At 46.1% G+C, this 260,769-nt stretch overlaps 2 protein-coding genes across 7 annotated transcripts; both read left to right on the top strand.

Annotated features, from left to right (window-relative positions):
* The first annotated feature begins 20,814 nt into the window (after positions 1-20,814).
* LOC137524266 (uncharacterized) lies at positions 20,815-189,616 on the top strand. Of its 6 annotated transcripts, XM_068243937.1 has the most exons (7): positions 113,037-113,115; positions 143,213-143,338; positions 153,722-154,028; positions 156,462-156,512; positions 165,304-165,390; positions 178,417-178,575; positions 189,249-189,616. In XM_068243937.1, the coding sequence occupies exons 3-7, from the start codon at positions 153,758-153,760 to the stop codon at positions 189,371-189,373; spliced, it is 693 nt and encodes a 230-aa protein (XP_068100038.1). In that variant the 5' UTR covers positions 113,037-113,115; positions 143,213-143,338; positions 153,722-153,757; the 3' UTR covers positions 189,374-189,616. The 6 variants fall into 6 exon arrangements, 3 of the variants coding, with proteins under 3 accessions (XP_068100037.1, XP_068100039.1, XP_068100038.1); XM_068243936.1 differs by lacking the exons at positions 113,037-113,115; positions 143,213-143,338 and adding an exon at positions 20,815-20,970; XM_068243938.1 differs by lacking the exons at positions 113,037-113,115; positions 143,213-143,338 and adding an exon at positions 22,805-23,033.
* A 7,719-nt stretch (positions 189,617-197,335) lies between these two features.
* Positions 197,336-222,572, top strand: LOC137525485 (uncharacterized). Its single transcript, XM_068246596.1, has 5 exons — positions 197,336-197,414; positions 211,550-211,866; positions 214,823-214,870; positions 215,338-215,991; positions 221,690-222,572. Exons 2-5 carry the CDS (start codon positions 211,590-211,592, stop codon positions 221,962-221,964), a joined length of 1,254 nt encoding a protein of 417 aa, XP_068102697.1. The 5' UTR covers positions 197,336-197,414; positions 211,550-211,589; the 3' UTR covers positions 221,965-222,572.
* Positions 222,573-260,769: the final 38,197 nt, after the last annotated feature.

Here is a 260,769-nt window from a genome sequence, read left to right as displayed (position 1 = left end):
ATGCTACTAAGTGTATTGGTTAGTTAAAGTAGTATAGTCCCTGAATGGAGGTGACATGATGGGATAAACATGGATACATACAGTGCTGCCCATAATTATTCACACCCCTGGCAAATTTTGACTTAAAGTTACTTTTATTCAACCAGCAAATCATTTTTTGACAGGAAAGGACATAAGTGTCTCCCAAAAGATAAGACGACAATGTACAAGAGGCTTTGTTGTGGGGGAAAAAAAAAACATTTCTCAGCTTTACATTTGAGCACTAAGTGTCCAGTCCAAAATTATTCATACCCTTCTCAATAATCAACAGAAAAGCCTTAATTGGCTATTACAGCAAACAAACACTTCCTATAAGTGCAGATCAGCTTTTTGCATGTCTCCACTGGTATTTTTGCCCATTCGGCTTCATGTTTAGCAATGATGTCCAAATCTTTCAGGTTGGAGGGTCTTCTTGCAATCATCCTGATCTTTCGCTTCCTCCACAGATTCTCAATTGGATTCAAGTCAGGACTCTGGCTGGACCACTCCAAAACATTCATGTTGTTGTCTGTTAACCATTTCTTCACCACTTTTGCTGTGTGTTTTGGGTCATTGTCATGGACTGAAATTTCCACTGGTGCCCAAGGCCAAGTTTCTCTGCAGACTGCCTGATGTCGTTAAGACTCCTCATGCATTTCTCTTTTTAAGGTGCTGTTTACTGTGATTAGGTTCCCTAATCCACTGGCTAAACACCCCCAAAGCATTAGGTTCCCACCACCATGTTTGACAGTGGGGATGGTGTCCTTTGTGTTGAAGGCTTCTCCTTTTTATGCTAAATGAAGGAAACAACATTGTGACCAAACAATTTAATTTTTGTTTCATCTGACCAGAACAGAAGACCAACAGTCTTCTTCTTTGTCCAGATGAGCATTTGCAAAGGCCAAGCAAGCTATTGTGTACCTTATCTGGAGAAGTGGCATCCTCCTTGGTCTGCATCTGTGGAAGCCAGCAGTGTCCTTTGGATTGTCTGCCTTGAGATGTTGCCACCAGCAGAAACCAGATTCACCAGGATGGCCTCGGTGGTGATCCTTAGATTGATTTTTACTATTCTCACTATCCTCCTGGCCAGCACAGGTGTCACTTTTGGCTTCCGACCACATCCTCTGAGATTTTCCACAGTGCGGAACATCTTGTATTTTTTAATAATACTTTGCACTGTAGCCACTGGAACTTAAAAACATTTAGAAACGGCCTTGTAGCCCTTTGCTGACTTGTGAGCAGCCACAATGCGTGGCCGCAGGTCCTCACTGAGCTCCTTTGTCTTAGCCATGACTGTCAACGAACCAACTGCAGAGAGCCACCTTTTTTTTACCTGTTGAGTAGATTACAACAGCTGTTCCAAATTGTGACCAGGCAATTTTTCACAATTCTGCACTCTGCAGCTTTAACAGCTCGCTGCAGGGCCATACAACTTAGCACACAAAATTAATCTTACCTCTATTTTTTCACACAAATAGGCCTTTGTTTTGATGGTCTCTGATAGCTGCTGCAATGGTTAGGTTTATTTAATTTCTATAGTTATCGCTTCCCCCCCCCCCTAAATTAGCCCTAGGCTGGGATCCATAGTTTTTTCCTACCCCTCATAGGCATCAGCATGGGGGAGTTGTGATTCTCGTTCTATTGAATGGGACTCACATCACAGTGATAATGTTAAATTTTGTGCCGCAAAATTGATTCACGATTTGTGCTCCCAATGTGAACTCGCCCTTACAGATGCTGCCATGTGGTTCAGTGAGTCAGGCTGTAATTACTGATACTAATATGACCATGCCGTACTAACTGAGGTGAGAATCACTGGTGACGAGCAGTGGAGACTGGGAAGCAAAGGTTTCATTTGAAAAGACACAGCACAAAATAGCCTTTTTTATGGACTGCCTCTCTACTCAACAGCACTCCAAGAGTTCAGAAAGCAAACTGCAGGTGTCCACATTCTTTTAGAATGCTTAAAAAGCAACTAGAAGGCCGGAGGCCCGGGGCCCCGACGCAGCGGACCGCGGGTCGGGTCCTGCAAGGGGCCCACAGGCCGTCCTTGTAGTTCTGTTCTGTTCTGTTCTGTTCTGTTCTGTTCTGTTCTGTTCTGTTCTGTTCTGTTCTGTTCTGTTCTGTTCTGTTCTGTTCTGTTCTGTTCTGTTCTGTTCTGTTCTGTTCTGTTCTGTTCTGTTCTGTTCTGTTCTGTTCTGTTCTGTTCTGTTCTGTTCTGTTCTGTTCTGTTCTGTTCTGTTCTGTTCTGTTCTGTTCTGTTCTGTTCTGTTCTGTTCTGTTCTGTTCTGTTCTGTTCTGTTCTGTTCTGTTCTGTTCTGTTCTGTTCTGTTCTGTTCTGTTCTGTTCTGTTCTGTTCTGTTTCTGTTCTGTTCTGTTCTGTTCTGTTCTGTTCTGTTCTGTTCTGTTCTGTTCTGTTCTGTTCTGTTCTGTTCTGTTCTGTTCTGTTCTGTTCTGTTCTGTTCTGTTCTGTTCTGTTCTGTTCTGTTCTGTTCTGTTCTGTTCTGTTCTGTTCTGTTCTGTTCTGTTCTGTTCTGTTCTGTTCTGTTCTGTTCTGTTCTGTTCTGTTCTGTTCTGTTCTGTTCTGTTCTGTTCTGTTCTGTTCTGTTCTGTTCTGTTCTGTTCTGTTCTGTTCTGTTCTGTTCTGTTCTGTTCTGTTCTGTTCTGTTCTGTTCTGTTCTGTTCTGTTCTGTTCTGTTCTGTTCTGTTCTGTTCTGTTCTGTTCTGTTCTGTTCTGTTCTGTTCTGTTCTGTTCTGTTCTGTTCTGTTCTGTTCTGTTCTGTTCTGTTCTGTTCTGTTCTGTTCTGTTCTGTTCTGTTCTGTTCTGTTCTGTTCTGTTCTGTTCTGTTCTGTTCTGTTCTGTTCTGTTCTGTTCTGTTCTGTTCTGTTCTGTTCTGTTCTGTTCTGTTCTGTTCTGTTCTGTTCTGTTCTGTTCTGTTCTGTTCTGTTCTGTTCTGTTCTGTTCTGTTCTGTTCTGTTCTGTTCTGTTCTGTTCTGTTCTGTTCTGTTCTGTTCTGTTCTGTTCTGTTCTGTTCTGTTCTGTTCTGTTCTGTTCTGTTCTGTTCTGTTCTGTTCTGTTCTGTTCTGTTCTGTTCTGTTCTGTTCTGTTCTGTTCTGTTCTGTTCTGTTCTGTTCTGTTCTGTTCTGTTCTGTTCTGTTCTGTTCTGTTCTGTTCTGTTCTGTTCTGTTCTGTTCTATGTGAGTGGAGGTAGACAGAGCCAGTCAGAGAACTGTATTGTGTCAGGGAGAACTAACATAGTAAAGGTGCCCATACATTACACAACTTGGCAGCTATCGACCATCCAGTTCCATAATTATCAAATCAGTAAAAAAAAAAAAAAAGTGCCACCAACTGCATGCCCAATTGAACTTGCTGCACGATGTCAGGCAGGTGCACGGCAGTAACAGCAAGTGGTATTGGGGCAAGCAACAAAAAACCAATGGCGCTGTCCCCAGTGTACACATGTACCCTGTGTGTACATTTATACATGATCTGTGCTGTGTCACCCACCACATAGTGCCAGTCATCAGAATACACAGCTTTTTCATTCATGCCATCACACACCGTGTGCTGTGTGCCAGTGACATCTATGGAAGAGCAGCACATCCCGAAGAGGGAAGGGCACTGCGTAATGGGTGACAGAACATGTATAAATACACACAGGCCTACATTTATACACTGGGGAACCGCAGCGGACTCAGACAATTCATGCTGAAATGGATTGGGAATCAGCCTGCGGTGTATGGGCAGCCAACAGATCTCTTTCTAAAGGTGCCCATACATGGTACAATTTTTCGTTTTTTTCAGAATATAAAGAATATAGTTAATACGTAATATAGTTTAACCACTTGAGGATTGCAGGGCTAAACCCCCCTAGTGACCAGGCCATTTTTAGCAAAATTGGTCACTGCAGCTTTAAGGCCAAGCTGCAGGGCCGCACAACACAGCACACAAGTGATTCCCCCCCCCTTTTCTCCCCACCAACAGAGCTCTCTGTTGGTGGGGTCTGATCGCTCCCCCCATGTTTTTTTTTTTTATATAAATATTTGTGTTGCCGCTTTTTTTTTTTTTTTTTAAAAAAACCCTCTTCCTTTAAATCCCTTCCCTCCCTCGCTCCCTCCCTCCCCACAGCCGGCCAATTATGGCGATCGGCTGTCATAGGCTTCTGCCTATGAGAGCCGATCGCCCTCTTGTCCCCCAGGGGGACAGCCGTGTCACACGGCTGTCCCCAGTGCAGCGCTGCGCAGTGTAAATAGACGGAGATCACGCCGTCTAACAGTATCCCGAGCGGCAATAGTCACTTGGAGACTGAAGGCGGGGCAGAGCTCCGCCCCCCAAGCAGGAGATGCGCGCCATCACATGCTAAACCGAGCCCCGGGACTTTACGCCACTTGGCGTTAGGCGGTCCAGGGGCTGCCGCCGCGGCCACGCCTACTGGCGTGACGCGGGCGGCAGAAGGTTAATAGTAATAAGTTTGAATATAAAGATTATTTTTCAGCATGTCCCAACAGATCTTTCTCGAAAAGCCGGGATAATCATTCAAATTTCTTGGTCAAAATATTTTTTCGCAACTTTCATTCGATACCATCATTTAGATCAAATAAAATGGGGGGGAAAAAAAAAAAACAAACATTTTTATTGTATCGTGTATAGGCACCATAAGATTTAATCAGAGAGGTTTGTCTCTTGGTGGTATTTGCCCATCACTAAATGTCTGGCTACAGTGTTCTCACCACAAATCTGTGTTTCATGAGATCTAGTTTGTCAGTCTCACTTGCTCACCCCGACCTCCCAAGACTCACCAGCAGCGTTGTTTTGGTCCCGCTGTGATGTAATCTATGGTGTGTGAACTCTGGGGAGGATTACCGTAATGTGACGCAAATCATTTCTTCTAACATTCACATTTCATGAAAATTATACAACTTCAACCTGTACCACAAAAACTGACAGTTATTCTCATTGGTCCAAATTCAAGCAGCATATAAAATTTACAGGACATTTGACTGTTAAGAGATATTTGCATCTCATTGATCATCCCTAGTTAACTCCGCCCTTCCCCAAACATTAACTCCTTCCTCTCCATGCCAGGACAAGCTTAAAGGCCAACTGAAGTATGAAGGATATGGGGGGCTGCCATATGTATTACCTTTTATACAATACCAGTTCCCTGGCTGTCCTGCTGATCCTCTGCCTCTAAAGGCCCAGTGCAAACCAAAAACCTCTAGCAGATCTGCAAACCGCTAGAGGCTTTTGAAGCAGATTTCAGAGCGATTCTAGGCATGTTTAGAGACGTTTTCTTAACATGCCTAGCGGTTTTTGGAGCGTTTTTGTGTAGCAGATATCAGACATTGTTACAGTTAGGCTGCTTTCCCACCAGGACGTTGCATCTTAGGGGACGTTATAGGTCGCATAACGTGCCCCTAACCCAACACCTGGTGGTGTTGGTGGAGGATGCTACCAAGAGCCACGTTATGCAGCTCTTGGCGCGCATTTTCTGTGCTATGGATGCGGAGACCATGTGATCCGCATCACGTGGTCCCGCCAGCCAATCGCCGCACAGGGCGGCGCTCCAGGAAGTAAACACTGCACGTCACACCGTGCAGTGAATATTAATTAGCCATGTGGCTGGCCGAGGAGGGGAGACCTCCTCCTCCAACATTACTGAGCATGTGCAAACAGTCTAACGCAGCTTAGCCGCATATAACGTACAGCATGAAGCACTTTAACTTGACGTGCTGCGTTACAATGTAACGCAATGTGGGCACTGTACAGCCCATTGATTTTTCATTGCTGTGCGGTGGGCTGCGTTACAGGCTGCATTAACGTGCGCCTGTAACGTCTTAATGTGAAAGCAGCCTAAAGCTGTTACTGAACAGCTTCTGTAACAAAAACACCTGGAAAACCGCTCTGATCTAGCGTTTTTTCAGAGCAGTTTTCCACTTTCCTATACTTCAACATTGAGGTAGAAACATCTCAGAAATCTACAAAATGCTGCAGCCCAGAGTTTGTGGAAAAAACGAACCTCTGGTGTGCACCAGCCCATTCACTTTCATTAGCCAAGTGGTTTCCCCCCTGCAAGCATTTTAAAAATGCTTCAGAACCGCTCTGATGTGCACCAGCCGTAATACTTTTAGCCATAGACTCTGAACAATCATGCAGCAGATTAAATGTTTGACATTGTCAGATCTGACAAGATTAACTGCATGCTTGTTCCTGGTGTTATCCAGTCACCACTGCAGCCCTATAGATCAGCAGGGCTACCAAGCAACTGGTATTGGCCTCCATATCCTTCTTACTTCAGCTGCTCCTTAAGACTCGCATTGTGTATCCTGGTAAAACATAATACCAATGGAGGGGAAGCTCCATTGCACATTACATGCGGTGTGACATTTGATTCAGTTAAAAGTATGCTTCAGTGTAACTGTAAATGTATGTCGCAATGCCTTAGTGTGAGTAGCCTTGAGGCAGGGGACACAACTGTTCTCATGCGTGTTTTCTGAATGACTTCTGAGGAAATTGTTAATCAATGGCTAGTACACAATGCGCTTTTTTCGCAAGCAGATTAAAAAAAACAAAAAAAAAAACCCTGCAGGATGTTTCTGCATTTATTTTTTTTAACAATTACATTAGTGGCTGTGAGAGGAAAAAAACTTTTTTTTCCTGCATACAAAACACACATGGCATGTAGAAAAACCACACAGAGAAAAACTGAAAGACAAGTGTGTCCCTTTCCTTAACCACTTGAGGACCACAGTCTTTTCGCCCCTTAAGGACCAGAGCCTTTTTCTCCATTCAGACCACTGCACCTTTCACGGTTTATTGCTCGGTCATACAACCTACCACCTAAAGGAATTTTATGTATCCAAATAGAAATTGAAAACCCAGCACCAGTTGCTTAGACCGGCAGGTCGGGAACCTTGGGTGCAGCACCAGTGTGCCGCCGGCTGAAGTAGATCAATGTGCACAAAAGAAATCAAATTTCCGGGCACCAATGGTTTGCAGTCACCCTTTATTCAGTTCCCGACACCTTTCCAAACGTAAATCAATCTTAGGCCTTACAGCCGTTTCGCAGGATGACCCGCTTCTTCAGAGGCAAGATAATTACAAATTTGTGGCAAATAACAAACATTATATATACACATACAAGTAGCGTAGATCAGGTCTTACCCACCGCTTCCAGGTCCTCCCACTGCCGAGCGCGCGTCCCCTGTGAGGCGCCGCCCCGAGCCGGGCAGTCCGTTTGCGAGGGAGAGACACGCCCCCTTACCTGGGAGCGTGTATCGGGATTTCCCCGTACGTCACTTGACAGCCGTCATGTGACCCCACAGACTTACGTCACTTCCCTCTTCAACTGATAGGCTACCGGTATACGTGGGAGGTTTGGAACGCAGTAGCGTAGCCTGGCAACCAGGCACGCTAGTAAGACCTAGAACGAGAAGAGATACACAATTAAAAACAATTAAAATCACTGAAGCTAGCAACCTAAAAGAAGACAGTTGATTATGGAATATTATAACACTTATATAATAATCACTGGATCCTAACATAGCTTAGAGAAATCTTTGAGAAATCTTTACCGTACACAGAGATGCAAGAGGTAGCTGATACTTGGAGCTAATTATTTACCCACATGATCTACCAGGATTAAAGGGCCAGGGTATGGGGCCAGGGTATGGGTAGGTAAGTGTGGTAAGAGAAGGGGGTCAACAATTCAAATATTAGCCCCCAGGTTATTGCATTCCAATACCTGAAGACATATGCCCCTGTGTAAATATCTCTCACCCTGCCGTATTATCTATAAAGAATTGAAGGAATCGAGTTAGTTAATGTTTATCTAAGAAACACCACAACTCATTCCTTTCATTTAAGGAATGATCTCTACAGCCACCCCTATGTGGGGGGGAAACCACTCTTAACCCACAAAATCTCAAGCAATCTGCATTTCCTGCATGACATTCTCTAATATGGGCAATTAATCTACCTGCCCCCTTACCCGTTTCAATGGATTTGTAGTGCTCTTGAAACCGTGTTTTTATGGGGCGGGTGGTCTTGCCGATGTAGAACCTCATACATGGGCAAAACACCACATATACAGCAAATTCAGTACCGCAATGTATGCAGTCCTTAATCTGAACTGTAAGGCCCCCCAACTGAATACTCTTACATGGCCAAAACTGATGACAATGACAGCAGTTATGACAACGAAAATTCCCCTTGGGTTTTGCCCTGGTGAGCCAATCAGGTTCTTTTTGGCCCCTGAATTCACTCCTAACCAGGCAATCTCCAATCATGGGAGCGCGGCGAAAAGTCACTAAAGGTCTCTCGGTGAGGCGATTTTCCCACTCACGACGGCTACGCAGTTCCACCCAGTTATGGGAGATAGCACTACAGATCCTTTTGGCCATGGGTGAAAAATCAAAAATCAGGGGGACATTTTTCTTTTCCTGGCTGAGATTGTTACCAATGTCTTTTTTCTTTTTCTTACTCCTTCTCAAGACATCCTCTCTCCTATGGCCATCTGCCTTGTTAAAGGCTTTTACCAAAAGAGGGAGAGGATAGCCCCGGGCCAAAAACCTATATCCCAGCTCCCTACTCTGAAGGACAAAGTCCTCCTGTTTGCTGTTTCTTTTTAAGCGAAGAAACTGGCTATATGGGATGCCATCCACCACGTGGCGGGGGTGATAGCTGTTATAAGCTAGGATGGAATTAGTAGATGTGGCCTTTCTGAAACCCCTGGATAAGAGACGCCCCTCATCCACAAAGATGACCAGATTCAAAAATTCCAACCTCACACCCCCCCATGCGCCAGTAAATCGCATGTTCAGGCTGTTAACACACAGCCAATCAACAAAAGCATGGAACAGGGATTCACTCCCATTCCAAATCAGGAGCACATCGTCCATGTAACGATGCCAGGATATAATCGCATCGCGATAAGGGTTATCTCGGCTGTAGACAAATTGGTCCTCCCAATATGCTAGAAACAGATTTGCAAATGGTGGTGCTACCGAGGTTCCCATAGCAACGCCCGAGGCCTGTCTATACCACCTGTCATTGAAAAGAAAAGCGTTATGAGTAAGAACATATGATAGACATTCACCGATATACTCCACCCAATCAGGGTCCTTCCCCTTGTTGATCAGAAGGGATTTTACCACCTCCACCCCCAACCTTTGGGGGATACGTGTGTATAGACTTTCGACATCGATTGACACTAATCTATAGTGATCTTTCCAATCGATAGTTGGTAAAAGCCTTAGTACCGCCAATGTGTCTGCCAGATAAGATGGAACTCCCTCTACATAGGGTCTTAACAGAAAATCAAGATATCTAGACAACGGTTCAGTGATCGACCCTCTGGCAGACACAATTGGACGACCCGGAAGCTGTTCTAAATTTTTATGGACCTTGGGTAAGAAGTACCACACCGGTTTACTTGGGAACTCCGAAAACAAACCTTCTCCCAATTTTTTAGTCAGCCAGCCCCTTTCCACCCCCTGTCTAAGTAGGGTTCTTCAGGTATTGGAATGCAATAACCTGGGGGCTAATATTTGAATTGTTGACCCCCTTCTCTTACCACACTTACCTACCCATACCCTGGCCCTTTAATCCTGGTAGATCATGTGGGTAAATAATTAGCTCCAAGTATCAGCTACCTCTTGCATCTCTGTGTACGGTAAAGATTTCTCTAAGCTATGTTAGGATCCAGTGATTATTATATAAGTGTTATAATATTCCATAATCAACTGTCTTCTTTTAGGTTGCTAGCTTCAGTGATTTTAATTGTTTTTAATTGTGTATCTCTTCTCGTTCTAGGTCTTACTAGCGTGCCTGGTTGCCAGGCTACGCTACTGCGTTCCAAACCTCCCACGTATACCGGTAGCCTATCAGTTGAAGAGGGAAGTGACGTAAGTCTGTGGGGGGGTCACATGACGGCTGTCAAGTGACGTACGGGGAAATCCCAATACACGCTCCCAGGTAAGGGGGCGTGTCTCTCCCTCGCAAACGGACGGCCCGGCTCGGGGCGGCGCCTCACAGGGGACGCGCGCTCGGCAGTGGGAGGACCTGGAAGCGGTGGGTAAGACCTGATCTACGCTACTTGTATGTGTATATATAATGTTTGTTATTTGCCACAAATTTGTAATTATCTTGCCTCTGAAGAAGCGGGTCATCCTGCGAAACGGCTGTAAGGCCTAAGATTGATTTACGTTTGGAAAGGTGTCGGGAACTGAATAAAGGGTGACTGCAAACCATTGGTGCCCGGAAATTTGATTGCTAAAGGAATTTTACCTCCTTTTCTTGTCACTAATACAGCTTTCTTTTGCTGCTATTTGATTGCTGCTGCGAGTTTTAGTTTTTATTATATTCATCAAAAAAATACATGAATTTTGGCAAAAAAATGACTTTAACTTGCTGTGCTGACATTTTTCAAATAAAGTAAAATTTCCTATACATTTGAGCGCGAAAGTTATTCTGCTACATGTCTGATTAAAAAAAAAACAAAAAACATTCAGTGTATATTTATTGGATTGGGTAAAAGTTATAGCGTTTACAAACTATGGTGCCAAAAGTGAATTTTCCCATTTTCAAGCATCTCTGACTTTTCTGCGCACCTGTCAGGTTTCATGAGGGGCTAAAATTCCAGGATAGTACAAATACCCCCCAAATGACCCCATTTTGGAAAGAAGACATCCCAAAGTATTCAGTGAGAGGCATGGTGAGTTCATAGAAGATTTTATTTTTTGTCACAAGTTAGCGGAAAATGACACTTTCTGACAAAAAAAAAAAGAAAAAAAAAAAAAGTTTCAATTTCTTCTAACTTGCGACAAAAAAAAAAAAAAAAATGAAATCTGCCACGGACTCACTATGCTCCTCTCTGAATACCTTGAAGTGTCTACTTTCCAAAATGGGGTCATTTGTGGGGTGTGTTCACTGTCCTGGCATTTTGGGGGGTGCCTAATTGTAAGCACCCCTGTAAAGCCTAAAGATGCTCATTGGACTTTTGGCCCCTTAGCGCAGTTAGGCTGCAAAAAAGTGCCACACATGTGGTATTGCCGTACTCAGGAGAAGTAGTATAATGTGTTTTGGGGTGTATTTTTACACATACCCATGCTGGGTGGGAGAAATATCTCCGTAAATGACAATTGTTTTATTTTTTTTATTTTTTACACACAATTGTCTATTTATAGAGATATTTCTCCCACTCAGCATGGGTATGTGGAAAAATACACCCCAAAACACATTATACTACTTCTCCTGAGTACGGCGATACCACATGTGTGGCACTTTTTTGCACCCTAACTGCGCTAAGGGGCCCAAAGTTCAATGAGTACCTTTAGGATTTCACAGGTCATTTTGCGACATTTGGTTTCAAGACTACTCCTCACGGTTTAGGGCCCCTAAAATGCCAGGACAGTATAGGAACCCACAAATTACCCCATTTTAGAAAGAAGACACCCCAAGGTATTCCGTTAGGAGGATGGTGAGTTCATAGAAGATTTTTTTTTTTTGTCACAAGTTAGCGGAAATTGATTTTAATTGTTTTTTTTCACAAAGTGTCATTTTCCGCTAACTTGTGACAAAAAATAAAATCTTCTATGAACTCACCATACTCCTAACGGAATACCTTGGGGTGTCTTCTTTCTAAAATGGGGTCATTTGTGGGGTTCCTATACTGCCCTGGCATTTTAGGGGCCCTAAACCGTGAGGAGTAGTCTTGAAACCAAATGTCGCAAAATGACCTGTGAAATCCTAAAAGGTACTCATTGGACTTTGGGCCCCTTAGCACAGTTAGGCTGCAAAAAAGTGTCACATGTGGTATCGCTGTACTCAGAAGAAGTAGTATAATGTGTTTTGTGGTGGTATTTTTACACATACCCATGCTGGGTGGGAGAAATATCTCTGTAAATGACAATTGTTTGATTTTTTTTTTTTTTTTTTTTTTTTTTTTTTTTTTTTTTTTTACACACAATTGTCCTTTTACAGAGAGATTTCTCCCACCCAGCATGGGTATGTGTAAAAATACACCACAAAACACATTATACTTCTTCTCCTGAGTATGGCGATACCACATGTGACATTTTTTTGCAGCCTAGGTGCGCTAAGGGGCCCAACGTCCTATTCACAGGTCATTTTGAGGCATTTGTTTTCTAGACTACTCCTCACGGTTTAGGGCCCCTAAAATGCCAGGGCAGTATAGGAACCCCACAAGTGACCCCATTTTAGAAAGAAGACACCCCAAGGTATTCCGTTAGGGGTATGGTGAGTTCATAGAAGATTTTATTTTTTGTCACAAGTTAGTGAAAAATGACACTTTGTGAAAAAAACAATAAAAATCTAATTTCCGCTAACTTTTGACAAAAAATAAAATCTTCTATGAACTCATCATACACCTAACAGAATAAAATGGGGTCACTTGTGGGGTTCCTATACTGCCCTGGCATTTTACGGGCCCAAAACTGTGAGTAGTCTGGAAACCAAATTTCTCAAAATGACTGATCAGGGGTATAAGCATCTGCAAATTTTGATGACAGGTGGTCTATGATGGGGCAAATTTTGTGGAACCGGTCATAAGCAGGGTGGCCTCTTAGATGACAGGATGTTTTGGGCCTGATCTGATGGATAGGAGTGCTAGGGGGGTGACAGGAGGTGATTGATGGGTGTCTCAGGGGGCGGTTAGAGGGGAAAATAGATGCAATCAACGCACTGGGGAGGTGATCGGAAGGGGGTCTGAGGGGGATCTGAGGGTTTGGCCGAGTGATCAGGAGCCCACACGGGGCAAATTAGGGCCTGATCTGATGGGTAGGTGTGCTAGGGGGTGACAGGAGGTGATTGATGGGTGTCTCAAGGTGTGATTAGAGGGGGGAAATAGATGCAAGCAATGCACTAGCGAGGTGATCAGGGCTGGGGTCTGAGGACGTTCTGAGGTGTGGGGCGGGTGATTGGGTGCCCGCAAGGGGCAGATTAGGGTCTAATCTGATGGGTAACAGTGATAGGGGGTGATTGATGGGTAATTAGTCTGAGGGGTGCTGTGGGCGATCAGGGGGCGGGGGGGGGGGGGAAATCAGTGTGCTTAGGTGCAGACTAGGGTGGCTGCAGCCTGCCCTGGTGGTCCCTCGGACACTGGGACCACCAAGGCAGGAGGCAGCCAGTATAATAGGCTTTGTATACATTACAAAGCCTAATTATACAATGTAAATGCGGCGATCCGGGCGCTAGTAACCCGCCGGCGCTTCCGAACGGCCGGCGGGTTACTACGAGCGGTGGGCGGAGCCAGTCCCGCGGCGGCTGATCGCGTCACGAATGACGCGATCGCCGCATAGCCACTCCCGCAGCCGCCCCCGGCGATGGGCGTATTGCGGTCGTTTGGGCCCAGTCTTTGCCGCCGCCCATCGCCTGGGGGCGGTCGGCAAGTGGTTAAAGTGTACCAGAGACTAACAAACAGAAAAAAAAAAAAAAAATCTATACTTACCCTGGGCTTCCCCCAGCCCCATAAACACATGCGAGTCCCTCGCCATCCTCCCGCAGTCTGCCGTTCAGCCCCGGTAACTGGCTCAGTCAGGTCCAGTCTGGGTCTTCCACGCATGTGCAATAGATCCAGACTGACATGACTGAGCCTGTTACTGGGGCTGATTGTGGCTGAACGGCAGACCGCGGGAGGACAGCGAGGGACTCGCACGTGCTTAAGGGGCTGGAGGAAGTCCCGGGCAAGTATCAATTCATTCTATTTGTTAGTCTCTGGTTTACTTTAAGGACCAATGTCAATAACAAATGTGTGCCATGCAGTGAAGTTTACTGCTGATGAATGTTCAGTGCAAGTCACCAGGATTTTTTTTTTATTTATTTATTTTTTCACTTGTGGCACATAAAATAAACTTCATGAATTCAATCCTGTGCCTGTTCTGGCGTCAGGACACACTCCAGCAGTGTAGGGGGAGCATAACCAGCCTCTCACCCAGCTTGAGTCACTTAGGAGTCTCCAAGTGCAGCGCTTGTTAAGAATGGTCTATGTAGGCTGGGGGAGCATACATGAATCAGCTGGGTGATTATGCTCCCCCTACACAGCAGTAGTTGCATCCTAACACCAGTACAGGCACAGGATTGATTTCAGGAAGTTTAAACATTTTCTGTCCACAAATGAAAAAATCCTGGTGAATTGCACTCTTGTACACTTCACTGCTTGACACACTATTGTTTGTGACACAGGGCCTTTAAAGTTACATTGAATCTACACATTCACTACTACATAGAATCAGATTAACATAGATTACCTTGCCTAGGGCCCCATTACATTTAGCACCCCTTGTGGCCTTTATGATAAGCTGTATTGGAGAGCGGGGGGGGGGGGGGGGGGGAATGGAGTGAGGTGGTGGCAGGTGACCCCTTAATGCACATAAATTAAGCCAGCAGGTAATTTGGGGCGCAGGGTAAAGAAACTGCTCACCCGCCTACTGCAAACGTTCTGGCGGCATTAATTATCATTCCCCCTCCAGGTCGCCGTGGACAGTGGGGAAATACGCAACTCGGCTGCAAGCTACTGCTGACAGCCAAATTACACAGTTATCAAACTAAATTGGCCTGCGTCTTGACGGCACCCAAATTACTGTGAGTGCCGCTTTAGCTGTAATTCCCGTTACAGCCTATGGCAACGCCAAAACCTCAGGCGTCATTTGTACTTGCTTAACCCCTTAAAGGACAACCGAGGTGACATGTGACATGATGCGATAGACATGTGTATGTACAGTGCCTATCACACAAATAACTAGGCTGTGTTCCTTTTCCCCCCCTTCTTTGCCTGAGAGAGTTAAACATCAGGTATGCAAGTGACACTTTTTGTCCGGGTCAGACTATAGCATAACCCACGCTGATAAGAAATTACAGCCATAAAACACTTTCCTGTCAGTAAATGGCTTCCTGGAGCAGGAAAGAGATAAAAAGGGTCAATAATTCATAGATTTGTGCTCTAGCATGCTTCAATGAAGGTGCAATTGAGCAGAGAATGAAACAGTAAAAACTAGCTTTAAATATAAAATAAAAACTATGGGATAACAAACACACACACACACACACACACACACACACACACACACACACACACACTTTTAGGAGAAGGAGGATAGACAATTTTTTTTCTCAGATTATTTTCACCTTGGATGTCCTTTAAAGGGAATCTAAACTGAGAAGGATATGGATTTTTCCTTTTAAAATAATACCAGTTGCCTCACTCAAGCTGATCCTGTGTTTCTAATACTTTTAGCCACAGCCCCTCAACAAGCATGCAGATCAGGTGCTCTGACTGAAGTCAGACTGGATTAGCTGCATGCTTGTTTCAGGTGTGTGATTCAATCACTACTGCAGCCAAAGAGATCAGCAGGACTGACAAGCAACTGGTATTGTTTAAAAAGGAAACATCCATATCCCTTCTCAGTTAATGTTTCCTTTAACACCCACTAGGCCCCAGGCACCTGCCTAGGTTGCCTAGTGGAAGACCCTGTTGTGTATAGAATACGGATATTTAACCACCTTGGCGGAAATGACGAGCTCATCTCGTCCATTACCGCCGCAGTGGATTTCTCAGGCCCTGGAGGGTCTTTTTTACCAAATTTTCGGAGAGGGTGTAGCTAACACTTGGCTAGCTACATCACCCCTCCGATAGCCGCCGGCCTGCTCTGATCCCCCGATCGCCACTGTTTTATACATAAACCCCCCCCCCCCCCCCCCCCCCCCCCCCCCAGCAGCAGCATTAACATCACGTCATCAAAAAATGATGCTGAAAGTCTTGCATGCAAGCACATACAAGGTATATACAGTAGCTTAAATATTTAGTTTATGGCAAGATATGACTGCAAACCAAAATGCTATTGCTAGGGCGACAGGTCAGGGGCCCCAGTGCTGTACAGATGCATCACACTGCACCAACTCAAAATTTGAATCTGATTGACCACTCCTAATTAGCAGCTCTGCCAAGCAACTGGTATTGAAAAAAAAAAAAAAAAAAAAAAAAAATATAATATATATATTTTCTTTATGTATTTTATTATTTTCTTAAAGGACTTACGAGGCCAAGTATACAAAAAATATAAAATAAAAGTTAGCTACCTGGATCAGCTTGTAAGGCACGGAGGACGCCGTCCGCGCCGTTCCGCCTGGTCCCCGCCGCTGAACAGCCCCCCGAACGATCCCCGGGTCGGGCTCCCCAGCCTGTACCAAGATGGCCGCCGGAGCTGGCCGCGGCTGCGCAGTCCGCATAGCCGCGAGTGCGGCTGCGCAGCTCTAAGGTCAACCCCCGATCCACGTAACAGTAGCGTGGATCGGGGGGTTGGCCTTAGAGCTGCGCAGCCGCACTCACACACACACAAAATAAAGTTACAGAATCTTGTAGGGCTGTGGAGTCGGTACAAAAATCGGTACTTATCCGTTAGCCAGGCGCATCCGGCAGGTGGCGCTGTTGTAGCGGAAAAGTACCATACATTGTATTTGAAGTGGCCGGAATTAAAATGAAGGCGGCGGCAATGTAACACATGAAGCCGCCGCCTTCGTCTGTTCTTCTCCCTACTTTGCCCTCTTGCTTGTACACGCAGCCAGGTATACACATTGGAACATGATTGAGCCCAGTCACAGCTTTAAACAGAACCAGAGACAACATAAGAGATTTATACATACCTAGGGCTTCCTCCAGCCCCATAAGCCTGGATCGCTCCCACGCCACCTTTCTCCGCTGCCTCTGTCCGCCGGTACCGGGTCCCGTCTTTTTGGCCAGTCGACGTAAGCGCAGTGTGCTCCCTCTGTACTGACCATGCGTACAGAGCCGGAGGGAGCCCCTGTGCATGAGGAAGACTGGCCGCGTCCGCCGGAAGTGACGGGACCCGGTACCGGCAATAGAGGCAGCGGAGGACGGCGGCGTGGGAGCGATCCAGGCTTATGGGGCTGGAGGAAGCCCCATGTATGTATAACATCTTGTTTTTCATTTTTTTTTTTGGCAGTCTTCGTCTCTGGTACCCTCGGCTTTAACCATTCCAGCCAGCGGAGGTCAGCGAGGGAGCCCACAAGCTTCGAGGTGCTAGAGGAAGCCCCAAGTATAAATGTTTGTACACTTTAAAGTACACTGAGCACCAGTACAGAAGGGAAATTTTTTTTTTGTAAATGAACCCCGCCATAAGTGACGTTTGCAACTCAGTATGCTGTTGGGAGGCCAGGGGTTACACCATTGCTTACCTACTGGGGGCTACTCGTATAGCCCCCATTCCATGTGATGTTCACTATCCCAACCAACCAGAATCCCACTGTAAAAGCATAGTCCCGGCCACAATGCTTGCCAGGAGATGCAAGCGGCAATATATACTGGGAGCCGTAGTATGCATTGCGGCCAGGAGCACACTCTACAGCAGAATTCTTTTAGGTGCGGCCAGGTACAGCTGGCAACCATCACAGGGACAAGGGGCTACATGAACAGTACTACAGGTAAGAAATTGTGCTCCCCTAACCCCCATCAGCATACTGAGTTCCAAACCTCCCTTATGGGGAGGTTCAATTTGGCAAAGAATAAAAATTCTACAGGTGCACGTGAAGGAAACATGACGCAAATTAAATCAGTGTAGCTTTATTTACCTGGGACTTCCTGCAGCCCCGAGAAGTCTGTCCCTCGCCGCAGTTCTGCTGTCACCCATTCATCCACTCCGTATGGGTCAGCGGCTTCTGCGCATGTATGGGTGCATGCACTGCTCATGGTCACACTTGTGGCCAGGAGTGTTCTGCACAATAGTACTGCATAGAATGCTCCCAGGCAAGGCAGCACAAGCATCACATGCACACACCCATGCTTGCACAAAAGCCACTGCTACAGAGGGGACAACAGCAGAATGGGTGACAGCAGAACTGCAGGAAGGACTACACAGACTTTCAGCACTTCAGGAGGCTCCAGGTAAGTAAAGCTAAACTGATTTAAATGAAATGTAAAGGACAATGAATAAAATTGCTTATTGTTTACAAAGTTCATTCATAGAATATTTAGTCAGCGTCTGCCCATGATAAAATCTTTCCTCTCTCTGATTTTCATTCTGAAATTTATCACTGGAGGCTTTAGTTCTGCCAGGTGATCTGTATGGAATGTTAGCGAGTTCTATGCACAGAGGGAGATGGTGCTTGCTTGGCAATAGGAAGCCATTATTTCCCTCAATGCAATGAGGATCACAGACAGCAAACTGTCAGGACCATATCATGATGGCATCACACTGTGGGAGGGGTGAAACCACAATATCAGTCATACAGACAGTAGGACAGCCAGGCAATGTGCATTATTTAAAAGGAAATAAACAGGTCAGCCTTCATATCCCGCTCACCTTGGCTTTGCCTCATATATCATTTAAAAGGACAACTGCAACAAGAGATATGAAGGCTGCAAAAAGTATTTTCCTTTTAAACAATACCATTTGTTTTGATTTGTTTTGCTATACAGTTGATCTATTTGGTTGCAGTAGTGACTGAATCCCACCAGAAAAGCATCAGATAATCTTGTCAAAAATGACAATGTCAGAAGCACCTAATATGCTGCATGCTTGTTCAGGGTCAATAGCTAAAAAGACTACAGGCAGAGAGGATAAGCAGGATAGCCAAGAAACTGGTATTGTTTAAAGGGAACCTAAATTGAGAAGTATATGGATTTTTCCTTTTAAAATAATACCAGTTGCCTGACTCTCCTGATGAGCCTGTGTCTCTTATACTTTTAGCCACAGCCCCTCAACAAGCATGCAGATCAGGTGCTCTGACTGAAGTCAGGCTGGATTAGCTGCATGCTTGTTTCTGGTGTGATTAAGCCACTACTGCAGTCAAATAGATCAGTAGGACTGCCAGGCAACTGGTATTGTTTAAAAGGAAACATTCATATCCCTCTCAGTTAAGTTTCCCTTTAAAGGGAAGGTTCAGGGAGTGAGAAAAAAAATCCATATCCAGTTACCTGGGGCTTCCTCCAGCCCATGGCAGGCAGGAGGTGCCCTCGCCACCACTCCAGAGGCTCCCGGTCGTCTCTGGTGGCCGACCCAACCTGGCCAGGCCCGGCTGCCATGTCGGGCTCTTCTGCGCTCCAATCTGCGCCTCACGGGGGCGCGCTGACATCATCGGACGTCCTCCAGGCTGTACTGCGCAGGCAGTAGTTCTGCGCCGTACAGCCCGGAGGACGTCCGATGACGTCAGCGCACCCGCGTGGAACGCAGAAGAGCCCGTCATTGGAGCGCAGAAGAGCCCGACCTGGCAGCCGGCCTGGCCAGGTTGGGTACCGGGAGCCTGCGGCGAGGGCACCTCCTGCCTGCCACAGGCTGGAGGAAGCCCCAGGTAAGTGGATATGGATTTTAAATTTTTTTTTCCCCACTCCCTGAACCTTCCCTTTAAAAGCAAGTGAGTGAGCTCAGCTACTTACTGTGAGGACAGCGGGGGCATGAGGCTGGCTTCAGCTGCTGGCCCTGGTGGAGGAGGAGGAGGCATGAGGCTGGCTTCTGCTGCCGCCGGAGGAGGCATGAGGCTGGCTTCTGCTGCCGCCGGAGGAGGCATGAGGCTGGCTTCTGCTGCCGCCGGAGGAGGCATCAGGCTGGCTTCTGCTGCCGCCGGAGGAGGCATCAGGCTGGCTTCTGCTGCCGCCGGAGGAGGCATCAGGCTGGCTTCTGCTGCCGCCGAAGGAGGCATCAGGCTGGCTTCTGCTGCCGCCGGAGGAGGCATCAGGCTGGCTTCTGCTGCCGCCGGAGGAGGCATCAGGCTGGCTTCTGCTGCCGCCGGAGGAGGCATCAGCTGCCCGGAGGAGGCATCAGGTTGGCTTCAGCTGCCCGGAGGAGGCATCAGGCTGGCTTCAGCTGCCCGGAGGAGGCATCAGGCTGGCTTCAGCTGCCCGGAGGAGGCATCAGGCTGGCTTCAGCTGCCCGGAGGAGGCATCAGGCTGGCTTCAGCTGCCCGGAGGAGGCATCAGGCTGGCTTCAGCTGCCCGGAGGAGGCATCAGGCTGGCTTCAGCTGCCCGGAGGAGGCATCAGGCTGGCTTCAGCTGCCCGGAGGAGGCATCAGGCTGGCTTCAGCTGCCCGGAGGAGGCATCAGGCTGGCTTCTGCTGCTGCTGGAGGAGGCATCAGGCTGGCTTCTGCTGCTGCTGGAGGAGGCATCAGGCTGGCTTCTGCTGCTGCTGGAGGAGGCATGAGGCTGGCTTCTGCTGCTGCTGGAGGAGGCATGAGGCTGGCTGCTGCTGCTGCTGCTGCTGGAGGAGGCATGAGGCTGGCTGCTGCTGCTGCTGGAGGAGGCATGAGGCTGGCTGCTGCTGCTGGAGGAGGCATGAGGCTGGCTGGCTGCTGCTGGAGGAGGCACGAGGCTGGCTGCTGCTGCTGCTGGAGGACGCATAGGATGACAGGCAGAGAGGAGACAGGCAGGCAGGCTGTGAGCAGTACACGCCAGACTATATCAGCTGATTCCCATGCACACTATGGAAGTAGTGCTCAAACCTCCCACCTTTTCACATCAAATCCACGCCCCCTGCCAGTGATTGGTCAGAGGGCGATGACAGCCTCAGCCTCAGCCCATAAGGATAGCTTCAGGCTGAGCTAGATAATGATGTAAGCGCCAAACCCCGCCCACAACACATTGCCAACCGTCTGTTAATTAACAAACTTTCTGTAAATATTGTTACTTTTTTGTGTCTGGGATTTCTGTATTAATTGCTGCAATGTCCATAAATATGTGTTTCCTGCTGAGCCTGCAGACAAGAGTCCCGCCCCTCAGCCCTGCTGAACGAATCACCGCAGCCCAGCCTCAGCCTTTGTCCCTCCCCTTGGCCAATGATGTCACCAGATTCTTTTTCCCTCCGTTTTGGCCCCGCCCCCACATGTGACAATCTCCTGCACACAGCCAGAGGGAAGGAGGAGTGTGTGAAACCTGAGTTCACAGGCTGCGCTGCTGGAGAGGGCACAAGGAGCCAGGCTGCAGTTGAGTACCATGTCTTGTCTTTGTTTTTGTTTGCAGGTATCCACCACTGACACCAGGGATTTGTAATTGTGCAGTACACTGATAGGTTTTGCGATTTAAGAAGGGGAGGGGCTCTGCTTAATTATGTTTATTGTTTAGGGGGGCTCTACCTTATTAAGTGGGAAGAAGGAAGGCCCGCTCTGAGCTGATGCTTGTTTATCACAAGTTACTGTACTACTTAAAGGGAACCTTAACTGCCGTGGAAAAATAAATTCACTTACCTGGGGGCTTTCCCAAGCCTCCTGCAGCCGTCCGGTGCCCTCCGGTCTCCCTCCGCCGCTAAGTTTCGATTTCGGACGACTGCCAGTCATCCTCGGCCCTCTTCCGCATTCCTCGTCGTAAACTGCAGTAAAGCGCGTCCGCATGACGCCAAACGCGTCATCGCATGACGCCAAACGCGTTATGCGGACGCGCTTTACTGCAGTTTACGACGAGGAATGCGGAAGAGGCCCGAGGACGACTGGCAGCCGTCCGAAATCGAAACTTAGCGGCGGAGGGAGACCGGAGGGCACCGAAGGACCGGCGCGGGCACAGGACGGCTGCAGGAGGCTTGGGAAAGCCCCCAGGTAAGTGAATTTATTTTTCCACGGCAGTTAAGGTTCCCTTTAACCCTTCCTAGACATAAGTTGGTTATAGATGCGTACTGCGTGACAATGTAAGTGGGCATCAATCCAAGCTTCAATACGCTCCAGTAAAGAGCATAAGTTTGTCACTATAGGTCGGCCTATTGGAGCCACACCCAGTTTATGAACCTTGGGGAGGTGATGGAAAAACAGCACACAGGGTGAAGGGCATGGGCGTCCCTACGTCTGGCAAAATGGGGCATTTGCCCTCCCCTGGCCAGCTGCTGCCTTCCCCCCCCCCCCCCCCAGCCAGGGCCGGTTTAAGCAACAATGGGGCCCCAGGGCAAAATAAACCTGGGGGGCCCCCCACATAATTTTTTTTTTTAATTCCCACACTCTAAACATAAAAAATTGGGAAAATAGGAAAAAATGCCAGGGATCTTCATACAGCCATATTACGGCTGTATAGCGATCCCTGGCCAAAGCGCTGCGGCTGCGTATAGACCCCCTGGAAACCTCGTCAGGAAATTTACTGCGCTTTCGTTTGATGCATGTAAAATTACACTACCGTTAGGTTTGCTACTAAAAGTGACATTTACCGCATTTAAAACTATACTTTTTTCCTTCTAAACGTTAAAATTGATTTTCTCAAAAACTATAAGCTCTTTTTGAAAAATAGTTTTTTCCTCTTATTCCTAATGATCTCCTTAACATATCCTGCAAATTTAGGGTTTCTAGCATTTAAGGTGGATTTGCTATTAACCATTAAAGTCGACAGGTTTTTAAATGTGTTTTGTTATTTTCCTTTGAAACTTTAAAATCGATTTTCTCAAAAACTATAAGGCCGATTTGCAATTTTTTTTTCCTCTTGTAGCCACTGGGGGCCCCTACAAGCTCTGGGGCCCTGGGGCAGCTGCCTCCTTTGCCTTAATGGTAGCGCCGGCCCTGCCCCCAGCCACCCGCACCCGGAAGTGTATGAAGACTTGGCCGCCACTTGCTGCCCGAGGCTGACAGGCTGCTGCTGCGTTGCCTATCACTCACCCACTCTCCCCGGGCACTGGTCGGGCGGCTGGCAGGTGAACAAGTCCCGGTGCCCACCCTCCACAGAGTCCCCCTGCGTCCCTGTACCTATGCACTGCAGCGCTATCATCAAACAGATGACAGGCGCTGCAGAGACTGTAGCATTACTGTTGCTAGGCAACAGCAGGAAGCGGTGCCGACTTCTTGCGTGTTGCTGTGTTTAGGAGAAGTGGCCCCACTTGCTTGCCATCCAAGACATCGTGGGACCCGGGAACTTCTGGAAGCCTGGCACTGCACTGCACAGTGCTCAGCATCGGACAGGAGACAGGAATCCCCAGGCAGCAGTGAGCTCCTCCCATGACCTCACCAGCCAGCCAGGCAGGCAAACTTCACGTGCACTGGATGGCTAGTTGTCGCCCGTACTCTGCTGTAAGACGAAGGTATGGGGGAGGGGATAATAGAGGCTGTAAAGCTGCAGCAGAGAGACTGTCAGCGAGTGTGTCCCCCTCCCAATCACATAACTGTTTAGGTGTTATAAGTCTCCCTGCGCTGTAGAGCCCTCAGTGTAACTGCCTTCCCCCCCTCACCTCAGGCATTCATTATGTGTAAGGGGGGTGGGAGTTGATTAGATGTGGTGTGTCTGTGTGTGTGTGTCAGTGTGGTGTGTGTCAGTGTGGTGTGTCAGTGTGTGGTTTGTGTGTGTCAGTGTGTGGTTTGTGTGTGTCAGTGTGTGGTTTGTGTGTGGTTTGTATGTGTTAGTGTGGGGTGTGTGTGTGTCAGTGTGGTGTGTGTGTCAGTGTGTGTCAGTGTGGTGTGTGTCAGTGTGTGTCAGTGTGGTGTGTGTGTCAGTGTGGTGTGTGTGTGTGTCAGTGTGGTGTGGTGTGTGTCAGTGTGGTGTGGTGTGTGTCAGTGTGGTGTGGTGTGTGTCAGTGTGGTGTGTGTGTGTGTGTGTGTCAGTGTGGTGTGTGTCAGTGTGGTGTGTGTGTCAGTGTGGTGTGTGTGTGTATGTTTTGGCATACATTCAAAGAGTACCTGTCACTAGGGGTAGAAGAGGATTTATTCTTCCAGCCCCTTGTAGTCCATCAGCTCTGTTATTGACCTCCTGGTGCCCTTCAGTGCCAAACACTAACCCTCCCCCTCCCTACACCTACCACTAACCCTCCCCCTCCCTACACCTACCACTAACCCTCCCCCTCCCTACACCTACCACCAACCCTCCCCCTCCCTACACCTACCACCAACCCTCCTCCTCCCTACACCTACCACCAACCCTCCTCCTCCCTACACCTACCACCAACCCTCCTCCTCCCTACACCTACCACCAACCCTCCTCCTCCCTACACCTACCACCAACCCTCCTCCTCCCTACACCTACCACCACCCCTCCCCCTACCTACACTTACCACCGACCTTCTGTCAACCTATACCTAACGCCAACCCCAACACCACAACTATCAGACTGATTATTATTAGTTATTTAGAGTTAACTGCTGCTACCATTGTTGCTACTCCTGTCTCAGGTATGCAAATTCCACCTGTGCTTTTTCCGCTGTCCCGGTCGCTACAGAGTTATGTTCCAGAGTAGCAGGAATCCACTGCTGCTATTGTGCTGTTACCGCCAATAAAAGTGTTAGCGGAACTCCTCTGCTGCTACCATGCTGTCCAAACGGTACACGTGCCCTTAACACCTGAATTACTGGCAGTGGCCGGTAAATCAATCCTTTAACATTGGCAACTATGGCGTCGCTCAGTTTCTCGGCCGCAAGTTGCTTGGGGGCGCACTTTGGAATCTCTGCCTCTGGTGCTGGAGGACCTTTTCCCGGGCCCTGGCTGGATGATTGATTTTGATCGGCGAAATGGCCAATCGCGGGGGAGGGGCGGGTGGCCATGGAGACGGCGGGTCACGTGGTAGCAGGCGGCAGCACAATCTGACAAGGGCCGCTCTGCTCCTGATGTGACGTCACACACCCACACTCTGCACTCACGCAGGGAGGGGGGTGCGGCCAGAGCCCAGCCCACAGGCAGAAACCGTGAGGGCCTATTTACACTATATGTGGATTCTGGATGCAGAAAACTGACTCCAATGAATGCCTATTAGGAAATCTGCTTCAAAAAAATTGCGTTTAGTGGAAACAGGCCCATAGGCATTCATTGAAGTCAGTTTTTCTGCATCCAGATATTGAATCTGCGTGTAGTGGAAACAGGCCCTTAGACTGTCTGTCTGTGATGTCAGCAAGGAGGCGGGCATGCCAGGGAGGGACTGTGTCATGTGCAGACTGCAAACGAGTCGGGCGGCGGGCCAATCTGCAACTGATTTCAAGGGGGGATGGAGTACAGGGGAAACTGTCTGTCTTTGTACCTACTGCTGTGCTGTGGTTAGTTCTGCCCCCCTGTCACTACCTGAACTGGGGGCCTTCTGTCACTACCTGAACTGGGGGGCTTCTGTCACTACCTGAACTGGGGGGCTCCTGTCACTACCTGAACTGGGGGGCTCCTGTCACTACCTGAACTGGGGGGCTCCTGTCACTACCTGAACTGGGGGGCTTCTGTCACTACCTGAACTGGGGGGCTCCTGTCACTACCTGAGCTGGGGGGCTCCTGTCACTACCTGAGCTGGGGGGCTCCTGTCACTACCTGAACTGGGGGGCTTCTGTCACTACCTGAACTGGGGGCCTTCTGTCACTACCTGAACTGGGGGCTTCTGTCACTACCTGAACTGGGGGCTTCTGTCACTACCTGAACTGGGGGCCTTCTGTCACTACCTGAACTGGGGGCCTTCTGTCACTACCTGAACTGGGGGGCTTCTGTCACTACCTGAACTGGGGGGCTTCTGTCACTACCTGAACTGGGGGGCTTCTGTCACTACCTGAACTGGGGGGCTCCTGTCACTACCTGAACTGGGGGGCTCCTGTCACTACCTGAACTGGGGGCCTTCTGTCACTACCTGAACTGGGGGCCTTCTGTCACTACCTGAACTGGGGGGCTTCTGTCACTACCTGAACTGGGGGGCTCCTGTCACTACCTGAGCTGGGGGGCTCCTGTCACTACCTGAACTGGGGGGCTTCTGTCACTACCTGAACTGGGGGCCTTCTGTCACTACCTGAACTGGGGGCTTCTGTCACTACCTGAACTGGGGGCTTCTGTCACTACCTGAACTGGGGGGCTTCTGTCACTACCTGAACTGGGGGGCTTCTGTCACTACCTGAACTGGGGGCCTTCTGTCACTACCTGAACTGGGGGGCTTCTGTCACTACCTGAACTGGGGGGCTTCTGTCACTACCTGAACTGGGGGGCTTCTGTCACTACCTGAACTGGGGGGCTTCTGTCACTACCTGAACTGGGGGGCTTCTGTCACTACCTGAACTGGGGGGCTTCTGTCACTACCTGAACTGGGGGCTTCTGTCACTACCTGAACTGGGGGGCTTCTGTCACTACCTGAACTGGGGGGCTTCTGTCACTACCTGAACTGGGGGCCTTCTGTCACTACCTGAACTGGGGGGCTTCTGTCACTACCTGAACTGGGGGCTTCTGTCACTACCTGAACTGGGGGGCTTCTGTCACTACCTGAACTGGGGGGCTTCTGTCACTACCTGAACTGGGGGCCTTCTGTCACTACCTGAACTGGGGGGCTTCTGTCACTACCTGAACTGGGGGGCTTCTGTCACTACCTGAACTGGGGGGCTTCTGTCACTACCTGAACTGGGGGGCTTCTGTCACTACCTGAACTGGGGGCCTTCTGTCACTACCTGAACTGGGGGGCTTCTGTCACTACCTGAACTGGGGGCCTTCTGTCACTACCTGAACTGGGGGGCTTCTGTCACTACCTGAACTGGGGGCCTTCTGTCACTACCTGAACTGGGGGGCTTCTGTCACTACCTGAACTGGGGGCCTTCTGTCACTACCTGAACTGGGGGGCTTCTGTCACTACCTGAACTGGGGGGCTTCTGTCACTACCTGAACTGGGGGCCTTCTGTCACTACCTGAACTGGGGGGCTTCTGTCACTACCTGAACTGGGGGCCTTCTGTCACTACCTGAACTGGGGGCCTTCTGTCACTACCTGAACTGGGGGGCTTCTGTCACTACCTGAACTGGGGGCCTTCTGTCACTACCTGAACTGGGGGCCTTCTGTCACTACCTGAACTGGGGGCCTTCTGTCACTACCTGAACTGGGGGCTTCTGTCACTACCTGAACTGGGGGCCTTCTGTCACTACCTGAACTGGGGGCTTCTGTCACTACCTGAACTGGGGGCCTTCTGTCACTACCTGAACTGGGGGGCTCCTGTCACTACCTAAACTGGGGGGCTCCTGTCACTACATATACTGGGGGGCACCTGTCACTGCATACACTGGGTGGCTCCTGTCACTACCTGAACTGGGTGGCACCTCTCTCTAAATGGACTGGGGGGCCCTGTCACTACCTAAACTGGGGGACTCCTGGCGCTACCTAAACTAGGGGGCACCTAAACTATCCAGGCCAGCCAGCCCAGCATCACCACCAGCCAACCAGCCCAGAATCACTGTCAAAAAGGCCACAGCATCACCACCAGTCAGGCCAGCATTTACTTCAACCACCTAAGCGCAGCCCAGCATCACCGCCAGCCAGATCACAGCATCACCGCCAGCCAACCCGGCCAAAGCATCACTGCCAGCCAGGCCACAGCATCACCGCCAGCCCGGCCACAGCATCACCGCCAGGTAGCCCGGCCACAGCATCACCGCCAGGTAGCCCGGCCACAGCATCACCGCCAGGTAGCCCGGCCACAGCATCACCGCCAGGTAGCCCGGCCACAGCATCACCGCCAGCCAGCCCGGCCACAGCATCACCGCCAGCCAGCCCGGCCACAGCATCACCGCCAGCCAGCCCGGCCACAGCATCACCGCCAGCCAGCCCGGCCACAGCATCACCGCCAGCCAGCCCGGCCACAGCACCACCGCCAGCCAGCCCGGCCACAGCATCACCGCCAGGTAGCCCGGCCACAGCATCACCGCCAGGTAGCCCGGCCACAGCATCACCGCCAGGTAGCCCGGCCACAGCATCACCGCCAGGTAGCCCGGCCACAGCATCACCGCCAGGTAGCCCGGCCACAGCATCACCGCCAGCCAGCCCGGCCACAGCATCACCGCCAGCCAGCCCGGCCACAGCATCACCGCCAGCCAGCCCGGCCACAGCATCACCGCCAGCCAGCCCGGCCACAGCATCACCGCCAGCCAGCCCGGCCACAGCATCACCGCCAGCCAGCCCGGCCACAGCATCACCGCCAGCCAGCCCGGCCACAGCATCACCGCCAGCCAGCCCGGCCACAGCACCACCGCCAGCCAGCCCGGCCACAGCATCACCGCCAGGTAGCCCGGCCACAGCATCACCGCCAGGTAGCCCGGCCACAGCATCACCGCCAGGTAGCCCGGCCACAGCATCACCGCCAGCCAGCCCGGCCACAGCATCACCGCCAGCCAGCCCGGCCACAGCATCACCGCCAGCCAGCCCGGCCACAGCATCACCGCCAGCCAGCCCGGCCACAGCATCACCGCCAGCCAGCCCGGCCACAGCACCACCGCCAGCCAGCCCGGCCACAGCACCACCGCCAGCCAGCCCGGCCACAGCACCACCGCCAGCCAGCCCGGCCACAGCATCACCGCCAGCCAGCCAAAAGCAGTATTGCCAGGCCAGCCAGGCACAGCAGCCAGTAGAGGAGAATTCAGAAGCCAGGTGAGAGGTGTCTACCATATTAAAGGATACCCGAGGTGACATGTGACATGATAATAATTGCAGTATTTATATAGTGCCTTTCTCCTGTCGGACTCAAATCGCTTGCGAGGCAGCCACTAGAGCGCACTCAGTAGGCAGTAGCAGTGTTAAGGAGACTTGCCCAAGAAACTCCTTACTGAATTTGTGCTGGCTTACTGAACAGGCAGAGCCGAGATTTGAACCCAGGTCTCCTGTGTCAGAGGCAGAGCCCTATCCAGCCACTTGATGAGAAAGACATGGGTATGTACAGTGCCTAGAACCAGGGCTGTGGAGTCGGGCAATTTTGGGTGCCTGGAGTCGGAGTCGGGAAAAAATGCACCGACTCCGACTCCTAATGAATTTGTAACTGTAATTAAAATAGAAAATATGATAAAATGTTCTATTTCTCAGATAATAGTCATTAAAAATAATGTATATATACAGTATATATACAGTAATAGCTGTGCTTAGTCCACAAAAATGAAATAAACCAGTCAAAATTAGTTACTTGTGCTGCTTCAATAAAGCAGTCCCCGTATTTTTAAGGTCAGATATACATATCTGATTGTGACTGTATATATGATGTGTACACAGGAATCTCTTATATATACTAAATAACATCTCTGCTGTAAGAATAAAGCCTGATGTGTAGCTGTGTCACTAATAGAGATGGTCAATGAGATGGAAATAATTCTGCATTGATGCTGATTTATGCAAATGTATGCACTCCCTTTGCTGATGAAATCAAATAATTTGATATGTTATTAAAATTTGGTTTGGTGACTACAAATTAAAGGGTAACTGAAACGGATGAAAAGTAAAGTTTTATACATACCTGGGGCTTCCTCCAGCCCCCGTCAGGCTAATCAGTCCCTCGCTGTCCTCCACCACCCGGATCTTCTGCTATGAGTCCTGGTAATTCAGCCAGTCAGCGCTGTCCGGCCGCATGCCGCTCCCACAGCCAGGAACATTCTGCACCTGTGCAATAGTGCTGCACAGGTGTAGTATGCTCCTGGCGGCGGAGTGTGTGCATGCGCACTACGCCTGACTGGCTCAAGTACCTGGACTCATAGCAGAAGATCCAGGTGGTGGAGGAGGACATACAGGGACTGATTATCCTGAAGGCGGCTGGAGGAAGCCCCAGGTATGTATAAAACTTTAATTTCATTTGTCTCAGGTTTACTTTGTTACACAGTAGTACTATACTCTACATATGCACTCCCCACAGAGCTGCAGGAATCCACTGAGAATGCTGTGCACATTGAACACAGAGGTATTGTCTGTTTACAATCTCCTCATTTCCCTGCAGAGTACCTGCACATCACTCTTACATGTACCCACACTTACATTGCCTAGGGCCTGATAGATGTTCTTTGTTCCGGTTTGTACCTTTTACAAGTACTCTTACCAAGGACTAGTTTTAGTCTAAAGGGAATAAATATAGTAGTCTACATATCCTTCTCACTTCAGTTGTCTTGTAAAATTCCTAAGCGTTGGCAGTTAAGAGACGAATTTCATGTTACATACTTTTAATCAACAAAATTGTAATATGCAAATTAGAGGAGTCGGAGTCGGTGGATTTTTGGACCGACTCCACAGCCCTGCCTAGAACACAAATAACTATGCTGTGTTCCTTTTTTTCTTTCTCTGCCTGAAAGAGCTAAATATCAGGTATGTAAGTGGCTGACTCAGTCCGGACTCAGACAGGAAGTGACTACAGTGTGACCCTCACTGATAAAAAATTCCAACTATAAAACACTTTCCTAGCAGAAAATGGCTTCTGAGAGCAAGAAAGAGATAAAAAGGGGAATTTGGCCCCCAAGTGGTTTCTCCACCTTGCATTATGTTTGGCCCACTGTAGACCATCAGAGAAGCTATATTGGAGTTGAAGCCCTATAACACCTTGGAAGGGGAGGTAGGGATAAAAGCACTAAATGCTAGGGAACTGTATAGGGGAGGTTGGGGGCCTCTAGACACCAAGAAACTGTATAGGTGAGGGAGGAGAACCTCTAGACAAGGGGGAACTGTATAGGTGTTGGAGGGAGTCTTTAAACACCAGGGAACTATTATAAGGGAGGAAGGTGGCCAGTAGACGCTGAGGTTGGCCCGTGACTAGGTCCCAGTGTTCAGTTTCGGCCCAGTTTGCATTTAAGTTTGAAACCCCTGCTCTACTTGGATAAAATCCTAAATTGAGCACATTTTCCCCTTCAGGTACATTTTTAAAAATCCTTAGCCAGTCGTTAATGTAGTCCTAGCAGAAAATAGCTTCTGAGAGCAGTAAATGCTCAGTCGGGGATTATATCAGGGCTGTTAACAAGCAGGCTGAGCATTGATGAAGCAGAGATCAAGGTAGGTGTTTTCTCTAATGTTCCCACTGGTCTATATGGTAAAATACATGAGGGTGCTTCGTCTCTGGTTCACTTTAAGGGAGCATTCTGCCTATTTATGTGAAATGCCGTCTTTTTATGTGCCTCATGACTGCTGAATTTGTCTTGTTGGGGGCCTCATGGTTACTGAATTTGTCTTGTTGGGGGCCTCATGATTTGTTGGGGGCCTCAAGATTGCTGAATTTGTCTTGTTGGGGGCCTCATGATTGCAGAATGTGCCTTGTTGGGGGCCTCATGATCTGTTGGGGGCCTCATGATTGCTGAATTTGTCTTGTTGGGGGCCTCATGATTGCTGAATGTGTCTTTTTGGGGCCCTCATGATTGCTGATTTGTCTTGTTGGGGGGCCTCATGATTGCTGAATGTCTTTTTGGGGCCGTCATGATTGCTGATTTGTCTTGTTGGGGGCCTCATGATTGCTAACAGCGAGACTATGGGAAAAGCTGAATCATCATCATATGAGAAAATAGCATTAAACCTACTTTTTTAGCTTTTTAAAACAGAAAATAAACTGTGAGGTTCTAAAAAAAAGAATACCGTACATTTTTCAGGAGTAGGATGGATGAAATTGTTTATCTTCACAGTTTATTTTCAACTTGGATTTTCCATAATGTTCATGTATGAGTTAAAACGTTTGTATTTAGTTTAAATTGCTGTTGCCACTTTGCGATAGATAAGTGACTTTTGGGTTGCAGTTTGGGCACTCGGCCTCCAAAAGGTTCGCCACCACTGTCCTAATCTAACGTCCAACATTGCTAAGCTCATTTAAATTTGTCTCCCCCATTGACCACACCCACATTCTGGTCCATGGCCACACCCAACTTCTCCACCATCCACACCACTTCTTCCTCCCCTTTTTGCCCCCCCCCCCCCTGGAAAAATTTCTGCGGACACCCATGGTGAAGGGCTGACAATTAGAGATTCTTTCACACTAAGAAAGCCTAGGAATTGGTCCTAGCTAATAATCTGGGCTAATTGCTCCTGATATATTATTTTTTAGGTCCCTTGGTGGTTTCAAATGTGTGAGAAAGTTGTTGGATGGCATCTTCCTGTGGTCAGCAGCATTGAGGACAATCATCTCCCTCACTCATCTGCATTTCTTAAGACAATGTCACTATTATTTCTGAGGGAGTTGATGGCTGTCCTTTCAGCTGCCGACAAACTGAGTTGTGAATCTGTGGTTTGTTTTTTTTTGTTTTTGTTTTTTTTATTATAATCATATCTGCCTGTTCCAGACTCTAGTCTAGATTCTAACCCTTTCTTTTGCTTTTGGATCGCATAGACTGTTACGCTTCTTTATGTCTAGGAAGGGTTAAGTAAGTGCCAACCAGTTTGGAGTGGGCGGGGTATTCACTGTCTCCCATTAACACAGTGCGCATTATTTTCATAGCATGAAATATTATCACAACTAATTATGTTGACAACATGCCAATAATACCTTTCCCCCAGGCCCGCTGCCTACGCTTAATACTTGACTTGAATCTCTTGCACAAACCACACACCAAAAAAACATTTCCTGCATTCACCCCTCACCCAAGACACAACCACACTACTTGTACACGCCCTGTTTGTTTGACTACTGCAAGTCTCTTCTCTGTAGCCTGCCTGCTAACAGATCTGCCTCACTTCATCCATTATGGACTCTGCAGAATGACTCATCCACCTCTCCTCTAATGCTTACCTGTTCTGTGGTTCCCCCCACTGGCTGCCTGTCACACAAAGGATACAATTCAAGATCCTAACCCTCGCTAACAATATTCACTTGTTTTCCCCTCTAGAAACCTCTTCTGATTCTCATACCTTCCACAATCTGTTCATCAATCACCCACAATCACCATCTTTGGGTGCAACCCAGGGGAGTTGCTAGGATCCGATGAGATCCGTGGTACTTTTGGGCACTCCAGCCAGAAAATGGGTATGGCCATGCACCAGAATGTGGGTGTTGTCATGGGTGGAGTCAAATTTACATGAAATTAACAGTGGTCTAAGTAGGCCTGCCCAGCAAAGTGATGGATGAAGCCCCCTCTCCATTAATACAAAAAAAAACCAAAAATGCTGCATATCACATAAATAAGCAGCATCACTTAAACATTACTAGGCAGAGCTACCTGGGTTCTGAGTTGACTAGTCTGGCTTTCTGCTGCCTGAGTTGGCCTGGCGACAGGTTATCTGGCAGATCTCCCATAACATTCCCTGACCTAGTGGATCCCCTCCCATGGGCCTCCCATTGAGGCACCACAACTCCCAGCATGCCCCCTTAGAAGAAGCACAGCTCCCTGCATGCCCCTCATAAAGGCATCACAGTGCCCAGCATGGCCCCACAGCATCCAGTATGCCCATATAGAGGCACCACAGCACCCAGCATACCCCGATTGATGTACCACAGCTCCCAACATGCCCGCCATTAAGGTAACACAGCAGACTGCCTGGCAGACATATGGGGCACCCCAGAATAGATCCGAGGCATGTGCCACTTATCTTTGGGCAGGGGCGCTTTAGGCATAGGTAGTACAGGCCATTGCCTGGAGTGCCATTGGTCCTGAGAGCACTATGTTGCTGGATTAAGCCCCACCCCCTTTCTAAGCCCTGTCCCTGTGAGTGTTCTACTACTTGCTTCTGCTGCATCTCCCTAGTGTAAGTTGCAGGCAGCTGCCACTGTGCCTTGTGCATTCCCCCCCCCCCCCCCCCTTGTGCCTCTTTCTGTCTCCTTGTGCCTCCTGCAGTCCCTTGTGCCATGTCTAACCCCGTTTGTCCTTCTGTCTCCCTTTATGACTCTTCCTGTCTCCTGTTGTGCCTCCCTCTGTCGCCATGTGCCTCATTCAGTCCCCCTGTGCCACCTCTGCCTCCTTCTGTGCCCCTTTGGGCCTGCTTATGCCTTTCTTTGTCCTCTTGTGCTACCTCTGCCCCCCTGTTCCTCCTTCTGTCTCCCTTTATGCCTTTATTCTTTCAACCATAGACCCTGAACAAGCATGCTTGTTTACAGAATACAGAATTCTTTATTCGCCAAGTGCGACAGGCGCCGCACCCGCAATTATTTGTGGACACAGGCAATAGGCTACAGTGTTCTCCCCAGGACTAATCAAGTGGGCGGGCCGCCCGGCTGGTTTTGAAACCCCGCCCGCCTGTTTTGAACCCTTCAGGCATCATTTTTTTTCATAGTATTTTAATCTGCGCGTCGATCCTCCAGAAAAATGGCGGCCGCGCAGCCTGGAGCCGGGAACACTTTTTAGTGTAGTAAGCTCCTCTCCTAGTCTCGCAGTGATTCGTGAACTGGGCGGGATGAGTCAGCGTCCCCCACCAATCAAGGCGCATCTGTATCCCCCACCGGCCAATAGAAGGCTGCCTCGCTACGGACCCGCTCGCGGTGGTTGGCTTGGCACGCATGCCGCTTGCTGGCAGAGGAGGATGGAGGAATCTGGGCAATCAGCAGGGCTTTGGAGGAATCCGGATGGAGGAATCCGGGCTATCAGTTTACTGCAGCCTGCCTGCCTGTCTGACATCGGGTGCAGAGGCTGGGGGAGACCTTCGGGAAGCGGCGGAGGATTTCACACCATACAATGTGAGGAGCAACCTGCTGCCATGCTAACCGAGAGGGAGGAGGGGACCTACATACAAACTCACAAACCCCACTAGCCACCAGACTGACCTACTTTGCCACCACCCACCCCACTAGCCACCAGCTTGACTTTCTTTGCCCCCCCAGTAGCAACCAGCCTTACCTACTTTGCCTCCCACCCACCCCACTAGCCTCCAGCCTGACCTACTTTGCCTCCCACCCCACTAGCCACCAGCCTGAATTACTTTGCTACCCACCACCCCACTAGCCACCAACCTGAACTACTTTGCCTCCCACCCACCCCACTAGCCACCAGCCTGACCTACTTTGCCACCCACCCACCCCACTAGCCACCATTCTGACCTACTTTGCCACCCACCCACCCAACTAGCCACCAGCCTGACCTACTTTGCCACCCACCCCACTAGCCACCAGCCTGAATTACTTTGCTACCCACCACCCCACTAGCCACCAACCTGAACTACTTTGCCTCCCACCCACCCCACTAGCCACCAGCCTGACCTACTTTGCCTCCCACCCACCCCACTAGCCACCAGCCTGACCTACTTTGCCACCCTCCCACTCCACTAGCCACCATTCTGACCTACTTTGCCACCCACCCACCCCACTAGCCACCAGCCTGACCTACTTTGCCACCCACCCCACTAGCCACCAACCTGAACTACTTTGCCACCCACCCCACTAGTCACCAGCCTGACCTACTTTGCCACCCACCCCACTAGCCACCAGCCTGAATTACTTTGCTACCCACCACCCCACTAGCCAGCAACCTGAACTACTTTGCCACCCACCCCCCCCCCACCTCCCACTAGCCACCAGCCTGAACTACTTTGCCACCCACCCACCCCACTAGCCTGACCTACTTTGCCACCCACCCCACTAGCCTCCAGCCTGACCTACTTTGCCATCCACCCAACCAACTAGCCACCAGCCTTACCTACTTTGCCACCCACCCCACTACCCGCAAGCCTTACCTACTTTGCCACCCACCCCACTAGCCGCAAGCCTTACCTACTTTGCCACCCACCCCACGAACAACCAGCCTGACCTACCTACCTACCCATACCACTAGGCATCAGCCTTGCATACCTTCCTACCCCACTAGCGGGGCAGCCTGACCTACCTAACAGACTAGCCCACTCCACTAGCCATCAGCCTGACCTACATTTGACATTGGGGTAATCGTTTCTGCATTTCACATTTTTAATAATGATTTATGGATTGGACATTTTGAGTAATGGTTTCTGGATTTTATATGTGGCATAATGTCTGTTCTATTGTGTCTGATTCTTATTCTTGCTAGTACTGAGTTAGACCCCTTTTTGCTTTCAGAACCACCTTCATTCTTTGAGACATTCCTCAGATTTCTGTCACATTGGCATGATCGCATCATGAGACCACCACATCTTGAGGGAAACGCTACGCTGCATTGTGGTGTGTGTGTGTGTGTGTGTGTGTGTGTGTGTGTGTTTTGTGGGGGAAATGCAACCTTCTTATATACCGGTATGTGTTTTTGGGGAAAACCGGTGTAATTACTTTTATGGACAATTTGCCTGTGTTTTGGGGGAAAAAAATTAGGGCCCTTTTGCATTACATTGCTACATCACAGTTAGCTACGCCCTGTCATGGGCACGCCCATTTTCTGACACGTCATGGCCACGCCCATTTTATGCCACCCGGCTACTTTTTCATGCCACCCGGCTGGAAAAAAATTCTGGGGAGAACACTGGGCTAAGATGGCATGGTGCAGATAACAATTAACACATGGTGCAAATAACACAACAACATAAAGCAAATTAAAATACAAATATTGTAACATGGTGCGAAAAACACAGAAAGCAATACATAGTGAGGGTAGCTACATTCTATACAGCCGCATCCTTGCACCGCAACGCTTAGTACTGGAGGCAACTGTCATTGTGCCAAGAGTGAGCATATGGGGATCAGTCATTGGGCATGCGCTCGTGCTCTGGGGTGCCAAGGATCTTGGAGGGTGCTAGGAAATGGCGTAGGAGAGATGGTCTGAGTTGAGGAGGGTAATCGCTTGTAGGAAGAATGTATTTCTGCGCCTGGTGGTTTTGGTGGGGATGGACCTATAGCGACGCCCTGAGCGGAGGAGGGTGAAGAAGTGATTTCCAGGGTGGGAGGGGTCATGTATGATCCTGTTGGCCCTGGACTTTATTCTGGAAGTATGGAGAAGGTCTAGTGAAGGCAAGGGGGACCCGATAATCCTCTCTGCAGTGTTGATAACTCTCTGGAGTTTGAGCCTGTCCCTTGCGTTTGCACCTGAGTACCAGACGATGATGGAGGAGCAAAGGACAGATTCAATGGTCGCCGTGTAAAAACTGGTCAGTAGTTCCCTTGGCATTCCAAACTTCCTCAGCTGTCTCAGGAAGAACAGTCTCTGCTGGGCTTTCTTTTGTGTTGTGGAGGTATTTACATCCCATTTCAATTTCTCAGTGATGGTGGTGCCTAGGAGCCGCGCACTTTGTACCCTGGTGCCTCCGTGCCATTGATGAAGACTGGGCTGGGTGGTGGAGCGTTCTTCCTGAAGTCCACTATCAGTTCCACAGTTTTTGCCGCATTTAGTACAAGTCTGTTGTTCGAGCACCACTCGAGGGTCCGCTCAATCTCACGGTGATATTCAAGCTCGCCATCTTCGCTGATGAGACCTAGAATGGTGGTATCGTCCGCAAACTTAATGACCTTGACCGTGTCCACAGATGAGGTGCAGCTGTTTGTGTACAGGGAAAAGAGCAGCGGCGATAGTACACACCCTTGCGGTGCACCAGTGTTGGTGGTTCTTGCACTGGAGGAGCAGTCGCCAAGTCTAACTAGCTGTGTCCTATTAGTGAGAAAGTCTTTGATCCAGGCACGGAGGGTGGGATCAACACCAAGACGTTCCAGGTTGTCATGCAGAATGTTCGGACAGATGGTGTTAAATGCTGAACTGAAGTCCAGGAGGAGGATCCTGGCATATGACTTGGGTTTATCCAGGTGTTCAGTGATGTGTGCAAGAATGATGTTGATGGTGTCATCCACAGATCGGTTGGCCCTGTATGCGAATTGGAGAGTATCCAGTAGTGGATCGGTGTGGTTCTGCAGATGGGATAGGACCAGTCTTTCTTTCTGGTGTGATTCAGTTCACTACTGCAGCCAAATAGATCAGCAGGGCTGGCAGGCAACTAGTATTGTTTAAAAGGAAATAAATATGGTAGCCTCCATATTACTCTCACCCCGGGTTCACGTTAAATTACAGTTAGCTCCGCCCTCATCCGGTCACGCCCATTTTTTGGCCACATGTTATACTTCAAGTAAATGGGTTTTTTGCCCCTTTACTTTTTTTTGGGGGGGGGGGGGGGGGAGGGGGGTGTCTTATAATACCCAGCACTTGGTGTCAAATACCCTAGGTACACCACTGATCAGCATACCCTTTAGTAATCATGAGACGACAACAGAATGTCAAATGCTGCAACAATGATCCCAAAGCAGCAAATGTAGCCAACTATGCCTATCAAGTAATAAATGCAGCAACCGTTACCTCTGACACATCGAATGCAAGAACCATTACCTCTGACACATGATATGCAACAACCCCTACTTCTCACACTTGATATGCAAAAAGCCCTACTTCCGACACATGATAAGCAACAACCCCTACTTCCGACACATGACACACCTCAGGGACGTAGTTTTTTGGGCCTTATTAGCCTTAAGTTTATCTTGTATTTTTACCCCCTATCCGCTGTTCTTTTTTACAGCGTTTGTGGATTGGTGGCCTTGGGCAAATATGCAAAAAGCCCTACTTCCGACACATGATAAGCAACAACCCCTACTTCTGACACATGATATGCAAGAACTATTACCTCCAATACATGAAATGCTAGAACCATTACCTCTGAAACATGATTTCCCAATGCCTATGTCATCACACGAATGGGTAGATGTCCTGCCCACTCTACCCCATAGGACGTAGAATACATAAATTAAATCGTGAGACCCGCCCCCCCCCCCCCCCCCCAGTCTTCTTTTGTCCTCGGAGCTCACCTCAGGGACGTAGTTTTTTGGGCCTTATTAGCCTTAAGTTTATCTTGTATTTTTACCCCCTATCCGCTGTTCTTTTTTACAGCGTTTGTGGATTGGTGGCCTTGACCAATTCCCCCCCCCCCCCTATAATGCTAAAAATTAGCTGGGGTAGAGCCTGACAGTTTGCTGGAGTACTGCGGGCTGCGCGTGTACCTGGACAGTCCTAAATACCTGATCTCTGCTAAGAGCAGTGCCCCTTGCGCTGTGGGATCCTTCCTCTTTCTGCTCTTCTCGGAGGGCGTGCGCTCCATTGAGCGGCGCCTGCGTTCCACATCTCCAGTACTCTGAGTTCCGCCGGATGTGACGTCACGCTGGCTGCTTTCATTGGCCGGAAGCATGGAGGAAGCCGGAAGAGAATTTAAACCTTGCGCTCTGCGTTTTCGCGCTGTCGGTTGGCAATAGGGAAGGCGTGTGACTCCCTGTGCGCTGGGTTCCCTGTCCCCCGTGCGGCTCCTCTATTAGGTGGCTAACTCCTAACAAGTCGGACCTCTACTGAGCTCAACATGAGCGCTGCGGAACAGCCCCTTGGGAAGCAGGATGTGCGAACCATTCGACAGGAAGTACCAGGTATCAATATCCGAGAGAGCAGCACAGCTTCAAGGCTGTAGCCTTCTATATTTCTATTTCCCCTACTCTGCCTATACTATACATTGTTTCATCTCTTTCTTACAGCTAATTCAGCTGATCCTATGGATTCCACAGCCTCGACCTCAAACCAGCCCTGGGTAGAAAGGTAGGGGGTATTCAGGTAGGTTCTTGCCCGCAACACTGAGCGCAAACTAATACCAATTTTTTTTTGTTTTTGTTTTTTTATTGGTCAGCCCTAGGATGCATCATCACAAGAGCAAGAAGTCTCGGAGCAGATCAAAGTCGCGGAAAGGCAATCCAGAAGACTACCACTACCGAGAAAGGAGTCTATCACCTCATGGACACAGATCAAGCTCTGCAACTCGAAAAGACAGAAGATGTTGGTCTTGTGAAAGAGACGCATTGCCAGGAAAGACCGTATGTCAGAGATGCTTTTCGGAAATGTCATCAGAAACGCAACAAACACCGGCGGACGTGTCCGAACTAATTAAAGCTGCAGTCCAAGATTCAATGAGAGAATATCTAGCTTCCCTGCCACCTCAGCCGTCAACGACGCAACAACAGCCAATACCGATAGAGGATGATTTGCAAGCAGTAGGATTTGATTTCTCTCTGGTTGAACCCTACGTATGTTCAGTCAGAGAGGCCATACAGTGGCAGGATACAGAGGATTAAAACGGGTCGGGAAAGCCGAAGAAAAATAGAGTACTATTCACATTTGAGAAAGAAATGCACCCCTTTTCCGTTTATGGACGAAATAGCGGAAGTGATCAATGAAGAGTGGGATAAGATTGAGAAGAGGCCCCCGTTGAGTAATCGGCTAAATAAACTATACCCGATCAAAGAGGAAAAGGCAAAGCCATTAGATAACCCTCCAATAGTAGATGCATCAGTTACGAGACTCGCAAAGCCCTCAACATTGCCCAGAGAGAATGCAGCATCCTTTAAAGACGCGTTGGATAGAAAAATAGATTCTGAACTAAAGAAGATCTACACAAGCGCTGGTGGGGCCACCAGACCTGCGGTGGCTCTTACTTCAATAGCTAAGGCTTTAAAATCCTGGACTGCAGACACCGAAGAAGCACTTCGAAACGGCGTAGAAAGAGACACGATTATTGCCGCGTTAGATGACCTGAAACTCACTGCCGACCTCATGGGAGAAGCGGCGGTGGATATAATCAGATGTACATCAAGATCCATGGTACAATCGGTGGTCGCGAAGAGAGCGCTTTGGTTGAGGGCATGGTTGGCTGATCCATCCTCGCGAATCGATTGGTGCAAGATTCCATACGATGGGAAGAACTTATTCGGTAGTGAAATGGACACAGCCATTCAGCGTGTTACAGGGGGAAGATCGGGATTAATCCCGCAGGATAGGAAGAATAAAAAGCCGGCTTTCCAGCAGTCGAGATTTCAGCAGCCAAAATATCGCAACGCTCGCTCTTACAGACCGGGATGTGAGTATTGCAGGAATTGGCAGAGCTCCCAATCGACTCTACACAGAGTCAACAAGCAGAAGTCTATACCATCTTCTCAGGGACAACAGAAGTCCTTTTGATGGTGTCTCCGCCCAGGCTTGCCCGGTTGGAGGAAGACTGAGGGAGTTCGGACAGGTTTGGGCGGACAACATCAGATTTCTGGCAGCACTACAGGACAATTACTTGACTCAAATGGTAACGGAACAAACTAGGGGGAATGCGTTACTGGATCTGATCATTTCTAATAGACCAGATAATGTATCAAATGTGCAGGTTCAAGAACATTTGGGAAATAGTGATCACAACATGATAACGTTTGATCTGGTGACTGATAGGCCACGGGGCAGCGGGACCACTAAAACTATGAATTTTAGAAAAGCAAAGTTCAATCAAATTAGGCAGGCACTAAGTTTGGTGAACTGGGATAATGTACTACAAGGGAAGGACACTGAAGGGAAATGGCAAGCTTTTAAACGTATTCTCAATCAATATTGTAGTATGTATATCCCATATGGAAACAAAATGTCTAGGAATAAAAAAAGGCCTCTATGGATGAATAGAAAGGTTAGGGATAAAATGAAGAGGAAAAAGAATGCCTATAAGGTCCTAAAACAGGAGGGGACTGAGGCTGCACTAAGCAATTATAAGGAGTGCAATAAAAATTGTAAAAAAGAAATTAGGCTGGCATAGATCGAAGCTGAAAATCAAATCGCTAGGGATATCAAATCTAACCCAAAAAAGTTTTACAAGTACATCAACTCTAAAAAAAGAAAGGTTGACTGTATAGGAATCCTAAAGGATGAGGGTGGGAACTCAATGGTGGATGACCAAGGTAAGGCAGAGTTATTAAATGCTTTCTTTGCTTCTGTCTTCACAAAGGAAACAGCACTGTTGCAAATTACAGAGGCAGAAGAGTCTCAATATTCTAACTGTAATATTAAATACTTAACGCAGGAAGATGTAAAGGCAAGACTAAATAAATTAAAAATAGACAAGGCACCTGGCCCGGATGGCATGCATCCTCGGGTCCTAAGAGAATTAAGTTCAGTTATAGCTAAGCCCCTTTATCTTATCTTTTTGTGACTCTCTTGCACCTAGCAGAGTCCCAGTGGATTGGCGTACAGCCCACGTTTTCCCATTATTTAAGAAGGGCAAAAAATCTGATCCAGGAAATTATAGACCTGTAAGCTTAACATCAGTTGTATGCAAACTATTTGAGGGGTTACTAAGAGATACTATACATGACTTCATAGTAGAAAATAATCTTATTTCTCAGCATCAACTTGGGTTTACTAAAGACAGGTCCTGTTTGACTAACATGCTCAGCTTTTATGAGGTAGTGAATGCTAATATGGATATTGGGAATGCTGTAGATGTGATATACTTGGACTTTGCAAAGGCCTTCGACACTGTTCCCCACAGAAGTCTGGTGCAAAAGTTGAGGATGCAAGGACTGGGGAAGAGTTTGTGTGCATGGATAGGGAACTGGCTAATGGACAGAAAACAAAGAGTTGTGGTCAATGGATCGTACTCAAAATGGGAGACTGTTAGCAGTGGGGTCCCACAGGGGTCTGTACTGGGTCCAGTGCTCTTCAATTTATTTATTAATGACCTAGTAGATGCAGTAGTGAGCAATGTTGCTATTTTTGCAGATGATACAAAATTGTGCAGAATCATCAACTCTCAGGAAGATAGTGTCATATTGCAACAGGATCTGGATAGGATGGCTATATGGGCACATACATGGCAGATGAAATTAAATGTTGACAAATGTAAAGTCATGCATTTTGGTCGTACCAATGGTCTAGCACCATACAAAATAAATGGGATACAGTTGGGAACATCAAACTTGGAGAAGGACTTAGGCCCGGTTCACACTTGCGGTGGCCCTCTGGAATCGCCGTGCCGGAGCCGCACCGCTTGCAGAACGGACGCACGGCATAGCAATGAAAGCCTATGCGTCCGTTCACATGCGTCCCTTCTGCCGAACCGGAGCCGGACCGGATCCGGGCCGGATCCGGACTCCGGCCTCCGTTCCAACATGCGCTATTTTTTCCTCCGGCAGCCGTATCCGGGGCGGAGCCGGACTGCACCATCCGGCCAATACAAACCAATAGGAACCGGAGAGCGCACAACACACTGGCTGAGAAATCCGGATGTTCTACCCCACTTCCTATGGGGATTGTTGCGGCGATATTGGATGGGGACACATGGGCAAGCATTTTGGAGTGGAGCAGCACAGCTGGATCCGGAGATGTTGGCAGCATGTCGGAGGTGGAGGTGAGTGCTAAACAGCAGAGGGCCTGATTCCACAGGTCCCCCTTCTGCTGACCTCCAAAGACCCCAACATTTTTTTTGTTTTTAAGGAACTTTTGCCAAACGGATCCGGATCGCATCCTGATGGACACCTGATGCAACCTGACCGGATCCGGATCGGATCCAGGTCAGAACCGTACGGTTCCGATCCGGATCCGGTCCGGATCCGGTCAGGTCATCCGGTCCGTTTGGCAAACAACCGCTAATGTGAACCGGGCCTTAGGAGTACTCATCGACAACAAGTTAAATAATCGTACTCAATGCCAAGCCGCTGCAGCTAAAGCTAACAAAATTTTGGGATGCATTAAAAGGGAAATGAAAACTCGAGATGCTAGCATAATATTGCCCGTTTAACTCTCTAGTAAGGCCACATCTGGAATATGGAATTCAGTTCTGGGCACCACATTACAAAAAAGATATTGCAGTTTTAGAGCAGGTGCAGAGACGAGCTACAAAATTGATACGTGGGATGGAAGGTCTCGCTTACCAAGAAAGGTTAGATAAACTGGGTTTATTTAGTCTAGAAAAAAAAGGCGCCTTAGAGGAGATCTAATTAACATGTATAAATACATCAGAGGGCAATATAATAGCTTGGCGGATGAGCTTTTTGTCCCTAGGCCTTCTCAAAGGACTAGAGGACATGATCTGCGCATGGAGGAAAAACGTTTTAGCCATTTATTTAGGAAAGGGTTCTTTACAGTAAGAGTGATTAAGATGTGGAATGCATTGCCACAGGAAGTCGTTATGGCAAACTCTATACCTGCATTTAAAGGGGGCTTAGATGCTTTCCTTGCATTGAAAGACATCCATGGCTACAATTACTAGGTTATGCCTAATGATGTTGATCCAGGGATTTTATCTGATTGCCATCTGGAGTCAGGAAGGAATTTTTCCCTTTTGGGGCTAATTGGACCATGCCTTGTGGGTTTTTTTTTCGCCTTCCTCTGGATCAACAGGGGTATGTGGGGGACGGGCTGGAGTTGTACTTTGTACTGGTTGAACTCGATGGACGTATGTCTTTTTTCAACCAAAATAACTATGTAACTATGTAACCCCTGTGTGCTGAAGACAGTAATGCAAGGTCACCGGTGGAAATTCATGGGAAAACCACCTTCCTCCCACTTTGTCCCAACAAGTATTCCAATGTCGGAGGAGAAGAGACTTATCCTCAATCAATACATCGAGACGTTGCTATTAAAGAAAGCGATAATTCCGGTACCAGAGGCGTCAGTAAGAAGAGGTTTTTACTCCCCACTATTCTTTGTTCGCAAGAAGTCAGGGGACTGGTGCCCGGTTCTGGACCTGAGACAACTGAACAAGCGCATACATCTTGGGAGATTCAAGATGGAAACTCTTCAAACTATCACAAGATCAATCATCGTATCGGATTGGATGATATCTGTCGACTTGGAGGACGCCTATTTACACGTCCCCATCCACCAAGACTTCCAGAAATATCTAAGGTTTGCTGTGGGTCCACAACATTACCAATTTACATGTCTCCCATTCGGGATAAATACGGCACCACAAACTTTTTCGAAGGTCCTGTTAGCAGTGGTTGCATTCTTGAGAGTCAAGGGACTTCGTCTATTCCAGTATCTGGACGACCTCTTACTTCTGGTGCAGGATCAGGAAGTACTACTGCAACACAGACAGACTTTACTACAGACACTTCAGAATTTTGGATGGAAGATAAACTTTACCAAAAGCCAGCTTCAGCCCACACAGGAGATGATATTTTTAGGAGCACTGTTCAAGACCCGAGAGAACAGGTTATTGCTGCTAGAAGAGAAGATACTAACAGTATTAACAAGAGTACAAGGGATACTTTCCAGGGAAACCCTAACAGCAAGACAGTGTCTCAGCCTAATAGGATACCTCACATCAACTATACCAATGATCAGATGGGCCCAGTGGCATATTCGTCCATTTCAATGGGGTTCCTCAAACAGTGGGACAAACGTCGAATGGATCAGATGATTCAGATAACTTCCCCGATGAAACACAGTCTGGAATGGTGGAAGACACAGTCCAATCTCAGAAGGGGTCATTTAATACAACCTGGTCCAGTGACCATAATTACATCGGACGCGAGCCAGAAAGGTTGGGGTGCTCACTACCTAACATATTCAGCGCAGGGAACATGGAGTACCCCACAACATCAAATTCCGGCAAACCTGTTAGAACTGGAAGCAGCTCTTCAGGCGCTATACAAATTCAAGGATCTCATTATAGGGAAATCGATAATGATGAGGATGGACAACCGCACGGCTGTTTCGTATATAAGGAGACAGGGGGGTACGAGGAGCCTAAACTTATTACTGGAGACGGAAAAGATATTCCAATTTGCGGAAAACAATTTATGGAATATAGCAGCAGTTTATATCCCCGGTCCTCAGAACATAAAGGCGGATTACCTGAGCAGATATCAGACAGACAACTCCGAATGGAGTCTCTGTCGGGAGGTATATCTGTGGATCTGCAACCAGTTCGAATTCCCACAGATCGATCTAATGGCGACAAGGAACAACTCGAAATGCATCAAATTTATCTCCAGGTACCCCTGCAGTCAAGCAGTGGCGACGGATGCAATAACGGCCCTGTGGAGATTCGGAATTGGTTATGTCTTTCCCCCAATTGCAATGATTCCTCACTTGTTAATGCGATTACTGAGAGAGAAGGTAACACTAATCGCGATACTGCCATTCTGGCCGAACAGGCCTTGGTTCTCCCTACTATGGGACTTGAAGTTACAGTCTCCTCTTCCTCTCCCTAACAGGCCGGACTTGCTACAACAGGGAGCGATATATCATCCAGAACCTCAAAGACTAAATCTTATGGCTTGGATATTGAGGGGAAGAGGTTTGAAGCACTAGGCTGTTCACCGGCAGTTATCCAGAGACTGTTACAATCCAGGAGGCCGTCAACCAATGCAACCTATTCACGTATTTGGAATACATTTCTGGAATTTGCTGAGACTGAACACTTTGACCCACTGGGGCCCCAGCCTCATCAGGTACTGGCTTTTCTGCAGAGTGGTCTTGAAAAGGGATTAGCCTATCATACCATCAAGGGTCACATCTCTGCCTTGACGGGTACGCCATGGGGCAACCATCCCCTACTGAAGCAATTTATTAAAGGTGTATTCAAATTAAGACCGCCAAAAAAGAATCTATTTCCAAAGTGGGACCTTCCACTAGTATTACTGGCATTATCAAATAAACCGTTCTTTCCCATTCAAGATTGTTCCTTGTGGAACCTAACATTAAGATCTGTGTTCTTAGCAGTTGCCTCGGCTCGTAGAGTTTCGGAAATACAAGCGTTAGGATGTGAAGAACCATATTTAACGTTCTTTCCTGATTGTGTAGTACTTCGCCCTATTCAAGGCTTTCTCCCAAAAGGTTGCAACGGCATACCACTTAAATCAGAACTGGACCTTAACGGTACTCCTACAGGAGGGCTCAGAGACCACACATCCTTTGGACATTGCTGAGACCTTAAAGGCTTACTTGCAGGTTACCAGAGACTTTAGGAGTATGGAAAGACTTTGGGTGATCCCAACAGGATATAGGAAAGGGCAGCCTGCCTCCACCAGAACAGTAGCAGCTTGGCTAGTGAAGGCAATTCAGGCAGTTTATAAAGTAACTGGACTAAACCCACCAGAACAGATAGTGGCACACTCCACTCGGAGTGTCTCGACGTCTTGGGCAGCAATGAATAGGGTTCCAGCTGAAAAAATCTGCCAAGCTGCCAATTGGTCAAAAATCAATACCTTTTATGAAACATTATAGGTTAGATGTAACTGCTCAGTACTCAGCAGAGTTTGGAAAAGCAGTGCTGAATGTAACCTCTGTATAAATAATTAATTAAAGAATTGTGTGACAGCATGTACTTCCCTCCCTTCATTTCCTAGTTATATCCCATTCGTGTGATGACATAGGCATTGGGAAAGCGGAAAATTGTTACTTACCTATCCGTAATTTTCCTTTCCCGATGCCTTATGTCATCACACAAAGCCCTCCCCTTCTTGTTGCCTTCAGTGATTCCGAGGTTGATGAGACTGGGGGGGCGGGTCTCACGATTTAATTTATGTATTCTACGTCCTATGGGGTAGAGTGGGCGGGACATCTACCCATTTGTGTGATGACATAAGGCATCGGGAAAGGAAAATTACGGATAGGTAAGTAACAATTTTCCGCTATGCAACAACCCCAACTTCCAATAAATGAATGCAGCAAATGATTTCCCTAACACATGGAATACGGCAAACGTTACTTTTGACATGATATGCAGCAAATCGAAAATTAGGCAAATATTACCTCCCACACATGTTAAAATTCAGTAAGCATTATCCCCCATATAAAACAAATATAAAAATGCAGCAAATGTTACCTTAGACATAATTTAATTAAATGTTCTGGCCCACTGGGTGCTGGCGGGATGGAGCTGCTGAGTAGGGTGGGAGAATGACACTGGATGCGGCTGAGAGGGTGACACTGGGCGGAAGGAGAGTGACATTGCCTGGAAGGGGAGGATGACACTAGGTGGGGAGGAGGATAACACTGGGTGGGGAGAGGGTGACACTGACTGGGTTGGGAGGTGGGTGATACTAATGGGGTGTGGAGGAAGGTGGCAGACACTAAGTGCAGAGAAGGGTAATAGGTTGGTGCCCCTGTAGGTAGCTAGGTGTAAGTAGGTGCCCCCTGTAGGTAGCTAGGCATAGATAGGTGCCCCCATAGGTAGCTAGGCATAAGTAGGTGTCCCAGTATAGGCAGCTAGGCATAACATAGGTAGGTGCCCCTATAGGTAGCTAGGCGTAGGTAGGTACCCCATAGGTAGCTAGGCATAGGTAGGTGCCCCCATAGGTAGCTAGACGTAGGTAGGTGCCCCCCCATAGGTGGCTAGGTGTGTCTAGGTGCCCCTATAGGTAGCTAGGCATAAGTAGGTGTCCCAGTATAGGCAGCTAGGCATAGAATAGGTAGGTGCCCCTGTAGCTAGCTAGGCGTAGGTAGTTGCCCCCGTAGGTAGCTTGGCAATGGGCATAGTAGCCAGACGGGCAGGGAGTGGGGGTAAAAGGCGCAGACAGGCGGGCAAGGAGAGTGGTGGCTTTGCTGGGAGTCATGCACCATTCTTACTTTCAGTTCCTGCAGTCCATGTGGAACGCAGAACCGGAAGTATGCAGCGCATATACCCGGCTTCATGGAGGGTGGGCAGAGCAGGTAGCGGGGGCGGAACTAAAGCGGCCACTCTATTGGTGGGTGGACAGGGACAGAGCCTTCCCCTCACTGGCGTCTTCCCGCCCGAGTCCCAAAAATAGCCGCTGCAGACAGGGACTGTGACGTCACGATGTCACTGAGTCTCCGAGGCCCCTAAAAACATGAAGTCCCAAGCAGTCACTTGGCCTGCTTGGTGCCTGGTGGCGCCCCTGCCCCAGTATAGATAGCCTGGTATAGGTGCCTCCAGTATAGTTAGCCAAGTATAGGTGTCCCCAGTATAGGAAGCCAGGTATAGGTGCCCCCAGTATAGGTAGTCAGTCTGCCCATCTACTCCCTCCCCATTAGCCACTCATTTACCTTCTCAAGTCGGATGCCTGGATCACCCTTGCTAGACCTCAAAACAGCGGTGACCCGGACGCAGACAATGGGGACACAGGAGAGCAGTTCCCCTGGTAAAAGCACATATACAGGAAGTGAGTACAGGAACCGCTCTCCTGTCTCTCCACTGCTGTTCTGAGGTCTAGGGTGATCAGGGCCACTGACTTGAGAAGGTAAATGACTGGCCCCTTGGAAGACACCACCTGACGCAAGTCATCCAGGTGGCGTCATGGAAGGTACGTCCCTGGGTGACGGTTCTCAAAAGACGAAAACAACTCAGCAGTAGTATTCAACACTGCCATATTGATCTCCTTTGAAGCTTTAGTAAATCTCCTATTTCGGGTCCCAAATCATCAGATTCAGTCAATTTAGCAATGAAAAACACCCTGAAGGCCTGGAACCTTATTGGCAACAAATTTAATAAACCTAACTGCTGGTCACCCTACACACTGCTAATATGCCTGACTTCAAAACTATACCCGTCCCAGTAATCTGGGCTCAACGGGAAATTTTAATGCTTAGATATTGCTCCCGACAACTACTACTTCCGTTCTATGAACTTAAAGAGAATTACAATCTGTCAAATTCCACATTTTTTTTTATTTTTCCAACTGTCATGCCATGCAAACAAAATTTGGACGAGACCAGTTAATCTTGGAATTAGAACCCAAAGAAGCACTCCTGCTTACATACCTCCCAACTTTTTGAGATAAGAGGGACACTTAAGCCACACCCCTCACGGATACCATAAATATTTCATAAGAAAAATAAGTTGTTTTATAATTCAAACCACACTGGTCCTTTCTATCCTGGTTCATTTTCCTTCATATTAACATTTTAGAATTAGTAATATATTAATTGAAAGGATGGGAATAAAGTTTAGAGTCAAACACATTATTTAGCAAAGAAATATATATATTTACATAGAAAGAGGGACAAAGTCCTGAAAGAGGGACAAATGAGGAGGAAAGAGGGACATAGGAACAGGGCTCCCAAAGAGGGACTGTCTCTCTGAAAAAGGGACAGTTGGAAGCTACGTGCTTATAGCTGAACTAGAAAAACCCTTATGCACTATATATACAGAGTTGCTGTCTCCATGGGTGTATCAATCACCCCTGCGATCCCTGCCATAGCAGGAGGGGGCCAGAGGCTTTGGGGGCCCCTCCTCCTCCCTCCCCCAACCACAGGCAGGTGCAGCCAATTAGCAAAAAAAAAACCTCCCCGTTTGCTCAAAAACAGTCCCTGTCACCTCATCCTGCCATGCAGAGTAGCGAGTAGCTGTAATTTTTCCCTGCTTCCAGACACTGCTTCACAGCAGAACACTCCCTACTGCCAATCGACGACTCCCGATCACATGACTCTCATGGGGTTCGAGGACCAAGCAAGGGCGTATCTGGGTCATATAGCGCCTATGGCAAACACAGAAATTGCGCCCTAGTCAGAGCCAAATTCCCCTCTAAAAACCGCATCCTTTCTTGTGTACATGTATTATGGTTGCCTGTGTTTTTTGGCTTGGAATATCTCTTCTTATTCCCTCTCTGTCCTTCTTTTTTTTTTTTTTTTTTTTAAAGAATAAGCCAAGTGCACCCTACATACATAAGTAGCCATGTTTCCCAGATGACAGAATTAATCTGATGTGATGTTTGAGTGATGGGGAGGCATGGGCAGGAAAGGAGGCACAGCACAGGGGCAGGCATGGTGCACTTGATGCTTTGGTACCCATGGCAAGAGCCATGCCTGCACCCCTTTAGATACGCCTCTAGAGGCAAGGAGATACCATTTTTGCAGGGGGGCCCTATTAAGTCTAGTTATGCCCCTGGCTGTCTCATTTGGGAAAAACGAAACAAAGATTAAGGCTCAGACCTAGGAGATATAGATGATGGGATGATGTACTGGGGAATGGAGCGGAGTTTCTGATATTAGCAAGAGATAGGCTGGTCCAGCTGAAGCTCATTCAAAGAATATTTTACGCACCATCGACTTCATAGAATGAATGATACCCATTCATACTTGTGCACCAGTGTGGGTCGAAAGTGGGCACATACCGACACATGTTTTGGACATGCCTGGCTCTGGTGCATTACTGAGCTCAAATAGAGAGGGTAATATCTTGGCTGCTGGATCATCCGTTTAATAGGTATAAGAAACCCCGCCCCCCCCCCACACACACCCCTTTCCAGGCTACCTATACTGCGGGCAACCATTCTAGGCTACCTATACTGGAGGCAACTATTCCAGGCTACCTATACTGGGGGCAACTATTCCAGGCTACCTATACTGGGGGCTGTCAGGAATATAGCAGCTAGTCATGAGGCTGATGATGTAAGGATAACAGGAACATATTTCTATCATTTTTCTAATCTGCTGTGTTATGTCAAAGGTGTAGATATGCCAGGCTAGATTCATGGACGGTTCATGTGATTGGGTGTGGGTCAATACTCAATAGACCTACATTTGCATCTAAAGAGGACTTCATTGAATAGACCAGTCACCTTCAATAGGCAAGGAAGTGGCTCATTAGGCCACTAGCAGTCACTTTTGATCTGCTGTCCCAGGTGTGATTGTCTGCGTCTGTTTACAGGCAATTACAGGCAAACTGCTACCTGTAACCAAAATGCAATCTTTTCATGGATGTGCTAAAATGCACTTTAACCTAGGAAATAATGTTGAGGAAGCTTTTTTGATGTCTGGTAGGATACAATCTTACCTGTGAAATCTGCAACCTTCAAAAAGCTAAAACAGGTACCCTTTGAAGTTCGCATAGCACAGGAAGATTATGACAAACGTTCGGTGATGTCACAAACGGGGAAATTGCATTAGTTCCTGGGGGCTGGACATTAAATGCCCCAGGGTACACTTCAGACTATTTAAGGTGGTCCAGAACAGTCACAGGTATCTTCTCCCGAGAGTAGCTCAACGCTAGAGATGATCCCGAGGAAATCGGTAAATCCGCGTCTCTCCACGGTTGGACCTTTGCGATGGTAAAAGTTCACTTTAGTTTATTCCATTTTTGGCAACTTGCTGTGTGTGTATTTTTGTAACTTTAATCTTGTAACTTTTTTTATGTTGTTTTTGTACATCTTTTGTATATATTAAGTTCTGCATTGTTCCATGGTTTTTCTGGAATATTAAATTATTATTTAATAAGCTTGACTTCTGCTCTACTAAACTAACACTCGTAGCCTAGAAGAGACTGAAGGTAACTGTGTATAAATCAATGCCTAAAGCGCGCAGCTGACCCAACGTACGAAAACGCCAGTGCGAGTAGCTCGACAGCAGAGTATCTAACAGTATCGTTCAGAACGATACTGTTAGATACTCTGCAGGCAACCATTCTAGGCTACCTATACTGCGGGCAACCATTCCAGGCTACCTATACTGCGGGCAACCATTCCAGGCTACCTATACTGCGGGCAACTATTCCAGGCTACCTATACTGCGGGCAACCAGTCCAGGCTACCTATACTGCGGGCAACCAGTCCAGGCTACCTATACTGCGGGCAACCATTCCAGGCTACCTATACTGCAGGCAACCATTCCAGGCTACCTATACTGCGGGCAACCATTCCAGGCTACCTATACTGCGGGCAACCATTCCAGGCTACCTATACTGCGGGCAACCATTCCAGGCTACCTATACTGCGGGCAACCATTCCAGGCTACCTATACTGCGGGCAACCATTCCAGGCTACCTATACTGCGGGCAACCATTCCAGGCTACCTATACTGCGGGCAACCATTCCAGGCTACCTATACTGCGGGCAACTATTCCAGGCTACCTATACTGCGGGCAACCAGTCCAGGCTACCTATACTGCGGGCAACCAGTCCAGGCTACCTATACTGCGGGCAACCATTCCAGGCTACCTATACTGCGGGCAACCATTCCAGGCTACCTATACTGCGGGCAACCATTCCAGGCTACCTATACTGCGGGCAACCATTCCAGGCTACCTATACTGCGGGCAACCATTCCAGGCTACCTATACTGCGGGCAACCATTCCAGGCTACCTATACTGCGGGCAACCATTCCAGGCTACCTATACTGCGGGCAACCATTCCAGGCTACTTATACTGCGGGTAACCATTCCAGGCTACCTATACGGCGGGCAACCATTCCAGGCTACCTATACTGCGGGCAACCATTCCAGGCTACCTACTACCTATACTGTGGATAACTCTTTCATGCTACCTATACTGCAGGCAACCATTCCAGGCTACGTATACTGTGAATTATATTTCCAGGCTACCTATACTGTGGGCAACCATTCCAGGCTACCTACTACCTATTCTGCGGACAACTATTCCATGCTACCTATACTACAGGATACCATTCCAGGCTACCTATACTGCACCCAACTACAGTGGGGTGCGAAAGTTTGCACAACGTTATTAATCATGATTTTTCTGTACAAATCGTTGCTTGTTACGATAAAAAATGGCAGATATGTATATGTATATGTGTGTGTGTGTGCCGCGATCACTCAAACGCCTTGACCGATTTGAACGAAACTTGGTATATAGATCCCTTACTACCTGGGATGATATGTTCTGGGGGTCTTGCATCCCTCCAGCACACCTGGGCGGAGCTACAAACAATTACACATTGCCCACAGGGCTAAACCATAAGTACCAAAAAGCATTGGTTACTGATAGACCTGTCCCACATACAAAGCAATACTTCTATCGTGTTGGTATGTGGGAGATTTCCTATCTCAAATGGTAAGGACCAAGAGACTGTATGAATGGTCTGTGGCAATGTCTAAACTCGGGAATAAGGGTCTTTGCTGATTTCCCCCCCCCCTCCCCCCCACTGGTCAGTTATTACAGTGGGGTGTAGCTATCTCATCCCTAGTATTGCCACACAAGACCTGTATAACAGTTCTATTTCCTCTACAATTAAATGGAATACCTATACAAGTCACATATTGCGGCCGTACACTGAGTGCAGATTCCCCTAGTATTGGGGTGTAAGCGTTTTGCACACAGGTCTATTTGATAGACAGCCACACTTTACAGGGACCCCATAGGGGTCAAGAAGCATAGGTAGTAACCCTCCACGGAAGGTAACTGGGGTATAAGGTAAACAGTGGGTGCATAAGTGTAAATATATACAGTGCTCTCAACAATTGTTTCGCCCTTATACAGGGCGTCGTCAGGAGAAGATCGTGCACAAAACAATAAACACAGTAAAAGCTATCCCCACACCGAGTGTCAAAGTTTCCCCCAGCATTAGCCCAAGTCCGAAACCATTGTTGAGTCAAAAACCGATTTCTCTGGGAAAATGTAAGCTGTAGCCCTTCACTGTTAATGGTAGGGTTTTCAAACTTTGCACAGTTGATTACTGGGTGACTGGGATTAATATTCAGTAAAGTGGGTGGAGCCTAAAAAAGCCAATCAAAATTTGCCTGTTGATTTTCAAGGCAAATATTTAATTTGCTGCCATTCTTCCACTGTTAATGGCACAAGCCTCAAACTTGGTACAGTTGGTTATTGGGTCACTGGGATTTAAAATCAGAAAATGGGGCAGAGCCAGAAACAGCCAATCAAATTTGTTTTGTTTTACTGGGAAAATACAAATTAGCCCAAAGCTCATTGGTCATTGAGTGACTGTGTGTCCAGTTTACAAAAAGTGGGCGAATATACTGGGAAAATATAAACAGTGACCCCTCACCTACATACACAGGTGGATCCAATTATAAGAGAGTATTTAAGGTGGTCAATTGTACCTTTCCCTCCTCTTTTAAATATCTCTGAAGAGTAGCAAGATGGGGGTCTCAAAACAATAACTTGAAGACAAAGATTGTTCACCATCATGGTTTAGGGGAAGAATACAGAAAGCTGTCTCAGAGATTTCAGCTGTCTGTTTCCACAGTTAGAAACATATTTAAGAAATGGAAGACCACAGGATCAGTTAAAGTTAAAGGGATACTGTAGGGGGGTCGGGGGAAAATGAGTTGAACTTACCCGGGGCTTCTAATGGTCCCCCGCAGACATCCTGTGTTGGCGCAGCCACTCACCGATGCTCCGGCCCCGCCTCCGGTTCACTTCTGGAATTTCAGACTTTAAAGTCTGAAAACCACTGCGCCTGCGTTGCCATGTCCTCACTCCCGCTGATGTCACCAGGAGTGTACTGCGCAGGCACAGACCATACTGGGCCTGCGCTGTGCACTCTTGGTGACTTCAGCGGGATCGAGGACACGGCAATGCAGGCGCAGTGGTTTTCTGACTTTAAAGTCTGAAATTCCAAAAGTGAACCGGAGGCGTTGCCGGATCATCTGTGAGTGGCTGTGCCAACACAGGATGTCTGCGGGGGACCGTTGGAAGCCCCGGGTAAGTTCAACTCCTTTTCCCCTGACCCCCCTACAGTATCCCTTTAAGGCTCGAAGTGGCAGACCAAGAAAAATCTCGGATAAACTGAAGCGACGAATGGTGAGAACAGTCAGAGTCAACTCACAGACCAGCACCAAAGATCTATAACATCCTTTTGCTGCAGATGGAGTCACTGTGCATCTTTCAACCATTCGGCGCACTTTACACAAGAAGATGCTGTATCCAGAGGAATCCTTTTCTCCGCCCACAGCACAAACAGAGGCGCTTGAGGTATGCTAAAGCACATTTGAACAAGCCAGCTTCATTTTTGAATAAGGTGCAGTGGACTGATGAAACTAAAATTTAGCTATTTGGGCATAACGGGGTGTTATGAATGGAGGGAAAAAAACACAGCATTTCAAGAAAAACACCCGCTACTTACAGTAAAATATGGTGGTGGTTCCATCATCTGTGGGGCTGTGTTGCCAGTGCAGGGACTTGGAATCTTGTCAAAGTTGAGGGATGCATGGATTCCACTCAGTATTAGCAGATTCTGTAGACCAATGTCCAGGAATCAGTGACAAAGCTGAAGCTGTGCCAGGGCTGGATCTTTCAACAAGACAACGACCCTAAACACTGCTCTAAATCCACTAAGACATTCATGCAGAGGAACAAGTACAACGTTCTGGAATGGCCAGTTCAGTCCCCAGACCTGAATATAATTGAAACTCTCTGGTGTGAGTTAAAGCGAGCTGTCCATGTTTAGAAGCCATCAATCCTGAATGAACTAGAGATGTTTTGTAAAGAGGAATGGTCCAAAATACCTTCATCCCGAATCCAGACTCTCATTGGAACCTACAGGAAGCGTTTAGAGGCTGTAATTTCTGCAAAAGGAGGATCTACTAAATATTGATTTCATTATTTTTTTTTGTGGTGCTCAAACTTATGCACCTGCCTAATTTTGTTTAAACAATTATTGCACACCTTTTCTGTAAATCCAATAAACTTAATTTCACTTCTCAAATATCACTGTGTGTCACTTATATGATATACTAGCTGATTGCCCGGCGTTGCCCGGGTATGTATTTGGCTAGTGTTGGCTCCGCCCACTTTTTCTAACCCTAACACACAATTACTCAATAACCAAGTTTGTGGGCTTTGCGGTCTTTGGAATCAATAATTTGCATTGAAATGAAAAAAATCTGATTGGCTGTTTGTGGCTCCACCCTCTTTTCTGAATTTGAACCCCAGTCACCCAATGACCAACTGTAGCAGGTTTAAGGCCTGTGCCATTAACAGTGCAAGAATGGCAGCAATTAAATATTCCCCTTGAGAAGCAATAGGTGAAGTTTGATTCACTTTTGTAGGCTCCACCCACTTTTCTGAATATTTAACCCAGTCACCCAGTGACCAACTGTGCAAAGTTTGAGAACCCTGCCATTAACAGTGTAAGAATGGCTGCAATAGACATTTTCCCAGTGAAATTTGTATTTGTCTCCACCCACTAATGACCTGGAACTGCCCGCCCGTGTATGTATTTGACCGGTTTTGGCTCCGCCCACTTTTACTAACCCTAATGCACAAACACTCAATGACCAAGTTTGTGAGCTTTGGGGTCTTTGGCATCAATAATTTGTATATTCCCATAGAAATTAAACAAATCAGATTGGCTGTTAGCGGCTGCGCCACTCTCCAACATTTGAACCCCAGTCACCCAATGACCAACTATAGCAGGTTTGAGGCATCTGCTACAGCCCCGTTTCTATGGGCGTGCGATACGTGCAATCGCCCGGGGCGCTTTATTGTGCTGCAGGAGGGGGGGGGGGGCGCCGGAGCGGGGGAACGGCCATAATAGTTATAACTCACCTTCTTCATCCGTTCCCCCACAGTTTCAATATCTTTCCTCTCCCGGCGTCTGTCGCCTGGTAACAACACCCCCTGTGATGACATACCGCATGTCATCACAGGAAGCGCTGTTACTAATTAGATAGATGCCGGGAAAGGAAGGACATTGAAGCAGCGCGGGTTCGGCGGAAGCAGGTGAGTTATTACTATTATGTCCGCTCCCCCCGCTCCTGCGCCCAACTCATGCCGCCCATACCTAACTAACCTAAACTGCGGGATCCTACCTAACACCTATATTGCGGGGCACCTACCTAACTAACCTAAACTGCAGGAACCTACCTAGCTAATCTAAACTGCAGGAACCTACCTATTTAACCTAAACTGCAGGAACCTACCTACCTAACTAACCTATACTGCGGGAACCTACCTAACTAACCTATACTGCGGGAACCTACCTAACTAACCTATACTGCGGGAACCTACCTAACTAACCTATACTGCGGGAACCTACCTAGCCAAGCTATACGCCGGGAACCTACCTAACTATCCTATACTGCCGGAACCTACCTATATAACCCATACTGGGGGAACCTACCTATCGAACCCATACTGGGGGAACCTACCTATCAAACCTATACTGCGGGAACCTACCTATCTAAACTATACTGCGGGAACCTACCTATCGAACCTATACTGCGGGAACCTACCTATCGAACCTATACTGCGGGCACCTACCTATCTAAACTATACTGGGAGCACCTACCTATCTAACCCACACTGGTGGCAACTATACAGGCTACCCTATACTGGAGGCACCTAAGTAGCTAACCTGTACAACCTGTACTGTGGGCACCTATGCCTGGCTCCATGGGGGGGGATTTTCCCTTTGAAAATCAACAGGTGAATTTTGATTGGCTATTATAGGCTCCACCCACTTCCCTGAATATTAATCTCAGTCACCCAGTGACCATCTTGGCAAAGTTTGAGATCCCTGCCATTAACAGTGAAGAAGGGCTGCAGTTTACATTTTCCCAGTGAAATTTGTTTTTGGCTCTGCCCACTTTTTGTAAACTGGACACACAGTCACTCAATGACCATGTTTGTGAGCTTTGGGTCCTTGGCATCAATAATTTGTATTTTCCCAGTGAAATGAAACACATCTGATTGGCTGTTTGTGGCTCTATCCCAGGCATGGGCAAACTTGGCCCTCCAGCTGTTAAGGAACTACAAATCCCACAATGCATTTGCCTTTATGAGCCATGACTGTGGCTGTCAGACTCCTGCAATGCATTGTGGGACTGTAGTTCCTCAACAGCTGGAGGGCCAAGTTTGCCCATGCCTGCTCTATCCCCTTTTCTGAATTTGAACCCCAGTGACCCAATGACCAACTGTATCAGGTTTGAGGATTGTGCCATTAATAGTGCAAGAATGGCAGCAATTTTAATATTCCCTTTGAAAATCAACAGGTGAATTTTGATTGGCTTTTTGTAGGCTCCACCCACTTTTCTGTATAATAATCTGTGCCATTAACAGTGCAAGAATGGCAGCAATGTAAATATTCCCCTTGAAAATCAAAAGATGAATTTTGATTGGCTGCTGTACACTCCACTCACTTTCCTGAATATTAATCCTAGTCACCCAGTGGCCAACTGTGTCAAGTTTGAGAACCCTGCCAACAACAGAATGGCTGAAATCAATCTAACAAATCTGATTGGCTGTTTGTGGCTCCACCGCCTTTAGTGAATTTGGTCCCCAGTCACCCAATTACTGACTATATCAGGTTTGAGGCCTCTGCCATTAACAGTGTAAGAATGGTAGCAATGTAAATATTCCCCATGAAAATCAATAGGTGAATTTTGATTGGCTGTTGTAGGCTCCACCCACATTTCTGAATAATAATCCCAGGCACTCAGTGGCCAATTGTGTCAAGTTTGGGAACCCTGCCATGTAAAAAATTAAGTTTCTTGCACCGCCCACTTTTTGTAACCTTGACATATAGTCACTAAATTACCAAGTTTATCAGCTTTGGGGTCCTTGGTATCAATACTTTGTATATCTGGCTGTTTGTAGCTCCGCCCCTTTCTGAATTTGAACCCCAGTCTCCCAGTGACCAGCTGTACCAGGTTTGAGGCATCTGCTATTAACAGTATAAGAATGGTTGCAGTTTAAATATTCCCTTTGAAAATCAAAAGTTGAATTTTGATTGGCTGTTGTAGGCTCCACCCACTTTCCAAAATCTTAATCTCATTCACCCAATGACCAACTGTGCAAAGTTTGACAACCCTGCCATTAACAGTGTAAGAATGGCTGCAGTTTATATTTTCCCTGTAAAATTTGTTTTTGGCTCCACCCACTTTGTGTAACCTTGTCACACAGTCACTCAATGACCAATTTTGTGAGCTTTCAGGTTCCTGGCATCAAAAATGTGTGAATGGAAGCAGTTTATCCAGCAAAGAAATCTGATTGGCTGTTTTTGGCCCCGCCCCTTTAGTGAATTTGGACCCCAGTCACCCAATGACTGACTGCAGCAAGTCTGAAGCCTCTGTCATAAACAGTGTAAGAATGGCAGCAGTTTAAATATTCCCTTTTAAATGCAATAGGTGAATTTTGATTGGCTGTTGTAGGCTCCACCCACTTTCCAAAATCTTAATCTCATTCACCCAGTGACCAAGTGTGGCAAGTTTGAGAACCCTGCGATTAACAGTGTAAGAATGGCTGCAGTTTACATTTTCCCATTTAAAATGAATGGCTGAATTTTGATTGGCTGTTTTATGCTCCGCCCGCTGGATTTGTAACCTCAGTCACCAAGTGACCAACTGTGCCAAGTGTGGGGACTCTGGCTTGATTACTGTGAGAATGGCAGCCTTTTACATTTTTTCCATTGACTTGAATAGGTGAAATCTGATTTGCTGTTTGTAGCTCCGCCCAGGTGTGCAGGGGGGACGCGAGACCCCCAGAACATATCATCCCAGGTAGTAAGGGATCTGCATACCAAGTTTCGTTCAAATCGGTCAAGGGGTTTTCGAGTGATCGCGGCACATACACACACACACACACACACACACACACACACACACACACACACACACACACACACACACACACACACACACACACACACACACACACACACACACACACACACACACACACACACACACACACACACACACACACACACACACACACACACACACACACACACACACACACACACACACACACACACACACACACACACACACACACACACACACACACACACACACACACACACACACACCCGATTTTATATATATAGATTTAACTGACATAGATTTAACTCTCTAATTGTTCTTTTTGTCTTACAAATTATACAGAATTGTATGCTTTTAAATTGAATGTTGGTATTTAGTATTAGTTCTCTCACCACACCTCAGTATGCTTATTCTTAGATTCTTGTCTTGTTAGAGACGTGTGTTACCTGATTTAGGTGTATCATTGAGGGGAGGAATTACCACTATTTAAATGTGTGTAATATGAAGTCAGTTCAGCTAAAACGAAGGACCCAGCAGGGTCAGAAACATGTCAGCTCTTGTGCTGTTCTTTTAATGGATATGCAATAAAGGAATCGATTTCTACATCTGTGCAAGGAGTGTGTACGTTTACATTATGGTTTGTAATAGGGTGTGTTCCTGTCCAGCATCCTGGATCATTGACCTAGCCGCTATGAATGAGGGATGAGGAAGAGATTTTTTTACTATGTATTTAACTAAATATGTATCTGTTTATATTTTGTAGTGATGCATATGAAGTGACCATGCTGTGTTTCCATTGATACGTCTAGCTGAATTGTGATGCCTGTTTGTCTTTCCTGTTTGGGTATCATAGGCCATCTTGTTGGTGATGTCATCCCCATGTACAGAGCAGGGAGAATTCACAGAATTCAAGTTGTCGCCAGCCAGGATTGAACTTGATCCTGTGATTGACACTGTGGGCCTCAGTCAGGTATAGGCACGTGCCTACAGGCGCCAAATGATGCAAAGCAGGGCTGTGGAGTCGAGTCGTGGAGTCGGGCAATTTTGGGTGCCTGGAGTCGGAGTCGGGAAAAAATGCACCGACTCCGACTCCTAATGAATTTGTAACTGTAATTAAAATAGAAAATATGATACATTTTTCTATTTCTCAGATAATAGTCATTAAAAATAATGTGTATATATACACTATATATACCGTAATAGCTGTGCTTAGTCCACAAAAATGAAATAAACCAATCAAAATTAGTTACTTGTGCTGCTTCAATAAAGCATTCCCCGTATTTTTAAGGTCAGATATACATATCTGATTGTGACTGTATATATGATGTGTAGACAGGAATCTCTTATATATACTAAATAACATCTATGCTGTAAGAATAAAGCCTGATGTGTAGCTGTGTCACTAATAGAGATGGTCAACGAGATGGAAATAATTCTGCATTGATGCTGATTTATGCAAATGTATGCACTCCCTTTGCTGATGAAATCAAATAATTTGATATGTTGTTAAAATTTGGTTTGGTGACTACAAATTAAAGGTTAACTGAGACGGATGAAAAGTAAAGTTTTATACATACCTGGGGCTTCCTCCAGCCCCCTTCAGTCTAATCAGTCCCTCGCTGTCCTCCACCACCCGGATCTTCTGCTATAAGTCCTGGTAATTCAGCCAGTCAGCGCTGTCCGGCCGCATGCCGCTCCCACAGCCAGGAACATTCTGCACCTGCGCAATAGTGCTGCACAGGTGTAGTATGCTCCTGGCGGCGGAGTGTGTGCATGCGCACTACGCCCGACTGGCTCAAGTACCTGGACTCATAGCAGAAGATCCAGGTGGTGGAGGAGGAGGACAACGAGGGACTGATTATCCTGAAGGCGGCTGGAGGAAGCACCAGGTATGTATAAAACTTTAATTTAATCTGTCTTAGGTTTACTTTGTTACACAGTAGTACTATACTCTACATATGCACTCCCCACAGAGCTGCAGGGAATCCACTGAGAATGCTGTGCACATTGAACACAGAGGTGTTGTCTGTTTACAATCTCCTCATTCCCCTGCAGAGTACCTGCACATCATTCTTACATGTACCCACACTTACATTGCCTAGGGCCTGATAGATGTTCTTTGTTCCGGTTTGTACCTTTTACAAGTACTCTTACCAAGGACTAGTTTTAGTCTAAAGGTAATAAATATAGTAGTCTACATATCCTTCTCACTTCAGTTGTCTTGTAAAATTCCTAAGCGTTGGCAGTTAAGAGACGAATTTCATGTTACATACTTTTAATCAACAAAATTGTAATATGCAAATTAGAGGAGTCGGAGTCGGTGGAATCCTAAACTGAGGAGTCGGAGTCGGTGGATTTTTGGACCGACTCCACAGCCCTGATGCAAAGGTGGCTCATTCCCGTCCCAAGCAAAGCAGGTGATTTTGGCACACAGAGCTCACAGCCAGGCACCAAAACCATGCGTACCATAGCAGCAATGTTATGCTGCGCGGGGTGCGTAAGGGTAATTTGGGGCTCTAGCGGCTGCTGGACCCCGAATTACATCTCCCTCTGATTTGCTACAACTCGGAGGGGGATTAGTATGTAAAGAGAACAAGAGACGTTGGGAAACATTTTTTAAACATACCTGGGGCTTCCTCCAGCCCCATAAGGCTGGATCACTCCCACGCCGCCGCCCTCCGCTGCCTCTATCCGCCAGTACCGGGTCCCGTACTTTCGGCCAGTCGACGCAAGCGCAGTGCGTCACTGCCGGCGGACGCGCCCATTTTTCCGCATACACAGGGGCTCCCTCCATATCCTTACGCATGTGCCTCCATACTATGCAGGCGCAGGCGCATGCGTAAAGATATGGAGGGAGCCCCTGTGCATGCGGAAAAATTGTCGCGTCCGCCGGAAGTGACGGGACCCGGTACCGGTGATAGAGGCAGCGGAGGGCGGCGGCGTGGGAGCGATCCAGGCTTATGGGGCTGGAGGAAGCCCCAGGTATGTATAAAAGCTTTTCCTATTTTTTCACTAGCTTCGTCTCTGGTTCCCTTTAAGGCTGCCGGGGAGTTTTGTGGCAATAGGGAGAGCCGTCATTCGGCTCTCCCAGCGCCCAACTCACCGGCGGCTCGATCAAATGTACACCTCCTTGAGCATCTCTCTCCCTCCTTCCCTATGCAGATTCCCGGGCTGAGTGTAAATGAGAGGTTACGCACCCAGGTCTCGGCATTCCACTGACCAGAACTCCCTTCAGTCGGTGGCTCCTCTAGCTACTTAATACTGAATTTCCTCTAGATATCTAATTCTCGGGGCATCAAGCTGGGGTCAATAACAAAAGGTCAATCAGGAAATCAGGCGGGCAGAGCAACGAGATACACTGCTAGCAAGCTGCACAAACAGACAGCTCTGATGCACCGGGCAAGTGAACTAAAATAAGCAGTTTGTTGCCAAGATGATGTTGCAGACCCAGAACTGCTGGCTATTTGTTGCATGCGCACAAACATTTACATTAACACACTGCGCAATCATAGGCACATGCTGTTCATGTATAAACTGACATGTACACCTGCATGTTTGCAAACTTTCCTTTGCGTCACACCAAAGGGTGTGACGCCAAGAGTCAGACACACGAAACGCCGTCACACTTGCACGTTTATGGGACGGATGCCGGACACAGCAGTGAGGAGGACAACGTTTCTAATTACCCCATTTTATTATGAAAGGGATCAAGCAGTCTACAAGCATTAGGGTAATTATAAACCGGAAAGGGCCATAAATACTAATTATGCATATGCTTCTGTACAGGCCCGTCCAACTCATCCCTATTTTGCTCAAAATGGAAGAAGTATTTGCCAGACTTCTACTTTAACACATTTTTTTTCATTATTTTTTTAAATTATTTCTCTTTTGCTAGAAAGAATAACCGTGACATCTTGGGCCATCACTCACTATGGAAGGTGAGATTAAAGAACTCCTCCGACTTGCCCTGAACAAGATTTTGGAAAAGCCCTTTAAATCCTTCAAGAGGAGGCTTTCTGAATATGAACACTCTGAATACAATACGATTGCGAGAAGTGATCTGGAGAATAAAGATAGAGAAGAAGTGGTGGATCTTATCATCAGCCAGTATACCACCCATGATGGGCCAGAGGTAGTAGTGAGAATCCTGGAAGATATTAATGAGCGCCAAGTCAGTGCAGTACTTCTAGAATGGCTTGCAGGTAAGGAAATGAGGGACCAATTACCGGGGATGTTCATAATGATTTTTGTGATTCAGGTTGCCTCATCTAATTTTTCACCTAATCAATGTTGCTATGGGGCCCTGGAGCATAGGGGGCCCAGTGGGTACTTGATGTATTAACTATTAACTTTCTTGTGTTCCCCCACCCTCTGGCTTTGTCTCAGTGTTCATTGACTATATGCAGTGTACATTGCATGAGAATGTATATTGCTCAGTAAATGCTTATCCATAGGGTAGGGGGCAGGTGGCATTGCTCAAGTGTGCCTATTTAAAGGGGCACTATGGCCAAAAATGTTTGAATGTAAAATATGTGCAAACATATACAAATAGGAAGTACTTTTTTTTTCCATAGTAAAATGAGCCATAAATTACTTTTCTCCTATGTTGCTGTCACTTACAGTAGGTAGTAGAAATCTGACAGAAGCAACAGGTTTTGGACTAGTCCATCTCTTCATAGGGGATTCTCAGGGATTTATTTATTTTCAAAAGCACTTACCGTATATCCTCGCATATAAGCCGACCCGCATATAAGCCGACCCCCCCCCCCCAACTTTTCCCTGAAAAAACAGGGAAAAATGATTGACCCCCATATAAGCCGGGGGTAGGAAATGCTGGATTGGTGCAGCCCCCCAGTGTGTCCCAGTATAGCTAGTATAGTGCCCAGTATAGGTAGGTAGTGCCCAGTATAGCCAGTATAGTGCCCTGTATAGCCAGTATAGTGCCCAGTATAGCGCCCAGTATGGGTAGGTAGTGCCTCAGTTTAGCTAGTATAGTGCCCCAGTATGGCTAGTAAAGTGCCCAGTTTAGTTAGTATAGTGCCCAGTTTAGTTAGTATAGTGCCCAGTTTAGCCAGTATAGTGCCCAGTTTAGCCAGTATAGTGCCCAGTTTAGCTAGTATAGTGCCCCAGTATGGCTAGTAAAGTGCCCAGTTTAGCCAGTATAGTGCCCAGTTTAGCCAGTATAGTGCCCAGATTAGCCAGTATAGTGCCCAGATTAGCCAGTATAGTGCCCAGATTAGCCAGTATAGTGCCCAGATTCGCCAGTATAGTGCCCAGTTTAGCTAGTATAGTGCACAGTTTAGCTAGTATAGTGCCCCAGTATGGCTGGTAAAGTGCCCAGTATAGTGCCCAGTTTAACCAGTATAGTGCCCCAGTATGGCTAGTAAAGTGCCCAGTTTAGCCAGTATAGTGCCCAGTTTAGCCAGTATAGTGCCCAGTTTAGCCAGTATAGTGCCCAGTTTAGCCAGTATAGTGCCCAGTATAGCAAGTATAGTGCCCAGTTTAGCCAGTATAGTGCCCAGTTTAGCCAGTATAGTGCCCAGCATAGGTAGGTAGTGCTCTCCCCCCAGCTCCCCGCTCCCCCGCGGCCGCCGCTGCTATTACCTGCTTAGTCAGCGGCCGCTTCCTAATCCGCGTTCCCCTTCTGAAACTTTCTCAGAGTGTATCACAGCAGCGCGCCCGGCGCTGCTGCTGTGACGATGCAGAGGGCAGGAAAGAGCGCGGCTCCCTATAGCGGCGATCTGTATCGCCGTTACCAAGGGAACCGCTCTTTCCTGCTCCCTGCATCGTCACAGCAGCAGCGCCGGGCGCGCTGCTGTGATACACTCTGAGAAAGTTTCAGAAGGGGAACGCGGATTAGGAAGCGGCCGCTGACTAAGCAGGTAATAGCAGCGGCGGCCGCGGGGGGAGCGGGGAGGGGGGGGGAGCGGGGCGCGGACCACCCACCACCCACCACTAGACCACCACGGAAGACTCGCATACAAGCCGACCCCCCCAACTTTTGACCCCCTTTTTGGGGGTCAAAAATTCGGCTTGTATGTGAGTATATACGGTAGTGAATGGCAGTTGCTCTGTCCAACTGCCAAAAAACTGTGTAGCGAGCAGGGAAGCTGGCCAGCATCATTGTTTAAATCCTTTTTAGGGAATATCTTTATAAAGAATAAAGGCCATGCTGAGAATCCCCTATGAAGAGATGGACTAGTCCAAAACCTGTCGCTTCTGTTAGATTTCTACTTCCTACTGTAAGTGACAGCAACATGAGAGAAAAGTAATTTATGGCTCATGTTACTCTGGAAAAAAAAGTATGTTATATTTGTGTATGTTTGCACATATTTAAAATGTTACAAATTTTCGCCATAGTGCCCCTTTAAAAGTTTTGCTATCCCCATCATCTCTAGCTACACCACTGGTAAACCCCTTTAGGGCCCATTCACTGAAGTGATTAGCAGGCGATTCCTGCTAATCACTAAACCGATTGCGCTTTTTAAAGCGTTAGTGCTATGTTACCCTATGGCCATGCTCTCACTGCGTGATTAGCGCCAATTGCAAACGTGCTTACCTGCAGCCTTTTCAGGGTGATTCTGGAGCGATCGTGATACAGTGCTTTTAAAGTGCTGACCGCGATCGCTCTGAAATCAGACGTGTCCAGTGTTTTTTGGTTTTTTTTTTACCACACTAATCGCGGCAAAATCGCTGCAAGCGCTAAGCGCTTCCGTTTTATGCTTTTAGATGTGAATGGGGCCTAAAAGCAAACCTGAGGCAGCAGAAAATAAAAAAAAAGTTAGATACTTACCTATGAAGAGGAAAGCCTCTGGATCCTCCAGATGTCTCATGTCCTCCTCGAACCCACTGCCACTGGCCGGGATCCTCTTTCAGTTCATGGGAGCACTCCCCTTTGTACACGAATGTGGCCATACTGTGCCTGCATGAGTACGGCCGCACCTGCACATTAGTACAGAACCGCTTGTGGTGCACATGGCAATGCTTTAACAATTTGGGGAGCACGGCTTCAAGAAGATATCTGACAAGCTCTTGTTGAGTATGTTCGGAGGGTCTATGCATGGCAATGGTGGAGGCGAGGAGGATTTTTTCCTGCTGCCTCAGGTTCACTATGAACAAGCAAAAATTTTCTAAAACATAAGGCAAAAAAGGTAACCCACATGGCCCATGTGAACGAGACAACAGCTGATGGCAGACTGGTTCACAGTACAGAAGCAGCAGGCAGGAAGTTGCTAGATGAACTAGTCAAAGGTCAAAGCAAGAGGCAGACAATATTAACTATAGTCCAATCTGGACTCAGTATAGGGGAAAGAAATCAGTAAACAAGATCAAGTCAGGATAGGTGGAAGCAAAACAGGTAATTTGGGCACCGGCGGCTCCTTGGTAAAATGGCTGCTGCATAGAAAGCAATGAGAACTGCGGCTTTAGCGACGCCCAGGTGGTATTTTGGGCGTCGGCAGCACCCAATAAATTTTGTTTTTAGGCAGCATGGAAATTGTCGGTGGGTGCTTATAGCGGCAAAGGCGGTGGGGATATCGGGGGATAGTGCATCAGGGGGTTAGGCATCAATAGAGGGATGGTTCAAATGAGAATAGGGTTATGTTTAGCAACAGTAAAATATCGGTAAAAACGACCAATATTCTACTATCGTATTACCCATTGCTCTGTAATAGAATATCTGTATCGCCTTTTTACATGCACACCGGTTAGTGGTGGACAAAGCCAACAATAGGCCCCTGTGCAGAATAAATGTGGGGGGCCCAGGCGAGTGGGCACAGATCATAGGTGGATCCAAAAATAACATAAAAGTATGTAAACCTAGGCTGTATTCCGTTGCCACTGTTACTGAAGCACATATTTTCTTCCCATTCACTAAGGCTCACACATGACTGGGCCACAAGCAATTTCACTACTCCTCATGAAGTAGTGTCACACCTGTTCCTAAGAAACAAAAAGAAAACTGGTAAAAATTGAAATGGTCATAAAAAAACCTCAAATAACTAAAATAACTCTACTATGCCATTATTACTAATGTTATTATCATGTATCTATATATAGCCTCTTCTCCATAGTATCCCCCCAACCACTGCCTGACCTCCCGCACTGCTCCTCGGGCCCCTGCACATGATGTAGCTGCAGATGAATAACTCACCTGTATCGGCACCGATCCATCCATGCCTTCTGCAGCCACGCTGCCTACCTCTTCTCCATCCAGCGTGTGTTATGTGTAAAATGCACTGGCTCCTAGAGAAGAGGCAGGCAGCGTGGCACGGACGGATCAGCGCCGGGACGGGTTAGTTATTCATTTGCAGCTACATCATGTGCAGGGGCCCGGGGAGCAGTGCGGGAGACAGCTTGGTGGAGATAGGTGGTGTTTAGCCCCTGCTGTTAGGAATTATGCATTACCTTCTCCTGCCTGCTGGTGGCAGCATTTACTTGGACTACCCTAGACTTTCACTGTGCCACCAGCAGAGGGCTTTATGGACATTTAGCAGTGCTGAAGTTCTGCCTTCCGCCAGCAGGTGGCTGTTTGCTGCCTGTACTAAGAACTTGCAGTTCTTTGTCTGGCCTGCAGAGGCCTCTAATGGGACTTTGGTCAATTACCACCAGCTGCTTACTGTTTCATGGACTGACTGCCTCTTCCTCCAAGTAATTGCCAGAATGTCATTCATTATTGGTCTACGTTCCTGGACACACCTGATTCCTGTTCCTTGTATCTTGCTCACTGATCTGTTTACCTGTTGCTGAACCTTGCTAGTCCTGACTTTGCCTCTGCTCCTTCCTCTGTACCTTGTTATATTTTGGTATCTGCTTTGCTTTTACATCACGTTTTCTCAGGTGGTCTATGCATTGTCCTGAACTTTTTCAATATGTGTTAGAAATACAGTAATGGGTAGGGCGTATCTTCTGTTTTAAGGGAAATGTGTCATTTTATTGTATCATATGTGACTTGACTAATTACAGAAAACCAATGAAAAAAAAGCCAAAGTAATATAAATACCACCATGGATGATTTAGTTAATCATAATATCATAAGAAAAGCCATCCATATAGCAAATAATAAATTCACACAACAAAATGTCCATAAAGTACAAAAAAAACAAAAGTTTGCTTTCTTAAAACAGAATTTGCGATAATACAGGTTGGGGTGAGCTTGAGATGTCTCCCAGGGCATCACTGCTGAATATATGCAAATTAACCATTCTACCCTTAGAAGCATAAAGTACAAAGTTTATCAAGAACGTGTCCCCTTAAAAACCATTAAAAACACAGCAAGGGGTGTAAGCCCAGTGACACAAATGACTCCTATGATAATTATTATGGTATTATTATGGTATTAAAAAACAATATATCAAAAACACCAAAAGTTACATATAACTTAATTGTGAATATATTCTATAGATAGTACAATTAGCGCTAGGTGAGAAGAATTGGTAAGCTGCACGTTATATGGGGGAATCCCTTCAACCCCCAAAAAGCTTTAAGAGACTATAAATTCAATAATAACATGCGCTAAAAATGATAAACATATGGAAGTACTTCACTATTTATTCAATTGTTTAAAAATCATAAAATATACAGCATCAATTTCAAATAATCCACCATATATACCTCAACTCTCATTCAGCCACTCACATACACCATATGGGGCCCCTCTATTTCATTCTATTTCACCAGTATAAAAAACTCCCCTGAAATCACAAGGAAGAACTATTGTTCCTTTATAGGGCTTTAGTCACTTGATCCAGTCAGAAAGTTTTCCTTCCTACAGCGGAACTCACACTGTTGCCAATGCTTCTGGTTAATTACAGTTCCATTAGACTCACGTGTCCCTTAGGATGAAGGATTAGCAGCCGCTGTCCACAGCGATATGTTCCTATAGCAGGACTCCCCGCTCTGACCTCCTTACGTGCTCCCACACTCTGCTCGCTGCCTCGCTGTCTCTCCGGATTCTTCCGGCGGCATACGCAGGTTCAGTCTGCAAGACTCAGACCTCGCTCGCCGCACTTCCGCTCAGATGATCAGCTGATCCGGCCAGCGTCTCGCTTTGGGTGACGTCACCACACAGCTTCTGGATCTTTGCTTACCAGAAGCTGTGTGGTGACGTCACCCAAAGCGAGACGCTGGCCGGATCAGCTGCAGACTGAACCTGCGTATGCCGCCGGAAGAATCCGGAGAGACAGCGAGGCAGCGAGCAGAGTGTGGGAGCACGTAAGGAGGTCAGAGCGGGGAGTCCTGCTATAGGAACATATCGCTGTGGACAGCGGCTGCTAATCCTTCATCCTAAGGGACACGTGAGTCTAATGGAACTGTAATTAACCAGAAGCATTGGCAACAGTGTGAGTTCCGCTGTAGGAAGGAAAACTTTCTGACTGGATCAAGTGACTAAAGCCCTATAAAGGAACAATAGTTCTTCCTTGTGATTTCAGGGGAGTTTTTTATACTGATGAAATAGAGGGGCCCCATATGGTGTATGTGAGTGGCTGAATGAGAGTTGAGGTATATATGGTGGATTATTTGAAATTGATGCTGTATATTTTATGATTTTTAAACAATTGAATAAATAGTGAAGTACTTCCATATGTTTATCATTTTTAGCGCATGTTATTATTGAATTTATAATTGTGAATATAGATAGGCAAGCCAATCATATTATGTCACAACTGTACCTAAAAATCCCAAAAAGTGGAACGTAGGGATGGTTGGAAATGCGAAATTCCGCGGAAAATCCGCCATTGCCGATTACCGCTACCAATTCCGCTTTCCGATGCGGATTTCAGCAGAAATCACCAAAATTTCCGCCGACTTAAACAACGATTTTCTCAAAAACTACAAGGTCTTTTGAAAGAAAAATTCTCCTTGGTCCCACTCTTCTGTTTAACAAACCCTGAAAATGTGGCGTTTCTACCACCTACGGGGGCTTTGCTATTAACCGCTAAAGTCAGCGGATTTTGACTGTAATGTAAAATGCAGAAAATTCGCATTATCTGATATGCAGTAATTGAATGACAATCAGAAGACTCAGGATGAGTAAACCAATCAAAGAATGGGGATTTAGGTGGAAATATCAGCGTTCTCTGATTAGCTTATTCATTCTGAGTCTTTTGATTGGCTTAAAATTACTGCATATTAGGTAATGCAGATTTTCTGCATTTTACATTAGTCAAAATCCGCCAGCTTTAGCAGTTAATAGCAGAGCCCCCGTACGTCCTAGAAGCACCACATTTTCAGGGTGTATTAAACATAAGAGTGGGAACAAGAGGAAAACCATTTTTGAAAAAGACCTTCTAGATTTTGAGAAAATCAATGTTAAAGTCGGCGGAAATTTCTGCGCTTTTTTTTTTTTTTTTTTTTTTCTACTGCACTTGTACTACCCATTTCCGCATTCCGATGCGGAAATGCAGTTTCCGATCGGAAATGCATAAATTGCATTTCCGCGGAATCCGAACGAGCATCCCTAGTGGAGCAACAACCCATACATCTAAATAGTGGATAAATTACATGTAAATACCGTATTTGACCATAAGATGCACCTAGGTTTATAGGACAAAAACTAGGGGAAAAATATATACTAAACTTGGTGCATCCATGGGCGTCCGCAGAAAATTTTCCAGGGGGGCAAAAAAGGGGGGGGGGGGGAGGAAGAAGTGCCGCGCCGAAAACTGGGAGTACGTTGCGAAAAATGGGGTTACGTCGTGCCGAAAAATGAGTGTGGTCATGGACCAGAATGTGGGTGTGGTCACGGGTGGAGACAAATTTACATGAACTTAGCAATGGTGGGACATTAGATTAGGACAGTGGTGGCAAATCTTTTGGAGGTCGAGTGCCCAAACTGCAACCCAAAGTCACTTATCCATCGCAAAGTGCCAACAGCAATTTTAAACTAAATACAAACGTTTTAATTCATACATGAACATTATTGAAAATCCAAGTTGAAAATTGTGAAAATAAAACATTTCATCCATCCTACTCCTGAAAAATGTATTAATTTTTTTAGAACCTCCCAGTTTCATTTTCTGTTTTAAAAAGCTGAAAAAGTAGGTTTAATGCTATTGTCTCATATGATGATGATGATTCAGCTTTTTCCATAGTCTCGCAGTTAGCAATCATGTGACCCCCAACAAGACAAATTCAGCAACCATGAGGCCCCCAACAAGACAAATTCAGCAGTCATGAGGCACATAAATAGACAGCATTTCACGTAAATGGGCAGAATGCCCCCTTAATATGGTAGACACCTCTCACCTGGCTTCTGAATTCTCCTCTACTGGCTGCTGTGCCTGGCTGGCCTGGCAATACTGTTTTTGGCTGGATTGGGGATGATGTGTGGGCTGAAAGGCCTGGCGGTGATGCTGTGGCCGGGCTGGCGGTGATGCTGTGGCCTTTTTGACAGTGATCAGTGATTCTGGGCTGGTTGGCTGGTGGTGATGCTGGGCTTGCTGGCCTGGATAGATTAGGTAGTAACAAGTGCCCCCTAGTTTAGGTAGCGCCAGGAGCCTCCCAGTTTAGGTAGTGTCAGGGCCCCCCAGTTTAGGTAGTGTCAGGGCCCCCCAGTTTAGGTAGTGACAGGGCCCCCCAGTTTAGGTAGTGACAGGTGCCCCCCAGTATAAATAGCCAGATCTATACGTGTCCCCAGTGGCAGGGAAGAGAGAAAAGGGAGCGTGTGGACAGCAATGGGGAAGGGGGGGGAAGTCCCCCCCCCCCTTCCCTCACCTTTGGGGCTCCCCCTCTTTCTCGTTTCCCCCAGGCACAAGTGACTCTTTGTATCTGTGCGCCGCTGCTCTGGTCTAGTCCAGACCAGCACAGCGGCTCACAGAGAGAGAGTCACTCGCTCCTGGTAATATCATAAGTGTTCCGCTGCTGCCGCCCGCACCGCTGATTTCTAAAGGGGGGAGCGAGAGAGGGTGCCCCAAAGGTGAGGGAAGGGGGGGGAGACTACCCCCCCCCCTTCCCCACCGCTGTCCACACGCTCCCAATTCTCTCTCTCTCCGCTGCCACCCCAGGGTGGGTGGGCCAGCCACTCCCGGGTTCGGGTGGCTGGGGGGGGGGGGAGCTGGCCAGGGGAGCGCGCATGCCCCATTTTGCCCTACGTAGGGACGCCCATGCATCCATGGTGAAGAGATATCTTGTGGATTATGCTCCCTTTGTACCTCTTGTGTCTCCCTGTGTCCTCCTCTGTCCCTCTTTTGTCCTCCTCGATGCCCCTTTTGTGTTCCCCTCCACGTCACTTTGTGTCCTCCTCCTCTGCATGGGCACAGTACAGGGAGTACCCAACATTGCGGCAGGTTGGAGCTTTGCATTGGCTGGCATTCACAAGTCAGGAATGCCCTGCATTTGGACTATAAGATGCAGTGACTTTTTACCTCCACTTTTGGGGGAAAAAAGTGAGTCTTATAGTCCAAAAAATACAGTAAATCACTATGAGGGTAGCTGAATGGAGGGAAACAGACACCAGTACAGTGAAAAAATGATCGGATAGTGTGAAAAAGGCTTACCCAGCAGATCCACCAGGCCAGCACCCGTGGGGGGGAGGTCCACTTTTTTGGATTTTAGGTACAGTACCTGAGGAGAGGGAAGCATAGATCCTTCATGGCTTCCCACTCTGTCCTCCAGACCTCCTCCACTGCATGGGACCCTTCGGAAAACCAGGCCCATGCTCCTCTTCTCCTCTGTGGCTATGCTGCATCCGTGCATGCACAGGCAGTAGCACAGAACTGCTTGTGCACGAGTGGCTCCAGCTTACTGTGCAGGTATGGCCATACTTGCGCAGGCGCAGAATGGCCGTGTTCATGTCAAATTATTGATCTAACGGGAAAATTGCATGGTGTATACCAGGCATTAGACACTGCTTGTATTAGCCACAGTTTATCTTCTTTACCACCTATGCATTAATGCACCCAGCTTCATCTTTCACTTTGCAAAGCTCTGCAGAAAATGCTATGGGCTTGATTCACTAAAGCGTGCAAAGTGTTAGCACACCAGTGAAAAGCCACTTTGCATGTGCTAACATGCTTTGCACAGGCTAACTAGGGTGCTAAGTAGTTTGCACGTGGAAAGCTTTTAGGAGTGATAACTGAGTTATCACGCTTTTGTGAATCAAGCCCCATGTGTATCCAGGCCAGGATTTACCTCACAGGAGCCTAGGGCACAGTTGTCCTGGCACCCTATACTTCTCCCTCCATGAACCGACATACAAAACAGCACCACAAGTGTGCTGGCTGGCCCAGCTGTCACTTCTCTCTTACTTCCCTTGCCTTTCATAAGTAGCTAAAAGTGCTCCTTAGTATTAGGTAGCCAGAAGCACCCTCAGTAGTAAAGGGGTTCTCTGGTATGTTTAAAAAAAGCTAAAACTGACACTTACCTGGGGCCTTCAATCAGCCCCCTGCAGCTGTCATGTCCAGATCCGTCCTACGATCCTCCGTTCCCCACCACCGGTCCCGGTCTAATTATGCTTTTAACTAAACTGCGGCTGCGCGGCCGTGGCCGCAAGCGTGCTCGCTCCTGCGCGTGTCATCAGGCACTTACTGCACAGGCGCAGTACAAGTAAACTTCGTACTGCGCCTGCGCAGTAAGCTTCCGATGAATCATGCAGGAGCAAGCACACAACCGTGAAGCCGCAGTTCTATTCGTCTGGTTAGACGAATTATTAGCAGGCTACCGGCGCCAGGAACAGAGCATCGGAGGGCGGCGCGGGACATGACAGCTGCAGGGGGCCGATAGAAGCCCCAGGTAAGTGTCCGTTTTAGCTTTTTTAAACATACCAGAGAACCCCCTTTAACCACTTGAGGACTCAGCCTTTACCCCCCCCTTAAGGACCAGCGCTGTTTTTTATGATCTGTGCTGGGTGGGCTCTGCAGCCCTCTGCACAGATCAGGTTGCAGGCAGAGCGATCAGATCACCCCCCCTTTTTCCCCCCTATGGGGATGATGTGCAGGGGGATCTAATCGCGCCTGCCTGGGTGTTGCGGGGGGGCACCTCAAAGCCCCACTCCGCGAAATTACCCCCTCCTCCCTCTCACCTCTAGTGATCGGGGCTGCACAGGACGCTATCCGTCCTGTGACAGGCTGTCACATGGCGCCGATCCCCGGCCGCTGATTGGCCGGGGATCGCTGATCTGCCTTACGGCGCTGCTGTAGCAGCAGCGCCGTTCAATGTAAACAAAGGAGACAAACGTCTCCTGCGTTTACATTTAGTCTGCGAGCCGCGATCAGCGACTCGCAGGCTATTCACGGAGACCCGCTCCGTGATCCAACAGGAAACGGCCGCTCCTTTCCTGATTAATTAGGGAGGCACCTGGCGACCTCCAGCTACCACTTTGCCGTCGCACGGTATGAGTGTGCGGTCGGCAAGTGGTTAAAGAGACTCTGTAACAAATTTTTCAGCCTTAGTTCTTCTATCCTATAAGTTTCTATGCCTGTTCTAATCTGCTCTGGCTTACTGCAGTCTTTCCTAACTGCACTGTCTCTGTAATAAATCAATGTATCTTTCCTCTGTCCTGTTTGTCGGGCTAAAGCTTGATTGTGTGGAATGTGCAGGGCTGCTTGTGATTGGTAGAAGCGATACACACCCTCTGCAGGCCCCCTGCATACTCACACACTATGCTTAGCTGAGCCTATTAGAAGCTGGTTAGTTTGTTTGTAAACATTGCCTAAAACTGTTAATTACAAGCCAGGATTGCAGCAGAGAGTGGCAGAAACAGCACAGAGGGGCACAGGAGAAAATAAGGAATAGAATGGTATGCTTTTTATTGTAAGAATATTAGAGTACAGATTCTCTTTAAGCAGCTTTAGGTGCCCCCTAGTATTAGGTAGCTAGATGTACCCCCAGTATGAAGTAGCTAGAGGTGCCCCTGACTGAAGGGAGATCTCGTCAGTGGAATGCTAAGAGCAGGGTGAATAACCTCTCATTTACATAATTAATTATCAGGACTCTGCATATGGAAGGAGAGAGGGAGGCACTATGGGAGTGGAGTGCGCCACCTTTCCATCATCAGGTGCCGGTAGGCACGTGCCTACAGTGCCTTATGGTAAATCTGGCCCTGTTTGTATCAGTAATAATATTTAGAATGACTCCCTCTGCTGGTTATGTGATCTGTTGCTTTTCCCTTACAGCTTCTGAGTGCAGCAAAAAGAGAAAAACCTTCAACACTGATCCAGCAGGTAAGAAAAAGGGGGTTGATCCACTAACAGGTATAGTGCTGCTTCACCAGCGCTCATTAAAAAACCATTATTGGCCACTATAGAAGCAACACTCCCTCCCTGCAGCATAGCGAGCCTTATACCTGGTAATGCTTGTTGCTTCCTTAGCCACACACATTCGTTCTATTAGCGGCCGCCTCTTTGAAGTATCACATCCATGATACTTCATTAACATGACCCATACTATGTTAATTAAAGAGAACCTGAGGTGTGTTTAAAGAATGTTATCTGCATACAGAGGCTGGATCTGCCTATACAGCCCAGCCTCTGTTGCTATCCCAAACCCCACTAAGGTCCCCCTGCACTCTGCAATCCCTCATAAATCACAGCCGTGCTGTGCGGCTGTGTTTACATCTGTAGTGTCAGTCTCGGCTGCTCCCCCGCCTCCTGCATAGCTCCGGTCCCTGCCCCCCTCCCTTCCCTCCAATCAGCAAGGAGGGAAGGGATGCAGGCGGGGACTGGAGTTCTGCAGGAGGCGGGGAGAGCAGCAGACTGACACTATAGAGATAAACACAGCCAGCTCTGACAAGCTGTTTGTCAGCAGCGTGGCTGTGATTTATGAGGGATTGCAGAGTGCAGGGGGACCTTAGGGGGGGTTTGGGATAGCAACAGAGGCTGGGCTGTATAGGCAGATCCAGCCTCTGTATGCAGATAACATTCTTTAAACCCACCTCGGGTTCTCTTTAAGGCCTCAATTCACCAAGCTTATCTCCTGTCCTTAAAGGGGCACTACAGCGAAAAATTGTAAAATGTTAAATATGTGCAAACATATACAAATAGGCAGTACTTTTTTTTTTTTCCATAGTAAAATGAGCCATAAATTACTTTTCTCCTATGTTGCTGTCACTTACAGTAGGTAGTAGAAATCTGATATAAGTGACAGGTTTTGGACTAGTCTATCTCTTCCTAGGGGATTCTCAGCAAGGCTTTTATTCTTTATAAAGATATTCCCTAAAAAGGATTCCTACAAAGATGCTGGCCAGCCTCCCTGCTCGCTACACAGTTTTTTGGAGTAACTGCCATTCACTAAGTGCTTTTGAAACTAAATATATCCCCTAGAATCCCCTATAAAGAGACGGACTAGTCCAAAACCTGTCACTTCTGTCAGCTTTCTACTACCTACTGTAAATGACAGCAACATAGGAGAAAAGTAATTTATGGCTCATTTTACTGTGGAAAAAATGTACTTCTTATTTGTATATCTTTGTACACATTTTACATTTTACAGTTTTTCGCTGTAGGGCCCCTTTAACAACGTTTCTAGAGTTGTTACCATGGTGATGGTAGTCCGGAAACATTTTTACCTCAGGCAAACCTAACGTTAACTCTTCTGTCTTTAAGTTAACTCTTCAATCCTTAAAATAACTCCAGAATTATACATAACTACAGAGGAGGTAAATTAACCACTTGAGGACCACAGTCTTTTCGCCCCTTAAGGACCAGAGCCTTTTTCTCCATTCAGACCACTGCAGCTTTCACGGTTTATTGCTCGGTCATACAACCTACCACCTAAATGAATTTTACCTCCTTTTCTTGTCACTAATACAGCTTTCTTTTGGTGCTATTTGATTGCTGCTGCGAGTTTTAGTTTTTATTATATTCATCAAAAAAGACATGAATTTTGTCAAAAAGTTTTTTTTTTTACTTTCTGTGCTGACATTTTTCAAATAAAGTAAAATTTCTGTATACATTTTTGTCCAAATTTATTGTGCTACATGTCTTTGATAAAAAAAATCCATTCAGTGTATATTGGTTTGGGTAAAAGTTATAGCGTTTACAAACTTTGGTGCCAAAAGTAAATTTTCCCATTTGGAAGCATCTCTGACTTTTCTGACCACCTGTCATGTTTCATGAGGTGCTAAAATTCCAGGATAGTATAAATACCCCCCACATGACCCCATTTTGGAAAGAAGACATCCCAAAGTATTCACTGAGAGGCATGGTGAGTTCATAGAAGATTTTTTTTGTCACAAGTTAACGGAAGTTGACACTTTGAGACAAAAAATCCAAAATGGGGTCATTTGTGGGATGTGTTTACTGTCCTGGCATTTTGGGGGTGCTAAATTGTAAGCACCCCTGTAAAGCCTAAAGGTGCTCATTGGACTTTGGGCCCCTTAGCGCAGTTAGGCTGCAAAAAAGTGCCACACGTGGTATTGCCGTACTCAGGAGAAGTAGTATAATGTGTTTTGTGGTGTATTTTTACACATACCCATGCTGGGTGGGAGAAATATCTCTGTAAATGACTGGACAATTGTGTGAAAAAAAAAAAAATTTTTAAAAAAAACTGTCATTTACAGAGATATTTCTCCCACCCAGCATGGGTATGTGTAAAAATTCACCACAAAACACATTATACTACTTCTTCTGAGTACGGCGATACCACATGTGACACTTTTTTGCAGCCTAGGTGCGCTAAGGGGCCCAACGTCCTATTCACAGGTCATTTTGAGGCATTTGTTTTCTAGACTACTCCTCACGGTTTAGGGCCCCTAAAATGCTAGGGCAGTATAGGAGCCCCACAAGTGACCCCATTTTAGAAAGAAGATACCCCAAGGTATTCTGTTAGGTGTATGGTAAGTTCATAGAAGATTTTATTTTTTAGTTAGTGTTTTAGTTAGTGAAAAATGACACTTAGCGGAAATTGATTTTTATTGTTTTTTCACAAACTTTTGACAAAAAATAAAATCTTCTATGAACTCGTCATACACCTAACAGAATACCTTGGTGTCTTTTTTCTAAAAAAGAGGTCACTTGAGGGGTTCCTATACTGCCCTGGCATTTTACGGGCCCAAAACCGTAAGTAGTCTGGAAACCAAATGTCTCATTTGACTGTTCAGGAGTATAAGCATCTGCAAATTTTGGTGACAGGTGGTCTATGAGGGGGTGAATTTTGTGGAATCGGTCATTAGCAGGGTGGCCTTTAAGGCCCGGTTCACACTTGCGGTTTTGCAAAAACCGCACCGGATGTCCGGACCGCACCGGAGCCGGATCGGACCTGAACCGTACGGTTCCTGTCCGGATCCGGTCCGGTTGCATACGGTTTCCGTGCGGTATGAACACGGTTGCGGTCCGGATCCGGATTCTTAAAGAGATAACAACATGTATAAAAACAAAAAAAAATGTTGGGGTCTGGGAGGTCAGCAGAAGGGGGACCTGTGGAATCAGGCCCTCCGCTGTTTAGCACTCACCTCCACCTCCAACATGCTGCCAACATCTCCAGCTCCTGCTGCTCCACTCCAAAATGGTTGCCCATGTGTCCCCGATACAATATCGCCGCAACAATCCTCATAGGAAGTGGGGTAGAACATCCGGATTTTTTGCCAGTGTGTTGTGCGCTCTCCGGTTCTCATTGGTTTCCATTGGCCGGATGGTGCAGTCCGGCTCCGCCCCGGATACGGCTGCCGGAGGAGCCGGACCAAAAAATAGCGCATGTTGGAACGGACACCGGAGTCCGGATCCGGTCCGGCTCCGGTCCGGACGAAACGGACACATGTGAACCCTGGCATAGACTTACATTGCTATGCCGTGCGTCCGTTTCGTCCGGCCAGCATGCGGTGCGGCTCCGGCACGGCTATTCCGGATAGCCACCGCTAATGTGAACCGGGCCTTAGATGACAGGTTGTATTGGGCCTGATCTGATGGATAGGAGTGCTAGGGGGGTGACAGGAGGTGATTGATGGGTGTCTCAGGGGGTGGTTAGAGGGGAAAATAGATGCAATCAATGCACTGGGGAGGTGATCGGAAGGGGGTCTGAGGAGGATCTGAGGGTTTGGCCCAGTGGTCAGGAGCCCACACGGGGCAAATTGGGGCCTGATCTGATGGGTAGGTGTGCTAGGGGGTGACAGGTGGTGACAGGAGGTGATTGATGGGTGTCTCAAGGTGTGATTAGAGGGGGGAATAGATGCAAGCAATGCACTGGCGAGGTGATCAGGGCTGGGGTCTGAGGGCGTTATGAGGGTGTGGGCGGTTGATTGGGTGCCCTAGGGGCAGATAGGGGTCAGATCTGATGGGTAGTGGTGACGGGGTGATTGATGGGTAGTTAGTGGGTGTTTAGAGGAGAGAACAGATGTAAACAATGCACTTGGGAGGTGATCTGGCAGCGGGTCTGCAGGCGATCTGATGGTGTTGGTGGGTGATCAGATTGCCAGCAAGGGGATGATTGATGGGTGGCAGTGACAGGGGGTGATTGACAGGTGATCAGGGGGGATAGATGCATACAGTACACGGGGGGGGGGGGGTCTGAGGAGAATCTGAGGGGTGGGGGGTGATCAGGAGGGAGCAGGGGGCAGTTTAGGGCATTAAAAAAATAGCGTTGACAGTGACAGGGAGTGATTGATGGGTGATTAGGGGGGTGATTGGGTGCAAACAGTGGTCTCGGGGGTGGGCAGGGGGGGGGTCTGAGGGGTGCTGTGGGCGATCAGGGGGCAGGGGGGGCAGATCAGTGTGTTTGAGTGTGTTTGGGTGCAGACTAGGGTGGCTGCAGCCTGCCCTGGTGGTCCTTCGGACACTGGGACCACCAGGGCAGGAGGCAGCCTGTATAATACACTTTGTATACAATACAAAGCATTTTATACGCTTCCTATGCGGCGATCGTAGGGTTAACAACCCGCCGGCGCTTCCGATTGGCCGGCGGGTTGACGACACGGGTGGGCGGAGCCTATTGCCGGTGGATGCGCGCGATCCCCGGCCAGCAGCCACTTGAGGACTCACCGCCGATAGCTGTAGGCGATCCTCAAGTGGTTAACTACAGAAGAGGTAACTTAAGGAATGAAGAGATAAGATAACGCTCTCACTGTGTGGAGGTAAGTTTTCTCTTGCCTTATTATCTCCAGCATGATCTTAGTGAATTGAGGCCATAGTAATTAACTATGTAATTAACATAGTAGCCTCTGTGAATTATCAGGACTAGCGCACCACTAGTTATGTATCACAGTCCTGATAATTCACAGAGGCAGTCGCTATTACAGCGAGCGCGTGTTGCTAAGGAAGCAACAAGCGTTACCAGGTATAAGGCACGCTATGCTGCAGGGAGGGGAGTGTAGCTTCTATAGCAGCCACAAATAGTTTTTTTAATGTGCACTGCTGAAGCAGTACTTGTTATACCTGTTAATAAATCAACCCCAAGGTTTTCTTTGATGGATAAAAGTGGTGAGAGCGTTTTCAGCTCATGTACTTACTGTATATACGCTAGTATAAGTCTAGAAATATAGGTCTGATTCACTTCATAAAAGTATAGGCGTCGACTTACGGCGTCGATACACAAATCATGGACAACACTGAGCAAACTGAGCAATGTGGGTACTATTAGTGACATTTCCAGTTGCAGCACTTTACCCAGTGGTAAGTGACACTTTGTGGAAAGGAAATGCCCAGAAAACAAAGGTCTGAAAATCCTGGCCACAACAATTACCCAGGAAAGGGGCAGGGGGGAAATACTGGGCTGCAGGAGGAGGAGTAAATAATTTCAGCACTTGGGAGCCTGGAGGAGGTATTGGCTAGAGATGGGCCGAACGGTTCGCCGGCGACCAGTTCCAGGCGAACTTCGATGGTTCGCGTTCGCCTGGAGCAGGCGAACTTTTGCGGAAGTTCGATTCGCCCCATAATGCACTATGAGTGTCAACTTTGACCCTCTGCATCACAGTCAGCAGGCACATTGTAGCCATGCAGGCTACACTAAGCCCTGGAGCCCCCCCCTTATATAAGGCAGGCTTGCCGGCCATTACACTCGCTAGGGACAGCTGCTGCAGACTTGTTCGCCTAGGGAAAGATTAGTTAGGCTCTTGACTTGCTCCTGGCTGATTGTTATTGCTAAAATAGCACCCCTCCACAGCTCTTTTGAGAGCCAATGTTTTCCAGATGTGTTTTTTTTTGTGTGTGTGTGTGTTGCTCACTGACATTATACAGCCCTATCTGTTGCAGCTGGACCTTGGTAATTGTTATTACTGTGCCAGCCAGGCCCTGCCTAACTATACTGGGACACCTACCTATGCCTAACTACTGGGGCACCTACTTACCTATACGGGGACACCTACCTACCTACCTATACTAGGGGACCTACCTATGCCTACCTACCTATACTGGGTCTCCTACCTATGCCTAGCTAACTACTGGGTCTCCTACCTATGTCTAGCTAACTACTGAGGCACCTACCTGTGCCTACCTACCTATACTGGGTCTCCTACCTATGCCTACCTACCTATACTGGGTCTCCTACCGATGCCTAGCTAACTACTGGGTCTCCTACCTATGCCTAGCTAACTACTGGGACACCTACCTATGCCTACCTACCTATACTGGGACTCCTACCTATGCCTAGCTAACTACTGGGACACCTACCTATGCCTACCTACCTATACTGGGACTTCTACCTATGCCTGCCTACCTATACTGGGACTTCTACCTATGCCTACCTACCTATACTGGGACTTCTATCTATGCCTACCTACCTATACTGGGACTTCTACCTATGCCTACCTACCTATACTGGGACTTCTACCTATGCCTACCTACCTATACTGGGATTCCTACCTATGCCTGCCTACCTACCTATACTGGGACTCCTACCTATGCCTTGCTATTTACTGGGACACCTACCTATGCCTACCTACCTATACTGGGACTCCTACCTATGCCTACCAACTACCTATACTGAGTCTCCTACCTATACCTAGCTAACTACTGGGACACCTACCTATGCTTACCTACTACCTATACTGGGACTCCTACCTATGCCTACCTACATACAAGAAGATAATAAAGGTTGTTGCTTCATTGTGGACAGACCAAATTTGATCAGCTGGACAGTCACTGTTGTTCTGTCATTGAGCTACCACAGCCCGGCGACCATATGGGCTGGAAAACTGCCACGGCCTGCACTGTGGCCATGTTGCACATCAGTCCAGCACGGCCGTCACTACGCAAACAGCTGTTTGCGGTGCGTTACACAGTGAGTTTGGTGTGTCAGTGTGAAGCAGAACTCTAATTACACTCCCTGATTGATGTATGCACATGCAAGATGTTTTAAAGCACTTTAGGCCTGCAATTTAGCATTCAATGTGATTTCTGCCCTTAAAACACTGCTTTGCGTCACATCCAGATTTTTCCCCGGAACTTTGGGCATGTATCCCACTCCGCCATGACACTTTGTAAAAATAAAAATCATTTTCCGCTAACTTGTGACAAAAAATAAAATCTTCTATGAACTCACCATACTCCTAATGGAGTACCTTGGGGTGTCTTCTTTCTAAAATGGGGTCATTTGTGAGGTTCCTATACTGCCCTGGCATTCTAGGGGCCCTAAACCGTGAGGAGTAGTCTTGAAACCAAATGTCGCAAAATGACCTGTGAAATCCTAAAGGTACTCATTGGACTTTGGGCCCCTTAGCACACTTAGGTTGCAAAAAAGTGCCACATGTGGTATCGCTGTACTCGGGAGAAGTAGTATAATGTGTTTTGGGGTGTATTTTTACACATACCCATGCTGGGTGGGAGAAATCTCTCTGTAAATGAACAGTTGTGTGTAAAAAAAATTAAAAAAAATTGTCCATTTACAGAGATTTCTCCCACCCAGCATGGGTATGTGTAAAAATACACCCCAAAACACATTATACTACTTCTCCCGAGTACGGCAATACCACATGTGTGACACTTTTTTGCAGCCAAAATGCGCTAAGGGGCCCACAGTGCAATGACTACCTTTAGGCTTTACAGGGGTGCTTACAATTCAGCACCCCCAAAATGCCAGGATAGTAAACACACCCCACAAATGACCCCATTTTGAAAAGTAGACACTTCAAGGTATTCAGAGAGGGGCATGGTGAGTCCGTGGGAGATTTCATTATTTTTTTTTGTTACAAATTAGCAGAAATGGAAACTTTTTTTTGTCACAAATTGTCATTTTCCGCTAACTTGTGACAAAAAATAAAATCTTCTATGAACTCACCATGCCTCTTAGTGAATACTTTGGGATGTCTTCTTTCCAAAATGGGGTCATTTGTGGGGTATTTATACTATCCTGGAATTTTAGCACCTCATGAAACCTGACAGGTGCTCAGAAAAGTCAGAGATACTTCAAAATGGGAAAATTCACTTTTGGCACCATAGTTTGTAAACGCTATAACTTTTACCCAATCCAATAAATATACACTGATTTTTTTTTTTTATCAAAGACATGTAGCACAATAAATTTGGACAAAAATGTATACAGAAATGTTACTTTATTTGACAAATTTTAGCACAGAAAGTTAGTCATTTTTTTGACAAAATTCATGTCGTTTTTGAGGAATATAATAAAAACTAAAAATTGCAGCAGCAATCAAATAGCACCAAAAGAAAGCTGTATTAGTGACAACAAAAGCAGGTAAATTTCATTTAGATGGTAGGTTGTATGACCGAGCAATAAACCGTTAAAGCTGCAGTGGTCTGAATGGAAAAAACAGCGCTGGTCCTCAGGGGGGAGGGGGGTAATGGCTGAGTCCTTAAGTGATTGATATATTACTGATTTTAAAATGTTAATATGAAGGAAAATGAACCAGGATAGAAAGGACCAGTGTGGTTTGAATTATAAAACAACATATTTTTCTTATGACATCTTTGTGGTATGCGTGACTAGGGGTGTGGCGGGGGTGTGATCTGAGGGTGTGGTGGGGGCGTAGTTTAAGTGTCCCTCTTTCTCATCTTAAAAAGTTGGGAGGTATGAATTTACCATTTTACATGTGATCACCACTATAACACTAAAGTAGGGTCCATAGAGCGCTGATGCAGTCCTAATTTGGTCATATTGTCTGCAGCCCCTATAGCTATGCCATGGGGGAGGAGGAGCTTCTCACCTTGCAAGAGTCAGAAGATTAACTCAAAGGCTTTTCATTTTTATTAACGATAAACACACACACCCCACACACATACACCACATACACCACACACACACCACATACACCACACACACACCACACACACCGCACACACACCGCACACACACCGCACACACACCACACACACACCACACACACACCACACACACACACCACACACACACACCACACACACACACCACACACACACCACACACACACACACCACACACACACACACCACACCACACACAAATGAACCTGATATTTCTCAGCTCCTCATTCATATAAAAATCACAGGAAGCTGTGTGTAATTTGAGAAGCATGATTGTCACTGCATTTTTTCCCTTTATTCATTGTAGCTCACATGGAGAGATCGCCAATATTAATCATCGTGAGCAGTCCACCCACTCAGCCTCGCAGAGTGAATCCTCTCATCAACCACACCCAGCCAGCTCAACAGGTCTCCTATAACCCACCACCGATGCGGGTCTACCTTCCAGATTAGGGTGAAGTGCAACTATGGGGCTTATTATAATAATAATATCAATTACGTTATTTAAGGCTATATCTCTCCTTACCTGTCTATGGCCCTGAATCATTAAAGCTAGGTCCAGCAGCTAGTCTGAACTCTGCTGTGGTGGGCTAGAATCTTGATGTCTTGTTTACTTCTAAGGAAAGAAAAACATATTGCATAACTGTGTGGTTTTATGCACAAATACTGCATGTTGTATGCTATGTATTGACTGAGCATTTGCATGTACATTGATTTTAGGTTTTTTTGTGTTTTTTTTTTTGTATTGACCTGAGTAAGCAGGCAAAGACTCATGAAACGCGTTGTCTACAAGCAATATTTGAATAAAGATTTCCTTTCCTTAATTTTTGCTTTAAAGAGACACTGAAGCTAAACAAAAATAAAAAAAGATATGATTTGTATGTGTAGTACAGCTAAAAAATAAAACATTAGGAGTAGAAATATAAGTCTAATATTGTTTCCGGTACTAGAAGAGTTAAGAAACTCCAGTTGTTATCTATGCAAAAATGCTATTGAGCTCCATGTAGAGAGCTCTGTCTTCTGAAGCTTATTATCTGAAGTGTCTGGCACTGTAATGTTTTTTTTTCTTGCAGAGAGCAGATCAAAAGTTCACTGGCCTGCTCTGTAAAATCATTTAGAATGCTGAGTAGCGTGTAAACTGCTAATATTAGAGAATGATGCAATGTTATTAAAAAAAAACTATATAACTGAAAATAAAAATATGAGAATATTTTCTTTGCTATTAATGTTCTATTAATTATCCTTACTACACAACCAATTCATTATATCATTTTTTTTACGCTTCAGTGTCTCTTAAAGACTGCAATAGAGATAAGATGCCTCTTTTATGCCTATTACTCTGTGTAGTTCTTACTCCAGATCTATCATTTTGGGCGCCTGCCTAACACCCTCAGTATCCCTGATGTCCATGTCTCTTCAGAGGTGTTCATCTATACTATATTTATGTAAATTTAGAGACCAAAAAAGAGCGTATCCTTAGCGGTGTGCCACTGACTGTGCCGTATGCGCAGTCACCCTCCAATTCCTGTTCCTTTTGCTTCAGTTTACCCTTCAGCCTCAAACCCTGAGGGAATCCTGAAGGCAGTAAGCACTGCAGGCAAAGTAACCTTTTGGATTGATTGGTGAGTCCACACACAGTCCAATTTTGATTGTATGTACAGTCGATACAATCTTTGATCTTATATGGAGACCAGGTCGCTGCCCCCAATCCACATGAAGTGTGTGAATCCGCTAAGTCTAACTCTAGCTAAAATCCTATAGGGAAAAGGGTTAATACACAACCTTTCTAGAGATAGCAAAACTAACGATATTAATATCAAAACGGTTATGGTAACGTCTCTCAGAAATCGTGACCCTTTTGCAGAGATTTTCAGAACAGGACTTAGACCAACAATTTTTAATCATTTATTTAAAGGAATAATGCAGAACTATATATAGCAATTGAAACAAATCGATACAGAAATAAGGATTAAATGTGAAAATAACTTGATTATAGTCTGAGCAAAGTTACCGTATGTCCCTTTCGATAATAAGTCCAACCAAAGATATAAAGTCCAATTAGAAGTCCATGGATCAAGCCAATCCTAGATGTTGTATGGATGGCTGCAGTAGGACTCTCTCTCTGTCAGCCTGTGTGTACAGCCAGTTTTTTTTAAAACCTTTCTCTGCTAGAGGGTGTGGATGGTAACGAGAGGTTTCCCCACCCTTAGCAATCTGACCTCAGGCTGAAGTCCCCTATTGTGTTAGGGACTGAATTGGGTGTGTTCTCCAATTAGGTCATAACTCGGTGGATATCAGACATATATCATATAAAAAACAGCATTTTATCATCTTCTGAACCAATCGATATCAAAGTCGCTTGGGTTGAAACCTTCTCTGTCTAGGGAATCGATATCTCAGGTTGTGAGGCGGCTATTCGATCAATTAACGTCTCAGAAGGTGTACTACGCTTGTCGCATGACGCACTGTGAATTGTGGATAACTGCACCCCAGCGGTTCCGCAATATCTATCGAATTATGGAATCATTTGGAATTATATATCAAAGTATATCAAAGGGTCACTCACTGCTTCTAGTGTACAGGCCTGACCAATGTCTCTTTGATGGTTTTATAGCTTTATGACTGGGTGTTGTTTTGGCCTAGCTAGTATCATCTTTGAAGTAGAGACCAGTGACTCTGCCATCATGGTTTATGGACTTCTCGCTAGGGCAGAATAAACGCCACACCTTTTCCTCTGTGTGGATTGCTTGGACATGCAGAATATTTTCTTGTCAAATCAAATCAAAGATGGCTTTATTGGCATGACCAAGATTCATTACAGGTATTGCCAAAGCAAGGGGAAATAGGGGACATGGGAGGGGGTGGGGTAGGGGGACAATGGCTAAGCAGTCTGTGGACATTTTTTAGGTTTACAGTTCTGTTATTCTCCTCTCAGTCTGTGGCATGCTGTGACATAGGCCTCGATTCATAAAGCATTCCCGCATTCGGAAATGCAGAAAACCGCTCACTTTACCGATCACACAGCAAAATCTGTATTCATAAAGGCTTTTTCCGCATGAAAAGCCAACATTCGCGAGCAGAGTGATAAATCACCGCCTTGCGCGGTGATTATCATAGCAAAAGTAACAAGTAGTCAATTCATAAATATTAGCGCAAGCGGTATGCGGACGGGTATTACCACTACCTCTGATGTGGCGAGAAGCGTGCGGAATACATTGCAGTGAATGGGACAGACCTCCCAAGCAGCTGCAGAGAGAACACCGCACGGAGGGATTCCGCCTGCTTCTCCTGTTTCCGCATGTCTCCCGACAGCCTAACGCCTGCCTACAGCGGAGTATCTCCGCACGCCTGTCACAACTAGCAACATTTTTATGAATTACCACCCTGAAGGCGGAAATACCGACAGCGGTGTTTCCCCGCTCGACTTTACCGACAGCACTTTTATGAATCGAGGCCATAGTGTGCAGCGTTTTGTCACTGTGGATTCCTCTTCTCCCAGTAGGATATAGGTTTTTCTCTCATCTTCTAGTGTGAGAAAGTCTGGGCATAGTTCCAACAATTTCTTAAAGTAAGTGTCCCTGGTTGCAGTATATTTGGGGCAGTGCAGCAGGAAGTGGCTTTCATCCTCAAGGGTCTTCTGCTCACTTGTCACTTGTCCATGTACCTTCTTATCAAAACCTTTGTAGTAAATCTTGAGCTATGTGAATGGCTCTGCTTTAGGGTTGATTGGGGCTCCCTCTAGGGAACAATAACAGTAAAGTGAATCTTGTTGCTTTATGGCCCTTTTACCAGGGATAGATATATAACTCTTCCCTCTGTAGCAGAGGTCTGGTTTTGAAAGGAACACGGTTTTCTCAAAACAGGCTAATGGATTAAAGGGGTACTCCAGATCATATTTTGTGTGCATGATTGCGCGGAAGGCGCATTCCACTGGTGAATCCGTACGTCACAGCCACTACACCAATTGTTCACCAGTATACATACAAGGATAAATACATAATAAATCACCCAAAGAGACCAAAACGTTTTTCATAAAGAGGAGTTTGAATTTTTAATCCAAAAAATCGCTGGGTGGCGTGAAAAAGTAGCCAGGTGGGGCAATATGAGAGAATGCAGGCCTGGTGTTTCTCTGCTTACAGCATAGGAGCAGGTGAGCCGATGACAGCCGGGTGCTCACCAAAACTAGCCAGATGGGGCACCCGGCTAAAAGAGCCTGGTGAGAACACTACACAAATCTTCAAAAGAAGTTCACCAGCCAAGGGAGAGTGGTGATTCTCCCCTGGTCAGTCCTGCCTGTGCCCTGTGTGTTTCTAGAGTTGGAAGTGGAGAAAAGTAGTTTACTTTATCAGAAATTGTCCTAGAAATGGCCCAGCATGCCCTGGTACATTCTCTTCTGCAAAGGACCAATTCTGTCCTCCCATTGGAGGTACAGTACAAGCACTTGCACATTTGGTGAACTACAAGGTTAAGTATATCTTAGGGCTGCATAGCCAGGCTGGACAAATTTCTGGTGCAGTATCCAGGGCTCCTTAAAAATTCCAGCCGTCACTGAATAGAGCTGGCCACTCGTTTCCAGTGAGTGGCTTTGATACCTTGGTGGGTGAGACTTGTAGCACGTCCTGCCAAATTTTCTGCTCACACTTGAGCCAATCATAAAGTCTCTCTTTAAAATGCAGCCAATCATGCAAGTGGCTCTGTTGATTACTCTGTGGGTGGGACTTAGCACTCTCCTCTCCACTCTCCTTAGTTTTGCAGAAAGTAGGCTCTGATCTGAACTACTAGTTAAAGTAGCCTTGTGCTCCACACGCTACCAGGAACATCATCACTAACAAGGGAAGAGATACTCGGGAGTGCATACAATCCCGTGGGAGGACTGTGACAACACTTTTATCAGTGATTGCAAAGTGGAAGTGGTAATGCTGCATCCTCTTTTGTTTACGTTCACATTATTCCTCATTTTCCCCAGGCTGCTTTATTGTACAGTTGTGTATATCCAGTGCTGGTGCTATTTTCTTGCCTTACAAATGTTATCAAGCATCAACTCACTTGCAACCAGCCTGAAGAGAACAGCCGAACATGGGTTTCAAAATGACATATGACCGCATGCACTACCCACTGACCTATGACCAGAGCCGGGACAAGGTCCTCCAGCTCCCAAGGCTGAGACACCAAAGTGTGCCCCTCCATCCCTCCCACCCAGCTGTCACACACTGATTGTTATTAGACTAAGAGGCCCCCCACCCCTTAATTTCTAGTTATCTGGCTTTCAGTTACTGCCATGTATCCCCCTTTTTTTTTTTCTCTCTGCTTCAAACCCAATAGGAGAATAGCTGAGTGAGTTGTACGCCTCCTCCTACACTGCACCCTGAGGCTGGAGCCTCTCTCGCCTCTGCCCGCCCTACGCCCCCTCCTACACTGCGCCCTGAGGCTGGAGCCTCTCTCGCCTCTGCCCGCCCTGCGCCCCCTCCTACACTGCGCCCTGAGGCTGGAGCCTCTCTCGCCTTTGCCTCAGCCCAGCCCTGCTTATGACCGCACGCTGATATATGATGCATGCACCTCCCACTGTTTATTCAACATCACGTAGGGGCCAAAAACATGTTTACTACAACAGATGTTTTATTATATCAGGGTTTACTATACTAGGCGTTGCTCCCATAGACTTATAATGGTGATTGGCCAGGAGCTGTAGAGGTAGTTTACTAATACTATACCCAAATATTTACTATACCCAAGTTTATTATAATGAGATTATACTGTACCGTCCATGAGTTTAATTGAAGAACAAAATATTTAATCTTTAGGACACTTAAATACAATTTGCATAATCATTTGGAATGCAGTGTATTAAAATTTGTGCTGTGAGACCTGATTATTAATTAATGAATATACTATGAAAACCATTTTCTCTCACTCTCTCACTCTCTCTCTCTCTCTCTCTCTCTCTCTCTCTCTTACTCTGTAGATACACACAGACAAAGCGTGATCAACGACAGAAATGATTGCATCGTCAATTATGAGCACTGTGTTGTCATGAAATGTCTCGCATAAATTAAGGGAACAGCCCAGAGGCAAATAAGAACGCAGTGCGGTTATGTGAAAGATTGGAGTGACCCCGACAATAACACCTTCTGCCAAACTCCAAAATGAACTAATCATCAAAGAACTCCTGGCACAATGTTATATCACATATCTCTGCACTCAGTGTACGTTACAAACTGAATACTGTATTTTGTAAATTGTTACATTTATCATTAAGTACCGAGAATAAAAGATCTAGTATTCCACTTCTATCAGTGTTGTGTATTGATGTCAGGGACACAGAGTAGAGAACAGCGTGGTTTGTTAACAGGTTGAAGCTGCTATTGCTATATAAATGCATAGCTTGTCAGTCAGTACAGTCTAGACAAGACTCTGAAATGCAGTGTCAATAAATTATGTAAAAATGACCCCTACAGGCTGGGCGTATGAATAGCACACTTCTAGAAAATGTATTATTTGAAAATGGAAAGACCCTGAACCTTGTTCAATTGTGGATTGGAGATGGGGGATTTCAACTTTTCTGAATGATAGAGTAGAGGAGATGAAAGATGAGGCGGAGAGGAAGATGAGTGGCCCTAAAAAGTAGTTTGTTTTGAAACCGATGTGGGAGGATATCTCCAGTTAGCGTGCATAATTTCATTTTGCGGAATTAGTAGGGGGTGTGGTGTGCATGAGAGTGCTTTGGGATGGGGGGTGGTAAGGCGGGTTAGGAGAAGTCCAAGGATATGTGAGGCTTGATGGGGAATAATAGTGGTATGCAGGAGGGTGCCTTGTATGCGTTTCATATAATGGGATTTGTTTGGGGTAGTGTGTATATGTTTATTATGTTTTTTGGACAGTAGAATATATATCAACATTATTAAAAATAAGCAAACTATAATGTAACTACTGTATATTCCTGCGTATAAGACTACTTTGTAACACTTGAAAATCTTCTGAAAAGTCAGTTGTCGTCTTATCCGCCGGGTGTCATTGATGCCGGGTGATACACCCTATCCTGTTACCGCCTCCCAGATCTTGCTGCTGAGGACTGTAGTGAAGCGGCGCAGGCGCACATGTGTGAGATCTGAGAGGCAGAGAAGGAGGTAAATAGGATACAAGGGCGGGGCCAGACAGGTGAAAGGGGCGTGTTGTATGGGCACAGCGCAATCTATTCTTCCATACTGCTCTGCTAAACAGGGAGACAAGGAGAACTGAACAATCCACTTAGGGAGAGGGAGAGTTGACCTGTCCAACCAGTCATTTTACTATATACTGGGTGCCACATACAGTACAGCAACAGTATATGTTCATATACAGTTTTTTTTTATTTTAATATGGTGTGCGTTGGAAGAGGGGTAGTCTTATATGGCGAGTATATCCCAAACTCTATATTTTAACTGTAAAAGTTGGGAGGTCGTCTTATGCGCCGGAATATCCGGTATTTTCCCGAACATTGAGAGGGTGCTGATGTAGCTAATTCTTTGGTTGGGATAAGGCGTAATGTTGCTGATGACTGTTTGCAAAATGAAAAAAAAATGAATAGCACATTTCTCCTTTGGTTCAAGTTTTGGAAAATGCAAGCAAATAAAGTAAACTGATGGCAGCATGTGGTGTTCATACATCTGGCCTGCAGATGTCACTGTTCTAGTTATTTACAGCATAAGATTGTCTATACCAGTGATGGCTAACCTTGGCACTCCAGCTGTGACAAAACTAAAAATCCCATCATGCCTTTGCCTCCCCAAGTTATGCTTAGAGCTAGTAGAGTATTGCAGTGCCTCATGGGACTTGTAGTTCCTTCACAGCTGGAGTGCCAAGGTTAGCCATCACTGGTCTATACTGTGGTGAGTTCTTGGTTCCTGTCCTGCCCAGGCTAGTAACATAAAGAGAAGACACTGTTTGTGTAGATAGTTGGTGAATCTGGTAAATAAACCTTGTTTCAGTTATCGGGCCTCAGTGACTACTGAACACAACAAAGCAATTGATGAATAAACAAGAAATGGCACTGTGCACTCACTTACATAGTCCTCAGTTTACTGAAGAGGATTTCTGATTCTCTGAGCAGTGCCGGTTTATCTATCTAATTTCTAGAGCTGCTGTTTCATTCCTTTTGCAATAAAAGCTTTTTCAAACATTATAGTAGAGGAAATGGATTACTTTATATATAATAATGCAGTATGCTAGTAGCATGGAGTGGGGGCACATTGTGATTTAGGGAGTTTACCTTGACCTCAAAGATGTTAAGAAACAAGTTAAAAATCCATCACCGCAGACAATGGCTTAATTACAATTCATGGGGTCCCCAAAAAACTTTGATGGGGCCCCCTAATGTTCACTCCTTCCCTTGGTGCCCTTCATGGCACTGGGGCCCATCTCTCACAAGGTGCATAAAACAAGTGTGTCCATCAGGATCTTCACACCCATAACAGGTGTAGCCACAAAACACCTGATCTGGAGTATAGTCCCCTGTATCGCTCCTGTATATTACCTGAGAGGGAAGGTTAGTAGTTGCGGCCCTAAAACAGCTCTGGGCCCACAGCTGCTCCTCTTTAGTTACTCCCCTGACCACAGAACCCAGGGCTGACCCTTGTCAGATTGGCTAGGTGTCACGTGACATTTGGAGTATATTCTAAAAGTTAGCCCATAACGCTCTCTCCGACCGTAGACTCGCTTGTTGGAGGTGCTCACTAAGTATTGAGATCAATGGGCAATAGTAGAATAGAAAGCGCTGGGCACCAAACCGTCTGCTCCAGTGATTTATGGACAGACACACAAACGGAGGTTATGGAAAGGGGTAGGTAGGTGTGAGGAAACACGGAAAAGCCGCCGTCTCTCAAAGTGAGGCCGCTGTTTCCGCGTCCAGCAGGGCGTCACAACGCGGAAAAACCGCCTCATGCCGCTTAGGCAGAGCGGCGGAATCCGCATTGGGAACGGCGGAATCCGCATTGGGAACGGCGGAATCCGCATTGGAGGAGGCCCCCGCAAGCGGTTCACAAGATACATTGCAAGACAGTACTGGTGTGGCTGGGACTGATAGTCCACCAAGATTCAGAGTGACGCACGCGCACACACAGAGGCTGAGTTTAAATAACAGCCAGAAGTGAGTCAGCTGACCAGGCTGGTCAGCTGACATTTTCCACAACTCTCATTGGTCCAGCAATTAGGGAGGTCCTGGAAAGGTCCTTGAGTATATATACTGCTGGCTGTTCACTTGCTCTTTGTCTGGCGTTGCGATCACATATGTGGGAGCACCCAGATCCGTAGTCAGATCCGCAAGTGTGCCGGGACCAGCAGGAGCTGTAATCCTACACTTAGCTAGATTCTGTTGATGGCTAAAGTACTAGTTTGATTGTGATTATCTGTTATGGCCTTTGCCTGCCTTGACTATCCCCTTGAACTCTGATCTTGTACCTCGATACTTCTTATACTCTGTTGCCGAACCCCGGCTTGTACCTAGACTCCGCTTCTGCCTCCTGATTCTGTACCTCATTATATCTGATTCCCCGTTGCCGAACACTGCCTGTACTTAGACTCCGCCTTTGCTTTCTGATATTGTACTGCATCTGTCCGTGTGTGTACTACCTGGCTTGTCCGACCTCGAGAACCGACCTTACCGTTAGAGGCGGTTCCTCGCTCTGTTAGTGACCCTTCCTCCTGAGTGTCACTTTCAGACAATCCTTCCTACTGTCAGTCTGACTCCTCCCGTTTTGGAGAGCTCAGGTCTGCGGAAGGAATCTGTGCAGTCCTCCTCGCTGCACTGAGGCCTTGCCCTTTAAGTATTACTGTTACACCAAACACTACACTCTACTCAGGTGAACAGAGGTTAGTTTGTATATCGAATTATCAGTGATACTGCAGATCACTTATAATCTGGTATACTTCTGTATTCCCAGTGATACTGCAGATCACCGGTAATCAGATCCTCTCTGTGCTTCACCGACCGTTACAGAACGCCAGACCAAAATACCGATGGACGCACGCGCTGACCCTCTGACTGTGCTTGCCACTTCGGTGGATACCATCCATCAAGCACTGGGTCAGCACAAAGCTTTGATTGATGCCATAACAGGCTCTGTGCAAACCCTTCAGACGTCAGTCGATTCGGTGTGATCCCCTCCTAGTGATGACATACGGATGCCCGTACCAGACAAATTTTCCGGCCACAAGTCTGACTTCCGGAATTTTAAGAGTAGAGTGTTATCTTACTTCGAGTTGAGACCCCGATCCTCGGGGACTGAGACCCAACGGGTCATTTTTATTAAAACATTGTTAACTGGTAATTCCCAGACATGGGCATACAATCTGCCTCCCACAGATACAGCTCTGACCTCGGTAGAGGAGTTTTTTAAGGCCATGGCAGTGATATACGACGACCCTGACCTTGCGGCAACCTCTGAGCGGAAGCTCAAACTTTTGCGACAAGGCAGAGGCTCAGTCGAGGATTACGCGGCAGAATTTCGTAGATGGTCAGTCACTGCCAGATTTGACAATTTTGCCCTGATGGATTACTTCTTGTCTGGGTTGTCGGAGGAGGTCTCTGATCTAATGTTAACCTTACCCGAGCCCAAGACAGTCGATGAGGCCATCACATCGGCCATTCGAGTCGACCGTCGATTACGCCATCAGAGGCAGATTCGGGGCAGTCACCGTGTCAGGGTGACATCTTATGCGGCTTCCTCCGCTGCACCCCTAGTAACGCCATCTCCGTCTGTCTCACCCTCTCCGGCCTTGCCTCCACCCGAACCAATGCAGATTGGTCGGTCAAAACTGACCCAGATGGAGCGCAGGCGGAGAATGACGGAACAACTGTGCCTATACTGTGCAGAAGCAGGGCATAGGGTGCGAAACTGCCCGAACAAGTCGGGAAACGAGTTTGCCTAGGAGTAGTGGGGGGTGACACCCTAGGCACACCATTTTCACCCCTTAAAGAAAAAAGATTACTGCTCCTCTGTACGATTACGTGGGAGAATAAGTCCGTGGCCACTAAGGCGTTTATTGATTCTGGCTCAGCGGCCAATTTTATGAACTTTGAGTTTGCTCAGGAGTTGAGTATTCCCCTCACTCCTATGAGACCCCCCATTCAGGCCACGGCAGTAGACGATTCCCCTCTGCAACGGAATCGTGCTCTGTCTCAGACTCCGGAGGTGAAGGTCACCATAGGGGTACTGCATGGGGAACAATTATCATTTTTTGCATTGCACATGTCAACCTCCACTATTATCCTAGGCATGCCGTGGTTGCAAGTCCATTCACCTCAAATAGACTGGGCATCGGGTCAGTTAACTACTTGGTCACCTCGTTGTTTTCAGCGGTGTTTGGGAAAGTTGATCCTGGGGCAAACCAGAATTCAGGTGGGAGGGGTACCCGACCAGTACTCTGAATATTCCGACGTGTTCTGTCCCAAGGCAGCAGACAAGTTGCCCCCACATCGCCCTTTCGATTGTCCCATTGACCTCCGTTCAGGTTGTGTACCTCCCCGCGGTCATTTGTACAATCTGTCGGGGCCCGAAAAATTAGCCATGTAGGATTACATCCGTGAAAATTTGGCCAAGGGTTTCATTCGCCCGTCCCGGTCACCTGCTGGAGCAGGTTTCTTTTTTGTTAAAAAGAAAGACGGAGGTCTGCGACCCTGCATCGACTATCGCGGCCTTAACAAAATTACAATAAAAAATCGCTATCCGCTGCCACTGATAGACTATTTGTTCACACAGATTACAGACGCTAAGATCTTTTCTAAGCTAGATTTGCGGGGCGCGTACAACCTGATACGCATAAGAAAGGGCGATGAGTGGAAGACGGCCTTTAATACACCAGACGGGCATTATGAGTACCTGGTGATGCCCTTCGGGCTATGTAATGCTCCGGCCGTTTTTCAGGAACTCATTAACGAGGTATTCAGGGAGGTGTTGGGGAGATTTGTTCTAGTCTATCTAGATGATATCCTTATCTTCTCCAACAACCTCTCTGAACATAGAAACCATGTGAGGTTTGTTTTGAATCAGTTAAGGCAGAACTCTTTATACGCAAAGCTTGAAAAATGCATCTTTGAAGTAACATCCGTCACTTTCTTGGGGTACATAATTTCCACCACTGGCCTGTCTATGGATCCTGCCAAGGTCTCCGCTGTGCTGGAGTGGCCGCAGCCGGTTGGGTTGGAGTCCCTTCAGCGCTTTCTTGGCTTTGCCAATTATTATAGAAGGTTTATAAAGGGGTACTCCACGGTCATTTCTCCCCTTACCAGTCTCACTAAAAAAGGGGCAGATACCACTCACTGGTCTCCTGAGGCTTTACATGCTTTTGCCACCCTGAAAGGCCTATTCTGTTCAGCACCCATCCTCAGACATGTGGATACGTCTTTCCCGTTCATTGTGGAGGTGGATGCCTCGGAGGTTGGGGTGGGGGCTGTGTTGTCTCAGCAGTCAGGCTTGCAGGGTAGAATGCACCCGTGTGCTTACTTCTCTCGCAGGTTCTCCCCTGCAGAGAGGAATTACGATATTGGCAACAGGGAGCTCTTGGCCATTAAATTAGCTTTCGAGGAATGGCGACATTGGTTAGAGGGAGCTGAGCATACCATCACGGTTTACACCGATCACAAAAACTTAGAATACATCGAGGGGGCTAAGAGGTTGAGCCCTCGTCAGGCTCGATGGTCGTTATTCTTTTCCAGGTTCACTTTCATTATTACGTACACCCCGGGGAGCAAGAATGTTAAGGCGGATGCTTTATCCAGATGCATCGAGTCAGAGACAGCACAGCCCTCCATTCCAGAGACCATTATTCCCCAGAGGTTGATACTGGCAGCCACTGGAACTTGGGAGGATTGGAGGGAGACGTTGATTCCCTTTCAGCAGGACATCCCGGAAGGTAAGCCCGTTCCTCTGCCGTTTCGTCTCCAGGTTCTAGAGATGTTCCATGCGCATAAGAATGCAGGGCATCCTGGGGCATCTAGAACACAGGATTTGGTAGCCAGATGCGCCTGGTGGCCTTCCTTGGCAGCGGATTGCAAGGAATACATGAAGGAGTGTGTGATATGTGCCAAGAGTAAACCTTCCCGGCTGGCACCTGTCGGTACCTTGCAGCCTTTGCCCACCCCGAGTGAGCCGTGGACCCACCTGTCCATGGATTTTGTGGGTGAGCTTCCCAGGTCTGAGGGTCTGGCGGTCATTTAGGTGGTGGTCGACCGTTTTAGCAAAATGGCCCATTTTGTGCTTTTGAAAGGACTCCCCTCGGCTCAGGAACTGGCCGAGTTGTTCATCACTCATGTCTTCCGATTGCACGGCATTCCCGAAGACATAGTCTCAGACAGGGGAGTCCAATTTGCCTCACGATTTTGGAAAGTTTTTTGCCAGCTCATGGGCATAAAGCTGTCTTTCTCGTCTGGCTATCACCCACAGACCAGTGGCCAGACGGAGAGGATAAATCAGTCTTTAGAGCAGTTTTTAAGGTGTTATGTGGCAGAGGCGCAAGACGATTGGGTCAGATTTCTGCCCTTCGCGGAAGTTGCCCAAAATAATTTAAAAAACTCGTCCTCTGGATTTTCCCCTTTTCAGGTAGTGACGGGGAGATCACCCAAATTTTCCCCATTACCTATAGCCTCCACTCCGTTCCCAGCCCTGGAGGCCTGGCAAAGGTCATTTAAGGACCTTTGGGGGACAGTAAGAAGTAACCTGGAGAAGGCTTTTCTGAGTCAGAAGGGTCAAGCCGACAAGAGACGGTCGTTGGAGTGGAGGTTCCGACCAGGAGACTTGGTTTGGGTGTCCACACGTCACTTGACCCTAAGACAACCTTCTAATAAGCTTGGTCCCAGGTTTGTGGGTCCATTCCCGGTAACCAAGAAAATCAACGATGTTACTTATACTGTCGATCTTCCCACTAGCATGGGGGGGGGGGGGGTGTAAGGTCCTTCCACGTATCCCTTCTTAAACCAGCAGTCCAGGTGGGTCCCACTCCTCCTCCTCCTGTGTTGGTAGATGCTCAACCCGAATATGAGGTGGAAAAGATTCTAGATTCACGCACTGTACAAAACTCGGTACAATATCTGGTACACTGGAAAGGGTACGGCATTGAGGAGAGGCAATGGGTACCGGGGACGCGCATGCATGCAGACGAATTAAGGAGGGAATTTCATGCCTTACATCCCGAGAAACCTGGTGGGAGGAAACGCGGAAAAGCCGCCGTCTCTCAAAGTGAGGCTGCTGTTTCCGCGTCCAGCAGGGCGTCACAACGCGGAAAAACCACCGCATGCCGCTTAGGCAGAGCGGCGGAATCCGCATTGGGAACGGCGGAATCCGCATTGGAGGCGGCCCCCGCAAGCAGTTCACAAGATACATTGCAAGACAGTACTGGTGTGGCTGGGACTGATAGTCCACCAAGATTCAGAGTGACACGCGTGCGCGCACAGAGGCTGAGTTTAAATAACAGCCAGAAGTGAGTCAGCTGACCAGGCTGGTCAGCTGACATTTTCCACAACTCTCATTGGTCCAGCAATTAGGGAGGTCCTGGAAAGGTCCTTGAGTATATATACTGCTGGCTGTTCACTTGCTCTTTGTCTGGCGTTGCGATCACATATGTGGGAGCATCCAGATCCGTAGTCAGATCCGCAAGTGTGCCGGGACCAGCAGGAGCTGTAATCCTACACTTAGCTAGATTCTGTTGATAGCTAAAGTACTAGTTTGATTGTGATTACCTGTTATGACCTTTGCCTGCCTTGACTATCCCCTTGAACTCTGATCTTGTACCTCGATACTTCTGATACTCTGTTGCCGAACCCCGGCTTGTACCTAGACTCCGCTTCTGCCTCCTGATTCTGTACCTCATTATATCTGATTCCCCGTTGCCGAACCCTGCCTGTACTTAGACTCCGCCTTTGCTTTCTGATATTGTACTGCATCTGTCCGTGTGTGTACTACCTGGCTTGTCCGACCTCGAGAACCGACCTTACCGTTAGAGGCGGTTCCTCGCTCTGTTAGTGACCCTTCCTCCTGAGTGTCACTTTCAGACAATCCTTCCTACTGTCAGTCTGACTCCTCCCGTCTTGGAGAGCTCAGGTCTGCGGAAGGAATCTGTGCAGTCCTCCTCGCTGCACTGAGGCCTTGCCCTTTAAGTATTACTGTTACACCAAACACTACACTCTACTCAGGTGAACAGAGGTTAGTTTGTATATCGGATTATCAGTGATACTGCAGATCACTTATAATCTGGTATACTTCTGTATTCCCAGTGATACTGCAGATCACCGGTAATCAGATCCTCTCTGTGCTTCACCGATCGTTACAGTAGGTAGGTAAGTATTGATCATTTCACGGGAAAGCCAGGGAGGACACAACTTGCAGGTCACAGAGTGTAGACAGCCCATGACACAGTCCATTTCCACCTGTGAGATAACCAGCCCACCACAGCTCACATGAGGTACAGGCTGACAAGAAGAGAGCTAGAAAATGACTGCTGCAGTTTGGGATCAGTGGAAATCATTACACAATTTAACCCATCTGAATTCCTAGAATGAAGAACACCTCTGCCAGACTGCGACATTCAAGAAGCCTGCAGATGAGATGCTGAAAGGGTGATGCCCATGGCACCCAATATTTTAGGTTTATGGCAGAGAAGGTGGTGTAGACATCAGCAGATTTGTGGTGGGGGGAGGCGGTTAGTCATGAGTGGGGGGTCAGTTAGGGTTAGGCATGCGTGCGGGGTTAGTTAAAGTAAGGCATTGTTTGGGTGGGGGGTCAATTAAGGTAAGGCATTGATGGGGGGGCCTGTTAGGGTTAAGAATTGGTGGAGGGTCGGTTAGATTAAGAAATCGGTGGCGGTCAGTTGGAGTTAGGCATGCATGCAGGGTCAGTTAAAGTAAGGCATTGTTTGGTGGGGGTCGATTAGGGTTAGGCATCAGTGGGGGGGGGGGGGGGTTACAGTTAGGCAGTGGTAGAGGGAGGGAGAATATTGTCAGGTTTAACCACTTGAGGACCACAGTCTTTTTCTCCATTCAGACCACTGCAGCTTTCACGGTTTATTGCTCGGTCATACAACCTACCACCTAAAGGAATTTTAACTCCTTTTCTTGTCACTAATACAGCTTTCTTTTGCTGCTATTTGATTGCTGCTGCGAGTTTTAGTTTTTATTATATTCATCAAAAAATACATGAATTTTGGCAAAAAAAATGACTTTTTTAACTTGCTGTGCTGACATTTTTCAAATAAAGTAAAATTTCCTATACATTTGAGCGCGAAAGTTATTCTGCTACATGTCTTTGATAAAAAAAAACAACAACCATTCAGTGTATATTTATTGGATTGGGTAAAAGTTATAGCGTTTACAAACTATGGTGCCAAAAGTGAATTTTCCCATTTTGAAGCATCTCTGACTTTTCTGCGCACCTGTCAGGTTTCATGAGGGGCTAAAATTCCAGGATAGTACAAATACCCCCCAAATGACCCCATTTTGGAAAGAAGACATCCCAAAGTATTCAGTGAGAGGCATGGTGAGTTCATAGAAGATTTTATTTTTTGTCACAAGTTAGCGGAAAATGACACTTTCTGACAAAAAAAAGAAAAAAAAAAGTTTCCATTTCTTCTAACTTGCGACAAAAAAAATGAAATCTGCCACGGACTCACTATGCTCCTCTCTGAATACCTTGAAGTGTCTACTTTCCAAAATGGGGTCATTTGTGGGGTGTGTTCACTGTCCTGGCATTTTGGGGGGTGCCTAATTGTAAGCACCCCTGTAAAGCCTAAAGATGCTCATTGGACTTTTGGCCCCTTAGCGCAGTTAGGCTGCAAAAAAGTGCCACACATGTGGTATTGCCGTACTCAGGAGAAGTAGTATAATGTGTTTTGGGGTGTATTTTTACACATACCCATGCTGGGTGGGAGAAATATCTCCGTAAATGACAATTGTTTTATTTTTTTTACACACAATTGTCTATTTATAGAGATATTTCTCCCACTTAGCATGGGTATGTGGAAAAATACACCCCAAAACACATTATACTACTTCTCCTGAGTACGGCGATACCACATGTGTGGCACTTTTTTGCACCCTAACTGCGCTGAGGGGCCCAAAGTTCAATGAGTACCTTTAGGATTTCACAGGTCATTTTGCGACATTTGGTTTCAAGACTACTCCTCACGGTTTAGGGCCCCTAAAATGCCAGGACAGTATAGGAACCCCACAAATTACCCCATTTTAGAAAGAAGACACCCCAAGGTATTCAGTTAGGAGGATGGTGAGTTCATAGAAGATTTTTTTTTTTTGTCACAAGTTAGCGGAAATTGATTTTAATTGTTTTTTTTCACAAAGTGTCATTTTCCGCTTACTTGTGACAAAAAATAAAATCTTCTATGAACTCACCATACTCCTAACGGAATACCTTGGGGTGTCTTCTTTCTAAAATGGGGTCATTTGTGGGGTTCCTATACTGCCCTGGCATTTTAGGGGCCCTAAACCGTGAGGAGTAGTCTTGAAACCAAATGTCGCAAAATGACCTGTGAAATCCTAAAGGTACTCATTGGACTTTGGGCCTCTTAGCGCACTTAGGGTGCAAAAAAGTGCCACACATGTGGTATCGCCGTACTCAGGAGAAGTAGTATAATGTGTTTTGGGGTGTATTTTTACACATACCCATGCTGGGTGGGAGAAATATCTCTGTAAATGACAATTGTTTGATTTTTTTTTTACACACAATTGTCCTTTTACAGAGATATTTCTCCCACCCAGCATGGGTATGTGTAAAAATACACCCCAAAACACAATATACTACTTCTTCTGAGTACGTGTGTGACACTTTTTTGCAACCTAGGTGCGCTAAGGGGCCTAACGTCCTATTCACAGGTCATTTTGAGGCATTTGGATTCTAGACTACTGCTCACGGTTTAGGGCCCCTAAAATGCCAGGGCAGTATAGGAACCCCACAAGTGACCCCATTTTAGAAAGAAAACACCCCAAGGTATTCTGTTAGGAGTATGGTGAGTTCATAGAAGATTTTTTTTTTTTGTCACAAGTTAGCGGAAAATGACACTTTGTGAAAAAAAAAAAAACAATACATATCAATTTCCGCTAACTTGTGACAAAAAATAAAATCTTCTATGAACTCATCATACACCTAACAGAATACCTTGGGGTGTCTTCTTTCTAAAATGGGGTCACTTGTGGGGTTCCTATACTGCCCTGGCATTTTAGGGGCCCTAAACCGTGAGGAGTAGTCTTGAACCCAAATGTCTCAAAATGACCTGTGAAATCCTAAAGGTACTCATTGGACTTTGGGCCCCTTAGCACAGTTAGGCTGCAAAAAAGTGTCACACATGTGGTATCGCCGTACTCAGAAGAAGTAGTATAATGTGTTTTGTGGTGTATTTTTACATATAACCATGCTGAGTGGGAGAAATATCTCTGTAAATGACACATTTTTGATTTTTTTTTACACACAATTGTCCATTTACCGAGAGATTTCTCCCACCCAGCATGGGTATGTGTAAAAATACACCACAAAACACATTATACTACTTCTCCTGAGTATGGCGATACCACATGTGTGACACTTTTTTGCAGCCTAGGTGCGCTAAGGGGCCCAACGTTCTATTCACAGGTCATTTTGAGGCATTTGTTTTCTAGACTACTCCTCACGGTTTAGGGCCCCTAAAATGCCAGGGCAGTATAGGAACCCCACAAGTGACCCCATTTTAGAAAGAAGACACCCCAAGGTATTCCGTTAGGGGTATGGTGAGTTCATAGAAGATTTTATTTTTTGTCACAAGTTAGTGAAGAATGACACTTTGTGAAAAAAACAATAAAAATCTAATTTCCGCTAACTTTTGACAAAAAATAAAATCTTCTATGAACTCATCATACACCTAACAGAATACCTTGGGGTGTCTTCTTTCTAAAATGGGGTCACTTGTGGGGTTCCTATACTGCCCTGGCATTTTACGGGCCCAAAACTGTGAGTAGTCTGGAAACCAAATTTCTCAAAATGACTGATCAGGGGTATAAGCATCTGCACATTTTGATGACAGGTGGTCTATGAGGGGGCAAATTTTGTGGAACCGGTCATAAGCAGGGTGGCCTCTTAGATGACAGGATGTTTTGGGCCTGATCTGATGGATAGGAGTGCTAGGGGGGTGACAGGAGGTGATTGATGGGTGTCTCAGGGGGCGGTTAGAGGGGAAAATAGATGCAATCAATGCACTGGGGAGGTGATCGGAAGGGGGTCTGAGGGGGACCTGAGGGTTTGGCCGAGTGATCAGGAGCCCACACGGGGCAAATTAGGGCCTGATCTGATGGGTAGGTGTGCTAGGGGGTGACAGGAGGTGATTGATGGGTGTCTCAAGGTGTGATTAGAGGGGGGAAATAGATGCAAGCAATGCACTAGCGAGGTGATCAGGGCTGGGGTCTGAGGACGTTCTGAGGTGTGGGCGGGTGATTTGGTGCCTGCAAGAGGCAGATTAGGGTCTAATCTGATGGGTAACCGTGACAGGTGGTGATATGGGGTGATTGATGGGTAATTAGTGGGTGTTTAGAGGAGAGAAGAGATGTAAACACTGCACTTGGGAGGTGATCTGATGTCGGATCTGCGGGCGATCTATTGGTGTGGGTGGGTGATCAGATTGCCCGCAAGGGGCAAGTTAGGGGCTGATTGATGGGTGGCAGTGACAGGGGGTGATTGATGGGTGGCAGTGACAGGGGGTGATTGATAGGTGATTGACAGGTGATTAGTGGGTTACTACAGGGAATAACAGATGTAAATATTGCACTGGCGAATTGATAAGGGGGGGTCTGAGGGCAATCTGAGTGTGTGGGCGGGTGATTGGGTGCCCGCAAGGGGCAGATTAGGGTCTAATCTGATGGGTAACAGTGACAGGTGGTGATAGGGGGTGATTGATGGGTAATTAGTGGGTGTTTAGAGGAGAGAAGAGATGTTAACACTGCACTTGGGAGGTGATCTGATGTCGGATCTGCGGGCGATCTATTGGTGTGGGTGGGTGATCAGATTGCCCGCAAGGGGCAGGTTAGGGGCTGATTGATGGGTGGCAGTGACAGGGGGTGATTGATGGGTGGCAGTGACAGGGGGTGATTGATAGGTGATTGACAGGTGATCAGTGGGTTATTACAGGGAATAACAGATGTAAATATTGCACTGGCGAATTGATAAAGGGGGGTCTGAGGGCAATCTGAGCGTGTGGGCGGGTGATTGGGTGCCCGCAAGGGGTAGATTAGGGTCTAATCTGATGGGTAACAGTGACAGGTGGTGATAGGGGGTGATTGATAGGTGATTGATGGGTAATTAGTGGGTGTTTAGAGGAGAGAATAGATGTAAACAATGGATTTGGGAGGTGATCTGATGTCGGATCTGCGGGCGATCTATTGGTGTGGGTGGGTGATCAGATTGCCCGCAAGGGGCAGGTTAGGGGCTGATTGATGGGTAGCAGTAACAGGGGGTGATTGACGGGTGATCAGGGGGGATAGATGCATACAGTACATGGGGGGGGGGGGGGTCTGGGGAGAATCTGAGGGGTGGGGGGTGATCAGGAGGGGGCAGTGGGCAGGGGGGGGGATAAAAAAAAAATAGCGTTGACAGATAGTGACAGGGAGTGATTGATGGGTGATTAGGGGGGTGACTGGGTGCAAAGAGTGGTCTGGGGGGTGGGCAGGGGGGGGTCTGAGGGGTGCTGTGGGCGATCAGGGGGCGGGGGGGGGGAAATCAGTGTGCTTGGGTGCAGACTAGGGTGGCTGCAGCCTGCCCTGGTGGTCCCTCGGACACTGGGACCACCAGGGCAGGAGGCAGCCAGTATAATAGGCTTTGTATACATTACAAAGCCTATTATACAATGTAAGTGCGGCGATCCGGGTGCTAGTAACCCGCCGGCGCTTCCGAACGGCCGGCGGGTTACTACGAGCGGTGGGCGGAGCCAGTCCCGAATGACGCGATCGCCGCATAGCCACTCCCGCAGCCGCCCCCGCCGATATGCGTATTGCGGTCGTTTGGGCCCAGTCTTTGCCGCCGCCCATCGGCTGGGGGCGGTCGGCAAGTGGTTAATATTCATAAAATGTCTGTAAAATTGACTGGTATTTTACTATTGAAGTTTTTATTGCCCAGCAGTAGAATATCCAAGTTTTCCCCATGCCCTTTTCGCATGTATGAGCTGAAAGGGTGGGATGAGTCTATAGTTGCTTACCTGCAAGACACTGTGCTGTAAAATTATGGTTGGGCTAATGATCTAGGTCACCAGTCTTGGTCAAGATGTCAGCTGCCAATCTGACAGTTAAGCTGTGGCTGGATAGTGTAATGGTTACACTATGCCTCCAACACAGGGTCCTATGGTTCGAATGTCGGCTCCTCCTGTTTAGTAAGCCAGCCCCTATTCAGTAGGAGACCTTGGGCAAGACTCCCTAACACTGCTACTGCCTATAGAGCGTGTCCTAGTGGCTGCAGCTCTGGTGTTTTGAGTCTGCCAGGGGAAAAGCGCAATATAAATGTTCTGTGTGTGTAAATTAAAACAAAGTGTCAGGTTGCCATGACAGAATTCCAGAATCTTTAGGCATCGAAAATGTTGCAATGTCGGCCAAATCGCTAAGGCAAGTGACAGGCAGCCTATTGTGCCAATCAGAGTTCAAGGATCATGTCCTTTAATGTGATTGGACCCGCTGGTGCTCAGGGCGGGAGGTGTGGAGCTGAAGTTAAGTTACTAGCGTTTGCTATGCTGCAATTTAGCAGCATAATGTGCGCTGAGTGCCCACTCCACTTGTTACGCACACTATGCTGCCACTAGCGCACGTAGCATGCAGGGAACACACTGATTCACTAGAGCATATAACAGTAGCTAACTCACTCTTACGCTGTGCTTTCGTTAGTGAATCAAGCTGTATGTGAGCTGTTTATTTCTCTCACTCACCTTGCATCCTCTTTCTTTCCTCACCACCGTGCTGTGTCTCTCCTACACCTGCTCTTTATTGGTAGTCTTCCCCGTTTGCTTTTTCTGCAGCTTCCATTCTTCATACACCTACATTATGTGTGCACTCTTGTTGGTCATTATAAAGCTATACTTTTACCGATTACCACTCAATGTAAAAAAATGGTCGATCCTTCTCTATGATCGGATTGTGATTCCTTCCACACACACACAGCACATCAAAAGCTACTGAAAATGCATGGAACTGCAGCACTGTACCGTTCTATGACTTGTCAATCAAACACCGATCCTGTCCTACCTACAATTGACAGATATTTTCCATTGCGTCCATCAAATAGTTTCCCTCAATATTTTATCAAAATCAAGGGGTCAGATATGTTGAGGCAACAGATTTCTGGCATATTTATCTGACGGGATCGAATCTGCAGGGAATCAAACAGGAAAATTGCAAAATGTATTCAGCGATCATGCAAACTTTTGTCTCTGCTGGTAACATTAAAGGAAACCTAAAGTCACAAAAAAAAAAGTTTTACTCACCTGGGGCTTCTACCAGGTGTCTGCAGCCTCCCTGTCCCGCGCCGTTCTGGAACGATCCTCCGGTCCCCCGCAGCCTCAAAGTTTCAATTTTGGCAACAGAGCCAGTTGCCAGCCACTGCATCTGCGCAGCACTTGCAGCGTTAGTCCTCCATCACACTCCCATTGCCGGGCTATTGCATGACCAAGGATGTGTGCAGCTAGGGCCGCACAGGCAGCTGCAGAGGCCTGGTAGAAGCCCCAGGTGAGTTAAAGGAACCCTATCAAACCAAGTGTTCTAAAATGACAATGTACAGAAATAATGTCTAAGTAGCTGTGTAAACATTTACCTACTTTTCATGTTAAATATCAGAGGCAAAAGCTGTAATTCATTGTGTGTAGATTTTAGCTACGTTTGGAATGTCTCATTTTCAGAGGTGTGAATCTGTAAGAACCTCTCCAATCTGACATGGTAAAGGTGCGTACACACGCACTACAAGAGACAACGATGGGTCTGCCGGATCCTCCCGCTGGGCGGGCTTTTAGCCGACAGTAGTGCGTGTGTATGCGCTGTCGGCTGTTTCTGAACTATCCGCTCAGCGGATCAGCCTTATCAGTCCGCCCGAGAGCGCGTACACATGCGCTACTGTCGGCCTCTTGTAGTGCGTGTGTACGCACCTTAAGAACAGTTTAATATTGAAGCAGATTACCTGATAGGCTTTTGTTTTCATATATCAGGTTTCACACACACAATTACAGATGTTTATGTTGCACATAAGATACATTTCCTCTCTGTGAGAGAAAGCACTGCCTGTTTCTGACTGAGCTCTCTGCACACATAGAGTTAATGATTCACTGTGAAGGGAATCCCCCCACCCCTCATGGCTGAGTCTGCCATCAGAATTTCAGCAGACTGCAGTCAGAAAAGTGTGAAAGGGATTAGATAACAGTAAACAGAGATAAGGATTCAGATGTATGCGCAAACACTTAGCAGCACTTCCAAACATTTCCTATCTCAATTGAAAAAAACATGTCAAGTGATAGTGTCCCTTTAGGGCCTGTTCAGACTATATGCGTTCCTAGCCGTTTTCAGGGAACATGTCCGGGTACCAAAAACGCATAGAAACGGCTCCTAATGCTTTTGAATGGGCTAGTTCACATGTATGCGTATGAGACGCATACGTTTCTCATCCGCATTGCTGCACGCAGTTCTGTGCGATACGCATAGAAACGGACGCAATGAAAGTCTATGGACGCGTATCAAAAACGCGTACTATTGCGTTTTTAGCGTCCGTTTTCCTCTGCGGTTCCCATAATTCTTTTTTTTCCCCTGGGTCACGTGTTTGTGCAAAACGCAATAGAAAACGCATTCAAACGCAAGAAAAACGCATGCGTTTTTCAACTTGCGTCTCTTTGAATTTATACGCGTTCTACAAACGCAGCAAGTATGAACAGGCCCTTAAACTGTGTGTGTGTGTGTGTGTGTGTGTGTGTGTGTGTGTGTGTGTGTGTGTGTGTATGTGTGCGCAGTGTGTGTGTGTGTGCGTGCGCAGTGAGTGTGTGTGTGGCTTTAAGTTTCCTTTTAAAGGGAAGATCCACGGTGATATAATAAAAAATAAAAATACTAATCCACTTACCTGGGGCTTCCTCCAGCCTGTGGCAGGCAGGACGTGCCCTCGACGCCGCTCTGCAGGCTCGCGGTCTCTTCCGGTGGCTTACCCGACCTGGCCAGGCCGGTTTCCAGGTCGGGATCTTCTGCGCTCCAATGTGCGCCTCACGCTGTCGTGCTGACGTCATCAGACGTCCTACGGACTGTACCACAGGCGCAGTACAGCCTAGAGGACGTCCGATGATGTCAGCGCGACCAAGTGAGACGCACGTTGGAGTGCAGATGAGGCCGGCCTGGCCAGGTCAGGTGAGCCACCGGAGGAGACCGGGAGCCTTGCAGAGCGGTGGCGAGGGCATGTCCTGCCTGCCACGAGCTGGATGAAGCCCCAGGTAAGTGGATTCGTATTATTTGTTCTCCGTGAACCCTCCCTTTAACCACTTGAGGACCACAGTCTTTCTACCCCTTAAAGAGACTCCGTAACAAAAATTGCATCCTGTTTTTTATCATCCTACATGTTCCAAAAGCTATTCTAATGTGTTCTGGCTAACTGCAGCACTTTCTACTATGACAGTCTCTGTAATAAATCAATGTATCTTTCCCCTGTCAGACTTGTCGGCCTGTGTCTGGAAGGCTGCCAAGTTCTTCAGTGTTGTGGTTCTGCTATGAACTCACCCTTTCTGGCCCCTCTATGCACACTGCCTGTGTGTTATTTAGATAAGAGAGAAGAGAGAAGCTGCTCTAATCAGCTGGATAAATCGTCCTCTGAGCTGGCTGGGCTTTCACATACTGAGGAATTACAAACAAGGGCAAAGCTGTTTGCAAGAAGAAAAGAGCAGCCTGAAACTTCAGTGCATGGGGGAAAGAAACACACAAATGATCTCTTGAGATTCAAAAGGAATGCTGTATACAGCCTGCTTATGTATGGATGTATTTTCTATGTGTGGACATACTGTACATCAACCTACTTCCTGTTTTGGTGGCCATTTTGTTTGTTTACAAACAAACTTTTTAAAACTGTTTTTAACCACTTTTAATGCGGCGAGGAGCGGCGAAATTGTGACAGAGGGTAATAGGAGATGTCCCCTAACGCACTGGTATGTTTACTTTTGAGCGATTTTAACAATACAGATTCTCTTTAAGGACCAGAGCCTTTTTCTCCATTCAGACCACAGCAGCTTTCACGGTTTATTGCTCGGTCATACAACCTACCACCTAAATGAATTTTACCTCCTTTTCTTGTCACTAATACAGCTTTCTTTTGGTGCTATTTGATTGCTGCTGCGAGTTTTAGTTTTTATTATATTCATCAAAAAAGACATGAATTTTGTCAAAAAAATGATTTTTTTTACTTTCTGTGCTGACATTTTTCAAATAAAGTAAAATTTCTGTATACATTTTTGTCCAATTTTATTGTGCTACATGTCTTTGATAAAAAAAAATCCAATACGTGCATATTTATTGGTTTGGGTAAAAGTTATAGCGTTTACAAACTATGGTGCCAAAAGTTAATTTTCCCAGTTTGAAGCATCTCTGACTTTTCTGACCACCTGTCATGTTTCATGAGGTGCTAAAATTCCAGGATAGTATAAATACCCCCCAAATGACCCCATTTTGGAAAGAAGACATCCCAAAGTATTCACTGAGAGGCATGGTGAGTTCATAGAAGAGTTTATTTTTTGTCACAAGTTAGCCGAAAATGACACTTTGTGACAACAAAAAAAAAGTTTCCATTTCTTCTAACTTGCGAAAAAAAAAAAATGAAATCTGCCACGGACTCACTATGCTCCTCTCTGAATACCTTGAAGTGTCTACTTTCCAAAATGGGGTCATTTGTGGGGTGTTTACTGTCCTGGCATTTTGGGGGTGCTAAATTGTAAGCACCCCTGCAAAAGCCTAAAGGTGCTCATTGGACTTTGGGCCCCTTAGCGCAGTTAGGCTGCAAAAAAGTGCCACACGTGGTATCGCCGTACTCAGGAGAAGTAGTATAATGTGTTTTGTGGTGTATTTTTACACATACCCATGCTGGGTGGGAGAAATATCTCTGTAAATGACAATTTTTTTAAAAAATTTTTTACACACAATTTTCCATTTACAGAGATATTTATCCCACTCAGCATGGGTATGTGTACAAATACACCCCAAAACACATTATACTACTTCTCCTGAGTACGGCGATACCACATGTGTGGCACTTTTTTGCACCCTAACTGCGCTAAGGAGTCCAATGAGTACCTTTAGGATTTCACAGGTAATTTTGCGACATTTGGTTTCAAGACTACTCCTCACGGTTTACGGCCCCTAAAATGCCAGGGCAGTATAGGCACCCCACAAGTGATCCCATTTTAGAAAGAAGACATCCCAAGGTATTCCATTAGGAGTATAGTAAATTTATAGAACACTTTATTTTTTGTCACAAGTAAGCGGAAATTGAGTTTAATTGTTTTTTTTTTCACAAAGTGTCATTTTCCGCTAACTTGTGACAAAAAATAAAATCTTCTATGAACTCACCATACTCCTAACGGAATACCTTGGGGTGTCTTCTTTCTAAAATGGGGTCACAAATAGATGCAATCAATGCACTGGAGAGGTGATCAGAGGAAGATCTGAGGGTTTGGCCGAGTGATCAGGAGCCCACATAGGGCAAATTAGTGCCTGATCTGATGGGTAGGTGTGCTAGGGGGTGACAGGTGGTGACAGGAGGTGATTGATGGGTGTCTCAAGGTGTGATTAGTGGGGGGAATAGATGCAAGCAATGCACTGGCGAGGTGATCAGGGCTGGGGTCTGAGGGCGTTCTGAGGGTGTGGGCGGGTGATTGGATGTCCTAGGGGCAGATAGGGGTCTAATCTGATGGGTAGCAGTGACAGGGGGTGATTGATGGGTAATTAGTGGGTATTTAGAGGAGAGAACAGATGTAAACACTGCACTTGGGAGGTGATCTGACGGCGGGTTTGCAGGCGATCTGACGGTGTGGGTGGGTGATCAGATTGCCCGCAAGGGGCAGGTTAGGGGCTGATTGATGGGTGGCAGTGACAGGGGGTGATTGATGGGTGATTGACAGGTGATCAGTGGGTTATTACAGGGAAGAACAGTTGTAAATAATGCACTGGCGAATTGATAAGGGGGGGGGGGGTCTGAGGGCAATCTGAGCGTGTGGGCGGTTGATTGGGTGCCCGCAAGGGGCAGATTGGGGTCTAATCTGATGGGTAACAGTGACAGGTGGTGATAGGGGGGGATTGATGGGTAATTAGTGGGTGTTTAGGGTAGAGAACAGATGTAAACAATGCACTTGGGAGGTGATCTGACGGCAGGTTTGCGGGCGATCTGATGGTGTGGGTGGGTGATCAGATTGCCCGCAAGGGGCAGGTTAGGGGCTGATTGATGGGTGGCAGTGATAGGGGGTGATTGATGGGTGATTGACAGGCGATTGACAGGTGATCAGGGGTGGGATAGATGCATACAGTACACAGGGGGGGGGGGGGGGTGTGGGGAGAATCTGAGTGGTGGGGGGTGCTCAGGAGTCCCCAGGGTGCAGTTAGGGACCTAATAAAAAAATAGCGTTAACAGATAGTGACAGGGAGTGATTGATGGGTGATTAGGGGAGTGATTGGGTGTAAACATGGGTCTGGGAGGTGGGCTGGGGGGGGGTCTGAGGGGTGCTGTGGGCGATCAGGGGGCAGGGGGGGCAGATCAGTGTGTTTGGGTGCAGACTAGGGTGGCTGCAGCCTGCCCTGGTGGTCCCTCAGACACTGGGACCACCAGGGCAGGAGGCAGCCTGTATAATACACTTTGTATACATTACAAAGTGTATTATACACTTTGTAGCGGCGATCGCGGGGTTAACAACCCGCCGGCGCTTCCGAACGGCCGGCGGGTTGTCGTCGCGGGTGGGCGGAGCCAGTTGCCGGGGGAAGCGCGCGTCATCAATGACGCGATCGCTCCCCCGGCATGCCGAAAGGACGCAACGCCATTGGGCGTATTGCGGTCCTTTCGGCGTCCACTTTGCCGCCGCCCATCGGCTGTGGGCGGGCGGCAAGTGGTTAAGGTATCTGTAAGCGGCAGGATTTGTATTATGGAAGGAAAGAGGGGCTTTTACTACTTAAATAATCCTGGAGTCTGGTAATGGTGACGAGAAACGACCTGTTAGTACGGTACTTGCTTTGCAGGAATCATAATAACTGAACTGACAGTTCTGCATCGAAAGGGTTACTGCTTCCAGGACATCTTCCAACTTGTGACAATTCAGTTTCACTTAAACACTAACTAGAAGATGCTCCAGCTCTCCCCCTCCCTTCCGTGAGGTGACTGAGGGCTCCTATTACACACATCGCTATTGGTAGGCCGCCACACTGAGGGAAATTCAAACCACCAACGGAAAGTCAAACAAAAGAGCCGTTTCTACATGCTGAAAGTGAAAGGACAAAAGTCATTCCGGGAGGCCTAACGAGCAGGTGAGCGCACAATCTGCAGAAATGTACTTTTACATCATTTTCTATGTATGATGCAAGCTTAAAGGGGACCTGAAGTGAGAGGGATATGGAGGCTGACATATTTATTTAATTTCAAACAAGGCACATTGCCTGGCTGTCCTGCTGATCCTCTGCCTGTACTACTTTTAGCCATAGACCCTGAACAAGCATGCAGCAGATCAGGCGTTTCTGAGAACAATCTGACTGGATTAGCTGCATGCTTGTTTCTAACTGAGGGCAGCCATTAAGGACTTGTTTTACAGATGCAGTTCTTGCCAGTCAGCACTTAGCTGATATTCAGTGATGTAATACAGAAACATTCCAGTGTGATGATTCAGAGAAGCCTTTACTCATTTATTATGGTGAGTGTCTGGTCAGCACAGCACAGTGTTCAATGTGGCCTGAATGATTCTTATAGTCTATTATTGGTTTACTTACATACCACTGCACAGTGGTGTAGTGGTTATCGCTTTCGCCTTGCAGTGCTGGGTCCCCGGTTTGAATTCCAGCCAGGGCACTATCTGTATGGAGTTTGTATGTTCTCCCTGCATCTGTGTGGGTTTCCTCTGGACCCTCTGGTTTCTTCCCACATTCCCCAAAAAATTACAAATAAGTTAATTGGCTTTCCCCTAAATTGGCCCTAGACTACAATACATACGATGCATAAACATATGACTATGGTAGGGCCCATCTGAGGGACAGTTAAATGACAAGACAAAATACTCTTGTACAGCGCTGTGGAGGATGTCAGCGCTATATAAATAATAATGCTTCTGCATCTCCAGAGCCACTGTACCCATACAGGATCCTGTGTTGCCTTACCATGATGACTTTGTGAAGAACACCCTGTATAGAAAAAGGGTATGATCACACAGGCAGGGACAGCAGCAACACAGTGTGGCGCTGCAGGTTAAGTTTTGCATTGCGTCAGGTACAGGTAAGCATACAGTCAATGAAAAGTATTATTTACTGTTAAAGTGTACCCGAGGCGACATGTGACATGAGATAAACATGTGTATGTACAGTACAAGACATATTAATGACTAGGCTGTTTTACTTGCTTTTTTTGCTGCCTGAAAGAGTTAATATCTAGGCATGGAAGGGATAGCTGCTGTGTTGTCGGTACCTTGTCAGGTATATAGTAGCCATCACTGATAAGCAAATTACAACCGTAAAAGTTTTCCTGGCAGAATACAACTTCTGAGGGCAGGGAGAGATAAAACACATGAACTATTGACCTATTTTCTAACTCTGGGACATTTAACCCTCCTGGTGGTCTATTAAAAACCGCCAGGGGGCAGCGCTGCCGTTATTTTGATTTTTTTTAAATCATGTAGCGAGCCTAGGGCTCAGCGGCATCCCCCCAGCCCCTCCGATCGCCTCCGGCGATAGGCGATCAGGAAATCCCGTTCAAAGAACGGGATTTCCTGGAGGGCTTCCCCCGTCGCCATGGCGGGATGACGTCATGGACGTCGTGACGTCTAAGGGAGTCCCGATCCACCCCATAGCGCTGCCTGGCGCTGATAGGCCAGGAAGAGCAGCGGTCTAGGGGGGGGGGCTCTGCGGCGGCGCGGATAGCGGCGAATCGGCGCGGGGCGGCGGCGATCGGTGTGCTGACGCAGCTAGCAAAAAAAATTTCCGCAGATCGGCCCAGCAGGGCCTGAGAAAACCTCCTGCGCGGCCAGGAAGGTTAATAGACTGCCAATGATTAGAGACCATAAAACACTCAACCTACTTTGTAATTGTTTAAATATTTAAAAAAAAAAAACATCTGGGATACTTCAAAAAAGTCATTTTTAGGAGTAGAGGCTCGTACACACGTCTGACTTTATCAAACTACCGGTCGTCAGACAAGCCCGCGGGGCGGCCATTCTAAGGACAGTTTGCCGGTCCCGCCGAGCGACAGTTTGCCGGTGCCGCCGAGCGGATCAGTCAAAATCAACCTTATCAGCCTGACCACAGACTGTACACACCGGCAAACGTTCCTTAGAACAGACGTGTGTACGTAGCTTAGGAGGATAAATAGTATTGCTTATCTCATCAGTTTATTTTCACCTCCAGTTCCCTTGAAAACCAATCTGTAGCGAAAATAAACTTATGAGATAATGAACTGTACTGTATGTGTAGTATGGATAATACAGTGATGTGAAAAACTATTTGCCCCCTTCCTGATTTCTTATTCTTTTGCATGTTTGTCACACTTAAATGTTTCTGCACATCAAAAAACGTTAACTATTAGTCAAAGATAACATAATTGAACACAAAATGCAGTTTTAAGTGATGGTTTTTATTATTTAGTGAGAAAAAAAACTCAAAACCTACATGGCCCTGTGTGAAAAAGAAATTGCCCCCTGAACCTAATAACTGGTTGGGCCACCCTTAGCAGCAATAACTGCAATCAAGCGTTTGCGCTCTGGAGGAATTTTGGCCCACTCATCTTTGCAGAATTGTTGTAATTCAGCTTTATTTGAGGGTTTTCTAGCATGAACCGCCTTATTAAGGTCATGCTACAACATCTCAATAGGATTCAGGTCAGGACTTTGACTAGGCCACTCCAAAGTCTTCATTTTGTTTTTCTTCAGCCATTCAGAGGTGGATTTGCTGGTGTGTTTTGGGTCATTGTCCTGCTGCAGCACCCAAGATCGCTTCAGCTTGAGTTGATGAACAGATGGCCAGACATTCTCCTTCAGGATTTTTTGGTAGACAGTGGAATTCATGGTTCCATCTATCACAGCAAGCCATCCAGGTCCTGAAGCAGCAAAACAACCCCAGACCATCACACTACCACTGCCATGTTTTACTGTTGGTATGATGTTCTTTTGATGAAATGCTGTGTTACTTCTACGCCAGATGTAACGGGCACGCACCTTCCAAAAAGTTCAACTTTTGTCTCGTCGGTCCACAATGTATTTTCCTAAAAGTCTTGGCAATCATTGAGATGGTTTTTTTTTAGCAAAATTGAGATGAGCCTTAATGTTCTTTTTGCTTAAAAGTGGTTTGCGCCTTGGATATCTGCCATGCAGGCCGTTTTTGCACAGTCTCTTTCTTATGGTGGAGTCGTGAACCCTGAGGCAAGTGAGGCCTGCAGTTCTTTAGATGTTGTCCTGGGGTCTTTTGTGGCCTCTCGGATGAGTTTTCTCTGCGCTCTTGGGGTAATTTTGGTCGGCCGGCCACTCCTGGGAAGGTTCATCACTGTTCCATGTTTTTGCCATTTGTGGATAATGGCTCTCACTGTGGTTCGGTGGAGTCCAAAAGCTTTAGAAATGGCTTTATAACCTTTACCAGACTGATCGATCTCAATTACTTTTGTTCTCATTTGTTCCTGAATTTCTTTGGCATGATGTCTAGCTTTTGAGGTGCTTTTGGTCTAATTCTCTTTGTCAGATAGCTCCTATTTAAGTGATTTCTTGATTGAAACAGGTGTGGCAGTAATCAGGCCTGGGGGTGACTACAGAAATTGAACTCAGGTGTGATAAACCACAGTTAAGTTATTTTTTAACAAGGGGGGAAATCACTTTTTCACACAGGGCCATGTAGATTTGGAGTTTTTTTTCTCACTAAATAATAAAAACCATCATTTAAAACTGCATTTTGTGTTCAATTATGTTATCTTTGACTAATAGTTAACGGTTTTTGATGAGCAGAAACATTTAAGTGTGACAAACATGCAAAAGAATAAGATATCAGGAAGGGGGCAAATAGTATTTCACATCACTGTACATAAAACATTAGTAGCAAAGAAAAGAGTCATTTCTGTATTTTCAGTTATATAACTTTATTTACAACATTGCATCAGACTGTCACAGTTGCAGTTTAGAAACCACACTTCGTCTTTTAAAGTAAACGTGAGATGGGCAGTTTAAAAGGTTTTATACGAACCCGGGGCTTTCTCCAGCTCCATGAGCACCAATGTGTCCCTAATGGCAGGTGGGGAGATTAGACCGGACCGCACTCGGGTTAAGAATGTCCCTCTCCGTAGGATCAGAAAAAAGGAGGGTAACACCCCTCCAAGGGTGGACTTACAAGTAGAACAATTTTTGAAACAAATTTTAGATTAAAATAATTAAAAAAACGTTTAAAATAGGCATGTAGTGGTGGACTCACCTCACCCAAGTAGACACGATAGTCTAAGTTAACTGAAAAACTATTTATTTATTAATTAAGCATAATTTGTCGGGTACCTTGAAGAAATTATTTTTTCAGTGAATTTAGACCAGTGGTTCCCAACCTGGGGGCGCTCAGGTGGGCGATTTGGGTTCTAAGGGGGGCGGTAAATTTGTGGGGGGCGATCAGTATGAAAAGGCAGAAAAAATAAAGTGTCGCAGTGTCACTCGTTTTTAAGAAAATTATGGGCAAAAAATATGATCTGTATAAAATATGCAAGTGTGCATGATAGAGTTGCGTAATTCCTCCGGACTCGTTGGTCACGCGCCGGTGTAATGTCAGATATTGCAGCCCGGAAGCAGCCTTCCTCACTGAGTATCGCGCATGCTCAGTGGGAAGTTAGATATTATTTACCTGAAATATCTCCGCTTCCGCACCACGTACACTCCCGAAATTTTCAGGGGAGGGAGGGGACCCCCAGATCTAGCTCTGTGTCGAATTGCAGCCCCCGAGCCCTGCTAGTTCCCGAGATCGGTTTGCTGCAATCAGTCTTGGGAACCAGCGGGGCTCGGGGGCTGCAATTCGGCACAGAGCTAGATCTGGGGGTCCCCTCCCTCCCCTGAAAATTTTGGGAGTGTACGTGGTGCGGAAGCGGAGATATTTAGGACGTTTTACGTGGCTGCACAATTTAATGGGACGCAGGCTCCTACTGCGCATGCGGGGCTGCAATAGCTGACATTACACCGGTAAGGGAATTGGCGCAAAGTAGTTGAGTCACCGACTATTTTTAGCTGGCAAGGTCACAGCACTACCCCCTCCACTGGCACCACCACCTGGCGTAAGGGTATATTGTACTAAGAGAAGGGGGGCGACAGGGGTGAGTCGTCTTCCCCTAAGGAGCGATACCTCATAAAAGGTTGGGAACCACTGATTTAGACTATTGTGTCTACTTGGTTGAGGTAAGTCCATCACTGCCTCCCTATTTTAAACTTTTAAAAATTAATTTTTTAATTCTAAGCTGGCACCTCTGTTTCAAAAATAGTTTTACTGTTCTGAAAAACTTAAAGCAAATCTAAAGAGTTTTTTTAACCTTTTGAAAAGTTTAAATGTGTTGCTTACACACTCCCATCACCTTCTGCTGTTTCCCCTGCAGCTATACATCCCCCCCCCCCCCCTGCACCCCAAAATCCCCAGGAAGCTGGCCAATGACTCTGTTGAATACTGTGGGTACAGGAAGAGGCAGAGCCGGTCTCCATAGCTCTGATTCAAAACCGCCTATCTCCGCCCCCTTATTGTCATTATTACCACACCATCAATCTGTGCGTGCGTTCGTCTGCATGCACAACCAGCCTGCCCAAGCTCCGTGCACAGTTGGGTCAAGGGGCAATGTGGTGTGCTGCGGCATGTACGAGCCCATTATGCAAGGAAATCCGTGACCCAGAAATTCTAAAAAGGTCACGGCCATCTTGATGCAGGAAGTACCAATTTTTACTTTCTGGATTTGCCCATGAATGGTGTAATAACCACCTTTTGCTCCGGCACCAGCAAACTCATCAGCAGGAGTTTGCAAACATGACTCCTCACATGAATATCACCATAAATGTCACACAAAGTCCACTGAGTGCGCTGTGGTTCCTCCTGTAAAATAGTCAAAGTCCTTCTGGTGCTATGCACTCCACTGCGCGCTCCTCCAGAAACCTAGAACAACATCTCCACATAGTGTGATACTGTATAACCATTCAATAATCATCAATACTCCACGGTGCGGGTGTGAGTGATAACAGTGTCCACACGTGATCCCCACTACCCTAGAGGTCAAAAAGGCTCACCAGATGTAGACCACCGTGATTCAGGTGGCAATCTCGCATTCACAAATATGTATCACTCAGGACATCAGTGATCATATCCAGTTCCAATGTAAAAATAACAATAAAACAATATCATCGCGCAGCATGTCAATCCAAACTGAGTACACACTGCGCCTCTCGCGCACTTGGGTAACTTACAGACTCCCTTTAGGGATGGAATAGCGTGTCATAGCGGCAAGTCTCTCCAGCTTCAGATGCGTCAATGGCCTCTCTGCGGCGTCCCGCTGTTCAGGCTCCCGAGACTCCAGACTTCCGCACTCCGACCCACGTGACCTACGAGAGGCGTACTGGCTCCGCTCTACGCGTTTCGTCACCAGGACTCATCAGGGGCTAGCGTGCCAGTACGCCAGCCGTAAGATATACCTCCTCCTCGTTGTACCCGCCCCCCGTTGTCATGCCGATCAGCCTTGCCCCCATCATCCGCCGCACAGCGCTACAATGTAAACATTGGCTGCTACTTCCTCCATATAAAACCTTATCTAAATATAACACCTACTTTAACCTTTCAATAATAATAAAGGTATAGGGTTAAGATACATTAAAATAGAAGTTAAAATTAACCCAGATTCAAATGACATTGCGGAGACCCTTATATTCATACAATCAGTGCTTCTACTCTCCTACTGCCATCAAGTGGCCATTCCCAATATTACCATTACTTAATCATCCACAATGAAGCAGTTTAAGTCAAATTTAATATTTAACCCCGTAGGTGCCAATGATTTCAGATTATGGATCCATCTGCCCTCTGCCCTCGAGATGTCCCTCTGTTTGCTCGAACCCCTCCACTTTGGAACCCACTTTTCAACCCCCATGAATTTTAGCAGAGAGGGGTCCCGGTTGTGAAAACTCTTAAAGTGACTCGACACACTATGGGACTCAAACCCCCTAGCTATATTATAGAAATGCTCCCCTATTCTTTTATGTAACGCCCTGGTGGTGCGGCCCACGTACTCCAGGCCACATGGGCACCAGAGCACGTAGACTGTAATATCCACCTTTTGCTCCGGCACCAGCAAACTCATCAGCAGGAGTTTGCAAACATGACTCTTCACACAGCAAGCAGGAGATAGACTTTTCTCAGGCTTCTTCACTGTTTACGGAGTTTATTCAGAAAACAGATATACAGATAGATACAGTTCATCTTATCCTAGCAAGCAAAGCAGATCTTCATGTTTCTTGGCGTTACCGCTCTTGCCTAACCCCCTGTGGTGGTTAGTCAGGTATTCTTATATCTACTCTATGTTACACTAGACTACCTATGTACAGCATACATCCTATCAGATTACAGAGAGGAATGAACATACTTAGAGAAATAATTGGGTTCCAGCCAGTAGAAGTCAGAGATGGAGGGCATGAAAGTATGAAGCAGAGTGAGCTCTGAGCGCCCCCCTAGATGTTTAATACCGACTAGGAAAGAGTTAAACGTGACATCATATTCACCATCCCCTAGACCAGACTATTGGATGAGCCCTATCATGGTGTCATAATACCCACCCACTCGATTAATATTTAATTTCACCTTTCCTTTACTTACTGGAATGTGGATATTTAGTAAATACGGCTGATGTTTACTGTTCCTGTGGTGTACGTGTTGAGGTCAGAGTAGGCCGATGGCCTTCTTTTAGGAACATGTTCTCAGTATCTGCTTGAGACAAAATGAATAACAAGCAGACACTGAGATGCTTAGGCCTGCATCACAAGAAATTCTATTTTAAAGACATACACTGCGGACAAGCCTTTTACATAAACCTCAGGCCAAGTAACTGAGGCCTACTTAAATTCTAACAATCCCCCCTAAAATGGCTTGATCCGCAGATCCCCACTTCTGAACCCCACAGTACCTTGGTTTTGTTTCTTTATGTTTCACTTTTCGATGTTCGTGCTCACACAACTTCTCTGCTCTAGGCGGTTATCCCTGGAAGAGAGAGAGCAAGACCTCTTGGTCTTCCTGTAACCAGGCTCTCTGGGGAGGCCCTACTTCTAAGTCCCTCTATACCACATGCTCAGCATTTGCGTCACTTGCGTATCACTCACAAACTTGCATGACCACAGAAAAGTGAAACTCGTTTGTTTGTTACTCAATGGAGCAGTGCCAAGTGCCTTCTAAAAAAGCGCCTTTATACAATCAGCTCCATCACCGGTACTACTAAACCTATACCCGTAACCCTGTATATCCCTTAATTTGAAAATATGGGTTCATGAGATTGTTTATGAGGCACCAATCTCTGGACCAGGTTAATTTGTTTTACGTAATTTTAACACGCAACCTCACCTGGATAATGATGCCTAAAGTTGTCATCCCCATCCAGACGACCAGTGGGTGTAGGAAGAACTTGTGAACTGCAGAGGTCCAGTCCGAGTGTCCCTGGAACATCACCGGAAACCTTTTCCACCAGGTCAGACTGGAACTCACCTGCTTATTTTTGTGTTCTACCTTTGTAACACAATGTGGTCGTCTTGGGTCAAAACCTGTTCCCCTTTGTCCCATGTCTTGTTATCTTTCATGCTGGGAACTTCACGTGAAACTTTGAACTTTAGAGTTCTCTTAACAATTTGAGAAACAACGTCAGGCAGCGGAGGAGGGGTAATTGGAGAAATTTAATTGCTGTAACAATATCTATCCACCTATGTATTTTTAATTTAATTTTAGAAATTGGTGCCGTGAACCCAGCTGCGCTGTCTAGCAGAAAAGGCAGGCAAGGACCGGGCCAAATGTCAGTCTGTTATCTAGTTTTCAAGATATTCCACAGCGACACAAGCGGAGTTGACGCGGACTGGAAAGAAAGCTTATCAAGAGGATAGGTGGTGTGTGGGAGGCCGCTAGAGAGGCCAACACACGGACTGCAATCCGAGTGATGATCAGCGAGGAGTCATGGACCTGTTTTATTTGGATTTTAATGTACACTCAATCTAGCCGAACAAAGGATTCCGTGGTGAGGTATCCCAGGCAGAGGTTTTGAGCAAGTTACCTTCGGGCCTGGAGAATCCGCTGAGAGAACGCTCAGTAAACGCTCACCGAGGTCCATCGACTCGTGGAAAGAATTTGCCGTCAGCTGATCGGATTGGAAGTCGGTACAAGTCTGTAGAGCCAGGCAAGTATAGCATTTCGTTTATTTGGTTTTGTAGCAATGTTTGTCTGTGATATGTTAACAGTGTTTTTTTCTACAGCTGTGTGTTATCTTTCTGTGTTATGCTAAAGTGTGGACAGCGTATATAGTTTCGGTTTCTCTCTGTGCAGTTCTGGGCGGGGAGGGAGGCCAGCGATGTTTATTTTTCTCCCGTGTTCTGTCGAGCAGATGGTGGATAGTGAGGAGGGCAGTTAGGGGGAGGAATAGAGAGAAAACGTAGAAGTCAGAGAGCCCAGAATAGTGGGGATACTGGTTCCAGTCAATGCTATTAGTTAGTTAGTGCTATGTGATGTTTATGTAATCTCAGCATGATTCAGTGTCATGGGTTTTATTGGGTTTTTTCTTGCGGATCGCAGAGCGTAGGTTTAGTGGGAAGGGGGGCCAATACAGTGCATCCTCCCACCCCCCCTCTCCACAGATTGGGGGAAGCACGGTTAAGGTTTGTGTCCGCGGATATCTGCTAACAGCTGGAAGATTTGTTCAGTTTCTGTCACTCCGCATTCCAGGCAAAGGTTTATGATAGGAGTAAAGTTTCGGTGTAGTTGTGGAGAATTCCTTCTGTTCAGGATGTTTTTTTGCAGCCATCATAAGATCGGAGTTCTGTAGGAAGCGTTTGAGTGCACGGGGTTGGGTGCATGTTTTTTTTTCCTCCATCTACATGTCCAAGATGATTTGCAGTTTTTTTCTGGGAAGGAGATAGGAAATTTCACACACTGCTGTGTCTGTTTTTGCAGGTATCCGAGAAATATATATGCTGAAATGTTTAGTGTGCATACTATGCCTTGTATGTTCTATGTATGTTCTAACTGTTTTTTTCTGAAGGTGCATAGGATTAAGTGGTTGCTATGGGGGACTGACATAGCAGCCATCTTGGCTGGCATGCCATGATTTAACATGGCGTCGGGTTTCTGAGAAAGCCACTCCCATCTGCGTGATGTATCAGGAGGGGAGGGGGCGGGAAGCGCCCACTGATAGGCACGCCCCGATGGCAGTTGGCAGAGGGGAGGATGTGCTGGGGGGGATCCCACGTCCCATGTCACAGCTGTGCACAAGGCGCCGTGCACGGAAGCAGCTGGTGGGAGGGGGATCCAGAGTGGGGACAGTAGAGAGATTCTACTGAGTTTCTTGGCTTCCAGATGATTTCCTCAGAAGAAGTCTGGACACAGGGAGTGTTCGCATACGTGAGCCAAGCAAGTTGCAGGCTCACGGATAGGAAGTGTTTCCCAGCTAGGAAAACACGTATAAGTCAGATAGTCCCCAGGGAGTGATTTGCAAGTGCTGCGCAGATCAGGGAAGTATCTGTACTTGGTTGCTTATGGGATTATTCCTTTAAGTGAGGCACCTTAAAGTGCGGTGCAGCATGTGTTCCCCATAGAGATAGGGGGACAGTGCATAGTTGGAGAGGGGGAAAGGAAAAGGGAGAAAGAAAGGAGTTGACCAATCCAGGTGTACTCGCGGCAACTGCAGAGTGTTTGTTTCGGGGGGTTTTTTGTGTCAGGGACAGGACCAGAGATTGACAAAGATGTAATTGCTGGGCTGTTAGCGTGTTTTTCCTCGCCCACCGATTGGTCATAAATATATATATTTTTTTTCTTTCTCTTCTTTTCTCCAGCTCTGATTCAGTTTAGCACGGAACAGAACTGGAAGCAGTTCAAGGGGCAATTATAGGGATGCAGCAATTGCCATTTACAGAGTGACAGTGTATCAGTACAGTGTTTGCCATTTGACTACCTACCAAGTGGGCATTCAGGGATCTGCATACAGGCATGTGACGCTGGTATGCTTAACCCTGCACCCTGTGTAGTTTAAGTGCAAAGTGCTCCTTCCTACAGGGAGGCAGCCATTTTTTGTAAAGTCTGGGGGTACTGGCACGGCAAACATTGACCAGAGGGTACAATACACAGAACTTCTAGCAGAGCTGGTATCGCAATGAAGTTCTAGATAAGTTAATGCGAAAATGAGTACGAGCATTGCAGGCTCACCTGCAAAGCAGCAACAGGTGTGGCATCCGTAATCTGTGCATGCGACGGCCGCGCATGGACAGATAGGGGGGGGGGATGTGGAAGGAGCTGCAATGAGGTGAGAGCTTCCAGAGGTGAAGTCCGCGGGAGCATATTTTAAACAGGTAAGTACTGAGTATAGTACTGAGGTAGGGGGGTGAGGTTTAACTCCAATCTACCAAAAAGAGTAAACAGAGTTCATGAGATGAGAACCATAAAGCAACGAGATCAATTACGGTATATATTGATCAATTTCAAGTGTACAGAGTACAAGCCGCAGGGCGAATCCCAAATCATTAATAAGAATTGATTTGTTTGTATTTCGATTTCAGGAGTTTGGCAATATGGGCTCGAGACAGCTGCAGTGCTGGCAGCAACGATGGAGAGGTCAGTTGGATAAGCGAAAGGTTCCAGATGCCAATCTAAGTTTGGAGAAACACGAGATTCCTGAAATTGGAAAGAGACTAAAACACGAGATTCCTGAGATTGGAAAGAGACTAAAACACGAGATTCCTGAGATCGGAAAACGTCTAAAAAAACTGATTGAGCAAAGCATAGTGCAAATTGCTAATGTTTTTCTTTCCCAAGGTGGTGCTTTTATAATGAAGAGTACCGTGCTGATGGTGATCCTAGGTTGCCATTTCGTCCTAGGAGAACGAAGAGAGGACATTCTCATGTATAATAAGGGGGGAAGAGGTCCAATCAGGACAGTTGGGGACATATTTTGTCAGGGAGATGCTAGAAGATCCTGTACAACTGAGATTGGACAAGGGGAGGTATATCGATTTTTCTGGAGAAGGATCTTTTGCATGGCAGCTTCGAGATGTTTGGGTGAACAAATGGAAACAGTGCAACATTCCTTTAGGCACCGCCACTTCCTTAGTTCCCACCTCAACACATGTCTTACACCAGGACCTGAGAGGTCAACCTTTTTTGGTGCTAGACGGGGAGGTGAAACCAGTAGAGTTGTCCTCATGCGGGCAATTCTTGCAGAAGTACCTGCGTTGGCCGGGGCAAGTCAAATTTAGTGAAGAAGCCTGCGGGCTCAATAATGCAGAATGCGAGGCTACCATTCAAAAGATCCACCCTGAAGCCCAACCGATAGTTCCGGTGGCTGAAGGAAAGGTTTGGTTTTTTAACATAAGGTCTAATGATACATTCAAGGTATATTCTCATAATTGTTCCGATAAGGGGGATTTTCCAAGGGGAACATATTGTGGGAGCGGAGATCCCAAATGGATCCAGTCATCCAAGTTTGATGACGTTAGTTCTCAAATTGTGAAGAGAACTCTAAAGTTCAAAGTTTCACGGGTAGTTCCCGTCCTGAAAGAGAACACGACATGGGACAAAGGGGAACAGGGTTTGATCCAAGACGACCACATTTTGTTACAAAGGTTAAACAAACAGTACACTAAGTTAGAGGTAAGATTTCACCATGATACAGGTGATCTTAACGAGGTAGAACACAAAAATGAGCAGGTGAGTGCCAGTCTGACCTGGTGGACAAAGGTTCCGGTGATGTTCAAGGGACACTCGGACTGGGCCTCTGCAGTTCCAAAGTTCTTTCTACACCCACTGGTCGTCTGGATGGGGATGACAACTTTAGGCATCATTATCCAGGTGAGGTTGCGTGTTAAAATTACGTAAAACAAATTAACCTGGTCCAGAGATTGGTGCCTCATAAACAATCTCATGAACCGATATTGTCAAATTAAGGGATATACAGGGTTACGGGTATAGGTTTAGTAGTACCGGTGATGGAGTTGATTGTATAAAGGCGCTCTTTTAGAAGGCACTTGGCACTGCTCCATTGAGTAACAAACAAACGAGTTTCACTTTTCTGTGGTCATGCAAGTTTGTGAGTGATACGTAAGTGACGCAAATGCTGAGCATGTGGTATAGAGGGACTTAGAAGTAGGGCCTCCCCAGAGAGCCTGGTTACAGGAAGACCAAGAGGTCTTGCTTTCTCTCTTCCAGGGGTAACCGCCTAGAGCAGAGAAGTTGTGTGAGCACGAACATCGAAAAGTGAAACATAAAGGAAAGAAACCAGGTACGGTTAGGTTCAGAAGTGGGGATCTGCGGATCAAGCCTTTTTAGGGGGGATTGTTATAATTAAGTAGGCCTCAGTTATTTGGACTGAGTTAGTCAAAAAGGTTTGGAGTGCAGATCGGCCCTTTAAGGGGATTTTCTCTGAGAGAGAAAATCTGCAGTTCTGTCAGCAGAACTAGAACATACCAAGAAGCTGTTCTAGTACAAGGCCGCAGGTCTCCCTGACCTGGGCATGTACCGCCACTAGAACAATAAACAGCCATGTTTTGTAAATATTCACATTCCTGTATGTATGTCAAATGCCTCATTGATTATTAATCAAGTAGGTGGGTATGATGACACCACGAGTGGGTCCACCAATAGTCTGATTTAGGGGGTGGCGAAGATGATGTCATATTTAACTCTTTCCTAGTCCGTATTAAAGGCTGAGGGAGCTATGGGAGCTCATTCTGCTCTTTACTTTCGCATTAGCTCGCAAGGCTGACTGGGACCTCTAAGCATGTTCTTCCTTTCTGTAATCTGATATAATGTATGCTGTACATAGGTAGTCTAGTGTAACATAGAGTAGATATAAGAATACCTGACTAACTACCACAGGGGGTTAGGCAAGAGCGGTAACGCCAAGAAACATGAAGATCTGCTTTGCTTGCTAGGATAAGATGAACTGTATCTATCTGTATATCTGTTTTCTGAATAAACTCCGTAAACAGTGAAGAAGCCTGAGAAAAGTCTATCTCCTGCTTGCTGTGTGAAGAGTCATGTTTGCAAACTCCTGCTGATGAGTTTGCTGGTGCCGGAGCAAAAGGTGGATATTACAGTCTACGTGCTCTGGTGCCCATGTGGCCTGGAGTACGTGGGCCGCACCACCAGGGCGTTACATAAAAGAATAGGGGAGCATTTCTATAATATAGCTAGGGGGTTTGAGTCCCATAGTGTGTCGAGTCACTTTAAGAGTTTTCACAACCGGGACCCCTCTCTGCTAAAATTCATGGGGGTTGAAAAGTGGGTTCCAAAGTGGAGGGGTTCGAGCAAACAGAGGGACATCTCGAGGGCAGAGGGCAGATGGATCCATAATCTGAAATCATTGGCACCTACGGGGTTAAATATTAAATTTGACTTAAACTGCTTCATTGTGGATGATTAAGTAATGGTAATATTGGGAATGGCCACTTGATGGCAGTAGGAGAGTAGAAGCACTGATTGTATGAATATAAGGGTCTCCGCAATGTCATTTGAATCTGGGTTAATTTTAACTTCTATTTTAATGTATCTTAACCCTATACCTTTATTATTATTGAAAGGTTAAAGTAGGTGTTATATTTAGATAAGGTTTTATATGGAGGAAGTAGCAGCCAATGTTTACATTGTAGCGCTGTGCGGCGGATGATGGGGGCAAGGCTGATCGGCATGACAACGGGGGGCGGGTACAACGAGGAGGAGGTATATCTTACGGCTGGCGTACTGGCACGCTAGCCCCTGATGAGTCCTGGTGACGAAACGCGTAGAGCGGAGCCAGTACGCCTGTCGTAGGTCACGTGGGTCGGAGTGCGGAAGTCTGGAGTCTCGGGAGCCTGAACAGCGGGACGCCGCAGAGAGGCCATTGACGCATCTGAAGCTGGAGAGACTTGCCGCTATGACACGCTATTCCATCCCTAAAGGGAGTCTGTAAGTTACCCAAGTGCGCGAGAGGCGCAGTGTGTACTCAGTTTGGATTGACATGCTGCGCGATGATATTGTTTTATTGTTATTTTTACATTGGAACTGGATATGATCACTGATGTCCTGAGTGATACATATTTGTGAATGCGAGATTGCCACCTGAATCACGGTGGTCTACATCTGGTGAGCCTTTTTGACCTCTAGGGTAGTGGGGATCACGTGTGGACACTGTTATCACTCACACCCGCACCGTGGAGTATTGATGATTATTGAATGGTTATACAGTATCACACTATGTGGAGATGTTGTTCTAGGTTTCTGGAGGAGCGCGCAGTGGAGTGCATAGCACCAGAAGGACTTTGACTATTTTACAGGAGGAACCACAGCACACTCAGTGGACTTTGTGTGACATTTATGGTGATATTCATGTCAATTTGAATGATTTGTGTTTTGCACTGTTAGGGAATTGATCAGTACTAGGCAGCGCAGCAACTTTAAAAGTGAGTGTAAACAGCAGGGTTGCTCATCAGGACTCTCGTGATCATGGGTTACCCGTGATAACGAGCAATTTTGACTTTGAATTCGGGAAAAATCGAATGTGACTAGGGTTGCCAGGTGTCCGGTTTTACACCGGACAGTCCGGTTTTTGTGCGCTGTGTCCGGTGCAAAAAGGCATGCTAAACCGGACAATTAAGTTGTCCGGTTTAGAGCCCCCCTACCCCCCCCCCCCGCAGCGCAGGAGTAGAACAGCGCAGCAGAGAGAGAGCTGGGAGCAGCGGTGGAGAAGGGGGGCAATCTCCCCCCCCTTCCCTCACCTTAGGGTGCTCTCTCTCCCCCGCTGTCTCCTCCAGGATGATGTGCAGGCTGGCGAGTGGCTGCAGGCGGAACTTACCTCTGTGTCGCTCCAGCGCCGGAAGTTCGAGTCCCGCAGCCGCTGAGATTCGACTCAAAAAAGATCCGGATCAAAGATCCGAATCATTCATGAGCCGGACAACACTAATCAGTCTGAATAGTGTTGTCCGGCTCATGAATGATTCAAATCTTTGATCCGGATCTTTTTTGAGTCGAATCTCAGCGGCTGCGGGACCCGAACTTTCGGCGCCTGCGACACAGAGGTAAGTTCCGCCCGCAGCCACCCGCCAGCCTGCACATCATATTGGAGGAGACAGCGGGGGAGAGAGAGCACCCTAAGGTGAGGGAAAGGGGGGGGAGATTGCCCCCCTTCTCCACCGCTGCTCCCAGCTCTCTCTCTGCTGCACTGTTCTCCTCCTGCGGGGGGGGGGGGGGGGGGCGGGGCGGGGGGCACCTGGCTACCTAACCTATTCTGGGCACATATAGCCCCTGGCTACCTATTCCGGGCACATATACCCCCTGGCTACCTATTCTGGGCACATATAGCCCCTGGCTACCTATTCTGGGCACATATACCCCCTGGCTACCTATTCCGGGCACATATAGCCCCTGGCTACCTATTCCGGGCACATATAGCCCCTGGCTACCTATTCTGGGCACATATAGCCCCTGGCTACCTATTCTGGGCACATATAGCCCCTGGCTACCTATTCTGGGCACATATAGCTCCTGGCTACCTATTCTGGGCACATATACCCCCTGGCTACCTATTCTGGGCACATATACCCCCTGGCTACATATACTGGGACATATATACCCCTGCCTACGTATACTGGGACATTTACACCCCTGCCTACATATACTGGGACATATATACCCCCTGGCTACATATACTGGGCACATATATCCCTGGCTACATATACTGGGAACACTGGCTGTTTGTCATTATGTGCATTTAGTGGTGAAAAGCTGTCTCTTTTGTGCATTTACTGGTGAAAAGCTGTCTCTTATTATGTGCATTTACTGGTGAAAAGCTGTGTCTTATTATGTGCATTTACTGGTGAAAAGCTGTCTCTTGTGCATTTACTGGGGAAAAGCTGTCTCTTATTATGTGCATTTACTGGCGAAAAGGTGTCTCTTATAATGTGCATCTACTGGTGAAAAGCTGTCTCTTATGTGCAGTTACTGGTGAAAAACTGTCTCTTATGTGCACTGGACCAGTACTACTGGTGAGGACAGTTAGTGACATGGCTATGTACTCTGTAATGTGCTGCAGAAGATGTCAGTGCGATATAAATACTATAAATTTTTTTTTAAAAAAGCCCATTGCTTAGCCCCACTCTACATAAAAGTGCGCTTCTGACTCCTCCCCTAACTCCACCCCTAACTCCACCCCCTGTCCGGTTTTCTCCATCAGCCGACCTGGCAACCCTAAATGTGACCAATGCAGATCACGGCATTTGAATTCGCATTTGTTCATGATTAACGCAAATTCGGCCGTGGTCATGGCTTAAATTCGCGATCACGAATTCGCATTGCACACGGGCGGTAACCATTAGTTGACGTTGTTGGGCCAATCAGAGGGCCCCAATCCGCTGCACTACCAATCAATCAGAGGAGGGGAGCCTGGGCCTTACCTCCTCTATATAAGGTGGCAGGCATTTTAGGGAGTCGTCCTTGCTTGTGATTTGTGGTACTGAGAGCATCTCCAGTGCTGCTGTGTGTCTTAGCAAGGTCTTTTTACTGTGAAAACAGAGAGTTTTGCATCCTAACCACATTATTAACACATATATTATATTGCTGTATAAATAGCTAGTGATTTGAATGTTATAGTTTTCAGTCAGCAAGTGTATATACTGTATACTGTGTTGCTAGGCTACTAATCCACTGTCACAGTAGCCCTCAGTGGCTGACCGCACTTAGCCTTCTAAACGGTGCCAGCGCACAGATCGTGCGAACTCTGGTCGCAGTCAATGCGCAGGAACCGTTAAGAATTAGCCGCAGACAACTCAGAAGGGAGCCTGTGAGACACGGGTGATTACAACGTCACCTACTGGTTCAGAGTAAACTGCCACCACCGCGGTTACTATGGGACCGTGGGGCCCACTAACTGACTGACTAATCCTGCGAATAAAACGGTTAAACACACGATAAACGGTTAAACTCGCTCCAGTTCGCATCAAACGATCTACACCACTTCACCATGCACGGTGGTTTGACAGCTCACTAAAGGACCTAAAGAAAGAAGTGCGCAGACTAGAAAGGAAGTGGCGAAAATCTCAGAATTCAAAAGATAAACACACCCTTGTCTCTCACCGGGAAAGCTACCAAAATGCGATCACCAAGAAAAAATCCTCCTACCTATCACAGGAGATCGCAAAGGCCGCCAACAGACCAGCCCAACTATTCCGCACAGTTGATAGACTATGTAATCCATCCTGTCTAAAACCCACTATAACTCCCTCAAAGGAGCTATGTGAGAAATTTGCCTGCTACTTTGCTGACAAAGTATCTTCTATTCGGTCTCTCATTCAGTCCACAGCACCCAAGACTCATGCAACTAATGGAAATAGCTGCAAAAACAACCTAACACCCTGGACTGATTTCAAAAGTATTAGTGAGGAAGAGATCTCAGACACCCTCTGTCGTCTCCACCAGACAACCTGCGACCTGGACCCTGGACCAACTAAACATATGCTGAAATGCCCTGACCTGCTTGGTCCAGCATTTCACAAAATAGTAAATTGCTCTCTGCAAGCAGGGAGGTTTCCTACCTCTCTAAAAGAAGGAATCATCAAGCCCCTTCTCAAAAAACCTTCCATGGATCCAGATGCTATGAGCAGCTACAGACCTGTCTCCAACCTCCCCTTCTTAGGTAAAGTTATTGAAAAGGCTGTCTATCTGCAACTTGAAACCAGGCTGTCAGTAAACAACATCCTGGACCCTCTACAATCTGGCTTTAAGAAACACCACAGCTGTGAAACAGCCCTCATCCAAGTCTGCAACGATCTGCTCATGGCAAGGGACAGAGGGGAATGCTCCATCCTAATCCTGTTGGATCTCTCAGCTGCTTTTGATACAGTTGACCATGAAATCCTGCTTAACAGACTGCAGGAGTACTGTGGCATCAGTGGATCAGTCCTCCAGTGGTTCAGATCATTCCTGACTGACAGAACACAGAGAGTATCCCTAGGACCTATAATGTCCAAACCTGCACCTCTACAATTCGGAGTGCCACAAGGATCAATCCTATCCCCTCTGCTGTTTGCAATCTACATGTTGCCACTCGGTACACTTATCCAACGACATGGCCTGACGTACCACTGCTACGCCGATGACACACAGCTATACCTGTCCTTCAAACCTGGTGGAACAGACCCTACCCCAAAAATAAACTCTTGCTTAGCTGAGCTTCAGGCATGGATGAATGATAACTGGTTGAAACTGAATGCTGACAAAACTGAGGTCCTGTTTGTCCAAAGCCAGTGCTCGCCATCAAAACAGCTCTATCCTAAAGCAACACCAATCAGGATTGGGAATTCAGACATAAACAGCTCCAACCTTGTGCGCAGCCTTGGCGTACTAATCGATGGGGAATTGAGTTTCAGAAACCAAATTTCATCTGTAGTTAAATCTTCCTTCTTTCATCTGAAGAACATTGCAAAGATTAAACATCTGATTCCCCCAGAGGATCTTCAAACCCTAGTCCACGCCTTCATCACATCACGGCTGGACTACTGCAATGCCCTTTATGCTGGCCTCCCCAAAAAAGACTTGCGTCGCCTGCAATTAGTGCAGAATGCTGCTGCCAGATTGCTAACAAACCAGCCTCGCCACTGTCACATTACACCGATCCTTCGCTCACTGCACTGGCTACCAGTAGAATGGAGAATACTCTTCAAGATTGGACTGCTGACATTCAAATCCCTGCACAATCTGGGCCCTGGATACATGAAGGACTTGCTGAAGCTGCACCACACCTCTCACAACCTCAGATCAGCAAGTTCTATAAACTTGGTCACTCCCAGAGTGCACCTCAAAAAATCTGGAGACAGAGCCTTCTGTCATGCTGCCCCTACTCTTTGGAACTCCCTACCACACCCAGTAAAGACAGCACCATCCCTGGAGCTATTCAAATCCAGACTGAAAAGCCACCTGTTTAGCCTGGCATTTCCAGATTTATAAAATTCTTCCCCTGTACCACGATGGTCGGAGCCATGCTTATGCGCTTTGAGTCCCACGGGAGAAAAGCGCTTTACAAATGTTATTTGTTGTTGTTGTTGTAATCCTACTAATATAATAAATGGGAAAGTTCGGATGTTTGGATGTTTGTTACTCGATCACGCAAAAACGGCTGAACGGATTTGAATGAAATTTGGCACACACATAGTACATTACCTGGAATAAAGTATAGGATACTTTTTATTCCCATAACCAAAAATAGACAAATAAAAATTTCACTGGAAAATGTAAACTGCAGCCACTCTTACACTGTTACACTGGAGGTGTGTTTAGCTTCTAAGGGTAGAATGGTTAATATGCATATGTTCAGCAGTGATGCACTGGGAGACATCTCAAGCTCACTCCAACCTGAATTATCGCAAATTCTTTCTGTTTTAAGAAAGTAAACTTTTGTTTTTCTTAACATCTTAGTAAGGGGGCTTTTAGGACCATTGTAGTCCCTTACACACTCCAATGAGTTCTGGGTCACCATGAGCTTGCTGGTTAGTCTGTACCTCTCGGTGTTACAAGCCCTACTGCATAGAGCCAAATTAATCCATGCCATACACTGATGAGGATCAAACAATCCAAAACAGTCTGTATGCATGTTGGATTGTTATGGCTCTGTACAAATTAACAAGCTGACACATCATTGCATTCCAGTGGTTCTGGAGGTGTGTTTAGCTTCTAAGGGTAACAATGGTTAATTTGCGTATATTCAGCAGTGATGCACTGGGAGACATCTCAAGCTCACTCCAACCTGAATTATTGCAAATTCTTTCTGTTTTAAGAAAGCAAACTCTTGTTTTTCTTACACTGTTAATGTTAGGGATCTCAAACTTTGCACAGTTGGCCATTGGGTGACTAGGATTATTATTCAGAAAAGTGGTTGGAGCCTATAAAAACCAATCAACATTCACCTATTGATTTTCAAGGGTAATATTTACATTTCTGCTATTCTTGCACTGTTAATGGCACAAGCCTCAAACCTGGTATAGTTGATCATTGGGTGACTGGGTTCAATTTCAGAAAGGGGGTGGAGCCACAAATAGCCAATCAGATTTGTTTCATTCCAATGCAAATTATTGTTGCCAAACACCGCAAAGCTCACAAACTTGGTAATTGAGTAATTGATTAATTATGTGTTAGGGTTAGGAAAGTGGGCACAGCCAACACCAGCCAAATACATAAGCGGACAACGCAGGGTCATAAGTGGGCGGAGACAAATACAAATTTTACTGGGAAAATGTAAACAGCAGCCATTCTTACACTGTTAATGGTAGGGTTCTCAAACTTTGCACAGTTGGTTACTGGGTGACTGGGGTTAATATTCAGAAAAGTGGGTGGAGCCTACAAAAAACAATCAAAAATTACCTATTGATTTTTCAGGGGAATATTTCATTGCTGCCATTCTTGCACTGTTAATGGCACAAGCCTCAAACCTGGTACAGTTGATCATTGCGTGACTGGGGTTTAAATTTATATAAGGGGGTGGAGCCCCAAACAGCCAATCTGATTTGTTTCATTTTAATGCAAGTTATTGATGCCAAAGAACGCAAAGCTCACAAACTTGGTCATTGAGTAATTGAATAATTGTGTGTTAGGGTTAGGAAAAGTGGGTGCAGCCAGCACCAGCCAAATACATAATCGGGCAATGCCGGGTCATCAGTGGGCGGAGACAAACACAAATTTCACTGAGAAAATGTAAACTGCAGCAATTCTTACACTATTAATTGTAGGGTTCTCAAACTTTGCACAGTTGGTCACTGGGTGACTGAGATTAATATTCAGAAAAGTGGGTGGAGCCTACAAAAGCCAATCAAAATCCATCTATTAATCTTTAAGGGGAATATTTAATTGATGCCATTCTTGCACTGTTAATCACCTGTACCTGGTACAGTTGGCCATTGGGTGATTGGGGTTCAAATTCAGAAAAGGGGTGGAGCCACAGCCAATCAGATTTATTTTATTTCAATGCAAATTATTGATGCCAAAGACCGCAAAGCACACGTCTGAGAGAACGGGGATACCCACATAGAGTACTTAGAAGAAGTTTGAAAAAAGCATGGAATAGAGATCGAAATACCCTCCTTACCTATGGGAAGAGGGATGGATCAAACATCCAAAACAGAGAAAGGATTATTACCCAATATGGGTCACATTGGGAAGCAGTGCGAGACTCCCTTCAAAAAGCTTGGCCTATCCTTATGGCATCCCCTGATATTGCAGAGATCGTGGGGCCTACCCCCACAATGACAGCAAGAAGAGCAAAAAACTTAAAGGACCAATTGGTGTCCTCTGAATTTAAAGATACAAAACGAAGTGAAGAGAGAAAAACATGGTTAGCAGCCACCCCACCCCCAAATGGTATGCACAAATGTGGGAGATGCAAGGTGTGCCCCTTTGTGCATAAAACTAAAACTTTCTGGGACACTAAATGTAAAAGGGAATATAAAATTGGGGATTTTATGAATTGCGAGACCACGGGGGTAGTGTACATGGTGACCTGCCCCTGTGGCCTGCATTATATTGGTATGACAACTCGAGCATTCAAAACGAGAATCTTGGAACACATATCAAATGTAGGTAATAAAAATGAAGAATGTAAGGGCCCTTTAAGAGAACATTACCAACAAATGCATGGAGGAAAATTCAAGGGTAGCCTGGTTAAAGTTCTGTCCTCAGTGGCAAAAGGAGCAAGAAAGGTCAATGTGGAGAGAGAGCTCTTGCGCCTTGAGACCATGTGGATCTATAGGTTGGGGACCTTGACACCACATGGCCTCAATTCAGAAATCGATTTCTCTGTATATTTGGAGCCATATGGCTAGTACACATGACACCATAGGGAATGTCTTCAGAGCTGTATATTGCTGTAGCTGTACCCATGCCTATAAAGAGAGGTCCCTCCTGGGTGGCTTAGTGCTGCCTGTGTGATTCAGATAGTTGTGAAAACTGAACGAAAATGAAAAGAGGGACCTCCCTCTACCTGGGATGTGTATGGCCGTTTAAGAGAGGAAGTGACATTGGAGTTGGGAAATCTATATGCATGTGGAATGGATGTGTGCATGTCCGCATAATAGCGGAAAGCCACCTGTTTATATATATATATTTTTTATATATTTGTTTTGATTTGTTTTGAAAAAGGTTCCCTTACTCAGTCGCTTGCCATGTATGGATCTTAAACTTATAAGCCAGCAATGCTTTTATAAACAACTACAAACTGGTCGCCAGGAACAGCTCTATACATATTTCTCTCGTCTTTTTGAAACTATGGAAAGCTAAACATAGAGTAAAACACGGTTGCGTGAGGTGTGGGCAAAGTTTCCAGGAAGTAAGATGGCGCCTGTGGAAATGTCAGGTGACTGAAGCTTTTTTGAATAAATAGGGAGCAACCACCCCCCCGTATTCTAAGCCACACCCTGAGGAAGGCCATTGGCCGAAACATGTCAGGTGGGAGGAGCTACATGAGGCCGGCCTCACCCATCATCTCGATCTCCACGCTACTCCGAGTGTGATCCCCGCTGGTGCACTGATGTGACGGCACGCACGGGTAGATCTACTTCACGAGTCACCACCAACCGCCATCACCCACAGGAGCACACTGCAGTGTGGACAGCCCGGGAAGAGAGGTATTGTATACCCACAACAGGAATACGGTGACTCCTTAAGCAGGGTCCCCCTGCCAAATGGACTTCCTGACGCTACATATGCACGCTATGCTTATCTAACCAGAGCTTTCCTGTGGAATGGACTGTCTGATGCTGCCTATGCATGCTATACTTACCTAATGCTACGCTGAAACTATTGGCTGCTGCTTATTCAAGTCTACTACTAGGGCTGCTGTGCTGAATGCACGAGATTTGAAATTGGCTGTGGTTAATACTGGACTATATCCTCTGCACACATTAGTGCTATTACTAGCCAAGGACTGCAGTTATTGCTAACCAGTACCCTCCAACTTGGAGATAGTGTGTCCCCCCTATTGGTTTTTTAAGCTTGGTTTTTCTTCAAAAGCTAGTAGGTTATTGGCCAGCACGTGCAATTATCTAGAAGCCCATTAATGCATGCGTGGCGCCCTGTGGAATGAATGGCATGGATGTGTGTATAGAGTGGATACTGAGATGAGGGTATGCTGTGCAAATCTCTGATGCTCGCTAAGTTTTTAATGGTTTTATATTTTATGTAGTGAAGCTGTCACATTCTTCGATTGCTCTATTCACAATAAAGTACAAATTTTGATATTGGCAAATGAGGCCTGTGTTGAACTTTCTATAGGTGGTTGTAGGAATTTAAAGACCGCAAAGCTCACAAACTTGGTCATTAACCCATTCACGTTCCGTTGTTTTCACTTGAGAAATGTTCACCTCCCATTCATTAGCCTATAACTTTATCACTACTTATCACAATGAACTGATCTATATCTTGTTTTTTCCACCACCAATTAGGCTTTCTTTGGGAGGTACATTTTGCTAAGAGCCACTTTACTGTAAATGCATTTTAACAGGAAGAATAAGAAAAAAACTGAAAAAAATCATTATTTCTCAGTTTTCAGCCATTATAGTTTTAAAATAATACATGCCTCCATAATTAAATCTCACGTATTGTATTTGCCCATATGTCCCGGTTATTACACCATTAAAATTATGTCCCTATCACAATGTATGGCGACAATATTTTATTTGGAAATAAAGGTGCATTTTTTCCGTTTTGCATCTATCACTATTTACAAGTTTAAAATAAAAAAAATATATAAAAATATATCATCTTTACATTGATATTTAAAAAGTTTAGACCCTTAGGTAAATATTTACATGTTTTTTTTTTATTGTAATGTTTTTTTTGTTTTTTTATATTAAACATTTTATTTGGGTAGTTTTGGGAGGGTGGGATGTAAACTACAGGTTTATAATGTAAATGTGTGTTGCTTTTATTTTTTTTTACTTTTAGTTGTAGTTTTACTTTTTGGCCACAAGATGGCGGCCATGAGTTTGTTTACATGATGCCACTCTAAGCGTAACATACGCTTAGAGCGACGCATTGGGGAGGTAACAGCCAGAAAAGGTGCAGCTTCCGAGAGAAGCTGTCGCTTTTTCAGCGGGGGAGAGGAATCAGTGATCGGGCACCATAGCCCGATTCACTGATTGCCTGGCTAACGAACCGCGGGCCGGGAGCGCGCGTGCACGGGCGCGATCGGCGGCGGGAGCTTGCGGCAGCGCGCATGGTTCCTGGACGTAATTTTTACGTCCAGGAACCAAAATAGGTTAAGTAATTTTGTGTTAGGGTTAGAAAAAGTTGGCGGAGCCAGCACCAGCCAAATACATACCTGGGCAATGCCGAGTCTTCAGTGGGTGGAGACAAACACAAATTTCACTGGGAAAATGTAAACTGCAGCCATTCTTACACTATTAATTGTAGGGTTCTAAAACTTTGCACAGTTAGTCACTGGGTGACTGGGATTAATATTCAGAAAAGTGGGTGGAGCCTACAAAAAACAATCACAATTCACCTATTAATTTTCAAGGCAAATATTTAATTGCTGCCATTTTTGCACTGTACTGCACTGCACAAGCCTTAAACCAGGTACAGTTGATCATTGGGTGACTGGGGTTAAATATTTAGAAAAGGGGTGGGGCCACAAACAGCGAATCAGATGTGTTTCATTTCAATGAAAATTATTCATGCCAAAGACCACAAATCTCACAAACTTGGTCATTGACTATTGACAATTGTGTTTTAGGGTTAGAAAAAGTGGCCACAGCCAACAGCAGCCAAACACATACCCGGGAAACATTAGGACATCAGTGGGTGATGTAAACTGAAGCCATTCTTACACTGTCTGTCAATGGCAGGGTTCTTAAACTTTGCACAGTTGGTCACTGGGTGACTGGGTGTAAGGAAACGCGGAAAAGCCGCCGTCTCTCAAGGTGAGGCGGCTGTTTCCGCGTCCAGCAGGGCGTCACAAAAACCGCCGCATGCCGCTTAGGCAGAGCGGTGGAATCCGCATTGGGAACGGCGGAATCCGCATTGAAAACGGTGGAATCTGCATTGGAAGCGGCCCCCACATGTGGTGCTCAAGATACATTGCAAGACAGTTCTGGTGTGGCTGGGACTGATAGTCCACCAGGATTCAGAGTGACGCGCGCGCGCACAGAGACAGAGCTTATATAACAGCCAGAAGTAGTCTGGTCAGCTGACATTTTCCACAACTTTCGTTGGTCCAGCAATTAGGGAGGTCCTGGAAAGGTCCTTGAGTATACTGGTACATACTGCTGGCTGTTCTCTTGTTCCTTGTCTGGCGTGCGATCACATACGTGGGAGCACTCAGATCCGTAGTCAGATCCGCAAGTGTGCCGGGACAAGCTGGAGCTGTAATCCTACACTTAGCTAGATTCTGTTGATAGCTAAAGTACTAGTTTGATTGTGATTATCTGTTATGACCCTTTGCCTGTCTCGACTATCCTCCTGAACTCTGATCTTGTACCTCGATATCTCTGATACTCTGTTGCCGAACGCCGGCTCGTCCTAGACCCTGCTTCTGTCTCCTGATTTTGTACCTTGATATATCTGATACCCTGTTGCCAAACCTTGCCTGTACTTCGACTCTGCTTTTGCCTCCTGATCTTGTACCTTATCTGTCCATGTGTATCGACCTGGCTTGTCCGACCTCGAGAACCGACCTCACTATTGGAGGCGGTTTCCCGTCCTGTCAGTGGCATCTCCTCCTGAGTGTCACTTTCAGACTAACCTTCCTACTATCAGTCTGACTCCTCCCGTCTTGGAGAGACCAGATCTGCGGAAGGAATCAGCGCAGTACTTCCTACTGTGCTGAGGCTTGTTACTGTTACACTCTACTCAGGTGAACAGAGGTTAGCTAGTATATTGGATTATCGGTGAGACTGCAGATCACTTATAATCTGGTATACGTCTGTATTCCCCGTGATACTGCAGATCACCGGTAATCAGACCTCTCTGTGCTTCACCGATCGTTACACTGGGATTAATATTCAGAAAAGTCGGTGGAGCCTACAAAAGCTAATCAAAATTCACCTATTGATTTTCAAAGGAGTGGAGCCACAGCCAATTAGATTTATTTCATTTCAATGCCAATTATTGATGCCAAAGACCGCAAAGCTCACAAACTAGGTCATCAATGAGTAATTGTGTGTTAGGATTAGAAAAAGTGGACAGAGCTAACACTAGCCAATTACATACCCGGGCAACGCCGGGCGACCAGCTAGTATATAATAAAAAGCAGTTTGAATAAAATGCAATGACAGCTTTCAGGGCCAGATAAACTACACTTTGAAAACTTGTAATTTATAAACAGACAATATTACTTATGTACAAAAGCAAATATGATAACTGTATAAGTAATAAAAAGTAGGAAAACACATTTTTATTGAATGTTATGTCGGAGTTTCAGACCACTTTAACAACTGTCATCAAGGGGACTTGTCGGGTGGTGAGTACGTAGCTTTACACATTCTTTGATACATTTTCAAAGGATCTGATTCGAAGAGGCCAGGGGCCAACAAACACATTCCTTGACACATTCCTTTCCCATATCCAGGCAGGGGAAGATAAAACCCAATGCCCTATAATTAACCTTGGAATAACTACTATGAATGTCACTATATTAATCAGTGTTAATTGGACTTTCCATAGATGCTAGCCATGTCAAAATTATCAGATGTGCATTGAACCTAACCTCAAGGTGTTTGAGCCAAAAAGCTTCTGCCTACCACCTTCTGTGACAAAGATATGGTTTTCTCTGAAATGAAATATGATAATTCATATGTGTTTAGTCTCTGAGTAAAGCAGAGAACGCCAGGAACACGCATGTATCATTCTCTGCGTGTTCTGATCAACTGACGCCGTGATATGATCATTTCAGATATATTTTATATTTCTTTCTGCCTCTCATGACAGGGGATTGAGCTGGATCATGTGGCAGATACTGACCATCTCCCATTACCATCTCCACCTTCCAGTGGAGAAAGAGTTAATACTACTGGACACACAAGCTATCAGAAAGTCCCAGCCAGCCTATCCATTTTACAATCAAGTAGTAGCAGTAGGGTATTGTACTGTGTTAGCCACCAGTAAAAGCAAGAAGTTTTAAATCAGGATGATACCATTTATTGGCTAACTACAAATGAATAAGAATAAACAAGCTTTCGGCCTTGCAGCCTTCGTCAGGTTAACAGGATGTAAACCTGACGAAGGCTGAAAGGCCGAAAGCTTGTTTATTCTTATTCATTTGTAGTTAGCCAATAAATGGTATCATCCTGATTTAAAACTTCTTGCTTTTACCATCAAGGATTTGGATTTACATCTTGGACAAATTACACACAGAACTTTATATCTTCTGTTTGGACCATCGCAAAGGACACAGTAATTTGACAAACAACTCAGACATTATACCCAGTTATTTTGACTTTTATTCCTTTTATGTTTACTGTATCAATCTATTAATTTGCTGTATTCAGTTTACACATTATTTTATTACAAAATAAATTATTAAAAATCATTTGTCTAAATGCTTGTTCTGAAATCTCTGAAAGGAGTCCCATGTTTCCTAAGATAGCAAAATATAACAATATCAATAAAAATGGTTATGGTAATGTTATCTCTAGAAAGGTTGTTGAAGTAACCCTTTTTCCAAAAGGACTAGCTAGAGTTAGGTTTGTGTAGTCGCACACTAATGCAAATTGTTGACCGTGACCCAATCTATATATGAGATCTCAGATTGTATTGATTGTACATACAATTTAAATTGTACCATGTGTGGACTCGCCAACCAATCCAAAAGGTTCTCAAATACATTTGCAGCAAAAATCTGCTAGGGGTCTCAATGAAAAGCAGATTATGGTTGCTGAGCTAACTATTCGATAAAGATCAGCTATATCCAACTTATCCTGCTCATCAAGCAACACAACCATTTAATCAATGTGATAAATTATGCAATTGCACAGTGGTATAAGGTGTTATCAAATACAATTATCTTTATTATACAAATTAGTGACTAAAAACAATTTAAAAACAACAGCACAATGGAGCTCCAATTGCACATTGCAATCAATCATGCATACACACACCAATCAGGCTTTCATACAACTGTGACCGGACACTGAGCAATGATTGCCAATTAGGATATAACGCTTTATAGTCAAGCTGCAGTGGGAATCAGCATAGTTCATAATGCAGTCCGGATAAGCATTGGATTGCACATCCATAGACAAATCATTTTACTTGCTGTTCCAGCATCAATTGTTAGGCAAAAGACTAGCCCCTTAAAATAGCACCGTCCAGTCTATATATACACTTGTGTTTGGACGCTAATAATATTTGCTCAGTGTGCACTAACCTCCAGCAGGACAGCGTCCGCTTACTACCTGCAATTGTCCATTAGCTGAGGATACACTTTTGTCCGTGTCACATAGGCCTGTTTTGCGGTGGTATGCAAATAATCCAGCTGGGTTCGTGTCACCGGCCACCTGTCCTGCAGACCGCGGCGATAGCATTTGAGTCCAGCTACCACGCTGTGATTGCCGTGCCGGGCGTGGAGCCCCGACTACCGACGCGTTTCCCACCTACTAGGCGTTTCTTCAGGGTCAATCCAAAATGAATGGTAAACTGTAACAAAGGCAACAGGAATTCTCTTACTGTTGGCAAATCCATGATGTGTACGGAAGTGTATTGCTAAAATACGCTTGCGCGATGCATAAAACTGAGGTGGTCTGTTTAAAAACATGCGCCTAACCATAGACTTACATGACTCCTGGTCTGCCGCACATTGCTGCACGGTAATTTAGGTATGCGCTTGTGCTAGATAGGGTACTTCTAGTACAGCACACCGCTATGTAGGTAATGTGAACTCCTGCATAGACTTTCATTGACCTAGGAGTAGGCTACAGTAAAATGCAGCACCAAACCAAGCCAATTAGAACAGAAGGAATCCGGGCACCAGACCACAGGTAGCAGGACCAACGTAACCTTTATTACATCCTCAAGGAAACGATGACAGACAGCATAGGGAGTGTAGCCTAACTGCCGTTTCATGGGTTATACCCGCTTCCTCAGAGGCATAAAACACACATCGATGTGTTTTGCCCGGATTCTTGCTGCAAGAATAGTTACTGGTTGTCTGTGTACATGTAACAGTTACAGCAGCCTGTGTCATCTCTCATACCAGGAAGTGTATCATAACAAAGCCTGAAGCATGATGAGAGGCTGGGGGGAAGCGCGCAAATACCAGATTCAACTCACTCAGCAAAGGTGAACACGGAAGCCTGAAATCACACGTCTCTGCAGGAAGGAGGTAGGATATTACTTTATTTTTTTGCATGTATGTCATACATTCTGAATGTTATTTGTATGGTCAGTGTACAGGCATGTGAGGGAAGCTGGACGTGCCTGCAAATATCATCGTCCTTCAGAGGTGTGTGTGTGTGTGTGTGTGTGTGTGTGTGTGTGTGTGTGTGTAAAAGTATTTGAATAGTGCATTGTGTGTGTTGGTGTATAGACTTTTGTAAAGTATGTGTTTTATATGTGTGTGCTTGTGTATAGTGTGTGCGGAGCAGAGAAAAATGGTGCACAGCGCCGACCTAATAAAAATGGCGCCGCATTAACTTTCATTATAAAACAATATTTATCGTTTTAAAGGTTAAAAAATGGCGCAGACCTTGTGTGTGTTTTAAATCCTGCTTTTTGTCCTGCCTGAACGTTATTTATCGTTTTAAGCCCTGCTTTGCTGCCGGTTTGAAAATATGTCTGCCCGCCGATTTCAACATTTAATAGCAAAGCTCCCTTAAAAGCTAGAAACACCAAATTTACAGGTTATGTTAAGAAGAACAGTGGGAACAAGAAGAAAACTTTTTTTTTTAAAAAAAAGACCTTTTAAAAAGGAAAAAAGTTACATTTAAATACAGTAAATGACAGTTAATGAAGCAAAACTCGCCGACTTGACTTTAGCAGTTAATAGCAAAGCCCCCTTACATCCTAGAAACATTTGCAGGATATGTTAAAAAGATAGTGGGAAAAAATATTATTTTCCGATTTTGTTTTTTATTTTTTTTGTGCTGAGTGTGGGAAAAAAAAAAAAAAAAAATGACGTGGGGTCCCCCCTCCCGAGCCTCTGTAACCCCTTGTCCCCCATGCAGGCTGGGATAGCGAGAATGCGGAGCCCTGGCCGACTGGGGCTTCTTAATGGTGCATGTAACCAGCCCAGTTACAATTTAAACTCGGAATTTACGATGTCTCCCCATCACCAGAATCTGCTTCATGTCATGTTGATATTGATCTTATCAATTTAGCCAGGATGCCTGGGAAAGCTTCCTCAGTAACAGTTGAGGCATCTAATTACATTTATGTTTGCTAAAGAATGTTTATCCTCTGTATGTCAGTGTATATAAGCTGTGTTATTCAGTATTTGTCAGGAACCAGTCCGACGAAGGCTTTTTATAAGCCGAAAGCTCATTGTTTATCCATCTCTAAGTTATCCAATAAATGGTATCATCCTGATTCAAAACTCCTTGCTTTTACTCATGGCTAAAATGGTACAACACTCTACTGCTTTTACAAACAAAAGACATAGCTGCTAACCAGCATGTGATAGGTTGAGGGGAGTTCAGTCTGTGACTCACACAGAGCCTGGAGGGGCATGGAGAGGGTGTGTATAGCTTCTGCCTATAACAGCAGACAGCACATTCCTGCCTGAGCACAACAAAGCCTTCAGAGGAAAGAAGATTAGATTATATAACAGAGATAATACAGCCACTGTGCAAGTAGGAAAGGCTGCATTAAGACAGACCACATCGGAACAGGTATAGGAACTTATAGGATAGAAGAAATAAGGCTGAGAATTTTGTTACAGTCTCTTTAAATAAATATGTCTCTGTTTATATTTTGTAGTAATGCATATGCTGAAGTGACCACGCAGTAGCAGGAAAAAGGGCGCCGGCTGAGAGTGGACGTTGTGGACACCGCCATAGATTTCAATGCATTTATCCCTAATATGGGACCCAAAGCAGAGAAAAGGGCACTGGATAAATAATATTTTCAACATTAGAACATTAAAGTTTTTGAAATATGTTATCGTTTTAGAAACTTGCAACTTTATAGTTTTTGTCATATTATTTTGTGTGTATGTACAGATTATAGGTTATCAAATATGTTATCCTCGCTATCTGTATAAGTGTTTGTGCTTGGTTAGGGTTAGTCACCACCAGGGGGGTGGTTAGGGTTAGGCATCACCAGGGGGGTGGTTAGGGTTAGGCATCACCAGGAGGGGTGGTTAGGGTTAGGCACTACCAGGGGGGTAGTTAGGGTTAGGCACTACCAGGGGGGTGGTTAGGGTTAGGCACTACCAGGGAGGTGGTTAGGGTTAGGCACCACCAGGGGGTGGTTAGGGTTAGGCACCACCAGGGGGGTGGTTAGGGTTAGGCATCACCAGGAGGGGTGGTTAGGGTTAGTCACTACCAGGGGGGTGGTTAGGGTTAGGCACTACCAGGGGGGTGGTTAGGGTTAGGCACCACCAGGGAGGTGGTTAGGGTTAGTCACCACCAGGGGGGTGGTTAGGGTTAGGCACCACCAGGGGGGTGGTTAGGGTTAGGCATCACCAGGAGGGGTGGTTAGGGTTAGGCACTACCAGGGGGGTAGTTAGGGTTAGGCACTACCAGGGGGGTGGTTAGGGTTAGGCACCACCAGGGAGGTGGTTAGGGTTAGGCACCACCAGGGGGTGGTTAGGGTTAGGCATCACCAGGAGGGGTGGTTAGGGTCAGGCACTACCAGGGGGGTGGTTAGGGTTAGGCACTACCAGGGGGGGGGGTTAGTGTTAGGCACCACCAGGAAGGTGGTGAGGGCTAGGCACCACCAGGGGGTGGTTAGGGTTAGGCATCACCAGGAGGGGTGGTTAGGGTTAGGCACTACCAGGGGGGTGGTTAGGGTTAGGCACTACCAGGGGGATGGTTAGGGTTAGGCACTACCAGGGGGGTGGTTAGGGTTAGGCATCACCAGGAGGGGTGGTTAGGGTTAGGCACTACCAGGTAGTGTTGGGCGAACATCTAGATGTTCGGGTTCGGGCCGAACAGGCCGAACATGGCCGCGATGTTCGGGTGTTCGACCCGAACTCCGAACATAATGGAAGTCAATGGGGACCCGAACTTTTGTGGTTTGTAAAGCCTCCTTACATGCTACATACCCCAAATTTACAGGGTATGTGCACCTTGGGAGTGGGTACAAGAGGAAAAAAAAATTTAGCAAAAAGAGCTTATAGTTTTTGAGAAAATCGATTTTAAAGTTTCAAAGGGAAAACTGTCTTTTAAATGCGGGAAATGTCTGTTTTCTTTGCACAGGTAACATGCTTTTTGTCGGCATGCAGTCATAAATGTAATACATATAAGAGGTTCCAGGAAAAGGGACCGGTAATGCTAACCCAGCAGCAGCACACGTGATGGAACAGGAGGAGGGTGGCGCAGGAGGAGAAGGCCACGCTTTGAGACACAACAACCCAGGCCTTGCATGAGGACAAGAAGCGTGCGGATAGCATGCTTTGTACCACCATGCAGTCATAAATGTAATAAAGATAAGTGGTTCAATAAACAGGGACCACGCGGCAACGCTAACCCAGCAGCAGCACACGTGATGGAACAGGAGGAGGCGCAGGAGGAGAAGGCCACGCTTTGTGAGACACAACAACCCAGGCCTTGCATGAGGACAAAAAGCGTGCGGATAGCATGCTTTGTACCGCCATGTAGTCATAAATGTAATAAAGATAAGAGGTTCCATAAACAGGGACCGGCAACGGTAACCCAGCAGCAGCAGCAGCAGCAGCAGCACACGTGATGGAACAGGAGGAGGCGCAGGAGGAGAAGGCCACGCTTTGTGAGACACAACAACCCAGGCCTTGCATGAGGACAAAAAGCGTGCGGATATAGCAGCAATGCTTTTTGCCGCCATGCAGTCATAAATGTAATACAGATGAGAGGTTCAATAAACAGGGACCGGAAACGCTAAACCATCCCAGATGTTCATCGGTCATGTTACTTGGTTGGGGTCCAGGAGTGTTGCGTAGTCGTTTCCAATCCAGGATTGATTCATTTTAATTTGAGTCAGACGGTCGGCATTTTCTGTGGAGAGGCGGATACGCCGATCTGTGATGATGCCTCCGGCAGCACTGAAACAGCGTTCCGACATAACGCTGGCTGCCGGGCAAGCCAGCACCTCTATTGCGTACATTGCCAGTTCGTGCCAGGTGTCTAGCTTCATGCCCGGTTTCAGGTCCAGCGGTGCCAGCCACAAATCCGTCTGTTCCTTTATTCCCCTCCAAATTTCCTCCCCTGTGTGCTGCTTATCCCCAAGGCAGATCAGCTTCAGCAACGCTTGCTGACGCATGCCAACAGCTGTGCTGCACTGCTTCCACGATCCTACTGCTGCTGGTGCTGGGTTAGCGTTTCCGGATGAGGTACAGCTTTGAGATGCGTTGGAGGAGAAGGAGTCAGAGAGGTAGGTGCTGCTGTTGTTATCCAGTGGGAGGGACGGCGGTGCAGCTGTTTGCGGCGTGGGCAACACCCGCGCCGTAGCAGGTGAGGAATCGCTGCCAGGCTCCACAAGGTTCACCCAGTGCGCGGTAAGGGAGATGTATCGACCCTGGCCGAACGCACTCGTCCAGGTGTCAGTGGTGAGGTGAACCTTGCAGGCAACGGCATTCTTCAAGCTTCGGGTTATTTAGCTGACCACGTGCTCATGCAACTCAGGCACTGCAGAGCGCGCAAAGTGGTAGCGGCTGGGAACCACGTAACGTGGGATGGCCACTGACATCATGCCCTTGAAGCTGTTTGTCTCCACCACTCGATATGGCAGCATTTCGCAGGCCAGAAGCTTGGCTATGCTGGCTGGCTGTTACTGCCACGGCCCGGGGGTCATTTGCTGGCAATTTCCTCTTGTGCTCAAACATCTCAGAGACAGACAACTCAACCGTAGCGCTGCACACCGAAGGGCTGTTGGTTGTTGTGTTTGATGAACACTGGGAGACCTCAAGAGCACTAGTCCGGAAAGTGACAGTGTCAGCATCGTCTGATGTTTGTGAATGTTGTGAACCACGCAATGGCTGGGCTACTGCTGCTGCTGAGGCGGGTCTGGTGGTGAGTCTGGTGAACCCAAGGGAGGCAGTGTTGCTGGTGGTACCCTGTCCTGCCGCGTTTGCCCACAGAGTGGGATGTTTGGATAGAATGTGGCGGCTCATGCGGGTGGTGGAGAGGTTGTTAATACTTTTCCCCCTGCTCAGGCGGGTCTTGCACACCTTGCAAATCGCCATGGTAACATCCTCAGTGCAGTCTTCAAAGAAAGCCCAGACTTTAACTGGCTGAGGACTCGGACCTCGTGCGTGATGTGCTGGTGCTGCTTAACCCACTGCTGGACGCTTGAGAGGTCATCCAAGTAATTATCTGGTCCTGTTCTTTTGGATCTGTGAGGGTTGTTGTCCTGGACAACATGGGCAGTATTGAGTGGGTTTTCTTGGGTGCTCCCCTGTGGCCTGTACGTGAACCGTCAGGGGAAACACCTCTTCCCTTGCCCCTCCCTCTTTCACCGGATTTCTTCCTCATTTCACTTATCCTTAAAGTACACGCTGACTGGCAGCAGTACAGTGGCAGTACAGAAATGCTATACAGTGGTGGGTGAGCGGTGTACCACTATTGTCAGCAGTGACACAGAGCACAATGCTATACAGTGGCGGGTGAGCGGTGTACTACTGTTCCCAGCAGACACAGAGTGGAAGTAAACACAATGCTATATAGTGTGGCTGAGCCGTGTACACAGAGTGGCATTAAACACAATGCTATATAGTCTGCTATATAGTCACCCCGAACAGGGTGATGTTCTGCAGAACCCGAACAGTGGCAAACACTGTTCGCCCAACACTACTGGGAGGGAACGCAGATTTTAGTACCTAAACACACGATACAACATGTTTTCCGGGGTCGGACTCTGAGGCACATACAGATGGTCCCGATCATCATCCTCATCATACAACTCTTCTCCTGAGTCTGACCCACCCACCACCTCTGCCACCCCAACATCCCCAGACACAGACCCCTCATCGTCCTCAACATTAACTTGGGATGCTGGCCTGAGCCAGACCTCCTCCTCCACATCAGGCCCCATCATCTCCTCAATGGCAGCCCTCATTAATCGCTCTGGCGACGGACTGATGGACACAACGTTCTCCTCCGGGGAGGGCTGCTGCTGACCACTGGCTGCTGGGGTGGATGTTATAGCTTGCGTGGGGCGTTGGCTGTTGCTGTTGTTGGGAGTGCTGCTCACAGCGGAGGTCTCTGGGGAACTCATGTTGAGCTCATATAGTGGTTGACGGTGAGTGGAGTATTACTGATCCCAGCAATATACACACTGACTGGCAGAGTACGCAATGCTATATAGTGTGGCTGAGCGGTGTACACAGAGTGGCAGTAAACACAATGCTATATAGTCTGGCTGAGCGAGCGGTGTACTACTGTTCCCAGCAGAATCAGAGTGGCAGTAAACAATGGTATATAGTCTGGCTGAGCGGTGTACACAGAGTGTCAGTAAACAATGGTATATAGTCTGGCTGAGCGAGCGGTGTACTACTGTTCCCAGCAGAATCAGAGTGGCAGTAAACAATGGTATATAGTCTGGCTGAGCGGTGTACACAGAGTGTCAGTAAACAATGGTATATAGTCTGGCTGAGCGGTGTACACACAATGCTATATAGTCTGCTATATAGTGTCAGTAAACAATGGTATATAGTCTGGCTGAGCGAGCGGTGTACTACTGTTCCCAGCAGAATCAGAGTGGCAGTAAACAATGGTATATAGTCTGGCTGAGCGGTGTACACAGAGTGTCAGTAAACAATGGTATATAGTCTGGCTGAGCGGTGTACACACAATGCTATATAGTCTGCTATATAGTGTCAGTAAACAATGGTATATAGTCTGGCTGAGCGAGCGGTGTACTACTGTTCCCAGCAGAATCAGAGTGGCAGTAAACAATGGTATATAGTCTGGCTGAGCGGTGTACACAGAGTGTCAGTAAACAATGGTATATAGTCTGGCTGAGCGGTGTACACACAATGCTATATAGTCTGCTATATAGTGTCAGTAAACAATGGTATATAGTCTGGCTGAGCGAGCGGTGTACTACTGTTCCCAGCAGAATCAGAGTGGCAGTAAACAATGGTATATAGTCTGGCTGAGCGGTGTACACAGAGTGTCAGTAAACAATGGTATATAGTCTGGCTGAGCGGTGTACACACAATGCTATATAGTCTGCTATATAGTGTCAGTAAACAATGGTATATAGTCTGGCTGAGCGAGCGGTGTACTACTGTTCCCAGCAGAATCAGAGTGGCAGTAAACAATGGTATATAGTCTGGCTGAGCGGTGTACACAGAGTGTCAGTAAACAATGGTATATAGTCTGGCTGAGCGGTGTACACACAATGCTATATAGTCTGCTATATAGTGTCAGTAAACAATGCTATATAGTGTGGCTGAACGAGCGGTGTACTACTGTTCCCAGCAGACACAGAACAGTACACAGAATGCTATATAGTGTGGCTGAACGAGCGGTGTACTACTGTTCCCAGCAGACACAGAACAGTACACAGAATGCTATATAGTGTGGCTGAACGAGCGGTGTACCACTGTTCCCAGCAGACACAGAACAGTACACAGAATGCTATATAGTGTGGCTGAACGAGCGGTGTACTACTGTTCCCAGCAGACACAGAACAGTACACAGAATGCTATATAGTGTGGCTGAACGAGCGGTGTACTACTGTTCCCAGCAGACACAGAACAGTACACAGAATGCTATATAGTGTGGCTGAACGAGCGGTGTACTACTGTTCCCAGCAGACACAGAACAGTACACAGAATGCTATATAGTGTGGCTGAACGAGCGGTGTACTACTGTTCCCAGCAGACACAGAACAGTACACAGAATGCTATATAGTGTGGCTGAACGAGCGGTGTACTACTGTTCCCAGCAGACACAGAACAGTACACAGAATGCTATATAGTGTGGCTGAACGAGCGGTGTACTACTGTTCCCAGCAGACACAGAACAGTACACAGAATGCTATATAGTGTGGCTGAACGAGCGGTGTACTACTGTTTCCAGCAGACACAGAACAGTACACAGAATGCTATATAGTGTGGCTGAACGAGCGGTGTACTACTGTTCCCAGCAGACACAGAACAGTACACAGAATGCTATATAGTGTGGCTGAACGAGCGGTGTACTACTGTTCCCAGCAGACACAGAACAGTACACAGAATGCTATATAGTGTGGCTGAACGAGCGGTGTACTACTGTTCCCAGCAGCGACACACAATGACTGGGGGGGACCCTGGCTAGCGTGGCTGGAGCGCGAACTACCCTGCCTGCCTACCCAAAGCTAAACCCACAGACAAATGGCGGAGATATGACGTGGTTCGGGTATTTATTTACCCGAACCACGTGACAGTTCGGCCAATCAGAGCGCGTTCGGGTCCGAACCACGTGACCCGTTCGGCCAATCACAGCGCTAGCCGAACGTTCGGGGAACGTTCGGCCATGCGCTCTTAGTTCGGCCATATGGCCGAACGGTTTGGCCGAGCACCGTCAGGTGTTCGGCCGAACTCGAACATCACCCGAACAGGGTGATGTTCTGCAGAACCCGAACAGTGGCGAACACTGTTCGCCCAACACTACTACCAGGGGGGTGGTTAGGGTTAGGCACCACCAGGGAGGTGGTTAGGGTTAGGCACCACCAGGGGGTGGTTAGGGTTAGGCATCACCATGAGGGGTGGTTAGGGTTAGGCACTATCGGGGGGGGGGTGGTTAGGGGGTTAATCAAAATGAAAAGATATTTACTTTCAAAAAGTTATATAATTCAAAAACCCTAGTCTACACTAATCTAACCCTACCTATCCCTAACTAGCCCCCCCGGTGGTGATTAACCCTAACCCCCCTCCCCCCGATGCTGCCTAACCCTAACCACCCCCCAGGTGGTGCCTAACCCTAACCATCCCCGTGGTGGTGCCTAACCCTAACCACCCCCCTGTAAAAACACCCTTACACAAATAGAAATGATAATATCTTTGATAACATAAAATCTATACATACAAACGATATAATATGACAAAAACTATAACACTGCAAGCTTCTAAAACAATAACATACTACAAAAAACTTTAATGTTCTAATGATCTTACCAATATTTATCGGGCATTCTTTTTTCTGTTTTTTTCATCGTATTAACGATAATTGCATTAGAGTCTATGGCAACACCCTTTTTGTCCACCCTCATCAGGAGCCCTTCTTTCCTGCCACTGTTTCCACTGTTACCTCTTTCTTATAGCTGAATTCTGCTACCAGTTTTTCCTGCCTGCTTGGGCATCATGGGCCATCTTGTTGGTGATGTCATCCTCATTACAGAATAGGGAGAATTCGCAGAATTCAAGTTTTGTCACCAGCCAGGATTGAACTTGATCCTCCTGTGTGACACTGTGAGCCCCAGTGCTGTACAGATGCACTGGTGCGGAAGAAAAGGTCCAGGCTGCAAGTTATCTTTATTTTGCTCGGAAATGATGAGGATAACAATGGACCCAGCCATTGATTGTTGCTTAAAAATTAAACATGCCAGATCATTAGGCAACCTCAGCACACCTCAGAAGACACCTGTATACAAATTATGTTCTCGGCTGGCCAAGAACGGTCTAGCGTGGGTTCAGCGATTCTAATTACCTTATTTTATTATAAAATAGAACAAGCAGTCCATTCTGCATGAATTAAGTTTAAACAGGAATGGTCCATAAATTCTAATTATGCATTTACTTTTGTACAGGCCCTTCAAAGAATCCTAAAGGGAACAAAAAAAATGAGTTTCACTTACCTAGGGCTTTTAACGGCCCCCTGCAGCCGTCCTTGGTCCGCAACGATCCTCCGTTCCCCCGCTGCTAGCTAGTTTAGTTTTTGCAGACTCGGAGTCGGCTGGCCACTGCGCCTGCGGGGCCCTGGCAACGCATATCCTTTTTCGCGTTCCCCTCTGCAATCGTCGGCAAAAACAAAGCTATCTGGACGCGGGGGAATAGAGGATTGTTGTGGACTGGCAAGGGCACATGACAGCTGCAGGGGGCTGGTCAAAGCCCCAGGTAAGTGAAACTCATTTTTATTTGTTCCCTTTAAAGTGGACCCAAATTAAAAATACAAGATTTCAGGAATAAAATCTATTTTCTAAATTATAATAATAAATAGCAGCCTTTTTTCAGCTGCATGATGACAAATATAAAATATTTTACATTTATTGGAGGAATCCCTCCCTTCCTTTCATATTGCCGGGATAGAATGCGGCAAACTGGTGGAGGAGATGGTGTCTGTCAAAGGAGGAATTGCTAATGGCTGCCACCTGTATAACCCTAATTATGAAAAGAGAAGGATGAAAAGCATGCACTGAAATGCTCATAGGCTTGAAGGAGTGTTAATTATCTTTGTATTTGTCAGAGTGGTGCAACTAAATATTTTGAATTAAAAAAATGTTTGGTTTGGGTCCGCTTTAAGTCACGTTTATCTAGCAGATTTTCCAGCTCATCCCCATTTTCTTCAAGACCGGGAAACGTATTTGCCAGACTTCTACTTTAACATATTTTTTTTTCATTATTTTTTTATTATTTCTCTTTTGCTAGAAAGAATAACAGTGACATCTTGGGCCATCACTCACTATGGAAGGAGAGATTAAAGACCTCCTCCGCCTTGCCCTGAACGACATTTTGGAAAAGCCCTTTAAATCCTTCAAGAGGAAACTTTCTGAATATGAACACCCTGACTACAATACGATTGGGCGAAGTGATCTGGAGAATAAAGATAGAGAAGAAGTGGTGGATCTTATCATCAGCCAGTATACCATCCATGATGGGCCAGAGGTAGTAGTGAGAATCCTGCAAGATATTAATGAGCGCCAAGTGAGTGCAGAACTTCTAGAAAGGCTTGCAGGTAAAGAAAATGAGGGGCCAATTATCGCTGGTTGTTCACAATGACTCTTATGATTCAGGTCGCTTCATCTAATTTTTCATCTAATCAATGTTTCTATGGGGCCCTGGAGCAGATAATAGCATTCACTATTATCTGTCTTGTGCTCCACACCCTCTGGCTTTGTCTCACACTCTCTCACACTGGTAAATTTACCGCACCCCACCGCAGCCTAATGAAAGTCTGTGGGGTAGTTTACACTCCCAACATCGCAGTACACTGCGCTGGAAGTGCCCTATCTAATGCGCGGACATACGTACTAAAAACAAGGAACACCAAGAGCCCCAATAGTGTAATATGTACTGGTAAATGGTTACTAGATAGAGTAAATATTAATACTCACAAACCAGGGTTACCATTAGGCAACCACTGTAAAGGCAGGTGGGGAGATTTTCCTGACCCCACTCAGGAATAAGAAGTCGCTCTCTGTAGATGAGAAAAAGGGGGTTCATCTCTCCTCCCAGGGTGGACCCAATATTATGCAGGAGAACAGAGGCGCCAAAAGGATAAAAGGAAGCTAAATGAGCTTAAAAACCAAATTCTTGGTAAATAGAGGAGGAAGTGGTGGACTTACCTCCTCCAAGTAGACACACAACGACTGTAGTAAACACAGTCAATATATTTTATTTATGAACTCCAAATATGCAAAGCGTTTCACAGGTTTGATCACGCTTCATCAGGCAATAACAACGGAGCAATAGCATATGTGGTCAGTAGAAGAGCCAGGCACAGAGGTGCCTGGCTCTTCTACTGACCACATATGCTATTGCTCCGTTGTTATTGCCTGATGAAGCGGGATCAAACCTGCGAAACGCGTTGCATATTTGGAGTTCGCGGACATACGTACGTAAGTCCCCTTTTACAATTAATCAGCTGCTCTCAGTTATAACTGAAAGAAAACTGATTTTCAAAGTAATGCCCAAGTTTTCCTACGACACAGTTCCCACTATAAGCATTTAAAGAGGAACTCCAGTGAAAATAATGTAATAAAAAAGTGCTACATTTTTACAATAATTATGTATAAATGATTTAGTCAGTGTCTGCCCATTGTAAAATCTTTCCTCTCCCTGATTTACATTCTGACATTTATCACATGGCGACATTTTTACTGTTGGCAGGTGATGTAGCTGCTGCAAGAGTTTCTTGTGGGAGGGGTTTCACCACAATATCAGTCATACAGCGCCCCCTGATGATCCGTTTGTGAAAAGGAATAGATTTCTCATGTAAAAGGGGGTATCAGCTACTGATTGGGATAAAGTTCAATTCTTGGTCGGAGTTTCTCTTTAAGATCTGCCCTTTCCTCACCCCCAGACACTTCCAACTGCTCATTCACGCCCCCATCATCTCCAGCCTCAACTATTGCAACTCCCTTCTGTCAGGCCTCCCCCTGAACCGCATTGCCCTCTTACAATCCAGACCATCATGAATGCGGCAGCCAGACTGATCCATTCCTCCCATCGCTCTGCCTCCATGACCCCATTTGAAGATTGCAGACCAAGGACACTCACCATTCAATCTGACTGAGATGGAACCGTTCTGTACATCCTTCCACTGGCACCCTATCCAAACTGGTACTGTGCACACGCAGAGTGCTTCCGGCAATGGGAGTGCTATCAGGGATGCGCACCACTGGGCCAGCATTTGTGCACTACTGCCCGACCTGGCTGACCCGTAAGGAGCTATGAGAGGCATTTGCAAGACGATGGAGGGGGACATATGTGGACGGGGGGAAGGGTTGGCATGAGGACTGCTGCCTATATACATGCCTGCTCTGCTCCCACAGTTTTTACAATCTGCTTCACCTCAGGTATCCTTTAAAGAAAACCTGAACTGAAAATTAAAAGTCAAAATAAACATACACAAGTCATACTTACCTCCTGTGTAGTCTACTCCTCAATCTATTTTTCCTCTCCTGCGTCCTGTTTGTCCACTGTGATCAATGGAATTCTCCGTCCTCCATCTTGAAAATGGCCATTACACCATAACGGCTTTCTAGTCAGCACACTGTTAAACTGTAATATCGCCCACTTGAGCCAGAGGGAAACATGGACACATCAGTTCTCCTCTCAGCTGTAACTGACAGCAACTGATATATAACCGACAGCAACTGATATATTTCAGTTCTGACAAAATATTGTCAGAACTGGATGGGATTATTTTCAGAAGAAAATGGTGAGCTTCTGAGAGGAACTGATGGTGAGGTAACTATTTAATGTTCATTTGAAGTTATTTCGAGTGTTTATTTTAAATAATTTTACTCAGTACAGGTTCTCTTTAAGCACCCAGTTTAATTTAACTTTGTAAAGCTGAACAGAAAACGCAATATAACAATATAGTGATAAAATGTAGACTGTCTGTCTCTGCTGGGTATGTGATCTGCTGCTTTTTTCTTTGTAGCTGTTTTGAAGAGCAACACAAAGAGGAAATCCACAAACAGTGATCCAGCAGGTAAGGATAAGGGTTGCTGCAATAGATTAGTGGTGAGAGCCTTTTCAGCTCATGCTTGCAGTCTCATGCTCATTACTTATATTCAGTATTTTTCCCTCTCCTCCCCCAGCTAACTTGGCTGATCCATGGCCAATTTAATCAGCACTGGGGACCCGGGGTAAAGACAACCTGGGGCTCCACCACCCTGGCACAAAGTCAGCCCCCAGGGCCCCCCAGCCAGCTGCTGCCCCCCTAGGTGCCCCCCCCCCCCTGCAGACTGCTCCCCTGCACGATGTGTGGCTACATTGTACCTCACCTGTCCTGGTGCACTGCTCCGTCCCTGCTCTGTCTTCAGCCCCAATGTCTGCCTCTTCTCCATGCAACGTATGTTATATGTAAATAACTTGCGCTGGGTCATAAAAAAGAGGCAGGCAGTGGGACTGGTGAGTTACAATGCAGCCAAAAATCATGCAGGCGGTAGTCGGGGCCCAGGGGCAAGTGCCCCCTTTGTCTTAATGGCAGTACCTGCTCTGGCTGTACCTCTCCACCCAAAAGTTCCCTTATACAAAGCCTCATCTTCAGGGTCAGATGATCCCCACCATCTGGCTTGGCAGTACATGGAGCCAAAGGATCTCTGAGCAGTTTTGGCTCTGATGTGTGTTGTCTTGGCTCCTCTTTGTAAGGCTTGGTGGTGTATTCTCCACAGTCAGCATGCAACGCATGAGCTGACGTGAAGGAGGTACACACACTAGCACAAGGAAACAGGCTATCCCTAGTATAGTGGAGGGGAGGACTGACTCCAATAGGAGATTGTGGTGCACAGAGCCAGTGCAGATCCGACAGCCACAAACAATACTTTCGCTATAACGTCTCAGCGCAAAGTAGCGCTGAGCGCATAAACCAGAACTGAGGAGATCAGGACAGGTAGACAGAATGAACGCTTGCTAGCTAGCCGCTACTTAGTGACAGCAAGCGTCCAAAACAAGACAGACTGGAATGAGGCAGCCAATGCGTTTGCAGGGATGGCGTGCCTCACAAAGACAGGACAGGATAGTCAGGAAATAGCAGGATCAAGATAGATGAACGTAACACAGACAAATATACAATAAGTATGTTTTCCTAGCGTATTACAATTACAGCTATCAATGAAACTATTTGTAACGTCTGACTAACATATGTATATATCGGCAATGAACCGATATATGACATAAGCAGGAACACTGACTAGAACTGGAGCAATACAGGGAACAGGACTCAGAAGGATTCGCTATCTCTTCGCAGAGATGAACGCAATCCACAAACGGTAACAGGACAGGATTCAGAAGGATTCGTTATCTCCTCGCAGAGATGAACGCAATCCACAAACAGGACCAGGAACAGGATAACTAGCTCAGCACGGGTGATCACGGTACGCGCAACCACCAAAACGTGCTGGAACTGACTACCTGAACACAGGATATAACAGTTCGTGTACGTATATATCAGCGTCACTGATGTATCAACGTAACACGAATACAAGGAAAATAATAAACGTGCTGGTATGCATATATATGGGCAATGAACCAATATATGATGCAAAACCAGCAAAGTATCTTTAGAACAAGAAACACGATCGGGGGCTGAAGCGACAGCAAGACAGGCTTAAACTGAAGCTATGAAAACCCGAGGAGTCCTGCAGGAAGCAGATCTTTATACTGAGGTCATCCAATGGGAGCAGACATGCAGATTCCCACACAGGTGAATGATAATCAGTCACAAGCTGACAACAGGGAAAGACAGACAAAGCTATGCAGCTTGCATGGAAAGAGATCAGAACTGCCTGAGCTGCAGCACTACTACTTCCAGCAATACCTGCTGCAGCAGCGATCATGACACTCTTCCTCTCACATCACCAGGCTCTCTCAACACTTCAATTGCCATGTTTTCTTTGGCTGTGACAGCCTTTTCATTCAATCAGAAAAAAGGGAAAGTGGCAACTGCCACACCCTCTTACAGGCAATTCAGATCAGGCCGGTGCATTGAAGGGGTAGTCCATCTCCACATGACAAAAGACCCCTGGTTATATACCTCTTATTTTACATAATTACTGAAGCTTCAATCATTTATTTTTTAATGCACTATTTTTACTTTCTTAAATAAGTGATATAAAATCATTTACAGGCTATCATCTTGTCCTGAGTATATACAGTTGAAACTCTCCTTTGAATGTTACCGTATACCGTTAATATATAGATATTGTGTTTTGCATAGAGCAGATAATTAAACAAAGGTAGTTTTGTATACTGGTTCTCTTCTGATCATGTCACGGTACAACACATGGTGACAACAAGCGATTTGATTGTGCATGTACTCACACCCCCTGTTCTCTTGTTAAAGAGATCCTGTAACAAAAAAAAAGTTCCTCCGGGGGGTACTCAGGGTAGTACTCAGGTCCCAATGAGGCTTCCCCCACCCCTGTAGCTGCAAGCAATCCAGCTCCCCCGAAGTGTCCCGGAATCCTCCTTTGACAAGCCTGCCAAGCGCTGATGAGCGCCGATTTATTTACCTTTCCTGGCTCCAGTGGGGGCGCTGTTGTGGCTCTCCGCACGGAGATAGGCAGAAATAGCCGATCTCTGTCGGGTCCGCTCTACTACGCAGGCGCAGGAGACTTGTGCCTGTGCAGTAGAGCGGCCCGGCGGAGATCGGCTATTTTGGCCTATCTCCGAGGCGGAGACCCGATACTGCGCCTGCACTGGAGCCGAGAAGGTAAATATTTACATACTCGTTGTTTGGGGAGCTTTATCTCCACCGTCGTGGGACAGAGGAGGACAGGGGAAGCCTCTATAGGAGCAGGAGTCTTCCCCTACACGAGGCGAGTACCACCCAGGGGAGGTTTTTTTGTTACAGGTTTTCTCCAAAGTTAACCAGAGAGCTTGTAAACAAAAGGCTTACCCAGGGCTTTCACCTGCCCTATAAACACGTGTGAGTCCTTCGCCGTACTCCCACGGTCTGCTGTTCAGCCGCGATCCGCCCTGGTAACAGCTCAGTCGCGTCAGTTGGAGTATTCTGTGCATGCATGGACCTCCCGCGCATGCGCAGAAGACCCAGACTGACGCAACTGAGCATATTACCGAGGCTGATTACGGCTGAACGGCAGACCACGGGAGGATGACGAGGGACTCACACGTGTTTATAGGGTGGGAGAAAGCCCCGGGTAAGTATCAAGCCTTTCCTTAACAAACTCTCTGGTTTTCTTTAACCTGCTCTCTACTGGCTCATAGCTCCCAACTGTCCCTCTTTCGGAGGGACAGTTCCTCTTTGGGAGCCCTGTCCCTCTGTCCTCCTCATTTGTCCCTCTTTCAAGACTTTGTCCCTCTTTCTATGTAAATATATACATCTCCGTACTAAAAAATGTGTTTTATTGACTCTAAACGTTATTCCCATCCTTTAAATTGATATATTACTAATTTTAAAATGTTAATATGAAGGAAAATAAACCAGGATAGAAAGGACCAGTGTGGTTTGAATTATAAAACAACATATTTTTCTTATCAATTCTTTATGGTATGCGTGACTAGGGTTGTGATGGGGCGTGATCAGGGGTGTGGTTTAAGTGTCCCTCTTTCTTATCTCAAAAAGTTGGAAGGTATGCTGGCTGCTATAGAGATTGTAGTCCCACATGCTGGAAAGTCTATGCGCAGTTGTGAGGTGTGACTGGGGTACAGGAGTGGTGTGTGACTTATGCACATTAGGTATAAGGAGGGAAATCTCAATTCCTATGGGACCTCGGATCTGGAATTTGACACACAGGGTTCCAGTTTGTACGTCCTCAGTAGTGGGTGTCTATACAGAGCACCAAAAACAGGTCTGACAAGTCTTTAGCTTAAAAACAATCCCTGAGTGTCATTTTGGACGTATTTTTAGCTTTCAAAACATCTGCGAAATAACACCACTGATTTTGCCGACCATCCTTTTGCTCCCCCCCCCCCCCTTTTTTTCAAGCTATAATCATAACTAAACATCACTGTGCCTCTTTTATTTTTAACTATCCAGTCAGATTAAAGAAACATTAAAGAAAAGACTTCTATTTTTCATGCATTTGGTTATTTGAAGAAAGATTGGAGGGGGTTAAAAATGCCTCCATTGTAGAATCAGACCCCAGAAGTGTAAGGCTAGGTTCACATATAGCATAGCGTTTTTTTTTGGCGTTTTCCACAGGTGCGTTTTTGTATCACGTTTTTGGTGTGTTTGCGCTTTGTGGTTTTTTTTTTTTTTTTTTGCGCAGATGTGTTTTTCATGTGTATTACGTGCTTTGTATGCGTTTGCGGTTCGCTAATAAAAAACTAATGCGTTTTCTATGCATTTTTAAATGTCAATATATGCAAATCATTAGGAAGGCAACAGGAAGCGGAAACACATCAGAGATCTTTACTTTTTAATTAAAAACGCAGCAGAAAACGCATTAAAGACGCAAGGCATATGCGTTTCCATAGACTTTCATTATGTGCGTTTTGACAGCCAGCCTGCATATTATGCAACAATACAAGAGTCTGCAGAACGCTTACTGTAAGTGCAACGCTGGCCCTCCTGTGTCCCATAAAACGCAGCGTTTCCCGCTCTGCATGTGTTCCTGCCATGTGTGCACCCGGCCTTACAGTTCATCAGATTTGTCCTCAGAACATCTTTAGATGTCAGAGTTCTTCCCCTTTTGTTTCTTGTAATTAATAAATGTTTTGTGAGGTTGAATACACACCATACATTTTTCATGTCAGATCGATGGGAAATTTCCTCCCCACCGTTTTTATAATCTTCAGCATGTACGATCTGCTTCTGGTAGAAAAAGGGATCGATTTCAATGTCAGTACTGTACAAAATCGATCCCTTTCTCTATCTAAAACAGATCAGATGTGCTGGAAATTATCGACCTAATGGGAAAACTGGTATACTGGCAGAGTAGGTGCAAAGGCCTGGCCGCAAAATATCCAGAGTGCTCCAAACCCAAATCAACAGTCCATGTGTAAATGAGAAACAGCGGTAGGGCCAGATGCGTATCTGGAAGGGTGCAGGCATGGCACGTGCCCCAGGCGATCTCCCTTTTCAAACAACAGGGGGGGGGGCGCGAAGTGCGCGTACGTTAAAAAGGGGCGCTGGGAAAAAAGGGCGCGGGGTTTTAAACGATAAACATGGATAACGTTTAAAAATATAATGAACTATATTTCGTTTAAATATTCGTTTTTATAAAGGTATAAATCATTAAATAATGTTCATGAAATCGGCAATTGTGAAAACGTTAATCTTCCGTTTAAAAAGTGAAATGTATAATAACGTTTAAAAAAAAATTAGTAAGTAGCCCTCCCTGTACCTACCCCTAACCCCTAGATCCCCGTATTGGTGCCTAAACCGAAGACCCCCCTGGTGGTGCCTAAACCTAAGACCCCCCTGGTGGTGCCTAAACCTAAGACCCCCCTGGTGGTGCCTAAACCTAAGACCCCCCTGGTGGTGCCTAAACCTAAGACCCCCCTGGTGGTGCCTAAACCTAAGACTCACCTGATGGTGCCTAAACCTAAGACCCCCCTGATGGTGCCTAAACCTAAGACCCCCCTGGTGGTACCTAAACCTAAGACCCTCCTTAGTGATCACTGTATTGTGTGTAGAATAATGTTTTAGAAACAGTAAGGGATAAAATATATTACAATTTACGTTACGTACTGATCGCTTTATTTTGTGAATAATAATGTTTTACAAACAGTAAGGGATAACATTTAAAATAATGTTTTATTGAAATAGGAAACGTAAATCATCACAAGCAGTTATAAAACATTAAAAATCTTCGGGCACCCTTGGAAAAAGTTATTATTCTCGGGCGCCCTTTTTTCCCGTTCGGCGCCCAGTAAACGATATTTATTATGGGAGTGAATGGCGGCGCCCGATTTGTCCACTAGCCTCCTGCACCCTTTTTTACTGTTACCGCGAAGTGCTGCTGACAGCATTCCTGAGTCTAAGGGAGTAACAATCATCCAGCAGCCTGGCCGTCTGAGTCTTTGTCATATATCTACATTAGACGCTATTGAGAGGTGAGCTCCGAACTTTTCACTCTCTCCCTGCCAAAGATCATGTCTCAGTCCCCTGAGATATCAGCAGATGCTTTTGGTCTGGAGGTTACAGGATCTCCCATTTATTCTCCTCTCTGGCATTCACACATTCCTCAGCCTTATCTCAATGTGCTGTTTACTTACTTTTATTTATGACACTCTCTGCACTTTAACCATTACCCTTCTAGAATATCTGTGGCCAGTTTTAACAACTTCTCTCTTGTACAGTCTACCTCAATAGTTAAAATGCATTATATTTCTAGCTCAGTAACATCTACTGATATTTAATAGGTTGTCAGGCTTTTATTATGTTATAATCGTTGCTGCAAATGTTTCATTGCTTTCATTCATATGAGAGTGGTGGCTGCCATATTTATTTCCACTTAAAACAATACCAGTTGCATGGAAATCCTGCTGATCTTTCTGGTCACTAGGGTCTAAAGCTGAGTACACACGTACGATAACGATCGTTCGAAAACGAATGATAATGACAATCGGACTGATAATCATGCGCTCCAAATTTTCCAACGATAGTTTTTTTGGACGATAACGACTGTTATCGTTCAATCCAGCCGATCCAACCCGGCGGATTTTTCGAAAGATAATCGTTCAATCGTTGCAGTGTGTACAAAGATCGTCCGATAATGATTATCTGTGGAGTAATACGCATGTTCTTATTGCCTGTCATAACGTCACTTCCGTTTGCGCACGCATTTTTTTATCGTTCGTCGTTCAGTACTTTATACTTATATCGTTCACGTGTGTACACAATCGTTCATTACGAACGATCTTTTCGGTCTAATTTGAATATCGTGTAAACGTCACGAATCGTTCGTAACGAACGATCTTTAGCGGACGTGTATACGAACCTTAAATCACACACCTGAAACAAGCATGCAGCTAATCTTGTCAGATATGTCATAGGCATTTGGTTTGCATGCTTGTTCAGGGTCTATGGCTTAGGCAGGGATCACACTTGTTTTTCAGTCTTCAGCTCGCCTTTTTCGGTGTACGTTTTCTGCACACCAAGTGTGTTTCTATGCAGAAAAACATGTGCGTTTTTTTCACAACAGCTAATGTAATTGATACAGAAAACTGACACAAAATGTGCAGAATCATGATGCAGAATGTCAGTTTTTTTTCTGTGCAAGAAAAACACATTAAGGGCTTGATTCACAAAGCGGTGCTAACAGTTAGCACGCTGGTGAAAAGCCCTTTATCACGCCTAAACTCAGTTTGGGCGTGATAAGTTGAGGTGTGATAAGTTTAGGCGTGATAAGTTTAGGTGTGATAAGTTTAGGCGTGATAACTATAGCACCAACTGGGTTAGCACCGCAGTGCACAGCTGATCAAAAGTTTTGCGCTAGCAAAGTCTGGTGCACTTCGCATAGAGTTTAATGGCGCTGCTTTGCGTGCGGGACTTTGCACACGATCTAAACTTATCTAAACTTATCGCGCCTAAACTTATCACGCCTAAACTGGCTTTTCACCAGCGTGGTGCAATGGTTATCACGCCTAAAGTCTCTAACTCTTTGTTAATCGAACCCTAAGTGTGAACTAGCCCATTGATTAACATGAGTTCTTCTGTGCAGAAAACACGTATGAAAACAGTCAAGTATGTTCCCTGCCTTAAAGTTTTAGAGGCAGAGGATTAGCAGGATAGCCTAATTTATTTCATAGTGACTGTTACATTCTGGTATTTGTGTGTGCGTGTGTGTTTAAAGGTTAGACAGGATGCTGTTGATTGTGTGTGTGTGTGTGTGTCTGTGTGTGGGGGGGGGGGGGGGGGGAGGGGCGCGCAATTTTAGTATTTGCCATGGGCGCTATCTTACCTAGATACGCCACTGGGGAGGGCACATCCGGAATAAAACGTCCATTTATTCAAGCACTTTAAAAATCCATGTAAAAAATTACAGGCAAAGCAAGGAAAGGGAGAGAGGACAGAGCATGTTCAGTCGACAGCTGTTTCGCACCAACCTACGTGGCGCTTCGTCAGGACCTGTAATTTTTTACATGGATTTATAAAGTGTTTGAATAAATGGACGTTTTATTCCGGATGTGCCCTACCACTGTTTCTCATTTACACATGAACTAATGGGAAAACTGCATAGTGTGTACCAGGCATTAAGACATTGTATGTATTAGCCCCGGTTTATCTTCTTTGCCACCTATGCATTAACCCTCCTGGCGGTTAATTAAAACCGCTAGGGGGCAGCGTAGCACAATTTTTTTTTTTATATTTTTTTTTTGTAAATCATGTAGCTAGCCTAGCGCTAGCTACATGACAGCCGCTGTGCAGCGGCATCCTCCCACCCTCTGAACGGGATTTCCATTAGGGCTTCCCCCGTCGCCATGGCGATGAGCGGGATGACGTCACAAACGTCATCGACGTCGTGACATCAAAGGGAGTCCCGATCCACCCCTCAGAGCTGCCTGGCACTGATTGGCCAGGCAGCGCATGGGGTCTGGGGGGGCGAATCGGCGGAGCGGCCACGATCGGGCAGTACAAGCAGCTAGCAAAGTTAATTATGCAAAAATTATGCAAATCCGCCCAGCAGGGCCTGAGAAATCCTCCTGCGCGGCTTACCCCGAACTACGTTCAGGGTTACCGCCGGGGAGGTTGATAGACCCATTTTTATTTTTCACTTTGCAAAGCCCCACAGAAAATGCAATATAAATCAGTAATAGTATTTACAACATCTGCCTCTGTGGTTGTGTGATCTGTTCCTTTTTCTTTCCAGCTGCTGAGAACATCAAAAAAAGAAAAACCGACAACACTGCACCCAGGGATGAAGGCAGAGGACGGATGGAGCAGAGCGCTGGGACATGTGAGCTACAATACAGCCACAAATCGTGCAGGGGCGTAACAATAGAGCCTGCAAGGGATGCAGCCGCAGGGGGGCCCATCCTGAGAGACTGGAACTAAGGGCAAGGAGACAAAAAACTTTTTGTTCTCTGCACATTTGTTCTAATGACTGCATTTCCTCAGCCACTGATAAAGAATCATACAAAGTTTGGCAGACAAAGATTTGTAGACAGTCCCTATTCAGTGTTCAGCAGGGTCTTGTGTACAGCCAGGGCCGGATTTGTACTTTTTACCGCCCAAGGCCGACTATTACCAGCCGCCCCAACCGAAACCGTATCCTACCACCTCTCTCCACACACCCACCCACCCAAAAATGTTTGGGTCGCTAGTGTCCACTATTGCGGCTAGTGCCGAGGTCTCCATGGTAACATGAAGTGAATCAATCATATCACACGGGGGAACTGGTCAATCAAGTGATCTACAGGTGATGGGCGTGGTGGGAGCCGTCCACCAAACACACATAGTCACAAGTGGCTCACATTTGGACATTGGGTGGGGTCAGCAACACGTAAAAGTGAGTCCTGGACCCACTGCTGTCTCCAGGGTAACAGCGCTGGCCAATCAATAATTAAGAATTGGGTACTGTGATAGGATGCCTTCTGTATTCTGTACTATTTGCTGGTGCTGGCTCTGGTCCTTTCATCCCCCACACCAAGTGGGTGAAACCCGGCCTTCTGTAACTGCCTGCAGCTGCTACTATGTCATTGGACAAGGTCTGGCTTTTGCTAGTCACACACTGTTCACAGATGTTTGGTTAACGGACTGCAGCTGCCTGTAGCACAGCACAGGCAGATGCCAGCTGGTACTAAGAGTGCAGTTATCCTGACCCCTTTCATTTGTTTGGACACTTGCAAATAATGCCCACTGCCTGCAGGCCACCCCTTGTTTATCTGGTGCCCTAGGCCATGGCCTATGTGGCCTTGCCAGAAATCCGGCCATGTGTACAGCGCTGTTACGCTGGCGGGAGGGGGCCCCATCCAAAGTTTCACAGGGGGGGCCCGGTGATTTCTAGTTACGCCCCTGGCAGGGGTCAGTGCCTTTGGGCAATTGCCTCCTTTGTCTTATTCTGCCCTGGCTGCACTCTACCACCAAAAAGAATTGCTATATGTAATTGTACAAGATTCACACAGTGCCACAACCTTTTTTTTTTTTTTATTAACCATACCTCACTCCACCTTGGCCATGCTGCCAAATATTTGCAACCCTTCTGCTGGAATTCAAAAGTTCAGCACTCAACAAAAGCATATACCGAGTTTCCCCTAAAGTAAGACATCCCCTGAGAATAAGAACTAGCAGGAATTTCAAGAATGCTTGAAATGTAAGACATCCCCCAAATTTAAGCCCTAGCTAGCAGCCCACATGACACCAGCAAGTCACGCTCAATACAAAGCCTGGATACAGAAGAGCAGCAGTATAATGTGAGTTCTACAGTCCTGTATATGTGTCAGGCAATTTGTGTTTTTGTTGGAGCCAGCCCTCCTGAGTCCTGATCTGTCATGATAAGCATCAGCAGCACTTCACCTCTTCTCAGGACACACACACAGCTTATCCTATTATAGTTCTGGGGAGCCTGACAGAGCTCTGCCTGCAAGAAATAGACTCTAAAGCCCCATTCTCACTTAGAAACGCAAAACGTCGGCGATTTTTTCTGGCGTTTTGCAGGAGTGATTTTTCCACGATTTGAAAACGGAAAAATTACTGAACACTGCGGTGATTTTTCCACGATCACGGTTACCGCTTCCATAGCACTGAAACGTGATCGCCTGGAAATCACCTGAAAATGGTGCAGGCGCCGTGTTTGCGTTTTGTATTTTTCGACAATTTTGTGCGATTTGCGGCGATTAGTGCAAATCGCCCAAGTAAGAATGGGCCCATAGGGATTCATTACACTAGCGCTTTTAAAAAGCGCTAGCGTTTGAGCATTTTGCCTAAATCGCGGCAAAAACGCTCTAGTGGGCCCTTACCAACATGATTAGCAGAATCCATTTCTTGTAAGTGAGAGCCAATATCTGCAAACCACAAGCTCTTTGTATGTTGCATATGTTTCAGCATGGCATGCAGTATATACACATTTTGTATAGGAAAACTACCTGTGTTTGCCCAAAAATAAGACATCCTCTGAAAATAAGCCCTTAGTACATCTTTTAGAGCAAAAATTTATATAAAGGGGGCCATACATTCGCCGACCAACCAACCAATCGACCATCCAATTCGATTATTATAATCAAATTGGATGAAAATTGGTGCTGCCAAGTGCATGCCCGACCGACAAAGCGACCAATTTCGGGACAGAAATTGGCAGCACGATCGATCGCGCATGCTGGAAAATGTTGGGCCGAAGTTGGTTGGTTGGGTGCGCGGCGGTATGGTGGCCGAATTGCGAACGAGCGATGAGACGACGAAACCCCCGCCGCCCCGGCGGCGCATAGCGTCTGGCGTCCAATGCTATGCCCACTAGCATGTATGCGGAACCCGGCGAGATGGACAGAAACTGTGTGGAGGCTGACACCGGACAGGTAATGTATAAATGCACTACACACTACATACAATTATACATTTTGGGAGCAGCGGCAGGGCGGACGCGGCGGCTCAGCCGATTCCCTAATGATTTCATGCTGAAATCGGATGGGAATCGGCCAGTAGTGTATGGGCAGATTCAACTAGAGACAAATTTATCTCTAATCAGATTCGATTAGAGAAAAATTTGTCTCTTGGTCGAATCTGCCCACAATCTTCTAATGTATAGCCACCTTAAAGGGAACCTAAACTGAGAGGGAAATGGATGTATCATTTTAAATAATACCAGTTGCCTGGCAGCCCTGCTAAACTCTTTGGCTGCAGTAGTGGCTGAATAACACACCTGAAACAAGCATGCAGCTAATCCAGTCTGACTTCAGTCAGAGCACCTGATCTGCATGCTTGTTCAGGGGCTGTGGCTAAAACTATTAGAGACACAGGATCAGCAGGAGAGTCAGGCAACTGGTATTATTCTAAGGCTGCTTTCCCACCAGGACGTTGCGTTTTAGGCAGAGCCGGCCTTTGGGGGGGGCAACTGGGGCAATTGCCCCAGGCCCCGCGCTTGAAGAGGCCCCACGCAACTGAGGGAAGGGGGGGAGATGGCCCCCCTTCTCCACCGCTGCTCACAGCTCTCCCTCTTCTCTGTGCTGCTCCCCTCCTGCTGGGGGCACACCTGGCTACCTATTCTGGGACATATACCCCCTGACTACATATACTGGGGACATATACACCTGCCTACATATACTGGGCAACATATACCCCTGGCTACATATACTGGGCACATATACCCCTGGCTACATATACTGGGCACATATACCCCTGGCTACATATACTGGGCACATATACCCCTGGCTACATATACTGGGCACATATGCCCCTGGCTACATATACTGGGCACATATACCCCTGACTACATATACTGGGCACATATACCTCTGGCTACATATACCCCTGACTACATATACTGGGCACATATACCCCTGGCTACATATACTGGGCACATATACCCCTGGCTACATATACTGGGCACATATACCCCTGGCTACATATACTGGACACATATACCCCTGGCTACATATACTGGGCACATATACCCCTGGCTACATATACTGGGCACATATACCCCTGGCTACATATACTGGGCACATATACCCCTGGCTACATATACTGGGCACATATACCCCTGGATACATATACTGGGCACATATACCCCTGGCTACATATACTGGGCACATATACCCCTGGCTACATATACTGGGGACATATACCCCTGACTACATATACTGGGCACATATACCTCTGGCTACATATACTGGGCACATATACCCCTGGCTACCTGTTCTCGGGACATCTCTACCCCTGGCCAACTGTTCTGGGGACATCTATACCGCTGGCCACCTATTCTGGGGACATCTATACCGCTGGGCACCTATTCTGGGGATACCTATATACCTGGGGCTACCGATTTTTGGGGAACCACTGCTGTCAGATTGAGTGTATTTTGGGGTGAGAGGTGTCTACCATATTAAGGGGGCATTCTGCCTATTTATGTGAAATGCTGTCTATTTATGTGCCTCATGACTGCTGAATTTGTCTTGTTGGGGGCCTCATGGTTACTGAATTTGTCTTGTTGGGGGCCTCATGATTTCTTGGGGGCCTCAAGATCGCTGAATTTGTCTTGTTGGGGGCCCCATGATTGCTGAATTTGTCTTGTTGGGGGCCCCATGATTGCTGAATTTGTCTTGTTGACGGCCTCATGATTGCTGAATTTGTCTTGTTGGGGGCCTCATGATTGCTGAATTTGTCTTGTTGGGGGCCTCATGATTGCTGAATTTGTCTTGTTGGGGGCCTCATGATTGCTGAATTTGTCTTGTTGGGGGCCTCATGATTGCTGAATTTGTCTTGTTGGGGGCCTCATGATTGCTGAGTTGGTCATGTTGGTGGCCTCATGATTGCTGAATTTGCTGAATTTTGCAAGACAAAAGTTACTACAACAATGTGAATTTTGTGAAACGTGAACCTTAGAATTTCCAAATTAATTGAAGCATGAGCTCCCCCACCCCCGCACTTAAAACCACCAGGCAAATGTTTGTTTTTATATTGGTTGGCTTAGTAGCATTTACCTGACATAATTGTTTTCAAACAATAATAATAAGGAATGCTGCATTAAAGAGACACTGAAGCGAAAAAAAAATGATATAGTGAATTGGTTGTGTACTATGAATAATTACTAGAAGATTAGCAGCAAAGAAAATATTCTCATACTTTTATTTTCAGGTATATAGTGTTTTTTCTAACATTGCATTATTCTATAATATGTGCAGATTACACAACACTCAGCATTCAAAATGATTCTTTCAGAGCAGTCTGTGAAGTAATGACCTCTCCTCTGCCAGAGGAAAAGTAAACAGTTCACTTACAGTTGAGATAATAAAAGTCAGATAACAGCCCTCTCCACGACTAACTTAGTCGGAGAGCTTAATGGCTTGTTTGCATAGAGATATAAACTGGAGTTTCTCAACTCTTCCTGTACTGGAAACAATTACACTGATGTATCTGATCTTAATGTTTTATTTCTTAGCTGTACTACACATACAAATCATAATATCATAATTTTTTTTTTCGCTTCAGTGTCTCTTTAAAGGCGGACAAGCCCTTGAACGTGGCGATACGGTATATGGCCTACACTTATGGCTCTAGGCCCTGCATGTGACACTTGCCCCAGGCCCCGCATACTCTAAGGCCGCCTCTGGTTTTAGGGGACGTTATAGGTCGCATAACGTGCCCCTAACGCAACGCCTAGTGATGTTGGAGCAGGACGCTACCTAGATGCGGAGACCACGTGATCCGCATCACGTGGTCCCGCCAGCCAATCGCCGCACAGAGCGGCCGCTCCTGGAAAGTAAACACTGCACGTCACAGCGCAGTGAATATTAATTAGCCATGTGGCTGGCCGCAGAGGAGGAGGGGAGACCTCCTCCTCCAACACTACTGAGCATGTGCAAACAGTCTAACGCGGCTTAGCCGCATATAACGTACAGCATGCAGCACTTTAAGTTGACGTCCAGCGTTACACTGTAACGCAACGTGGGCACTGTGAACAGCCCATTTAGTTTTCATTGCTATGAGTTAGGCTACGTTAAAGGCTGCACTAACGTGCGCCTGTAACGTCTTACTGTGAAAGCAGCCTAAAAGGAAAAATCCATATGCTTCTCAGTTTAGTTCCCTTTAAGACAGCGTCTTATTTTCGGGGAAACACCGTAGGCATGTTTGTTAGATTTTCCTGCACGCTGGTGCCCCCTGCTGGTCATATAGCCCTTGTCCAACATATGGCTGAATTGCACAGCCTCTGATTAATTAAGTATTGCAGACTAGGTGTAATGTGTTTGCACTTCTTATTGGCTGACTGGCAGTTTGCAAGCTATATATAAGTGGCAGAGTGCTGTCTGGGAGTGAGCATTTCTTTTGTGTGTGGTAAGTGAGGGGATAGAGGGGGGAGTTCCTGGTGGTGGCAGCTCCGGAGCTCACCTGCGCTCCCCCATTGTGTTGCATGTGGGTTTGGGGGTCCCGAAGTGGTGGCAGTGCTTGGGGCCCCCGCCTCTTATGTGTGCTAGTGTTTGCATGTTTGTTAGATGTCCACCAGTAACAAACCTCAAATGAGTTTGCATGCATAATCAGGCATGCTCATCACGAGTAATCACGAGTAACCACCAGTGGTTACTCGTGATTCAAATGAAAATGAATTGCTGCAGGTGCGCGGCGGGGATATAAGGTGTTAATTACCTATAATTCTGCCGTCCACCCTGCGTTCCAAAGAACACCTGAGGAAGGGCTACGCCCGAAACATGTTGTGTGCCTCTGTTTGCTCTGGTTACTGTCAATACAGTTATTAAATAAGCCTTCTGAGTGCAGTCCCTGATTTTGTTCTTTCTGCGTTCCAGAGAGGCTGCAAGCGTCCTATTGGATGCATTGCAAGCCTCGCTACGGCCACTTCTTCCTTCAAGCCGGAAGGAGGAAGTGGGCCGGTGTGAGGCTTGCAACGCGACCAATAGGACGCTTGCAGCTTCTCTGGAACGCAGAAAGAACAAAATCAGGGACTGCACTCAGAAGGCTTATTCAATCACTATTGACAGTAACCAGAGCAAACAGAGGCACACAACATGTTTCGGGCGTAGCCCTTCCTCAGGTGTTCTTTGGAACGCAGGGTGGACGGCAGAATTATCGGTAATTAACACCTTATATCCCCGCCGCGCACCTGCAGCAATTAATCTTTATTTGGATCACGAGTAACCACTCATGATGAGCATGCCTGTGCATAATGTATGCAGCTTGGACAGTGGCGTAGCTAAGGAGCTGTGGGCCCCGATGCAAGTTTTACAATGGGGCCCCCCAAGCACTCTATACATAGCAATTGATACGGTGCACTAAAACCTGCCAATGGCAACTACAGAGTCAGAGGTGCAAGGAAGGGATGGGAAACAGTTTGTTAATGATTACCAATATTCAAAGTATCTATAGAAGTGATTATTATGAGCACAGGACCAATAGAGAGCTAATACTGTAGTTGAGGGAGAGCCCTTTGGGGCCCCTCTGGCCCAAGGGCCCCGATGCGGTCGCTACCGCTGCACCCCCTATTGCTACGCCCCTGAGCTTGGAATTGCATCAGTCAAAATGGTCAGAAAGTGCATTTGATTGTCCCAAATCCAAGCTGCTTGCAAGCTGCAAGACATTTGAATGCAAGCCGAATTATTAGCATCTCAGTGATCATCTCAGCCTACCAAAAATGCAGAATTTGGGAAGCATTGGACTACGATACCATTCAGCGGTCAGGTCATACCTCTGGTTCGTCATCATTAGTAGATGCCACGATGGCCTATATTTGTTTAGAACACCCCTCTACCAGTAGCGATGGGATGGCAGTGGCGTAGATACCATTGGTGCAACTAGAGCCCTCGTAACTGCCATCGTGAGGGGGTGGGGCAGGGGGCATCCTCCTGTGGAGTCTTGCAGAGCAGCGGCAGCGGATCATGATACTTTGCCTGCCCCCAGCAGCAGGATAGGTCCTCAATCCTCCCTTCAGTAAAGCTACACTCTAAACAGCCTATCACCTTGCTGCTCCCGATGTCACATGACATGCAGAGATATGAACCACAAGATGATAGGCAGCACCGCACGGAGTCCATTACAAGAGGAGTGAGGGGAACCTGTTCAGCCACTGGAAGCAGGTAAAGTATCACGCTCCGATGCCACTGCTCTGCTATATGTGGGGGCATGTACATTGCACTTTTGTGTGTGTGTGGCTGGGGAGGGGTGGGAAGGGGGTCTCCTGCAGGGTTTTGCAGGGAGGGGCAGCCTATTCAAGTTACAGAATCAAGTGCCCCGATGCCAGTGCTTATACTGAACCTTCACCCTCCAGCAGAATTTTACACTCGGTCCACCAAGCACTGTGCTGCCTTTCCACAAGTCCTTTCTTGCAAGGTCAGCAGTGGTGACACCCTAGAACCAGAGCCGGATTAAGGCTAAATGGGGCCCTAAGCAAAGTAACTGATTTGGGCCCCTCATCATGTCGTAATAGAATCAGAAGATGCAGCTGCACAGCAACATGCCGCACACACCGGGGCAATCGAGCTACTGGTTGCTATGGGCAACAGCCCGCTTTCCTCTGTGGGTGCACAATGCAGGGAATATCAGCGGCAAAATGCAGAGTGAGAGATGAATGGCTGGAACATTTGCACTCAGGGGCTGTGGCACCCCTGTGAAGAGGGCGCCAGGTATCACAGCAGCAGCACTTTCCCCCTGCATCTCCACCCTGGCAATAGCAGAAAGCTCTGGACACCGCCATTCCCCAGACAAAATTACATAACCACTCCCACCACCGCCAAACTGATTTCCTCCCAAACTAGACAGCCACCATGCAGCCTCCATCCCAGTGAATATGATAGTCCAGTAGAGAAGGCAGCCGCAGCGAGGGAGAATGACAGCACCAGATGACTCACATTAACCTATTGCAATCCAAGCAATAGAGGTCCCGTCATCCGGAGCCCATCTGTCTCCTCTAGAGTGCTGCTGCTCTATTGCTACTACTATTACTACTTCCTACTTCCTGTCTGATCTGAGAATCAGGAAGTTCAGAGCGAGCGGCTGCACTGTAGAAGAGACAGATGGGTTTCTAGGGTTGCCAGGTGTCCGGTTTTACACCGGACAGTCCGGTTTTTGTGCGCTGTGTCCGGTGCAAAAAGGCATGCTAAACCGGACAATTAAGTTGTCCGGTTTAGAGCCCCCCCCCCCCCGCAGCGCAGGAGGAGAACAGCGCAGCGAGCCCCCCCCCCCCCCCCCGCAGCGCAGGAGGAGAACAGCGCAGTAGAGAGAGAGCTGGGAGCAGCGGTGGAGAAGGGGGGCAATCTCCCCCCCCCTTCCCTCACCTTAGGGTGCTCTCTCTCCCCCGCTGTCTCCTCCAGGATGATGTGCAGGCTGGCGAGTGGCTGCAGGCGGAACTTACCTCTGTGTCGCTCCAGCGCCGGAAGTTCGGGTCCCGCAGCCGCTGAGATTCGACTCAAAAAAGATCCGGATCAAAGATCCGAATCATTCATGAGCCGGACAACACTAATCAGTCTGAATAGTGTTGTCCGGCTCATGAATGATTCGGATCTTTGATCCGGATCTTTTTTGAGTCGAATCTCAGCGGCTGCGGGACCCGAACTTCCGGCGCCTGCGACACAGAGGTAAGTTCCGCCCGCAGCCACCCGCCAGCCTGCACATCATATTGGAGGAGACAGCGGGGGAGAGAAAGCACCCTAAGGTGAGGGAAGGGGTTGGAGATTGCCCCCCTTCTCCACCGCTGCTCCCAGCTCTCTCTCTGCTGCACTATTCTCCTCCTGCGGGGGGGGGGGCACATATAGCCCCTGGCTACCTATTCCGGGCACATATACCCCCTGGCTACCTATTCTGGGCACATATAGCCCCTGGCTACCTATTCTGGGCACATATACCCCCTGGCTACCTATTCCGGGCACATATAGCCCCTGGCTACCTATTCCGGGCACATATAGCCCCTGGCTACCTATTCTGGGCACATATAGCCCCTGGCTACCTATTCTGGGCACATATAGCTCCTGGCTACCTATTCTGGGCACATATACCCCCTGGCTACCTATTCTGGGCACATATACCCCCTGGCTACATATACTGGGACATATATACCCCTGCCTACGTATACTGGGACATTTACACCCCTGCCTACATATACTGGGACATATATACCCCCTGGCTACATATACTGGGCACATATATCCCTGGCTACATATAGTGGGAACACTGGCTGTTTGTCATTATGTGCATTTAGTGGTGAAAAGCTGTCTCTTTTGTGCATTTACTGGTGAAAAGCTGTCTCTTATTATGTGCATTTACTGGTGAAAAGCTGTCTCTTGTGCATTTACTGGGGAAAAGCTGTCTCTTATTCTGTGCATTTACTGGCGAAAAGGTGTCTCTTATAATGTTAAACATTAATTGAGGAGCGCAAGAAGATATAAAAAGTATCTGATACCCTTGTCAGGGGAGCCGCTTTCCATATACAGGACATAAGGATAGAAAAACAATGGAGAGCGTCTACTAGCAAATATCACAAAAGTTTATTGAATCAAAATGCGGTCACATAAAACTCCCTTATCCCCCCCTAAAATACACGGCCGTGTATAGCTAGATGTCGGCTGACCATACACACTGAACCACACATAGCAGCAAAGCAATCATACTCAAACTTAGTGACAGACTTAGTGGATACTCCACAATGCAAATCTGACTTGGTTAGGTGAATGCTTTAAACCCACAGCCCAGATGCTGCAATATACATCCTCTGTGATTCTTAATCTGCCACACTGTAAAGCTGACTCAGTATACTGACACTTTCCGCTTGATGACTGTTTATAGTCTATAATAGTTGTAGGTGCGATTGCACTGCTCACCAGGCATCCTCCTCAGTTCAATTGCAAATTATTGCTTTTCAGATAGGACAATCTTAGTAAAACACAGTTCAAGGTGTAGGTACAGTTCCAAAAGCAGATTATGCACCCCTCAGCCATACACGGCTAACAATGAATGCACATTGCCCATGCGGGCTCTCACCACCGCTGGGTTCAGCTGACTGCTTGGATGTCCTCTACCGTCAGTGTAGATAGCCTTCAGTGCACCTTGTTGATTCAGCAAGCTTAGCAGCATTCATGGAGTTTCTCCCCACAGGAGACACGCTGTAACAAATCAGCTCCTTGACAGCGTGGCAGCAAGCCAGTGTGTGAACTTCAGTGACCTGCAGGTCTCTTATAATGTGCATTTACTGGTGAAAAGCTGTCTCTTATGTGCAGTTACTGGTGAAAAACTGTCTCTTATGTGCACTGGACCAGTACTACTGGTGAGGACAGTTAGTGACATGGCTATGTACTCTGTAATGTGCTGCAGAAGATGTCAGTGCGATATAAATACTATAAAAAATTTTTTTAAAAAAGCCCATTGCTTAGCCCCACTCTACATAAAAGTGCGCTTCTGACTCCGCAGCTAACTCCACCCCTAACTCCACCCCCTGTCCGTTTTTTTCCATCAGCCGACCTGGCAACCCTATGGGTTTCAGATGACGGGATCTCTATCGCTTGGATCATGGATAGGTGAGTGAGCGTTTGCCATCTGCTGCTATCATTCTTGCTGCAGCTGTGGTTCTCTGTAGGAAGGGATGGCGGAGTGGGCAGCGGCAGAGCGCACAGTAGCAGGAAGGGGACCTAGGAGGAGAGCCTGGCTCTGAAGACAATCAGCAGCGCACGGCATCATTTGACAAGACAAGACAAGACAAATAACATTTATATTGCGCTTTTCTCCTGGCGGACTCAAAACGCCAGAGCTGCAGCCACTAGGACGCGCCCTATAGGCAGTAGCAGTGTTAGAGAGACTTGCCTAAGGTCTCCTACTGAATAGGTGCTGGCTTACTGAACAGGCAGAGCCGAGATTCGAACCCTGGTCTCCTGTGTCAGAGGCAGAGCCCTTAAAGGTACTCCGAGCAGTGCCTGTGGGTATGCCTTTAAGCATACCCACAACTAATTAATTACATCCTCACACCTACCAGCATGATGTTTGTGTTTATATCCCCCTGGGTTCCTTATATTTCATTGCATTGTGCTGAATCGAGCTGCCGACTTTGGAGAAAAGCCGTCCTGTGGCCGCGATTTCGATCGCGAAAATAGCGAAAACTAAAAGGCATAGGGCGGCCGTTTATATATCATTAGAAAGAGGAGAAAGAGAGCTTTAAAATGATATGCATCTTTTCATAGTTACTGCACTGCTCAGAGTCCCTTTAACCATTATACCATCCAGCCACCGCTGACAGGATGGCGAGGGCTGGTTTATGTGCTGATGGGGCCCCTTTGACTCTGAATGGGGCCCCAAGCGACTGCTTTTGTTGCCTGGTTGGTAATCCGGCCCTGCCTAGAACCAGCAATCAGAAGGTGCACCACAGCAGGAGACATTGGTGTGCCACTGTGCCTCGATCCCTGCCTGTGTCCCAAGGGGCATACACGAATCCAACTTCAAGAATGGATCGGCACCACACAAGTAATGTAATTATATGCTTTTTTAATGCTTTTTTAATGCACCAAGCAGACAGCCATCGCAATAACAGATGCTGTTTCAGGCAGCAGTGCCCTTTTTGAAATTGCATAAGCCAAACAACACATGTGCACATCACCCTTAAATAGCCCTCCCCCAGGTAAAACTCCAGTCAGGATGTAGCTAGGCGGGAACAACTGGTGGACCTGATGGGGAACTGATCCCATAACTTACAAATCTCAATCAAGACCATTTACCTGCGAGCTGTGCCAAAACACCCACCAAACAGGTGTCACACATAAGCACCAATCAGGGCAGCCCAAACAACAAAAATGACAGGAACCACCCAGAAACACAGAAATGTACCAATCAGTGCTGTTTTACCAGCAACTGGAAGGCAGGAGTCCTCACTGCGTTCCACACCATCAGCCAAGCCGTGGAAGAGGAACTGACATCATCAGCACATCCACCCCAGCAGCCAGTCACAAAAGCCGACGTCATGTGTACGTGACCCATACAAAAAAAAAGGCGTGTGCTTCAAGGAATGTGCGTTGCTATGGAAGCAGCCTGCGTAACTAAGGAAGGCACGCCACGCTGCAAGAGCGAATATAGAGTCGTGGTGCTGGTCATGGACCAGCTTCTTGAATCAGCCCCTTTGTCTGCAGCCCTTATTGCTATGCCATGGGGGGAGGAGGAGCTTCTCACCTTGCAAGAGTTGGACAATTAACTCATAAAGACTTTTCTTTTCCATTAACCATAATAATGTTTGCCCCCCAAAAATCAACCTGATATTACCCAGCTTCCTCATTCATATACAAATCACATGAAGCTGTATGAAATTTTGGAACCACGACTGTTACTGCATTTTTCCCTTTGCTCCTTGTAGCTCACATGGACTTCATGGCGAGACACCCAATATTTAGCAGTGCGAGCAGTCCACCCACTCAGACCCGCAGAATGAATCTTTTCATCAAGCAAATCCAGCCAACTCAACAGGTCTCCTATAACCCACCACCGATGCGGGGCTTGGATAACAGATCTCAAAGTAAGTCAGCTTTCCACAGTACGGGGATGTGCAACTATGGAGCTAATTATAAGAATATCCATTACGTTATTTAATATTCTCTCCTATATCTCTCACCTGTCTATGGCCCTAAATCATTAAATATTATATATACCTAGGTCTAGTATATCATATATAGAAATATGCTTCCCTGGTTCTAAGACCCCTCACTAACAATTTTAAGACAAGAAAAAAGGGAAAGAGAAAATATATTTAAAAAAAATGCAAAATTACTTTTATTCACCAATATCCATAACATTCTATTCAATAAAAGTAGAAGACCAAAGCCCTGCACATATGGGATTGCAGAAAGGGGTTTCCCCCCTAGGCATGAATTACCCTGACCAGACGTCCCGTTTTACCGGGGACACATCCCAGGTTCAGGGTCCCCTGTCCTAGGCTGCAATGTGTCCCAGGTTATGTCCCACTTTTGGCCCCCGGGTGTCCCAGCTGTGGGAATCTGTTGCCGCATGAGCTAATGTTTGCCTCATTTACCATATGCAGAGTCGGAGTAATTGTTTTCTGTTGCATTTCTTATTTTAGAGGTAACGGTAGTTGCATTTCAATTGTGGGAGGTAACATTTATTGTAATTCATGAGGTAACGGTTGCTGCACTTATTATTTGATGGTCATAGAGACTGCATTTGCTACTTTGGGGTTATTATTGCAGCATTTGCCATTTTGGGGGCTCGTGATTAATAAATGGAATGCTAATACTCTAGCATCAGCAGCTTCTGCAGATTTCGCACACAATCTAATCCCAGCCATAGTCAAAGTCTAATGTCCCACCATATCACTATTATGTATTTATATAGCACTTGCATCTTCTGCAGCACTTTACAGAGTGCATTTCATGGACTGACATCCATGATGCAACTCTCCCATTTCACCACATCATTGTGGGTACACTACTTTCTTATGTATTTGGGGAACATTGCCTAACTACCTTTAGGGTCTCTTTGCCTATCTTTGTTTCGGGAGGAAACTCTGGCCCACTGCCTCAGAGTTACGTTACAGTTCTCTCTGCCCACACCATGTCATGGACACGCCTATTTTTCCATCGTGGTCATGGACACGCCCAAAAAGTGCGCCGCATTAGCACCCTCACGTCCCAGGTTGAGCCAAGAAAAATCTGGTCACTGTACATTAATATAGTTCCATAGAGTAAAACAATGTTCTAAAAATGATAAAAAGAGGGAAGTCGAGGTGGACTTACCTCCCTCTGGTAGTGGACATATACTCAAATGCAGAGTAAAAAATATACAATTTATTCACAACTCCATAAATTCATATTTATGGAGCTGTGAATAAATTGTATATATTTTTACTCTGCATTTGAGTATATGTCCACTACCAGAGGGAGGTAAGTCCACCTCGACTTCCCTCTTTTTATCATTTTTAGAACATTGTTTTACTCTGCTTGGCGCCTCTGTTCGTACATATTACAGCACTATTAAGTCCACCCCTGGTGGAGGGGTTCTTTCCCCATTTTCCTATCTACAGAGAGCGACTTTTATACCTGAGTGGGGTCAGGTACTAATACTCCCCACCTGCCTGTCAAGTGGTTGCCTGATGGTAACCCACCTTTGTGAGTATAAGAACTTTTGACATTACATTATATATTGAGCTTACCAGACAATATTGCACTATTGGGCTCTTGGTGTCCTCGGTTTTGTTTTTACAATTAATATAGTTCCGGATATCAAAAAAACTGGCCAGTTATTTGTTGTTTACAAAAAAAGAACTCCTTAATAAGTTGGATAATAGTTTTTCCACCCTGAAGGCAATCCGGAGCATACACTAACTCCAGTGTTGTCATAGAGAGTTAAATGTCTGCAATATTCTCTCAAAAAGATATTGGAGACATTTAACTCTCTATGACAACACTGGTGTTAGTGCATGCTCTGGATTGCCTTCAGGGTGGAAAAACTATTATCCAGCTTATTAAAGAAAACCTGTACTGAGAACAACCTCCCCTGGGGGGTACTCACCTCGGGTGGGGGAAGTCTCCGGATCCTATTGAGGCTTACCCCGTCCTCCTCAGTCCCACAGCAGCGGCAAAAATCCTCCCGGAGCGGTGGCGATGTAAATATTACCCTCCCCGGCCCCAGCGCAGGCGCAGTATCCGCTCTCTGCACGGAGATAGGCGAAAATAGCCGATCGCTGTTGGCCCACTCTACTGCGCAGGCGCAAATCTTCTGCACTTGTGTGGTAGAGCGGACCCGATAGAGATTGGCTATTTCCCCCTATCTCCCTGTGGAGAGCCGCAACAGCGCCCCCGCTGGAGCCAGGGAAGGTAAATATATCAGCGCTTATCAGGCTTGTCAGGGGAGGATTCCGGGACACTTCGGGGAGCCAGCGCTGGACTGCCTGCAGCTACAGGGGAGGGGGAAGCCTCATTGGGACCCTGAGGCTTCCCCCTCCCAAGGTGAGTACCTCCCAGGGGGACTATTTTTTGTTACAGGTTCTCTTCTTTGTAGTTCTTTTTTAAACAACAAATAACTGGCCAGTTTTTTTGATATCCGGAACTATATTAATGCCTAGGGGGGAACCCCTTTCTGCAATCCCATATGTGCAGGGCTTTGGTCTTCTACTTTTATTGAATAGAATTTTATGGATATTGGTGAATAAAAGTAATTTTGCATTTTTCTAAATATATTTTCTCTTTCCCTTTTTTCTTGTCTTAAAATTCCTAAATCATTAAAGTTAGATTCCAGAAGCTGGTCCAAACTCGGCTGTGGTGGGCACTTTTAATTACTTCCTTAAAGTGTTCACAACGCATACCGTAATTTGGCAACTAATTGCAACTTTCATTGTATTAACCTACTACGGTTCAAGGTGTCTCTTGTATTATATCTGCAAGAATCTTGATGTTTTGTTTACTTCTAAGGAAAGGAAACAAATTGCATAACTGTGTGGTTTTATGCACTAATATCAGGCCCGGCCCATCCATGATGCCAAGTGAGGCGTCTTCCTCAGGAGGCGCTAAGTCTGGGGGCGGAGCCAGGCTGGCCATGGTGGAGGGGCCGGGTCAGCAGGAGGGGGTAGCAGGCAGCACAGGAAGGAGGAGCAGGCACACAGCGGTGGGGAGGGGGGCCAGACCCCCCCCCCTCCCTTACCGGTGGCTCCCCCTCAGCGTGAGTGTGGCAGCGGGTGGGGAATGTCAGTCAGCAGCAGAGGGCGGGGGAATGAATTACTCACCTCCGCTTCTGCGTTCCAGGCATCGGAAGCACTGCGTGCGTGCCTCTAGGTCTTCTCCCTCAATGCCGCCCACTGCGTACTACGCAGTAGTGATCAAAAGTGCCCTGAGACACAGTAAAATCTCATTATAGTAAACTTCAAGCGACCAGAAAAGTGGTTTACTATATCAGAAATCGTCCTAGAAATGGCCCAGCGTGCCCTGGTACATTCCCTGCTACAATGGACCAACTCTGTCCTCTCATTGGAGGTACAGTAGAAGAACTTGCACATTTGGTGGACTACAAGGTTAAGTATACCTTAGGGCTGTATAGCCAGGCAGGATAAATTGCTGGTACAGTATCCAGGGCTCCCTAAAAAAAATCACAGCCTTCACTGAATAGTGCTGGCCACTCGTTTCCTGTGAGTGGCTCAGATATCTCTGCGGGTGAGACTTGTAGCACGTCCTGCAAAACTTTCTGCTCACACTCGAGCCAATCATTAAGCCTCGCTTCAAAATGCAGCCAATCATGTGAGTGGCTCTGATACCTCCGTAGGCTGGACTTAGCACTCTCCTCTCCACTCTCCTTAGTTTTGCAGCAAGTAGGCCCACTCTGATCTGCACTACAAGTGAAAGCCTGTACTGCACTCCACACGCTACCAGGAGCGTCATCATTAACAAGGGAAAGAGATACCTGGGAGTGCTTACAATCCCTAGGAGGACTGTGACGACATTTATATAGGTGATAACAAAGTGGAAATGGTAACACTGCATCAACTTGTTTATGTTCACATTATTCCCCATTCTTCCCAGGCTGCTTTATACTGTATACTGTATACAATACTGTATATCCAGTGCTGGTGCTACTTTCTTGTCTTACAAATCTTATCTGGCATCAACTCACCTGCAACCAGCCTGAAGAGAACAGCAGACCAGGGGATTCATAATGACATATGATGCATGCACTGCCCACTGACATATGGCGCATGCACCGCCCACTGACATGACACATGTACCACACACTGACATATGACACATACACCTCACACTGATATGATGCATGCACCGCACACTGATATTTGGTGCATGCACTTCACACTGACATATGACGCATGCACCGCACACTGACATATGACACATGTACCACACTGACATATGACACATACACCTCACACTGATATGATGCATGCACCGCACACTGACATATGACGCATGTGCCGCACACTGACATATGATGCATGTACCACTCACTGACATATGACACATACACCTCACACTGATATGATCAGAGAATCAGAGAGAATCAGAGTCTTTATTTTCGCCAAGCACGACTGGGAATTGGTTTTGGCACGTACAGGATACAAGTAGTATAGGGCACACAGAATACATCAGAAGGATCAACACTATATCACACATTTACATACAGAGACAGCAGGATAGGGCACACAGAATACATCAGAAGGATCAACAACACTGTATCACACAAAGCATACAAGCGAAAAACCGCGCAATTCTTCTATAATTACAAAATAACGTTATAGTAGGGAGTGTGTGGAGAGAGTTCAGTGAGTTCACAGCTGAGGGGAAGAAGCTGTTTCTGTGTCTGGTAGTCCTGGTGTAGATGGACCGATACCTCCGGCCCAAAGGGAGCTGGCTGAATAACCGGTTTCCTGGGTATGAGGGGTCATTTGCAATCCTCAAAGCTCTGGAGCGCAGCCTTGAGTGGTAGAGGAGGTCCAGAGCAGGTAGCGGTTTACCGATGATTCTCTCCGCTGATCTGATGACTCTCTGCAATTTGTGTCTGCCGCTAGCGGAGGAGCCGGCATACCAGACTAGGATGGAAGAGCAGAGGACAGATTCAATCGTAGCGGAGTAGAAGTTGGTCAGAAGTTTTGGGGACATACCGAACTTCTTCAGTTGGCGGAGAAAGAATAATCTCTGCTGGGCTTTCCTCTGGATGTGGGAGGTGTTGGCCTTCCATTTCAGATCGTTGGAGATGATTGTGCCCAGAAGTCGGACACAGGGAACTCTTTCAACTTCTTTGTCATCAATACGGATTGGAGGAGGGGGGTTGGCGTGCTTCCTAAAATCAACAATCATCTCAACAGTCTTTGCCGTGTTTAGGACCAGCCCGTTCTCCCTGCACCAGTGGCAGATGCTCTCAACCTGGTGGCGGTACGCTTCCTCATAATTTTGGGTGATGAGGCCGACGATGGTGGTGTCGTCAGCAAATTTGATCACTTTGACGGAGTCCGCTGTGGATCTACAGGCGTTTGTATACATGCATGCACCGCACACTGACATATGACGCATGTGCCGCACACACTGACATATGACGCATGTACCACACACTGACATATGACACATACACCTCACACTGATATGATGCATGCACCGCACACTGACGTATGACGCATGTGCCGCACACACTGACATATGACGCATGTGCCGCACACACTGACATATGACGCATGTACCACACACTGACATATGACACATACACCTCACACTGATATGATGCATGCACCGCACACTGACGTATGACGCATGTGCCGCACACACTGACATATGACACATACACCTCACACTGACATATGACGCATGTGCCGCACACACTGACATATGACACATGTACCACACACTGATATGATGCATGCACCACACACTGACATATGACGCATGTGCCGCACACTGACATATAACACATGTTCCACACACTGACATATGACACATACACCTCACACTGATATGATGCATGCACCGCACACTGACATATGACACATACACCTCACACTGATATGATGCATGCACCGCACACTGACATATGACGCATGTGCCGCACACTGACATATGACGCATGTACCACACACTGACATATGACACATACACCTCACACTGATATGATGCATGCACCGCACACTGACATATGACGCATGTACCACACACTGATATGATGCATGCACCGCACACTGACATATGACGCATGTGCCGCACACTGACATATAACACATGTTCCACACACTGACATATGACACATACACCTCACACTGATATGATGCATGCACCGCACACTGACATATGACGCATGTGCCGCACACTGACATATGACGCATGTACCACACACTGACATATGACACATGTTCCACACACTGATATGATGCATGCACCGCACACTGACATATGACGCATGTTCCACACACTGACATATGATGCATGCACCGCACACTGACATATGACGCATGTACCACACACTGACATATGGCACATGCACCGCACACTGACATATGACGCATGCGCCACACACTGACATATGACGCATGTGCCGCACACTGACATATGACGCATGCACCGCACACTGACATATGGCACATGCACCGCACACTGACATATGACACATACACCTCACACTGATATAATGCATGCACCGCACACTGACATATGACGCATGTGCCGCACACTGACATATGACACATGTTCCACACACTGACATATGACACATACACCACCCACTGACATATGATGCATGCACCTCACACTGATATGATGCATGCACCGCACACTGACATATGATGCATGCACCGCACACTGACATATGACCGCATGCACCGCCCACTGACATTTGACCGCATGCACCACCCACTGACATATGATGCATGCACCTCACACTGATATGATGCATGCACCGCACTGACATATGACGCATGTGCCGCACACTGACATATGACACATGTACCACACACTGACATATGACACATACACCTCACACTGATATGATGCATGCACCGCACACTGACATGACGCATGTGCCGCACACTGACATATGACACATGTTCCACACACTGATATGATGCATGCACCGCACACTGATATGATGAATGCACCACACACTGACATATGACGCATGTGCCGCACACTGACATATGACGCATGTACCACACACTGACATATGACACATACACCTCACACTGATATGATGCATGCACCGCACACTGACATATGACGCATGTACCACACACTGACATATGACGCATGTACCACACACTGACATATGACACATACACCTCACACTGATATGATGCATGCACCGCACATGGACATATGACACATGTACCACACACTGACATATGACACATACACCTCACACTGATATGATGCATGCACCGCACACTGACATATGACGCATGCCCCGCACACTGACATATGACGCATGTGCCGCACACTGACATATGACACATACACCTCACACTGATATGATGCATGCACCGCACACTGACATATGACGCATGTGCCGTATACTGACATATGACGCATGCACCGCACACTGACATATGACGCATGTGCCGCACACTGACATATGACACGTTCCACACACTGACATATGACACATACACCTCACACTGATATGATGCATGCACCGCACACTGACATATGACACATACACCTCACACTGATATGATGCATGCACCGCACACTGACATATGACGCATGTGCCGCACACTGACATATGACGCATGTACCACACACTGACATATGACACATACACCTCACACTGATATGATGCATGCACCGCACACTGACATATGACACATACACCTCACACTGATATGATGCATGCACCGCACACTGACATATGACGCATGTGCCGCACACTGACATATGACGCATGTACCACACACTGACATATGACACATACACCTCACACTGATATGATGCATGCACCGCACACTGACATATGACGCATGTACCACACACTGACATATGACACATACACCTCACACTGATATGATGCATGCACCGCACACTGACATATGACGCATGTGCCGCACACTGACATGACACATGTACCACACACTGACATATGACACATACACCTCACACTGATATGATGCATGCACCGTACACTGACATATGACGCATGTGCCGCACACTGACATATGACACATACACCTCACACTGATATGATGCATGCACTGCACACTGACATATGACGCATGTACCACACACTGACATATGACACATACACCTCACACTGATATGATGCATGCACCGCACACTGACATATGACGCATGTACCACACACTGACATATGACACATACACCTCACACTGATATGATGCATGCACCGCACACTGACATATGACGCATGTGCCGCACACTGACATGACACATGTACCACACACTGACATATGACACATACACCTCACACTGATATGATGCATGCACCACCCAATGACATATGACGCATGTGCCGCACACTGACATATGACACATACACCTCACACTGATATGATGCATGCACTGCACACTGACATATGACGCATGTACCACACACTGACATATGACACATACCCCTCACACTGATATGATGCATGCACTGCACACTGACATATGACGCATGTGCCGCACACTGACATATGACGCATGTATCACACACTGACATATGACACATACACCTCACACTGATATGATGCATGCACTGCACACTGACATATGACGCATGTACCACACACTGACATATGACACATACCCCTCACACTGATATGATGCATGCACTGCACACTGACATATGACGCATGTACCACACACTGACATATGACACATACCCCTCACACTGATATGATGCATGCACTGCACACTGACATATGACGCATGTGCCGCACACTGACATATGACGCATGTATCACACACTGACATATGACACATACACCTCACACTGATATGATGCATGCACCGCACACTGACATATGACACATGTGCCGCACACTTAGGCCTAGTGCACACCAGAGCGTTTCCGCTGTGGTTTGCGATCCGCCTGCGGGTGCGGATCCGCTAGGGTAATGTATCTCAATGGGCTGGTGCACACCAGAGCGGGAGGCGTTTTGCAGAAACGCATACTCCCGGGCTGCAGCAGATTTTGGATTGCGGATGCGTTTCTGCCTCAATGTTAAGTATAGGAAAAACGCAAACCGCTCTGAAAAACGGCACTTCAGAGCGGTTTGCAAGGCGTTTTTTGTTACAGTAGCTGTTCAGTAACAGCTTTACTGTAACAATAAAGGACATCTACTACACCAAAACCGCTAGACAAAACCGCAAAACGCTAGCTGAAACGCTACAGAAAAAGAAGAAAAAGCGTTTCAAAATCTGCTAGCATTTTGCGGATCTGCTAGCGTTTTTTGGTGTGCACTAGGCCTGACATATGACACATGTGCCACACACTGACATATGACACATACACCTCACACTGATATGATGCATGCACCGTACACTGACATATGACGCATGTACCACACACTGACATATGACACATACACCTCACACTGATATGATGCATGCACCGCACACTGACATATGACGCATGTGCCGCACACTGACATGACACATGTACCACACACTGACATATGACACATACACCTCACACTGATATGATGCATGCACCGTACACTGACATATGACGCATGTACCACACACTGACATATGACACATACACCTCACACTGATATGATGCATGCACCGCACACTGACATATGACGCATGTGCCGCACACTGACATATGACACATGTTCCACACACTGACATATGATGCATGCACCACCCAGTGACATATGATGCATGCACCGCACACTGACATATGACACATACACCTCACACTGATATGATGCATGCACCGCACACTGACATATGACGCATGTACCGCACACTGACATATGACGCATGTACCGCACACTGACATATGACACATACACCTCACACTGATATGATGCATGCACCGCACACTGACATATGACGCATGTGCCGCACACACTGACATATGACACATGTACCACACACTGATATGATGCATGCACCGCACACTGACATATGACACATGTACCACACACTGACATATGACACATACACCTCACACTGATATGATGCATGCACCGCACACTGACGTATAACACATGTGCCGCACACTGACATATGACACATGTTCCACACACTGACATATGATGCATGCACCACCCACTGACATATGATGCATGCACCGCACACTGACATATGATGCATGCACCGCACACTGACATATGATGCATGCACTGCATGCTGACATATGATGCATGCACTGCATGCTGACATATGACGCATGTTCCGCTCCCTGTTTACTATATCCAGAGTCAGCATCGCGTAGGGGACAAAAAACATGTTTACTTTTTATCAGAGCTTTTTATACCAGGCGTTGCTCCCATAGACTTATAATAGTGATTGGCCGGGAGCTGTAGAGGTAGTTTACTAATACTATACCCAAATATTTACTATACCCAAGTTTGTTATAATGAGATTAATTGAAGAACTAAATATTTAATCTTTATGACACTTAAATACAATTTGCATAATAATTTGGAATGCAGTGTTTTAAAATTTGTGCTGTGAGGCCTGATTATTAATTTAATGAATATACTATGAAAACCATTGATTTTTTTTTCTCTCTCTCCCACAGATCAGAGACACTTTGATGAACACGGACAAAGCGTGATCAGCAACAATGATTCATATGATGACATCTTCAATGATTTGAAAGCTGCGGTGTGTCATGAAATGACTAATATAGCACACCGGCAGTAATTCTAATTATGAGGGAACAGCCCAGAGGCAAATAAGAGCGCTGTGCGGTTATGTGAAAGATTGGGGTGACCCCGACAATAACACCTTCTGCCAAACTCCATAATGAACCAATCATCAAAGAACTCCTGGCACAATGTTATATCACATATCTCTGCACTCAGTGTACGTTACAAACTGAATACTGTATTTTGTAAATTGTTACATTTATCATTAAGTACCGAGAATAAAAGATCTAGTATCCCACTTCTATCAGTGTTGTGTATTGATGTCAAGGACACAGAGTAGAGAATATTGGTTGGTTAACAGGCTGAGGCTGCAATTGCTATATAAATGCATAGCTTGTCAGTCAGTACAGTCTAGACAGGACTCTAAAATGCATTGTCAATAAATTATGTAAAAGTGACCCCTACAGGCTGGATACAGTCGAAAAGGGCGCCTGTGAAAAATGGCGCGGAGTGATGCCGATAATGGCATCTTGCTACTAAAGTTATTTAACGTTTCAGAAATGTCCTGAAACGTTAAATAACTTTAGTAATGAGATGTCATTAGCTGCATCTCTCATGCCCCGGCGATCTGGTGCCAGCGATCCCGTCTTCTCTCCACTTCCGGGTTTAGTTTGCAAGAGTAATGCAGCCAGCCAATCACCATGCGGTGACTGAAGCCGCATGTTGATTGGCTGACTGCCGGACTCATTTAAACTAAGTAGGAAGTGGAGAGCAGAGGCGATCATCAGGAACCAGGTAATGTATACAAACCCCTCTGCCTGTGTCACCTGCTCTCACACTAAACCCTCCCACAGCCTAACACTCTCCCCCTCCGACCCCCGCTGCCCAACATTCTCCCCCTCCGACCCCCAATGCCCAACACGCTCCCCTTCCGACTCCCGCTGCCTAACACTCTCCCCCTCCGACCCTCGCTGCCTAACACTCTCCCTCTTCCCACCCCCACTGCCCAACACTCTCCCCTTCCCACCCCCACTGCCCAACACTCTCCCCCTCCGACCCCCAATGCCCAACACTCTTCCCTTCCCACCCCCACTGCCAAGCACTCTCCCCTTCCGACTCCCGCTGCCTAACACTCTCCCCCTCCGAACTCGCTGCCTAACACTCTCCCCCTCCGACCCCTGCTGCACAACACTCTCCCCCTCCAACCCCCGCTGCCTAACACTCTCCCCCTCCGACCCCCGCTGCCCAACACTCTCCCCTCCGACTCCCGCTGCCTAACACTCTCCCCCTCCGACCCCTGCTGCGCAACACTCTCCCCCTCCGACCCCCGCTGCCTAACACTCTCCCCCTCCGACCCCCGCTGCCCAACACTCTCCCCTCCGACTCCCGCTGCCCAACACTCTCCCCTCCGACTCCCGCTGCCCAACACTCTCCCCTCCGACTCCCGCTGCCCAACACTCTCCCCCTCCGACTCCCGCTGCCCAACACTCTCCCCTCCGACTCCCGCTGCCCAACACTCTCCCCCTCCGACCCCTGCTGCTCAACACTCTCCCCCTCCGACCCCCGCTGCCTAACACTCTCCCCCTCCGACCCCCGCTGCCCAACACTCTCCCCTCCGACTCCCGCTGCCTAACACTCTCCCCCTCCGACCCCTGCTGCGCAACACTCTCCCCCTCCGACCCCCGCTGCCTAACACTCTCCCCCTCCGACCCCCGCTGCCCAACACTCTCCCCTCCGACTCCCGCTGCCCAACACTCTCCCCTCCGACTCCCGCTGCCCAACACTCTCCCCTCCGACTCCCGCTGCCCAACACTCTCCCCCTCCGACTCCCGCTGCCCAACACTCTCCCCTCCGACTCCCGCTGCCCAACACTCTCCCCCTCCGACCCCTGCTGCTCAACACTCTCCCCCTCCGACCCCCGCTGCCTAACACTCTCCCCCTCCGACCCCCGCTGCCCAACACTCTCCCCTCCGACTCCCGCTGCCCAACACTCTCCCCCTCCGACCCTCGCTGCCTAACACTCTCCCCCTCCGACCCTCGCTGCCTAACACTCTCCCCCTCTGATCCCGCTGCCTAACACTCTCCTCCTCCGATCCCGCTGCCTAACACTCTCCCCCTCCCACCCCTGATGCCTAGCACTCTCCCCCTCCGATCCCGCTGCCTAACACTCTCCCCCTCCCACCCCCGCTGCCTAACACTCTCCCCCTCTCACCCCCGCTGCCCAACACTCTCCCCTCTGACCCCCGCTGCCTAACACTCTCCCCCTCCCACCCCTGCTGCCTAACAACCTCTTCCTCCCACCCCTGCTGCCTAACACTCTCCCCCTACCACCCCCGCTGCCTAACACTCTCCCCCTCCCACCCCCGCTGCCTAACACTCTCCCCCTCCGACCCCCGCAGCCTAACACACTCCCCCTCCGACCCCCGCAGCCTAACACTCTCCCCCTCCCACCCCCGTGCCCAACACTCTCCCCCTCCGACCCCCGCTGCCCAACACTCTTCCCCTCCCACCCCCGCTGCCTAATACTCTCCCCCTCCGACCCCCGCTGCCCAACACTCTCCCCTCCGACTCCCGCTGCCTAACACTCTCCCCCATCCGACCCCGCTGCCCAACACTCTCCCCCTCCGACCCCTGCTGCCCAACACTCTCCCCCTCCCAACCCTGCTGCCCAACACTCTCCCCTTCCCACCCCCACTGCCCAATACTCTCCCCTTCCCACCCCCACTGCCCAACACTAGCCCCCTGCATTTTTTAACACTTAAGGCTTGATTCACTAAACCGTGATAACTCAAAGATCATGCCTTATGAAAAGATATCACACCCTATCAAAGATATCACACCTTACCAAAGTTAAAATCCCTTATCAGAGTAGCACAGCGAGCACTACAAACCTATGCCTGCTAATTGGCAATGGCACTCGTCCTGCCCTGAGCCCCTGCAGGCTCATAGTGCTTGCTATGCTACTCTGATAAGGCATGTTAACTTTGATAAGGTGTGATATCTTTGATAAGGTGTGATATCTTTTCATAAGGTGTGATATTTGAGTTATCACGGTTTAGTGAATCAAGCCCTTATAACACTATTTAGCATTATAAGTGTAACTCACTCAGCGTGCACCATTTTTTTTTAACACTTATAACGCTAAATAGCGTTATATAATGTAAGTTAAGCTATGCGCCATTTGTATCTGTCCCGCTACAGGGCAGGGGTATGAATAGCACATTTCTAGAAAACGTATTATTAAATCTTCTCAAGAGATACTGCACTCCACTGGAAATACCACACTCACAGAGACATGGGATCGCAATTACAAGGGGTTCACTCCACCTCAATCAGTAATACTTGTATCAATCACTGCGCATACTTCAATCCCTGTAAAATCATAAAATGCATATAGTGCCCAGTACTGCTTATATCAAGCTATAGCTAGCACCTCCTGACGCACACCTGGGGGTAGTGCCACCACCTTGAGAGGGAAATGTAACAAATCCCCCCTTCGTGCCCGCACTCACCGAAAGAGCGTCTTGCTCTATTGCATATCACAACCACACTGCTTTGCCAGCCAAGGAGAATGAAGCAGATGTAGCTCACTAATCCATTTATTGGAATAAAAGCATCCCACAGGCTTACAGTTAAAGTGAACCTCCGGACTAAAAATCGACTCAGCAGCACTGAAAAGGCCTGGTGTTTCTTTAACAGTTTCACAGCATCAGAACTTTGTTTCTCTTATACAAGCCTCATTTTTAGCTGCACAGGGGAAAAATGCCCGGGCAGTTTTCCCCTGATGCTGTGCAGAGCATGATGGGATTTCTGATTTTGTTCTCGTTCTGCTGTTTTGGTGCAATTTTTTTTCTTTACATTTTGAATTTGACATTTGAAGCCTAGCGTGTGCCGCTGGGAGGGGTTATCAGGACACAGGATAGTTGGAACTGTGTCTCCTTCTCCTTGTCACCTCCTTTCAACCAAAAAGATGGCTGCCCCCATGACAAAGATGGCAGCCCCCATGAATCACAAGCATTTGCCTATTCTTTTAAAACAGGATGGGTAAGAGATTACATTACCTATCTATTCTAATTAACATAACTAATGTAACTTGATGACAGTATGTTTGTTTAGGCTGAAGTTCCCCTTTAAACGGTTACAAGTCTCGGCTCCACTGCGGATAGTACAGAGCCACTCGCTTCCACTGCTCGTCCTGCTTCCGGGTGACGTCAATGCGCTCCTCCGACTCCGCCCTACGCGTTTCGTCACGCTCCGTGACTCATTCAGGGGCCCCTGAATGAGTCACGGAGCGTGACGAAACGCGTAGGGCGGAGTTGGAGGAGCGCATTGACGTCACCCGGAAGCAGGACGAGCAGTGGAAGCGAGTGGCTCTGTACTATCCGCGGTGGAGCCGAGACTTGTAACCGTTTAACTGTAAACCTGCGGGATGCTTTTATTCCAATAAGAAAACTTATTATTAGAAAATGGAAATACCCTGAACCTTGTTCAATTGTGGATTGAAGAGGGGAGATTTCACCTTTCTAAATGATAGAGTAGAGGAGATGAAAGATGAGGAGAGGGAGATGAGTGGCCCTAAAAAGTAGTCTGTTTTGAAACAGATGTGGGAGGATATCTTCCGTTTATTGTGCATAATTTCATTTTGCGGTATTAGTAGGGGGTGTGGAGTGCATGAGAGTGTGTTTTGGGATGGGGGGTGGTAAGGGGGGTTAGGAGAAGTCCAAGGATATGTGAGGGTACGTTTCCACTCGAGCGAATCTGCATGCGTTTCCTGCATGCAGATTCGCTCAACCAATACAAGTGGATGGCGCCGTTTCCACTTGTCAGGAATTCTGTGCGGCTCGCTATGCAGATAAAATCTGCACAGCAGAGCCGTCAGAATTCGCACGCCGCACACCTGCACGCGAATCGTCGGTAATGTAACTAAATAGGAAAACCGCAAGCTCTTTAGTCTTGCGGTTTTCCCCGTGCGATTTCGTCTAAAAACCCATGTCAATGCTCGCCGGCATTGACATGGTTAAAATCGCGTCGTTAAAACCGCGGGCGATTCCGCGTGAAAATTCGCATGGAAACGTCAACGAATCCGCAACCGCATGCAGATTCGTTGACGCGGTTTCCGCGAGCAAATCGCTCCGCTCAAGTGGAAACGTACCCTGAGGCTTGATGGGGAATAATAGTGGTATGCAGGAGGATGCCTTGTATGCGTTTCATATAATGGGATTTGTTTGGGGTAGTGTGTATATGTTTAGTATAACGTTTTTTGATCAATAGAATATATATCAATATTAATAAAAATAAGCAAACTATGATGCAACTAATTTTCCAACATTGAGGGGTGCTGATGAAGCTAATTCTTTGGTTGGGATAAGGCGTAATGTCACTGCTGACTGTTTGCAAAATTAAAAAGAAAATGAATAGCACACTTCTCCTTTGGTTCAAGTTTTGTAAAATGCAAGCAAATACTGAAAACTGATGGCAACTTGTGGTGTTCATACATCTGGCCTGCAGATGTCACTGTTCTAGTTATTTACTGCATAAGATTATCTATACTGTGGTGGTGGGTTGTAGGTTCCTGTCCTGCCCTGGCTAGGAACACAAGGAAAAGACGCTGTTTGTGTAGATAGTTTGTCACTCCGGTGAATAAACCATGTTTCAGTTATCGGGCCTCAGTGACTACTGAACATAACAAATCGATTTATGAATAAACAAGAAATGGCACTGTGCACTCAGTTGCATAGTCCTTAGTTTACCAAAAAGGATTTCTGATTCTCTGAACATGTCAGTTTATCTATCTCCTTTTGATTGCGTCATTACGCGATGCTATTGAAGCCGCTGGGAGGAACATTGAAGGGAGAAAGGACTTTGCTGATTGGCCCTGGACACCATGGAAGAGGTGAGACTTGTTGCAGCTTCTGCTGCGCATACTCTGCCTTAGGAAAGGGGGCACGAGAGGTAGTCCCCGGCTTCATGACATCATTGCGGTGGATCGGTGGGCATTCGTATCGATGGGTCGTTCGTAAGCCGGGGACTACCTGTATTCCTCATTTTCCCCAGGCTGCTTATTTGTACAGTACTGTATATCCAGTGCTGGTGCCATTCTTCTTGTCTTGCAAATGTTATTAGGCATCAACTCACCTACAACCAGCCTGAAGAGAACAGCGGACCATGGGTTTCACTGACATATGACCGCATGCACCGCTCACTGACATATGATGCATGCACCACCCACTGTTTTATATCCAGAGTCAGCATCATGTAGGGGCCAAAAAATGTTTACTTTAACAGGCGTTGCTTCCATAGACTTATAATGGAGACTAGCCGGGACCTGGAGCGGTAGTTTACTATCAAGGCAGGAAAAAAGGGAGCAGGAGCCCTTACGGAAAAAATGGTGCTGCCGTAGGCGCTTATGATAAAAGCCACTTTTATCGGCATTGAATGGAAATTTGGGTGCACGTCAGCGGCCGCTAGCGGGCGCTTAAAAGCGCTCAAATTTTACCAAAAAAATATGCGGCTATGAAGGTAAAAGTGGTCGCCCGGAGGAAAGAGGGGTCATTTTTATGCTAAAAAAGATTGTGCTCCACAGCAATAAACATCAGCTAGGTATGGTAAGAAATTATAACAAAAAGTCACTTAAATGAGGGGGTTTGCTGCTATCAAGATCACATCATTATTCACAACATTAGTCCCAATAGTATAGCAGCGCTGAAGTCTGAATGTCCTCCAGTAAGTATTCATTAATATTCTCCCGGAAACATAAGATCACCCTAAAAAAAAAGATATAAATCGCATAGTGAGTGAGTCTGCCTTAATAATCCAACCGCACCACGTGATCACTGCAATCCAGGAGGTGCCCACTCCACATGCAAAAAGAGGCAGGACAAACTCTAAAGCCCCTTTTACACTTAAAGGATACCCGAAGTGACATGTGACATGATGAGATAGACACGTGTATGTACAGTGCCTAGCACACAAATAACTATGCTGTGTTCCTTTTTTACTTTCTCTGCCTAAAAGCGTTAAATATCAGGTACGTAAGTGTCTGCCTCAGTCCTGACTCAGACAGGAAGTGACTACAGTGTGACCCTCAATGATAAGAAATTCCAACCATAAAACACTTTCCTAGCAGAAAATGGCTTCTGAGAGCAAGAAAGAGATAAAGAGGGAAATTTCTTAACAGTGAGGGTCACACTGTAGTCACTTCCTGTCTGAGTCAGGACTGAGTCAGCCACTTACATACCTGATATTTAACTCTCAGGCAGAGAAAGGAAAAAAGGAACACAGCCTAGTTATTTGTGTGATAACTGAAATCTTTTTCACAATGCACTGCTATGGAAAAAATGTGTACTGATGCGTTCTAAATGCATAACGCACATTAATGCATACTAACGCATAACACCTGCACGGTCTTGGCTGCGCACATCCTTGATCACACTCCCTTCCTGCACATGCACACTATGAGAAAATCTCATACTGCACATGGGCAGAATGCTCCCAGCGGGGGGAGAGTGACCGAGGACATGTGCAGCTAGGGCCGCGCAGATGCAGTGGCTGGCAACTGGCTCGGTCGCCCAAATCGAAACTTAGGCGCTGCGGGAGACTGGAAGATCATTCCAGGATGGCGCAGGGCGGCTGCAGAGGTCTGGTAGAGACTCCAGGTGAGTTAAACAGTTTTTTTTTTTGTGTGGCTTTAGGTTTCCTCTAAGGCATTTGCTACTGGCAGGATTTGAATTATGAATGGAAAGAGGAGTTTTACAACTTAAAATAATCCTGGAGTCTGGTAATGGCGACGAGAAACGACCTGTTAGTACTTGCCTTGCAAGAATCATAATAACTGAACTGACAGTTCTGCAGGGAAAGGGTTACTGCTTCCAGGACATCTTCCAGGTTGTGACAATTCAGTTTCACTTAAACACTATCAGAAGCTCCAGCACTCCCCCTCCCTTACATTTCATGAGGGCTCCTATTACACACATCGCTATTGGTAGGCCGTCACACTGAGGAAAATTCAAACCACCAATGGAAAATCAAACAAAAGAGCCATTTCTACATGCTGAAAGTGAAAGGACAAAAGTCGTTCCGGGAGGCCTAACGAGCAGGTGAGCGCACAATCTGCAGAAATGTACTTTTACATCATTTTCTACGTATGATGCAAGCTTAAAGGGGACCTGAAGTGAAAGGGATATGGAGGCTGACATATTTATTTAATTTCAAACAAGGCACATTGCCTGGCTGTCCTGCTGATCCTCTGCCTGTACTACTTTTAGCCATAGACCCTGAACAAGCATGCGGCAGATCAGGCGTTTCTGAGAACAATCTGACTGGATTAGCTGCATGCTTGTTTCTAACTGAGGGCAGCCATCGAGGACTTGTTTTACAGATGCAGTTCTTGCCAGTCAGCACTTAGCTGATATTCAGTGATGTAATACAGAAACATTCCAGTGTGATGATTCAGAGAAGCCTTTACTCATTTATTATGGTGAGTCTCTGGTCAGCACAGCACAGTGTTCAATGTGGCCTGAATGATTCTTATAGTCTATTATTGGTTTACTTACATACCACTGCACAGTGGCGTAGTGGTTATCGCTTTCGCCTTGCAGCGCTGGGTCCCCGGTTTGAATCCCAGCCAGGGCACTATCTGCATGGAGTTTGTAAGTTCTCCCTGCATCTGTGTGGGTTTCCTCTGGACCCTCTGGTTTCTTCACACATTCCCCAAAAAATACAAATAAGTTAATTGGCTTTGCCCTAAATTGGCCCTAGACTACAATACATACGATGCATAAACGTATGACTATGGTAGGGCCCATCTGAGGGACAGTTAAGGGACAAGACAAAATACTCTTGTACAGCGCTGTGGAGGATGTCAGCGCTATATAAATAATAATGCTGCTGCATCTCCAGAGCCACTGTACCAATACAGGAGCCTGTGCTGCCTTACCCTGATGACTTTGTGAAGAACACCCTGTATAGAAAAAGGGTATGATCACACAGGCAGGGACAGCAGCAACACAGTGTGGCGCTGCAGGTTAAGTTTTGCATTGCGTCAGGTACAGGTAAGCATACAATCAATGAAAAGTATTATTTACTGTTAAAGTGTACCCGAGGCGACATGTGACATGATGAGATAAACATGTGTATGTACAGTACAAAACATATTAATAACCAGGCTGTTTTACTTGCTTTATTTTGCTGCCTGAAAGAGTAAATATCTAGGCTTGGAAATGACAGCTTCTGTCTTGTTGGTACCTTGTCACACACATCACTGATAAGCAAATTACAACCGTAAAAGTTTTCCTGGCAGAATACAACTTCTGAGGGCAGGGAGAGATAAAACACATGAACTATTGACCTTTTTCTAACTCTGGGACATTTAATAGACTACCACTGATTACAGACCATGAAACACTAAACCTACTTTGTAATTGTTTAAATATTTAAAAAAAACACCTGGGATACTTCAAAAAAGTCATTTTTAGGAGTAGAGGTTCGTACACACGTCTGACTTTAACAAACTAGCGGTCATCAGACCCGCCCGCGGGGCGGCAGTTCTAACCCCCACCAAGCGGATCAGTCAAAACCAGCCTTATCAGCCTGACGACAGACTGTACACACCGGCAAACTGTTGTTAGAACGGCCACCCCGCATGCGGGTCTGACGACCGGTAGTTTGTTAAAGTCAGACGTGTGTACGTAGCTTAGGAGGATAAATATAATTGCTTATCTCATCAGTTTATTTTCACCTTCAGTTTCCTTGGCCTTGATTCACTAAAGGGTGCTAAGTGTTAGCACGCCAGTGAAAAGGCACTTTGGATGCGAAAATGGCCGATTCACACGCTAATATGCTCGCAAAGTTTAGCGCGTACTTAGCACGCGAACATTGTGACGTTTCGCGCGCACCGTGCAGCCCTAAACTTTGCGCGCGATCTGTAACAGCTTTAGACGTGCAAACTACTTAGCACCCTAGTTTGCACGTTCAAAGCTGTTCGTGAATTGAGCCCCTTGAAAGCAAATCTGTAGCGAAACCAGTGTTAGTTACCTGGTAACATCCTTTTTAGTAACCTCCAGGACAGGTCCACCATGAGACGACATAGGCTCCTCCCAGGAACAGGAAACGTCCAAATTAGAGCACTCTATAAATTTAAATCCAATCCCTCCATCACCAGTCAACTATAAGAACTGTTAACCGCTTAAAGAGGCATACTCAAATTATTGTACACATTCATCTATACATATATCCCGTTATCCGGGTGGGTTACGGACCTGTCCTGGAGGTTACTAAAAAGGATGTTACCAGGTAACTAACACTGGTTTTTCCAGTAACCTCCAGGACAGGTCCACCATGAGAAGATGAGCAAGAAATCTTACCAATTCTAGGGTGGGCCGACTGCCTGCAGAACCTTTCTCCCAAAGGATTGTTGTCTTGCAGTCATCAGATTCACCCTGTAATGCCTTGAAAAGGTGCACATGCTTGTCCACGTAGCGGCTCTACAAATTTCTTCTGGCGTAGCACCCGCTCTGTAGGCCCATGATGTAGCAGCTGCCCTAGTCGAATGAGCCCTAACTGCACCTAGTAAAGTAGACCCTGCCAACCTATAGGCTTCTTCTATACACAATCTTATCCACTTGCCTATAGTTCTTTTAGACATCTTCATGCCCTTAGTAGCTCCAGATGAATTGATAAATAGAGCTCTTGACTTTCTAAAGTCTGCTACTTTGTCCAGATAAGCAATGAGACACCTCCTAACATCTAAGGTTGGTTCTTCATTGAAGGAAGGTAATACAATCTCCTGAGATCTATGAAAGCTCGTAGCTACCTTAGGAAGGAATTCTTCACATGTCTTTAATATCACCCTATCATTAAATATTAGACAAAAGGGTTCATCACAACATAAAGCCTCCAATTCGCTCACTCTCCTGGCTGAAGTGACTGCTACTAGAAAAACAATTTTCATCGTTAACTGCCTTAATGGAATCTCTGATATTGGCTCAAATTGGTCTCCCTTCAAGATCCTTAATACCAAAGAGAGATCCCAACTCGGAATCCTTTTATTAATTATAGGTTTTCTTCTTTCTATGGATCTAAAGAATTGTATGATCAGAGGGTCATTGGCTAATTTCTGATCTAAATAAGTTGATAATGCTGTAACCTGAACCTTTAAAGTACTAAGGGCAATGTTCTTTTCTACCCCATCTTGCAGGAATTCTAATACGGTTGGTATTGTCTCTCCTGAAAATCCTGACTCTTCTTTCCACAAATTGAAAGTCTTCCAGTACTTTAGATATATTTTTCTAGTTACCTTCTTTCTACAGTCGAGGAGGGTACTAATAACTCTCTCAGAGATCCCTTTCTTTCTTAAAGGAGACCTCTCAGAAGCCAGGCACACAGGTTTAGATTTGGTATATAACTTATACTTCCTTTCTCTACCTGCGATAGAATCCTTCTGTGGGGCAGCCTTATCGGACCTTCTAGTCTCATCTTCAGAAGAATCGGATACCAGCTCCTTCCCGGCCAATCCGGAGTTATCATGATCAAAGTTGCTCTGCTCTGCATTAACTTTTGCAAAACTCGAGGTATTAGTTGGATTGGAGGAAACGCATATGCCTTCCTGAATGTCCACTTTTGACTGAGCGCATCTACCGCCTCTGCTCCCTCCCTTGGATTCAGGGAATAGAACCTCTTGCATTTCGTATTTGTTCTGTTTGCAAAGATGTCGATCTGAGGCCGGCCCCATCTTTTGACTAGATTCCTGAAGACTTTGTTGGATATCTCCATCTCTGAGTTTGATAGTCTGTGTCTGCTCAGGAAATCTGCCATGGTATTCAAAGATCCTTTCAAGTGGACTGCGGTCAACGAGAGAAAGTTTTCCTCCGCTATCAATAGAATTTCCATCGTTAGGTCTAGAAGCTTCCTTGATCTTGTTCCCCCCTGACGATTTATGTAGGCCACTGTGGTGGTATTGTCTGTCCTTAGTTGAACATGATGCCCCCTCAGTGATTGCACTACCTGTACTAGCACTTCTCTCACTGCCCTTAGTTCTCTGTAATTGGATGACTGCTCTCTTACTAGCTTTGGCCAGAGACCCTGAAACATCTTCCCCTCTAAATGGGCTCCCCATCCTAGGAGACTTGCATCTGTGGTAATGTATCTTTGTGTTGGGATTGTCCATAATCTTCCTTCTGTTAGGATTTTTTCCGACATCCACCACTGTAACGAGTTTAGTACTGTGTCTGGGCATCTCACTTCTCTCTCTAGATCTTCCTGCTTTTTGTTCCATACTCCCATCATCCAACTCTGGAGCTCTCTTGTGTGTAACAGTGCCCATTGGATGGCAGGTGATGTTGATGTCAGAAACCCTAGTATTCTCATGACCTCTCGTATTGTCAGAATCGGGCTTCTTATACAGTCCTGTATTAGGTTCTTTAGCTTTGTCACCTTCTGTTCTGTCAAGTACAGTCTTCCTTTTTCTGAGTCTATTACCACTCCTAGAAACTGTATCCTTGCCTTCGGTTCCAGCACTGACTTTTCCCAATTTACTATCCATCCGAGAGTCTGTAGCTGCTCTAGTACCCTCTTCGTGTCTCTTTTTGCTTGTTGGTAAGAGTCTGCTACTACTAATAAGTCGTCTAGATAGGGAATCACCATGATTCCCTTCACATGTAAGTCCTTTATCACTTCTCCCATTATCTTTGTGAAGATTCGAGGGGCTGATGAAATTCCGAAGGGAAGGACCTTGAACTGAAAATGTTGGATTGATTCCTTTTCTTTTATTGCAAACCTCAGAAACTTCTGTGATGATTCTCTTATTGGAATGTGCCAATATGCATCTCTTAGATCTATGTTCGTCATTACACAGTTGGGGGTTAGTAAGCTTCTTACAGAGAAGATTGATTCCATCCTGAATCTTTGGTAAGTCACAAAAGGGTTTAATGGTTTCAGGTTTAAAATCAACCTGAATTTCCCGGTCGGCTTCTTTACCATGAATATGGTCGAGTAAAACCCCCTGCACCGTTGATCGCACGGCACAGGAGCTACCACTCCTTCCTCTGTCATGCCCTTTACAATGCTTTGCAAGGCCTGACGCTTTTCTTTGTCCTTTGGAAGAGGAGTGGAAACAAACCTGTTTCCCGGAAGCGCATGAAATTGAATTTTGTACCCCTGACTTATAAGATTCAGGATGAAATCGTTTTTGGTTATGTTCGTCCATTGGGAATAAAATCCTGTTAGACGACCCCCAACTCTTTCTTTGGCGTCACTTTTTCTTTTGGCCTTCTGGGTTTCGAAAAAGAAAATTCTTTTTCGTTCCCTCTCTGTTGATAGCCCAGGGTTTTCTTCTCTGCTGAGGTTTATCCCTGTTTTCTTGCCTATTTCTTCTAAAGAATCTTTTATTCTGAATATATTTCTTCTTTTTAGGGAACCCCTTCTTTCTATTGCTCGTTCTTTCTAATATTTCGTCTAGTTGGGCCCCGAATAAAAGCTCCCCATCGAAAGGTATGTTACATACCCTAGCCTTAGACGCCTGACTGCCATCCCAATTTTTTATCCATAAATTACGTCTGGCAGAATTAATCAGGGCTGTCGTTCTAGCATTTACCCTTATGTTTTCTGCAGCCGCATCAGTTATGTAGTCTGTGGCTTTTGAAACCACCTCAAGTGACTCTAAGATCTCTTCCTTAGATGCCCCTCTTTCTACTTTCTCTTCTACTTTTTTAACCCATAAAGCTAATACCCTCGATACACATGTTGTTGCCGCTGCCGGGCGAAAATTTGCTCCTGCTGAAGTCCATGCTTTCTTCAGAGCGAATTCTACCCTTTTATCCTGTGGATCTTTAAGGTATCCGAGGTCTTCAAATGCTAATTCGTTGTCTTTATTTACTTGAGAAAAAGCTGCGTCTAGCTTAGGACACCGGTCCCATATCTTGGCATCTGATTCTGTAAATGGAAATCTTTTAATAAACCCCTTCGACATAAACAACTTCCTATCCGGGTATCTCCATTGACTAAGGATAGTATTCTTAGTAGATTTATGTACCGGGAAAGTAAGGGTCTCATCTGGTTCCATTCCCTGGTACAATTTATTATGCAGTGACACTTCCTCAGATTTCTTTGTCTCAATTTTTAAGGTATTATTAATTGCCAAGATAAGCTGGTCAGTTTCATCTGCCGGAAACCTGAACCTAGATACTTTCTTTATATCTGACTGACTTTCAACACTTTTAACTGAAGATGCATCGGAATTGTCTCCGTCATCCTCCTCTCCTTCCTCTTCCATTTCCTCTTCAGAGGAAGAAATAATAGGTCTTTTACTGGAGGATTTACTTTTACTTTTGCTTTTTGCAGGCTGTACGGGATAAATAGCATCACTATCAGGTGTAGGAGTTACAGGTGCTGTCTTACTAGGGCCTGCATTGCCAGTATCTATAGGCGGGGTCATGGCAGCAGAGAAAACCTCTTTTAATGATTTAATTGTATCAGACATCTCTTGTTTAACTGCTGACATAATCTCCTCTTTTAATCCCCCTGATTGTTCCTGAATCAGTTTTACAAAACAGGGTTGGCAAAACTGCTTATCGTAAGTATGGGCAAGTTTTGTGTCACAGAGCGGGCAACGCCTCCTCGGCCTTGAAGGGTCAGCAGACTCTGTGCCCTATAATAAAAACACAATAAGAAAACCAAGTGTCACCTGTCTGTCAAAGCAGATAATTGTAAAGCCACACCCTTGTGATCAATGCCAGAACGTGAGGAAAGAAGCTTCCCTACCCCAGTTAGGAGAAAAAAAGGTACTTGTATTGCAGAACATTATACAAATGACCTCAAATAAATCATCATAGATATATGTGAGCCAATAAGCTAGAGAAAAAGGTGTCACTTTAAAACATATTGCTGCAGAGACCACCTTAATAAGAATAAATCATAACAACATAAAAACATAGCTTGCTATTGTTATATCATATTACAGACCTCAGACAGACATAATATGTAAAATCTTAATGTCTATATAGAGACCTCAGATCAGACGCTTAAGTGGCCAGGAAACTGTTTTAATATGACACTAATCAAAAACAGACCTCAGCATAGACGCGGAGCAGGGCGTTAGGCTCATACCGTAAAGGTCCCCAAGCCTTCCGCCACCTTACCTTTCCCGGCTCCTGCTTAGCGTCCATCCTGCTCCGCTCGCAAAACGAAATGCCGAGCAATGCAGGCTTCCGGCGTCTCTTCCCCACGCTTACCGGAAGTGACGTCACGTAAGGGCGGAAGTACGCCAACGAGCGCCGCCATTGAGGGCAAAAACCTTCGCCAGCCCTCCGGAGGCCCAGTCTTCCCCTCGTCACTTCCGGCGCGCCACAGCCTCCGCCACCAGGGAATCATGGACGCCGTACGCGTCCTCGGAACTACCACCACCCGGGCAGCCACGACGCCATGGAGAAGGTAGTAGTGTTTCCCTTCTCCTTCCACAGGACCCCCATCCTCTCCAGGCAGGTCCCCATGCGCCGCCAACCAAGGTCCCCAGCACACCTGGCTAGACGGACCGGCGAGCGACATAGAGTACTCTTTTCCCTGGAACAGGAAACGTCAACTGGTGATGGAGGGATTGGATTTAAATTTATAGAGTGCTCTAATTTGGACGTTTCCTGTTCCTGGGAGGAGCCTATGTCGTCTCATGGTGGACCTGTCCTGGAGGTTACTGGAAAAAATAAACTTATTAGGTAATGAATTGTACTGTATGTGTAATTTGGATAATACATAGAACATTAGTAGCAAAGAAAAGTCTAATTTCTAATTTCTGTATTTTCAGTTATATAACATTGCATCAGACTGTCACAGTCGCAGTTTAGAAACCACATTCCATCTTTTTAAGTAAACGTGAGATGGGCTATTTAAAAGGTTTTATTCTTACCTGGGGCTTCCTCCAGCCCCATGAGCAGCGATGCGTCTCTCTCCATCCACCCGAGTGCCTCTGATCACATGGTATCGGTCTCGGTAATCTGTCTCAGTCGCGCCAGCTGGCTATTCTGCGTGGACCTTCCGCGCATACACAGAAGAGCCGACTGGGGCGACTGAGGTTACCAGGAGAACGGAGGCACTCAAGAGGACAGCAAGGGTACACTTTAAGCTGCAAAACAAATTAGAGCCAATTTCCCTTTGCACTTTCCTGCAGTAAAACCTTATCTCAATCTGTATCTCACTGTTTCTTGGCTGTTTGAAGCAAATCTTAAGTGAAATTGCATGAAAAAAAATAAAAATAAAATACATGGGTGGTTAAATATTTTTACAGCAATTAAATTTCTCCTGATACTCCTCATCCGCCCAAATCCAGAAAGAAAAAATGGTACTTCCTGCATCAAGATGGCTGTGACCTTTGAAGAATTTCCAGATCACGGATTTCAATGTGCAATGGACTCGTACATTGATGATTAATAAACACTGCGCCACAGTTCAGAATATCAATTAGTGATTTCACCAGTGCCTGAGGTCGCTACAGAAAGTCCAGTTCAGGATAATCAATTTGCAAAGTTGCTGCTGCGCTCTCCAGACCTGTCCGTCTCCTATTAGTTGTGCAACCTGTAATGAAATGCTTCACATAGGGCAGTAACGTTCTATACATAGAATAACATAAATCTTTTCATTCCATAATCAAAGTCCACCAAGTGAAAAACTCCGCTGCCGTGATCAGTGATATCACTTAGTGCTCAATAGGTGCCACTTCCACCGCAGTATATGCCAAAACGCTCACCAGACGTTGCCCACCTCAGAATGCAGGTGGAAACGTCACTTTTGGCCCACTGCCAGTCAATGCCACAACACCAGGTTACTGTAAATCTTCATTTAATCCGATAAAATCAGCTCCATAAAAAACAACATATAAAAATGACATAGCGTGATACTATTAGCATCAATCTCCGGGCGCATCAACAAATTGCACTTACGCGTCCCGGTGTTTTGTCAGCATGTAACAATCTCCTCTGCCAATGCCCATTCGCTTGTGTGCGGGGTGGACGTCCGCGGTGGTACGGGAGATACAGGGGTCGGGAGATACAGTACGGACGAGCGACACACACCCTGCGGTTGAAGGGAGGACCAGGAGCGGTACCACCGCGGACGTCCACCCCGCACACAAGCGAATGGGCATTGGCAGAGGAGATTGTTATATGCTGACAAAACACCGGGACGCGTAAGTGCAATTTGTTGATGCGCCCGGAGATTGATGCTAATAGTATCACGCTATGTCATTTTTATATGTTTTTTATGGAGCTGATTTTATCGGATTAAATGAAGATTTACAGTAACCTGGTGTTGTGGCATTGACTGGCAGTGGGCCAAAAGTGACGTTTCCACCTGCATTCTGAGGTGGGCAACGTCTGGTGAGCGTTTTGGCATATACTGCGGTGGAAGTGGCACCTATTGAGCACTAAGTGATATCACTGATCACGGCAGCGGAGTTTTTCACTTGGTGGACTTTGATTATGGAATGAAAAGATTTATGTTATTCTATGTATAGAACGTTACTGCCCTATGTGAAGCATTTCATTACAGGTTGCAGGATAAAACTAGCACAACTAATAGGAGACGGACAGGTCTGGAGAGCGCAGCAGCAACTTTGCAAATTAATGGACTCGTACATGCCACAGCGCCACCCTGCTCCTTGACCCAACTGTGCACGGAGCTTGGGCAGGCTGGTTGTGCATGCAGACGAGCACGCGCACAGATTGATGGTGTGGTAATGATGACAATAAGGGGGCAGAGATGGGCGGTTTTGAATCAGAGCTACGGAGACCGGCTCTGCCTCTTCCTGTGCCCACAGTATTCAACCGAGTCATTGGCCAGCTTCTTGGGGATTTGGGGGTGCAGGAGGTGGGGGGGGATGTATAGCTGCAGGAACACAGCAGAAGGTGATGGGAGTGTGTAAGCAACACATTTAAGTTTTAAAAAGGTTAAAAAAAATCACTTTAGATTTGCTTTAAAGAGACTCTGTAACAACATTTTCATCCTTATTTCTTCTATCCTATAAGTTCCTATGCCTGTTCTAATGTGCTCTGTCTAACTGCAGCCTTTCCTAATTTCACAGTGACTGTATTATCTCTGTTATATGATCTCATCTTCTCTCCTCTGTCAGGCTGAGGCACTCAGACTGGAATGTGCTGTGCTGCTTGTGATTGGATAGAAGTGATACACACCCTCTGCAGGCCCCCTGAACACTCTGTATGACTCACACACTTTGCTTATGTGAGCCTATCACAAGCTGGTTAGTTTGTTTGTAAACACTGCCTAAAACTGGCAATTACAAGCCAGGATTCCAGCAGGGAGTGGCAGAAACAGCACAGAGGGTCCCAGGAGAACATAATGAATAGAATGGTATGCTTTTGTTGTTGTAAGAATTTTAGAGTACAGATTCTCTTTAAGTTTTTCAGAAAACAGTAGAACAATTTTTGAAACAGAGGTGCCAGCTTAGAATAAATAATAATTAAAAAAAAGTTTAAAATAGGGAGGCAGTGGTGGACTTACCTCACCCACGTAGACATAATAGTCTAAGTTCACTGAAAAATAATTTCTTTATTCAAGGTACCCCACAAATTATGCTTAATGAATAAAGAAATTGTTTTCCAGTGAACTTAGACTATCGTGTCTACTTGGGTGAGGTGAGTCCACCACTACCTCCCTATTTTAAATGTTTTTTTTAATTATTTTAATCTAAAATTTGTTTCAAAAATTGTTCTACTTGTAAGTCCACGCTTGGAGGGGTGTTACCATTTTTTTTCTGATCCTACGGAGAGGGACATTCTTAACCCGAATGGGGTCGGGTCTAATCTCCCCACCTGCCATTACAGTGGTTACCAGTGGTAACCCAACCTTGTGAGTATAAACTCATATACTTACCATTATAAATTGACTGATTTGACACACTGCACTGCCTGGGCTCTCAATTTCTCTTTCTTTGAAGTTTTCAGAAAACAGGACAGAGTTTGACCAAGTAAGTCACTCGCTCAGAGAAGCTCTTTTGCCCAGATAACTGAAGTTTTTTTTTAACTCTTCCTAGAAGAACGCTTACTGGAAAACAACATGAGACTCTTTTCTTTACTACTAAGGCTCTATTGATTATCCGTACTGCATATAGATACAGGTCATTATCTCATAAGTTTATTTTCCCTACAGATTTGCTTTAATATGCATGTAGTGGGGTTTACCATGCCGCAACTCGCATACCGCACTGTGAACGCCGCATTGGTGGTGCATTGCAGTGGGATAAGCCACGTTACATAGCGGCCATTACACTGAATTGCAATGCACTTCTGTGAATGTGGCCTAAGTCAGAGGAACACCCTCTAGATTCATCTGTGTGTGTCATTCCTCTTGTCAGTAATGAGTGTAGAGGCGCACAATATATTTTGACTACGCTCTAATAGGTAAGTAAAAGATAATCTTTCCTCTCCAGATGAATAACACCAATATGATTGCAAACATTTTTATTCAAGCACAGTTGTTAGGATGACAACACGTTTCACAGGTCTCAACCCGCTTCTTCGGGTCAGTTACAAAGACTAGAGCCTAAAAACGAGCCTATTTACTCAGCTAAGTATTCACATCAACATTAAAAATCATATAAACCACAGCCATAATCATTAAAATAACATAATTCCAATAAAACCATTCCAGTCTATCAACAACATTCTAGTTTAACTGATTACCGTATTTTTCTGACTATAAGATGCATTTTTTCTTCCCCAACAGTGGTGAGAAAAAGTCACTGCGTCTGATAGTCCAAATGTGACAACGTACCTATTTGGCAATGTACTTATCCGGGTGCTTGTGTCAGCAGCAGCAGCAGCGTGATCTGGTGTTCCTGTGTGGCAAAGGTGCAGCCGCTTCAATGATCTGCAATGCCTGCCCGCAGAGGCGGGACAAGGTCCTCCAGCACCCAAGGCTGAGACAGCAAAGTGCGCCCCTCCATCCCTTCCACCCCAGCCGTCACACACTTATTGCTATTAGACTAAGAGGTGCCACAGGGCTCACAACCTCCCCAACACCTTAATATCTAGTTATCTGGCTTGCAGTCACTGCTATGTATGCCCTTTTCTTATTTCTTTCTGCTTCAAACACAATTAGGAATGACAGCTGAATGAATTGTGCGCCCCCTCCTACACTGCGCCCTGAGGCTGGAGCCTCTCCAGCCTATGCCTCGGCCCGGCCCTGCCTGCCCATCTTCTAGCTTGTCCCCTGTGCGGCAGAGCAGCACAATCAGTGTACACAACTCCCCGTCCCAAGCGGCGTAGCAGCAGTCGCTGTAAGATCTGCAATACTGGTCCTCTTCTCAGCGTTTTTTTGTCCCTGCATCAGCCCTGTGTCAGAGTAATCCAGGCAGAGCAGGACATCTTCAGCCCTGGGCCGGTTCTCTCTTGAAGTAAGGTGAAACATTTGCATTAGGCACAGAGATTCCAAGGGTAGCAGCATGTTTGCACTGTGTGTTTACACTTAGAGCATGCAGTCAGAGTAGGAAGAGAAGCGAGAGGAGAGCGAGTGAGGTGAAGAGGTCATCAGTGGGGAAAAGCAGCTTGTTGTGCTGCATGAGGAGTCTGACAGTGAGCGAGGAGGGGGGAGGCAGGAGAGCAGCAGTGTTTAATTTGACTTGCACAGCTGAAGGGAGAATGGTGGCACTGCTGTCCTGACTGAGGAGGAATGGAGGAAGGCCGACTGGCTGAGGGTGAGCAGTTTGTTTGTCACAGACTTGCAGCCAGCCAGCCAGTGTGTTATTGTGTTGAGCTGCAGCATGTCATGTCTCAAGTTGTTGCATATGCTTCCTTGCTGACTGGAGCAGAGTAAATTGTTGGGTGCTGTGCGATTATTCCAAATTGAGGGGAGGGGGGGAGGGTATCTGTGCACCCTCACAAGTTTTCCTCAGGCAGCAAAAAGTCTAGAACCGGCCCTGTTTCAGCCACTATACTCTCAGTCTTCCGAGACCTCCGTACTGCCTTGCTTAGTGGTGTGACCCCATGACACTGACGCACATGTGCTACAGGTCATGAGAGGGCAAGAGTAGGGATCTTATGGCCCGTACTCACGGGCTGCAAAAATCGCCTGTCGCCAGCACACGTGAGCGTGTGGGCGACAGGCCGGCAACAGCTTCTCTCCAGGTCCCTCCGCGTACTCACGCGGAAGAGGGACCAGCGGCGAGACGGAAGCTGTCGCCGACGTTCCTCCTCCCCCCGCCGGAAGCTCCATAAACCTCAATGGAGGTTGCTGTCGCTAGTCCGCGTACTCACGCGGACTAGCGACAGTTGCGGCGGGGGGGCAGCGGCTACTGTCGCCATGCGATTGAAAGTTTCAATCGCCTGGCGACATGAGCGACGGGCGACAGTTCAGGGTGCGCGCGCGTGCGGCGGCCCATACTCACGGGCGACCTGTCGCCGCAACACGCGCGCGCCGCGTGTTGCGGCGACAAATGTCACTCGTGAGTATGGGCCATTAGATCCAAAGTCCAGCCTGAGGCCTTCTACCTGTAGCTACACTACTGGACATAATTACCACACAATTGCAACACAGCCACTAGAGGGCACTTTCCCCTAACATTCATTCCTGATGGACAATGCATGCACTTCAGAAGCTAGAAGATTATGAATTAGAGCTGGCGAACTAACACTCATTTTACTTGTAACCAGCCTCCATTGATATCAGTGGGCAGCTATTATCAAATTACCCTATTGGGCAAATTCAACAGGAGCATGCACATCTATGAATGTAAAGTAAACAAACTCATTGCATTACACAGATTACATATGCTTTCCAACCACATCACAATACTTGTTAACAGGGCCGAGGCATAGGCTGGAGAGGCTCCAGCCTCAGGGCGCAGTGTAGGAGGGGGCGCACAATTCATTCAGCTGTCATTCCTAATTGTGTTTGAAGCAGAAAGAAATAAGAAAAGGAAATACATGACAGTGACTAGAGATTAAGGTGTTGTGGGCCCTGTGGCGCCTCTTAGTCTAATAGCAATCAGTGTGTGATGGGTGGGGTGGGAGGGATGGGGAGGGGCCTCTTAGTCTAATAGCAATCAGTGTGTGACAGCTGGGGTGGGAGGGATGGAGGGGCACACTTTGCTGTCTCAGCCTTGGGTGCTGGAGGACCTTGTCCCAGCTCTGCTTGTTAATACGCCCATTGGTTCTCCGGTTTGTTATGGACATTGGGACTATTTCCATCAGTCTTACATAAAGTTACAAAAATGCTCTCTGTTGTGTTCCATCAGCTCTACCACCCTATCAGACAAAGCATTTTACATCATCAGAATGAGGGAGCGAACCATCAAAATAGTGAGAAAACACTTGAAGAGACTTAAAGGGGAACGTTTAGAAGAATTCAAGAAAACTTTTTGCAAAATGAAGGCACCGCGAGGTCGCGAGAAAATACAGCCCCGTCACCTGAAGGATAAACCGGCTGAAGAGACGGCTGAGGTCATCATCGATTGCTACACTGTGAGGAACGCATCGGGGCTCATTACAGCTGCTCTGAGGAAGATAAAATGTAACCAGATAAGGATTGAACTCCAGAGAGACCTAAGGAAAGGTGGGAGACTACAAAGTTCCATTTAACAGGCTTAAAGTGGAATTATACTCTAAAAATGAACATTTAAGTAACTATTCTTACGTAAATAAAAGAACATTTGTAAGCATTCCCTGTGTGTAAAAACCATTTTTTATGTACCTAAGAGTAATTACTGAAATGTTAGTTTTGGGAGTATCAACCCATTTTTAAGGATAACTTTACGTATGGTCATTATTGAAGTTATTTGTTTGACCCTAAAATGTGTCACAGAACTAAATTGGACCCCTCACTTTGGATTTCCAGCTACTACAACATTCTCTCTCTCCAGCACATACTGGCAGTTGTATACAATACTTCTGTCTTCTCCTGGTTACTAGGCTTGGCCAATGAGTCACAAATAATTCAGAGTTGATGCAGGATTATGCAAATTTATGAATCTGATTGGTCCGTTTTCAAGCTCCATAAATTTGCAGACACAATTTACATAATCCTGCATTAACGCAGGATAATTTATACCCCACCAAATAAACCTTTTAAGCTACTAAAAGATGTTAAGAGTGGTGGCTCCTGGTGTAAGTTCCCTTAAGGCCCAGGACCACCCGTTTTATATAAACAACTAGATGGACATCCACACCCACACACCTGCATCTCTGGTAAACTTCTGTTAGCCCATAAGATTTCCAGGGTACACTATGTGGTTAGTGCTGGTCACGCTGGTTTGTGGCTTGATTTTGTATTTAACCACTTCACCACTGAGGGGTTTTACCCCCTGAGCACCAGAGCAATTTTCACCTTTCAGCGCTGCTTCCATTCATTCGTCTATAACTTTATCATTACTTATCGCAATGAAATGAACTATATCTTGTTTTTTCCGCCACCAATTAGGCTTTCTTTAGGTGGGACATTATGCCAAGAATTATTTTTTTCTAAATGTGTTTTAATGGGAAAATAGGAAAAATGTGGGGAAAAAAATAATTATTTTTCAGTTTTCGGCCATTATAGTTTTTAAATAATGCATGCTACTGTAATTAAAACCCATGAAATGTATTTGCCCTTTTGTCCCGGTTATAAAACCATTTAAATTATGTCCCTATCACAATGTTTGGCGCCAATATTTTATTTGGAAATAAAGGTGCATTTTTTTCATTTTTGCGTCCATCCCTAGCCCATAGTTTATAAAGTAACAGTGTTATACCCTCTTGACATAAATATTTAAAAAGTTCAGTCCCTAAGGTAACTATTTATGTATTTTTTTTAATTGTAAATTTTTTAATTTTTTTTTAATTACAAAAAAAAAAATGGGGAGTGTGGGAGGTAATGAGTTAATTTTATGTGTAAAAGTCATTTATTTGTATGTGAAAAATGTGTAGGGTGTAGTTTACTATTTGGCCACAAGATGGCCACAGTAACTTTTTGTTTTAATGCGACCTCCAAGCTTCCTTCCGGAAGCTTGGAGGAAGTATAAGGAGGCTGGACACGTGAGTTTTTTCTCACAATGATCGCGCTGCCCATAGGAGAGCAGCGGATCATTGCGGGGCTTAGATCAACGAACGGGAATGGATTTTCCCGTTCATTGATCTCTGGGCGAGCGGGCGGCGGCGTGTTTACTAGCGGCGGGCGGCGTGTTTACGAGCGGGAGCGCGGGCAGCGTCGGGAACGCGGAAAGTACGTATTTCTCCGTCCCTGGTTGTTAAAGGATGGAAAAAGGGGCGGAGAAATACGTACGCGCGGGGGTAAAGTGGTTAATATATACTGACATAGGTGTACCGATTCAAATTATCTCAGTTATGATGTCTTACGGTACCATTGGTGTATATGCTTGTTTTGACAAAACCTCTGTATTTTTGTTTTTCATATACCTTGACTGTTGTATCTCATATATCTAATTGGAAATCAAAATAAAAGAATCTTTAAAAAAAAAGATGTTAAAGAGACACTGAAGCGAAAAAAAAAACTATGATATTATGATTTATATGTGTAGTACAGCTAAGAAATAAAACATTAAGATCAGATACATAACTCTAATTGTTTCCAGTACAGGAAGAGTTAAGAAACTCCAGTTGTTATCGCTACACAAAAAAGCCATTATCTCTACGACTTTTAAAAGTCATGGAGAGGGCTGTTATCTGACTTTTATTATCTCAACTGTAAGTGGACTGTTTACTTTTCCTCTGCCAGAGGAGAGGTCATTACTTCACAGACTGCTCTGAAAGAATCATTTTGAATGCTGAGTGTTGTGTAATCTGCACATATTAGAGAATGATGCAATGCTAGAAAAAACACTATATACTTGAAAATAAAAATGAGAATATTTTCTTTGCTGCTAATCTTCTAGTAATTATTCATAGTACACAACCAATTCATTATATCATATATTCTTTTTCGCTTCAGTGTCTCTTTAAGAGGTGGAACAAGGGGTCGGGCTTTGAATGGCAGTGGGTGGGGCAATCGCAGTCTGTAGTTGTGACGTTAGAAGCCCCTCACTTCAGCCACTAGAAGGCCCCACCTCCTGTCAATCTCCCAGCATCCTGTGGTAGTCAGAAGATTACATCACTTTTAATCCCAGTGGGCATTTCAGAGGCACTAGGCCCATAGTGCCCACATCCCTGCTTTTTTTGCCGGTGATCAGCAAAGCGATGTATCAATGTATATCTATAGGACCATTCTCACTGCAGCGTTTGCGAATGGTGTAATTCACAAACGCACTGCATTGCCCGTGATCGCAACGAGAATTGCATAACACCATTTCCTGAAAATTTGTAACGCAAATTGCATTTTACGTTCTGAATATGAGCCAGCTAGAGGCTTCCAATTACTGAGGTAAGTATCTCCCTCCCAATCCATTCCATAACAGGTTTGCTTTAAATCTATTGTGAATATTGGAGTTAGTTTCCCATGCATTACTGTAGCTGCTTCTGTAACTATTCTTGGTTTGGTGCAGATTTACATTAAACAAGAGACTTCTTCCTCCTTCCAGGTAAAAAGGAGAATCAGAAGAGAAGACGCAGACGAAGACAGTCAGCAGGTGAGTAGAATCTGCAGATACCAGAAATGACACCCAAGAGACCTCACTGTGATCTGCAGTAATCATTATCCAACTCAGTGGAGGCCACCGATGGCAGTGGACACTCATGCTAACTCATTCTAACTCATGCTAACCATGACCAGTGGACACTCATGCTAACCAACATTATCAATAACTATGGTTTTGGGATATAAAAGTTAAGCCTGTGTATGTGTCTGTAGGCAGTGAATTATATCGCCCAGGTAGTTTAGTGATTTACACTTCTTAGGAAGGGGTACAGGAAGCAGAAGGAATGGTCCGCTACACTGTATATGTACCTGCACTTTTTTTTCAGCAATGCCAAATCTTGGCATCATAATTTGTTGTCTCTTTTTTCAATTTATTGCTCAGAAATAGTTGTTTAGTGTGATCCTTTCCTACTGTGGTCTGTTATTTTTCATTCTTTAATTTCATGTACAAAACCTCAGGGCAAACCTTAGTGATTCCACACGAGCAGAGACCAATCTTGGAGCCTGGTGGCAGCACAAGACCAAATTATAAAGCCTTAGAAAACGAAGTGGCAAAGGATGGAATATCAACATCTACACAAAACCTTGGCGAAGAAAAGACTGAAGATACGAATCCCAGCTCAGGCCAAGAATGGGTACATCATGACGTTACAAAACTTAATGATGATCAAGATGAAGGAAACAATGACATTTTAAGATTTAAACTTGAAGAAACAGAAGTTTACATTCCAGTATCAGAGGCCACGCAAGTAGGAAATAGAGCCCTAATGTCTTTGTCACACCAAGATGTTGCAAGTCTTGAAGAACGTCGGAACGTGATAAAACATACAGTCCTAACACCAAATATTAAAAAGGAAGAAGAAGAATTATTTCCAGACCAGCAACCCTCAAACTGTAAAGCATCATGGCAGACACAAAACCCAGGACCAGGAGATGCAAATGATGATGTCTCTGGTGGTGAACAAATGGAAGACCAGCTAGAAAATAAAGTTCCTGGACCTAAGCCGGCCAAAGAGCCAGCACAAAATGGCATTAAAAGACCGAAGCAAAAATCTAAGCAGAAGAAAAATGCAGTGGCAAGACCAAAGCTAACCCGCCAGCAAGCTAAAAATGGTAATGGTATTGACTGAATTATGTTATTATAAATTTAGACTGCTTACTCAAACAAACTAGTTAACAAAATGTAGCCAGGGGAGTAACAATAGCCCCCATGACCCCCACCATCCTGAAGGGGCCTGGGGGACCCACTTCTGTACTTAAGCTACAGAGCAACAGTGGCAGCACCATAGATTAGCTGCCTTTGGTGTCAGGACAGATCCTCCTCACTCCTCTTCAGTGTACAAGTGCAGTACAGCTTATCATCATGCTGCTCCAGTATCACTAGCAGTCACATGGGGTAGGCTGTATGGCGCTTGTACACTGAAGAGTAGTGAGGAGTATCTGTACCACTCTCAGAAGCAGGTAATATATGGCTTTCTGCAGTAGGAACTTATCAAAGGTCCTCTTCTACACTGTGGAAACAGTGTTGGAATGGGAGGTGGAAAAGCTGAGGAAATCCACTTGCTGGCCAAGCAGCAGTAATCAGGTGTTGCTGCTCACGGTGAAGACTTGCTGCAGGTTTCTATTGGGAGTGATAACACAGGGTTACTGCTGCTTGGCCAGCAGGTGGATTCCCTCAGTTTTTCCACCTCCCAGTCCGACACTTTGGTTATGGTGTAATATAGCACAGCAAACTCAATGGTTAATGAATCAGGAGTTAAACAATTGGGCCTCAGTTAAGCATTACTGCATTAGGTAATGCAGAAAACAGCTGATTTTACAGATCAACTTGCCAAATGCCAATTTCCTAAACTTATTACCACACTGAAAAGTAAAATTACCGACTAGTGAGGTCGACTAGTGTGCCGACGAGTGTATCTATGTTTAATTTTTAAGCTCCTAAAGAGCAAAAATATAATTTAATTAAGGTTGTAAATGTAATATTGAAATGAAGTTTATCAGGAACAACTTACTTTGAGTGATTAAGTTTTGTAAATAGAGCCCTAAAGCATTTGGTAGAGCAAATTAAAGTGTTCAGTACTTATCTCCAGCTTTAACCAGACGGTAATCTCCATGCACTAAAAGTTGACAGATGTAGCAGAGGGCCAGTAGGGAAAGACACAGCCATACTTCTCACCCTAATTTGATCCGATACTGTGGAAGGCCAGGAATTTAAAGCGGATATGAAAAACTAACTATAACAAGTAACTTGTCTATACAGTATATCTTATCTAAAGTTTAGATAGTTTACACAGCATATCTAGCTGCAAAAGTTTAAAAAGTGTATGATTGTTTATTCCTGTGATACGAGGGCAGCCATGTTCTTTTTGTCATATTGTCACAGGCTAAGGGCTGTGTGTAAATTCAGTCCCCTCTCCTTCTCCCCTCTGCCTTTGAAATCAATGGCTAGTAACACCTCCCCCTCCTCCTGCCCAGACTGAGCTCCTGTTAGCCCTTGCTAGTGTCTGAAAATGCCTTGGCACTCTGAAAAGCTGTGGGCGAGGCTTGTTTAGTTTATAGGGAATTCAAGTATTAAAACAAAAACAAAAAAGTATTTGGCTTGAGGAATGCCCTATAAACTATAGGAAAGGGACACAATTATGCAATGAGTAAAAGTTTACCTCGGATCCACTTTAAGAATGGCAGAGCAGGAGAAGGAGACATTTAAAAAGGCTTTTCTGTGTCCCTTTAGATCAGGGATGTCAAACTGGTCCTACGAGGGCTGAGGTCCTCACACATTTTTGACACAGCTCAAATTAATTGATGGGACTGAATCAGGAAAGGCGTGGTCCATCAGGTATAACACATTCCTCTCTTTCTCAGTCCATCCTAAACACTGGCATGGATCTGGCCCTCCAGGCCTGGAGTTCGACACCTGTACTTTAGATGTACACATCTGTATACTGATACACAGAAGAGCTCTCTCTAGTTAGCAGAGATGCACATCTAAAGGGATGCCGGGGACACTGGACAGAAAATAGTATGGCTCATGCACAGACATGTAAGAGAAAACTGATAGATTGCTGCCTGACCTGCTCAGTGAATTGAAGCATGTTTTTTTTCTATATTTTAACAAACTTGTACCACATGTGGGAATTCTTAGTGAATTTGGAAAAAAAAAAAAAAGTGTAAAATACCAAATGTGGTATAGCCCTTAGTGAATTGAGGCCATGGAGTCATGTACCAGGAGTGAGAACCACTGCATGGCTGCTATTTCATTGACCATTACATAACCAATAAAAACCACTGATATGTAATGATGGGCTCACGAGTACATAACTAGCCGAATTCATCATTCTAATGAGACTTAATAGCCTCAGGTGTGCGGCTGGGAGACAGGGGGTTAATTACCCAGATGTCCGGCACTTCTATGCGTATCACGCGCTCGCACACGTCCAATGGGACGTGTTCCATGACTCAATGCCGCGCACTTCCTCCTCCCAGCTGGAAGCCGCACACCTGAGGATATTAAGCCTCATTAGAATCATGAATTCGGCTAGTTATGTACTCGTGAGCCCATCACTACTGATATGAGGAAAGTGAGGACTGGAAATTCTGTCTAGTTACAGATTACTTTTAAATAAACCAAGGCCAGGATTAAATCATAATTTATCATCTCTGATGATCACCAGCCCTGGAGAACCTTAAAGGGGAACTTCAGCCTAAACAAACATACTGTCATTAAAGAGACACTGTAACCTCAAAAACCTCCCCTGGGGGGTACTCACCTCGGGTGGGGGGAAGCCTCGGGATCCTAATGAGGCTTCCCACGCCGTCCTCTGTCCCACGGGGGTCTCGCTGCAGCCCTCCGAACAGCCGGCGACAGACCCGACTGTCAATTCAATATTTACCTTTGCTGGCTCCAGCGGGGGCGCTGTGGCTGCTTTCGGCTCTGAATTAGACGGAAATACCCCATCTCAGTCGAGTCCGCTCTACTGCACAGGCGCCGGAAACTTGCGCCTGTGCAGTAGAGCAGACCCGACGACGATCGGGTATTTCCGCCTACTTCGGAGCCGACAGCCGTCAGAGCGCCTGCACAGGAGCCGGGAAGGTAAATATTCTATTCCCACAAAGAATTGAGCCCTAGAAATCACTGTCTAGTCATATCCACTGACAGTGCTACCCAGTAAATGGTGATAATTTCTGGGGACTAGGATCAGCGATCCGGGGGTAATCTATTTATAAATGAAAGAAAAAGTAGTCCCCTCCTATCTGTAGTAGGATAATACTCAAGCCACAATAGTATTCAATATCAATGTATTAGTTTATTTAGACAACAACAATCTTAAAAACACTTTAAAAACATACTGAGGATCCCCTGACCTTTTGCCATCCATAAATTCCTTTATATTGCAATGTAAAATATTAGTATATAGAGTGTATTTTTGGCCCCGCTCAGCGCAGAAATGGTCCCGGGGCCGTCAGCAAGCCGACACAGACTGAGTACTGTAAAAAATGAGAGGCTCCTCTGTTGAAAGTATACAATCTATAAAACACAGCAGCTAAGTAGCTGTATCAGCATTGCCGACAGTCCAGGGAACCCCAATCAAAAATTAATAAATAAACTTGTGGAACTAACATAAACCACAATATGCTGGCTTAGCAATGTGCAAAATACAATTGAATAAAGTGCTAGGTGATACAGTTAATCATGGTTTATTTCATTAAACATCAATGAAAGTGCAACAGGTGTATAATAATAATTAATAAGGTGCAAATGCTTGTCCCAAAGTAGGGATCAGAATCAGTGGTGGTACATATAGAAAAGAAACATGATATAAGATAAGGGAAAAAAAAAAAAAGGATCCCCGTGACCCCATCCCTCTCTGCACCAGGGTAAGCTCCGTTCAGCTGCCATTACAACGTTGCTCTCATACTTAGGTGGGATGCTTCTTTACTTTCTTTGCTGGCCTTGATTCATCACAAGTGGTTTTCTAATATCGGCTGTTAGGCCTAGTGCACACCAGAGCGGTTCTGCTGCGGTTTGCGATCCGCTTGCGGGTGCGGATCCGCTAGGGTAATGCATTTCAATGGGCTAGTGCACACCAGAGCGGGAGGCGTTTTGCAGAAACGCATACTCCCGGGCTGCAGCAGATTTTGGATTGCGGATGCGTTTCTGCCTCAATGTTAAGTATAGGAAAAACGCAAACCGCTCTGAAAAACGGCACTTCAGAGCGGTTTGCCAGGCGTTTTTTGTTACAGTAGCTGTTCAGTAACAGCTTTACTGTAACAATACATGAAATCTACTACACCAAAACCGCTACACAAAACCGCAAAACGCTAGCTGAAACGCTGCAGAAAAATAAGAAAAAGCGTTTCAAAATCTGCTAGCATTTTGCGGATCTGCTAGCGGTTTTTGGTGTGCACCAGGCCTTAGAGGTTATTTTCTTGCTTCACTACACTTGGTTCTTTTTCATGGAAAAAAACTCCTTTTTTTTTTCCCCCTTATCTTATATCATGTTTCTTTTCTATATGTACCACCACTGATTCTGATCCCTACTTTGGGACAAGCATTTGCACCTTATTAATTATTATTATACACCTGTTGCACTTTCATTGATGTTTAATGAAATAACCCATGATTAACTGTATCACCTAGCACTTTATTCAATTGTATTTTGCACATTGCTAAGCCAGCATATTGTGGTTTATGTTAGTTCCACAAGTTTATTTATTAATTTTTGATTGGGGTTCCCTGGACTGTCGGCAATGCTGATACAGCTACTTAGCTGCTGTGTTTTATAGATTGTATACTTTCAACAGAGGAGCCTCTCATTTTTTACAGTACTCAGTCTGTGTCGGCTTGCTGACGGCCCCGGGACCATTTCTGCGCTGAGCGGGGCCAAAAATACACTCTATATACTAATATTTTACATTGCAATATAAAGGAATTTATGGATGGCAAAAGGTCAGGGGATCCTCAGTATGTTTTTAAAGTGTTTTTAAGATTGTTGTTGTCTAAATAAACTAATACATTGATATTGAATACTATTGTGGCTTGAGTATTATCCTACTACAGATAGGAGGGGACTACTTTTTCTTTCATTTATAAAGGGAAGGTAAATATTGACGTCATCTTGTACGGAGGGCTGCAGCGAGACCCCTGAGGGAAGGACGGCGTGGGAAGCCTCATTAGGATCCTGAGGCTTCCCCCACCCGAGGTGAGTACCCCCCAGGGGACGTTTTGATGTTACAGATTCTCTTTAAGTTACATTAGTTATATTAATTAAAATAGATAGGTAATATAATCTCTTACCCACCCTGTTTTAAAAGAACAGGCAAATGTTTGATTTCATGAGGGCAGCCATGTTTTTGCTTGAAAGGAGGTGACAGGGAGCATGAGACACAGTTCTAACTGTCCTGTGTGCTGATCACCCCTCCCAGTTGCTAGGCAATGCGAATAACAACATAGGAAATGCCATCATGCTTTGCACAGCATCAGGGAAAAAAAGCCCGGGCAGTTTTCTTTGATGGGTAGAGCTTAGCTTAAAATGCAGCTAAAAATGATGCTTTGGTAAGAAAAACAAAGTTCTGATGCTGTGAAACTGTTAAAGAAACCCCAAGCCTTTTCAGTTCAGCTGAGTAGATTTTTAGTCCGGAGATTCACTTTAATAAATCCAGGTATAAGTAGCCATGTTCCCATAATCTCTTATGAATGCAGGGGTGGAAGCCTCATTCCAGGTCCAGAGCAGTAACTAGTATTAGGTAGAAGGATCAGGGCACATAATGTAGACAGTGCATACACTTACTTATATTTATTCTATTCTTACAGACGGGAAGCACTTTGTGGACATTTACCGGGCAGACTTAATAGATAAGGTGACTACCATAGATCCCGTTTTAGACGTTCTCTTGGATAAAGTTATTCTGACAACAGAACCATATGATATTGTGATGAAGCAGAAGACAACTCAAGGCAAGATGAGGGCACTCTACACTTACGTGAGGTCTTGGGGGATCGCTGAGAAGAACACGTTTCTCAAGCTCCTCAGTAAACACAACCCGCCAGTGATCAAGAATCTCAAAAAACAATCAATGAAAAAGTGAGGATAACTGTATTGTGAAATCAGTTGGGTGCCCTGTTGGTTGTTCCTGTCACGGCATTAAGAGCAATGTCATATGAACTTCATTAGAGACTGTACAGTACTGTGAAGGCCTTATGTCTTGTTTTGTTTTTAAGATTGTTGTTTGTTGTTTTTATTTCTTAATAGTGTAAAGTGGGGTTAAAAGTTTTGTTTTTTTATTGGGCAAGGGTGGGTTGGGGGAAGGGGGTTTTAGGTGGGTTTTAGGAGGCTAGCTGGACCCAGTGTTGCCAACTCATCCCTTTAATTACTGACACATATGAACTATACAGGTTTCATGGCTAGGTAGATGCAGGTAAGGCACTGATTATGTGTAAGTAGCCCCAGAACCTGTATAACTTAAATGTGTCAGTCATTAAAGGGATGAGTTGGCAACACTGGCTGGACCTCTACATAGTATTAAAATTGGTAGTCACATGGACAAGAAATGTGGGACAGCAAGTAAAACCCAGTTGTGGGTTACAGACATTAGATAATAGTAATTTGAAATGTCCAACAAACTACTGATTTAGTTGTTGTGATGTGTGTACACTACAAAGTCTGACCAGTTTTAAATAAAAATCATCAACATTTTCAGCTTCTTTTATTGAGTTCAGTGTGTGTGACACACTGCTGTCATGTGACTATAGCACAATCCGATGCAGGCTTGGGGCAGTCTAGATGCCTGGACCCCAACCTGTAGTCTAGGGGTTGCTTGAGGCCCTTTGGTACTCACCCCATGGCCCTCAAATCATTTGCTGTGTGTTTCACAATCCAATACAGGTGTGGGACAGCCGAGGTCCCAGGTGCACAATTTGCAGCCCAAGAGCTGCATATGGCCGTTTGGAACTCACTTTTTCAAGCTACATAAATTTGCATAGAAAACATTCATAATCCTACATCTATTCAAAAATGTTTTCCTTTCATTGTCTGACCAGTGGCCACCCCTCCTAATTACTCCTACTGCAAGGTAGGAGCTTATGGATGGTCTGTACTTCAAGAACAGTGTTGCCATGATTGCAAATAAGTGCAATTTGACCATACTGTCAGTTTGGAATAGGCGTACAAATTTAAATAAAAATAATTTCAAATAAAGTTACATTGCAAAAACATTTGTGCTGCACCACACTATGTTTATGATGGTCCTAGAGGCTAAAATGAAAATAATGATCGCGCTAGAGAGTAAAATGAAAATAAAAATTTAATGTGCAGAGTGCACTTAAGGTCATTAGGTGGCAGCAAAGGGCCTCAAGTTTCCCAGTACTATACAATTACTACCGGTAGTACAGAGTGAAGTTTGTATAAAATAACTATATACAGTGGGATGCAAAAGTTTGGGCAACCTTGTTAATCGTCATGATTTTCCTGTATAAATCACTGGTTGTTACAATAAAAAATATCAGCGAAATATATCATATAGGAGACACACACAGTGATATTTGAGAAGTGAAATTAAGTTTATTGGATTTACAGAAAGTGTGCAATAATTGTTTTAAAAAAAAAAAAATTAGGCCGGTGCATAAATTTGGGCACTGTTGTCATTTTATTGATTCCAAAACCTTTAAAACTAATTGGAACTCAAATTGGCTTGGTAAGCAGTGACCCCTGACCTACATACATACAGGGGAGGACTGGCCAGGGGGGAAGGGAGGAGATTTCCCCCCAGGCTGCCTCTCATTTAACCGTTTCGATAATTATTATCGAATTGGATGAAAATCTGTACGGCCACAAGCATGCCCAATCAACGATTCTACTGATTTCGGGTGGAAATTGGTTGAATGTATCGATCTGAGATGCTGGGAAATCTCGGGCCGATGTGGTTGATCAAGTACGATAATCACAAATGATGAACGCGACGGAAACCCTGGCTGTTGTCCCTCAAAATGTATTATGTGCCCCACGGTGCCTGTGCATTTATAATTAACCTGTCACACTGTCCCTTGAGTGTCCTTGCTGTATCTCTGCATTGGCGCCCCATGTTACTACCGGCATATAGCATGTGGGGCATATGTGGGATGTCATTTGGGCTTCCGCTGCCGTGAAAACGGGCCTCTAGTTTGCGTTTTCCCCCCAGGCCAAAAGGTCCCAGTCCTCTCCTGCATACATAGGTGAATCCAATTATGAGAAAGAGTGTTTAAGAGGGTCATTTGTAATTTTCCCTCCTCTTTTGATTTTCTCTGAAGAGTAGCAACATGGGGGGTCTCAAAACAACTCTTAACCTCCTCGGCGTTCTATTGAGATCGCCAGGGAGGCTGCGGGAGGGTTTTTTTTTTATTAAAAAAAAACTATTTCATGCAGCCAACTGAAAGTTGGCTGCATGAAAGCCCACTAGAGGGCGCTCCGGAGGCGTTCTTCCGATCGCCTCCGGCGCCCATAATAAACAAGGAAGGCCGCAATGAGCGGCCTTCCTTGTTTTGCTTAGATCGTCGCCATGGCGACGAGCGGAGTGACGTCATGGACGTCAGCCGACGTCCTGACGTCAGCCGCCTCCGATCCAGCCCTTAGCGCTGGCCGGAACTTTTTGTTCCGGCTGCGCAGGGCTCAGGCGGCTAGGGGGGCCCTCTTTCGCCGCTGCTCGCGGCGAATCGCCGCAGAGCGGCGGCGATCAGGCAGCACACGCGGCTGGCAAAGTGCCGGCTGCGTGTGCTGCACTTTATTTGATAAAAATCGGCCCAGCAGGGCCTGAGCGGCAGCCTCCGGCGGTGATGGACGAGCTGAGCTCGTCCATACCGCTCAGGAGGTTTTTAAATGACCTGAAGACAAAGATTGTTCACCATCTTGGTTTGGGGGAAGGATATAGAAAGCTGCCTCAGAGATTTAAGCTGTTTGTTTCCACAGTTAGGAAAATATGAAATGGAAATGGAAGACCACAGGCTCAGTTCAAGTTAAGGCTTGAAGTGGCAGACCAAGAAAAAGCTCGGATAGACAGAAGCGACGAATAGTGAGAACAGCCAGAGTCAACCCACAGACCAGCACCAAAGACCTACAACATCACTGGGAGAGCCCGTAATAAAACTCTGTGCCCTCTATACTACAAATGACGTGAGTGGAATATTTTAATAAAGTTTTAGAGATTTTAAACGGCATCATGCTATGAGAAGCTTCTGTTTGAGGTACTGGAGATACACCATTTGGGCATGTGCACCTGGATATGAAATGAATGCATAAAGAGACCAGGACCTGAAGTACTGGGGTACCCTGGAGGTGGGCGCTTATTGACCAGTCTAACAGTGGTCGCACTGTGTCTGGTGAGTGTGTTTTATATTGGTGATCTCTGGTGGTGGAAAAATCAGAAGATTGAAGCACTAGCACTTGGTTTGGACTTTGATCAGATCTTATGTGGAGATGTGCGATGGACTTTTATTATAAACATCTTGCTGCAGATGGAGTCGCTGCGCATCGTTCAACCGCTCGGCGCACTTTACACAAGGAGATGCTGTATGCAAAAGTTATGCAGAGGAAGCCTTTTCTCCGCCCACAGCACAAACAGGGCCGCTTGAGATATGCTAAACTACATTTGGGCAATCCAGCTTCATTTTGGAATAAGGTACTGTGGACTGATGAAACAAAATTTAGTTATTTGGGCATAACAAGTGGCATTATGCATAGAGGAAAAAGAACACAACATTCCAAGAAAAACACTGCTACCTACAGTAAAATATGGTGGTGGTTCCATTATGCTGTAGGGCTGTATGGCCAGTGCAGGGACTGGGAATCTTGTCAAAGTTGAGGGGCGCATGGATTCCACTCAGTATCAGCAGATTCTGGAGACCAATGTCCAGGAATCAGTGACAAAGCTGAAGCTGCGCGGGGGCTGGATCTTTCAACAAGACAACGACCCTAAACACTGCTCAAAATCCACTAAGGCATTCATGCAGAGGAACAAGTACAACATCCTGGATTGGCCATCTCAGTCCCCAGACCTGAATATAATTGAAAATCTGTGGTGTGAGTTAAAGAGAGCTGTCCATGCTCAGAAGCCATCAAAACTGAATGAACTAGAGATGTTTTGTAAAGAGGAATGATCCAAAATACCTTCAATCAGAATCCAGACTCTCATTGGAACCTACAGGAAGCGTTTAGAGGCTGTAATTTCTGCAGAAGGAGGATCTACTAAATATATTGATTTCATTTCATTTTTGTGGTGCCTAAATGTATGCACCTGCCTAATTTTGTTTAAACAATTATTGCACACTTTCTGTAAATCCAATAAACTTAATTTCACTTTTCAAATATCACTGTGTGTGTCTCCTATATGATATATTTAACTGACATTTTTTATCGTAACATTTAGAGTGGAAAATAATGACGATTAACAAGGTTGCCCAAACTTTCGCATCCCACTGTATATCCTCATAACCAAAAAGTGAGCGAAGACAAATATAAATTTCAATGGAAAACTGCAGCCATTCTTACACTGTATGGCAGGGTTTTCAAACTTTGCACAATTGGTCACTGGGTGACTGGGATTAATATTCAGAAAAGTGGGTGGAGCCTACAAAAAAACAATCTGAACTTCTGCTAAAGGATTTCTAATTACCTTGGTAGGAAGAGGTTCCTTAATGACACCATTTGTAGGAGAAACAAACTTCATTTAAAATGTAATTTTTGAGTATTTGGAATGTGCGTTTGTGGCTCCATGATGCATTTGATAGGACATATTCGATAGGACATTTCGACGGCGTCACACCTACAAAAGCCAATCAAAATTCACCTATTGATTTTCAGGGAGAATATTTCATTGCTGCCATTCTTGCACTGGTAATGGCACAAGCCTCAAACCTGGTACAGTTGATCATTGGGTGACTGGGGTTCACATTCAAAAAAGAGGGTGGAGCCACACACAGCCTATCAGATTTGTTTCATTTGAAGGCAAAATTTTGATGCCAAAGACCACAAAGCTCACAAACTTGGTCATTGAGTAATTCAGTAATTTAGGGTTAGAAAAAGTGGGCATCGCCAACACCAGCCAAATACATACCCAGGCAGCGCTGGCTCATCAGTGGGTGGATGCAAATACATATTTCACTGGGAAAATGTAAACTGCAGCCATTTTTACACTGTTTGTGGCAGGGTTCTCAAACTTTGCACAGTTTGTCACTGGGTGACTGGGATTAATATTCAGAAAAGTGGGTGGAGCCTACAAAAGCTAATCAAAATTCACCTATTGATTTTCAAGGGGAATATTTAAAGGGATACTGTAGGGGGGTCAGGGGAAAATGAGTTGAACTTACCCGGGGCTTCTAACGGTCCCCCGCAGACATCCTGTGTTGGCGCAGCCACTCACCGATGCTCCGGCCCCGCCTCCGGTTCACTTCTGGAATTTCTGACTTTAAAGTCTGAAAACCACTGCGCCTGCGTTGCCGTGTCCTCGATCCCGCTGATGTCATCAAGAGCGCACAGCGCAGGCCCAGTATGGTCTGTGCCTGCGCAGTACACTCCTGGTGACATCAGCGGGAGCGAGGACACGGGCGTGCAGGTGCAGTGGTTTTCTGACTTTAAAGTCAGAAATTCCAGAAGTGAACTGGAGGCGGGGTCGGAGCATCGGTGAGTGACTGCGCCAACACAGGATGTCTGCGGGGGACCATTAGAAGCCCCGGGTAAGTTCAGCTCATTTTCCCCTGACCCCCCTACAGTATCCCTTTAATTGCTGTCATTCTTGCACTGTTAATGGCACAAGCCTCAAGCCTGGTACAGTTGGTCATGGGGTGACTGGGGTTCAAATTCAGAAAAGGGTGGAGCTATGAACAGCCAGTCAAACTTGTTTCGTTTTAATGCAAATTATTCATGCCAAAGACCACAAAGCTCACAAACTTTAGTCATCGAGTAATTGTGTGTTAGGGTTAGAAAAAAGTGGGTGGGGCCAACACCAGTCAAATACATACTCGGGCAATGCTGAGTCATCAGTGGGCAGAGACAAATACACATTTCTCTGGGAAAATGTAAACTGCAGCCATTCCTACACTGTTAATGGCAGGGTTCTCAAACGTTGCACAGTTGGCCACTGGGTAACTGGGATAAATATTTAGAAAAGTGGTTGGAGCCACAAACAGTCAATCAGATTTGTTTCATTTCAGTTCAAATTATTGATGCCAAAGACCGCAAAGCTTACTAACTTGGTCATTGGGTAATTGTGTGTTAGAGTTAGAAAAAGTGGGCACAGCCAACACCAGCCAAATGCATACCCAGGCAATGCCAGATCATCAGCAGTGGGTGGAGACAAATACAAATTTTACTGGAAAAATGTAAACTGCAACCACTGTTAATGACAGGGTTCTCAAACTTTACAGTTAGTCACTGGGTGACTGGGATTAATATGCATAAAAGTGGGTGGAGCCTACAAAAAACAATCCAAAGTCACCTATTGATTTTCTATGGGAATATTTAATTGCTGCCATTCTTGCACGGTTAATGGCACAAGCCTCAAACCTGGTACGACTGGGGTTCAAATTCATAAGAGGGGGTGGAGCCACAAACAGCCAATCCAATTTGTTTCATGTCAATGCAAAATGTTGATGCCAAAGACCACAAACTTGGTCATTGAGTAATTGTCAGTTAGGGTTAGAAAAAGTGGGCACAGCCAAATACATACCCGGGCAACGCCGGCTCATCAGTGGGTGGAGACAAATACACATTTCACTAAGAAAATGTAAACAACAGTCATCCTTACACTATTAATGGCAGGGTTCTCAAACTTTGCACAGTTGGTCACTGGGTGACTGGGATTAATATTCAGAAAAGACAGTGGAGGCTACTGTGACAATCCAGCCCCGGGATCCCGTCTAAACGACGTTAAAAGACCAGTTGCTGGATCGTCAGAAGGTACTAATGTGACAGAGCGCGCCAATCCCATTGAATCTGCTCCCGTTACCGTTCAGGGAATTGTCACCTCCAATGGTTTGAAATACGGTGAACAGACTGACGCTAAGGATTGGTCGCAACGCTGCCGACAATATAATGTGACAACCACTCACCAATCCCGTATTACTAGGCCATGGTTGCCATGCAGGTCTTATGCACTAGAGACTTCTGGAGGAAAATTCACTGTTTGCGCAGTAAATGGTTAAGATTGGTTAGAGGTGCCAATACATGTACAATGCCAATTGTATGTACAATCAGTAAACTAAAACTATCGATTTTGCGCTGTAAATTGGGTTATTTCACTGCCACCACTCTTCCGGGTTGAGGAAGGAAAGAGACTCCCGCTAGCTATTCCTGGAAGGAAGAAAAAGGTTATTTACAACCTAACTAGCAAAACAACAATTTATAAGAACATAATAAAACAATGTGGTAGAATGACTCTCCAGAGGGCAGATTCATTGTAGCAACAATCAGATGACCAGGATTCCAATGAAGGATTGGCACCACATGGAGTATTGATAGCTCTGATACTTTATTTAAGACATAAAAGTGACAGGCAACCTGTTGCCTGTCACTTTTATGTCTTAAATAAAGTATCAGAGCTATCAATACTCCGTGTGGTGCCGATCCTTCATTGGAATTTTGGACTGTGACCCCTTGGTGCGGGGGAGAGGATCTGGGCACACAACTTTAAATTTGAGCCTGATGGTGGGTGCTCCCAGAATCATGTCTACAATCAGATGACCAGAACAGGCACAAGACTGAACGATAAAATAGTTAGTTTTATTCTAAAACAACATACACACAGTATACTTTAACCCACAGATACATATACAGTGGTGTGAAAAACTATTTGCCCCCTTCCTGATTTCTTATTCTTTTGCATGTTTGTCACACTTAAATGTTTCTGCTCATCAAAAACCGTTAACTATTAGTCAAAGATAACATAAATGAACACAAAATGCAGTTTTAAATGATGGTTTTTATTATTTAGTAAGAAAAAAAACTCAAAACCTACATGGCCCTGTGTGAAAAAGTGATTGCCCCCCTTATTAAAAAATAACTTAACTGTGGTTTATCACACCTGAGTTCAATTTCTGTAGTCAGCCCCAGGTCTAATTACTGCCACACCTGTTTCAACCAAGAAACCACTTAAATAGGAGATATCTGACACAGAGAAGTAGACCAAAAGCACCTCAAAAGCTAGACATCATGCCAAGATCCAAAGAAATTCAGGAACAAATGAGAACAAAAGTAATTGAGATCTATCAGTCTGATAAAGGTTATAAAGCCATTTCTAAAGCTTTGGGACTCCAGCGAACCACAGTGAGAGCCATTATCCACAAATGGCAAAAACATGGAACAGTGAAGAATCTTCCCAGTAGTGACCAGCCGACCAAAATTACCCCAAGAGCGCGGAGAAAACTCATCCGAGAGGCCGCAAAAGACCCCAGGACAACATCTAAAGAGCTGCAGGCCACACTTGCCTCAATTAAGGTCAGTGTTCACGACTCCACCATAAGAAAGAGACTGGGCAAAAACGGCCTGCATGGCAGATATCCAAGGCGCAAACCACTTTTAAGCAAAAAGAACATTAAGACCCGTCTCAATTTTGCTAAAAAACATCTCAATGATTGCCAAGACTTTTTGGAAAATACCTTGTGGACCGACGAGACAAAAGTTGAACTTTTTGGAAGGTGCGTATCCCATTACATCTGGTGTAGAAGTAACACAGCATTTCAGCAAAAGAACATCATACCAACCGTAAAATATGGTGGTGGTAGTGTGATGGTCTGGGGTTGTTTTGCTGCTTCAGGACCTGGAAGGCTTGCTGTGATAGATGGAACCATGAATTCTACTGTCTACCAAAAAATCCTGAAGGAGAATGTCCAGCCATCTGTTCGTCAACTCAAGCTGAAGCGATCTTGGGTGCTGCAGCAGGACAATGACCCAAAACACACCAGCAAATCCACCTCTGAATGGCTGAAGAAAAACAAAATGAAGACTTTGGAGTGGCCTAGTCAAAGTCCTGACCTGAATCCTATTGAGATGTTGTGGCATGACTTTAAAAAGGCGGTTCATGCTAGAAAACCCTCAAATAAAGCTGAATTACAACAATTCTGCAAAGATGAGTGGGCCAAAATTCCTCCAGAGCGCTGTAAAAGACTTGTTGCAAGTTATCGCAAACGCTTGATTGCAGTTATTGCTGCTAAGGGTGGCCCAACCAGTTATTCGGTTCAGGGGGCAATTTCTTTTTCACACAGGGCCATGTAGGTTTTGAGTTTTTTTTCTCACTAAATAATAAAAAAACATCATTTAAAACTGCATTTTGTGTTCAATTATGTTATCTTTGACTAATAGTTAACGGTTTTTGATGAGCAGAAACATTTAAGTGTGACAAACATGCAAAAGAATAAGAAATCAGGAAGGGGGCAAATAGTTTTTCACACCACTGTACCTGTCTGGCAGAACAGATTGGGTTGATAGAAAAAGAGTTGAAAGGGATGAAAAGGAATCAATGTCTTAAAATACAGTTCAAATACCGTTATTGGTAGTCCATGCGGCAATCAAAAGTCCTTGGCAGAAAGTACAAGATGGCGATTGCCATGCGGCCAGAGGCCTTTGTGGGAAATAATCCAAGTGATTTTGCCAGTGTCCAGCTAGCTGTCGAATGATGTTAATTTGATGGCAGATTTATGATGTAGGACCCAGAGCTTCTGAGCTCTGCTAAGTTATAGCCCTTCAGCAAGGAGGAGTGAGGGCGTGAATCACATACCTCTTGGAGACAGAAGATATATACCTAAAATATGATATGTGCTCTATCTCCAAAACCGTACAGGTTATGTTAAGTCTAATAAAATTTTTAGGTTGGTCAGAATTTATCAAGGACAGTGATATCAAACATGAGGGGTGTGACCCCTGGAATAATAAAGAGTTACTTTAAACCTGTCTTACTCCAGTTCTGGAAGTCCAATTGATCCGTAAACCTCTCAGAACTAGTGCCACGCTGAATCCCGCAACTTGTGCAGATTTGAGGGGCATAGGAGCTTGCTATGCCATGAATTATGTGAAAAATGTGAAGAAAATATGAATATTGGGAATTCCTGGGTCACTGTAGGTCAGCCGATAAGATCTGTCCCTTTTTCAGCTCTGGACGAAGGTGTCAAAGCTGGAGCCCACTTGGCTCTCTTAGACTCAGTTTATGAGATTCTGTCAAGCAGAAGCCAGATTTATGGCAGCGTCACCCAGCAAGGGTGTTGGGGCACTTCTCTGAACTTCTGCTAAAGGATTTCTAATTACCTTGGTAGGAAGAGGTTCCTTATTGACACCATTTGTAGGAGAAACAAACTTCATTTAAAATGTAATTTTTGAGTATTTGGAATGTGCGTTTGTGGCTCCATGATGCATTTGATAGGACATATTCGATAGGACATTTCGACGGCGTCACACCTACAAAAGCCAATCAAAATTCACCTATTGATTTTCAGGGAGAATATTTCATTGATGCCATTCTTGCACTGGTAATGGCACAAGCCTCAAACCTGGTACAGTTGGTCATTGGGTGACTGGGGTTCAAATTCAGAAAAAGGGGTGGAGCTACAGCCAGATTTGTTTCACTTTAATGCAAATTAGTGATGCCAAAGACCGCAAAGCTCACAAACTTGGTCATTGAGTAATTCTGTGCTAGGATTAGAAAAAGTGGGCGGAGGCAACACCATTCAAATACATACCCGGCAATGCTGGGTCATCAGTGGGCGGAGACAAATACAAATTTCACTGGGAAAATGTAAACTGCAGCCATTCTTACACTGTTAATGGCAGGGTTCTCAAACTGCACAGTTGGTCACTGGGTGACTGGGATTAATATTTAGAAAAGTGGCTGGAGCCACAAACAGCTAATCAGATTTGTTTCATTTCAATTCAAATTATTGATGCCTTAGACCGCAAAGCTCACAAACTAGGTCATTGAGTTAGGCCTGGAAAAAGTGGTCAGAGCCAATACCACATTCAACATACATGTCCATAGAACCTCCTTTGAAGATTTAACAGCCATAAGACCGTTATTTCAGTTCAAAAAATAAAATTTATTAGAAACTCCACAATGCAACGTGTTTCGCAGGCAAAAATCCCGCTTCATCAGGCAAATAATGGAGAACACAACTAAAAGTCTGTACCGCAGCCAAGCTCCTTGGTGGAAGGGTGTGTTCCCTTTCTGCTATCTACAGAGAGTGACTTCTTGAACCTGAGTGGGGTCAGGTCTAATTCTCCCCATCTGCCTTGATAGTGGTTGCCTGTGTGTTAACCCACATTTGTGAGTATATTTCCTATCAGCATATAATATTTGTTGTGTACCACAACAATACTACACTATATTGGGCTCTCGGTTTTCCTTTTTGTTTCTCCAAGTGATTTTACCAAACATTTTGTGAAATGTCAATTCACTAAGGCTGTTACTGCATAGAACACTAAAACTACTGACTTGTGAGGTGAATTACAGACTTGTGAAGTACAGGTCCTTCTCAAAAAATTAGCATATTGTGATAAAGTTCATTATTTTCTGTAATGTACTGATAAACATTAGACTTTCATATATTTTAGATTCATTACACACAGCTGAAGTAGTTCAAGCCTTTTATTGTTTTAATATTGATGATTTTGACATACAGCTCATGAAAACCCCAAATTCCTATCTCAAAAAATTAGCATATAATGAAAAGGTTCTCTAAACGAGCTATTAACCTAATCATCTGAATCAACTAATTAACTCTAAACACCTGCAAAAGACTCCTGAGGCTTTTAAAAACTCCCAGCCTGGTTCATTACTCAAAACCGCAATCATGGGTAAGACTGCCGACCTGACTGCTGTCCAGAAGTCCATCATTGACACCCTCAAGCAAGAGGGTAAGACACAGAAGAATTTCTGAACTAATAGGCTGTTCCCAGAGTGCTGTATCAAGGCACCTCAGTGGGAAGTCTGTGGGAAGGAAAAAGTGTGGTAGAAAACGCTGCACAACAAGAAGTGGTGACCGGATCCTGAGGAAGATTGTGGAGAAGGACCGATTCCAGACCTTGGGGGACCTGTGGAAGCAGTGGACTGAGTCTGGAGTACAAACATCAAGAGCCACAGTGTACAGGTGTGTGCAAGAAATGGGCTACAGGTGCCGCATTCCCCAGGTCAAGCCACTTTTGAACCAGAAACAGCGGCAGAAGCGCCTGACCTGGGCTACAGAAAAGCAGTACTGGACTGTTGCTCAGTGGTCCAAAGTACTTTTTTTTTCTCGAATGAAAGCAACTTTTGCATGTCATTCGGAAATCAGGGTGACAGAGTCTGGAGGAAGACTGGGGAGAGGGAAATGCCAAAATGCCTGAAGTCCAGTGTCAAGTACCCACAGTCAGTGATGGTCTGGGGTGCCATGTCAGCTGCTGGTGTTGGTCCAATGTGTTTTATCAAGGGCAGGGTCAATGCAGCTAGCTATCAGATTTTGGAGCACTTCATGCTTCCATCTGCTGAAAAGCTTTATGGAGATGAAGATTTCATTTTTCAGCACGACCTGGCACCAGCTCACAGTGCCAAAACCACTGGTAAATGATTGACTTACCATGGTATTACTGTGCTCAATTGGCCTGCCAACTCTCCTGACCTGAACCCCATAGAGAATCTGTGGGATATTGTGAAGAGAAGGTTGAGAGACGCAAGACCCAACACTCTGGTTGAGCTTAAGGCTGCTATCGAAGCATCCTGGGCCTCCATAACACCTGAGCAGTTCCACAGGCTGATTGCCTCCATGCCACGCCGCATTGAAGCAGTAATTTCTGCAAAAGGATTCCCGACCAAGTATTGAGTGCATAACTGAACATGATTATTTGAAGGTTGACTTTTTTGTTTTAAAAACACTTTTCTTTTATTGGTCAGATGAAATATGCTAATTTTTTGAGATAGGAATTCTGGGTTTTCATGAGCTGTATGTCAAAATCATCAATATTAAAACAATAAAAGGCTTGAACTACTTCAGTTGTGTGCAATGAATCTAAAATATATGAAAGTCTAATGTTTATCAGTACATTACAGAAAATAATGAACTTTGTCACAATATGCTAATTTTTTGAGAAGGACCTGTACATACCTCTTTAACGTCAACTTACAAATAATTTTACCTCCAGCCTGGAGACATTGGTAATTAACAAACAACCATTTGGTAAGGTTATAAAAGGGAGGAAACGGAGCAGAGAAAAAGGTGAAAACTAATTAAACTATTCAGGAAAATAATAACGTTGATAATAAAAAAAAAATTTCACAATATTATGTAGTACAGGTAGCCCCCCAGTTAACCAACAAGATAATGACTGTAGTTTTGTTCTAAACCTGAATCTGTGCTTAAGTCTGATCACCATTACACCTCTGTCGCCTGTCCTTCCTCTGTGCCCCCCTTTGCTTCCAGTGTGCCCTTCTATGCTACTCATTCCCACCCCTATGCCTTTACTGTGTCCCTCTGTTCAACCTCTACCCTCCCCCCTGCTTCCACTGTGTTTCTGTGTTCCTCTCTGTGCCTTTGTCCCCATTTGTACCTCCTATTTCTTTGTGTGCCTCCACTGTGTCCCTCTTTGTTCCTCTGCTGTTTCCCTCTGTTGCCCTTTGCACCTCTGTTGTGTTCCTCTGTCTCCCTTTGCGCCTTCGTTATGTTCCTTTGTCCCCCTTTTTGCCTCTGTGTTCCTCTTTGTGCTTCTGTTGTGTCCCTCTTTCCCCCTTTGTTCCTCTGCTGTGTCCCACTGTTCCCCTTTTTTGCCTCCACTGTGCCCGTGTTCCTTTGCCCCCCTTTGTGCCTCCTCTGTGTTTCTCTGTCCCCGTTTGTGCCTCTGCTGTGTCCCTCTGTCCCCCTTTGTGCGACTGCTGTGTTTCTCTGTCCTTCTTTGTGCCACCTTCCAGCCCCTTGCGCTCCCCGAGCCTAGAGTATATTGCAGCTGGAAGATACTCATCTCCCCACTAGAGTCTAGCACTGTGTGTCCTGTTCTAGCCCTCAATGCTCACTCTAGTGCCTATCATCACTTGCTGCATGTTGCATGTAATTACGCATCTTGCAAGAGGAAATGCCGTGCACTAGAGTGAGCAGTAAGGGTGAGGAGGGAGTACAGCACTGGAATCCACCAGGTAGGTAAGTAGCTTCCAGCTGCAATATACTCTGGGCTCGGGGACCGCGGGAAAGGAGCGGAAGGTGGCTCAAGAGCAGCCCCAGATGTGATGCGATGAGATTGGCGAGTCATTCGTATCGGAGGATATATCATAAGTCAGGGGCTCCCTGTAATTAAAAATAGTTAATAAGATACTAATGCCTTTTAGCTGAAACTAATTTTATGTTAATTTTATGCACCTTGGACTTGTATTTTACTTGTCAGTATAATAAAAAAATGCTATCTGTATCACATCTTTCATCCATTTTCCCTGCATCAAACCCATCAAAGACTGGATCAAATAATGCAGGAGGTAAAAATCTTAGTGAATGGTCATGCAGGTTTTTGATAAATTAAACTTAGTGGCTGCATCCCTGCTTCCATTCGGCTACATGCAATTGCAGCTGCATGGCACTTGCGTCCGACAGCCGGGAGGCCGAACTGCTCCACAAATGAGCAGTTTAGCCGTTCGTAGGAGAACCTAAGAGGCCTGAGGCCCCATTCACACTTGCGTTTTCAAAATGCCGGTTTTGCAGGAGTGATTTTTCTGCGATTTCACGTGGAAAAACCACTGTACACTGCGCTTCTACAGCACTGAAACGCGATCGCCAGGAAATCGCCTGAATCCACTCTGCGACCAACGATTGGTGTTAGGTGGTCGTAGAGTGGTTAAATGCGATATCCCCAGCATGTCACTTCTTGCAGAGAAGAACTGCTGGTGAAATGTTATGGCTCAGCAGCCATGCATCTTGGATCTGAGGTCTATAATATGATACCTCTTAACCAGAGCCGGCCTTAGGTTTCACAACGCCCTCAGCGAAACTAGACTTTGGTGCCCCTCCCAGATTATAACCACCCCCTCATGACTAATAAGCATGACTAATAAACATTTTTTGATTGCCGACATTCACCAGCGATTTTAAAAAGCGCTCTGCCAATGTTAGTTAGTGGTGGGGAACCCGCAATCACAATTGTGATTAGGCCAAATTGGAATTGCGTGACCTGCAGCATTTTTGAATTAACTGCGCTCCAATGCAACAGAGAGGAGCGCTGCAAAATTGCTTTTTATTCACTTTTCAAAAGTGATTTTGTAGTGACTTTTTGCTCTTTTCTAACTGGATACACGCTGGGAACTAGGCATTGCGTGAAAGGTTGCGTTTTGCTGCTTATGCATTTGTTTGAGTGCATTTGCATTTCGCACATGCATTTTTCTTGCGTTTCACTGCGTTTGTGTTTCGCACATAAAAATCACGTATGTTTTTGATATGCTTTTTTGCTCATCACTAGGAAGTCAACAGGAAGCAGAAATACATCATCAAACATATTTAAAAAAAAAAAAAAAACTTATTAAAGGATACCCGAAGTGACATGTGACATGATGAGATAGACATGTGTATGTACAGTGCCTAGCACACAGATAACTATGCTGTGTTACTTTTTTTCTTCCTTTGTCTGAAAGAGTTAAATATCAGGTATGCAAGTGGCTGACTCAGTCCTGACGGAATTTCTTATCAGTAAGGGTCACACTGTAGTCACTTCCTGTCTGAGTCAGGACTGAGTCAGCCACTTACATGCCTGATATTTTACTCTTTCAGGCAGAGAAAGAAAAAAAGGAACACAGCATAGTGTACAGTACCAAGCACACAAATGCTTCATCAGAGCCGTACGGCGGCTGAGATGAGTAATAAAACTGCATGAGTGAGCCGTTACAGGAGTTGGAGGAATCCTCTCACGGAATATCAAAGGGGGGATTAAAACAGCAGTTTAAACAGGTGATAAGCTGCCTCCTACTGCACAATGGTATGTGCTGTTTTGGCGTCGGATAATTTCCTCTGCTGACGTGACTCATCTCTAACTAAGGGTAATGTAATATCAAAATAGACTTTTATCCTGTCACAATATATGTGTTAAACATTGCTGCAATTGCACATATTTTATATTAAATGATATTATAGCCAGTTATTTAACCATAGTGCCCCTTTAAGGGGGTGGAATGTCCCTATCTTCCTGAATGTGATGACGTAATTATAAAGTAACGTATATCTTGAACGGGTAGGTGAGGGAGGGTTAAACTTTCCCAGTGTCCGTTTTCTTTCATCTGTCCCATGGCGCTTCCCAAGCCGCATCATGTGACGCTTCCTCCTTCCGGGTTGAAGGAGGAAGCGTGGTAGTGACATGATGCGGCTTGGAACGCAGTGTGTGACGCGCCATGGGACTGATTAAAGAAAATGGCCGCTGGCTAAGTTTAACCCTCCCTCACCCACCCAGGTGCATTCATTATCTGATGAATTCCGAATGAAACCCATTCAGAATTCATCCAGAGCTCATACCTGTAGTGAAACCCCTCCCACAGTGTGATGTCAAGGCCATGGTCCTGACAATTTGCTGTCTGTGAAACTCGCTGCATTGTGGGAAAGAACGTCTTTTTCCAACTGTCAAGCAAGCAGTATCTCTCTGTACATAGACCTCTCAGTAAACAAACATTCTACAAAGATCACCTTAGCAGGACTAAGGCCTGGAACCCACTAGCAGTAAATTACTAAGCACTTGTGATTTGAAAAGCTCATGCTAATGTAATGCTATGGGTGTGGTCCCACCTAAACAATGCAATGAAAAAAAAATCCCCCATAGCATTGTATTAGCTAGAGGTTTTCAAATCACTAGCACTTAGAAAAGGCTGCTAGTGGGTTTCAGCTCTAAACTGTGGCTACCTTTGATAAATGTCAGAATGTAAATCGGGATGAGGAAAGATTTTACAGTGGGCAAGCACTGTCTAAATTAATATTGTAAACAATGAGCAATTGTATTCATTCTGCTTTTTCCACTACGGTTCTTCAAGTTTGTGGGAAATCTTAAATAAGTCATCAACACACTGCTAAGTTTACAATATGATTGGGTTTACCAAAATAAAACGAAAATAAACAAGACGACTAGTGTATGAAGGAACATTTATTTATATTACTACAATAGTTCCATCTCTTGAGAACAACAACCTTAAAGGGGAACTTCAGCCTAAACAAACATACTGTTATTAAGTTACATTAGTTATGTTAATTAGAATAGACAGGTAATATAATCTTTTACCCACCCTGTTTTAAAAGAACAGGCAAATGTTTGTGATTCATGGGGGTTGCCATCTTTGTCATGGGGGCAGCCATCTTTTTGGTTGAAAGGAGGTGACAGGGAGCATGAGACACAGTTCCAACTATCCTGTGTCCTGATAACCCCTCCCAGCTGCACAAACTAGGCTTCAAATGTCAAATTCAAAATGTAAAAAAAAAAAAAATTGCACCAAAACAGCAGAGCATTAACATTATTATTATTATTAACATTAACATCAGAAATCCCATCATGCTTTGCACAGCATAAGGGGAAAACTGCCCAGGCAGTTTTCTTCTGTGCAGCTAAAAATGAGGCTTGTATAAGAGAAACAAAGTTCTGATGCTGTGAAACTGTTAAAGAAACACCAGTCCTTTTCAGTGCTGCTGAGTCTATTTTTAGTCTGGAGGTTCACTTTAACAAAACATGATTCATTTCATTGCAACATCATTTTAAAAGGACCCGCCGGCTACTCACAGCAGTAGTAGCCATTTTGTATCCGGACTTAAAAAGAGCCCGAGGTGGGCCCAAAAGAAAAAAAAAAAAAGTAGGCTACCTGACCCGGGGGGCTGAGCAGGTCAGGTAGCCACAAAAACCGCCGCTCACCTGGGCCGCAATGGCCCACTTTCACTTTGGTGACCTCTGGGTCACGACGCTGTGCTGAGAGATCGTGTGTCTCACAGGATGCAGGGAGGTGGGGGAGCAGCAGGGGGCATGGCCAAGGAGAGTGAGCAGTCCAATGGGAGCTTTGGAAACCCAGCAGAACCCCCCACCCCCGGCGGGCATTTTGAACGGGAATCCCTGTCTCAGTGTTTACCTCCGAAATAGCGACAAATATTGTTGCTAATCTCGGGAAGGGTGGGGGGGGGGGGCTATAGTGTGGCGGTATGGGGACACAGAGGTATGCCATGAGGCAGGGAACATGTCTCTGTGTCCCATATGCCCACCTCGGGTTCTCTTTAAGACGTGACCGCTAGTTATGTATTTGTGTTTTGTAACATCCATTTTATGCTGATAGTAAAGCTTACTGGGGTTTCATCAATTCATGTCAATTCGCGCATAAACCATTCATGTTATGCCTTTTAACGTACCTAAAATGAAGGGATCATTTCTAGTGAGCTGGACATACCTCATATGCTTTAGTGATGATCACCAAAGCTGATTGTCTATTAGCACAGCACGGTTAAAGAAATACTCCACAATGTGTTAATAGAATTAACCAAACAGAACACAATACATAAAGTAACTCCTAGTTATGAGATATATCTCTCTCTCTAATATATATATATATATATATATATATATATATATATATATATATATATATATATATATATATATATATATATATATACACACACACACACACATACATACATACATCAAAGCTGGGCGCTGTCATAGCAGCAATGCTTTTCTGGGCGTGGCACGTAACTATAATTTGGGGCTCCGTCGGCTGCCAGACCCTGAATTACATCTCTCTCCGAGTTGCTGCAACTCGGAGGGGGAATAGTTTTTAATGCTGTCTTGGGGTTTAGCGGCAGCAGGGAGAGCAGTCATTCAGCTCACCCTACACCGACCTGTCTGGCACCCAGATGACCTGCACAGAAAAATAATACATGTTCAGATTGGCGCCAAGTGTCCCCCACAAATACCTTTATAGCGCAGCATCTGCTGCCTCCAGTCCCAATCACTGTGCCAGGGGTGCACTTAGGCATCATAGGAGGTACCATGGCATCTGATCACTGCTACTGAGGGAGTGCAGTGTTTGGCACCAATGACGGAGCAAGGGAGCAGTGAGCGGCTGTGATTGGTGCTTCCTGAAGTTTGTTGAAGGCTATGTGCTGATCAAAGCGGCACGCACCGTACTGGCTGCATGGGAGAGAGACGACACAGAAGAATAAATGACAAAGGAGGACATGGAGACGAAGGAGGACACAGGGATACTGTAAATGAGGACACGGTAACAAACGAGGGACAGAGGAGGATACAGAGGGACACAAGAGGTACGAGGAAGGCACAAGGGGGACATAATAAATGGTGGCAAAAAGGTGCACAAGATGACCCTGCACCATGGACTTACCAGGTTTAGTAAAAAAAAAAAAAATGTCCCTGGTTTTTGTCCTCTTGTGTCTTATAGTCTGAAAAATACAATAATTGGCAATTACAGTGCATTTGTAATACTGGGAATAATTTATCAATATAGGAGAAAAGAAAACATATAAAAGTGAAGTGGCTGAACCTAACAGCTGAAAGCTGATTGATTTGTCTGGATAGGCTGTTCCCATTTTTCTTTGCACCTCTCTTGGTAAATGAGTCCCAATCCATGTAGACTTCATTTCTAATATGCATACATGAAGCCTTCAAGAATCTATGGTGTTGGCTTATTAGCAAAATTGTATGTGCAACTTCTGTGCGCTACTCTGTGTGATATTGCTCACAATGTAAACCATTATGTACAAAAGCACAGCCATATAGTCTATGGTATGCTCGCCAATACATTCTTTTATTCAACTAGTTGTGTGGATGTGTAAATGAATATCCCTTCAAAGCGGTAGGCAACAGGCGTTCTTCGATCTTAACTCACTCAAAACTTACAAACAGTAAAAAATATTGACAGCAATGTTGTGAGACCATAGCTTTGAAACTGAATTGAATCGCGTTAGACAGATCCACTATGAAGAATAATCCCTTCTCTTCTGGCTAGTTTGGCAGTGATTGGTTGAGTCTACAAACAGAAGGGATGTAAAGAAAGTGTCTTAAGTTATAAAAAAAAAATATATATAAATGTTGACTCCACAGTCAGCAGCATGTCGACCATAGTAACGATACTTCTCTGGAGCAAATGAAAGTTCTGATTAAGGGCTTCATTGATTTCATGGCACCTATGCAGAGAACTATAGATTTGAAGTGCATTAACTAACTGCTTAGCATTATGGTCAGCTTTTGGACACCTTGTACCATGTAGAATAGGTACTACCAGCTGTAGTCATTAGGATGTCTTTGCAAGATGCTGCACACACAGATGCTGTACAGACACAAAAGATCATTATCTGCAAAAGATCTGTTCCTGACAAAGATCCATTCCTGCAAATTGCATTCAGTTTATGGGATCTGCAGATCATCATACACACCTTGTTTAACTGACATTCATCTGCAGATCAGACAAGCATCTGCAGATTTGAAAATCCATCCTGATGGATCTGATCTGCAGATGAATGTCTGTTAAACAAGGTGTGTATGATGATCTGCAGATATCATAGACTATGAATGCATTTTGCAGGAACATATCTCTTGCAGGAACAGATCTTTTGCAGATACTGATCTTTTGAATGTCTATAGCATCTTTATGTGCAGCATCTTGCAAAGATTTCTATCTGATGGGGAGTTCAGCTCCATAGAAAAGACTGTGCAGGTATGGCTCTCATACTACATGGAATGGGGTAAAATTGGTCTGTGATCTTTCATTTTCAAAAGACTATGGTCTGATGTGTGTATGTACCTTTAGAGACACAGGATCAGCAGGAGAGTCAGGCAACTGGTATTATTTTTAAAGAAAAAAAAAGAAAGAAAAAAATCGATATACTTTTCAGTTTAGGTTCCCTTTAAACTGAGAAATATGTAACATTAGTGGATATTCTATAATTCTGTACTCTAAGCTATTCAGAAAGCGAATTTGGAAGAATTAAAAAAATATACAGATTTCGCAAGGAAGTGAGGTTGATGCTGGTCTCTTGGCTTCAGCTTAATCTTTTCAGTACTTAGAAAGTCCACAGTGTTTACTGGAGATAAAGATTTTTTTTTTCTTTTTTGCCTGCAGTCTAACTTGAGACAGTGAAAGTGGCCAGGGGGTGCTTCTTCTTTGGAAATGCTGAAATATCTGGCATGAGGTGGATAAAGCTCCCACAGTCCCAAGGTTTGAACCCGAGTCTTCTCCTAGCTGAACACTAGGATGGTTAAGCACGTCAGCAGGTGTTTTCCATGACCCAAGACCCGTACGTTGGGTTCCAGAGGTTTTTGGAATTGTTCTTTAGTTTGTGGGACATTTGGTGTTTTGAATCTGTGCTGGAGATTGGGTTTGATGGAGCCCATGAAACCTCTGGAATTTCACCTGCACATTGCAGAATGGGGGCTCTGAGGCTCCAGCCCACCAGGTTTTACACCCATAATTCCTCAGGAATATCTGCTAGCTTAGGTTCCATTGTTTGCGTGTCCGGCATACCAGAGAGAGAAGAGTTGCCAATCGGAGGAGTCATGCAGTTGCAACTGGTTGGACGCATTATCATACTACCTTCGTCTTCTGGAGCTGGGCCACTTTCTACAGGAAGTTCACTGTTGAGGACATCAGGATCCTGAAAGATATGATAACTGGTGAGGATCTGTTATATATATGTATAAAGCAGCATCAATACTAATACACAAAACTGCTCGGCAACCCAACATCATGCCGATGCCCACACAGGTGTCAAACTCCAGTCCTCAAGAGCCATATCCATGCCAATGTTTAGGACGGACTGAGAAATGGAGAAATGTGTTCTAGTTGATGAACTGCACCTTTCCTTATTTAGTCCCATCAATTAATTTGAGCTATGCCAAAAATGTGTGAGGACTTCAGCACTTGAAGACTGGAGTCTGACATCCCTGCTCTAAGCCAAGAGTATGGTTAATATAGTGGTGTCCGGTAAAGTGAGGCTGACCGCATACGGTTCAATGGAAATTATCAGTTTTCAAAAGACTTGATTGTTTTGACCAAAACCTTTGATCATTTCACACTGGTGTGGTGCAGTGGGTCATTTCACCGCATCTCACCGCTATGCTAATGAAAGCCTAAGTGTTTTTTCATACAGTATGCAGTGCGCCAGAAGTCGCTAAGCTACCACACAGACAAACCAACGTTACCACGCGACCTCTGCGGCGGACTGGAAGTAATGCAACACAGGGTTTGCCACAATGTTGGCATTATGATGTTGCGGCTCTAAAACAGGAAGTGACCACAAGTGAGCACTTCCTGTTTGGATCCTGGCTTGAAGGGGAATACTGCGTACTAACGCGGTAATCCCCGAAGGCCCATTTTTGGCCAATATACAGTCTGAAGCCGGCCTTATCGCAATCCTGCTACTGCACTGAAGATCAGTTTATAACTTTTTCAATTTTGATTATATTGGCTGCAAATTAGGAACTTAAGTACTGCATTAAGCTACTGCCGAAAGGAAGTATCAGATTATACAAGTTTTGTTCAGAATTGCACTTATGAGGCCCCTTTCACACTGGCGCGTTGCATTAACCTGTTCTGCTGCAGGCTAACACTAAGCCAATGTAAGTCTATGTGGCATTTCATGCCTGACGGGGTGAGATGCGATTTAGCGAAAGTCATCAATCTGATGCGTAGACAACAGCGTGTTGGGGTCGGCAAGCGTGGCGACGTGTGGCGCCCGGAAGTCAAGCAAGTCTATGGCAATGTAGCTTTTTTTTTTACATTTATCTGCGTTTGTGTCGAGACGCACATGGGTGGAAGCCTATTTCTTCAATACACTTCAGCGCAATTCTAGTTTCGGGCACAGGAAGTGCGCGCTAGAGAGTCTCACTGCCTGCTTGGCTTGCAGCCAGGAAGGACATTACCACACATTGTCACGGTAATCTCCAAAGGCTATTTTTACCATTGCCGACAGGTCCGATCACACGGCGGATCGATATCGCGCTTGATCCCTGCAGGCGGACAATAGCGGGGAATCGAGCCGCTGATAAGGAAGTGGCTGTGGGGACGAGCGGACACGTGGTGGAGGTCGATCCGGCGGCTAATCGAGCCGCCGGTCGACCCGTGTATTCCCAACATAAAACCAGCCTGCAAGATTGTTAAAGAGACACTGAAGCGGAAAAAAAAATATGATATAGTGAATTGGTTGTGTACTATGAATAATTACTAGAAGATTAGCAGCAAAGAAAATATTCTCATACTTTTATTTTCAGATATATAGTGGTTTTTCTAACATTGCATCATTCTATAATATGTGCAGATTACACAACACTCAGCATTCAAAATGAGTCTTTCAGAGCAGTCTGTGAAGTAATGACTTCTCCTCTGGCAGAGAAAAAGTAAACAGTTCACTTACAGTTGAGATAATAAAAGTCAGATAACAGCCCTCTCCAGGACTAACTTAGTCGGAGAGCTTAATGGCTTGTTTGCATAGAGATAACAACTGGAGTTTCTCAACTCTTCCTGTACTGGAAACAATTACACTGATGTATCTGATCTTAATGTTTTATTTCTTAGCTGTGCTACACATACAAATCATAATATGATCTTTTTTTTTTTCGCTTCAGTGTCTCTTTAAATCTAGTGAAAAAGTGAGAGGGATAGAGAGGCTGACATTTATTTCCTAAATAATGCACATTGCCTGGCTGACCTGCTGATCCTCTTGTCTAGAATACTTTTAGCCATAGACCCTCAACAAGCATGCAGCTCTGAAAATTCTGAAAAAAAATCTGACAAGATTAGTTACATGGTTGTTTCAGGTGTGTGTTTCAGATATTGCTGCAATTATAGAAATCAGCAGGATGCCAGGCAACTAGTATTGTTTAAAGGGAAATAAATATGGCAGCCATAGACTCACTTCAGGTTCTCTTTAAGCTTATTAGCCATTTTAGAATATCATAGCCAATTGAAATGAAAAGTATGTTTTTCATAACAAGCAACCTATTTATAAATATATAATATAGTTCATCCCATTCATAAAGTGTTAATTACTAGCAGCATGGTCAGAGGAGTTGAAAAAATCCCTGCGCTTCAATCCTGGTTACAAACAGTTCCACTGATCTTTGCAGCTTTTATGTTCCTAATGCAAGGCTCAGCTCCAAAAACTCTGGGGTGTGTGTAACTTTAAAACAAAAATAAGGAGAGCTCCATAGTGTATTACCATAAAAACCATTTATTACGCAAATAAAGTTATACTCACAAAATCAATGTGCATAAATTCGCTTATCAGCGGTAAGCCTTTCCGCTTAGCTCCCCGGCGGCTGTGTCTCTCACGCTGTGGCCAGCAGCGCGGTCCTGGTGAATCTCGTAGCTCCAACTCAGGGGGGCTGTTCAGAGGAGTGATTTAACTAAACCCCCTTCTCCATTGACTTCAATGAGTTGAGGGTGCATTAGTGCAGGTGTCTTCTCTGCAGGGTCTGTCCCACGGGGAAGATCTTAATGTTTCTATCTGTCCAGGAGGTCAGGAGATCTACCGCCATTTAAATGCACGCGGAACCCCCTCCCCCCAGAAAGGTAGTTAGGTATATTAGGTTAGCTGGGCATAGGTGCCTTCAGTATAGGATAGCTGGGCATAGGTGCCTTCAGTATACGATAGCTGGGCATAGGTGCCTCCAGTATACGATAGCTGGGCATAGGTGCCTTCAGTATATTATAGCTGGGCATAGGTGCCTTCAGTATAGGATAGCTGGGCATAGGTGCCTTCAGTATAGGATAGCTGGGCATAGGTGCCTTAAGTATAGGATAGCTAAGCATACGTGCCTTCAGTATAGGATAGCTGGGCATACGTGCCTTCAGTATAGGATAGCTGGGCATACGTGCCTTCAGTATAGGATAGCTGGGCATACGTGCCTTCAGTATAGGATAGCTGGGCATACGTGCCTTCAGTATAGGATAGCTGGGCATACGTGCCTTCAGTATAGGATAGCTGGGCATACGTGCCTTCAGTATAGGATAGTTGGGCATACGTGCCTTCAGTATAGGATAGCTGGGCATACGTGCCTTCAGTATAGGATAGCTGGGCATACGTGCCTTCAGTATAGGATAGCTGGGCATACGTGCCTTCAGTATAGGATAGCTGGGCATAGGTGCCTTCAGTATAGGATAGCTGGGCATAGGTGCCTTCAGTATAGGATAGCTATGCATAGGTGCCTTCAGTATAGGATAGCTGGGCATAGGTGCCTTCAGTATAGGATAGCTGGGCATAGGTGCCTTAAGTATAGGATAGCTAAGCATACGTGCCTTCAGTATAGGATAGCTGGGCATACGTGCCTTCAGTATAGGATAGCTGGGCATACGTGCCTTCAGTATAGGATAGCTGGGCATACGTGCCCTCAGTATAGGATAGCTGGGCATACGTGCCTTCAGTATAGGATAGCTGGGCATACGTGCCTTCAGTATAGGATAGCTGGGCATACGTGCCTTCAGTATAGGATAGCTGGGCATACGTGCCTTCAGTATAGGATAGCTGGGCATACGTGCCTTCAGTATAGGATAGCTGGGCATACGTGCCTTCAGTATAGGATAGCTGGGCATACGTGCCTTCAGTATAGGATAGCTGGGCATACGTGCCTTCAGTATAGGATAGCTGGGCATAGGTGCCTTCAGTATAGGATAGCTATGCATAGGTGCCTTCAGTATAGGATAGCTGGGTATATGTCCCTTCAGTATAGGTTGGCTGGGTATATGTGCCTTTAGTATAGGATAGCTGGGTATAAGTCCCTTTAGTATAGGATAGCTGGGCATACTTGCCTTCAGTATAGGATAGCTGAGTATATGTGCCTCAGTATAGGATAGCTGGGCATAGGTGCCTTCAGTATAGGATAGCTGGGCATAGGTGCCTTCAGTATAGGATAGCTGGGCATAGGTGCCTTCAGTATAGGATAGCTAAGCATACGTGCCTTCAGTATAGGATAGCTGGGCATACGTGCCTTCAGTATAGGATAGCTGGGCATACGTGCCTTCAGTATAGGATAGCTGGGCATACGTGCCTTCAGTATAGGATAGCTGGGCATACGTGCCTTCAGTATAGGATAGCTGGGCATACGTGCCTTCAGTATAGGATAGCTGGGCATACGTGCCTTCAGTATAGGATAGCTGGGCATACGTGCCTTCAGTATAGGATAGCTGGGCATACGTGCCTTCAGTATAGGATAGCTGGGCATACGTGCCTTCAGTATAGGATAGCTGGGCATACGTGCCTTCAGTATAGGATAGCTGGGCATAGGTGCCTTCAGTATAGGATAGCTATGCATAGGTGCCTTCAGTATAGGATAGCTGGGCATAGGTGCCTTCAGTATAGGATAGCTGGGCATAGGTGCCTTAAGTATAGGATAGCTAAGCATACGTGCCTTCAGTATAGGATAGCTGGGCATACGTGCCTTCAGTATAGGATAGCTGGGCATACGTGCCTTCAGTATAGGATAGCTGGGCATACGTGCCCTCAGTATAGGATAGCTGGGCATACGTGCCTTCAGTATAGGATAGCTGGGCATACGTGCCTTCAGTATAGGATAGCTGGGCATACGTGCCTTCAGTATAGGATAGCTGGGCATACGTGCCTTCAGTATAGTATAGCTGGGCATACGTGCCTTCAGTATAGGATAGCTGGGCATACGTGCCTTCAGTATAGGATAGCTGGGCATACGTGCCTTCAGTATAGGATAGCTGGGCATAGGTGCCTTCAGTATAGGATAGCTATGCATAGGTGCCTTCAGTATAGGATAGCTGGGTATATGTCCCTTCAGTATAGGTTGGCTGGGTATATGTGCCTTTAGTATAGGATAGCTGGGTATAAGTCCCTTTAGTATAGGATAGCTGGGCATACTTGCCTTCAGTATAGGATAGCTGAGTATATGTGCCTTCAGTATAGGATAGCTGGGTATATGTGCCTTCAGTATAGGTTGGCTGGGTATATGTGCCTTCAGTATAGGATAACTGGGTATATGTGCCTTCAGTATAGGATAGCTGGGTATATGTGCCTCAGTATAGGATAGCTGGGTATAGGTGCCTCAGTATAGGATAGCTGGGCATAGGTGCCTTCAGTATAGGATAGCTGGGCATACGTGCCTTCAGTATAGGATAGCTGGGCATAGGTGCCTTCAGTATAGGATAGCTATGCATAGGTGCCTTCAGTATAGGATAGCTGGGCATAGGTGCCTTCAGTATAGGATAGCTGGGCATAGGTGCCTTAAGTATAGGATAGCTAAGCATACGTGCCTTCAGTATAGGATAGCTGGGCATACGTGCCTTCAGTATAGGATAGCTGGGCATACGTGCCTTCAGTATAGGATAGCTGGGCATACGTGCCCTCAGTATAGGATAGCTGGGCATACGTGCCTTCAGTATAGGATAGCTGGGCATACGTGCCTTCAGTATAGGATAGCTGGGCATACGTGCCTTCAGTATAGGATAGCTGGGCATACGTGCCTTCAGTATAGGATAGCTGGGCATACGTGCCTTCAGTATAGGATAGCTGGGCATACGTGCCTTCAGTATAGGATAGCTGGGCATACGTGCCTTCAGTATAGGATAGCTGGGCATAGGTGCCTTCAGTATAGGATAGCTATGCATAGGTGCCTTCAGTATAGGATAGCTGGGTATATGTCCCTTCAGTATAGGTTGGCTGGGTATATGTGCCTTTAGTATAGGATAGCTGGGTATAAGTCCCTTTAGTATAGGATAGCTGGGCATACTTGCCTTCAGTATAGGATAGCTGAGTATATGTGCCTTCAGTATAGGATAGCTGGGTATATGTGCCTTCAGTATAGGTTGGCTGGGTATATGTGCCTTCAGTATAGGATAACTGGGTATATGTGCCTTCAGTATAGGATAGCTGGGTATATGTGCCTCAGTATAGGATAGCTGGGTATAGGTGCCTCAGTATAGGATAGCTGGGCATAGGTGCCTTCAGTATAGGATAGCTGGGCATAGGTGCCTTCAGTATAGGATAGCTGGGCATAGGTGCCTTCAGTATAGGATAGCTGGGCATAGGTGCCTTCAGTATAGGATAGCTGGGCATAGGTGCCTTCAGTATAGGATAGCTGGGCATAGGTGCATTCAGTATACGATAGCTGGGCATAGGTGCCTCCAGTATACGATAGCTGGGCATAGGTGCCTTCAGTATATTATAGCTGGGCATAGGTGCCTTCAGTATAGGATAGCTGGGCATAGGTGCCTTCAGTATAGGATAGCTGGGCATAGGTGCCTTAAGTATAGGATAGCTAAGCATACGTGCCTTCAGTATAGGATAGCTGGGCATACGTGCCTTCAGTATAGGATAGCTGGGCATACGTGCCTTCAGTATAGGATAGCTGGGCATACGTGCCCTCAGTATAGGATAGCTGGGCATACGTGCCCTCAGTATAGGATAGCTGGGCATACGTGCCTTCAGTATAGGATAGCTGGGCATACGTGCCTTCAGTATAGGATAGCTGGGCATACGTGCCTTCAGTATAGGATAGCTGGGCATACGTGCCTTCAGTATAGGATAGCTGGGCATACGTGCCTTCAGTATAGGATAGCTGGGCATACGTGCCTTCAGTATAGGATAGCTGGGCATACGTGCCTTCAGTATAGGATAGCTGGGCATACGTGCCTTCAGTATAGGATAGCTGGGCATACGTGCCTTCAGTATAGGATAGCTGGGCATAGGTGCCTTCAGTATAGGATAGCTATGCATAGGTGCCTTCAGTATAGGATAGCTGGGCATAGGTGCATTCAGTATAGGATAGCTGGGCATAGGTGCCTTCAGTATAGGATAGCTGGGCATACGTGCCTTCAGTATAGGGTAGCTGGGCATACGTGCCTTCAGTATAGGGTAGCTGGGCATATAGGGTAGCTGGGCATACGTGCCTTCAGTATAGCCATATGTGCCTTCAGTATAGGGTAGCTGGGCATACGTGCCTTCAGTATAGGATAGCTGGGCATACGTGCCTTCAGTATACGATAGCTGGGTATATGTGCCTTCAGTATAGGTTGGCTGGGGTTAGCTGGGTATATGTGCCTTCAGCATAGGATAGCTGGGCATATGTGCCTTCAGTATAGGATAGCTGGGTATATGTGCCTTCAGTATAGGATAGCTGGGTATATGTGTCTTCAGTATAGGATAACTGGGTATATGTGCCTTCAGTATAGGTTGGCTGGGTATATGTGCCTTCAGTATAGGTTGGCTGTGGATATGTGCCTTCAATATAGGTTGGCTGGGGATATGTGCCTTCAGTATAGGATAGCTGGGTATATGTGCCTTCAGTATAGGATAGCTGGGGATATGTCCCTTCAGTATAGGATAGCTGGGTATATGTGCCTTCAGTATAGGATAGCTGGGTATATGTGCCTCAGTATAGGATAGCTGGGTATAGGTGCCTCAGTATAGGATAGCTGGGTATAGGTGCCTCAGTATAGGATAGCTGGGTAAAATTCAATGGGACGCGGCCGTGATCTACCAATCAAGCGGTCGCGAACTACCGGTAGATCGCGATCAACCTATTGGGCAGCCCTGCTCTAAACAGTTGGGCCCTGTGTATATCACATTAAAGTAGAGGGAGGGGAAAAGTAACGAAAGGTGGCCACTAACGATCCAATTTCTAGTGATAAATCGTTAGAGCGATCAGAAAATTCTGATCGGAAGAAAAATCGTTCACTACACCATCAACAAACCAATCTTTGCTTCCTATCACAACCAACAAGAAAAGCCAAATTTTGATTTGACAAAAATCCAATCGGACGCCTTTTATAATCGTTTGTGCTCATCAATAGAGATTATTTATAACCAATCCGATCAGAATTTCTGATCGCTCGATTGATTTTTCGCTACAAATTGGGACAGTTAGGCCTAGTGCACACCAGAGCGGTTCTGCTGCGGTTTGCGATCCGCTAGGGTAATGTATTTCAATGGGCTGATGCACACCAGAGCGGGAGGCATTTTGCAGAAACGCATACTCCCGGGCTGCTGCAGATTTTGGATTGCGGATGAGTTTCTGCCTCAACGTTAAGTATAGGAAAACGCAAACCGCTCTGAAAAACGGCACTTCAGAGCGGTTTGCCAGGCGTTTTTTGTTACAGTAGCTGTTCAGTAACAGCTTTACTGTAACAATACATGAAATCTACTAAACCAAAAACGCTTCACAAAACCGCAAAATGCTAGCTGAAACGCTGCAGAAAAAAGAAAAAACGTTTCAAAATCTGCTAGCATTTTGCGGATCTGCTAGCGGTTTTTGGTGTGCAGCAGGCCATCGTGGCCACTTTTAGGGTGCATACACACATCCAAAATTGATTGGCCAATCACAAGCCATTTTTACCACCTCCACAACGGCCTGGTGCACACCAAAAAACGCTAGCAGATCCGCAAAATGCTAGCAGATTTTGAAACGCTTTTTCTTCTTTTTCTGTAGCGTTTCACCTAGCATTTTGCGGTTTTGTGAAGCGGTTTTGGTGTAGCAGATTTCATGTATTGTTACAGTAAAGCTGTTACTGCACAGCTACTGTAACAAAAAACGCCTGGCAAACCGCTCTGAAGTGCCGTTTTTCAGAGCGGTTTGCGTTTTTCCTATACTTAACATTGAGGCAGAAACGCATCCACAATCCAAAATCTGCAGCAGCCCGGGAGTATGCGTTTCTGCAAAACGCCTCCCGCTCTGGTGTGCACCAGCCCATTGAAATATATTACCCTATCGGAACCGCACCCGCAAGCGGATCGCAAACCGCAGCAGAACCCCTCTGGTGTGCACTAGGCCAACATGAGGGCCAACAGACTTTGAATGCTAAACACAGATTATTCAAGTAAGCTCAGAGTCACATACCACATGGCAGTGTAAAATTGGCCAGTCAAAATAGTAGTGTAAATAGGCATGTGCACTGAATACATAACTGCATGATGCCCGTACACAGTGGCGGCTCCAGGAAATTTTTTTAGGGGGTGCTATGCAGGTGCTGGACCAATTTCCGGGGGAGCTGACGACCTGCGGCGCGCGAAGCGCGCCGCGCCAAAAATGGGTGTGGCCACAACCTGCGGCGCGCGAAGCGCGCCGCGGCGAAAAAATGGGCGTGGTCATGACCGGATGAGGGCGGGGCTAACTGTAATTTAAAGTGAACCCAGGGTGAGAGTGATATGGTGGCTGCCATATTTATTTCCTTTTAAACAATACTAGTTGCCTGGCAGCCCTGCTGATCTATTTGGCTGTAGTAGTGAACTGAATTACACCAGAAACAAGCCATGCAGCTAATCTTGTCAGTTCTGACAATATTGTCAGAAACCCCTGACCTGCTGCATGCTTGTTCAGGGTCTATGGTTGAAAGAATAAGAGGCAGAGGACCAGCACGGCAGCCAGGCAACTGGTATTGCTTAAAGGGAGATAAATATGGCAGCCTCAATATTATTCTCACCTCGGGTTCCCTTTAAAAGTGCAACGCAAAGACAGAGGGCCCAAGTTTTGGTGACCCTTTTCCCAGAAAATTCACATAATTGTGCAGGTTTTCTCAAGAAAATACACGTAATGTGAGCAGATTTTAACAAAAAACACGTCCAATGACCCCAATATGCACAATCGTTATCAGATATGGCCCCAATATGCACAATCGTTATCAGATATGGCCCCAATATGCACAATCGTTATCAGATATGGCCCCAATATGCACAATCGTTATCAGATATAGCCCCAATATGCACAATCGGTAGCAGATATGACCCCAATATGCACAATCGGTAGCAGATATGACCCCAATATGCACAATCGGTAGCAGATATGACCCCAATATGCACAATCGGTAGCAGATATGACCCCAATATGCACAATCGGTAGCAGATATGACCCCAATATGCACAATCGGTAGCAGATATGACCCCAATATGCACAATCGGTAGCAGAAATGACCCCAATATGCACAATCGGTAGCAGAAATGACCCCAATATGCACAATCGGTAGCAGAAATGACCCCAATATGCACAATCGGTAGCAGAAATGACCCCAACATGCACAATCGGTAGCAGATATCGCCCCAATATGCACAATCCGTAGCAGATATGACCCCAATATGCACAATCCGTAGCAGATATGACCCCAATATGCACAATCCGTGGCAGATATGACCCCAATATGCACAATCCGTGGCAGATATGACCCCAATATGCACAATCCGTGGCAGATATGACCCCAATATGCACAATCCGTGGCAGATATGACCCCAATATGCACAATCCGTAGCAGATATGACCCCAATATGCACAATCCGCATCACCTGAAAAAGAAAAGAAAAACCCATTTACTCACCTACAGCCAGAAGACCTTCTTTCCCGACCTCCCGTCCCGAGTCCCGACCTCATTGTGGCGCGCAGCGCCCGCGCGCCCACGATCCTCTTCCTTCCCGACGTCACGACGAGACTTCCTGCCTGCATGCAGAGAGCAGGGCTACGGGAAAATGGCCGCCCGAAGTCTGCAGAACAGGGCTCCGGGCGGCCATCTTACCGTAGCCCTGCCTGCTGCTCCGTGCTGCCGGTGTGTGAACTGACTTGGCGTCTTTTAGACGCCTGAAGTCAGTTCACTCCAGGGGGTGCTTTGGGGGTGCTTGGACAATTCTAGGGGGTGCTCGAGCACCCCCAAGCACCCCCCTGGCGCCGCCACTGCCCGTACAGCAGTATATACAGCCCCATCCACTAGCATGGCACAGCTATAGCAGATAGATGGGCAGTGGTCACATGTCTCACTGCAGGTGCCATCCTCAGCGGGGCACGTGAGGCCCACCTGCACACCTGAGTCACATGAGCTGCTATGACGTCATCCTGGCACGCATTCTCCTCGCAAACAGACGCGCGAGCTCTCTCTCCGTATCCCCGACAGCCAGGAGCAGCTCTCAGACCCCCGACATACAGCGGCAGCAGCAGCTCCAGGAACAAGCAGTGACAGAGAGCGGCAGTCCTGATAGTGAAGACGGCTACATCCCGGAGCTCCCCCTAGCGGCCGGTAGTAGAAATTACACTGTGAAGGTAGTATTGATGCCGTAGAACTAGATTTCTAAGAGCAGAAATGTTAATGAATTTTTGACGCTCATCCTGGGCTGATGGAAAAAAAACAAAAAAAAAAAAAACGGATGTAAATTCCTTTTGATAGCAATAATACGTGATCAGGGTCTTTTCCAGGGCCAGACTGTCCTGAGCATCTGGACATTGGCCAAAATGTTCCCCTCTGTGCTGCTGCAAAGCGGCTCCCCTCCAAATTGAAAAGCATTCCCGCCCCCCATTTGGCCACAATAAACCCCACCCCCAAGGGCCATTAAGCTCCGCCTCTCAGTTATTATACATGTGTGCAGCAGGCTTGAGAATCTGGAGAGGTTAGTTAAAGGGCAACTGAAGTGAGGTAAATGGAGGCTGCCATATTTATTTCCTTTTAAACAATACCAGTTGCCTGGCAGTGCTCCTGTTCTATTTGTCTGTAGTAGTTATGCAGATAATCTTGGTCAGATCTGACAATAAAGTCAGAAACAGCTGATCTGCTGCATGCTTGTGCAGGGTCTATGACTAAAAGTATTAGAGGCAGAGGATCAGCAGGGCAGCCAGGCAACTGGTATTGCTTAAAAGGAAATACATATGGCAGCCTCCATATACCTCTCACTTCAGTTGTCCTTTAACCACTTCCCAACTGAGGGGTTTTACCCCCTGACCACCAGAGCAATTTTCACCTTTCAGCGCTCCTTCCATTCATTCGTCTATAATTTTATCATTACTTATCGCAATGAAGTGAACTATATCTTGTTTTTTTTCGCCACCAATTAGGCTTTCTTTAGGTGGGACATTATGCCAAGAATAATTTTATTCTAAATATGTTTTAATAGGAAAATAGGAAAAAATGTGGGAAATTTTTTTTATTATTTTTCAGTTTTCGGCCTTTATAGTTTTTAAATAATGCATGCTACTGTAATTAAAACCCATTAAATGTATATGCCTATTTATCCCGGTTATAAAACCGTTTAAATTATGTCCCTATCACAATGTTTGCCGCCAATATTTTAATTGGAAATAAAGGTGCATTTTTTTCAGCTTTGCATCCATCCCTAATTACAAGCCCATAGTTTATAAAGTAACAGTGTTATACCCTCTTGACATAAATATTTAAAAAGTTCAGTCCCTAAGGTAACTATTTATGTATTTTTTTTAAATTGTAAATTGTAAATTTATTTTTTTTTAATTACAAAAAAAAAAATAATAATTGGGGAGTATGGGAGGTAAGGAGTTAATTTTTTGTGTAAAACTAGTTTATTTGTGTGTAAAGAATGCTTAGGGTGTAGTTTTACTATTTGGCCACAAGATGGCAACAGTAACTTTTTGTTTCATGCGACCTGCAAGCGTCCTTCCGGACGCTTGCAGGAAGTAGAAAGAGGCTGGGAGTTTGTTATTGCTCACAATGATCACGCTGCTCAGCCGAGCGGCAGCGGATCATTGCGGGGCTTAGATCAACGAACGGGAATGGATTTTCCCGTTCGTTGATCTCTGGGCGAGCGGGCGGCGGCGTGTTTACTAGCGGGAGCGCGGGCAGCGGCGGGAGTGCGCAAAGTACGGATTTCTCCGTCCCCGGGGGTTAAAGGATGGAAAAAGGGACCTTAAATGGGAACTGAAGTGAGAAGAATATGCAGGCTGCCATAGTTATTTCATTTTAAACAATACACATTGCCTGGCAGCCATGCTGATCTATTGGGCTGCTGAAGTGTCTGAATCACACCAGAAAGAAGCATGCAGCTAATCTTGTCAGATCTGACAATAATGTCAGAAACACCTGATCTGCTGCATGCTTGTTCAGGGGCTGTGGCTAATAGTATTAGAGGCAGAGGGTCAGAGAGAAGCCAGGCAATGTGCATTTTTAAAAGGAAAATATGTCAGCCTCCATATCCCTCTTGCTTTAGTTGCCCTTTAACTCAAATGAAGGAGAAAAAAAAGGAAGAAGAATTTTCAGTATCCTGGGACTCCTACCAGCCCACTGTAGTCACCTGCACCCTTGACATCCTCAAACAATGTTCCTGTCCCCTGCAGCGGCTAAGTTTCATCACCGAGCCACTGCGCAGACACACACATTCTCGCTCACGTCGCCAACCCTGATTTCTCCTACTGCCCATGGGCAGGACAGCGATCTAAGCGAGAGTGAAGGATGCGCGCAGTCAGGGCCGCACAGGTGCAGTAGCTTGGCGACTGGTCTGTCAATGAAAATGAAACTTAGCTGCAGCGGGGACTGGAGCATTGATCCAGCATGTTGAGGGCACAAGGCCGCTGCAGGGGGCTGGTAGGAGCCCCAGGTACAGTGTTCTCCTCAGATTTTTTTTCCCAGCCGGGTGGCATGAAAAATTAGCCGGGTGGGGCAATATGAGAATGCAGGGCTGATGCTTCTGTGACCAACTCTGCTAACAGCATAGGAGGAGGTGAGCCGATGACAGCCGGGTGGTCACCAAAACTAGCCGGGTGGAGCACCCGGCTAAAAGAGCCTGGGGAGAACACTGAGGTAAGTGAAACTATTTTGAGAAAAGATTCCCTTAAAAACGGAACTGAAAGCTGATAAAAAAAAAAAAAATCACTTCAAAGGCTTGTTCACACTAAAATAGCCCTAAAAATCGCTTGTGCAATGATTCTTTATGAAACTGTACATATATGAGTGGTTCGATTTCGATCCACTCACCAAAGCAATGCCTGTACCATTTTAATGGTTATTTCTACTACTTCCATGTAGTATAGGAGTTTACCTGCACAATCTGTTCATACAATCCACAATCTGTTGACCCTCCTACTACATGGAGGTAATAACATTGGACAGTGATCTGACAATCAAAATTGCATGTATGTAGATAGTTGGCTTCTCTATGTCATAACATAACCATATTGCGTCACAGTGAGTATAACAACTGGTGTGCTCAACCACCTTACAGTTGCTACGTGCCTCGATCAACCCGGCAGCTGCCAGGATCATCAATGGAATCAAAAGAAAAGGATCGGCACTGTCGCCCTGTTCTCTTGATAACATATTGTGACATCACGCTGGCTCCATGTTACTCATGCACATTTGCAAAAGAACTTTCAGTCTCTGAAACAGCCGATTATCAGCTGATTTCGGGGACATGAGCATTTGCCCTAAATTTTGCGCTGCCCTGCCTGGAATCCACACCAGAATCCGTCTAAAGGACTGCACCCATGGGCGTCCGCACGTATGGCAAAAACGGGCGGCTGCCCCCCCGGCCGGCCGCTGACCCCTCCCCCTCTAGCAGCATCAGACCTCGATCGGGCGGAGACCAACAGTGCAGGCGCTAGGACCTAGCACACCGCACTGATATGCGGACGTGACATCACTTCCGCATATAGAGCGTGGTGCGCCCGGCGCTCGCTCTTACTGGTCGGGTCACCCACTGATCGAGGTCTGACACGCTGCTGGCTGCAAGGTGGGGCAGGGGGGAGCGACGGCTAGAGGGCGGTCCCCTGTCACTACCTAAACGGGGGTCCCTGTCACTCACTACCTAAATGGGGGTCCCTGTCACTCACTACCTAAATGGGAGTCCCTGTCACTCTACCTAAATGGGGGTCCCTGTCACTCACTACCTAAATGGGGGCCCCTTTCACTCACTACCTAAATGGGGGTCCCTGTCACTTCCTAACCTAGGGAGCCCTGTCACTGCCTAACTGGACTAGCAGTCCCTGTCACTCACTACCTAAATGGGGTCCCTGTCACTTCCTAACCTGGGGGGCACCTGTCACTTTCTAACTTGGGGGTCCCTGTCACTACCTAACCTGGGTGCACCTGTCACTACCTAACTGGACTTGGGGTCCCTGTCACTCACTACCTAAACGGGGGGTCCCTGTCGCTTCCTAACCTGGGGGGCGCCTGTCTACCTAACTGGGGGTCCCCTGTCCATACCCTACTGGGGGTCCCCTGTCACTACCCTACTGGGGGTCCCCTGTCACTACCCTACTGGGGGTCCCCTGTCACTACCCTACTGGGGGTCCCCTGTCACTTCCTTACCTGGGAGGCACCTTTCACTACCTAAACTATCCAGGCCAGCCAGCCTAGCATCACCACCAGCCAACCAGCCCAGAATCACTTTTAAAAAGGCCACAACATCACCACCAGTCAGGCCAGCATTTACTTCAACCAGCCAAGCACAGCCCAGCATCACTGCCAGCCAGATCACAGCATCACCGCCAGCCAACCCGGCCACAGCATCACCGCCAGCCAACCCGGCCAAAGCATCACTGCCAGCCAGGCCACAGCATCACCGCCAGCCCGGCCACAGCATCACCGCCAGCCAACCCGGCCAAAGCTTCACTGCCAGCCAGGCCACAGCATCACCGCAAGGCCTTTCAGCCCACACATCATCCCCAATCCAGCCAAAAACAGTATTGCCAGGCACAGCAGCCAGTACAGGATAATTCAGAAGCCAGGTGAGAGGTGTCTACCATATTAAGGGGGCATTCTGCCTATTTATGTGAAATGCTGTTTATTTATGTGCCTCATGATTGCTGAATTTGTCTTGTTGGGGGCCTCATGATTTGTTGGGGGTATCATAATTGCTGAATGTGTATTGTTGGGGGCCTCATGATTGCTAACTGTGAGACTATGGGAAAAGCTGAATCATCATCATATGAGACAATAGCATTAAAGGGGCACTATGGCGAAAAACTGTAAAATTTTAAATATGTGCAAACAGACAAATAAGAAGTACATTTTTTTCCAGAGTAAAATAAGCCATAAATTACTTTTCTCCTATGTTGCTGTCACTTACAGTAGGTAGTAGAAATCTGACAGAAGTGACAGGTTTTGGACTAGCCCATCTCTTCATAGGGGATACTCAGCAAGGCTTTTATTCTGTATAAAGATATTCTCTAAAAAGGATTTAAACAATGAAGCTGGCCAGCCTCCCTGCTCGCTACACAGTTTTCTGCTTTTGAAAATAAATAAATCCTTGAGAATACCCCATGAAGAGATGGACTAGTCCAAAACCTGTCGGTTCTGTCAGATTTCTACTACCTACTGTAAGTGACAGCAACATAGGAGAAAAGTAATTTATGGCTCATTTTACTTAAAAAAAAAAAAAAAAAAAAAAGGACTTATTATTTGTCTATGTTTGCACATATTTGAAATTTTACAATTTTTTGTCGTAGTGCTCTTCTAAACCTACTTTTTTAGCTTTTTAAAACGGAAAATAAAACTGGGAGGTTGTAAAAAAAATGAATACATTTTTCAGGAGTCGGATGGATGAAATTGTTTATCTTCACAGTTTATTTTCAACTTGGATTTTCCATAATGTTCATGTATGAGTTAAAACGTTTGTATGTAGTTTAAATTGTTGTTGCCACTTTGCGATAGATAAGTGACTTTTGGGTTGCAGTTTGGGTACTCGGCCTCCGAAAGGTTCGCCACCACTGTCCTAATCTAATGTCCCACATTGCTAAGTTCATGAAAATCTGTCTCCACCCGTGACCACATCCGCATTCTGGTCCATGGCCACACCCATTTTTCAGCCACGCACGCCGCACAACGTAACCCTCATGTTACTTCACCAAAGGCTTCGGCGCGGCACGGTACGCGCGCCGCACCAGTTCTTCCCCGCCTTTTTGCCCACCCCCCCTGGAAAATTTTCTGCGGACGCCCATGACTGCACCATTCTCTGTACGGAGTGCAGAATTCTGCGGACGGACTGCACCTTTCTGCGTACGCGCTGCCCCATTCTCTGTATGGACTGCACCTTAACTTCAGTGCCACAGCAAGCAATAGAGCACTCTGTATATACAGTGGGTTGCAAAAGTATTCGGCCCCCTTGAAGTTTTCCACATTTTGTCATATTACTGCCACAAACTTGAATCAATTTTAATGGAATTCTACATGAAAGACCAACACAAAGGGGTGTACACATGAGAAGTGGAACAAAAATCATACATGATTCCAAAC

Source organism: Hyperolius riggenbachi, chromosome 7 (genome assembly GCF_040937935.1).
Source record: "Hyperolius riggenbachi isolate aHypRig1 chromosome 7, aHypRig1.pri, whole genome shotgun sequence".
Classification (NCBI taxonomy): domain Eukaryota; kingdom Metazoa; phylum Chordata; class Amphibia; order Anura; family Hyperoliidae; genus Hyperolius; species Hyperolius riggenbachi.
This window is presented reverse-complemented; position numbering and strand designations above follow the sequence as displayed.

Excerpts from the sequence above, each read along its gene's own strand:
- LOC137524266 (XM_068243936.1), top strand. The coding sequence starts at position 153,758 with ATGGAAGGAGAGATTAAAGACCTCCTCCGCCTTGCCCTGAACGACATT. Across the intron at positions 154,029-156,461 it reads ACTTCTAGAAAGGCTTGCAG|CTGTTTTGAAGAGCAACACA; the intron begins GTAAAGAAAATG and ends TTTTCTTTGTAG. Across the intron at positions 156,513-165,303 it reads CACAAACAGTGATCCAGCAG|CTGCTGAGAACATCAAAAAA; the intron begins GTAAGGATAAGG and ends TTTTCTTTCCAG.
- LOC137525485 (XM_068246596.1), top strand. The coding sequence starts at position 211,590 with ATGAGGGAGCGAACCATCAAAATAGTGAGAAAACACTTGAAGAGACTT. Across the intron at positions 211,867-214,822 it reads CCAGAGAGACCTAAGGAAAG|GTAAAAAGGAGAATCAGAAG; the intron begins GTGGGAGACTAC and ends TCCTCCTTCCAG. Across the intron at positions 215,992-221,689 it reads CCGCCAGCAAGCTAAAAATG|ACGGGAAGCACTTTGTGGAC; the intron begins GTAATGGTATTG and ends CTATTCTTACAG.